Source organism: Gavia stellata, chromosome Z, assembly GCF_030936135.1.
Source record: "Gavia stellata isolate bGavSte3 chromosome Z, bGavSte3.hap2, whole genome shotgun sequence".
In the NCBI taxonomy this organism is placed as follows: domain Eukaryota; kingdom Metazoa; phylum Chordata; class Aves; order Gaviiformes; family Gaviidae; genus Gavia; species Gavia stellata.
In genome coordinates, this window is record NC_082637.1 from 965,751 (window position 1) to 1,254,108 (window position 288,358).

The 288,358-nt window shown below is 45.5% G+C and overlaps 2 protein-coding genes across 5 annotated transcripts; one reads left to right on the top strand and one right to left on the bottom strand.

The window, feature by feature from the left end:
* Positions 1-51,608: 51,608 nt before the first annotated feature.
* WDR7 (WD repeat domain 7) lies at positions 51,609-200,045 on the bottom strand. The gene is made up of 29 exons (XM_059833252.1): positions 200,027-200,045; positions 186,836-187,007; positions 185,545-185,651; positions 182,283-182,361; positions 181,573-181,747; positions 179,592-179,668; positions 176,318-176,437; positions 175,981-176,126; positions 174,813-174,915; positions 173,612-173,753; positions 172,833-173,081; positions 171,064-171,284; positions 170,141-170,336; positions 168,747-168,961; positions 162,198-162,967; positions 161,556-161,644; positions 157,727-157,816; positions 155,620-155,738; positions 153,876-153,999; positions 144,478-144,591; positions 121,732-121,953; positions 99,989-100,175; positions 89,575-89,692; positions 88,586-88,735; positions 87,830-87,912; positions 81,014-81,113; positions 54,988-55,092; positions 52,139-52,343; positions 51,609-51,963 (listed from the first exon to the last, which is right to left on the bottom strand). Exons 2-28 carry the CDS (start codon positions 186,992-186,994, stop codon positions 52,140-52,142), a joined length of 4,464 nt encoding a protein of 1,487 aa, XP_059689235.1. The 5' UTR covers positions 186,995-187,007; positions 200,027-200,045; the 3' UTR covers positions 51,609-51,963; position 52,139.
* Positions 200,046-203,087: 3,042 nt separating this feature from the next.
* TXNL1 (thioredoxin like 1) lies at positions 203,088-220,640 on the top strand. Of its 4 annotated transcripts, XM_059833355.1 has the most exons (9): positions 203,088-203,221; positions 205,458-205,554; positions 206,647-206,820; positions 210,373-210,495; positions 210,872-210,941; positions 211,572-211,744; positions 213,375-213,479; positions 218,684-218,724; positions 220,466-220,503. In XM_059833355.1, the coding sequence occupies exons 1-9, from the start codon at positions 203,124-203,126 to the stop codon at positions 220,467-220,469; spliced, it is 885 nt and encodes a 294-aa protein (XP_059689338.1). In that variant the 5' UTR covers positions 203,088-203,123; the 3' UTR covers positions 220,470-220,503. The 4 variants fall into 4 exon arrangements, with proteins under 4 accessions (XP_059689338.1, XP_059689339.1, XP_059689341.1 ...); XM_059833356.1 differs by lacking the exon at positions 218,684-218,724 and having other exon boundaries at positions 220,466-220,640; XM_059833358.1 differs by lacking the exon at positions 206,647-206,820.
* The last annotated feature ends 67,718 nt before the right edge of the window (positions 220,641-288,358 follow it).

Below are 288,358 nucleotides of genomic sequence, written 5' to 3' on the forward strand. Positions count from 1 at the left end.
ACTGTAATTTTATTTTCTAGTCCTAGCTAATGAGCTCTTTGTGTAATGAATCATAAATTACTTAGAGCAAGATCTTTCTTTTACTTAGAACGGGTGAAAAATCGGTGGTGTCTCCAGCCTGCACCCGCCGTGCCCACACAGTAGTGGATTTTTCCAGCTGAAGCTCAGATATGCGCAAGCCCTAATTTTGCAGATAAACAGCTTCTATTTCATTAAATGAGCTCTGCACAGAATGTTTGTCTTAGTTATTTCCAGAAAATTAATTCATAGGATTTAATCTGTTTAGCATCTGATTAATGGGATTTTTAATCACCCATAATAATGATAATAAAAGGCTTAAAGTAATAACTGAGGAAAAGGTGTGTATTTGTCTTTGCTATTCCCATTGTCCTGACAGTCATCAGTGCTGCACAACAATTCATGATATTTGGCATTGTTTCTTTTGGATCTATTGATCAGATGAAAAAAACAGACCTTGTTTGAATCTCATTCATTTAACCATTTTTGTAAAATTACCTATTATCAGGAGAGGTAGTTTTGAGGCAAGCATTTCAGTCTCCTTGAGTCAAGATACATGTGTACTGTTCACTCCTGTGACACAAATACCATTAAGCCCATGTCTCCAATAATTAAATGCCTGCTGCACGACACCTAAAATCATATTTGTTGTCAGCTATGGCACAAGGTACAATAGTGATATATTATAGCATAAATTTAGTGTAAGAGCAACCACGCTACAGCAAAAAGACATTTGCCTCTAGAATGTTATGCTGGTGTGTATTTGACTTCTATTTTGTTAACCCTCTAAAAAGCGTACGTCCCGCAGTATGCCAGAGCGCACGCTGCCGGCGTTATTAGAGGTCCCGCCTTGCAGGGAAACTGCACGGAGCAGCTGAAACCCAATACAACTCACCGAAGGTAGGGCTGGGGCCCGTCCTTCTCCTTTAAGGCATTTCATACATTTGCTAAATCCTTTTTGTGGTGTTGCAGAACGGCCAGCTCCAGGACGGCCATCACGGTGGCTGCCGCCGTGCCGGGAGGGGCTGGGGACAGCCCAGGGACTTGGCTCTGCCTTCCACCATCCCCTTTCCCTCCTCTCCCGTGGGATGGCTCTGCTCCCCGGCCCTGCAGCGGCAAGCCTCGCTGCTCCGCACTGGTCCCCCTCCCTCTCACCAGGCCATTCCCGTGCCGTAAGGTGGGGCTGGGATGGGATGAAGCTCTTCAAGTGCTAGGGACAGTCAGGTTTTGTCCCCTGGGGACAGACAGGAGTCACTGCTTGAGAAATGCGTTTATTTTAGAATTTTATGTATTTATTTATTTCCTTCCTTATTTTCTAAAGGAAAAGATGGTTTTCACAGGATCAATCATTTTCCTGTAGGTGCACGTAAATGTGGTGTAGGAAGTCACCGAAATGCAGACATAATGGAAAGGCGGAAAAGGGGGAGCAGCTCTGGCCATCGCCTGGGTTGCCGGCGGTGGTGGCAATCCCGCGCAGCCCCGGGGCACACGCAGCCGCAAGCTCGCAAGCTGCTGTCCCGGCTGGGACGGCGTTCACCTTCTCCAGTGGAGAAACTGCGGTTTTTTGTCTTGCAGCCTCTTGAAGCTGTGTATTTTTGGCTCTGGCAGGGTGAGCTGGAGGTCAGGGTGCGAGCACAGCCTGCTGCACTTTGCGGGGAGGAATCAATACTGCTGCCCAGCCGCACTCGCACGCTCCGAACGGGGGGCGCGTGGGGGGCGTGGGGAGGAACACGGGGAGGCAGGTGCTAAGAGTGGCGAAAGGCATCCGCTGCCTCTCACTGGGCTCCTTCCCTCTGCCGGTCTGAAATTGGAAAGAAATGGATCGATTTTTTACTCTTTTCGGGGTGAGGGGAAATTGCAGAATGAAGATGACTTGAAAGAAGGAGATGGATGGGAGTAACTGGAGCTCATCCTCCACGGGGGAGAAAAATGCAGCACAAATGATGGTGTTAGCTATCCATCCTTCAGTCAGGGGGTTTATATGGAGGTCCATCACGGAAGGATCTGAGCGCGGGATGAGTGTGGGCTCTGCTAATGCAGGTGCCTGTGCAACCTTAATAATCCATTGCCAGCAAATATTCACAAATGGTAAAAAATTTAAAATCCCCACGGGGCTGTCCAGGAAAGTGGGCTGATTCTTCCCGGTCCCCTGGCTCTCCCCTGAAGCATTGGCCCCAGTGGCCAGGCTGTCACCCCGGCAGAGGGGACAGGGCCCGGGTTTTGTGAGGACGTGTTCTGAGGGGGACAGTGCCACTGAGCAGACCGGGGGACATTGCAACCCCATGCCAAACCGCTCTCTTCCATTCAGCCCCAGGCTGGGGAGGGGAAGGAGCAGGGCCACAGAAAGCGAGGGGAGGGCACTTGCCAGCCCTGGGACGTGCCCCGCCAGCCTGATCGCATTGCCAGGAGAGGTTCCAATAAATATAACCGATCAACCACAACCATCATTTTTGCTCCCCCGGAGGCCGGCAGAGCCGGGCGAGAGATGCAGCTGCTGCACGCAGGTTTTCCCCGGGGACACGGTGGGACACCCCGCTCTGCGCAGGCCAGGCGATGCCGCAGGAACCGGGGGGTTTCCACCGGCGGGTGCAGATGTCCCCCCGATGCAGGCAGTGGGTGCAGACCGTGGGTGGCCGCCCCGGGAGGACAGCAGCCCGGCTTCAGTGCTCCCGGTAGCATGGCGGGTCCTTGCAGGCACTGCGCCCTGCGGGGGGGGCTGGGGGTCCATGTGCCAGTGGGAAGGAGGAGGCGTCCGCACCGGTCTGCAGCGAGACTTCTCCAGCCACAAACACCCATACCCGCAAGTCCTTCTCCGGCACAAGGGGCAACAGCCTGGGTGGCATCACCACGTCTCCCAGCAGGGGCTGGTTAGGAAGTCCATCGCCTTTTTGACTCTCTGGACTTAGAGCTTTTTTGAGGGGGACTGCTGGGGCCAGGGGAGCCCCCAGTGGGAGCGTGCCTCCTGGGGTGGGTGTTCCTCGGGGGATGCCAGGTCCCCACGGGTCCTGGGGCTGCCTCCCATTGCGGCTTCTGCGGCTCCTGCTGAACAGAGGGATGAGCTCTCCCTTGCAGAGCAGTTATAAATTCCCAGCTTAGCAGGTTTCAAGTTGATTGCCTTTCCTCACGGTGTCTCTCTGTAAATGAGGCTTTTCACAGATGACGGATAGAGCTGCTCCTCTGGAGCATAAATCCTCACCAGCCCAAAGTACCTCCACAACCTGTTTAACAGCCTTGCTTCCCAGCCAGCCCAGAGTTCAACTCCTCTGGATGACACAGCGCTCTGATGGCAATTCCTCATCAATTAGCCCTGTCTGCACCGCTGGGCCTCCCTGCCGCAGCCTCTGCTTCGGGAGCTGCTCTGATTTGAGCCGGGTACTAACCGCAGCTCCCAAATAAACCTCCTGCCAAGGGTTACCCATCTCTTCCTCTGGCCAGTCTGGTGCTAACCAACCTGGAGGAACGGGGTTCCCTTTGTCCCTGCAGGCTAAAATGTGGGTTTCCCTTGTCTGTCAGGTTCTCCCAAAGAGCTTCCTCCCCGTCTTGCTCTCTCCCGCCAGGCTCTCATTTATCCTTGTTGCTGACCTCTGGAGAAGATGGCACTGCGGGGCCATGTGCTCCCCGGGATGTCGGGGCCGAGCAGCTGGCCGCACGCCCTGCCACCAGCACCGTGCAACGGCCACCAAAGCCTCCCCGCTGCAATTAGTCCTGAGGGCTGTCTACCCCGATTAGCAAACTCCTGTGTGCAGCACCAAACCCCACCATCACCCCTGTTCGGTTTCTCCAGCCTCTGCCTCCACCGCACTCCCTTACCATGGGGCCACGGGGATGGGGACACCCCAGTCCCAGGTCCCTGCCCAGCCACCCTTGCAGTGGGTACCCCCACCCTCTGTGCAGACCCCGACCTTCTGGCTTTCTGTGGCATCCAGCATCCACATATTTTAAAAGGAATCCCTGTCCCTTACCGCCTTCTCTGCCCCTCTCTCCTCCCTGGCTTCTGTGGTTTTAATGCCTTCAGCAACACCCCCAGCTTCGAGGGGCTCAGCGACTGATGACCATCAGCCCCGCTCCTCCCCTTCGTAGCCTAAGCGGGACATTAAGCAGAGTATTTCTTCACATTATAATTTACTGCCATAATTTGTACAAGTTTCAACTTTCATTTATTGTTTGAATGCTTTTCCCCTGGAGGATTGCAGGGTAGTTTTAGTCTCAAGGTCCATTTTTGCAGGCTTCCGGAGAGCTTTCCGCTTTTGCCTTCATTTATTATCTTTGGTTCTTCTATTGGTGCATGCAGATTTTCCCTGGGGTTTCAAACCCAACCACTGGAGAAGAAACCTCCAGTTTAAGCACCGAGGTTGCCTTGTTCAGTGCAGGTACAGCCTGTTCCGAGTGGCCTATACGCACACGTCACCTAGAGGTGTGCACCCAGCCTTGCGTGCAGGGCACGGCAATGGGTCTGTGCTGCGAGGCGCCAACCTGGGTGCCTGCGCTGGGAGCTGCGGGTGCCCGCGGCAGGGACCACGCTTCACCCAGGCACAGGCAACGTCTCCTGCCCCGCGCCGGCGCTCCTGCGGGACCGGGCTGGAGGTGGGGGCCAGCAGCGCGCTGGCTGCTTTACCAGCCAAATTGCTGTGATTTTTTGCCTGCTCTAGAAGGCACATCAAGCCTGATAAGACCCGTGTATAAAAGCTTCATAATCGTTTTATAGCAGAAAAGCGAAGCGATTCCGCTTTGTGCAAATCAAGCCCCTTCCCTTGGCCAGGGCCGTGGAGGAGCGGAGCCGAACCCCACGAGGCGCAGGGCTGCAGGGGCTGCGGGGGGCTCTCCCCATGCACCGCTCGATACAGCGCACATTTATTCACCCAGCAGGGTGAATCTGCATGTAAAATGATGGGGCCACCCTTAAGAGTGGTGAAGAGCTGCGGGGGAGCCCTGGCAGAGCTGCAGGAGGGTCTGCGTGTGCCGTGACCCCCGGAGCATGGCTGGGCAGGGCAGGCGGCAGGAGCACAGCCGCGGCGTGGGAACGCTGCCGGTGCTGGGCACTGCGCTGGACCCGCAGCAGAGAGGATGGGCAGCGCCAGGGAAGGGCACAGTGGCCGATCCACAGGTGATGTAAATTGCTGTCGTTTACCTGAAATCAATACAGCTGTGCTGATTTACACCCAGGAGAGTGTTGCCAAATAAGCTGGATCAGAAGGCACCACATTGCATCCTGCTACCCCATAAACACAAAGCCCAGCCCCGAGCCCCTTCTCATGCCGATGCAGACCGGGTGCGATGCTACCGAGGCGTGATTTGGAGGAATCAATTTTGCCAGTGATTCAGCATACTTCTTTCTGCAGGACCGTGCCGCACGCGAAGTTTGCAAAGGAAGACAAACATTTCTGAAATCATCTCCATTTTCAAAGGCGAGCTGGTTATGAACCTGTTTGCGAGCGAGCCCGCATTCCTGCCGAGGCAGGAGACACAGCCCGCTGCTCATTACTCCGCTCCCAGATGAACAGTAAGTCTCTGGAACAGTACTTACAGCCTGTAATAATATTACTGCTCGGTCTGCTACATGGTCCCTCAGTCATTTTTTCAATTAAAAAAGGACCAATGCTCTATTAACCTTTTGCCTGCTACTCCATTCTTCATACAGCCGCTGGCCTGAGATTGCAAGCCATGTATTAAAAAAGGCATATATTACTGTAAACCATCTCCAAGTTTTCTGTCATTAGAAAGATGAAGTATCATTTTTTCATTTAAAAATACGGGACAGTTTATCAAATTCCCCACCTCTGAACTCTCAGTGAAATCTCTTTGTTACCCGTGAGGCAGAAGGTAGCCGGTGGGAAGCCTGCCTTGCCGTGCCGGGGGCTGCCCAGCCGGCCGGGGTGCCCGTGGGCTGCCGGGGCTGGGCGGGGGGGCTTGCGCTCAGGACCGGGGGCTAGCAATGCTTCTGACAGCCTTTCCCATACGGACAGATGTATTCTGCCTACAAAATCCTTCGGCAGGAAACGTCGGCCGCTCGAGTAAGTATTATAAATAAACACATCTAATTTCATCACGTTGATGTACGGATCCCAGGAAGGTTCGCAGTTAGGAAATGCTGTTCCTGGCTGTCCCACGGCAGCGGCAGCGTGCCCAGCCTGCCCCCCTGCCCCTTCCCAACAGCCCTTCCTTGCGCCTCCGTGGCTCTGTAACTTTATTTCACTTACGATTTGATGAGTGTTTTATGGGGCAGAGTTTGGCGTACAGACCTGGGGAGGGTGCTGCTGTCCCCTGGGGCTGCGGCAGTGGTGGCAGGACCCCGACGTCCCATCCCCTCCGCTGCGGGCAGGCACAGCTGAGCCCCCGCCCTCGCCGGGCCACGAAGCACACTGGTTTTAATTTTGTTTCGAGGTTGATTTGTTGCTTTTATTCCTTTTCTCAAGGCACCAGCTACCAGCTGTAACTACAGAGACCCCGTTAGACAACCGCTCGTATATAACAGTCCCAAATACAACCTCGCTGATATATCATCCCTCTGAACCAGCGCAGTGCAGCCGCAGGGCAATCATCTCCCCAGCACAGCATGCGCAGGGGAACGGCCGCCGGCCGCACCGTAAGCGACGGTTCTCATTGCACCGTGCTTGCCAGACCCCGTGAGCCGTCCCGCCAGGACGTCCCCCCCTGGGGACGATGCTGCCTGCCCCACAGCAGCCCTGCAGGGTGGCAGGAGCTTAGATCTTGCTGTCACAAAGTCCTAAAAAAAATGGAGCTAATTGCTTGGATTGATCACTAATTTTGCAGAAAACACAGAACCTGGTTGATGGTGCACAGACCACGCTGGAGTTTTTGCTTGGCAATTTCTAAGCGTCTTATACGCTTATCCTGAGGTTGTCTTTGGTTGTTTTATACTTTCCATGGCAAAACTTTGGAGACTTTTCTCTCTATTGACACAGGGAATGTGTAATGGTGTGAATTCCTGATCTGGGCTTTTTCTTTTTGCTGGCACTGTTACACCTGCATTTTCACCCTGTGTTTTAGGGCTTCTCCTTTTTGCTGACGTAAATTTGTGCTGGCCTCCTCCGTGCTGACTTGCGGAGTGAAGCCATAAACACGTTTTAAACAAAGTCCTTTGGCTGGTACGGGGCCGGCTGTACCCTTCCTCCCTCCCTTGTTTCCCAGGTAATTAAGAGGTCTGTCCTGTGCACCGACTCACAGCCGGGGCCCCTTTTTACCCCAAAGTCCAGCGTTTGAGATCAGATGTCCCCTCCTCTGTTTTATGCCACCCCCCTTCTCTCAAGGCCTCCGTCGGGGGCTCCCCCAGCTGTGGAAGCGGCCCTGGCTGAACGCTGAGCCCGCGCCGGTGATCGGCACACAACCAACGCCACAGCGGTGGGCAACGGATGCATCTTTCAGGCAGAAACATCAGGGCAAGACCCCTTTTAAATTAAACGCACCATGAGACCTTTAGTGCCAACACGTGTCAGACAAGGCCTTTGTTTATGGTCCTCCCCGAGACCCCCGAGGGCAGGGGGACATGGCCCAGAGGCACACAGGGGACGTGGCCCGGACGGCCATTAGTGGTGCTCGGGGCTGTCCGGGGACACGTGCAGGGAGGACTGTCCCAGTGCCTGCAGGGGAATGGCGCTGGACCCCGGATCTGTCCCGCCGGGACATCCCTGCCCGGGGCCAGCGCTGCCCCGTCGGCTCTGCAGCAGCGAGGGCAGTGCCCGCGTGCCCCAGGCGTGTTTCCCCTCTTGTATTTCCAGTGATGAAGTGAGGAGCCAGGGCTAGCAGAGGAAGGATGTCGTTTGTCTCACGATAATCAATGAAACCCTCATGCACTAATATGCTGCATCAAGGAAAATACACAAGCGTGGCCCTCAGTCTAGGAGTGCCCGCTGTCCCCCCCCTTCCTCCCCGGGAAGCTGGGAAAGCGGATCAGGGTCTGCCCTGGGAAAGCGAACGCCAGGTCCACGGCACCGATCCGGGCTGCAGAAGGGGATGTGGCGCGGGTCCCTCCTCCTGCTGCATCTTCCACCTCTCCTGGCACTCCTGCCGCTGCCCGTCCGGGCTGTGCGGCCCCGACAAACCCACACTGGCCCTCCTGGCCTGCGCCCCTGAGCCCAGCTCCAGGGAGGCTTGGGCACTCGTCCGGCGCTCAGAACTGGGCCGTGGGTCCTGTCTGGAGCCAGTGCCCGGTGGCTTCGGTCCTCGTTGCTCCCAGTTCTCACGTAAAACGGAAGACAAGGGTTTTATTGTAAACTGCAGGCAACCTCTCGGGCTGCTCTGGCTTTGCTGCACTGCGCCCGCCGCCCCAGAGCCCCTCGGCACGGCAGCAGCTCCCGTGGGGGTCTCTGCTTACCTCCGCATGGCCTCCCCCTGCCCGATCTGCACGGCAAATAAACCAGAAGTATTTGTACACCGATAGAGCAAGCCGATGTGCTCTGGCAGCGACCAGCTCCTTGTTACCAGAGTCTGCTCTTAAATAAGGGTGTACTAGCAAGACCTGGATGCTCCGGTTCGATTGCCAGGATCCACAAATAATGGTGTACAGTACATTGGCTGCTAGAAATTACCCGAAGCTCCGCTCTTCTGAGATCACTCTGCTGTACAGAAAAGAGACCCTGTTGCAATCAATAGACCTCCCATGGTCTCTGACTGTCCACTGGCCATTATTTTACTGGGTTTATTTTGCTTATGGTCCCAGCTGCATCAATATAAGCATTCCAACTGTTTCTGGGTTTAATTGTGGTAGCAGTGATCAGGGTGCTTTGGGGTATTTTTTTAAGCTCTAACCCTCTCCCTGGCAAGGTTACAGGTCTTTCATCTAGAGAGAAGGAGGCAGTGGAAGACAGAGAGGGAGGAAAGCACTCCCCAGGCTTTGTCCTGACTCACCGTGGTTCCTCGCTTCTGGAAGCACCAGCCTCCTCCTGCCACCGCTGCTCCACACAGCCTCTGGCTCCCATTCGCCTTGAGTGTGATTCCTCACTGCAAACAAAGAGGCTTGGAAATGAACGAGCCAAATATATTTGGAAAAGATGATGCCCATACAACATCGCTTCATAATGGTCCAGCCATTATGCGGGCAAAAACGCACATCTCCATCCCAGTGGTGGAGAGTGCAAAAGAGCAGATCATTCACCGAATAATCTCGATTTTGGGCAGTTCCTACATTTGTCTGCTTCCCAAGGATGTATGAAATGACTCAGATCAAATGAGAGTCAAACCAGTCAATCTTATGCACCATAAATTGGGAGATAACTCAATATGAATATTGCTATTGAGCATTATTATACTACAATGTCATGTTGAAGTTCATAGATTGTTCATTTATGAAAAGTCTTTGAATTTCACTCATTAATCCTACGTTGTGCCCAATAGCTTCTGCCTGTGTAGAAGGTCTGTGGGGAAGGGCATCCAGCCTGGCAGAAGACACCAAAGCTACTGCCCCCTCGGGTATTTTGTCCCCATGGCTTTAATTTGCAGCCCCCTTTCCTCGTGGAGCTGGCCTCAGGTTAAAGATGTCTTGTTATTCCACTGGTTTTTCCTGCAGAAGTTCCCATATTCTGTAATCAGGGCACCTTTCACTCTTTTCTTAACAAGCTCGACACGTCAGGCTCTTTTAGCTGGTTTCTGTGCAGTGTATTTTTGGCTCGCAAGTAATTTTTATGGCTATTTTCTGTTCCCTCCCCAACTTCTCAACATCCTTTTGGGGCGTAAGTACCACAACAGGCTATAGCACTGCAATATCCGTCTACAAGTGCCACATGCTGAGACAGGAGCAGCTCACCTCCTTCTCACCCACTGTGTTCACATTTAGCCAGGGCTTCCATTAGCCCATTTTCCCACAGCAGCTTTTTGGGTATCATGTTCCATTATTTATTTGAGGATAAACACCTAAAAGCTAGATGTTTTTCAGAGCCGTTGCTCCCCAGAGTAGTCTCCTTTGTGGTACCCTCCTATTCACACCCTTTGCACTAGACGATGTTGAAATGCATTGGGCCGAGTGACCCTGCCGTAGGAGGAGATCCATGCTTTTACACGGCTCCAGTCCTTATGCTATCTTTCTTCCTAAGCCACGGATAAAAAAATCAGAGCCCAGCCTTGTAACGGGCCCTGCCAAAACCAGCTCCAACCCCTGCCTTCAGGGATGAGTCCTTCCTAACGCCTGCTCACTGGTTTGGTTGTTTTGTAGCTCCCGTTCTCCCTTTAACAGTGCTTTTACTGATACTGCACTGGACTGATATTTTAGCCAGTGTCATATGGGACTAAATAAGACACTTTATAAAAAGTCTGGCCAGAGGGTGCTAATTAGCACTGTTGGCCTTCCAGGCTATAGGGACACGGGCACCCGCCACCCAGGGAGCGGGCGGGAACCGATGCGCTCTCGCACAGGCTGCGGGGCAGCTCTCACTAACCCCACTGCCTTCCCGTGGGTTGGGCAGGAGGGGGGACGAAGCTGCCACGCTGGCGCGGGGCTGACTGCCCGCACGGGGAGGAGCAGCGATCTGCTCCTGTGCCAGAGGGAGCCTGCCCAACAGCCTGTTGCGGCGTCATCCCTGGCTGGCAGCTGCCCGTCCTGCCCCGGCCCCGGGCTGGCCCGCGATGGGCAGGAGCGACCCGGCCCGCAGAGCCCCTGCCTGCGGCGGCGGCTGCTCGTCCCCAGGGCTGTGCCCGGCACCCCGCACGCCTGCCGGGAGCCCTCGCTGGGGCAGATCGTGAATGTTCAATGGCACGTAACGCTTATTTTCACCTTCAGGTCTTATTGGTTCCCTTCCAGCTCCCCAGCTCTCTCCCTGCTTTCCCTCTTGCTGGTCCGAGCGGGTGGGTGCTGCTGGGTGGGCAGAGCCCGCTGTCCCTGCCGAGCCCGCTGCCCCTGCCCCCATGGTCACCGTCTCACCCGCAGGCTGGTCACCTCTTTCCGTGTCTTACCTTCTCTGTAACCATCAGACGGCTTATGGTGAAGATCAATATGCCTGAAGGAAATTTTATTTACTTTTTCTCCTGCGCGGGGGGACACTGTAGCCAATATCCCTGGCAATAAATTTAATTCAGGTGCTTGCGAGGACTAACAGTGCTCCTGAGAGGAGTGGCTCACGCTGTGTGTGCTCAAAGGGCTTCTTTTAACTCTCTCCATTTGGCAGCAGCTCGCATCATGACATTGTACATCCCAGCGTGCTGGAACCCAGTGTAACATGGAGCAACACGGCCGAGGAGCATGTGGGAGCACACAAAACCCTTAATAAAAGAAAGACCAATTCCACGAGTTGGCAGCGGTTCAGCCCTCTCTGTCGCCTGCCAGTCCCCTCTGCATCCCCTCAAAGCCAGGCGCTCCCCCAGCCCCGGCAATTCCTTCTGTCCCGCACCCTGTGGTCCCGGCCTCGGGGCCGGGGTCAGCTGGGGAGTGCAGCCAGGCTGGGTGGCTGTGGTGCCCGGGGGTGCTCGGCTCTCCCCAGCCCGCAGCCCGGGCACCGCCTGGCCAGCTCGGGCTCTGTTTCCTGATTTTAGTCCTATGCCCCATCTCCCTTGTAATCTCCTCTCTCTCCGAGAGCTTACGGGGATTAGCAGGACCCTTCGTATTAGCCGTAAACCTCCTCGATCCCTGAATGACTCCTCTAATGGGATTGAACCCACCTTTTGCAGGCTGGCTGCGTACCTTTTATCTTTAAGATAGGCTGACGTACCTGCTGCCTGCGCCCGTGGGGCTGTCAGCGTGGGGACCCAGCTCGGCACGGGCTGCGGGGGCCGTGGGCTGCCCCCCGTGCTGCGGCTTGCCCTTTTCCCCAGCTGTGCCCTCCAGCCGTGCCGCGCTGTGCTGATGTCCCTCCTTTTGCCTCTTCGCCCCTAGATTTATTATTCTACAGTGATTGTGTTGAATTGCATTTGAAATCAATTAGCACAGGTACTCAAAGATGAATGTTCATGCTCTGAAAAAAGGTGATGAAAACATACCATTTAAATAGAAATCAATTTCCCTTTCATGTATTTCTTCCTAGCTGCTGCCCCGAAATTAATAGTTTTTAGATATTTGTGCGCGAAGAGGAGACTCTCCCCTCGTAAAGCACTTCCCTCTGCTCCTCCTGCCTCCTCGGGCTCGCCAGGCGCAACCCGCTGCCGCAGCCTTTTATATCGCACACAGCACATGAGGCTGTTTTGTTTGCCTGAGCAAGAACAGCTAGGTCAGGAGCGGCTGTAATTGCCTCCTCCCTCCTCATATTTTAGTGACATCATTAGCCATTTCTCCATGGGAAACTAATTCCAGCAATAATAAACACAGGAACTGCAGCAAATGAACCCCAGGCAGCTACAGCACTTGCCATTACCCGGTGGGCTTGATCTTTATCATAAACCTCGATGTACCAATTAGACTAACAATGAGCAGAGAGCCAAAAAGGAGAACAAGAGAGGGATTAAGCAGTTGTCCCTCCAGATCCCGGGGGCAGCGCCAACCTTCCCAGGCATGGCAGGCAAGAGCGGGGCTGCATTACCGAGCCCGTGGGAGCCTTCCCAGACCTCCCCCACCGTCCAGGCACCCCTGAAAGTGAGCTGCAAAGGCCTGGGGGATGGCTGCCCGCCTTGGGTCTAGCTCTGATGGCAAATGGTACCACTCCGGCCATTTCCGCGCCCAAAGCTTGTGACAAAAGCAAGGACAAAACCTAAAAACCAAACGCACCTATTTCTTTAGGGCACCTCTCTGAGTGTAAGGACTGGGGACCGCCAGTCGAGCTGACGGAGCCCTCTCCGTTCCCGGGAGGCTCACTTCGCGGGGAGCAGGGGGTCCGGGTGTGTGGCGGGGGCAGCGCCGGAGCCTGCCCGAAGCTGGGCTGAGCCTGCCCGTGGGGCTGTGCCCGCTCCAGCGTCATCGCCTGCTCCTGCCTGCGCAGCCCGGGCTCGGGGTCTCCATGCATCCTCCCCCCTTTCAATTAGTCCGGTAAGGTGCTCCCGTATCTGCCTTGCAATCATATACCTAGACTATCCCACTGAAATGACATGACTTTTACCAAAGACCAAAGCCCAAACAGTACACGAACCAGATAAAAAGAAGAAAAGAGGCATGTCGTGCTAAACTTTCCTCGAAAACTGTGGCAAAAGGATCCTTTTCCCATGCTCCAGGGTGAAGAATGAGTTTTCACTGGGCTAAAGTACCTCTCTCACATCTCTTATTTATTATTTTACTATTTGCATGAACATTCAAATAAGTTGCTAAATAAACAGCTGCAGAACCCAGCCCATGCTTCAGAGTTTTACACATTCAGCTCAAACCATTCCTGCAGTCTGACTTGCTTCAAAGCCGCGGAGGTGGCAGCGTTTAATGGTTGTTTGCCTTGCCTGACAGCAGCCCAGGGCACGAGCATCCTCCTCGTGCTGAGATGCTCCAGCTCGGGCCCAGATTTCCCAGTTTTGGATGGGAGGTGCGGTGCACGTCGTCGGGTGGATTTTGGGACCCAGGAGGAGGCAGAAGAGAGGGGCCAGGGAAGGCTGCGCCGCAGCCACAGCTCAGGGAGCTTTTCTGGCAAATGCCTGTACAAAACCCCGGGCGGGGAGGTGGCGAGCGGGCGGCTGGGTGCTGCCCACGGGCCGTTGCGGACAGGAGGGAGCGGAGCCGAGAGCGCGGGAGGCTTCTGCTGTCCCTCTGCATTTCCAGGCTGCCAGAGGCCGAGCGGCACGGAGCAGGGCATCACGGGCAGCATGAGCTGTCGCTGGCGGACAGGACTCATTCTCAGTGATGGGGTTTAGTTTTTGCCACTGCTCCCTACCAGGCGAGCCGGGACTCCGCACGAGGGCGGGCAGGGCTGGGTGGTGGGGGGGGGGGCCAGGGTGGCACCACCGTGTTGGGGACGTCGGCACTGCCACCGCATTTCGCCAGCAGTGCCCTAAAACTCAACCCTGCCTTTCCCAAGGACCTGTCCCCTCATCCCCAGCTCTTAATGACAAGGGTCTTTCTAAACTGCTTGTCCACTGGAGGACCAACATTTTAATACTGTAATAATTTCATTTATTATCTTCTTTACTCTACAAAATCTAATCCCTAAATTTAAGCAAGCATCTGTCCTCTTCATTTGCCGCAGAGGCATCGAATTATTTTTCAGCCCCTCTGTTATGCCCTGATCCCTTCGATCTAGTTTTCTATCAGTATTATTATTAATCTCCTCCAATCATTTTTCCTTACCATCTGTTTTACAGCAGGAGTCCTGTGCTTAGCCTGGTTCAGGCGAAGGTCCGTGAACCCGGGGACTCCCCGGCTCTAATCCTGACTTTGCCAACGAGGCACTCTGTGATGCTGACTGAGCTGGTCCCTTGACCTCCTTGTCACCCAGATGGAGCCAGCGGGGAAGTAGGACAGCACAAAAATTGAGGTGCCGCATTGCTGCTAATGAAGTGCGGGGAAGATTTAGGTTAATTTTCTGGGAAATGTGGGGAATTTTCATAATGGCAAGGTTGGCTAAGCACCAGTGCAGGCCTTCTGGAGAGGCTGTGGGATGCCATCGCTGGAGGTCTGGAGTCTGCCACCAGCACGGGGTCTGATCGAGAGCCCCAGCATCTGGTAACAAGTCCTGCACTGTAATTATATGGTATGTGATGACGCATCTTCTCCTGGTTTGAGCTCTCCCCCGCTGGTTTTATCTGAGGCCCCCAGTTCTTACTGTGGAAGAGATGGAAAAGAGTTGTTTGCCGCCCACGGTCTTTGGTGATGCTCAGGACCTCATGGACCTACAGGCTAATGAAGATGAACCGCATGCAAGCCAGAACCACCATCTCTAGGCACTGCTTCTTTAGCCTGAGTTATATATATCTTTCTATGAAAACGAGTATGTTGTTGTCTTTGCATCTGTCCGATGTGATTGGTTCAGCGCTGTATTTCCCGATGCGCCGCGGTGCGGTAGGCACAGTCGTGCTGTGGCTCGTGGGCAGGGTTGGGCGAACACGATGGCCACAGCTGGCTGCAGGACCCCGGACCTCGCCTGCGCTCGGGAGGGCTGTGCCGCCTTCACCACTTGCAGGGCAGCAGCAGCAGCTGCCATCAGCTGGTCACTGTTTTGGGGCAGGGGCACATTCCTGGTGTGTCAGGACCTCCAGCCAGGCTGGCAGTGTGAGAGTTCAGGAGTGCTAAATGCACTGGAGAGATGTTACAGCCGATGCCCTCATTTAAATCTGTTTCATTTTTTGACTATGCCTACACTTTTGCTAAGAGAAAACAGGTCTTCAGTTCAGGTCCCTGGTTGTATAGCTCAGGAATAAAAATTGTTCGCAGTTCTCTTTTTGTTTCTGGTCTTCACGTATTGATCATCTTCATTTTCCCCACTCTCGGCTTTATTCCTGCCACTGTGTATTTTTGGTTTATGCTTCTTGCCAGCAGCTCCTTCTGAGCTTTTCTCAGGCTCCTGATTTGCTGCCCACCATCACTGCAGCATCGAATAGCCCTTTCCAGGTCCCTTGCCGGCTCCCCGTGCAGCCCTGGCCCCGGCCACTCGGGTTTGGTCCCCAGACCATGCTGATGAGACGCTAGCGGAGTGGGTTTGGGCTGCTGGTGCCTCACATTTGTAATTAATGCAGAACACGTGTTCATATAGCCTTTCATATTTTAATCCAGCTATCTAGCTCGTCTTCTAACTAACTTCTCCATATTGCTATTACTTAGATTTGTATTCCGTTTTTATTTTTAGATACAGATATTTGCAAAAAGTATAGATTTTTACCTTGGCCTTTCCCATGGACTGGTAATCACTAGTGGGTTTAGATACGACTGAAAAACTGAGTTATTAAACCTTTCTATACCCATGGTACCATGGTAAAGGCTAATTTTGGATAAACACCTGGGTTATGTTTGGTTATAGGGGTGTAAATGGCAAACCGGTGCCCAAATCTCTGGTTGTCCTCCACCCCTTGTGCTGAAGGAGCGCTTGATGCATTTGTTTTCCTGTCACTGTAATCTCCTTTTTGTTTTCCTAATTTTTCCTTCTCTTCTCTGTGTTATTTGTTACCATCTTCAGCCAAGCACAGACTGGTAGACTCAGAAATCAATTCGGCGCTGGAGTTTCAGTCTCGGAAGAGCTATATGGGAAAGACCTGACACCTTCCCAGGATAGCCTGTGACAGAAGATAAATCATCGCAGATTTTTTGCCAACATGCCATATTTCAAACTCATAATCAGTCCACTATCACCCTTAGGTTTCCTTCAGCACTGTGCAATCTCTTTCCAACTCCATGTGATTTATGTGCCCAGGTACCGACACCAATTGTACATTTCTAATCCTCTCTTTTATAATTTCTCTTTTCTGCGTTTCCTTAATTACCCTCTTTCTGACCTTCCTTTTCCTTCCTCACCCCTCCTTCCAGCTTGCTCTTGGGCTTCCTTGCCCTCCCTTGACTCCTTCTCTTAACGCATGGTCTGAGCATGGTTTATGAATGCCCTCGAGCCCTGGAGACGCTGGGATTTTGGGGGGCGGCGCGTTCCCCAGGCTGGAGTGGAGGCAGGAGCAGCACTTTGCCGGGCTGGAGCTGGGCACGTTGCTTGACAAAGACCCGCAGCGAAGGACATGGAGAATCACTCACTCTGGGCATTTAAACCACCGCCACATCTGTTCCTTGTGTGTAAATGACTCCTGACATTGGCGTCGGGATTTGTCACCTCTGACGTCAGTAATTCCCAACAACAAAAACACGTTGGAGACATCCCGCTTGTCCGATGTGCAGAGGACCTGGACCAAAGCGACCACCCCGTCTCAGCGCTGCAGGGATGCCGCCGAGCCCGCGGCCAGGTTCTGCACATCGGCTCTGGGATCCTGGATCAAGAGGGACCTGCTTGACGCATATTAAAAAGTTTGGGCTGGTGATAACAGGGAGGGGAAACAACGTTACGGCCCTTTTCTGACCAGCTGTAATGAGTGGTTTGACAGCCTCCTGCTGTGGTGGAGATGTGCGTCCCAGGGGGAAGTGGGGATTGTTTGGGAAAGAGCAGGCAGGTTTTGAAAACCAGGAGTGCACAGCGGCCCTCAGGCTCATCCTGCTTTCTTCCTGGTGAGCTGCTTCGGCCCCGGCAGCTGCAGCGAACGTGGGGAGATCCGTGCTGGAGGCAGATGGCTTGAGTCTTGTCTCTCCCCCCGTGCCGACTGGGTTGCTTGGTTTTATCAGGATGAGTTTCTTTCCCTCTGTGTTCATCCAGTGGAAACCCTCAAAGCATGGAGGCAAAATTGGTTTTCCAAGGTTGTGGTAATTAAATCATTAAGCTAGCAGACGTGGGGCAGCAGCTTTAATCTGTAGCTCTGGCTCAGACCTCCGGTGTCACACTGGCCAAAGCATGTCATCTTTCTGTAGTCCTAATTTATCTATAAAACGGTGCCAGCCCTTCTCTCGGACGTGTCCAAGTGACTGTACTTACTCCAGGGTGAAGCTCCTCTTTTGATGCTGCCCTGACCTAGCCTAGGATTTCCAAACCAGCAAAAAACCCCAAACCCCCAGAAGAGAGAAGCAGCGGTGCGGCTGCCCAGAGGTGTGGGGTGCTGGAGGAGCCAGGACCGGGGCTGGGAGCTGGGCTGGCCCGCTCTGCCGGGGCGGCACCGGGCTGAGCTGCTTGAAACCGGAGGGGTTTGCTGGCAGGGCAGGGCAGGGCAGGGCAGCTCGCTTTGCTTCCATCATCGCAGAGATGGCCAGAGCTGCCCGAGCCAACACGCCTCTGTCCCCTCACCCCCGTGTGCCCAGCTGGTTTTGCGTATCTGAACTATTGCGGTTGGGGATTTTTTCCTGCTTTTCTCCCTCCATCACCTCCCGGCTCCGGCTGCGGACAGGCGAAGGGCGGAGGTGCCTGGGCAGCTGCAGCACGGGCTGCCCTGCACCGGCCCGGGGCACGCAGCAGCCCCGCGGGAAGGGTGCCCCGCTCAGGGCTCGCAGGTGCTGCCGCCGGCTGCTTTCGGAGAGAGGAGGAATTGGATAACTCACGCCAGGCGGAGAAAAGGACCCGAAGCCGCTGTTGCTCTTAGGAGCTGAGGTCCCACCGAGCAGGTTTGTGCGCAGGAGAGGTGTCCGTCCCCGCGGTGCTGGGGTCCGCGCAGGCAGAGCCTTCCTGCAGCTCTGCAGCCGCCCCGGCTGGGCTGAGGGGAGGGGGAAAAGCACAACAGTTAACTTTAAGAAATCACTGGAACATCTTCTTCATAATTAATAAATGAAAAATGTTACTGCAGCTAATCAATAAAGTTGTTAGAGGGAATTGATCGGAGGGGGAACTCTTTTTGTGGGTACAATTTTTCACCTATTCAGAACAAAAGGCTCCCTGGGGTGCCATCAAACAGATCAGCGCTTGGGAGCCTGACCCAAACAGCGAAAAAAATAGAAAGACAATTAATTAAAACCTGAGAGAGCGACATCCCCCGAGAGTGGCAGGAGGGGATGGACCCAGGCGTGGCGGCCGTGCACGTGCTGCTCTCGAGGGCGGCCCAGGGTACCTTTCAGGTGGTCCCAAGTCGAGACAAGGCACCTCAGTGCTGCAGCTGGGGTGAGGGGGTGCTGGACCTGGGGTGGAAGGCAAAAGTCCTCCTGGAAAGGACCGTGCACCCTTCGGTGCCATCAGCCAGCTGAGCCGTCACCGAGCACGGCAATGTCCCCAGAAGCCACACGCCGGGAATGTTTCCCAGTGGGAGTGCGCACGTTGCACGGCCTGTCTGCCCTGCTCCTGCGCAGCTGGGTCAGCTTTTCCATGACAAACCCACTGCCTGGGCAGGAAATAACCCCTCTGGCAGGGAGTTTATAGGGTGATAATGAGCTTCAAAAAAACCTTGGGATTGACACTTGACATTCAAGTATTTGCCTTGGGAGATGTAATTTAAAGAGCTAGTTAAGCTGTTGTTTTTTGGTTTTTTGTTGTTGTTGTTGTTTTTTTTTTTTTTTTTTTTTGAAGTGGTTTCATTGTTTTTCCTTTTGGAAAAATTGTGTTTGGGTCATGACAAAATGCAAATCTATTTTCAGGTCAGCATTTCAGGCCTCAGTTTTGTTCTCGCTAAAGGCAGACGCTCCTTGACTGCAGCAGGCACAAGAATAGCTCCTCTTCACATATGCGCTTTCCTCCCTCCTGCTCACCTAACACCACCGCGGGTCTTGAGCCTGTGAACATGTAAGGGTGTGCTGGGACTGCTCACACGGACAAAGCAAAGTCTGTGCAGAAACATCGGTATAAGGGCCTTTTTCATCCTTGCTAATGTATCTATTCTGTACAGTTTTAATTTTCCATTGTTTTAACACATGCAACGATGAAGGACTAGAAGAAAGGCGAAGAATTAAAATAAGCGCTCAGTTTAAGCTTTGACATGACACCCGGATTTTGCGGCGAACTGCGTAATCGAGCCGTGGGAGTCTCCTCTGGCAGCACTGTTTCGCAGGGGGGTCTCCTGCCGGCCTCCTCCCGGGCTGCGGGCTGCTCCTTGGTGTCCTCACTTGGCCCACACTCCTCTGGTTAAGGCCACCCGCCAGACCACCCCGGCAGGCAGGGCAGGCACTGCCCGCAGGGCAGGCAGGGCTGGCGTCCCTCTGCGCGGCAGGGCTGGGCACCGCGGGCCCCGGCCATCCTGCCGGCAGCGCTCACCTCGAGCCGCAGCCGCTGAGAAGCACCTCGGCAGACCTGCCGTCAACCTGGGGGGATCAATGAACAATTAATTACTGTCATCAGGCGGGACTCTGCTCGGGGAAGACAGCACACTTATATTTATCAATTACTAATTAGTAGCTCTTGTCTGGCTGGCAGTTGTCTGTCAGCCAAGAGGAGCGCAGCGGCGCGGCTCACGCGGGGTCACTTTCTTAGCGGTAATTAAGGATGGATAAACTTGTTTGGAAAAGGCTGGAAGCCTGAACTACAGCTGGGAGGTAGGAATAAAATCCGAACAATTAAGACTAGGATCTTTAAAAGAGCTTTTAGATGTCAAAGCTGCCAGCATTTCACTTGGGTTAAGTGCCTAGCTCCCACAAGATCATGAAAATCCCAGCCCCAAATTAATTTTTCAGATGTGCGTTGGCTCAGAAACAAGGCGGTTCCTTTGCTTTCGCTTTCTGCCTCCCTTTCCCGGGGAAGGAAGCCTGCCCGGGGCCTTGGCCGTGGGGGCATCCCCCTCGCTGCTGCTGGCGCGTCGTGGCACGGTGCCCCGGCAGGGCTTCCTTGCCCCCCAGGCCAGCCGGGGTCCCCAAGGGTGGAGAAAATCAAATGCACACCCATTTTTCCCAGTTATTTAATGGACTGGCAGTTCCTGCTGTAAGGGTTGTCAACCATGCTATGGGGTGAAATGCTAGAGACAGGGGTGGGTGCTTCGCTGAAGTGGTGACTTGGCTGGAAAGTTACCGTGTTGACAAGCTCGGGCGAGAGCAAGAACTAAGTTTTTTATTTGTGTTATTTTTGGAAGGAGACACAAACTGGGAAGAAACACTGGGAGAAGGATGGGTACGGGGGTGTTGCCCGTGTCCCCACAGTGCTGGGGCCGGGCGGGACTGGCCCCAGGTCTGTTGTTTGCAGTGCCGGGCTCTTCAGCCAACCGCCCCCATGCACCCTCCTGGCTGCCGCACCACGGCCCGTGACCCTGCGCTTGCCTCGGTGGGTTGGTGACGTGCCACGGCTGTGCTTGGGGGGACGGGGGACCCAGCCCCAGGACGTGTGTGCCTGGCCTCGGCGCGGGGAGGACCAAGCTCACCTAGCAATGGCCAGTTTGGAGGAGACCCAAAAAGTCCTCTGGGAAGCCTGGGTGGCCCTGAGATGGGAGAGGAGACCTAACGTTCAGGGGCAGGACCCTGCCCTTGCTGGCGATAGGTTTTGGAGGGAGATTATGGGAGATGCTAAGCTGCTTCCATCGAGGACTGGACCCAGCAGCCTGGGGATCCCTGCCAACCCCGTCTTTACCTTTTGACAACCCTCTCTGGCCATGTTCTGCGGGGTGTACAGAGCTGCTGCCTGTCTTCCAAAGGGCTGGACGTGCACGCCCGGAGCCGTGGTGTGTGGCTGTCCCCTCCCGGGCTGCCCTTCGCGCTGGCATTGCAGCCAGCCGTCCCGCAGCTGCCGCTCGGCAAGGTTTCTCAGCCAGCTTCCTATGTCGAAAACAGCAGTCAAGGGCTGCTGGGGACTAGTTTTTCTTGTAGAGTAGAATAACCTCACTGAGCTTTTTTCCCCTTTTGTGGTGTCATGAATAAGTCACCATTTAACCATCTCCTTCCATTGTTTGAAAATGAAGTCCTGACCTAGCCCGGCCCAAGGAAGTAACGCTTTAACTCTGACTTGGCTAGATCCTCCGGCTCCACATCAAGTTGATTATTGACGGTGATAACTATTTTATCTGCTGCAGGTAACTGATCCCAAACCACAGAGTGAACCAGGCACGAACCAGTATCTTATCACCTTGGTGGCGTTATCGCTCCCCGAATGGCAGCAGCAGGACCTGGCTGCCGGGCTTCCCAGGCTGCCGGGACAGTAACGTATTGTTTGTAATTAACTCGATCAAGCAAAACTCCTATAAATCAATCATGGCTTGGCTAATAAATAAATCTTTGATCAATTACTACCTGCAAAACGTGCAGACAAGGGTCAGTATCTCTGATTTACCACTTTCCTTGTGCTGAATTGTAAGATCAAAGATTAATGTCAGGAGGGACATCAGCGATCTGAATGCAATGCATTATTTAAAACTTCAGAGATAATAAAATTTTTGAGGAGACCGGCCCATTAGTTCAGCATTCGTATTGACATTTCTCCCACTATATTAGGAGTTTTGTTAATGATTTTATATTCCCCCCGACTCCCTGCTCATTTTTCTTTGTCCTTTTGTCAGTTTTAATGGGGCGGCGGGACGCATTCCCGCAGCGACACCCCAGCGTCCGGGAGCCTCCGCGGCCCCTCGGGGCAGAGTGCCCGCCACCCGCCCCGGTGTCCCCGGCTCTGCCGAACGGCACGCGGCTGCTCGCTCAGCTCCTCCGGGCCCCGTGGGAGCCATCGTGCTGCTGTGTGGCCTGGCTTCAGCATCACACACGCCTTTGCTAATTCCAGGGCCGCATTTCTTAACCGAACGACTAATTCCAGGAACCTGGCTGTGCCGTAATGGGCTGCTGCCTCCGGGGATTCACCAGTGGTGGTTTGGCTCGGTCTGGCGCTGAGAAGCAGAACAGGGGGGTCTGCCTCCAGAGGAGGGAGGATGCTGCCGGGCTTTTAGACGCGGGGGAAGCCAGCCAGAGTTGCCTCATTAGCTCATTAACTAGCTAATGGCGGGGTATTTGGTAAAGCCCAGAAAATTTCCTGGAAATGTAGGAAATGGAGGGAGCACCCCAGCTAGGAGGAGCAAGGTCCAACGTGCTCCATGGGAGGTGGCACCTGTGCTGGGAAGACCTGAAGAGGTCTTATCCCCCAAAAAAGGGAAATGCACTGTCCATAATGTACCTTGTTGGCACTGCCATGAGGAGGGATGGGTTCAGGGGGTGGTCCATCCTTTGGCCACCTAAGCATGGTGCAGAGGCCAACAGCTCACCTGGTACCCAGAAATGTGGACCTGCTCGCTGCTCCACCGTCGCTGACACGTAGAGGTATCCTGGGAGCCTCACGGGAAAGGACCTGTGCAAACACAGCATGTGTAAGAAATCAAGCGGAGGAATAAAAGAGAGTGCTTATAGCCGAGCTGTGCGCTGGAGGAACACTGGTTCGGTCAAGCCCTTTGCACTTGTGATTTTCTGCTAAACCAAGTGCAGGGGTGGCACTCCTGAAGGCCTGAGCTCGCTCCCTCTTGTTGGCTTTGCCACCCTGAAACCCAAGCCATCTGGGATTTCAGCGAGGCAACACTGCTAAAGCACCAAGCGGCTTTCAGAATGAAGACCGAGGATGCTCCTGGCCATGCAACACCCGCAGATGCAGGAGGGGCGCAGGCAGCGCTGTACGGGACTGCCTTTGGCTGCCCCGGCCATGAGGTCACCCCTGGCCAGGGCAGCCTTGGGGACACATCCTGAGCAGGGGCGACGCTCCTGTGGGGACGCGTCCCTACCCCTTGTTGGCCAGGGGATGCCATGGGAGGCTGGGTCGGGTGGCACGTGGGCATGGGGCCGTGGCGGCATCGCCGGGTGGAAGAGCAGAAGAGCCGTCAGGAGCAGTTGGCGTTGGTTATCTCCCCTTCAAACAATGCAGTCCTGGCTCATATATTTTTCATCCCAGTTGAGGGTACAGTGTCAGCCGATGACCTTTGTCACACCCCAGTGCTTTCTGGGATGTAAATTAGGGGCTTTTTCCCCCCATCTGGACAGATAAGATGGACTCTTACTTGTACGTCTTGGAAGCAGATATTTATTGTAAACCCACTGCTATTCTCAGCAGGTGGACAAAGATAATACTGTCATTATGTGCTCAGAAAATGCTTTGTAAAATTTGGTAAAGTATGCAGCGGACTCTGGAGCAGATAACATCTGCCTTAAAGGACTGTACTGCTGTAAACAGGGTTTAGAAAAATAGCACCCACTGCTTCTCCGCGGGAATATTGATTTTTGGTGTTGGAAAGGGTCAAATTCAAATTGCTGGCACAAAGAGCGGCTGCATCTCCTCAACTGTGTGTCTTTTAACAAAGAACAAAGTCATGCGACGGGAGGGAGGCAGAAAAGGGGACGGCAGCCGAGGGCGGCCGCACGCCAGCGCGCCTTTCCCACGGGAGCAGCCAGCTGCTGCCCCGCGGGGACGGTCACCCGGATGGGGATGGCGAAGGCTCCTCGGAGCAGCGCTGCCTTGGGGGGGCCCAAACCGCTCCCCCCAGTGCAGCCCCTGCCCTGCGCAGCCCTGGCCCACCGGAGCACCCTGCCGGGAACCCAGGGGCAGCCGCGGCTCCTGCAGGGCAGAGCTCGCTGCAGAGGGGCTGGCTGCGAGGCACTGGGGATTTTTCAGCCACCCTTGCCCCCAGGAAACCCGAGCCCTGCCCCGAGCCTCAGTTTCTCCAGCTGTTGAAGAGATAACTCCACAAAACACTTTGAAACCTGCTCCTGAGATGGGCCAGTGGGAGCCGTGTGTATCTGTCGCTGCATGTGAAGGAGGACGGAGATCTTCCCTGGCTGCTGCGTTGCACCGGCAGACAGCTGGTAACGATGACATTTTACTGCCTGGCTCTGAGGAGCAATGGGTTTTCATTTTCTTTGCAGGTCAAGAAGAGCTAGAAGCATCTGTGTCGCTGCTGGAGATCCTGGGCAAGCCGCTCACGCTCACGAGCTGGGAGAGGGTGAAAAACTGGAGGACACCTCAGAGCTGTGTGGCATGCCCTAGTGCCCCAGGTCCCGAGGAGCTGGACTGTGAGACGCGGGGCCATCTGCGCCACGGGGCAGGAGGCAGCTCCCTCCGCCCCGAGCCCTGGCGGGACAGGGCCAGCTTTGCTCTCCTGGAGTAAATGCATCCAGAGGCTATGCAAGCAGTGACAGAAATGACAATAAAGAAAAGATAACCTCACCTTGCCAGGAGCTAAAAGCCTTTCTGTGACCTTGGCGAGAGCTCTCAGGCTGGGGCAGCACTCCCTGGGAGCCCTGTGCTGCAGGAGGACGCTGCTGTGCGGGACACAGCAAACCAGTCTGGTGGGACCTGGAACCCCAAATCGGTTCTGCAGTGCACCGGGAGGCCCAGCCCAGTTCAATCCCTTCCCCGTCCACCCTTTGTAGGCGCAGCCCCGGACAAGCCTGGTGAAGCCCGTGGTCCTGCCCAGCTGAGAGATGCTCCCCACCCCTCCGGCACCCAGTCTGGGCAGCGGCGCGGGGCAGAACACGGGCAGCACCTTCCCACAGACACCTCTTCCCATGGGCCATACAGGCGGCTCTGCCTCGGGCACCCACCCCAGTGGGTGACGGTTACCCCAGCTGCTGCCCCTGCCAGCATTTGGGCAACCAGATACGCCTTGCCAGAGAGACTCGGGGTTCCCGTTACCCATGCTGGTGCAAATGCGTGCTTGCTGTGATGTAAACCCAAGCCCCTGCAGCGAAGCATCACCCTGCAGCACAGCCCTGGGCACAGATGCTCTTCTCTGCCTTCACGTTCGGTGCAAGACTTGCCGAGCACCCGCAGCCTGGCACCGCTGAAGTCGGCGTGGGGCCTGGGGCTCAGCATTTGCAGGCGGCCGGCTGGAGCCATCGCTGCAGCACAGCAAGCAAACGAAGATCAGGCTGCAGGTCCTGGAGCACTTATAGCATAATGTCAGTTGTGGAAATTCACCGTCCAAGTTACCGTCCCACAGGAATGCCTTGAAAATGTTTCCTAGACACAGTCTAACGGGAAGCAATATCCTCCGCAGCAGAAAATAAAATGCAGAAGTGGCACATGCAAAGGCTAATGTTTAAAGTAAAGAATTTTACCCAAAGAGCATGTGGCGGGTCCAAATCCCCTTCATCCAAACGTCATTATTTATTAATATTCACATTGTACATACTGTTGATTTGCAAGAGAGACGCAATCGATTGCTACCTCTCATAAAGCACAAAAAAAGGAAACCTGCTACGTAGGGTTAGGCTGGCAAGTGAAGGAGAAATGGCAACATCATCTTGCAAACAGGGCCTGGAAAAGAAAAGTGACATTTCGGAATATTTCTGCAAAAGAAGAAATGTGAATGACTGGCCTGTTGCAAAAATTAAAAAGAATAACTGCTGGTATTGTTGTTATAAGCCTGCAGTCAAATCTAGCCCACAGATAGTACCTTCCGTCTGACGTGCGTGTCCTCTTAGCACGGCATGGCCAGCTCCCCCGGACGTGGGGAGCGGGGCCGGACCCTGCCCGGGGCTGCGGGGGCAGCTCCTCCAAGGCAGAGCGGTGCGCCCCGCCGCGTGGGGCAGGAGGACTCGGTGCGTACCGCAGCATCGCCAGGACTCGGGTACTGCAGCGTTACAGCAGCGGTAGGTGCCACGGGAGCGGCGTGGCAGCATCCCTGCGCAGCCTCCCAGGAGCCCTCGGAGGCAGGGATGTGCCGCCGCTCTGGTCCTGCTCCGTTCAAGAGGGCAGAAGCAGCGGTGGAGAATCGCTGAGCACAAGCAAGGCGGCTGCACTAATAACGATGCAGGTCATTAGTGATTCGGGGCACTGCAACCATCCTTGCCCACCGGCTGAAAGCCCGTGCACCACACACAGAGTGGAAGGAGCACGCGCTGTACACGCAGGCAAGGACGTCGCCTCAGTTCAGTGAAGTGAAGCCCCATGGCACTCTCTCCTCCCGGGCAGACGCCCCAGCCGCGGAGGGAGGCAGGCTGGGTCCGTGGCTCAGCCAGCGCCGTGCCAGCCGGGGCGAGCGGAGGCTCCCGCCCTGCCTGGAGGACGGGGAGATGATGCTCTTTGTGGTTACGCGCAGGAGGGAGTTGGTGTCTTTTAAGGGGGAAAAAAAAAGTCTTTCCCACTCAATTAAATGTAACTTAAGGCATTGGAAAAGAAAACGGGCTTCCATTTATGGCTCCAGGATGGCAGGAGGGCAAGCATTTGATAACAAAATCGTGCCGGGAGCCCATTTGAGTGGAGAGAGAGTTGTTTGTTTAACATATCGATCGACTTTTATCGTGCAAGTAATTAACATGCATTACTCAAACTCCACATTTTTCTACAGCATACTACTTCATACGATATTTTCAAGCGACGCATGTTAGCGGCTGGCAGCGCAAGCAAAGAGCAGGAGGGGAATAGGGATGGCGAGGGAAGAGCTGCAAGGCAGGCAGGGCGGCAGCAAGGACACACGGAGGTGTGCCCCACCCTGAGCGGCTTTCTGTCCTTTAGGATACTTGCCCCTCGTAAGACACAGGTATGTGCATGCACAGGCGTGCGAGGAGTGATTTCCTTCTCCCTGGGGCCATGGGTGCACACCCAGGGAGCCCACTGGTAGCTGGCCAACAGGGATAACACCTCAACCACCACCAAAGCCAAGAGGAATCCTCCGTGGCAGAAGCTGCCCTTCACCCTGCGCGATGAGAAGGACGGCCCTGGTCACGCCGCACTCGATGTTTGACGCTCGTTCAAAGCCCAGCCTGCGCCTGCCTGCATCACCCGAGCACTGCCTGCTCCTCTGCCTGCTCCCTGCCTGCTCCCTGCCTGCTCCCTGCCTGCTCGGACGGACAGCGGGAGCGGCAAAATCCACTGCCAACCACCCAGAGAAGGGCGATCTTTCAACTTCATAAAGCAAAACCCAGGCAGGTCGCCCCAAATCCCTCACGCCGCTGCAGCAGCTCTGAAGAGTGGGTTTAAGCCGTTTAAAAATCCATCTCCTGGCTCATTATTATGCAGACCAATTTTTCATTCATCGGGAATCTACGGCAGCATTTTAATGTGAGAAGCTCCCTGCTCTGTTTCTCTTCCCCTGAAGAAAAATAGCTTAATTTCTCCAGTTTGATAGATTTTCCTGATCCTTCAAAAGGTAGAAAAAGACTCTTGAAAATCGGTCGTTGAACTATCCACAGGCATTTTATAATGGCCGTAAATAGGTCTATACTGAATAGCTCTCCAGGCATCAACTTGAATGGTGTCCTTGACACTGTTATTATTATCCCCACTGAAAAAAAAAAAGAAAAAAGAAAGTCTGGGAGCCTCTCCACACCACAGTTTGTATATCTCTGCGTCGCAAGAAGGCTGGAAGAGCTAAACTCCCCTCGCCATGTATATGCCCCCAGAGATGGGAGATCCGTGCCATTTTTCACTTCCCAGAATTGTCATAAATTTCATGGAATTTCATGCATAAAAAAATCAATGCACATGAGAAATTTTGCGAACTCCAGAGCAAATGAAGTATAAGGAGAAGTTTGGGGTAATTTATTTCCTGTTTTTTGCCCCTTTGTCCATTTTCAGTTGTCCATCTAAATCCCCAGTTAGTTTCCATTGGAGAATGTATTTTTATAACTTCTCGTGCTTTTGTGTCACATTGCTCGTTGCTGATGAACAGCTACTAAACTCCAGCTTTGGGGTGGATATTCTTCAGGGTAACCATTTTAGAGCGTTACAATACATCGCCACATTCAGCAGCTGCAAGAGGTTTTCTGTTGTAAACCCCATTTTGGCCCTCCACCACACCATCTTCAACCTTCTCCCCTAAACCCGTCCTTTTAACCTTAGAGCCCATGGGATTAAGGCTTATGTCATGAGAGACATTGTGGAAAAGCTTGAGGTTAATCAGTAAGAGCTATTTTCTCAGAATAAATAAGGTAGGTGCTTTCATGTCTTGAAAGCCACTCTGATTTTTCCAACCCACTCATAAGGCAAAAATAGCGTGCCCTAAAAATGTCACCGTGCGTGTATAGATTTCTCTCTATTGAAAACGAGCACAGCGATCAGCTACTTCCCTCCTGGAGCAGCCCTGAAGCCCTTCCCAGGCTCGTCCTCCTGAGTAAGGAGCGAGGGAGCCCAGGACCCCCCGGCCCCCGGCTGGGAACCTCCAGAGCCCTGGAGACGGACATGGACAGACACGGCGATCCCGGCCCGACCATCATGCCTCCAACAGAAGGAGAGGGTGCTCGGGTGGGATTACCTGCTGTCAGAATTTTGCAGAACATATTTATCTAGGGCAGAGAATAGATTATAAATAGAAAATACGGTGTAAGGTAAGGCTGCAGATACCTGCATAGTTTGGTGCACGGTTAAAGTGAAGTTAAAACAAGGCTAAAGTTGCAAAGACATAGCATCACCCATGGACTTTTACACACTTGTCAGACAGACAGTAGTTTCTCTAACATTGAAAGCCAGGAAATTCGGAAGTTAGCTGAAATCCTGGACTTTGCAGTACAAGCCAGCAGAAGTGAACTGGGGGTCAGGGTTGGTGGCTGCAGCTCCCACGTCCCTGCGCTGGGCTCGGCTCTGCTCAGCTCAGCTCAGCCGTGCGGCGATGCTCTGCCAGGATGTGGGCTATGCCCCCGGGCTGAAAGTCCTGATATAGTCCAATATGTCTGTTGAAAGCTGGGGGCTTGGGGGGGTGCCAGTGCCTGAGCTGTGGCTGTGTCGCTCTGCAAGGCAGGCGTGGGGAAAACCCCGCCGTGCCCCCGCGGCACAGGCGCCCCGGGCAGACTGCACCTCCTCTGAACACCAGCCACGGGCGCGTGCCCAAAGCTGCCTCCCTGCTCCCTGCAGTCAGACTGTCGCTGCGGGTTGTCCCCTCTCAGAAGCACCAAGCAAAGGTGGGAAAAGCAGACACAAAACCAGCTCAGTTTAAAATACCGCACATCCCCGGGCTCCTTCTTCACCCCGAAACCCTCCCTGCATCCTTCACCGGCCCCCTCCTCCCCACACGCCTGCCCCAGCAGCCGTCCGTCGGCTGTCACCATCTCCCGTCCTCCCGCACGCTTCCCAGTGACTGAGGAAAGGGTGGTCGCATAAACCGCAGCCGATTCACTAGGGGTGTGGTGGTGTTTGCTGCTGCGTTGAACTGCACAGCTGCTTTTGGAAAACACTTCTGGCTTTCAGACTTCTGCCTGGTATTTCCACGTGGGGACCTCAGGCTGAGGACTTCAGGGATTTATCTCAAAAACGCGGGAAACAAATGAAACATGCCAGTGAACTATCCCCAAGGCCGCTAACCCGTGATTTTACTTGCACTGGGGGTCTCCTCGGTGCTCACCGAATGCCTGCCTTCACCCGCAGCACGTCGTCTTCTCTTCCCAGACGTGACAAGCTGTGGAACAAAGCCGTGAGTTACATTTATTCATCGGAGAATGAAGAGCAGGGCAGGCTTCTGTGGCTTAATTTTGTGCACCATTTCCCCCCCCCCATGATGTTTTAGCATTGGCCAAATGCTATATTTACATGCAAGGAAGAGGCCCAACGCCTCTGCCCCAGTTTCAGCGGGAGCGATGAGCCCCGCTGCGGCTGCCGGCTGTGAAAGCCAATGCTGCTGCAGCGTGCGGGAGCTTCCGTGTCCTCGTATTTTTCCATGCAAACCATTTAGAAACAAAACAAGATAGCAAACACAAATCAATTCAATTGTCCTAGAATATGACAGCTTGACTTGCGACCTGTCTCATCTGGTACATGACAATGTTGTTTGCATCCTATTAAAGCGAATGACTTGTGCACTATTTATACAGAGCAGAGGTTCCTCTTGGTGACAGCTTTTGAATCATGGCGCTTTCTTCATCGTACAATTCACCACCAAACCCCTCCGCCAATTGACATTGTAACATGGCTGTCACCACACAGAGCAGTTTGTCCTTCAGCACCAGCAATGCCAGCGGGGTTTTTTTATACCTTCACTCTCCCCAGTCTGCAGAGCAGCATTGTACCATTTCAGGCACTTCACCGCGCTCTGGCGCAGGCTGCGTGTTGCCGGTGCCTTCTGCTAGCCATGGCCCGCTCCGGCAGGCCGCTTCGTAAAGTTTACAGGAGTGCCTCAGGAGGCGTAGTATTTAATCTAACATCCCTGTGAGTATCTAAACTGTCTTTTATAATCGCTAGGTCCGAGCAGCCTGTCTGGAGGGGGGTCTGTGCCTCCAGCCGTTCTCTCGGGGCACCGTGCATGCCTTGGGTGCCAGCCCGGCACGCAAACACCGGGGGGGAAACCGCTTCACGCACAGGGACTGCACGGCCCAGGACGCCAGCTGCGGCTGCAAGGGCATTTTGCACCTGAGAGCTCACGTTTACTCCCATGCGGCACACTAAACTCTGCTGTAGCTGCACCCTAAGCTCTGGGTGCAGGCTGCGGCTCTGCCTGCATCCACGCCGGGACTGTCCCCTTCCCCGAGGAGCAGGAGGTGCCCACCTGGAAAAACTGCAGAGCAGAGGAGCTGGCCATCCCCAGCCCTCTGCCACGGCCAAAGCAAAACTGCTGAGAGGCACAGTCTTGTTGCAAGGCTGAAATCATAGATTCATAAATAATTAAGGTTGGCAGGGATTTCTGGAGGTCTCTGGCCCAACTGCCGGCTGAAAGCGGGGCTGGCTTAGCCCTGGCAATGCCCCCGGCCACCCAGGGCTGACCCTGCTGTCCGCTGGCCAAAAGCTGACCAGACGCTCGTCCCTCTCGCCCGGGGCGATAGCGAAGGTGCCCTGGCCTCTCGGAGGTGCTCCCCGGGCAGGACCAGGACGGGGGTTTCAGCCCCCTCCTGGGAAGGGCCGAGGCTGCGGGCACACCAACTGCTCTCTCCTAACGCTCCCACGGGGCCAGGCCCCCCACGCACCGCGCACATGCATATCCCCAATTCCTGCAAAGCTTGATATTCCTCCTGCTAGGAAACGCAAAGCAAGCGATGCGCACAGTTAGCTGCCCTACATCTAACACCCTAAATATAGCTGTAGGGCAGATGCATCGAAATTCATGCATGCGCTGTTTTGCTAATTTACAATTCAAGACCTACATTTTAAAATTTGCTTGATTTTTAAATCTCAGATTGTGTTAGAAACTTCTGCATTTTCCCTGGTCAGACCAGGTCAGATCCGAAAAGGCCCCCTGACTCCTTTGCCCTTCTGGTTCTCGTCCCTGAACCTCCGCACAGAGCATCGTCCCAGGCTGCACCACCGTGGCTAGCAAAGCTGAACAAATAATTCCTAATCACTGACTATCTGGCAATTTTTGACTGCTCCTGTCTTCAGACTGCTCCTGCCCGGGATTCGGACTCCCTCTCCCACCTAAAACAGTAAGCAGGCTGTAGCACGTACTAGTTAATAGAGCTGCACCAGAAGCACAGTAATGAGGTTAAAAGTATTTCCCTTTTTTGATGCCTTCACTACGTGGTAGCCCAGCCTGAGGGATGCTCCACACCACATACCCTTCCTGCGGGGGGCAAAAATAAGTAAGTCTTGATTCTGCCTCATGGACCATTTTCTAAGGAAATAAAAGCAGCTGAGCGCGAGGGGCGGACTGCCCCTGCCGCGGGCACCGGGGAGGCCACTGAGCGAGGCAGTGAATGATGCCGTTAAAGCTGTCCTGGGTGGCAGTGGTGGCACTGGCAGTTCGTGATACGGCTCCGGAGCACCAGTGTAGACAGTATTTGACTCTGCCTGTAAGCCCTGGGGAAGGCCTCCTCCCGACACCGCTACTGCGCTCCCCTCGGACGCAGCTGAGGGAAGGGTCCGCTCTTTCTCCTGGCAGCGGCGGTGTGTGCGGACAGACCAGCACACCCCAGCACACCCCGCTGCGTTCCTTCTGACGCTCTGGGTACCAACCCTCCTGCAGCCTCTGGCTCAGGGCAGGAGTTTTCCACGGGCAGGAGCGTGGGGCCATCGGGACCTCGGCACAGCTCCCTGCCTTGCTGCGGGTTTCCCTGCTGTTCCCATGTTCCTCCATGACCATTCTCCCCTGAAGGGAGTGCTTCTGGTCGAGGTTTTGGCTTTCTTTGCAGCAGGTGCTTTTCCCTTGGTTCTCATGCTGACTTCTATTCCAAACGGGGAAGTTTCTTATTTTCCTCCTTGAATTAGTTTAAAATCTCCTTTAGCTGGACTCACCACCACGAGGTGGGAGCTCTCGCTGTCCCTCGACTACCTATGGCTTTGCCTTTCCTAGCAACGCTGCTGCTCCTACCAACACACGGGCTTGCGTGTCTGCGTCCCAGGTGAAATGAATGCACGATCCCTTCCCTTCCACAGGGACAGTCGAGTTTCTCTGCTGCTGCAGCTGTGTACTGCAGCAAACCCTCCCGGCTACTGGTGCTGTAACTGCCGTAACATCTTTTCTTCTATTGCAAGATGCTCACGGACCTTTACAAAGCACTCTCTGCATCTTTCCTCCCGTGGCACGCTCTCCTGACTCATTCTCGTTGCCGTGGTGTGTGCCCATCTCTGCGTCGTTCTTTCTCAGCTCTGATCCCAAGCCTTGTCTGTTTTCCAGCTCTGTTGGATCTTTAGCTGCTTCTTTCTCCCTGCCAGGTTTTGTTTGGTTTTAACTCCCGGTCCCACTAATCGCTGTGGACTTGGGGCTCTTTAAGCCTCTGTTACCCCCCTCCCACTCCGTCCCTCCAGTTATACTTCCAGTTGCCTTTAGCTCTGTACTTCTTTTGCCTCTCGCCCTCCGTGGGACAGCTGTGGCTCATATTCACCTCAGATATTTCCTCTCACGCTGCTCTGACGTCTCCCGGGTGGTTAATAACACACGGGGATTGTCCAGCCAGCGGTTTCCATCCTGCTGCCCTCCGACGTACCGTGGCTGTAAGCAGAGATGCTGAAGGACACCCAGTTCTCCTGGCCTCCCGTATGCAGAGCACTTATCCTCATTTAAATTAATCACAACTCAGATACGTGGCTACCCCACCATAAATTACAGGTTTTCCGTGGACAAGTTCAAACCCGTTAACTAGCAGAACCACAACAGAGCCCCAACAGCAGCACGGAGGAGGAGGGCTGGAGGCCGTGCCTCCGCCGGCCGGGGCGGCGTGCCCGGGACCACGGCACGACAGCGGACCTGGCCCCTGCCTGAGCTCCGTCGCGCTCCGCAAGCACCAGCCAGCTGGAGGGCGAGTGTGTCAAGGGCGGCGGAGCGGGTATGTATCCTCGTTTGTGCTTACCGGCGTTATTTTCCACCTCGGCCTCTTCAACCAACTTGCATATTTTAGAAGGGGCACGTTTTTGCGTGGCTGGAGTGTGTGTTTTACCGCGGGCCTGTCTCCGCTGGCATCGTTAGGGTCTTCATTCATTACGTCTGTCTCAGGCGATGAGGCATCTCCCAAGCCAACAGCACAGCTGCCTCTGGTCCCCGAGGGCGTGCGTCTGGCAAAGGTTCACTGCAGAAAAGCAGAAAGGCTGATCGATAGCCCCAAAGCTTCTTTTGCCCAAAAAGTTGGGCTTTGTTTCTCTAGAAAATGCAAATTCAGCTTTACTTTGCAGAAATACAACTAAGTTAAAACGCAACTGTAAAATGCCCAGTATCTAAAGCAGAACCTGGCCTGGAGCAAGGTGGGTGAGACCCAGTCCAGGGAGCTGGCAGCAAAGCGGGCAACCCCCAGCACTGCCTCTGCCAGCCGCCTTTTCGACCCTCTCCCCATCCTCTGGGATCCATTCAGTCCCTCTGCACCCTCTGGGATCCACTCAATCCCCTGCAGCACGTCCACCAGCAACTTATTCAGGGGATGGCTTCACACTCCCGACAAATTGAAGCTGCTTGATACCATGCCAGCTTGGCAGAGCAGACGCCCTTCCCGTCAGCGACAGCCGCTAATCACTCCCGGTTCGTTAGGGAGTGACAGCCTTATGTTGCACCCCTCTCCAGGGGCTCCAGCGCCGCCTTTCCTGGAAGTTTTTCCTCCCCTGACCCCTGCATTTTCACATCAACCCATAATTGATGCCAGGGTGCAGTTTGTTGCCTGGAGGTGCCCCGCCAGTGTGGAAATGGAGCTGGACTTCGGTGTGCACGTGTTTTGGTGAGCCCGAGCGAAGGACCGCATGCTGCCTGATCCCAGAAACCACCCACATAAACTTCCCACCGTCTTCATTTTATATAGGTGGCTAACATGTGTATGTTTGTACAGAAACCTGCCTCCAGTGGGCTCGTTGTTCACAGACTGATACAAGTGATGAGGCTCAGGGACTGGACCTGCTTCACCCCGGGACGCGCAAGTCGAGTCGCCAGCGAGGGAGCCACGGGCGCGTGGTGGTAGAGGTCAGCAGAGCCTCCGACGTGCCTGAGGGGTGCTGGCTGGCGGGTGTTCGGCCCCCGTGGTTCACGTGCTCCAGGCAGACAACCCGTGCCGAGCCCAAGCCCAACCTGGGGATGCAGAGCCGGCGCCGGGGGAAGAACGGCTTTGGCACAGAACGAGGCGTCCCAGTGCGGCACCGGGGCTGGCACAGCAGGCGCTGGGGAAGGCACAGGGCGGAGGGGATGCTGCTGCTGGCCAGAGCATCGGCAGGGAGAGCGCCAGCGGCTATTCCTTTCTCTGCGAGGGCTCGAGGAGATTAGCAGATAGCGGGCTGCGAGCAAACAAAAAAACCCATGTTTTTCACCCTGTGCCTAATGAAACCTTGGGTCTCGCTTCCAGGGGACACTGCGACAGCTTAAAACGGGCTTGAAAGGGGCTCGGACACATGGCTGGCTGGGGCCGCTCACGACGACACTGCTGTTCCGCCAGCCCTGCGCCAGGGCAGCTGCCCCTCGGTGCCACCGTTCTGCTGGGGAGCCCTGTCCCCGCAGCCCCTCCTCGCTCTGTCCTTGCCCCCTCTCAGATGCAGGTGAGGACGGGTGGCTGGCAGCACCCCCGCTGTCACCTTGGAAAGCGGCCCTGGGGACAAGTCCCCCTCCACGTCCCGCTGCCGCCACCATGCCTGCAGAAGCCCTGGGGCCCCACCGAGCAGAGCAGACGGCATTTGGTCCGGAGAGTTTAAGCCAGCCAGGATTTAGATTAACCCAGAAAGAGGAGTGGTCGAATTGAGAGCACTGAATTGGGGCATTTAGCTGCAAATTACAAACTTTGGTCTAAGAACTGTCTAACTGAGCACTTGTCCGAAAGCGAAAGCCCCCACGTTTGGCAGCCCAGCCCCTCTCCGTCGGCACCCCGTGGCAGCCTGGAGCCGGGGCCATGCATGGGGAGCTGCGGCTGCTGGGGGGTTTTGGCAGGCACGGCGCCGGTGCCAGGGCTGGGCTTCGATCGGTGCTGCCTCGGCGTGGCAGGGCGCCCAGCCAGCCCCCAGCTTGGAAACACACGTGGCCACAGCTTGGCCACCCTCGGCAGGGGACACGGGCTTCCCAGAGGCAGTGATCTGCCGCCGGGATAACAACACGCTGGGAGGACGTGCGCAGGAGCCAGGCACGGCTGATGGGAGCCACGGTCTGGCCTTTTCACAGCGATGTTCCTTCTCCCAAGCTCTCCGAGCAAAGCGCCCGCCCCCAGCCCCAGCAGTAGCCCCAGGCGGGGGCCCCGGGGTCCCCGGCACGCAGGCAGCCAGGGCAAGTCCCCAGGCACCGTCCCCAGCGTTGGCATGGAGCATCGCCCCGCTCCCTGCAGCAGCATTGCCCCTGCCTCGCGCGGCAAACACCCAACACATCTACCCCGGCACAGGCGGCAGGGCAGCTGTGTCTGAAAAAAAGCAAATACAGCTTTCTACCACCAGTTTAGTGCCAGTTGGTCTTTTTTCCCCCAGGTTTGGGCCCCGATTTTGCAGCTACCTATTTTATATATGACCAGGAACTGAATTTTCAGCTGTGTCAATCCCCTGCCTTGCTGGGAAACCTAATATCCCAAAATAAAAATCTATATTTAATACCCTAAGCGCATCCAATAGTTACATAATTCACATCTATTAGCTAAGTACAGTAATGAGTGCTCTGCATTTTTAAAACATCAGTTAATTGTCTCCCTCCTCCCTGGCAGCGCAGAAGAACAGACAGAAAAGGCACAAAATGAATCCCACAAAACCACATCTGACAGGTTTAAAAATCTATTTTCCTACAAGGAAATATGGGAAGGACGGGTGATTAATGAAAGACTATGAAGAAAAGGTTTTATCTAGCAGATTAATTTCAATGTGTGTTTAAATCCTTAGCGGAGTTGGACAAGATGCTCGGAGGCGAAGCGGTGGGGGCTCCCAGGGGCTGAACGGGCGGCCGCCCTGCCCGGCTCTGGAGGGAACCCGAAGGGGGAAGCCCATAAATGGGGTGGGGAGATAAAAACCATCTCTTGTCAAAACACTGGTGAGAGGTCTAGGAAGGAGACCCAGTAAATTCGAGCCGCTCTGCATTGTATTTACCTTTGGGTTTTTTTGTAGACACCTTTTGTTTCGCAGCACAGCTTCCCAGCAACGCGTGGCTTCCCAAACCAGACGTGCTCCATGTGCGGAGGCTCCTCTCTGTGCCCTCCCCTGGCAGCACCCCCGGCGCAGGGTCCCCGCCGTTCCCCTGGGGCACACGCCCCTCGGCGGGCAGCCCCTGCTGCCCCGGCACCCACTCCTGACAAGAGCCAAGCACGGCCCTGAGCGGGGCGAGGGTCCCTGCCCGGATCAGAGTCCACGCCGGGGGGTGACAGTGGGCACGGCCCAGCCCACGAACGGCTCTCGCATCGCCCGAGAGCTCACACCCGGCGCGCGGCCGCCGTGGCTAGTCCCCAAGGATGCCATCATCTCCGAGAGCTCAGCCCGCAGCACCGGTGCTCCCCTGGGGGGGATTTTCTGTTTTTTCCCCTGTGGGAAGAGGGGTGTTAGGTGCAAGGGTGGCGATGCTGGGGAGGGTGGAAGGTTCGGGTACTTAAGGCAGAAGGGGATTGCGGCCCCTCCTCGGCAGCGGGCTGCTGGCCTTTGTCCTTCCCAGGGCGCTGTTCTGCAGGGGCAGTTCTAAGCCGTTCGGACAGAATTTGTAGGAATCCTTAATTTTAAGCATAGTATTGATTTACCTGGAAAATCAAGTAAGCATAACTAGCAAAATTTTAACTTTTTAGAGTCACCCCTGTTCTGAATAATGCTGACCGTGTTTTATAAAAAGAGAAATATTTTTAACGTCCGCGTGCGTTTTCCCCTGCAGAGACAAATAACAAGAGCAGGAGAATGAATCTGGCATATATGGAGGGCAATCATTTAAAGCTTTCATGTTTAGGGAGCAATTAATTATCCAAACCTCCAGTTTTGGAGAAGAAGATATTTAATCTCTTTTAATCCCTTGTGACTCGGACCTCTGACCTGAAGCCATGACCTTCGGCATCCCACGCTGCCTCCCTTGGGACAGAACTGAACGGAGGACCGTTGTTTTGTAAACAATCCTTCCATAAATCCCAGGATGCGTTGCCCAGGAAAGCTTTGCTGTTGAATGCCTCACAAGATGAGCTCTTAAAAATACAACATGGAAGCAAGTGACTTGCAGCACCACGGATCCTGCCAAGTCCCGGAGACCTCCCGCCCGCTGCCCGGGCAGCCGGGATCCGCGGGGCACGCACGAGGCTGGGGGTTTGCTGTTTTGGTTATCGGTCATCCAACCCTGACCGAGCGACGGCAGGATTTGGAAGCTCATCATCTGGTGCTGCCTACACCTTGTGCGTGGCATATTATCAGTTGTATTATGGACATCAATTCTAATGACTCGTATTGTCCCTCACTGACATAATTCAAAGCTGACGTTACCTTGTGCAAAATAAAGCTGGCTACACTTGAGTGTGGGCTGCTGCGCATTTCCTAGCACAGCCCTTTCCTTGCCTTCTGCTCATTTAGCTAAAAAGCGAAGGCTGGGGCTTATTATTTGTTGTTGTGCAAAACCAGACGTTGATGAATGATTGTAAAAGCTCTGGAAACCCACCCCTCCCCAACACAAATCTGGAAAAATCACTCCAATTTTAGGCTAATCTCTTAAAATAACAAAAGATGGCACAATCTGGTTTCTCTCCCATATATTTTCCCTGCATCCTTGTGATACCAGCGCATCCATCCAAAGTCGCAGGAAAGGGGATTTCTTCCAAAGCCACTGGGAGAGCATTGCCCACGCCTGACCCACGCCCCGGGGATCACCAGGGTTGGGGTACTGCAAGAGGTGTGACAGGCAGGTACAGAGCTGGAGTGATCACTCCCTCCCAAACGGAATAATTACCAGTCATTGTGGGTGGAATAAATAAGCTGTCCCTGATAGGCGGCTCGTGGTTCCAAGTTCACGAGTCCCATTTACTCTCCTTCCAAATGCCCTATATCATTTGTAAGACAGCGGGCCATTAGGGAGTTGATATTAGCCTTACCTGCAGGCTTATACGTGAAGATGAATTGCTGTACGTAGTCAAAGTATCTCTTCTGCAGGAAAAACAGCACTGGGATACAAGTCAGGAAAATGAGAACACAGAGCGATGTTTTCATCTAATTTATCCAGGGATAGCACGATGCGCTGCCATTGACCGTGGGGTGGGATACGGCCGTTAACCATGGCGAGCGTCGTGCAGGCTTTGCTAATTAACGTTTGGCTCACGGAAGGGAAGAATCTCTCTCCTGCAGCCAGAGCACTGCAACACCTCATGAGCAGGTGGATTCGTCAGTAAACTGAAAAGTACGGAAAATTGACACTGGAAGAAGTAATCACGGTGGCGTTGGCCGAACCTCGCTCTGCTTCCCATGGTAAGCGTTCCCCCGAGAATGCGTGCGCCTGACCCTAAACTTTCCCCATTTTCCAAGCCAATGCACTTGATGGGAACTCATCTTGTGGCTCTCCCCCTGATTACATACCCCGCGGATCTCCAGGGGTGGGACCGCTGCCCATTTAGAGGTGGCTGAATCCATTTCACCTACGCAGCTTTTCAAAGACTGGGTTGGGGCTCTGGGCTTTATTTGCTTGTTTCCATTCCTTGCAGCTCAGCAGATGACCTCGCCTGTGAAATAAATGCCATTTGGTGTTACCCTCACTCTCATGGAAGACACGGATACACATACTGTGTTTTCCTTAAAACAAACCCATGCTGGGGAATGACCGCTCAGGAAACGGTGCTTTAACGCCAGCTTTTTAAGGGTGTTTGCTCCCCCTTTTCAATTTTTAGTGAGCTAGTAAAAATCAATAGGCCTGTGTTCCCATCTGCACGCCACCTGACATCCCATGAATGATCAATGGGGCTCATGGAGGGTCTCTCAGGAAAGCCGAGCGCTGCAGCGGCCACGACAGACTGAGATCCCGGTGCTTCGGCTTCCTCCTCTCCCCGGTTTGGGCTTTGCTCCCGTCGGGCCATGGTGCACCTCTGCGAGACCAGCCCCGACCGCACCAGAGAGCACAAGCAGGAGCAGCAGCTCTGCAGACACACACGGCCGTCAGCTCCGCCTGAGGCTTTTCCCAGAAGCAGCATAGTTACACCGGAGCAGCGGCACGCAGGCAAGCTGGGCCTGTGAAGGCTGGGACCGAAGCCCGGGCAGGGACGCTGCCCAGCTCCCCAGCCCACGCTCCCCGGGCTCGGCAGGGCTACGGCGTTAAGAACCCGAAAGAGCCCAGCGAGCCGCGCCGTGCACCAGCGGCCACAGAGCCTCAAGGACTACCTGGGGAAAATCGCTTTCCAAGCGGTTCCCCGGCGGTTCCTCGGGCCGGCTGGGGAGCCAGGGACGCTGCCCACGAGGAGGCAAACCGCACTGAGACCCAGCCGAAAGCCCGACCTCCATCTCAGCCTGGAGCCGAGGCTCCTGGGCCGGTGGAAACGCGGGAAGGGGCCCACGGGGGCTGGCTGGGGCAGCGGCGGGAGGTGGGAGGCATCCCTGGCCACAGCGGCAGGGATGGGGGTGGGAAGGGGGGAGCGGGGAGGCACCTCCATCTCGCCTCTCTCCCTGCCAAGACGAGTGGAGTTTTATTTCTGGAAGCAATTTAATGGTTTGCTGATAACTTTGATTGGTTTCGTGTCAGGTTAGCTTTTAATCTCTGCTCTGGTCCGCTTCATTCTTTAAAATAACTATGTGATTAAAGGATGCTGTTCCAGCGTCGCACACGCTCGCGGGCACACGTGTGAGGGTGTGCGGGCAGAGGGCTCCTGCCTGCTGCCCCTCCCTGCCCGCTGCTGGCACAGCTGTGAGTCCGGCTGTGACCGCGCCACCAGCCGCTGCTCCTGCTGAGGAGGGATGGGGAGAAGATGGCCATGGAGGAAGGAAAGCCGTTTGGATGGCAGAGGTAGCAGAGACACAGATAGCTACTGCTCTGCAACAGGCAGGGAGGTGTACCCCACCCTGGGCACTGCCTCAGCACCCTCCCACCCTGTCGACCCCGATGTTGCCCCCTCTACCCCCGTCCCCTCCACTGTGCATCTCTCGCCCGCTGCCCCCAGTCCCCGTTCCAGCGCCAGCCCAGAGGACTCTCACGTGCTCGTGCATCCTCTCCAATCGCTTGTGCATCCTCTCCAATTGCCACCGCACGTCCAGCTTTGCTTTCCATGTCCCTGAAGTTAAACAGACAGGTATTTCCACTGCACTCTGGTAAGGCAGACGATGCTGCTCCTCCAGTGATACTCCTTCAGCTCTGCTTACCATCTCCTGCCTCCTTCCAAATCCCCCCCATCCCAGGAGCAGGGTCGGGGAGATCTCCAACCCCTCCGGTCTCTTGGACTCACCCTCCTGTTCCAGCTCTCCTTTCATTCCCGCCTGACTTTCGGGTTTCTTTAGTTCTTGTATGATGCATGATGCAATACTTATTTACAACAGGATCCCACACGAGCAGAAAAGCTAAGATGACGTAGCGCATTAAAGCAAAACGGAAGAGCCAGCAGGAAACCGCTATCACACCTCATCTCTTCTTGCGGGAGATACGAAGCACACCGGATAGACAAACTCGCACCTGAAATGCAAACAAAACCTCCCTTTTTCCCCATATGATCTAGGCTTCAGAGGGGTACTTGCCGATAAAGGCGGACTCCCTGATGAAGAGGGCCCTCTTGCTGCAAACCGGCCTTCCGAAACGCGGGCTTTTCGAGGTTAGATCTTACAAATGTCTGTAAGCGGCACAACTGTTTCCACGTTCCACCGCAGTGCTGGCCTGGCCTCAGAAATATTCCAGTCCTTATGCAGCTTTCCCAGTCATTATGTGAATCTGTTTGCTTCTGAATCCCTGAAACCGAAAGGGGTGGTACAGGTAGGAGAGGTGTTTGTCCTGCTCCCTCCCACCCGGCCGGGGGCCCAGGGAGCTGCCTCCGTCCCTCCATCCCTCCGTCCCTCCGTCCCTCCGTCCCAGCCTCGCTGCGGCCTCCTTCCCGGGGAGAGGCTTCGCACAACCTCCTCGCGCTGAAATTTTTAAAGGTCAACGGGCAAAAATTGCGAGCGAGTGTAGAAAAACCTCGACACATGAAGAAGCACTGCTGGAATTTTGGAAAAGCCGCTTTTACAGAAGGATTTCAAATTACATGGGACACCAGCTTTGTGTCAAGTTCCGGCTGCTAGCTTCCCACCGAATTACGGGTACACGAGTTAGCAAGCGGGCGGCGGGGCAGACGAGTGATACGAACGGGAGAGAGCAGACCCTATCCTACACCTTAAATACAAGCCTGGATTTCTGAAAACACCTGCTGGGGCAAGCGGAGCCCCTGTGCCAACTGCGTGGAACCTGGGGCTTCTGAGGAACGTCTCCAGCAGGAAGCCAAAGTCTTCATCCAGGGCTGGTTTGCCGCGCTGCCCTCCCATCCCATCGCGGCTGGTTGGGCTTGGCCGGGTCCCGGACGGGGGTTTGACCCGGGTTTCTCGGGCCACGGGCTGCCACGAGGCCGGACGGGCAGAGCGCGCCGCTGCTCGGGGGGAGCTTCCCACATCCACCTTCGCCTGGGCAAGGCAGGGGCGGACACCTGGGCCCATCGCCCCTGGCCGTAAGCCTCACGCACAGCTCAGTATCAGCATGCGTTGGGAAGAGTCAGGAACGGTGGTTTCAGGGTGTAAGACCCCCCCACACCCCTGGGGCAGACCCTCGCTGCCACGGGGCCACTGAGCAGCCTTTGGGAGAGGGTGCTGCCAGCGGCTGTGCCTCTCCTCGGCCCTCGGAGTCACGGAGACCCCCAGCATACCGCGTCTTTCACACCCCCCAAACGGATTTTCGTCAGGTGCAGCCTCGGGGCAGAAAACAGACCCGTTCTTGACAAACGCGCCAGGAGGGGAAAGAAAACCCCAGCCTGAAGTCCCCGGGCGTGCTGGCGGTTTCCTTCACTCGGGGGCAGACGCAGATTTTAATCAATGAGATGGATGGTGAATGCTCGTGGGCTGCAGGAAGGGAGAGAAGCGGCTGCTGGAGAGTGGCCGTGAGATGGATGAGCAGCGGTGGAGGACCTGGGGGAGGTCAGAGGTGACCCTCACCTTGAGACCCAGTCCGCAGCTCCCCCCTCCGTGCCGGACACTGCCCGGGCTCGTGCAGCAGCTCCTGCCCTGGCGCTGCCTGACCGCAGGCAGCCCTCGCCTGCCCTCTCCCACAGCCCCATGCCCCGGCGCGTAACCGCCTTGCCGTTACACACACGCCTCACGTGAGCGAGGAGTTCCCTCGAGCCGCCATGCCAAGCAAGCACCAGCAGAGCAAAGCACTTCTTGAGCCAAAAGCTTTCGTCTCCTCCGCTGTTTGCCTTTACCTGGCTCCCCAGGTGCCATCAGAGACCCTTTCCCGAGGCCTGGCCACGCCAGAGCCACCCATCCTAAAACGCCAGGCTGGGGGCCGCCCGCTGTGACCCCCCACGGCAGCCGCCCTGGGCCACGGCCAGTCGGGGTTGGAGCATCTCCGGGATGGAGAGGGCACGGCCTCCCGGGGCAGCCTGCGCCGGGGCTCGAGCTCCCTCGCAGCCACCTCCTTCCCCTTCCTCCCCGTTTTTGGCTGGCACACTCTGGTCAGAGAGCTCACGTGAACGTGAAACCTGGGCTCAGAGCCCCACGGCCCCGCTCGGGGAGGGGGACAAACTGGGCTGCCCTGTATTTCCGAGCAGTGGGGATCGCAAGCGCAGGGCAAGAAGGTTTTCTTGAGAGGGTATTTCTCAGTCTCTCCTCCTGAAAACGTTCCAGCCGTACGAAACATGTGAAAACCCATTCAGCTTCTTCCCACCTTGCTGCACGGGACGCTGCAGTCCGAGTGTCCTCTCCAAATGAGGAGGAGGCTGAGGGCTCCCGTCTCCCAGCGCCTGCCCCACCCCGGAGCATCACACCCCCTCCCCAGTCCCGCACTGCCTGGTGCAGGGAACATCCCCCACCATCGCCCCTGGTTGTGTCTCGGCCTTTGGTGTCGACGGTGAGCACTCTTTGCCCGCGTCACCTTGACTCTGTGAATAACCTGGCTGCACGGAGCAGCGTTTTCCGGAAAAACAATGATTTGCTGAAATGACTTTGCCTGGCCCGAGGTTTTTGGCAGAGCTAACAGGAGGCCTAGCAGTCCGCTCTCATAAAAAAAACATTACCCAGGTTTGAAAACACGGCTCAGCGAGCACGGGGAAATGGCTCTGCACGTCTTGGCGGATCGCGCTGGGATTTGGGTTTGGCCCCGGAGCGTCTGGTGCTCGCTCCGAAGGCTCCCGCTCAGCCACGCGGGCTTTGCAGTCGTTCTCTGATCCTTTGGTTCCCTCTCTCACAGTCTTTGGCTCCCAGGGCTCATTCTGCTCCCGCCCTCCTCCTCGTGCCTGCCTTCTCCTCGAGCGGGGCAGCCCGGCAGCTGGCAGACCCACGGCTGTCTTTGTTTCTGCAAGAAATCTGGATCTGCTCTGGAATGGATTTTAATCCACTTTCTGGCTAAACTGCAAACAAGATGAAAATATGCAGCCTGTCTTAATAACTTCTCCATCCTTAAAGCAGAAATAAATATTTTTTGCTACTTTGCAGCGGTGCTGTGCATTGCTGAACAGGTTCCCTCTTGGCTCCATGCTGTTTTGCATTTCATTGCAATTCATTACCATACAAACTCCGTCTTGAAATATCATAAAATCCACCTTTGAGATCCTCCTGGAGTAACAAGATAATTAAAAATGGGTCAACATTATCCTTCAAGGCAGAAAACACCGTCTCCCACAGCTACCCACGCGGCCGGGCGGCCAGCTGACTGCAAAGCAGCCGGCGCAGCAGCAGCGACGGTCCCGTCTCCAAAGGGCACCTCCAGAGCATCCGCGCTCCTCCTCACCCCTGCCAGTCCCCAGGTGACTCAGATTCAACACGGGTACGTGCTTAGACGTATTTATGAACCGAGATTACCGTGAAGCTGGACCTAACAGCTCTCGGTTACTCTTGGTCCTTGCAGGCTGCTAGAGAAGACTATCTTTTAATGAGACCTAAATGAAAGAACTATCGTTCATACTGTAGCCTGGGCTAAATCCATAAAGGGTGTCACCCCACTCCCTTCAATGCAGGGAGATGAGGGCTGGGGTTGGACCCAGAGCCTGAAGCGGTTTTTACAATGGCACTATTTAATAAGCTGCACAATATTTCATAATATATAGTACAAAAGCAGTCAGGTGCAGAGAGAACTGCAAAAGGGTATCCTTCATACCCACTAACCATCAAACGTACCTCCACGAAGACCAACAGCGATGGTCATGGCAACCCCAACCGTGGGGAAACTTCTCTTCTGGTTTTCCCTTTGGCTCAGGCAGCTTGGTACCGGCAGTCCGAACGTCGGGGCAGCAGCTGTGCTCTTGGACAAAGCCACTGTCGTGTTTCAGACAGGGTGGGATGCTCCCTCAAATGCTCTGATCTGCTGGACTGGCCTGAGCACCCGTGGCCCCAGTGTACCCGCACACAGTCGCCGTATTTCTCACATTGCTACCAGATCTCACCTGATACACACAGGTAATGCCATATGTAACCCGGGGTGTAAGAACATGGTCTATTAGAGAGTCATATTAGAGCCAGAAATATTTGAGATATTGATGATGGAAATGCCATAATCCTGCACCGGTCCCCAAAGGGGACCTTGGGTATTCTGGCAGTCACGGCCCAAGTAGCGTACCACCCAGATAATCCATCCGCACATCGTCAGAGCTCTGTCACTGGAGTATCTTCTCATCAGCTGTATCTTTGCAGATCAGACCGGTAAGCAGCGCCAGGATGAAGTCAGCCAGACTGCCAAGACAGAAGCCGCCTGCCCGAGCCAGCTGATGGCCATGCAGAAGATGAAGAAATGGGTCTTTTAAAATAAACTTGCAACAGGTGAGATCTGAATGCGAGTACTGATAAAACGAGTAGTGCAGTCAGCTTCTCTCCCCCTTGGCTCTGGATAAACTTGTAAGAAGAAATATTCTTGCTCAAACCACTCAGGCTTGACCGCAGTATTTGCTTTGCCCACAGAGGAGGACTAATCTCAGGGGGGTACAAGTACAGCAGCTTTCCCCAGTGGCCAACCCCACCTGGGACACCGGGACCCCCCGGCTTTCCCGCGACACTGGTCACGAGAGGGTGGCACCGAGGGGTGATGCTGCCATCGCAGCAAGCGAAGACACGTGCCTGAACGGCGAGGGGCAGGAGGCACTCCCTGCTGTCAGAAAGGCGGGGTTTTTAAAAATCAAATTTAATCTTGCAAGATGTGCAGATTCCACCGCCATTTTATGAGAAAACCAGCAGTTTTCTTTTACTGTATCGTAAATTGGGAGTAGCTGTACAGGAGCAAATAAATGCCTGTTTAAAGTCAGTTACTTCAGTAAATAAATATCTACACTGCCCCCCCCCCCCCCCCCCCCATTTTAAGCTACTCCAGTCCTTTGTAAATAGGTTTCCAATTTACAAAAATCAATTAAAATCATATATTCTAAATGCAACAACAATGATCTTCCCGTAGATGTCATTCAGCCTTCATTTAAAAAACAAAATCAACATTCAAAAAGCTGTGCTGCTGCAGCAGAAAGTTTCACCTTTTAATTTTTCATACAGGATTAATTTTTAATTTTCAGACATCAGAGATAGAGGGAAGTTCCCCAGGAGCCCTCCTGTTCAAAGAGCACTCCAGGCAACTATTGCCATCAAGTGTCAATTTATCACACTGGAGGCTCTGATGCAGATTGTTACTGATACTTTTGTTCAGACAAAAGTATTATCGCTGGTAAAGTTTCGGTGTTTGTGAAAGCCGGGCACAGCCCAGACAGCTGGTTGGGAGAACCCCTCTCTTGCTTTCTCCTCAGCTCCCTGGAATCCCGTTGCGCACCGTCCCTGCCCAGCGACGGTGCCTGGGACCTCCCCAGTTCCCTTACCACACGTCCTGCCGGGAAACGCTGATGTGAAATCCCAGTGGCGTAGATGTTCTTGGACACGTACTCCTTCCACGCGTGCTCAAAGACCTTAAACACAGGAAGGACCATCTGAAAGGTTTAATTTACAAACCAAGATACTCTTGAGTTTCTTACAGAGACAACGCCCCGACAAAGGGTCCTGACAATTTTGCAAACCTTTGAACTGCGATTTGGGACTGAATACCCTCGACAGCCCATCTCGGTTTGCCATGTACCCCCCAGTGCCCACGAGCTCTCCGAAGCTCCCACGCAGCCTCCTGTGTTCCCGAGACAGCAAACCTGGCCGTCGCTCTTGCTACCTCTACCCGGGCGGGCTCGGGCAGCAAGAGGAACTCGTTCGCTGGTTGTGCTTTCCTAGCATTGGAAACAGAGGGAGAGATGCAAGGGCTGGAGCTGGCCAGGAACTCTCTTTTCTAAAGGGAAAGGTAACTCACAGGGCTTCTGGGGCTTGCGAGGTGACGTGGGAAAGCGGGGGAGCCCTCCCTCATGTTTTAAGCAGCAAATTTGAAGTGCCTGGTATAATTTTTCTAGAGGTTTTTTTCTATAAATCTCAAGTGACCTCTCGTTTCCAGTATCTTACTCCAAATAACGCTAATTAGTCGACAATCTCTATTGCATCAGTTCGAGCAGAATATTGGGTGACAGTTCAGAGACTATCGCACGTATGCAATTAGTAACACCCGAGTCCATCGCTCTGTATCTCAGTCACCTTCTCGCAGGTTGGCTCGTTTCCCTCAGCCTTAATACATGCTCTTTCAAGCCGGAGAAGGGAGCACCTTCCCACTTGATCTCATCCGTCCCTTCCTCTCCCTCTGCTCCTCTGTGCTGGGAGCTGTCTGTCAGTCCGTCCCCCGTGTGCCGCCCAGCCGCTCCCCAGCACCTTCCGAACGCTGGTACAGCCGCTCCGTCGCTAACGATGTCCCCTTCGGGCCCCGGTGCTACACCTCCTCTGAGGCGTAACGCGGCTGCTTCTGCTCCGGCCCCTCACACCCGCGCCCCTGCCCCTCCGTACCTTTGGCCGCGAGCTCCTCACTGCTGCCATAAACATCCCGGTCCGTCCTTCACGTTTCCTGCCGTGGTGCAGGTATCGCATCCCACCTCCTCCTCCCGAGGTTATGGAAGACGCTGCTTGGCTTTACGTGACGCTTCAGGGCAGTTTTGTTACTTGGATCAGTATTAAACAAATCCGGTGCAACGTCCCAATCGTTCACACTACCCTGCATCGTGTTCGTCACGTGAAATCGGCCTTGATGTGATTTTACACCTCTCGGCCAAAGGTGCGGTTTTACACCCAGTGCCGAGACGAGGATGGACGTTCCCAGCCAGCGCGGCGTTAAGCCAAGGAGGTGCCCTCCTCCCTCCACCGCGCCCCTTGCCCACACCCTGCCCAGAGTCGCAGCCGGGAAGGGGTCGGCACCACGACCGCAGCACTCGGCTGGGGACCGCCGGGCCGCCCCGCTCGCTCGCTTTGCTCCGTGCAATGCACGGAAGGTGGAGGCGCCTGCAGCGCCGTGCGCCGCAGAATCGCCGGCAGCGCGGGCACCGCCGCAGCTCCGCGGTGGCAGCACACAGCTGGGTCAGACCTAACCCAGCCGGCAGAAGGCGTAGGTGCTCGGTGCCAACGAAACCTTGGTCAAGGAGGGGAAGGGCCGTAGCGCTTTTGACCATTTCATGTAGCACCCGAGCACACAGCCAGATATTTAATTATCAAAAAATGATGCTGCATAAATGAAAAAAATATTGATCTTTTTGCATCAAAATGCAATCATGCCAAATCAAAAGCAATTAATGTCCTTGAATGCAGATATATGGCAGGAAATAGGCACATACTTTTTATAGGTAAATTGCTTAAGGTATAATCTAGGCTTTAGTATATTTTCATTTCTATTAAATGAGGAGACGGCAGTGAACACTGAGCTGACTACATTTGACCATCTCTACACAAATCAAACAGTTTATATCTTGCGAAGTAAACAGCAAAACCAGCGCATCCAATTTTTGAAATTCTTCTGGCTTTTCTTTTTGACCTTTGGTATTTGTACGTATCGATGCTCTCTCTAAACCATTGCACAAAACCACCTTGAAGTGTCAAGCTTTAAAAATGAGTCTTCTTTTCTCTTTCTCCTGTGCAGCCTGGATTATCTTGGCCTTGTCAAAATACATTCTCTAGTTAGAGGTTGGAAATATTTCCCTCCTGGCTCCCAAGTATTGATTTTTCAAGGCTCAGCTCTGCCTGTCAGCCGAGGAGGGGAGAGGTGAGAGTTCGCCCGGCGCTGCCTGGCTGTGCCTCCCGCGCCGCCGTGCCCTGCCCGCCTTGCAGCCGGCCCGGGATCGCCCACCCAGCCGCCACCAGCACGCTTTACCCCTAAGGAAACAGAGGAGCCACTGACGTTTAACGCATTCACGCACCCCGAAATTGAGCATTCACACAATTCCTTCGTGGGTTTGTCGTATTGAAGGCTGATTAGGTCATGCCTGACCCCCCCTGGCTCACCGGCCCCGCGCTGCGCCGCCTCACCCCATGCCCCTCCACAAGCCGCGCGGCACTGGGGCTTCCTCTGCAGGCAAACGCAACTGCCATTTTTAAAAAATAATGTGTATCGCAGATTCCAACCCAAACACAGCGTTACATTAAACACACTTGGCAATCCCGCACACCACCTCAGAAAAACCAAAGTGTTTAATTTATTTCAATTACTTTCTTCGGGGGAACGCAAACCAGAGGAGAAGGAAAGAGCACCCCCTGGCACCCACCGGCGTTGGTGAATTTCTGGAAGATTAATATTCCCTTGTTTGCTTGGATACATTGTTCTGGGAGTAAAGAGAACTTTATTCTCAGCATCCTCCTACCTCCATCGTTCGCAACGAAGGCTGAAGTCCCTTCACCACGCCCCCCCGCCCGCTCTGAGGGTGACCCATTCTGCTCTCATTCATGCTGATTTTCAAATGAAAAGGAGGAATTTTCTTAAATGGTGAAAAGACTTCAGATTGCTGAAAAGACTTCAGAGTACTGGCCAGTAAATCAGCAGCAACTATCAATCAGCAACTATTTACACACCATCAGGCTGAGGCCACGAAACCCAACATTCTTCAATACAATTCAGTTTTATTTCACAAGCATATTTACACCAGGAAGTTTAATACATAGAGAGGACGGGGAGTGGATTCGTCAAGAAGTTGCTGGAGAGGCAGACGCGTGAACCATTCACCACATGGTGACTTCAGTCATCACAACATTTTCATACAGGTGTCTCATCATGTTGTCTTTTGCTTGTAAACTGCCAATGAAGCCACACCGGCCTCTACATTTACAAGGACAAGCCCAAATACAGTACTAACAGATCAATAAAGCGCTAAAAGCTTACACTGGAATGACGATACACATCTCACTGCAGTGCTGAGAGCGTGAGGCTGGGCAGGAGTTCAGGACTGGGCTTAACAGAGTCACCGGAGCGGAGGGTTGGGTTTAACTAGTGCACACATACCAGTGGGGTGGGAAGGCATCTCCATCGGGGAGCACGGCGGCCCCTTGCCCAGCCCGACGGCCGGGGGGACCGGCCCCAGCCTCAGCCAGAGACATTTCGGGGGTCAGCGACTCCTCAGCAAACAAATCTCTCACTACTAACGCTTCGGCTCTTGCTACACAAACTGGTTTTCAGGACCGCGAGGATAACTACCAGCTCTCTTCTGCATTTGAGAAAATCCATTACACTTCTAGCTTAAAACAAACATTTTAATGCATATATAATTCAAGATGTTTGTTCACCATACCACAAAGGAAATCACTGCAGGGGCATCGTCCACATTCCTACTGGGGCCGCATTTTGTTTTGGAAGTAAACACATATACATACGTGACATCTACCGTAACCTAACGGATAGGATCCCGGTGGGAGAACACTTACAGGGTACCTTAGCACTCGCCTCACAAGCCTACACTGAAAATTACAGCATTTCATTCTATGGATGAGAAGTCTCTGTGAGCTCTCCTTTTTCTATTTTAATCTCCAGGGTTACATATATACCTGTATGAACACAATGTACATGCATGCTGCATTAGTTCCCTTAGAAAAGACCCTGATATTCTACTACAGAGTTCTCCACTATACACTACATTCCCGTCAGAGGAAAGATTAAACTTTACGGCAGTTTGTGTTAAACATTCCTAATGGTCTTAATTTCTTGCTTTTAAATTTTTTAAAATTATTTTTAAACAGCAAACAGATATGTAGCTTCTGGACTGTAAATCTCACTCTCATGTACAGTGTACTACACAGACCACCTAAAAATCAATGCTTTTTATATTTAGAAGCCATTTTAAGAATTCATTTATTCCTTTTTGGGGAAGGGAAGATTCTGTAAGTACCATTTTTACTTTATTATGTAAAGACAGCCTTCTCAGTTCTGTGAGCTTTTTAGACAAAAATGGCAAAGAAAAAGCTATACAAACATATACATCAATATGCTTAAATAAAATAGTATTTTATAGATTTTTTTTTTCCTTTACTGTGAGCATAAACCAGCATACTTCCACACTATTAAATATTTCACAAAATTAGATATGTGAGAAGAGGGAAACACAGTCACAGCTAATGTTACACAGGAATATTCCTACTGAAGAAAATGTTTCAATATATCCATTCAAATAACTTACCTTCTACATACTTTTCACCATTTTTCCAGCCAGAATTGCTCCCCACCGATGCCATTTGTGCCGCCTCCCTCCGGGGCCCGTGTCCTTCCCCTCTGGTCCCCGGTGAGGCCACCACGGACAAGCGCAGGGTGGCATGGCGTGGGTGCATGGCTTCGCTGCCCTGCACGTCCCGGCACAAATGGGAGCGGCTTTAGGAAGAAAAAGCTTTTTGTCTTTTTGTTTTTTTAAATAAATACCTGCATTGGTAGCAAAAAACACCTTTATATATAAATACTCCTTTTTTCAAGTTTGCTATTCCATCTTAAAGAGATTTTTTTTTAAATTTTATTTACATGTGGACTATTACTCTTTCTTCCAGACTACAGCAAACAGTGACTGGGCACAGCAGCACTTCCAATTCTCTTGAAAACTGAGACTTTGTATGAGGAAACATCCCCTTCGGATCAGAACACAGGCCATCCACCCCCCGAAACTCAATCCCTCCCCATCCCGAGGCATGAGCCCCTCAGTAAGAAACCCGAGTGCCTAGCTCTAAGGTGCATCACCCGCCATCATTCAGTGGTCACTAGGAGAAAGTACATGTAAACACGAGCCTTTTTGGTAAACACTGAGATTCTGCGAGAGTCTCCAAAGGAAAAACGTGTTTAATGAGGGCTGCTGCGTGAACTCAACATCCAGCGAGGAAGGGGCTGGGTTCAGCCCGGCTGCAAAGCCTGGTTTGATTCCTGCCGCTGCGGCTCTGGCCGAGGAGCACCATCACAGTGTTACTGATCCCCCGCTTCTGCTGCGCCACGCAAGGAGCACGTTCCCCAGCGCCGTCGCCTTCCTTCTCCCGGCTGCAAGGAAAAACCGGCCGGTGTCAGCGCAGCCGCCCCACAGAGCCGGGCAGGAGCCCACCAGTGGTCTGCAGGCACTGGCGTGGGCACCCCGCACGAGGAGCGCAGAGACAGAGAGAGGGAGAATTACGAGGAACTTTGAAACAGAAAGGGGTTTCTAGCGCGGGGGATTTACCCTAGACCATAAAGCGATGCTCCTTGCCGTCGTGAGCCATGAGAATGACGTTCCGGTTGGAGGTCCAGATGAGCCGTGCCAGCCTGAGGGCGTTGTGGGAGCCCGGCGAGGCCGGCTGGACTGGGGGCACCTGGTAGGTTTTGATGCAGCGGAGCTGGGGCGCGGAGTTCAGCATGCCGATGCTCCCCAGGAGAGAGGTGTTCATCTGCAGGGACACCCACGGGTGACCCAGCCTGCCTGCGGCTTCTGGGGAGGGTCACCACCCACAACGCGCACCTGGACCTCCTCTCAACACCCCTGCGATCCCCGGGACCAGCGGCTGTCTCAAACCAGGCTTACTTCAAATTTTGTTAGAGTTGGGTCTAGCAACGCCGTTTAATGGAAGGGGAGCTGAGCATTTAGGCAATGCGCTGGGTGGTCTGGATGGTGGTTAGTGACCACGATACACAACTGGGCACAATGGAAGACCTGATGAAGTCAGTGGGCATACCTTACTGCGCTCCCTGGGGGCAATTTATGAAGGCATGCTAAGCATAAGCATACAAAAATCAGAATTTAAGGAAAACCCATGAAATATTAATAAGATGATATTTATGCTGGAATATTATTTATCAAAATCATAAAAACACTAGAGCTGAAGATATGCAGAATAAAGAGCAGTCGTCATGATAGCTACAAACACAAAAAAACCAACAGCAAGAGCTTTTTTATTGTCTGGTAGATGAAGAGGCCGTTCAGAAGAGATCTGTTGAGTTACCCGTTGGAAAGCAGGCCAATTATTGCTGATGCATGGTGTCTAGCTCCACATTTTTAAATATGAGATTCTCTGATCTAACGCACTGAGATAACACAAAATCCTACGCTTTCCGAAATGCTGCTTTACTCTCGAAAACCTTTCCATCCGCATGCATTGCAACCCTAGGATTTCCATCAGCAGGCAGCCGGCCGGCTGCGTCCCTGAGACGTGCCCCATGAAACCTTGGCAAATCCTGGGACATTTAAGGCGTGTTATTGCTGATGCCATGTCCTGAATTCTGATCAGTACAAAGTACAAGCCATTACTTTTTCCTGGCTCTTCTCGGCAGCAGAGCGGTGTCAGAGAGTGTAAATCATGGCATCTCTAGCAGGGAGCATGCAAGCACCACTGACATTTTCACAATTTAAATCATCTTGAGTAATAACCCTTTTAAGATGACTAATGTTACTGATTTTCCTGCATTAATAATAGTGCCAAATAGAACACAGAAGGGAAAAATCACTAGTGCACGAGGTCACATTTTAAAACTAAATGTGTAGGTATATTTAACTCTTTATGTAAAAGCCACTTTAACGTGCACATTTATACACCTGGAAGAGCGTGGCAGAATACCATTTAAAACTCGTGCCTGACTTTTTTTCCCTGCCAATTCTAAAAGATCCGGCCTGATTGCTTTCCAGATTTTCCCTGAGCACTTAAATTGAATAAAAGTAACCAATGGACAAAGATTCTTGATGTTCTCATTTACTGTCTCAGAAAGCGCACAATATAGTGGTGGATAATAATTTAGTAATTTTTTATGGCACCTGTAGAACTACTGAATGACACAGAAAACTGCGGAAGTGTGTTAAAGAGCATAATTGGTACTTATGGGCATACTGAGTTCTGTTTTATAGTCTGATTACTGTAAGAGTCAATGATTTTAATAGTGCGCACTGCTTGATCAGATCAGTTGCTTCCAAATAATGTATTTTTTAAGTCTAAAGCCATTTGAAGGAAGAAAAAAGTCCTGCTTGGGGAATGTAGGCAGCAGCCTACAACTGACAAAAAATATTCCTACCGACATGAGATTACAAAGAAAGAGAATGCTCATATTTTAAAGAAAATAAACCTCTAGATACTTCACAAAATGGTAGCCAGTTTCTCAGCTTCTCCTTGTGTTTCAGACACTCTTTATACCATTTGTATCTCTGCTTTCCTGCTCTCAGTACCATTAGGGAAACAGAAGACAGCTCCACACTGCGCGGCACAGCCCAGCACAGGGTCCCTGATGCTACCACCACACACGGGCTTGGAGCAGAGCTGGGCAGGGGGGCACGGGCACCGCAGCACTGGGAACCAGCGTTTGGCCCGAGAGCTTTGCATCAAGCTTAAAAAAATAAAAAGGAGACACGTTCCGGAAGCTCCCTCTCTGTTGGAATTGATGGGGCTGCAGGAGTTAGAGGAGAAAACTCCGTAGCAGTAGGAAGGGGACAGAGCACCGGGGAGAAGCCACTGCCCTGGCCCATGCAGGACTATGTCTCCTATACAGCTCCACATTTTACCCAGGGGACATTTTAGGTATGTGAAATTGAACTATTACAACAGTATCGTACTCAAACCTTAAACATCAAATATGAAAGTTTATCATTTGAGAGTGTTCTCTGATTGCCCAGAAGTGATGTGCTGATGTGTATGCAAACAGCCCCATCCCTCTCCCAGGGACAGCCGCAAGACACGCTTAAACAGAAACAGTAATAGGAACAATCCCCCGTGTTGCAGGGACACTGCTACTCAAAGCTACACAAGGGAGAGGCGGGGACTGGGGGACCAAGCCTCAGTCCAACAGCCGACCCTGCCCGTGCCCGAAGGCAGAGGAGCACGCTCGCTTCGGGGTGAGGTGGGAGGGCAGTGCAGGACCCGCGGCGGGGCGGGCTGGTGAACGACAAAACTCTGCGCTGAGGTTTCAGCTTCTGCCCTAACTTCTGGGATTTTCCTGCGGTCAGTATTTCCTTATGTATTACACCATTACTGAATGACGTTAAAAGAAAGTCCCAAACGTGAGTTCATTAACGATGTGCATGCAGACAGACGGACGGTAACGCATCCTTACCTGCCAGAAGGAGAGGTGGCTGTCAGAATTGGAGTACGTGGCGAGGTACCTGCCATCGGGGGCAAAAGCCACTGCAGTTATCGGTCCTTTATGGCCATGGATAGTCTGGCAAGAGGGGGAGAGAACAGGAACACAGAAGATTCACTACCCATCACCACCATGATGCCGAACAGACTTTTAAGCAAACACAAACGCACGAGTACATGAACTTCTAGAAACCTTTTTTGGAAGACTGATGGACACCATTACTGTCAGTAAAATTAAATACTACGTGGCAATACCTCTTCATTTTCATCTGCATTTTCTGTTATTCTAGCACTCATTTTCTGACTGTCCTTGTGTCAATCAGCAAATACCTCTGAGGAACAAAGCAAAGCTCTTTTGCAGAGGTTGGGTCCCGTCGGTCGGGGAGGACAGGAGGGTGGCACATGCTGCTCCCGCGCACCCAAAGGAATGGCACGAAATGTAACTCCTGCTATGTCACAGGCTGGGACTCGCGCTCAGCACAGAGAATGCCCTTTCCTCAGGGCATCTAAATACCTCTCGACAACCCGAAACATGAAAGCACACCATTGAAATGTCTTATCAGGTGGGACTTAAGCATGTGCTGCTCAGTATTAAATACCACGACAATTTCTTTTAAGTGTTCTAATAGCTGCGTAGCCAATAAAACGGAATTAAATCATCATATGAACACATTTCCTGCCAACTCCAGTTTTTAAACCAAAGCCATTTGTCAGGTGTATGAACATAAACGTGTCTTTAACGGGATTTTTTAAAAAATGTAATACTTACTCTCCCCAAAGAGGTTGTAAATTGGATGTCTAGGAGCCTCCAGCCGGCTAGGCAGTGGGCAGGGAATGGCAAGAAGCACAAACCCAGCCCCCCGCCTTTACAAACACTCTTTACAGAAATGTCACCCCACCCAGAGTGCCAAACGTTTTCAGTTGGCTCCCTGGCACCGGCACAAGAGGCCGCTGAAAGGCCAGGAGCAGAGCTGGGCAGCACGCACTGCTGCACCCCCGGGTGCTCCAGCACCCACTTCCCCACCGTCGCTGCACCACGGTGGTTTGAGTTACTGCACTCACACCACTGCTCTTTCTTCAGGATAGCTGTAACGTACTCTGCACAGAAACAGTTAGAAGACCACAAACTCCATTCCAATGGCACAGGAACGTGACCGCATTTTTGGAAAACCCTCCCCAGGTGGCAGACGAGGGAGTGCAGGATTACATCTACCCACAGCCGCACTGGCTCCTCCTTCACGGCTGCACCTCTGCGTGCACAGACAACCATTTCACTGAGAGAGTCCTCTCTACTCTAACAAGAAATACTTCCATTGCAATGTAAAGGATCTAGGTATGCTTACACAGAACATATCCCAAACACGGGGAGTGGAAATGTCCTGAGAAAGCAGGTACAGCCGCCCCCTCGCAGCGCTGCGCCTGCCCGCTGAGCGAGGGCATTCTTTATGCCCAATCTCGATTCAGCTACAAGTGTGCAATTAAAATCTTTTGGACTACTGACATACTAAATGTAATTAAAAGTTCAAACCTTATATTGTAGATGAAGCGCAAGGGATTTTCTTCAGAAATAGTACAACTGGAAGGTACCTAGTATTTTCTCAGATTAGAGCTTGAACCGTTATTTTACACACATACTTCTCATGGCAGCGCGTCACAGGTGCATAGACACGCACCACACATTAGTGATGCACATCTTTTGCCACCAAAAAATTTTCCCAGGCCAAGTAACGGTCTCCTAGCTCTGGATGATCTGTGACAATATTTAATGTTACATACCCCGCTACCATCACTCCCCTCCAGCACACCCTTCTGTGCAGTGTCATGGCAGCAACGGGGTCCTTACAGGCACAGCAGGAGATGGGCACTCCACCCCAGTTGTGCCACTGGTCGCTTGTGCCAGCTCAGCAACTCGCACGTTCTTCTGCTCACGCGCCACACTTACAGCTGTGCTCTCACTCGCATTAAATACTTGGATTTTACAATACCCAACAATATAAACACGTATGTCAGAAATGCCATGAATGCCATTGCTCACTTATTCTATTTTATTTACTCATTACTTGAGGTTACTGTTTAACAACCGCATGATATGCGGATGCTTTACACAAGACTGGGACTCATTTCTGTTGTGTGCTCCAATGCTTTGGAGATTTTAAAATGGGCAAACCCAGGTAGCACACCTACACTCCCATCTTATACCCCAGCGGTACAAATCTGAGAGCCTCTCCCGTAGCTGGTACCCTGCTCCGATCAGCTCCAAGCGCTGGTTTCTCCCAGCCAGCAGAAGCAGCGCAGCTCCCCAGGGATCCAGCCCAAGGACAGGCTCCAGCGAGTGCCGGGGCTGGCATCAGAAGCGCACAAAGTATTTCTTCAAAAATACACAACAGCAGCTCTTTCTGCATTAAGAGGCTCTGTGCCAACTTTTAATTGGCAGGGCTTAACTGCGCAAAAAACCACTTTGTAATATTCACTGAATAAAATTAGGCTGCGAAAATAAAAGTAGTGCTCCTGTACCCAGCACTGGGACATTAAAAGATGAAGATCTACTCAGAATGGTACACTGCATCTAAAGTAGCCTTATATATCAAGAACCCATTAATATATTAATTTCTTGTTTATCCTGTAAAAGGTGAGTGAACTCCAACAGAAGCCCAAACCTATCTCTTTAATGTAATCACCGCAGCTTAGGCTGGAAGTTTGAAAGGGCAATTAATTAGATGATCCGATGTTTAGACCCATCAAACTCTTTAGCACTTAACAAGCAAGTAATACTTGTCAATAAAATATGTTTTGGTAATACAAAGGTAGAAAATCAATAGTACTAGCACACTTGTTGCTCTTTTTACTACTGAAAATGTGTTCCAATAAGTACAATCCGTAAGGGAATTAATCTGCTTTGTTATTTAAAGGAAGTGCTTCTCTAATTGATGCTAATCCTTTCAAGCCAAGATTTATTTTTTAGTGCACTGTCTAAATGCCCGCTTTGCAATGCTCATGTTGTGTTTCCAAGGCCAATGAGTAAGCATAACAAAACCAAATTATTGCTGCTCATTCAAAATATTCTGCTTGCAGCCGTACATTTGGTGCTTGGACTCCCCTGGCTGGCACCGTTCTGCTGCGGTGCTGAGCGCTGCATTAATGGATTACAGCACTAACGCTTCAACAGAGCATGCTCAGCAAACGCTCGTTCTTCGGGATCGCTTTCAAGCTACTATTTGCAGTTTTTCAGCTCCGAAGCAGTTACATGAGCACACAATGAAAAGTATGCAAAAATCTGTGCGATACCGGTTTGGGAATAGTCTTAATTCCGAACGGCAGAGACGGTGGGACCAAGGGCAGCTGTTTGCAGCTTCCCTCTGCCCAAGCAATTGTTTTTTAATGGGAGGATGCTCCTGGGAGACTATTTGACTTCTGCACCTGCCACCGTCGTTGTCCTGTAACACATGATATACTGAAGCTATGACAACCTAATTCTAAGTCCAATATTTGGTAAACTCTACATTGAATTGCAATATTCTGTTAAAGGTGACATAAAAAATAAACACTGTGTCACTGCAGCAATTTTATTTTCATAAATATACTGAAATGCATACTTTAAATTGATAAAGTAACTTATGGACTGCTACGGAGACATACTAATATTTTACCACCTTTATTATTAGATATTTATATCCCCAATCTCTGGGGGTACCTTAACTAAAGCGAAACAAAAAACTCACTGAGAAAGCAGCATGCCTAACGCAGCCCCAGAAGCGCTGCTCTTCTGCACCCATCACGTGAAAGACGTACAAAAGCAGAGCCTTGCCACAGCTAAGCAATACCCTTAAAATGATGCGCCTGCTTTTAGCATGGAGCAGCATGAAAGCATCAGCTCCAACTTTTGCATGGGATACGAATCACCTCTGGGCAAGGAATGGTCATTTGAAAATTAAGGAGGAGACGATTCTGTAACTCCTTCATGGATCAGTGAGGAGTCACTGGCAACGATTTCACGGGCAATTCCAGCAGCCAAGCTAGGGCGATCTGCCACAGCAACCACCCAGAAGTGTTCTCCAGACAGCAGGCATAAATGCAACTTTATACAAGGACATAAATAAATCACAAATCTAAAGCTCATTACGCTAAAGGCAAAGCTCAATAAAAGACAGTTAACAGCTGGAACGTTAAGCTGAAAATCACTGGTGTTGATGGCACTACTGAAAAAAGTAACTCCCCCTCTACTTCCCCCCCCCCACTAAATAAAAAATAATGCACTTTTACAATAGATCTTAATAAACAGAGCTAGGTCTGACAGATTAGTCATTCTTAAAAATGAGCCACAAAGAAGAACCAGGTTAGTCGTGCTTTACTGACATGCATATACCTCTCCGAGGTATCCCAGCACTGGTGTGCACTGAGTGATTCCACATCAAGCAAACAAAAGTTTTTTGTCTTTTTTTTTTTTTTTTATAAATTAAAAATCAGAAGTTGGATTTTAATGCTAATGTAGGGTGCAAAACCCTGCAGAACATATACAGAGCCCAAACTGTGCAGAGGAATAAATACTGGCCTTTGAGATAACGATAACAATAGCTTACCTAGGAAGTAAATATATAAAAATAAATACTTGCGATGACTGCTGCGAAGGTAAACCCAAGCCCCCACAGTGACTGAAGCGAGAGCAGCCCAGCAGGCACAAGGAGATTAACAGCACCTTCGCCAGGCTGCGATGTACTATGCCCAGGACCCATTTTTCTTTTTTCTTCCGAGATTGTGACTCTTATCTTTGTCCGCAGCAGCACTCCTTCCTGGGCTCCTGCACATCTGTCTTCTTTTGCTGCACGGCTCCTCACATCATACTTTCGTGGGACAAATTTACTTATTTCAGAATATATGCACTTAAGATCGGTACCTACAAAGGAGGGGGTACCTGGGATTTACAACAGATGGTAGGAAGTCACCTTTTGCCGTTACGTTCCTGGCCTCTCGTTCCCAGCAGTAGCCGCTGTGGCCGTGCCTCTAACAGTAACCCGCCGTCCACAGGTTTCGGGGATCTCCAGCCCTCGCGCTCCAGGAGACGACCAGCACGGGTGTACTACGGCGAGCACGGAAACCAGCGCGGACCCGTGTCCGCAGAGGTCATACAAAACGAGTATTTAAACACAGCAGACATAATCTACTCTCGCGCCCCCAGCGCAAGTAGGATTTATGTAACTTTTTACTCTATTTTGATTCTAGTTTTACAGAAATACAATGGATTCTGAATAATATGAAACTTAAAAGTTCTATGCTTAAAAGTCGTGAGTAACGTAAACTATACTAATCTTTGTGTTTAAAAAAAGAAGGAAACACCCTCGTTTACAGCTGTCCTCACTGGACCAACCAGCCACGCGAAGTCGTTCCCTCTAGAGGTGCACTGCCCCAGCCAAGGCCAGGAGCCCCCCGCCACCGCGCTGGCCCCGCGCGCGGCCACGGCTGGCTGTGGGGAGGGGGCAGGCAGGGCAGGGCGTCCTGAGCTGTTACTCTTTATAAGAACAAAGTTATACAAAACTAAACGGCTTTGCCTGAAAAGATATCTAAAATATGATCTCATTTTTCATACCAAAAGTAAATTCTTTCACGACAGCCCTTCAGAGGTTTTTATGAACACTTTAAAAAAATAAATCCCTACTTTCCAAGCAATTTAGTGGAAATATCTAAAATACTATTAACGTAAAACAGTTTCAGTATCTTTAATAATTTAATTTCTATGTTAGTTCCAGTAATACTAACAATTGCAGTAAAAATTTCAGGATGGCACTGAGAAAAAGAGTATATTGCATCTTTAAATTAATTTTCTTCCTGTCCTTCAAGTGGCTTCTCAATAATATCAAGATAAAGTCAAAGCGCATGTATTATGCATTTTATTAAGTTAAAAAACGTAACTTAATTTTTAACCTTACAGTAATACAATTTTGCATCAGCCATTACAATTCCTCAGTATTCAAATGTGCCGTGCATGATCTGACAGGCAGCATTCAACGGGAGCGGAAAGTGCCCTTGAACGGCCGTGTATAAAAATACATTTCTCACTGGCGTGGCAGGCCAGCTGTCAGTCAATATATGGCTCTCATTTGTTAGGGGGTTCTCCTGCTGCGAGTCCCTCATTACAATTTGCTTTTACTTCCCGAGCAAATGACAACCAGAAAATGAGGCAGCTTCTTTCTCGACTGAACTTAATCCAGAAAAAATGAGATGGCAGCTGCAGCCACCCAAGTGTTACGGGATGGTTTAAAACCATCCCCAAATTGTACGGCTCCAGCCCCAAACCGCTTCACAACGCTGCACAGAAGAGCCGAGAACTTGCCTTCTCTTCCCCGAACCCGTCACGGTAGAAGTGTGCGCCTGGATCTCCAGCGCCCAGCCCAGCCTGCCTTTCAGACACCCCCACGGCCACAACACTCGCTGCCTGCTCTCGCTTGAGGAACATACTTCTCAGTTGAAGATTTTCACGTGGACCATCGAAATCCGTATGGCAATTAATTGCCCCGAATGTATAAACCACCCACTCCAGAGTATCGGCAGTGATTTTTTCCTCTGTGAAACTAATGCCATTGCACTTTATTGAAAGGTTCGTAATACTGTAATGTAACCTCAGAATATCTGCATGAGTACGTGTTGGACAACCTGCTATTGCTATTGAAATCCATATCTCCTTGACAATTACCATTTTAAAAGAGGTTTCAACAGCTCACAGGCTAAGCTTTATGCTTTAACTTCCAGGAAAATAATTTAAAATATTAATTCTGAGTATGATTAGGATATTCTTACCAATGAAAATGGAAGAAGTGTGTGCTTAATATTTTTCCAGGTTTTTTAATAGTATTTTGCGAGATACAGAAGAATTAATTTAAATCCCTACTCGAAGGGGTATAATAGTAATTACAAGCAGTTTGTGTTAAAAGAAGAAAACCCCCAACAACTGTAGATAGGAATCTAAACAAGACATCGTATTGGACAAACACCAGGTCTCTGGATTTGCACAGGCTCGCTGCTGGGAAGCCCTGTAAAGCCTTAGATCTTGAACCACAAACCCCTCAAGGCTGACATTCAACGGTCGTGAGGAAGTTTGGGCGGATATCCCAGCACCAGAGAGCACTTTACAGGGAGAAGAGACATTGAATGCTCTCCAGAAAATCCCAACATGGACCAGATTTACTGTTTATTACACGGACTTCACCTAACGAGCTATCAAAATGCAAATCATTCCCTTTCTGGGAACAGCTGTATAAATCATTAGGAAAGCTGAGATTAAACCCCAGTAAGTGACAGCAATCCAAGCAGCGTGGTGTAAGGTGGTCAGAGGCTGCGTCGCAGCGGAGCACTGCGAGGAGGGAGGCAAGGGTAGGAGCCCGCTGTTGGATGGAGTGTGAGAAACTTTTTAAAAAATTAATCTAATGGGTCTCCAATTCTAAAGGCAACAAAGCGAGTTCATTTAGTGACTACCTGAAGGCCCAAGGGAAAAATACTTACTCTTTTTAACAGCTTTGGCAGAAGGAAGGAGGCCTGTGGAGGCTACTGGTGCCCCCACCCCGCTACAAAACATGCAGCAGCACTGTCCCTGCGCCCCCCCCAACCCCTGCCACTGCGGGGCAGCTGCTCCAAGCAGAACCCAGTCAGCTCCCTCATCCAGCCACGGGAGAACACACAACCCACGGACATGAGCTGAACAGAACGACGGATGCTGGCTACACGATTCAGGCCTGATTCGTGATTTTAAGAAGTGAGAGAAAAAATAAGTATTATTAAAACAGATTTCAGGAGCAGATAGGATAGGCGACGCTATTTTCCTAGCAAACACATAAGTTTGATACAGCTCTTATGTAGTGAAACAATCAAGTTCACAGAACAGTCTTTTTTAAAGATAAGAAACTTAGGTAAAGCACCAGACAGCGATGAGAGAGAGAGAATGCGCTCTCTTACAGAGAGTGTTTGTCAAAACCTCGTAATTTACCTCGTAATTTTCATTAAGAATCAGTCCCTACTGAAAGAAAAAGCTATTAAAAATTCTAACTAGACTAAGAATGAAATGCTGCCCTACAGTGAGTTAACAGAGACAGGAATACATGGAGCATCCCCTCTTCCTATGTAGTTCCTCACTGTTAGGGAAATACTGCTTCATAACGAGGGTTAACCCAATCAAAAATCTGCTTCTCACCTGCCTACATGTGCTGACTTCTATTTGATAGTTGATAGTCAGAGAATGTAGCGGCTGGAACACGAAGCATTTCCAACCTCTAAAGCCTCTCCGGTGACGAGCTGGATGTGGTCGCAGCAATCCCAGTTTTTCTCCTTTCCTGTTCAAGCAGCCGTCATGAGATCTGCAGCCAGGCACAACATTCCCGTAGGTTTCCCACTCTTTCAAGTCAAAGGACATTTTGCTAAGGTACCCTTTGGCTAAAATTCATTCTAAGCTGTGTCAGTATAGATGAAACCGTGAGAGCTATGGGATTTTTGGCACAGCAAGAAGCACTCATCCTCAAACAGTTCTGCTAAGATGCTGCTCTTCCCTTTCAGCTCCAGCTTTACTCATCCAAGTTTTAAAGAAAACGAGTTAGAGCAATGTCACAGTCATATTTGGAGCGCCAGAGTATTTTTAACCTTTGACTTCAGAGCCTTCAATGCACTTGCAAAACACACAAATCCATAATTCCCAAGTGACCCGAGACTTTAAAGAAAAGCGTTCTGCAACTCCAACGGAGGAGGAAAAGCTAACGAGATCAGTGCTTCCAGCCAGGACGGTGGGGTTTGGGGACTTAATTATCCTTCTGGAAGTGCCTTCTGCCCTGCGGACTCTGGGAAAGCAACTCTGCTGTCATTTTTGAAGCCAGCCTTCTGATTCTCACCGCTCCTCGCTCTAATTTTCTAATTAGTACCGGCTGTATTTCCAGATCTTTAGTCATTCCTGGGCAAACTGTCACCTGCTGCAGAACTCCCCGATGTTGCCTGTTCTTTCCACAGTTACCACTCGCGTCCTCTTCCAAGCGTCACAAGCATCAGCATAAAGATTATCAAAACAAGTGGAAACTTGGAAATTGCAGTCCTCAATTTTAAAATTTTTTGGAGAACATTTTCTTACAAGTCTAAAGCTTTCTTACAAATAGTTTGTGTACAATGGTTTACACTTAGCGATGCAATGTCACTGCATTTGAAAAACACCGCAGCTTTTTGAAATTATTATTTTAATTAATTTATGCTTCTTTCGAGACCCACCTTACCTAACTGGGAACACTGGCTAGACCCCCGTGCGCAAACACGCACATCCAGTAATCTCCACCAGGACACCGTGCCGCCCTTGGCCCCGCAAGCGGCGTGAGGTAGGAACGCCAGGACTGCAGCGCGTAATGACTAGTCCTCCTTGCCGGCACCTCCCAGTTTACCGTGAGCAAAGTCCTCCACCGAACAAGAGGTTCACTTTTCTACCATCAAGCAAGCGTATATTTTTGTATTATGTGGATCATGGACATTAGCATATTCCACAATATTTTGCAATTAAAACATCACTAAACAACGGTTGGGATGGGTGGAGAAGAAGAGGGTGAAGTGCTCTGGGCCTTGTGTTCAAAATGCATCTGGGTGTTCAGAAACCATGTGAATAATAACAGGGCCATTTATTCACACAGGTGCTCTAAATTTTAGGAAAACTCAGTCAGGATAATAGACAGTAGCAATACCTCGAGCATTATATGCAGTTGTGCAGCTATAAAATTTTAAAACAAATTTGTGACCAATAATTACTCAATAATTGACAAAGTATAAGAGATGATACGTTCACAAATTTTTCTGGTTACGAGTTATTAAATGTATCAGGGATAGAGATTTTCCTTGCTTGGTGTTAATTATTGTTTCAATTTCTTCCAAAATGTCCTTTGATATCTGGATTAAAAGCTTTAGCTTCATCGCAGATTTTCTACGTCCCCCTCTGCCTGCAGCTGAAAAGCCATTCTGCAGCCGCTGGCAGCAGCGCTGGGGCTGAATCGCAAGCAGGTGTCCTGCTGCCTCCCGGAGAAACGCAGCCCCGGCAGCAGAGTTCTCCTATGGATTCAGCAGGTCTCACCGAGTCCCTGCTCCCTCGGGATTCCAGCCCTTCCCCATGCTCGGACACCTATAGGTCCAACACCTCCGGATGCGAGAAGCCAAGCAGAAAGCAGTCGAGCACAAAGCCCGAGTTCAGGACCGTGTTCTTCCCTAACAGAGAACAAACGTCCAAAAGGAAAAAATGCATTCACAAAGGTCATGCCTAGGTTGCAGAAATAGATCAGTTAAAAAATGCGTTAGCAACACGAGTTTTAACAGTTCTGTACATCTACAGAGAGACAGAGTCACATTTAAGCATGTGCTTGTTGGCCACGGGCAACCCCAAAGGGAGAAACCCAGGTTTGGCCACCACCATTTAATGCATATTAGTGCACTATTTCTACCTCATTTTTCATTTCATTAAAAATTTCATTTTTAAAAGGTATTTGCATACACTTTTGTTTCAGCTTGTCTTTAAAGGAAGTGATAGTCTTCTAGGGAAAAGGATGACAGTTCTTACACACAGAGATGACTGACAACAACTTATCTGGCTTAACACTGCCAAATCTGCATGGGGTAATCAGGGATTCTCTCTTTAACAAAAATAGCATTTCTGAGAAATTATTTCCTATGAAAGTCATAAGAACAATGGGGGAAAAAAATCCTTATTCCCTTTCCCAGCTGGATGGTTCCCTGGACAGCTCCAGAAATCTGCTTTAGCAGCATCTGAAGAAAAAAGCTTTTTGTAGAGGGAAAAAGAAGAGTTGAGGCCACTTTTTGTGTAAGCAATAGTGTCTGAATAGGAAGTAACAGCTAAATTGGATATAATTTTAGATACATGGAAACTCCATTTTCTTTACAGACCTCAGTATAAAATCTGTATACCTACTTCTCTGTCACTGCTCCTACGGATGCTACTAACTCAGTGCTGTAATAAATCTGTAACGCAGCGGGGGGCTTGTGGCCTCCGAGGCTGGTCAGGGAGTTTAATATCTTTTTCCAGTCTATTTGACTTTTGTATACTGAATTGTGCCACTTCAAAAAGGAAAAAACCCTTACTGGAATGGATTACGCTGTCGGCTCTCCACTTTGGAAGCCAACAGCTGAGGCATAAGAGTTAAGTAGAAAGCCATAGTTGAATCAATTTTTTATTTAATTTTTACTAACTTTGATTATTCAAGAGCAGTCCTGATTTCTGCTCTTGGACTCACAGTCCTCCCTTGGCATCTATACCTGCCTTCCCACTTCCAACAAGATGTTCCTGTATCTGCAAACGCGGTATGCCTGCAAAGGCAGAACAGGCAAGCTCCTTTAAGCCGGTCTCCAAATCAACTAGAAAAAAGTACAGAAAGAGAAGAAACCTGTCTTTTAGCAAACTAGCCTTGCTGATCAGCATAACCTAAAAAGCAAGTTTAGTGATTCCCGAGGCCTCATTACTTTGCCTGCTGAAGCTGGGAAGTTGGGTGTAGTTACGATATTATGAATTTACAGCGCAGTCGCCAGGCTGTACATGAGGACTCGCAGCTTGCGTTTGTTACTTGTAACTTAATGCATATATTTATACATGCAAAGTAGATTTATCTGTGATGCACAGAGGCAGATTTGGTGCAGATCAACAATATCCAAGCGGACAGTTAATGCAGAGGAGTTAGTGTGCTGTAAATTCACACCTTGGCTAAATCCCCACCAGCCTCCCCTGTAGAAGCATATCAGCAGAGTTTACTCTCATAAAATATACTGCTAAATTACTACCAGCTAACCAACTGGGCATAATTAAACACTGCTTTTAAAAGACATTTGAGAAACTTGGAAAAAAGTGACTATTTTATTATTGCATCCCTAATGTAGCTGGGATTTGCTGTTGATAGGCTAAGACCATTTCTTGCTACAGTAAAAATGAATAAAATCCCTCAATTGTATTATTGGGCATGTTTAGAAAAATCAGCTCAGGGTAAAGCTACTACAGCCTATAGGGAAAAGGGGTCTGCAACACACAGAACAGCACGATGCCTTCCGGCTCTCTTGTACTGGAAATGTAATGCAAATAGAACTAGAGAGTGAGGCTTGCATCTCTGCCAGTGAGGACATGAAGGTGTGAGTGCCGGTGCAGCCAAAGCACGTCCCCTTAAATCCCTGCCCTGCTAGCCAGCGATGCACTTATTACCACCTTGTGTTACGTTACTATGGATTTTCCCTTATGAACTTTGCCATTGCTTCTGTGAGTCAGAGGCTAACCACAAGCCAAGCAGAAGGCACCCCCAGCCCCCGTGCACATTACTGCGGCTCTCTGTCCCACAGACGGCACCACAGGGCATTTCTGGGGCAGCACTACACCGCGCTGAACGTGCTTCCGCGTGCGCTCTGTGCCTGCAGGACAGGACGATGGCATTCGCTCTGCAGCCTGACGGCTTCCCTTCCCTTCCTGCCTCCACTGAGGAAAGGATTTTGGCCTAGGAAATTAAAAGGCTATACTCAGTAATTATCTTCCACCTGCAGTGTGAGGATGCGTGTTTCTACTAACAAGTTTTCCTGCCTCATCTGAACTTGTCAGTGTGACAGCGTCAGTAAATGCACTTACAGGTTCAGATTGGAGGATAGCTATCTTTCTTTTTCTGCCTTTAAAATACCGTATTTGAGAACAGTGTCTTTTATTCAGTAAACAAACTTAATGAAATCAAGCCATCTGCCATCAGCAACTATTCATTCCAAATACATTATGAAATAATTTTCTGCCTTATATAAGAATAAAAATTTGCAAAGGCATCTAGGTACTGAAATAAAATAATATTATGCACAATTCAATTACTGCTTCGACTGCCAAAGCTCTAACTTTAATTCTGCAGTGAGCCAAATAAAGTACCCCGGACCAAACAGTATTGATTCCAGCCAATGTTTAAAAGCATCTTTTGCTTTGAAATAAACCGACCCAACACTCAGGCTTCTCTTTTATCTGCCAGTGAAAATGACAGAGTTTTCACGTACAAAAGCTCGTATCTGCATTGTCTGCAGATTCCCGCCGGGGAGGCACTCTGAGGCTGCCGAAGCAGCGATGCTCACTGCAGCGATCCCACAAAGGGGACCGGGGGCTCCCCCGGCTACTCATCCTCCGCCAGCCGCTCTCCCCACAGACACCCGCCCGGGCAGGAGCAAGCGCCAGGGTAAGGGAGTGATTACAGAGGGAAACATCTAAAGAATGAGATACTACTCAGCTAAATGAACCATTTGTTTTCATGACAAGCCCTTTACGCATCCAGTACTAGAGGTGTGCAGCCAGTTTACACTAAGCACGGCTCACTTCAAGATCAGTTACAAGTATCTCTATGCAATGCAGTTCTAAATATTTAATGATGAAAACAAAGATTTAATCTATGAAAACAGAGTATTCTATAGCTTTCTTGACTATACTGTGTGCTCTTTGTGTGCACTTTACCAAACCATTCTCTATCCACAAGGAATGCAGACCTGACTGCGAGTCCCAGCTGGTGTCCAGACCCGGGGAACCCCTGGGTGCACGCGTAACCACATCACTAACGGCAATGGCATTAGCTTCAGCAGGTTTCTTTACAGGAGACAAAGTTTTCATAAATTACACATCAAAATATACAGCCACGTATACAACCTATATAATCTACAGCTCAATGCTGGTGAAGAGTTCCTGTTTTCAGAGAGAATTCCCTGCACTTCCAAGACTGGAGCCACCAGCCAACAGGAACACACGGAGAGGCATGCAAAATACCCGGGCTGAAGTCAACAGCCAAAAATCCCCTACAAAATGAGAACAATACTGGAGGTATGCTGATATTTTCCAATAAAATTCATGAACTTGTTCAGTTTGAGCCCTCTTGGTGGGGAGAACAGATGTGTTTTCTGAAAAAGGCTCCACCTCCTACACTGGTAAGGGGCCCAGAAGACGTAACAGCAGCAGGCAGCTTTAGTTCTCCGGCTTGAACTAAACTCTTTCAGTTAGTGACTCTGTAAGGGCCAGTCTCTCATTATATACCCAAACACTTAATTTTTCTTTTCCTCTAGAAATGTTATCAAACAGCTCATATGCATGGATTAATGGGGGGATTTTGGAGCGGACTCTGTTATCCAGCAAGAATTTACTGACGTAACTTTAAATAGAGATAATCATATCAACCCCAAGTTTCTGGGCGCCAGGTACAGTCAGCGAGCGAAAGGGATACTCGAAAGCCTCATGCCGGATCTCACGCATCCCTCTGCGGTAGATACCTTACAAAGCCAGACGAAATGCCTGCTGCTCACCCGCACAATGAGGAAAAGCCCCCTCAAAAGAATGTCGGCAAATTAATGCTTATGGATTGTCATGATTATAATTAATGAATAATGCCACTAAATCTGTTTTGGCTATAAACAGTGCTAAAGACTCTGATGAGCAAAATATTACTAAGCGACTTTCAGACATTAATATTTTCCCATCATTCCAAAGCCAGTGACAATCATGTATCCTAAAATCTAGTTACCTGAAATATCTCTCTGCAGTCTGATAACACTGATTTAGTGTTCAATTTGAAAAAAGTAGCAGAGTATCATTCTTTTTCTGTAGTAATGCACCGCTAAAGAAAGGAATTTCAATTGCATGTTGATGACAGTTTACAATCTTCCGCAAAATACTAATTATTTGTCTTTAATTTAACATGAACCTTTAGCTGCATTCAACCTGCTGAGACTGCTTCTAGCCTGGCAAAAGTGACTACGCATTTTTTTCCTCGTGTTCTTAATAAATGTATTTCTTAAAAAATAAAAAAAGAAAGAAGCATGTCTCATGGGTCATGACTTTGCACAGTATGTAAGTCACTTCAGAAAACCTCAAAACCGTCAGTTTGTAAAATCAATGGAAAAGATGACGCTTGGAACGGGAAGCGTAATTCAGCCACGCCGGCAGCGGCAGGAGCACACTGCAGCGGCATCAACGAGCTGCAATGTGGCACGTTTATCATTAGATAATCACTCCCCCAGAGGATTAGCAGCTCACAGATGAACCTTGTGCCACACAACACACTTGGGGTGTCATTAGCTCATGATAACCCCACTCCCTGCCATCGCCTATTGCTTAATTAGAGGTTACAAAGGTTGTAATAGGACTGAAAGAACTTGGGCGAACAGAACTTGCCACGAGTGATACCTTAAGCAATTCAAAACCGGGGGCTGCAACAAAGGCGTAGATGGGAGAGCACAGTCACGCCTTATGTTTTAAATCAGTGGGCTAAAACTTCAGGAGAGTGAAGAAATCTAGCCACACCCTACACCTTATTTTCCCTTGACAGATTTCAACTTTTTCAAGCAGCATTTTCCCTCATTCAAATGCCATGTATAAATACTAAAAAAAGAGAAGGATTTTAGGGTAGTAAATTAGGAAATAAATTCTCAAGTGCATCCCAAGCAGAAGAAACAAAATGTCCAGGGTGTCTCAGCAGAAGCACGCTAAGCTACGTACACGTTCGAGAAACTCTATCGTGACTGCAAAATTACAAGCCCTGCTTCTCAGTGTGTTTTATTTTTGGCTAAAAATTGCCAGCCATGCCGAAACAGTGCGTTCAGAGCGCTGCGGCTGAGAGGTTTAAGGGCATGTCTTCTGCCGAGTTTTGTAAACAAAGGCCGCATTTGCAGATGGAGCAGCCGCAGATCTGCTGCACTCAGAACTGTTTTCCAATTCACTGTGAAACATCAATTATCTTTATCAAATAACAGTATCTCATCTCAGTCCATTATCAAGATGGAGTCTTATTTTAGCTGGACTGCAGCCCTATCTGTATATCAAGGCCGGCCGCAGTGCCAGAGTGAGTGAAAGGCTGTGAAATAATCAATAATCATCATCAAATTGTGGTCGACAGGTTGTGAGGATGGAAGTTTTTGATGAAACCTCAACCTTTTTTTGTGCAGCTGATAAAGCTTAACCTTTGCAATACCTGATAACTATGACTCAGTTAAAGGCAGCTCTGCGTACACTTCAAAGCTTCGGCCGCTCAAAACCCTGCTCGGCTGAAGCGGACAGCACCTTCGCACCATCAAACACCCCTCTGGTACTGCGCGAGCCAGCGGACACAGAACCGCCACACACCTCTTCTGGGGAGCTTTATACACACCCCCGTGTCTCCAAGAAGGGAGACCCACGCTCGGTCCTAAAGCTGTGCCAGTAAAAGGCCAGCCCAAAAAGCACAACCTGTGCGTAACGACGAAGAGGAGAAAAATGGCCAGCGAGTGTTAGTCTATTTAAATGTAGGCAGCTTTCTGTTATCCAGAATAAAAGCGGGATGAGATCACACAGATAAAGAAAAGCATAAAAACATACATGCATTAGGCTAATTGCATAACAGCCTTTCTGTTAAAGTTGTTATTCAGCCCTTTTCTTATGGTAATTTCTTTTCAAAATAGAATTAAGGCACAGAACAAGGTTGTAAACATTTTGTACCGGTGTTTCATTTTTGAGCATAGCATGAGTAATTTGCAACCTGAATGTAACCTCCCTGTGAAGAGTGTAGAGGTGATTCAGCCACACATTTTCCCTTTTAGCTATCCATCAGTTTCTCTAGAAATAGAAATTTGAGGAAATTTGTCAAAAGTCACATGAACAAGCAGAATGGGAATTTCAAGGAGAAGGTACATGCCTAATTTTCTGGGCTGGAACAGCGTTTAGGTAGAGCATGGCAACAGAAAGAGCGCCAGACAAACCACATGAAAGCACAAACTCACTGCCTGAAAAAACCAACCAAAACCCAACCCAACCAACCAAACCCCACCACCCTGACCAGCTTTCTCAGCATTCAAGACAACTGTGGAAGACCACTGCTGGTCAGACAGAGCAAGCAACACAAGAACTCTGGCATTTTGATTACCCAACAATTGGTTCAGAATATATCTGCATTTCGATTCAGCGTGTTATCGTCAAACCACCAAATCTGTTGTGTCTCTCCCACACCAAATTCCTGTTACATTGTTCAGCCCTTTTCAAGATCTCAGCCACAACCTCGAAGAGGCACATGACGACACTGGAGGACTAAAATGGTGATTAAGGTCTATTTCCTGGCAAAACCAGAACTGATATGCAAGATCAAAGACTAATTTATACCCACTACCAGGTATTTTCAGACTCTGGCTTAGAACTGCTCAATTTTCTCTTCAGACAAAAGAATAAATTGCCACAGAATCATTTGCTTTTCCAAACAAAAAAAATTTCTCAAGTAAAATGTGCACTGATAATTGTAGCCAGACGTAGAAGCTTTGAGCGAAGCAGCCAAAGGGCTCACAGCTCATTAACACGGACTCCCACCAATTGTTAGAAAAATGAGGGTGTTGCAGGGGAAGGAAGAGAGCTCATGGTATTAGTTACACCAAAGTTGTACCTTAAAGAGCAAAGAGAACGACCTGAATAATTAAAAGCCCACCTGCCTGATGCAAAACCCCCCAAAGAAAGGTATGTTTCATATGAACTTGATCCTAATGAAACATTTATATAAATAGAATATAAACATTGTAAACAACGTAGTTTTATAGAAAAGAGGTTGCATTGAGCACGCTTACTGAAATGTGTGGTTTTGATGATAGAAGTCAAAACTCCCATGCGGCAAGACTTCTGAAAGGTGTTTGGTGCAGTCTTATACATTCCTGGGAGAAACTAAAATGATACATAACAAACAGGTTGGCTGTTAGATGGATTAAATATCGGTTAATTGATGTGGTTTGGAATGCAGCTGTAAACAGAAATACTGCTGAATTGGCGCATTTCTCCTGGGGTCCCAAAAGGGCCTGCCTTAACCTAGAAGCTGTGCAAAAGCTGCTGCTGATAGAGCTTGAGAACACCGAGAGGGTTTGGGGAGGAAAAACCTGAAGGGCACAAGCCTTGAGAGCATCCTGGGCTGGCTGGGCTCGCCAGCATCCCTCCAGCCCGGAGGAGCCTCATCTCTTCCGTTTATCAAGTACGATGGTGGGACTTTGGCCGTGCCTAGAGCACTCACATGCAGAAAATAAATTAACAATATCTTATAATATCTTAACAATATCTTACACAAATTAACAGTTAAATGTAACATGACCTACTGGTCTGAAGTTGAAGCTAAAGCAAAGTCATGTAGCTTTAATAATGAAAATCATTAACTACTGCTACAAATTATGACGATTCTGGCAGTTTTTCCGTTACTGGAAAATTTAAGATCAAGATGAGGTGATCTTCTGAAGATACCCATTGCACAGCGATGCTGGATTTAAGCGCCCTGCCCCATGCAGGAGGTCAGACCTGATGACAGCAGAGATCCCTTCTCACTTCTTTCCTTCCCTCTGCCCGGGAGCCGCCAGTCATCAGCTCCCTCCATTTACAATTTTGCTTTCCTGAGAGAGACATCACCTGTGATGAATACACACTGAACTGCTAAATGCTGCTCTGGAGACTGCCGATGTCACTCTGATGGATGTGGCACCAGGCACTATTAAAAAAATCCTCTTACAGGGAACTTGGGTCCTCCCTAGGCATGGAGGGGGCTCAGCGTCTCCTGGAGGGAGGGCTGCTCTGCACACCACCAGACTGGGACATCCTCCTACAGAGCCTTTACCTCCCATCGTCTGTCTCAGCGTACCGTGTTTTTGAAGGATTTAAAAATATTCTAGTCACAAACCCACTACTTCTCCAGCAAGGGAAAATGCTAAATGGATTCAGCAGCAAATATTGGACGACAACACACCAAAGCTTAGCTAGTACTTTAAATAACTCTAATTTAAACTTCAGAACAGAGTTCCTAGTGCAGTTTAATACTAGAAAATTGCTTATTGTGGAACAGTTCTATTTATGGAAAAAACAAAGAAATCCCCCATAGCAGCAGTGCATAGTAATAATCTAAAGCACAGTGTAAAATAATATTAGCATAAAAGAAAACTATTGCAAAGGAGTCCTTCCCATAATCTCCTCCAACTTACGGCTATTTAATAATAAATTATAATGTAAAGATTATAATGTAAAGGATTTCAAAAAGCTGGTAACTTATTAACTAAAACAAAGCAGCTAACCTGTTTGATATTTCTATTTGTCATAATTATTTTGGAACTTATTATCAAAACATTTAAAATTTTAAGAGTGATCTTGACATTTTATATAATTTCACTTTTCATAACAGGTTTTTTTTCCTTTCCTTAAAAATCTCAGGAATTCTTTTGATTATTCACGCATTTCAAAAGCCGTGCTGAGCGCGCCTCACATAGCCTTGCTCTGCGATTTGCAGCAACAAAGCACAGCCGAACGAGCCCCCTTTCCCGCCAGTCCTCCGCCGCCGTGCAGGACGCAGCCTGAGTGCAGGGTACGGGTCCCCCTTGAAACGGGGTTCAAATACAACCCTGAAACGGCTCCAACACCTCGCGCCCATATAATGAAATGCTCTCCAAAAAGGCGGCAGGTGCTCTACGGCTAGATGGGTTGGCTTCCAGAGCCGCGTAGCAGTAAGATAGTATGTTTTATTATGAGTGTCATGGAGACGGTGTGAAAAATCAAGAGCCATAGGCAGTAAGCGGCAATGGGTCAATACTGTTCACCGAGACGTTGTGTAGATAATCAACAACAAGGCCCTGGGTTCTCTCTGCGCTGCAAACAGCTGAAGGGCAAATCAATACCGCCATGGGAAGGACACTGCCCGGCTCCACGCCCCACAATACACCGCTGCTGCTGCGGGAAGGCACCCGAAAAACCAAATGAATTCCAACTTCGCTTGTGTCTAACACTGGGCGTCAGCAATACCAAGTAACACTTGGAAAATATTTAATAAAGAACTTCATAGCAAAGAGAAAGAGAGAGAACCTAATCTCTATATTAAATTATGGAAAAAAAATAGATAAGAGATACGTTTTTGGAATGCTCACGATCGAATACAAAGGGGCTGCAACTTTCATTCCAATTTAATGTTTAAAAATAAACTAAAATCCAAAACCCCTGAAATGAATTAGATATTTCCTTGGAAGTGAGATTAAATGTAGAACAGTTTTAAATTTTAAAATATTAATAAACTATCTTTAAAAAAAATATGAGGAAGAATTCACTTGTTAATAGGCACATCTGTACAACAGCAATAATGCAAACCAAAAGCAAAATACTGAAATGCAGACACCTTTGGCTTTGAGGCAACATTTTACTAGTAGTATTAATAATTGACACCTTGTTAAATAAGTGATACTAATATTGTAAATTTTACTGGAAAAAACCTGTAATATATAAATGTTGATTTATTGTTTGTTAAAAAAGGTGATCCTTGACATCCATCATTCTATTAATCATTAGATGTAATTTCTCAGTCAGTACGTACAACCACCTTTCTTGAAAACAAAACAAAAATCTGCTGGAAGGAGAAAAACCCACCCAGACAAAACATTTCTGTTTCCTACTATTTCAGTTAAAATGCCTCCCTTTTTTCTTCAAGCAGATCATAAAATTCCTGTCATTAGCACCCTATTTCACCTATGGTGCCAAAATAAAGTAACCACATTTAGAGCGCATATTTAGGCCAGCAGTTTGCTCTACTACTGATAATTACTACAAAATTTTCAACAAACTATGAACTGTGTTAAATCAGTGACACAATTTCAGTAACGCAATGCTGCTCAGATCTTGCCATCAACTGAACTTAAAAGGGATTTTTTTTTTTTTTTAGCATGGCTGCGTGACATGAAACCCCAACATTTGAAGCCTTATTTTCATCACCATAACTATGTTAGCATGCACAGTGCTAAGTTACTAGATTATATTTTCATGGATTATTCAATGCAAACATCACAAAATTGAAAGCAACCGCAAGTAAAGAAATATTTTTTTTTTTAATGAGGATTTCTGATATTTTCTTCAAGCATCTCCAGAGCAACATGGCTTCGGCGCATCGGGGCAGCACCCCGTCAGTGCCAGCGATGCCCTGATGCCCGCATGCTTCATCCCACCGTGCAGCATCCCCTGCAGGGCTTGGGAGCAAAGATCTCGAAGTTGAGTAACTCCTCTCACTTCTGCACTGAGCCAGCGGATGGGTCTTACAGCAACCGCTGGCTTGCCTGGGGACGAGGAGCCTGCCTGCCCTCCTGCCCGCAGCCCCGAGCAGGCCACTCGCAGGGCTGCTCCCCACCGGCCCAAACCTGGACAGAGGGATCCCCAGCAGCTCTAGCAGGCACGGCTCGAACACCCTGTTGCAAACAAGGCTCCCCCACGCTACCACAGCTCACCTGAGCTTGCTTTCTTGAACTCAGAAATGAAAAATGTTGCCCCTAAGAGCAGTTTCCACTTCAAAGCACTGGAGCCGAGATGCTGCACAGACCAGGTAGGAAGGAAAAGATGTTCAGTTCCAGGAAAAAGGAAGCAGCAAGCCTTTCTCTGTCTCCAGGAGGGATTGCCTACTTTGGCACGTGACCCAAAGGAATGGGAGCACGTCAGTATGGGCACAGGTTGCCTCCTGAACAGTCTCACGACCATCAGTCAGACGGCTGTCGGAGCATGCTCCTCCCCTGCACATCAAGCCCATAAAACTGCCCCACCCCGTTTTGGGGCAAGGTAAACTTGGGACGAGCCTGGAGAAACCCACTGTTCACTCAGCCTCTTGAGAAACACGGAGAACAACATTTTTAGTGATAACATATCTAACTCCAGTTTACACACGCATGATGCACTGAATTCATTGCTTCATAAATGCTACCAGCAGGTCCCCTGGTGCTGCTCTCCAAGGGCCTCCGTGAAGGCCAGAGGCAGCAGACCTGGACGGGCACCGGGACTGATCTAGGGGACCACGTGCTGACACGGAGCAGGCACCGCACAGCCCTCCTGCTCGGGAGACGGGTGACATCCCGGTGGTACCACCCGCCATAGCACACTGACCCCCAGCTTCAGCAGGGCCAGGACAGCACCCGCACCACACACCCTTGGCTAAGAAGGGTGCTGGCTGTCTACAACGCCTTTTGCCATAAGCCAAGGTCTGAATTTAAGCTGCAATGCTTTAATTGATGGAGAGGTTTTATTCCTGAATGCTCTTCACAGCCACTGCCCCCGATACGCCCTGGGACCACAGAAGGCGACTGTAGTTTAGACTGGTTTTGGTGTGAAAGAAAAGAAAAACTCAAAGATGTACCTCCCCACGCGAGTTCCTGAGCCGTGGGGGTTTGACGACCCAAGACCCACACCCTACGCTAAGAGATGGCCTTTGCAGTCCTTTGGTAACCACCACCAAAAAGTGCATCAGGAGCGAGTAACAAATCTGAAGGGAGAAGAAAAGTTTCTGCATCACAGGAACACACAGGGGCACAACAGGGACTGTCAAAACCGTGAACTTTGACATGCAGTTTCATCTGGCAAAATAATATCTGATAAAAAGCCTTTCAAAGTTCTGCTTTTGTGTGGTGTCATAGAAGTCAAGAAGGGAAAAAAGATTTGGGGAAGCTCAGCAGTAAGACTGGAATAAACACTGAAGTCACTCTGTGTGCAGCCCAGAACATAAATATTTTGCCTGAGGAGGATTAAGAAAAATGGAGAGTACATTACAGAGAAGGAGTTTTTAGAGCCCTCTGTTCTTTTCACCTTTCAAAACAAAGGCTGAAAGTGAGTGTTAAGGCTGCCTGTAAGTAAGGCAGAAGGGTAAAAACCAAGGAGAGGAACCGGTTATTTAAGCTAAAGGTCAGTGCTGGTACAAAGACTTAGATAGCCATAACTATATCGGGTGGTAATAAAAAAAAAGATTTCGAACTCTTGATATTTTAACCCATGAATATTCTGGAACAACCTTCCTTCGGGTGTCGAGAAACCCAAGGCTTTTTCAGCCAGCGCTTGCTCAGCTGTTACAAGAGAAGATGTCGCGCCTGCTGCAGCAGGAACAAGCCTTCACATCCCAAGGAGGTCCCACCTGCCACACCCACAGCTGCTTGTTCCCCCCTTCTGCTTATCTCCACATTAAGCTCAATTAACATATATCCTTAATGATGAGCATAAACGGGGTTGGGGGAAGCAGTTCCGCCTCTTGTTATCCAATAAGTAATTCCGATGCCCGATTAAAACCAGCTTACCTGTGAGTTGTGATGGGGCAACTAATAAAACTTTCATGTGTATTTCAAACTTTAACTTTCAAAACACTAACATATTTACTAAATGGAAAATTATGTTTGTGGCTTCAGGAACCGATTCAAAGAATCATCTTTTTTTTTAAATAGTGAATGACTGAGCAATTTTTGATAGTGCGTTTCTGGTAACATTGTTAAAGATACATTATAAACAGAAAGAAACAGAATGAGCTTAAGCCAGAGGATGGCCGGTGTTAAACAAAGGTTTTTCTTGGTAGAAACGAAGCAGCAATTAGTACGGAAAGTGAAAAGGTCCCAACAGGAGAGCAGGAGGGAGGGAGCTGGCCAAGGGCTCCCGCACACTGTCCCAGTGCTGACGACTGCTCACCCAGCGCTCGCTCCGCGTTACAGCAGGGCCCCGATCCTCACCGGTACCCCCCAGGTATGTGTCCTAATTCATGCTCGATTTAAAAATACCAAGGCAATTAAAATACTTTGATAAACATTTTGAAAGGCGCTAACTTTTTAAAAAAAGTAAACTGAAAATTTGAGCTTTTTTCCAGTTTCAAAACGTTGCCATCTACGCAATCCTGAAGTTACTTCAGGTCTTCTCAGCAGCCTGAAATCTGCAACTGTGAGAAATAACTTAAAAGATCAGATTTGGAATAAGAAGCCTGTATCCAATAGATGGCGTTGCCCCCTAATAATCATATATCTGGCACTCACCAGATTTTTCTGTCTCATGAATAATAATAAAATCTGCAAAGGACCCTGCCCTAATTATTCTGAAAGTCCCTTCAGTCATCCCCATCTACGTTTTCCATGATCTATGTGGAAGCTTATTAAGAAAGTAAGATAACAAGTGTTGTGAATATTCACCAACACACCAAATTAACTGCGCGAATCATTCAGACAAGTTACTGGTAGAAATCTGGAGGTGGTTCCAGGAGCCCAAGAGAACAGACTGCCAGCTGACACGGAGGAGAGCGCGCTTTGGAGAAAAGGCTGGCAAACGTCAGCTACGCACAATCCCCTTCAGACAGCTGCGGGGTGTCGTGCAGGATTTGTTTTAAAAGAACCCCAGCATAAAGTAAAGAAGAGAAAAAGAAGGTATTTTAGCAGGCCTGCCAAAGCAAGGGCAAATCAAGCGAGAGGGATGATTTTCATGGAAGATGTAGCCCTAGACATACATGCAGCTGTAAGCACACACTGCTGTCCTGCCTGCCAGCACCTCTGGGCTTCTGCAGAACTGCTGCGGATCACCAGGCTGCGTAAGATGTGTTACAGACCCACCTGGAACTCACACGGCAAAGCCAGACATGCCAGAATTACCCTGTATACTAACAAACTCCTCTGCTCACCTTGGAGCCAGCCCAGCAGCTGAAGTAGGAATTAGACCCAGTTAAAAGTGCAAGGGTAACAGCACGGGTTAAAAGCTGCTGCTAAACAGAAGGATGGATTTTGTCACCACTCTCCTTGTGCTCTGAAAACAGATGTAAGGAAGCGTACAGCTGTGCTCTTCACCTCTCCCTCTCCAACAGCATCAGGAATTAGCCATTAGTTTGAGACACCAAGACTTCCCAGACTTCTCTGGACTTTGCACTCTCCACTTTCAGTGGGATGATGCACACTGAAAGGACTGTGGTCAGTGTCTCCTAACGGCCAGTGGGAGATGTTGGGCTGCTTCATCACGCTGGCTGCTGAAGAGGTGAGGAAAAGTTATGCAGCACGCACAGGCTCCTCGCACAGACAATCAAGGAAACCTATTTGGGAAGAGGGAAATGCACAGCTCTGCGGCATGGTGGTCATCTTGGCTAGGACTGCAGGACAGCAAAAGATGCTCAGTGACATCGGATATATCAATATACAGCACTTCTTGCAGACCCATTTTATAGTTAAATTAATAAATCATGATCCAACTGACTTAAGCTAAAACAAGATGGAGCAATCCGTATTTCCTATTTGCCTGCATTATGTAGCTATTTATAAAATAAATCTGGCGATCTTAGCTTCCATAAGATGGCTGCTTAAACAAAAAATAGCGGAACATACAACATTGTCAGCTACTAGATTTGGAAAATAAACCCCAGAATTTCAGAACCGACAACGAACCAGCCAGGTATACCTAAGCGGTATGTGGTTCCGCCAGGAGAATACTGAGTGACACTGCAGATCTAGCACGAAGAAATCTATGCTACCTTCTCTGTAATGCACATTTTGTAAGGACTAAAGATAACAGCTTTTAGAATCAACAAAAAAAATTGTATTTACACACACACGAAAAAGGAATAAGGCAGATTCAAAATACAGATGTTTTATCCAAGCTTTACACAAAGACTACTGAATTTCAATGAGAGGTAATAGCTAATCACATAGTACAAGGAATAAAGAACATTACCAATGAACTTTTCTGAAAAGATAAGGCAAATACTTTGTCATTTAAACATTTTCAATTCCAAGCACTCATTTCAACATTACCCTTAAGTATATCCTCCTCTAGGTCACTGGTAACTGGTAAGAAAATACCTATCTTATTTAATATCAGAAAAGAGCAAATACCTCAAACATAAGCATCGTGGCACTTTGTAGAGAGAGTTTTAGGAAAAAACGCAAACTCAGTGGATTTCCTCTGTGACTTCTGTAGTAGATAAGTATACTGCTATAAACCCTAACTTTTTAAAATCAGATTTTTCATTTATTTCAGAGCAGGGGTATCCTCTAACTTCAGGCTTTCATTATTAACCCATCTGTGGCACCCATTCAGTTCCAGTGAATGAAGACAGTAGGGCTCTATATACTTTGAGTCCTTCATTAAACTATTGATCCCCTCAGCATTATCCATAATGTTCCAGCAGCTCAGCATGTCAACTGATGCAGAGCTCGCCACTCTTTCCTTTCAATAACTTCCACACTTTACGGGAAGGAAGTCACAATGATTTATTTACCTGACATTTCCCAGTCCGGATGTCGTAGAGGGCCACTGAACCATGGCGAGCTCCCACTGCTATTCTGTGACTCCGCTCGTAATAGCTGACCATGTAGAACCTGAATTGAAGATTATAACAAGTAACAGGTGAGATCTGACCTGCCTGCATGATGTTGAAATTAATTTGCAATGCCATTGGGTAATTAACATTCATGCTAGAACAGAGATTTGATTTGAAAATCCATCAGCTGCCAGTTTTCATACTTGGCATTCAGCAGACAAAGCCAACTGATGTTTGATACATTACCACAGAATCATACCAGAGTTATTAATTTTTATTACACAGTGTTGAACACTTCCGTTGAGTTTGGGAATAATCTATATGATAATCACCAGGTCCCTGAATGTCCATGTGCATATCTTGTTTACAGTGGAACACCACGATAATGCTGGATGTCAAATGGTTAAACAAGACAATCTTAACACCCTGAATGACTTGAAAGCACTTTTCCTTGAAAATCAAATGAGAAAGAATGAGAGAAAGCATAGGGAAAAATATGCCAACTTATAAATTGTTGTTTGGCATTAGGGGGGAAAAAAAAAAGGAAAACTTATCAAACACTCTAACAACATCCTTCAGGTGAAAAGGAACTGAGAAGCGTTAACATTCATGTCCTTAACATTCAGGCGTGAATTTGAATTCAAACAATTGCAAAATTCAAGGAATTTCTACACCTTGAAACACAAGAGAGTCAAAATCCTTACTTCAAATTCAAATATTTGGGAATATCATTGTGCCTTTCTTCTAAAAGGGAGAGCAGACCTGTGAAAACTGCTGACTGCATTTCCAATTAAATTTTAATTTTATGGTTAGATTTTACTATAACAACATCTGCCAGAGATTTCTAGAATCAGTCTATAGAAATATGTTGCTGACCATATTTATGGCTTCAAACAACAAATCTTAGAACAATCTATCTTCTTCTTCTTCAGGATTCCCAGAGTGCCATAGCAACTGCTCTCATACAGGTATGATACACTTGTTTCTGCAGTGCAGGATAGCAGTCAGGAAGAAAAACAGCATGAAACATGGTGTTACAGAAAAAGAAGAAAAAAAAATAAAGAAAGAAAATCACTAGTTGTTGTGCAGGAGAGAGGGCAAGACTAAGCAGCTCAGATGCAGTTTTGCATCCCTGTCCATCCACCCCCAAGGACGCCTGCCATGCCCATCATCCCTCCCCAGCTCACCACTTTCAGTTTCGCTCTTGGACTCTCAGGGTACCTCCCATGACATATTTTCACTTGCCCTTCAATGCTTTCCCTTGCCCTTCCCCATCCACAACCTCACGCGAGCCCCCCATCCCCTTCTGGGAGAAGGGGTGCCACCCCACGTGTGGGACGGGTGCACATCCTCGCAGCCAAGCGGGGCAGACACAGGGAGGCCCCTCCCGAGGCTCTGCTCCCCAGCCCCCCCTAGCACCCACACCTGGGCGCCTCGGACCAGGCTCACCCACTGCACCTGCACAGGAGAAGGTGCTGCAGCAGAGGGAGGCAGATGACTTCAAGCAAGGCGAAAGGGAAGGTGCCGACCATGAAAGACCTGACAGCTCTGCTGGTAATTCCCACTCCAGAGGGCAAGACAAAGACAAAACCTACTTAGGCTACAACAGCTATTTCCTTATCTAGCTCTTACTCCACGTGGCACAGCCAAGCAATCTCGCAGAAACCTTCCTGAAAGCCTGCAAGCCATCAGATGTGCTGTCCTGTACTGCCATGTGCCATGGCCAGCACAGAACCCTCCCTTCCCCAAAGTGTACGAGTAGGATGACAGGCAGCTTTTTAACACTCCCTTTTCTTGGGATATGGAAGTATTTCCAGGCCACATACCATCTCTGCTACTTTCTTTTGCAGCCATAATCTGCCTCAGCAATCTGCTTTTCATATTCCTTTGGTCAGTGGCGGCCACACAACTTACTTATTTAGTATTGGATAATAATAGTTTCTCATTTATTATTAAGATGACAAAAAGGAGTGCTTAGAAAAAAATAAATCAAAAGCTGTTGGTAAATAGCTAGGGAGCAGGAGAAGCAGGAGCCAGCCAGTCATGAGAAAAAAGGAAGAGAGAAGGGATGATGCTGTGGGCAAACAGGTACCCGCAGGGTCTAAAGCCCACCATATGTGGTCAATAAGGCATGTGACAGAGAGCAGTCGCATTTTCCACCATTTCATGCCAACCTGCAAACACCTGCACAATTAAAGTGGTGCCCCAGTGAACAGGGAGGGGGCTATTTTTGAGGCTATTTTATTTAACCAGCAAATTCAGGATTTATATATAAACTTATAAGAAAACCCCCACTACTTGATCATTACAAGTAAAATGGACTACAACAGAAAGTTTTTATATAAAATGTTTTGTATCCCCATTCATTCTATTACACTACTGAATGGGCACAGTCCCCTTGTCTCCTCTAATAGATTTAGACAGAGACTATCACATACTATTCTATGTAAGCAAACAGCATTTCTCTCCTTACAGCATTTAAATGCCCATTTAGACAGAGCGCTGAGTCAGTATTTTTCTTTGAAAAGAAGAATCCATCAGACTACATAACAACCGAGGGTTTGGGGGGGGAAAAAGCTTCAAGGAAACAGATGTTTTTGAGTTTAATTTTCTAAAAAAATTTTCCAAAAAAATTACTCCTTAAACTGACATTCAGTTGCCAGCTCTTTAGCCTCATTCTTTATCTTTTAGTTAGCTTAGCATTGTCACACCCACACAGAGATATAAATATTTTAATCCTTTGCACCCCTTTCTAAATCTCCATATGGTAGAGTTCAATAGAGAATGATATGCCAGCATATATTTAGACTATGCTACAAATTCATTCTTGCAAGCCTAGCTGGTGCACCCGTATCCACAGTCAGCATCTTAACGGAGACTCTGCTCGGAGCACTGTCCCGTTACTGCTCTGCAGAGAAACTTCCGTCGGCCAGCAGACCACCTCTTCCAGCTTCGGGAGGGATGCTGCTGGAACCGACGGAACTGTGCTGCTATTGCTGGTACCAGCCAATCCTCCCTGTTAAAGGAGGAGCCGTGACCCGTGCAGAGACTTCCCGCCTACCTTTTCCAAATGAAAACTGGGTACATAAGAGAAAGATGGTCCAGTCTCCCCTGCTGACCTCCTCACCCTCGGCAGCCTCTTCCATGCGTACCTTCAGGTCCTCCGCAACACAAGGCACCAGCCAGATGATGCGGGGGTAACGCGGCGAAGGCCGCAAGCTGAGCTAAAGGTGGCATCGTGCAACGGGCTGACCACCTGCATGCCACGCTGCAGGGTGGGAACTCAGCGTAAGCAAGCTGGGTTAAGGGCTGGTTAGGAAAATGATCTTTCTTCTTCCACCAAATGCTAGCAAGCACACTTGCCAGTTGGAAACGGGGCTGCTCGGGCTGGCTCGGGTTTCGGCTGATGCCGGAAAAGCCAGCAGCAGCAACACTGTGGTTCTCTGGAGGCCCAACTGTTTTAAAACCTGAATTAGTGACTGCTGAAGTCTCTAAGGGGTTACAGAATGTTAATTTTATAAAAAACAAAGATGTTTTAAGTTAAAAATGGCACAACAATGGAATGTTAAATGTTCATTAAAAACAATTTGCTGATTAACATCACAGCTTCATTAAACCTTAATTTCAAACTTCAGTATCTTGCAATTAGCCAGAGGGGTGCTGGATTATAATTTCGATACTCTTCAGTCCTATTTCACATTTCGTTCTTTTTTCTTTCCCTTCTACAGAATGAGGCTTCAGGCTCCCTTGAGCACTACCTCAACAGCCCCTCCAGCTGATGGACTCTGATTCCTCCAATTATACCCTCCAAAATCCTGGAAATAATCAAGGTATAAAATTTTGTTGGACAACCTCGCTTTGTCTAATCCTTGAAATTCTCACTCTTCCTGCAAGACTACTCTCTAGTAAAAAGCCATATGAAACACTTGTTATTTTAAATGTAATCTATCTTCCTGTGTGAGACTATACCATTACACAGACCACTTTAACTCAGCAGCCTGTACTAAATACGTGACCTGGCCAAGCAGAGTCCATCAGGGACCACTCAGCTGCAATGCAACTGCTGAATCTGGAAAATGCTCAAGTGAAACACAATTTTGAAGCCTTCAATATTATCCTTTGCAATTTTGAAGAAATTCAGAAATGTTTCTATTCATTGCGTTGTACTTCAATACTTATTTTGCTAAGAAATGGGTTTGCATAGAGCATGCCAAAAGGTAGTGTGAGCCTCTATAAAGAATAACACTTATGGGAAAAACAAATAGATATCATAATCATATTCTGTGAGATATGATATCCAAAAATATCCACTGCAATGGGTTTACCTCATCACCACCCATCAGGACTGAGTCACGCTCACAGCAATTAGCAGCACAACCGCTACGCTTGTACAACAGTAAAAAAAGCTGAAAACCCGAGAGGAATGATAATCAGGTACTTTAACCCAGCACACTGCTGCTCCCAGCCTGGGCTTAATGTTCTGCTGAAACAGGAACGTCGCTTCCCAGAGACCGCAGAGGCACCAACAACCGTTTGCCATTATAGCCACGGGTAAGGTACTTCCATAATGTCCTCTGAGGAAGAAGAGCTTGCGCACCAAGCACTGAGACACCTGAATGATTTTGCCCCAACAGGGGTGCGCCTAACGCAGTGCAGCAGAGAGCGCACTGGGATATTAAAAGAATTAACAGCAGGATTATGTCAAAGTGCTTCCACTTGGAATCTCTCCAGAGATTCAACCATTTGCTAAAATCTGATGAAAATTTCCATTGGACTGAATGATCACATCAGTGGGGTGCTGTATCATTTTTACAATGGCTATAACTATGTAGAATAGGAAATATTACTAGTAATTTAACAAATTTTTAAGATAACGTACCACTATAAAAATACAACAGGAATAGGGAGATTTTTGCATTAATTCCCACTTACCCTTGCATTTATATTTTAAGGCAAGCCTTTTAAAGTATCAGGAAGGAAGATTACTTCTATCAGTATCCTACCTGTCAACAGGAGAATTGTTCTTTTCTTGAAACTATTCAATATTTTAATAGCTTATTAAAATTTAATGGTTGACAGATGATTATTATAATTTATTGGTTGTACCAGTTTAATAGTATAACTGGGATATTTATCATAGGCTAAAGGTACTGTAAATGTTCTCATTTTATAAATCACATTTTACTATTTGAAAGTACCGTTTTAAGAGTGAAGCAGAACTAGCCTGAGACAAAGACGACTGATGATGCTGAACTCCCAACGAAGGGCAGTGGGAGCCGGAGGCTGAACTGCCGCTCGTGCCTTTCAGCGCACTCCGAACTGCCAAGGCACTGACAACGTGAGCGCAAGACAGCCACCGTGCTTCTCTTTCCCTTTGATCTTGTGCAAATTCATACTTGTTTTTTTTACCGATCTGCCTGCCGCCACAGATGGAGAGCTTTAAACGCTGCTGAAGCCGTTCGCACACACTGCGGAGTGTGAGGCAGCTCTAAGCGACCAACAGCATGCTCTACACTTTGTGAGGTTTAATTTCAACTGGATCTCCTATGTCCAGTGCGAGCATCCCAAAAACGTTTCTAAAACCAGGGGAGAGGGCAGCCTTCTACCGTGAGGGCGAGGGTGCTACTTGCTGCCTGCAACAACAATTTTGGAGCACAACCTGCTCGCTTGGCGGGCGCCTGGGAGACAGTCACAGGGCAGTGAAAGCAAGGCTCTATTCCAGGAAGGCATTTGGTACTTTCTATTTCTTATCTCTATTTCACTGAACTTTGCTATGGGATGGCACTGCTATGCAGCTATGTGAACAGCTCAGAAGGACTTGGAAGCGACCGGTCAGGAGATGATCTCCTCTAATAACTATGCCCTACTGCCAGCTACTAGGCGGATTACAGCAGTTAGATATTGCCATAAAGGAAATAACATTTATTCTCAAAATTGTCCATTAGAGGATGTTTCTGAGAACAAAACGGAGTCAAGCTTCCTATGAATGAAAAGTTTATTTGCTATTTGGCTAAACTGCCGGTATGAGAGCATGCTTTGCTGAAGAACTGTACTGCTAATAGATCTTGAAACGCAAGTAAAGAGCTCCTGCTTTGACAAGCCCTGGGTCCTCAGCACATGGGGAAATCTCACTCTGACACACACCTTATGCCCCGGCTGCTCATGGCTTGGTCTGAATGTACCAATGGACAGCAGTCGGCTGCAACGGCTTTATGCAAGCCACCACGATGCAAGCCCCCCACACGGGGTGTCTAGGAACACCACCACGCCCCCCAAACCACATCCTTATTTTCTGTTGTTACCATTTTCATTTTTCCCCAGTCGCTTTGATGGTAGCAACGTATTCACTCAGGCAGGTTGTGCATATTGGAATCTAACTTGATACTCAAGTACATTATTCTCATTTTTGTAACAACAAAGATATTGATAAATCCTTTGGAGGAAGCTGCTGAGCTTGTGTGGCTGTTCCAATGGAGTAGCTAGGATATATGGAGGGATAGCAGGACAGAGTTCTTCATGAGACTACACAATATTTTCCTCTTTTTGGACTTCTAAAATATCCAAACTTCAAGGAGCTGTTAATGCTTTTCTTTCCCGAGCCACATCTCTGCCAGATGTGGCAGAGAACTAAAAGCCTACAAAGGCTTATGGGTGAGCTAAAAACACTATTCACATTTGCTGTTTTAAGGGTAAAAGATTGTTTCACTCTTAAGAAATATATTCTGCTGGTGACCCTACGATTTACTTCACAGTATTCTTGAAGGAAGGGCTCACCTGCAGATAGCTGGAAAGCACTCCTGAAGACCCTTTTTCTTAACTAAAGATCCTTCAAGGCAATACATGATGATGTCCATAACCTTGGAAACAAAAGTTAAAATCATTTGACATAATGTATTTTATGTTTCATAATAAAAGTTCTAACAGGCAAAAATAGAGAATTTCTGTGCCTGACTGCATCTTTGATATTTAACTTTAAAATACAATTGGGATAAACCAAACAAGAACTGTCTTCCATATGATAGAGTTTACAACAGCAATGGTACTGGCGACTGGAACCATTCACAGTACCTGTAAACAGCTGTAAAACAACAAACTACCGGTAAAGATAAGCTATTGGAGCTCTACAAGTAGCTCTGGTGTGAAAAAGGCCTCTGGGCATCAGTATCAAAGTGACAAATCTGTTACATGTCTGTACTATTCTTCAACGATATTCATCAGCACCAACAAATGCAACAGAAAAACATCCACGTGATCCCCCTGTGTGCTCAAGCACCCGTGGGATGAGCACACCGTACCTCCAGCAAATTCTCGTGCTTGGGATTTTTCTCCAACAATGCAATTTAATGCAATTTAAATGCAATTTCAGCTTTCAAAGTTCAAACAATGAGCTGGGTGGTATAAAACAAATCCTTTTCACACACAAAAAGGTTTATGGTCCACGCAGAAAGAAATTCTACGATTCGACTCCAGGCCAACAGGTTATTCACTGTTGCACCAAACCCACAAGCAGATATGGCAGAACAGCCTTACCTCCACAAGAAGGTCCACAACATCGGTAGGCATCTTCTCAATTAGTATCTCAATGACTCTCAGGATCTCTCCTTTGGCCCGAGCAAGAGTGGTGGTGTGAATATTCTGCTGAGACTGCGTGTTCGCTGCGAGGGCAGTGTGTCTGTGCACCTACCAAAGAGCAGGGTTACATGTGGAGACTTGGACTTTCTAGATGTTCTCTATCTGAGCTTACCGTTATACACATGTGTTACATTAAGAAAATCTACACTGTGCAGAATGCTTTGCTTTACTTTACTTTGAGACCTATGGATTATTTCTCCCTCCCCCGTTACTCATCATCAGGAGAGCCACTAATGGTTGTCTTTGATGTAGTTTTTAAACAAGGGTTTACCTGCTGTAAGTAATTCTTAATCTCATAAAACTAAAGGTCAAGATAAAGAAATGCCTGGGTCTTGATTACATAATTCCCACACACTTGCATGTCTTTCTTTAGGTATCAGACAGTTGCTTTATGAACAGGCTTTTTTTGGCTGGCCACTGATCATCACCCATGCTATTGCTTTCGCTCATCCAAAGCTCCAGGCTGGATCTGGGTTCACTCAGACGACTCTCAGACAGACCATGCCCAGCCTACACTAACCTCACAGCAGGGTCCCTTCCTCCTCACCCTTCAAAGCCCATGGTTAAGTCTCCACTCCATTTTAATTCATATTTAATGGGGTCAGGTGCGCATTGCATAAAGCAAGCAGGATTTTACACATTGCTATTGGAAGTTTATATTTCCAGGATACAACAAATTAAACCAGACACAACTCATCAGATCACTCCTGTCACAAATTATGGGTGATGTGGAAAGACCAATGTGCAGGCATACAAATATTACACTTGCTGTTTCCCTTTTTGGGGAGGAAGGGAGAGACATGTGATTCTCTATCTCCGTTCATAAGTCTGGAGCGTGAAATCTCGGAGGAAAAGCTGGTGCAGCCGAGCTGACCGGCCCCGCTCACCTCCTTGGCGATGGTGGTGATGAAGGCGGGTGGTCTGGCGGTGGCGATGAGGGAGAGAGCATGCCGTGCTGAGCGGGCAGAGTCAGCGGCTGGGCTCAGGGGCAGCCCCATTGTGATGCTAAACGGGCACCAGACAAAGAGGGGAGAAAGAAAAGGAGCATTAGAAATATAGAGTGAAAAGATTAGAAACAGCTTATAATGTCAGTTCAAGGTCAACGGGAGCACTCAAACAGTTAGAATATAATGGACTTCCAACAATGAGCAGTGATTAGGAGTCAGGGTGTTCTATCATCAAATACAAAATCGAATAATTAACCATGAAGATTGAAAACAGTATGTGCATCTGTCCAAAGTGTTAAAAAGGCCTTGTTAACAAATTATCTGTATGTGCTGAATACATATCACCCAACTGAGGACAAGGCAAACACAGAATGTCTTCCCAAGAATTTATGGTTTATTCTTTTACATTTTAAATCCAGACTGAAAAATACCCTGTTCATAGTAATTCTCCTTAATTCAGCTAAGCGCTGGATATAGCAAAGAAAAGCATGAAGCTTCTTGAAGAACTAAACCCACTGAATCTATACAGTTTGATTTTCTTTACTGCAGGAATCAGTTGCTGCAGCATGATGAGATGACAGCCCCACGGCATATGCTTTCTCATTACTGAAATTATTCAAATGCTCTTTAGAATTTCTAACACTGCAATTCTTTGAATAACAGTAAGGGATTAACTGGCATCTAAATTTTCCATACACAATGCTTTTATTTGCTATAACAAGATAAATGCAAGAAACAATAAGTTAATAAGTACCCAATAACTACATTAAGTAAAAATAAAATCTAGTATTTAGTAATTGAGAGAATATGTACCTGACAAAGACGATACACAGGCTAATTTTTGTCTGAAAGCTTCCTTTCTTAAAATTGTACTATTTTAACTATCACTGTCGCATGTGTCACAGCAGAGCCCAGTTTTGTTAGGTTAGTTGTACATTATCCAGCAATTCTACAAATCCCTCCTGCGCTCCCACCCATGGGCCACCCAAAGTGTTCCCAGCCCATGGGCCCGGAGCATAGGTACCTCTCCAGGCTAACAACTTTGTGCCTTTACTAAATCCACCTAATACATGAAGATATATCTGATCCGTGTCTAAATAGAAGTGTACAGAATCCAGCAGCACTGAAAGGCACTCGGGCAACGAGGGTTACAGATCAGGGAAGAGCAGCGTTGGGGCAAGGCAGTATTTAAGCGCTGGCTTGGCTGCACTGCAGGCACGCAGGTCTCCCTGGGAGAGGACACTTCACCACGGGAAAACTGCAGCAGTGCAGGGGGAAGAAATGGTGGGGAAAGAGCTATGGGGAAAAGAGGGATGAACATGCTCCGATACAGAATTGGGCTTTTACAGAAGGGGAGGGGACACCTGGGAACCAGTGTGTGCTGGCATTAACCTGAAACGTTCAGCCTCCCCCCCAAAGGAAGCTTTCTCCAACATGACTATTGCAGCACAGAAAGACAGACCACAAACCAGTTTTCCAGCTCTAAAACATTTCAAAATTTTCCTGTAACACAGTCTGATCAATCCTGCTGCTATGACCGCACTTCCACCAAGCAGCAACCAGTAGTCCTCGAAGTCTTTTTAAATAAAAAAACCCAACCCCAAAACAAAAGAAAGATAGTTTCTTTTTGTCATTCCCGCTATCAGTCCACCATTTGAATATGCTGCAATTCCTCGTGGATTTTGCTAAGTCATGAAAAATTATGTTTGAGAACACACTGAAAGCCCTCCTCAGCTATCCTTTCTCTGCTATTGTACTTAGAGATTAAGTAACAAAAAAGGTAAACAACATCTATAGGTTTACTCTTTTTCTGTGGAAACAGAGTACTTCTCTGCAGAAATTAAGTACTTTTCTGCATACAACCCTGCGCAGCAATCGCTGTTTCCGAGGTTCAGAGAGGGAGCGGACCCTCCCACGCCGCGCAGGAAGGTTGCTGCTCCCGAACACGCGTAGGTGAACGGTACTAACTGGCCAACACAGAGGCATCAGGTTTTAAAGCAGTTCCTACAGCGTAGTGGTTATACTACAGGTATACGTGAATGCTAAGCGTTAATAAAAGTGAAGCTTTTCGTTAAAGCAACTATATAATTCAAGTGCACGTTAACAATACAAGATAGTTTTATTACATGAAAAAAGATAAAATCTGTAGCTTTCTCTACTATCGATGTGATTTCAGATGGTTTAATACTTTGACAGATGTACACGAGATAAAAATACATTCAATAAAATGAGTACTAGTCCAGTGAAATAATGTTATCTAGAATCTGCAATTTCAGAAGACCACCACGCGTTTCTAGGTGCCGAGGACGGCCCGGCTGGGTACGCTGTGGCTCATTACGATGCACTGTACAGTGACCATGGCGCACCAGAAAGCTGTTAGCAGCGCTGTACCACCAGCAACCACAACCAGACATCTCTCACGCTGCAGCCTTTACGCATCCGTGCAGTCCCGCCGCTGCCAGACGGATTACTCTTAAGTCAGGGCCGCTGCTGCCAGCCCTATCACTGCATTCGTTTTACACATTCGATGCTATTAGAATGGCTGAATGGAACACGCTGCTCCAAATCCCCAGCCTGCCCGCACTAGTTCAGAGGCTGCTGGCCAGAGGTTCAGCTGTGGCCACTTCGCTCAGCATACCTGGGAGGCGAAGGGCCAACAGATCTCTTTTTACTCCTCCGGACCCACTGGGCTGGTTGGCTTAGCCCTTACTTACACCTTAGAGGATCCTCAAGGCTTCTTTAAACCAGAAAGCTGCAAGCAACCTCTACGGCAGGCAAGTAACAGAAAATAAAAGCACGGTCATGGGGGAGAGTACAAGCCTTCCACACTTACATCCCTTTAGCACCTCTGTGTGCTTCCAAATTTGTAAAAACTGGTTTATCAGGGTCAACAAAGTTCATTCCGCTCTGAAAACAAAGAGTCAGACTCAACCTGCTCTGAAAACAAATGAAGGAACAGAGAAACTGAAAACCCAAAAGATGTGAAGATCACAATGCACATTTCTTGTATTCCAGGCACGCCAAACCCCCCCAAACAACACGACATCAGCGTTTCCATCACATCATGGCACAAAGCCCACGTGAAGTCCAAACACACAGGACTCGAAGTGGCAAGAAAAAGCATCAATTCATTTGTTCAAACTCCAAAAATATGTGGGTTAATCTGTCTATTTACCTTGGGACAATAACGTTTGAGAGCTTCTCTTCTTTTGGGCTGAAACAGAAAAATTATTTTTCTTCAGTAGAAGTTATTCTGATGTTTCCTATCCCAGACTTCACATTGACATTGTTTGGAAGTGAGACGGGAGGAAATCCACATTTTCAGAGCCAGGATGGAGAGCACAAAAGGGTTTTTTTTTTCCCCAACACTTCAACAAGAGACCACATGTTAAAACGTGAGTAAGAAAATAAGTGTGACATGGCAGTTCCTCAGATGCATTGAAAATCTCCTCTTGGGCAGTATTTGAAGGGGTTACTCTTCCCCAGTGCTCTTTGACTGGAATTTTTTTGTAAAGAGTAATAGAAGTTTACAAACCCAACTGTCTTACTGTAAAGCCTGTTTATGCTCTTGTAGAGGATTTAGGTAGCATGTGGTAACTGAACAGTTACTTATTTCTTTAATTTAGCGAGAGAGGTGTCTATAGAGGATGACACATTCTCTCCCTTTTTTTTTTTTTTAAAGTGTCCTTAAATATAATTCTCTATGCAATATCTGATTTTATGTTGTGGAAGCTTACAAATTTAATACTTTGCAACAAAGAACTTCAGGGTGGTTAAAGCATTCGCTGCCAAATGAGCCGTTTTTCCAGAGCCACAAGATGAGGTATGGATCGATCACCATTTTACAGACCTGAATTCACATAAATACAACCTAAAGTTTATAATTTTCTTTCCCACTCCTCACTATCATTGTATGCATTGAAATGGCTGAATTTGAAAACCAATAAAGATGTCCCCATTGGCCTTTTACTTATAAAAGCGTATTTGAATATAACTTAAAAAAAATCCTGTACGGATGGTGTGGACAACGCGAGGAAGCAGGCAGGAGGAGGTATCGGTCAGGCTTTCAGAAGGGCTCATTACCTCCCGAAAGCAATCAAACCCCCAGTGCCTCAGTGCTTCTTTCTCTAAAAAGGCTTCGTCTTTCTGCCAGCAGTACTTCTCCTTACAGGGTGCTTGGTAAAGCCTGCGTTTTCCTGAAAAGCAACAGGCTTTTTGTCAATTCATTAGCATGGCTCAGCAGCGGTAGTATGTGGGCAGAGATTAACCCCCTCCTGGGGCTGGGCCAGCTGCTCCGCACCTCCTCTTTCAGAGGAAAGCCCTGCGAGAAGGGACGGGCACGCTGCACCAAAACCCAGAACAAAACCAAAGCAGATGCAAAACTAACAGAGAGAAGTGCTGCCTTTCACACCCCGACTTCTGTTCTTGTACTGATGAGTTTTAGGACTTCTGTATGTCCAGCAAGAGTCGGCAGCACGTGTTGTCCCTCTTGCTCTCATCCTGCCCTCTGACTTCCCGCTGCACTGTAAGCGGACATTTGAGGAATCATTTCTCTACACATAACACAGACAAAATGGATGCAGCTTGCCCTGTAACACATGCCTTTAACACCAGAGACAATTCTGCAAATGACAGTAAAAAAACTTGGATTTATTACTGTATTTGTTTGTGCTTTTGATTTGTGCCTTTTAGCTCATTTCTAGAAGGCTGATCCAGGGGCCAGTACCCCGCATCATCAGGGAATGATGCTCTGTCCCTTCCCAAATCCATCACCAACTTGCCCCATGCCACTAATGTGAACATCTTGAGTTTTTCGGGAACCAATATACTATTTGAATAATTTTTCCAATGAAATATAGATTATTTCAATAGATAACTTGTTTATATGTTTAGCACAAGTTATCACAATTTCAGAGTAATGTTTATGTACTTCCCTATCTACAAAAAATAAGGAAGATGCATTTAAAAAGCTGATTCTTAAAACAAGTGGAAAAGAACAAGCTACCTGGGCAGAGCTGTAGGTCATACCTAGGAAAAAGGTAGATGGAAAAGGTTTTGGTGGTGATGAACAGAAAATGTAGCAATGAGATCTCTACATTTCTTAACTTCCATAAACCAATGCCAGACGAAAACTTCGTGAAATTTAGCATAAAAAGATAAAGATCTTGGATTAATCTCTCTTTACTAACTGGACTCGAAGAAGGAAGCTGAGCACTGACCCAGCTGGTGCACAGAGATCCGAGAGAGACCTCACAGGGTTCTGTTGAAGGGTGCAGAGAGGGGGCCATCTCGCCTGTCAGGGAAAGCCACTATTCTGCAAAATGAACATTCAGCCCCTTTTCTCTCCTCTGGTCGGAGGCTTCACTTTGACGCTCTGAGGTCAGAGGGAGGGGAAAAAAGGGAAGATGGGTACATCCCACCTTATCTAACAGAAATCACTACAACAATACACCTCAAAAACACTCTTGTTGATACAGGCAGCCTTGAAGTGATGGCTGAACGAACGGGAGGAATCAAACTCTCTCGGTGGCATAAAGCCAGCAAGTGTGGTACTCCTCTTCCTCCTCCTCTTCCTTGGCCTCTACGAGAGGCTGGGGGTGCCGCCGGACCACTGCCCTTATCGTGATAGACCTGCAGCTCATCTAGGCTGAGCTTCAGCCTCCTGCAATCCAAGGTCTAAACCAGAACTGACAGGCACACAAATCCCTGCGGTTTCCAGGTTTAAATCATTTCTGTAGTGGCAGCGTGGGGCAGCTTGCCACATCACCTTTAGAACCAAGTACCCAGCTCATGTTTTTCCTTTAAAACCCTCAATTTCAGCAGTTGCTTAGGCTATGTTCTAAAAATGTTCCACCGTACTTGAAAACAAGGAATGTCCCTACTGTATATTGTACGGCTCCACAGATAGAATCCATAAGAATATAAAAGCATAGCAAAGTTTTCCACTAAACATCATCAAAACTAAAGAGATTTAGCCTAATTATTTTAGTACACACACATATATATAAAAATATATGGATCAAACAGAATGCAATTTGCTAATTTTGGTGTATTATATCATAATCTATATCAAACTGTACCTTGTAATTCAAAGAGCAAAAATAACGGACAGCAGTAATCCCTATCGTCATCCATGCCAAGAAATCAAAGCCTAATAAATGCTAGAAAAATACTCTTAATCCTCACAACTGAGCAGTTTCATTAGGCATGGCAGGCTAGCACAGTATAATCTTTGGGGACTAGGATGGACTGGGAGAGCGGAGGAGTTATAAATACCAGAGTTTTGGATAACAGCACAGGTATTTATTTAATTCAGAAGGGAAAAAAGAAAAACACTGCTATTTCTTTTGGTCAATAAATGTGAAGTGATTTTTTTTTTTTTTTAAAGCAGAAGCTCGACATAAAAGCTCTTTCATAAAACGTTCTTAACATCAGGGAGAGAAGCCAGGCAGCTGTGTGCTGTTATTGTGTACACGGTAAATCAGGCACAAAAAGGGGCAGCTCAGCAGGGCACCGGGAGGGTAAGATGCACACTTAACCCCCTGCACACATTGTTGCTCTATCTCTTTCCATCTTCGTCTGTCTGCAGTCGGTACTGTATCTGTCATGAATGTAACAGGCCATTTTCAATCTAAATCTTGTTATGGATTAATAAGCAAACACTTTCTCGCTTATTATGCAATTTATCATGATGAAAATTGCACTGGGCTCCTCAAGGCTACATGCTGATACATTCATTTATTCAGTGCTCTGTGGATAGAGAGCCATACTAATCTTTATGACAGCTAAGGATGTAATCGCAAGATGAAAATGACTTTCTGAAGAACTGCGTTCGCTTGGCTTCTCTAAGTCTACATTTACATACAACAGGGCTTAGGAGATTCTCCAGGAAGGCAAAACATTTTGGCTTCTTCTGTCACACTACAAGAAATAACTGAAGTTCAGACAAATAACAACATCAATCCAGTTTGTACATATTTCTCCAGAAACAGTCCCCCCAACACATGGCCATCAGTCATTCTTCACATCTTGAGGAAATGAAAACTGCTATACAAAATTGGTCATATCTGCCTTAGTACAATAAAAAAGAACGTCAGAAACCTTAACACCTCCAAAGGTGGATGATAAAATGCATACATGGTATTAAGACAACCCCGGTCAGTTCCTTACTGCATCTAGCATTTAAAACGTGTGTTTATAAACAAACATTTGTAGAGCAAAATTCATTCCAAATAGAGCAGTTTTCAGAACTGTAAGATTTGAAACTGAGCTCCAAGGTTAAATGCTATGGGCGTGTAAAAGTGCTCACGGCATTAAATGTTATGGCTACAAGCAAAAGAAATTCTTGACTAAAATAGAAGAGTAACTAAAAATAGAAATACATAAACACCTGACTAATTTCTAATTAGAAAGATATTCTACAGTTTCATATAGTGAGACATAAAAGAACAGTGTTTAGTGTGATTTAGCAAACACTAGCCTTAGACTAAAACAGAAAACTGCTAATTGTTAAAGGAATTTTTTTTTAATATTTAGTATTATTACAGCAATGCTGTAAACAAGAACATCTGTAAGCTAAGCAAACCCCCTCCTTCTGCTCGGCACGCTCATCGCATGTGGATGGATATTCACCCGACCACTGCAGGCCTACTGTGATTTTAAAATAGTTTTAAAGTACTGCAGACATTTCCTTCCCCTTTAAGGTAAAACTCTCCTCTCCCACACGCATCAGGATATACCCCGAAAGCTTGACAGACGTTAGCAATGCCATCAAGCAAAGTATTACCTGCTGCAAAATGAACTTCTGCATTTTACGAAAAGAAATACAGTAAAATTAATACCTAAATAATCAGTTATGGTGACCTCGGCAATTTCAGAGCCTAGCACTTTTTTTTGTTTTCCAAGCAAAAACCTTGCAAAGAAAATGCCACAGACCAGTCAGCCGTCTTCCTTTAGGAGTGAAATTGTTTCCCCATTAATGAACTGTTGATCAATTACTGAGTGGTTTACAGATCAACTCTTAAGGAACACCACTAATTAAAATATTAGGTAGAAAGCACTACCTAAATCAAAAATTCAGCATGAAATGTATTAAAAAAACCTAGGGAATATTCACACAGGGCTTGGGATGCCAGACTTAGAAAGCACTAGAACTGCAACGGGTGCAGACTGGGAAAGCTCTACTGACACAAACGGCACCATCACGATTCACGCCGGCCCAAGGTTTTGTTCCTACTCTGCGTGGAAACCCTGCCCGTCAGCACAGATTCCAACCCCAGGACTGCGAATGTGCTAACAGCCTGTGCATTTAAGAACATAAACTTGCTTAACAACAAAAACATGCTGAGGTTTATTAGAAAACACATCCATGATTTCTATCTTTTACGTAATGAAAATGATTTATATATTTTTAGTAACAGTAATTTTCCAAGTGGATGTCTGCAGAACTGTAATACTACAGTATTAATTCAACCAAATAAATAATGAAATTTGTATTTGCTCAAGGCAATCCTCTACCTAGAGCAGGAGCTACATGCTTTTTATGTCCCAACTGAGGACTAATTTGTTTCTATGCAAGAGCCATGTACCTATGCATGAAAATTTTGTCACAGCAGCACTAATGTATATCCACTTATATATTTTTCAAGGTTTTCCACTGAAAGCAGGAACCTTGAAATAGCTTTGAAAGCCAATTACATAACGCACAGTATCATTGTTTTATTTCATATAAACAGCCTACTCTGGTTGCTTCTTATAGTGACTTTTTATTTTTTCTTTATTTATACATAGAAATCAGAGCTTCTGCTTTTGCACGTTTATGTGGGTTGCCTTTTTTTAAATAAAAACTAAATACAGAAAAAATTGTTCAGATAGAAATTTAGAATAAATTTCAGACAAGATGATCAATTTTACAACAAACAATAATAAAAATAAGGACTATATTGCAAAACCCTTTCCTGTGCAAATAGTCCTGTTGTCATTAATCAGACTAATGGTGTGAGTAAAGACTGTTCATGGGAGAATCGGGGCCCCAGTTGAGATTTATTATGTTTAGGCCTCAGATCATAATATCCATGGATATTTAACAAAAATGCTACTCATGTCCTGCAAAGTTGCACACATTAAATAAATCCCATGTGCTAATATTGAAGAATCCCATTATCTTAACACAAAACGCATTAAAAAAAAGACACTGCCTTTATTACACAAGTCATCTTGTGTACAAGTCATCAACGACTTCACTTACGCATTTAGCTGTAATATCTGACGGCGTGATTGGCAGTACATGGCACTATCAGGTGTAACAACTTGTGTCCACACCTGTGTACACAAAACTAGAAGTTGCACAATTATAGTAATATTTAAGAAATTGAACAAATAGGCACTAGAGTTCCATACACCAAGAAAATATTTATATAAACAGTATTGCAATTTTTGCTGTGCATTTCATGTCGAAGTATCAGGCTTCCTCACGAAATTTGCCCCCGGCCCCCCCCCCCCCAATTACAAATACCTAACTGAAAGAAGATTTTATTTCAAGAAGGTTAGAGCAGAGGTACAGGACAGCACACCATATAAATCTTGATTTAGGACACTTTAATAAGTTGTTCTCTGACCCTAGAGACAGGCTGTGGTCTACTGAGTATTTGATTTCTTAGCAATCCTTAAACCTGCAAGTTACCTTGATGCTATTAATAGTGATGCTGCTGATAAAATAACCACCTTTTCCAAAATATACTTTCCAAAACAATTCACAACCTGACAGGATGGCTTGTAAAACCGTGGGGAAAAAATCCACAAATTCAGACATACCCGTGGAAAACACCTTCTGAAAATACCATTTTTACAGTTAAAAAAGGGTAAAAAATATCATGTTAAAGCAGACAGACATATTTTGGATATAAAAAAATGTTTAACTTTCTTCTTTTCTCAAAGTCACCAGCAATATGACCAGAAGATTAATGCTGCATAGGCCCAGGCAATGCCTAGCAAGTGTTTGGTGTCTCCCAGTTTTAGATGGGGTGACCCCGCCGTGCCAAGAGAAGCCAACACCACAGTGCCGCTGTGCACAAGTGACCGGATCTCTCCTGCAGCGGTTAAACCCTCTCCTTTCCAAGACTGCCCACCGGAGCCACCCGAGACCGCAAACCGAGCCAGACTAAAGCAGACTTGAAATCATAATTTAGACAGCACTGGTTCAAATGCGAAACTTGAAACGAGGACTTATTCCTTGTCCCACCTTCTTGCCAAGTACCACAGCCGTCAGGATTTGAACCAACTGCTGCAAAACCTAGATCCACAGGTCGGAAATGATGCAAGTAAGCATTTGGAAGTGAATAAATGAGATACCTACTTAGCAAGCTGTTTCTCCGCGTCAGCACAGAGCTCCAGCAGGCCCATCAGCACGGCGGAGACGTCCATGTAGGGCTCCCAGACGGTAAAGCCGCGGCCGATGAGGTCGATGGCGGTTCTGCGGATGGTGCTGTGCGCGGGCAGCTTGGGGCTGGGCGGCTGCAGCAGCAGAAACGTCAGCGCCTTGCCTGCCGTGCAGAGCGGGAGAGAACGGGACAGCGTAAAGGGAGCTGCAGAATGGATTTTGCCTTGTTTCTAAATCCATGCTGTTGAGAAACACGTAGTACGGAAGCCTGCGCATAAGTCACCATATTAAGGCTTTATCTCACCAAGAAAGCGCAGAAGCTTACAACTGCAGGGTCTTCCCAAAGCTGGCGAAAAAGAGAAAGAGATGGTTCTGTGGGTATCAGTTATATTAATTAACTGCAAGTTACGCGATGCCCAGGGACTCCCTGTGCCATGGATCTCAGACAGAATCCAGGATGGCAACCCACAGCGGTCCTCAAATGTGGACACAGACGACACTCCGAAAGGCAGGGGCCGCTAGTATAGACTGCCTCAGACAAACCCTATCCACGCTCCCCGTCATTGCTCTTAGCTCAACGAACAGCAGAAGGCAGGGAGACTGGTCTGGTATGCACAAGCATAGGATGGATTGGCAGCGTGCACCCCGTCAGCAATGCTGCAACCCCACCAGTCGCTGCCTACGAGAATTTTAAAGCATTCTCAATGGCAATGACGGCAGCTTAATACTAGAACGCATCAGACTACACGGCACAGTGATCTGAATCAAATAGGCCCATGCCTGAAAATTGTCCAAAGAAGTCAGAACGAATCAAGATGGAAAGAATGATTAAAAAAATTCCCCCTTCAATCGGCACTTGCTAAGAAAACGCTGAAAATCTGTAATAATATTAACATAGGCAATAAAAAGTTTTCAGAAAAGAAGGTACATCATTTTGAAAGGCTAAGAAAAAGAAGCTTATGAGGTTAAACTTAGGAAAATATCAGTTCAAATAAACCATGTTGAGATTCCACACTTCCTCGCCCGTATCTTGGCTACAGCTAGAAGCAGTTCATGCTAGATGTGCTTAACTGAGTGAGAAACAGCAAAAGTAAGTCACTGAAGTCACCAAAGCTCTCCACCAAAACAACTGCTCTTGCACCCAAACATGCCATGCGCCTGCCGGAGCTCAGCTAAGGTGGCACAATCAGCCAGGATTAATTAAAATCCTGTGCTGCACCATGATGACATCACCTCAGCAATCGGCAGAGATGACATTTAATTTAAGTGACCTGAAGTATCTGGGGTCACAGCGGCAGTGACTAACTCTGCCGTCTCAGGGCGATGTTGTATTCCCCCTTTCCCCCGAGCCCACGGCGAGCGCGGCTCCCCGGCAGTGGGGCCAGTCACCGGAGGGAGAGCTGCCGCCTCGGTGTTGCCGGCAGTGCCGGGGAGCCGCCCCTGCTGTTCTCTCCCAGCAAACCTTCGGCAAGGCAGCTCCCTCTCACAAAGCGGAAAATGAAACGCACAAACAAAACGTGTACCGACAACCTGACACACCAGGAACAAGGAGCTGAGGGGATTTGCCTACTCGTCCTGTTCTTGCCCCAGTACGAGTTTAGAAGGGGAAACTGCAGAGAAAGCCTCAGTGACAATCCAACAAAGCTCTGTAGCCTGTCACTGAGATGCTTGGCAGCATCGGCTCCCAGACATGGGTGATTTGGGAACCAGATACCCAATTTTACAGCAAGGATTTTTCTTCCTTGCAAAACATACTTCCTACTGATACCTCCTCAACATCAGATGCGTAGGGATTAGTAATGCTTTATGTGGGAAAGGGAATGAAATTATTTGTAAAACCTCCATATCGCTCTGTCTCAGGATGCACAACGGGATGTTGTTTGTGACCACTTCTGCTCCCAGGTCTCAGCACCTCTAGAACCATGCCTGGGTCTTCTGCTAAGGAAACACTCGACAGCACATGAGCATTTAAATAACAATCCCACCCTATGCACCTGAGCTGAAATCTCCCTGATGTGGGGCCCACAAATAAGCAGTATGTTGAGAAGGTTGCCTGAAAGTTCACAGGGAGATGTATAATTTTCACCATTCCAGCATCGCACCTCAGTAAATGAGCATCAGACATATATAAAAAAGCAATTAAAACTGAGAATTGGCTCCCCAATAGGAAATGTACTTAGTCCATTTTAGTCCATTTGTCATAGACGTGCTACCCGCCTTGTCTCATGCATGTCTTACACACGAAGATCTTTTTTTAATAATTATCATTATTGATGCAGTGCTCTCAGGTTTTGGAGCAGGGCTGTCGCAGCACTGTGGTTTGTTTTGAGCTCTGCCACTTCCCTGATGCTGAGCACCAGTGGATAAACCAGGCAGCTCTCAGGAAGGGGCAGAAAGCGCCCAGTACCAGGGGAGGCTCCGGACCCCCAGACTGAATGGCTGCGCTCGCTTTTTGACCTGTAACTGTGCGTTTAAAGAATAACCACGGCACAGTTTCAGCAGGAACTGCTGGATATGTCTCCACCTTTGGTGGTTAAGGTCAGTTAGAGATGTAAGCTCAAACATTTACCTCTGGGAGGTGAAGGAACTGAATTTTGGGTCATTTCTGTTACGTTTGAGTGTCCTGGCCATTCAGAAATTCACGTTAAAGAGAGGCTCTGTCATCAGCACTGCCCCTCAGGTCACCTCTTGACAACAAAAGCCGGCAATGATCCCCCTCCTTATCGAAAGCAGCAGCAGAATCTAGAATTACAAGTCAAATGAATTTCCCAAATCAGAGAGCAGGATATTCAAATTGCTCTTACGATGGCTGCAGCAAAGGAAGCTGGCTGGGGCTGGGGGCTCTGTCCTGAAGGTACCCGCGCGCCGGTAACCCACCCGCAGCATCGCCTCCCTTCCCGAGGGCTGCACGCCTAACTCACGCATTTTACTACGATTACCTCACAGCACTGGTGTCCATCCTCATTAACTCACCCTCCCTCCTCCCCACAGAGCCTTTTTTTTTCTTTTAGAGAGAAATATAGCTTAAGAGGGTGGGGGAAGAGAGAGAAATGATGTCCCAAACAACTTCAACATATCCTGAATTCTGAGCCAGGCTCTGCATACTAAGGAAACATGATGCATAATTTCATTTAACAGACTATTTTTTTTTAAATAAAAATAATTACATATATATAAAAATGTGTAGGAGGGCTAAAGCAAGCAATGCTTCCAGATAAAGATAATTTATCATTATCTTTACATAATTATTTGTTACCTCTTAGTAATGCTCATTTAGCTTGCTATTGTGATAAAGATAACCTGTTGATTTTAACAGGTTTCTCTTTAGTTTTCAGAACCGTCCTCTATGAGTTGCTTGTTTTATTTATCAAGTAAAGCGCCCGTCATTTTAAACATTCAGAAAAGCCAACAACAGACACGCTTTTCTAGTCCATTCACACTAATCCCTTGCACGTGTGTAACAAAAGAATTGAAAGTTTCTTCTTGAAGTGCATAGCAGGCCACGAAGCTCCAGTTTGTGTGAATTTTATGTGTCAAATATAAGAACCTTATTAAAAAGCGTGACTACTCAAACATTACTCCAATGAAATATGCCTACCTTTTTCAAAAGAATCCTCCTAGCATTGCTCCTGCTGACACCTACCTCATGTAAATTGAGCTAAGGAAAAAGATGAACTAAACAAAAGTCATTCTGCTGCCCGTTTCTCAGCCTGGACATCTTTGTTTAAGCTTTGACTTGGCTTAAATGAACGAATTAATATTGACAAAAACATCAACTAAGCTAATGAGTTGTTAGTTAAGGCAATAAACATGTCACATTAGAGTCAGCGCAGTAAAGAGGTAATTAGCCCTGGAAAAGCTCTGCTGATTGGGGCTGCGGAGATCCTTTGCTCTTAACCTTTGAGACCATTATGCGGAGCAGGACCGGGAGCAGCCGCACTAATGCGCATCCCTGGACCCGCAGCCTCGCCCGCGCAGCCCAGGGCAGGTCCCTGCTCATGCCTGGCGCTGATTCGGCATCTTTTAGTGAACCTACACACTCGCGCTACCACCAACCGGGCAAGAGAATACCTACTCAAAGGCATTTTAGTAGCCGTTTGGGTCAACATGGCAACATGACAGAAAAGATCCTGCCAAACCAGAATGCAGCTTGTGAGCGCACTTCAGCGCGCTCCTCCTGCTTTGGGAAGGGCTCGTCCGTTCAGCGCACACCGAAACTACTGTACGCGGGGTGGGGGTGTCCTTCCTGCTGGAAATCTAGATAACATCCTACTCCTTAGACAAAAAATAAAATCATCTGCCCTAGTAAAAACTAAGTTTTGATGATGTACACGTAGTTTCTGTTAGAAAAAGTCATTAAGAAACAAACTGACAAAAGCTCCTTTCATTAGAAATGAGGGTGCAACTCACTGGACAGAATTACTTCAAGCAGTAACTTAGCAGAAATGTAGCTCAGGAAGTGACATTCCTATATAAATTTGTATTAAAATATAATTTTGTTCCAGACGTTTTATTCTGCATTGGTACACGTATGCCACAAGCAGATGGAAATGAAAAAAGCTGCGCAGGAGGCAATCCAGAGAGCAAAAGGCAACGACTGTGCCCCTGGCCAGAACTGACCACCTCCTCAGCACAGAGGAGGTATCAGGGTACCAAAAGCAGACTGGATTTTTCTCAGCCAGAAGAGAAGGATAAAATTTTGGACCCAAGTGCTGAAGTGCTTTCAACACTTCAGATCGAGCTAGCAAATCTGCCACTTCTCTGAAACTATTTCTGTATATCCTCACAGGAAACTCCCCAGGAGACAGCACACAGATACTCCCCCCAAAAGCTATATCCAGCGAACAGGGCAGCGTCGTTAAGAGTCTGCCTACTTTTCTGTGTGTTTACTTGAGCACCAAAATAAAGGTTTGAGTCTTTGATCCTTATGTCATTTTTATTAATGAAAATGTGACATGAATATGAAAGCTTTTCAGTTATTTTCAATGCGTGCAGCCCCTCGGATTTCTAAAATGTCTTGCCTTGCTGACTCTCCAGAGCTTTAACCATATTACATCAGTCAGCACTGTTATCCCCATTTTGCCGATAGATTTAAAAAAATTAAATAATTTGCTCAGGAAAATCAATAGCACAGGCATGAACGAGACACTGATAACTCTGATTCCCATTCTCGTAATTTGACACAAGATCAAGTTCCAGCTAAATAAAAATGATGGACTCCAAGAATATGATTTAACTTGCTTTGCATATTTTTCTGATTTTATGTAAAAAAAAAAGTGAAGAATCATAGCTCTAATTTTTTTCAGTCTGCCCTCTCTCCCTGTGTCCCTGGGCACAGTGTTTTTCTACAAGAAATTAAACCAACTTGTGACCCTTTCTGGATGATTTGGCTTATGCTTGTGTGAAATCTCCACAGAAAGACAGAAACATAAATTTGGATAGCTGGGTTAAAAATCCGTATGCCTTAATCCCTTCCAACTTCTAGTGCAGTGAATTTTTATCACATATCTTCTCTCATCTTTCAGTCAGGTATAAAACCAGAGGATATTTTAAGGCCTAAATTAAAAATTAACTAGTCATATTACTTGAAGGATTTTTTCTAAAGATGTAATGATGAAAAGATTTTTTTTTTAATCATATTCAATGTCAAATTTCCTAATTTTTACAGAATTCTTTTTCAGCAATTTTTTTGGCCTTTAATATAATTCTGACACATTTTTTCAACTGAACTGATGCTAGAAGAGACTTCCTTTTTGCTGATGACCTCTTCAAGTCCTTTAAGTACCACTCCTGCAACAGGTGCAATGCCTGCAACATCTAAGTTCAGAATTGACATAAGTAGCTTTTAATTTCTTTTCAAAACTATGGTTTTAGAGTATATTAAGAAGCTAAGTAGTTATTGTGCATGATAGTAACGAGACTGCATTTTATCCAAAGTAAAAAGCAATTTAGAATTAAATTTGAGTTGCTCCTGCATAAAAGGGGAAAAGCAAAGAGGCTGAAAAGAAATAATCCCCAATTCCTACACGTCAGAGCAAGTGACACCACTGAAATCCTGCGGATCCCCCCGGCCAGTGAGCCGCAGTGTTGGGGCAGCGTCACCGCACACCGCGCTACCAGCCGGGGGGATGCCGGGGTGGGACAGGCAGGGACACCCCTTAAGGAAGCCTGGACTGCTGCGCAGCCATTTTGTTCCGCAGATCAGACGAGATCGCTATCTGCGGCTCGCGCTCAGGCGAGGACGGTTGGATTGCGTTGTCGCGTGGTCCCTCTGCGCCCTCTCATTTGCTGTGCAGCAATTCAAAATTAACGCTGAAGGCTCCCGTTGCGGCAAGGTTTTGCGGGCGGGCTGCCCCTACCTGCCGGCGGCCGAGAACAATAGGGCCTTCGCTCTGCGGGCGGTGGCGAGCCCCGCTGCTCCTCCCCGCCACTGCAACGGGGGGAAACCATTCCCACGCCCCGGCTCGCCGCTCCGCACGCAGCCACTGTGCCTGTGGCTTTGCTCTTCTGAGGGCTGAGGGACAGCCCCTTCTACCACAAATACTCGAGAAGTAATACAGTTTTGAAAAATACCTGGAGAAAGGTAGTCCCTGCTTATTTTGTCAGTACATTTAAATTGTTACTTGAGGCTCCCATTAGCTGAAAAAAGAGCAAAAGTTGGGATTAGCAAAAACGTACGCTTAAAACCACATTTCTGACTTGCTGTAGAAGTCCCTTTCCTCATTTATATTGAAAAGGTGAACATTTGCAAATGGACACAGGCTGGAAGACGGGTAACTGGAGCGCAGCAGCGGCGGCCATGCCGCGCGCCCCAGCAGGCCCGCTCCCCCGCCCCGCCAGGGAGCCGAGCTCGTCCTGCCGTTTGTAACAACCTCTCAGGGTTTTGAAAATTAAACACTTCCTAATCAAACGTGTTTCTGCAGCACATCCATAACTCCGTGCTTTATTGGACAGTTGTCATTTTTTAACACCACCAGAAAAAAACAGGGGTTTTGCCTCCTATCTGATCAGAAAGGAAGTCTTCTAATTCACTTTGAAGACTTAAAAACATCAGAAATGTTATTTACTCTTAAGGGGAACCTGTCCTCCGTGTTAATTATCCATGTAGATTCTGGAACTTTAACAGAGGTTTACCAGGTGAGAACAACCAAGCCGAGACGCAGTGAAGTCCCAGCATTTCTACTGAACAGCTTACTATATATTGCTTTTTACATGAAGTGAACAGACAGCAAAGAATATTCCTAGGTGGGGCCAGACGAACGCTGCCCCTAAGTTCTTTTAAAACTCTGTAAGATTTTGCATAATTCATTAGAAAGGGAGACAGAGGAAAAAAGAGCATGTTTAGAATAGCTGGTTTCCCAGTCTTTTCAGTCTAACTCTGGCCTACTTAAACCGACCTAACAACGCCATTTTTCTTCCTCTCAAAACCTGCAGTGGGGGAATCAAATGTGAAAGCAAGATCAATTCTGTTCCAAGACAGTAAATGAGTTTTAGATCAGACTTGTTTCAATTTATGGAAAGAACCCAACTATGCTGGCTTAAATGCATTCTTCCTCTAACTATGAAATTGTATTACAGTGCTATAGAAAGAGTAAACTATCATTATTTTAATCCAAAATTTGTTTATAATCTAGCAGGAAGGAGAAAGCCAATATGACTCGGGTCATAACTGTGCATTAAACTTTGTATTTTCATTCCTGTTAACTGCATAATTCCATTAAACCACACTATTTATTTTAATCTAAATTATATAATGTTTTCTAAATAAAGCTGTTTCCATAAAAATAACCATCATTTCATAGGAAGTAGCTGGTTTTTCCATCACAGCACTGACCAAACTATATGTTAATCTTAGAAGTTTTCTCCTGTTACACATAATTGTAACAAATTTTCTTAAGTAGTTTGGACAACCCGTGACCTACGTAACAGTGGAAGATGCACAACAGCAACGAAATAAGTCAACACAACAACTTGTAGGAGTCGGGGATCACAACTTAACCTTCTCCATAGCACCAGTGTCTGATACATAAACATACACGTCATTGTTGGTATGGGATTTTATTCTCAACTACCGCAAAGCCACGTGAGCAATACGTGGCAGTCCAGCTATTTTAAGCTGCTCCTTTCTCCCCAGGCTCTGTCACCCCAAAGGTGCCTATCCCCTCAATTTCAGTAGCACACCTATAGCTGGGGCTACGTTGCAGCTGATGTCATTGTCATTAGGCTCTTTACAGGGCAACCCGGTAATTGATTCAACCAGATTTATCTTTGGAGAAAGTAAAACCTGAGTGTCCAAGGTATTACCGGAGCAAGGGGTTACTGTTTGCGTGTATTTGAGTAGTTCTGAAGATGAAATCAAAGCTCTCCAAAGGCCAGGACGCAGGGTAAAAACGGCTCTTTTTTTTGTCTATTGCTACTCATTTTGAATTACAACCTGTTCAAGACATAGCTTGAAACAAAGGCACTGGCAATAACATCTCTTATGCTAAACTGCTAACTACAGCAACAGAAAGATAACCACACAAGCAGCAATTAGTTTTTCGACACGTAGATCTCCGAACCAGCTTGCTATGGTGTCAGCCCGGTGCTGGTGCTGATGGATTGCTTCCCTGGCAGCAGCTAGCTGTGTTAGACAGTTCGAAATCGTACTCCTAGACAAAGTGCCATTGTCTTTAAGCTGTGGGGGACACAAGGACTAGCTGAAGGACTGACTAAAGGAGTTGGGTCTCTTCTCCCTGGAGAAGAGAAGACTGAGGTGGACCTCCTCACAGTATTCCAGTACTTAAAGGGGAGCTACAAAGAGGATGGAGGCTCTCTCTTCACAAGGAGCCACACGGAGAGGACAAGGGGCGACAGGTTGCACCATGAGATGTTTCATATCGACATAAGAAAAAGTTTGGGGTTTTTTTGCAATGAGAACAATCATTCATTGGAACAACCTCCCCAGGGACATGGTGGAGTCCCCATCGCTGGAAGTTTTCAAGATGCGATTCGACGGGGTGCTACGGAGTCTCATCTCAGCTCCTTTTCCCCACAAAAGGATGGACCAGATGATCTTTCAAGGTCCCTTCCAACCTGGGCTGTCCTGTGATTCTATGATTTTTACAGCAATTTAGTCCAATCAGCTGTGGATTGTCATCTTAGAGACAAGCCCCAACATGATACTCAAGTCATAGACATTTGAGTTGAGTATGTGCTCCTATGCTATGACATTTCAAAGATGACTGCAAATGCTTATAAAACAAAATTAAAGAAATTCAAAGTTAACACGGGATTTATATGTTTAAACAAGTTTGGAGGGTTTTTTTAACTGTAAGTGCTAAGTACAGCCAGTTGCACAGTGATGCAGCTCTGTTGCCTATATGGAAAGAGCACATTCATGACAAAAAGTTGGAAAAATAACACTGATCCAGTGTATGTAAAATAAAACACTTCAAAATTTATGGTCACACATATGCACTCACATACATGTGAAGATAGGATGTGCCGTTTTGGATTAGTTGAAAGACTGCTCATCCAATCTTACCACCCCAAGCCACTGGTATAGTTAGCTATTAAAAAAGTTCCTGCTGCAGACAAGTAGATAGGGGAACTGCCCCAAACCCCCCAGGCTCCCACTCCCTGTCAGCAGGCTGGACTGCATTAAGGGTTATACCCAATATTTACTGCAGGTTTCACTACTCCTTGTTATTCCATAAATGCTTAACCCTGCTTACACCTCCAAGCAATGAGTTTCCCAGGCCAGTCCCATCTGCTTGGTGCTGGAGTAGCACAGTGAGCCTGGGGGAAGAGACAGAGAAGGAAGGGGGGAGCCCCGCAGCACCCCAAAGTGACTGTGTTCCTAGTGCTTGCGTGGCTCCAGCAGCAGGAGTGTAGCTTGAGATCAGAGCCCTCCTGCTTGACTGCCGTTCTGACACACAGCTGGTACTTCTCTGAAGAAGGGCAAAGACAGCTACAATCTTCACACGTTTCTTACTCAGCAAATCCCACCTTCTTCCCAATGAATGCAAGAGCTCCCAGCAAAAACTATTAAAGAAAAGGTCAAGAGAAACTCCAAAACAGTTAAAAGAAACAATTTCCAATAATTATAATACTAAGCATTAATCAACCCATCCATTGTAAAGCCAAATCCTTGCTAGTTGCCTCAAAAGCAATATTATGCCGATTATTTTTTTGTATATTCTCTCCCATGTTTCTCCTGCCTAAAATGAGTAAGTCTAATGCCTCACAAGTGTTCTCCTGGGTTTGTGATTATTCTTATCACACATGTCTGTAAGACTGTAAAACTTGGATTCCTCTCCTACTCTTTAAGGTAAGGATGCTTGGCATCTGCAACCCTAACGAAGGAATAATGTTAATTTGTATGATGAATTGAATTAGTTTCTGAGTTTCTCTTCATCTCACTCATTACAAAGGCAAGCACAGGCTGATTTATTGACTTGTCACAGCTTAGGAAGCAACAGTTCATATAAAAATTATTCTGAAGTGTTCTTTTTAAACATGCAAACTATTGATTAACAATGTTTGGGCACTATTTTCTTAGATACAGACACTGAACAGCAAAAAGCATATGTAGCTTTGGTTTTCCCATTTGACATATGAAGAATACATATTTTAAGTCGGTAATTGCATGTAGGTAATGTAATTAAATCCTCAAACACACTATTGTTTGCTGGTTATTTAGGCCCTCTGTCACATTTAAATACAACTTACCTGCTCTGTCAAACACCATCTTTAAATGTAACATTAATTCTAAGAGCAGGTATCAGCCACACAAAGCATAGCAAAATAAAACTACAATTTTCTGAGAATTTTTTCTGGGAAAGAATTCCTCTTTTCCCTTTAGCAAAGCTATCCCAGCTAGAACACAGGCGTGACCAATATGGAACGACAATCTAGACTTTGTGCATGATCTGTCTTACTAAAGACTGTTATTGCTTGTTGTGCCATCAATGGCACTGAGCGCATTTCATCAGCCTCCCAACCGGCTAGCTATCTGTGCAAAATGGAAATTGTAATCAGATTCCAATAGAGAGGACCTTTCACCACCCACATCAGGAAGGAAAGAATGAATCTTGGATAATACGCCCGATCACAACGCTCTGTGGCCAGAAAACATCTATTGCAATTATGAACCACGGCTGCAAAATATAAAAATTATTTAGCACAGCAAACAGGTAAGCATCCCTGCTTTCAGTTCTCCTTGTTACCTGTCTCTGGAGCTGAAGCTATACCTTCCTTCAGATGTGCATAGTACTGGCAGCATCCGTTCTGCTTCTCTGACAATAAACTTCTTAATAAAAACCAAGCAAAATAGCTGTATAAGTAAAAAAATGAATATATATTTTTCTGAATTTCCCACCTAAATGCAAACATTGCTATTACAGAAACTGCTTTTAATATTCAGATACTCATAGGCAAGGACTGTTGATACAGACAATCCCTTCGGGAGAAGAGGAGGAGAGGCGAGCCCAGCTGATGGAGTGGGTACCATCTGCTCCTGCCTTGGGGTGGCACACTGAGCAATCCCAGCAGATCTGCTCAGCACTGAGAAACACTTGCCACTAGACTCTGATCTTTACATAAATGCTGTTTCCAAGGAGTGGAAATGCATATACACTCGCAAACACGTGGAAAGAAAAACATTCCAATTAATCGGGTATGTCCCACTAGCCTGATATTACATTTACTCGGGCAGGTATTCTCCTCTTGAACTACAGCCGCTTCCTGTACGTACATTTCCCCCAGGACATTAAAACACAGGGCCGTAAGCCTGAAGTCATAAGAGCTTAAATCAGGAATTACACACCTCACAAACGCTGTGAGGTTTTCAGCAATGTTACATATCTCACCCCGGCTCAAGGAGGGGCCATGAAAAGCAATGGGAATGGCACTGTCACAGGGCTGGACCTAACCCCAAAGGGCTGATCCCTCAGGTCCCCCGTGCAACACGAGGCACTTGGTTGTGCAAGGCACATTTTGGGAAATTAGGGGTTGAAGTGAGATGTGACTGGAGCAGGGAAGGGGTTCTGGGACGTCAGAAGGGAGCTCTCGTGTCTGGACAAAACGAGAGAATCCCATTTCAAGTGCCTCTCACCACAAAACCCCACAAATCCAGATCGCCAAACGCCACCGGGGCTGTGCTCTCTGTACCTTCCCATCAGACATCAACACAATCCCCACAGCTGTCCAACCACCCATTTTCACAAGAATTGCAGAAAACTAAAATCCCCAACTTTGCTGGCATCAGCAGTGTTCTCAAAGGGTACTAGGGGATGGCATGCTCAGACCAGCAGTAAAATCATACGCATTTTGTTTTCTTAGGAAATGACTAATGTGTGTATCTCCTGTGATACTCTTCATTATATCAAATTTTGAGTTATCCACACATACAAGAAAAACTTCTGTTCCTTATCTGTAAAATGGGAATAATATTGTCCCTTTAAGTTTTAAAAAACCTGCTCATATCTGCCACATTTGTAGAGCAGGTTTTTCAGGATATTTGGAACTACACCTGTCGTGGTTTAAGCCCAGCCGGACTAACCACCACACAGCTGCTCACTCACTCCCCCCAGGTGGGGTGGGGGAGAGAACCAGAAGAGTAAAAGTGAGAAAACTCGTGGGCTGAGATAAAAACAGTTTAATAAGTAGAGCAAGAAACACCGCGCGGAGAAGCAAAGCAAAAGGAGGAATTCATTCACCACTTCCCGTCGGCAGGCAGGTGTTCAGCTATCTGCAGGGAAGCAGGGCTCTATCACGCGTAGCGGTTGCTCGGGAAGACAAACGCCATTACTCCGAATGTCCCCCCCTTCCTTCTTCCTCCCCCGGCTTTATATACTGAGCATGATGTCATATGGTATGGAATATCCCTTTGGTCAGTTGGGGTCAGCTGTCCCGGCTGTGTCCCCTCCCAACTTCCCGTGCACCCCCAGCCCACTCGCTGGTGGGGTGGGGTGAGGAGCAGAAAAGGCCTTGGTGCTGTGTGAGCCCTGCTCAGCAGTAACTAAAACATTCCTGCTTTATCAACAGTGTTTCCAGCCCAAATCCAAAACACAGCCCCATACTAGCTGCTATGAAGAAAGTTAACCCCATCCCAGCCAAAACCAGCACAACACCGAACCTTTTACCTTAAACCAGCTTTCCGCCAGACCAGCTGCTCCTGCAAACGCTCAGCTGCTGGCAAAGTGGACCCAAGTCCTGCTGAAGGAAGAGGGCGGGAGACAAGGATCAACCCGTGGAGCTCGGTATGGGGCCCGTGGGGTAGCCAGGGCCTCGGCAGCGAGCGCTTCATGCTCCAGGTATCGCGGGACACGCAAGTGTCTCCCCTCCCAGCACGCTCTCCTGTGCGCAAAGCCTGCTTTGCTGCACGGCGCCAGCTTGCCCCAGGGACGGGGCCCCTCCGCACGCGTAATGGGGTGAGCTTGGGGATTACCACGAAACTGCAGCCTGCGACAGGGTGCGACGCATGGTGCTGAAGGCTGAGCTTTAACTGCTTGAATTTACAACCTCTGTGTCCAAACAACAAGCCTGTGCCTCCTCTCCGCTGCCGACCATTGCCCGCATGGGCAGAGCAGCTCCCACCGCCCCGTGCAGGCTCAGCTCTCCCTCAGGCACCTTCCCAGGCCTCCTTCGTCGCGTTTAGCCTCTCCCTGCCCCGGCTAATGAAGCTTTGCTCTGTCTGCTCGCACGCAGCGGCACGCTGGATCCTGCGGTGCTGCCATCCCACAAGCAGCCTGGAAAAAACTGGCTGTTTTGGCTACTTTCGCGTGAGAAAAATGTGTTCTCCGGTGGAAGCATCTGCATTTTGTCCAGTATTTCGTATGAGAGCCTGTGCTCAAACATTTGGAAACAGAAAGCAGCTAAAAATCCATGGACACAAACATGGTTATAGCTGGCCATCACCAAGACCCTTCTTGGCAGTTCTGACACCCTCCTGGGGAATGACCCAGGGCTCCTCCGAGCAGCCTGCAGGACTCTGGAAAGCTGAAGGTGGAGGAAGAAAATAAGGTATCTTGAATTTGTATTACCCCCAAATGGGGTATCAGTCACAAAGCTGAGCCTTCCCTTATGGGGGTGTACGGACGAGGGGAAAACATAGCTGACGGGGACTTGTTTGGTGCTGAGCCTTCCTCATAGTCCAAACAAAAAAGAGATTTTAGTTTGCTGAGATACAACCCATTACAATAGCCAGGATGTTAAATATGCAAAAAGGAAATCTCTGATTAAAAATATGTAATTCAAATCACTCATCTATAGGATTTGGGGAAAAAGGTGAATTTAATTTTTAAGATTTGGTTTTGTTGCTAAAGCCAAAAACCAGATTTAAATTAGCGCATAATGTCTGCCACAAAGATTGACCGTTTTCTGCCATACAGATTGACTATTTTTTCTAAATATTATCTCTAAGGCTAAGATATAGATTTTCATAAACCACCGTTTTTCCATTATTCCCCCCCACCCCCTTCAGGGACAAAATCCTGCTTGAGACACTGATCTAATCACACCAACTCAGGAAAAAAGCACACTTTAGACTTATTAGTACACTGAATTTCACAGCACGCTGACTGAAACGTACAGATGCAAATAAGGAGAATAAAGTCACGAACCACAGGATCCATGCAAATCTGAGTAGATTTCTGCATAACTGATATAAAAATACAGCCACCAAAATGGCACGCACTGCTAGCAGCTCACCGTGAACAGTAACATCAGTTATTTGCTTTAATCACACTGTTGTGTTTTTGGTTTTGTTTAAATTAAGTTACTGAGCCAGTTTGCCTAATTTGCTCTGAAAGGCTGCTGTTCAGGTGCTCAGCTGATTTATTGCTTCTGTAAGCGATGATCCCGAGCGCTCGCTCGTCTGTATTAATTGCTGCTGCTAGCTCAGCCTATCAGCTCTGCAGTAGGCGCATACAATTAGCAGGGAGCGCCCTCCTCCTTGCCCGGAGTAGCGATTTAAATATTTTCACAATACAGAACGAATGGATCGAAAGACATTAGAAAAGGTTACAAGGTAGTTGATGGAGTAAAAAAAATAAATCCTGTGTTCACCAAGAGTCTCAAGTTTACCCCATGTTAAATTCTGTTTTCAGATTAACTGCATTTGGGATACTATACAAGAATCTGTAATGCTGAAACCCCCAATTTAACGAAACATGTGATATACCTGACTTCACACCCCAACTAATTTTGTGCTTGCTTACATTTTGTGTGCCTACATAGGTGTAAAAATGGATTGCAAAGCCACAGTGCGCCTTGAAAGGCAGACCTCTAACACACAAACATAACTCCAGTAGCAATAGAAATATTGTGAAAATATATTGATTAGAAAAGGCATTCATAAGGCTGCAGTGACGAGACCTTTAGAAGATACTACTGAGTGGTGAAACCTGAATATCAGGCAGTAAATAGCACAAAAAAGCAAAAATCTAAAATTGAGGAAAATAACAAGATGTGCAATATCTCATCCACTTCACATGGCAACAGTCCCATACTAGAACTAGAGACCTGACCTATGATCCTGATCGCACGCTGCTCGTCCTCTCCCACCCTCCTCCGCTTCCAGCCCCGCTCACCCCCGCCGGGTTTGCCAGCACTGCCCTTACCCTCGGGTTTGACAGATTTCCCTGGGAGCGGACAGAAAGGGACAAGGTGGACACGCACTTAATGCAAAAGCTACTTCCTTAACGGCAAATCCCTGCTTCAGCCATGGGCGTGCTAAATTTCCAATGTTACTGAAATTGTATTTCCTTTGAAAAAGAAATATTTTCTTCATCCTAACCTAATGACTTCATTGTTTTGGCTGAGGGTGTCCAGAGGCATGGCTGAACACTCTAAAGGTAACTGCTCAGAGATGTAACATTTTACAAACATGGCTCTAATGGAAAAAGTGGCTTAACACCAGGCAGTACAACCCCACACAATTATGCAGACACATGTATTTCTAGTTCTGTCCAGAAATTTCACTTGCTTCCCCTCCTGCCAACAGGCAAGAAGGTCAGCTCCTATGAATTTGGGACATCATAGTCAAAAAGTGAAAAACAGCATCATGAGTCTGCATTAGGAACCTAACCGCTGCCTAGCTTATTAATCCAGAACCCAGCAGAACTGCAGTGACTGCCATGGTTTATGTAACGTGGAAACCCTAAAACTGGCCGTGGAAGGAGGTACATACATGTAGCCTGCAAAACCAACATAAATAACTCAATGCCGTGAACATGCTGTCGCATATGACACTGACTGAGTTAAAGGGCAAAACACTTACCATTAATAACTGCATTGACGGCAGATGCTTTGAAAAATATACTGCATTAACAACAGAATCAAGTATTTTCATATTCAGGACAGAACAGTCATTCAGATTTATCAGCCCATTAACTTTATAAACACAGCATTAGCTGCAGTTTAAGTGTGATGTGGTGCATCTGTAATGAGAAATTCTTTGGGTGGCATTTTATAATTAAATATCTCATGAACTATTTGTAAGGTCAACAGAGATTAATGCAGGATGTCAGGCAAGGTCACTGTGAGGATTTCTAGAGAATTCCACCCTCTCAAAAAGGGTCACAATTATTATTATTTTCTGAAATACAGTACATCACAACACGCACAATTTATATAGCAAAAACTCTGCATGCATTAACAGCGTAAATGAAGAAGTAATTCATTTTGATAACTTATTTTGAAATAGAAAATATTGTGGCTTTAGGCTACGTGCAATTTCTCTCATTACTTTGGGTAACTCACAGCACACAGTTTCAGTATACAATAACAAAATATGATGATTAAAAAGGTATCACACCTTAAACGGAAGGGGAGGAGAGGCATCATCAGAAACAGTTTCTGGAAACACTGTCACACAGGTGGCCAGCAGAAAGCTGCAGCAGGCCCTAGCTCTCCCCCACCCCAGCATCCCCCAGTAGCGAGTGGGGGGAAGGAAGCTGTGCTCCTTCCGGGAGCAGTTACAGGGCAGCCGCCCAGCACCAGGCTCCCGTCGGCAGGTACCGCATGCTGCAGCGCCAGCAAGTCAAATACGCAACTTGAAATGGAGGAAACCCAGTAACTGCTTCATCTAAGCGTTGCTGCTTCACACTGTCACTTACATCCTTCAGCCAGCTTTCACAAGACCAGACTACACCTTACCAACTCTTCAGCTGTTCTGAAGGGCCAAAAATATTTTCTCTGTCACTGGAAGTCATCGAAATAACTGTATGCATTTTACTATGGTGTCTGAAAGTTATAATAGGACACATATCAAAGAGAAAAAATATAAGTCTGAGCGTGTACTAGGAATTTTGCTTTTTCTCATTCAAAGAACTGAATTTCTGAACAACTGTTCAGTTTTCAAAGTACTTACTTCTCCAGTATTACGTATGTGGAGCAAAGATGAGAATGGCCTTTCAAGAAGTACCAAGTTTCCTTACCAAGTCAGGAAAAAAACAACCTGAGAACGGCATTTCCTGGCAAGTGATGTCTCCATTTTCAGTGAGTCTTTGCCTATCATGTCCCCCTTTGGGGGCACCTTGCTGTGGTACGAGCCCTGCACAGCTGTGCTGGGGACCACGCTCACATGAGACCAGCGCAGACCTCCAACAGCAAATGTCAGCCTGGGGCATCACACTGATGCCCTTCTACTTCACAGCTATCCAGAAAACCCGCTCTAGGTGAGATGTGGCACAGATGGGCACGGTAGAAATGCCTCAAAACAAAGCTGTTCCCAATACCATACCTGCTGTCGGAGGTACTGGTATGTCAGGACTTGGACATGGCCAAGGTTGTGAGCTAATTAACCTGAGAGGAAGAAGAGTTCATCTTGCAGAAATTTCCAAAGACTTCCCCAATTTTCCCTACCTCAAAGAGTATAGCTTAAGAATGCTTCAGGCCTACCAAACAGAAATCTAAAAGACATGTAATGCTTCTAAAACACTTGAGCAAATCATTATCCCCAATGCTCATTAGTGTTCTCTGCTGCCTCACCCCCCTCCCTCAGGTAGTTACTCCTGCCACCGAGGAAAGCCTGAACTTCCCCCCTCTCAGGACTCCCAAGCTCCTCCACACATACAAACATGCCCAGATCTGAAGAAGTGAACACTGTTGTTATGACCAAATTTTCCAATTCAACTTCCTCTATTTGAGCAAAATATCTGAGAAAATAGTAACCTCTCACCTCTGCGGAAATACGACATCGTACCGTGGATTCAGGGCAAGTCACTCCAGCAAGGCAACAATACTGCCTTTCAGCAAACTCTTGTATTAAGGGCTGTATGTAAAATGCGATGAAGATGATCAAGTTTACTGCTAATGCCATCATCAACCAAAAGTATAACCCAGTATCTCCTGTATTTTTTTCCCCTCCAACTAGTCTTTATTTCTGATCTTCCTCCGGCTCTTGATCCATTTCAGATATTACTTTATGGCCTTGATCTAAATTTTCATCATTTAACATGTCAAGCTTCATCTACATTAAAGACTGAATTTCAAGCTATCAGTCAGCCAGAGAGTTGTGCGGTGTTTCTGAGATTATGATTAATAGGTGTTCAAAGCTGGAGTTTATAACTGGCTCTGCTAAGCCTAATGTAACAAAAATGCAAACAGATAAACAAAAACACTGGAGGAAAGAACTTGTGAGGATAAAAGATGGGTCCAAGTGTCTCAGCCATGCTTCTGACAAAGTGACACCACCAACTACTGGCTCACATCAGACCTGTACAAACTGTGAGAATGGCAGAGACAAGGCACTCTTGATTGAAATGATCTGTCTTTTTTTCCATGGAAGATTAGGCAACATTAGGCTCAATAGCCTTTTGGAAGTGAAGCATAAATGAAGCTGACTTCACTTGGGGAGCGTGCCACTGGAAGACTGGAGAAGACAAAGCTGATTTCTGCTTCACCACAGCTTCCAAACATTGTAGAGAGCACGCTGCACTGCTTAGAGTCTAGTAACGATGTCAGCACCCTCTTACTTTAGGAAACTCTAAAAGACAAACAAAGTTTGTTTTGACCCTGTTCCCAAATATGAGTCTGGAAAGATAAGAAGTCTGACTCAGCCTTGCACTGTAACAGAAAAGTGAGGAAGAACCTGTTCTGTCCACCTGAAGACAGACAATCCCTTGTGCTGGCTGATCCAGAGACACCAGAAAGTCTTCTCCATCCTTTCATTTCCTGACACTGTTCGAAGAGACAAATAGCTTTGAAACTGAAACTGGGCAATAATGCAGAACACACGAGAAAACAAATAAAGACACAAAATACCCCCCAATAACCCCAGTTTAAAAAAAACCACAAGTATTTAAAAGCAGAGTTCCGTATATGTGCAAGAAGCTATAAAAGAAGAGGAAGAAGAGAACTGCTAGACTCTTTATTTCAGTTTGCAAAGGACTGACAGAATAGCCCCTTGCAAATCGAAAGGGTTTACTAAAGCAGTGGATCTACAAATCAGTTGTATGAAGATGGCAGTTGAAAAAAATGACAGACCTTTCCCTAGGTTGCTCAGAACTACAGCTTGGTTTGTGAAGTGCTGCACAGCCAGCCCTACATTTCCACACTGTCACAACCAGGACTGCACATTTCTCAGATGCGAGCACTATGGTGCGCTTGTGCTCTCTCAACCAGCCTTTCCTTTGCCTTTCAAAAATCAGTGGAAGCAGCGCCATGCTTCATGGAAGATGAATTTCAACCATCTACTGCATGGAAGATGGAGGTTGTGCCTACACTGCTGACTTAAGCAGTGCTTCACGTGTTCTTGAGCTTCTGAACACGATCTACAACTTAGCTGAAACGGCTGCTAGCTCGGGGCTGTTGCATGCCAGCTAACACCCTCCCGCACAACTCCTGGGCACAGCTCAGGGCTGTGTGGGCAATGGACCATTCCCGGTGGGCAGGCTGCACACCACCACCTTTTCTGGAGGCTAAGGGAATTTATCAGCAGGGGTGCAAACCAACCCATGCCAACAGGCCTCAACAGAAGGGAATGGTCTACAGTATGTTTAATCTGTTAGTACAGCAATAAAGCTATGTTTACCTGTTATTGTTCTGGTATTACATTACCATGTAACTAAAAAGGCAGCACTTTCCCTGCACTTCATTAAAACAAAAATATAAAATCTATCATCATTATGAAACTCATGATCTGCATACTTTTTATAGAAAAATGAGTTGGAGCAAAAAATGACTAGGAAAAAAAAAAGAGCGAGTTTTGCACCTTTTCTGACCAGAAGTCTTCGCAGCCTGATACAGACGCTGGGAGCGAGACTACTCTCCAGTACACGCAAGCAGAAACATCAGAAATGAAACCAATACAGAGCAGGTCCTCAATCATGCTGTGGCAGACAAGGCCTTCAAGACTTCTTGCGCTAATGGACAGAATACTGCTTTGTGAGAGGATCAGCGCTCCTCCAAATCATTTTCGGGTTTGATGCACTGAACAGTGCACTATGGAAGGAAGCATGTACAGCTCGTGGAACCAGGGCTCCAGACGGAACAACAGTCCCCCTCTTTTATCATTACTACCAGTCCTCCCCCCGTAATAGCTTTGAGCTGAGACAATATGCTGGTTTTCAATTGTTTGGGTTTTTTCACTCTTCCTTCAAAGGCATTTGGGCATCAGGTGAAGACTGAACTAGTGCAGGAGGAGAAATCCACTGCTGAGGAATTATTTTATAGCTAACCAGATAGTGGATGTTTTTTCAGGCAATACTGGCAATGAGTCTGTAGCGCTTCAGAGAGATCTTACAGAGATGACAAAGGGGACTTTTGCCAGACTCCACATAAAACGAACAAATGCCAGCATGCTCAGGAACCTGGCCAAAATAATTGTATGAACAAAGGGCGCTGTAGTTGCATTTGCTTCTATTAGATTTTGCAATATTAACATTGAGTAGTCGATGTATAGATGTGTCACCACCTTAGATAAGATCACATTTACTGTCCATGCTACAGATAACTACATCAACACTGCAGTACCAATTTTGACATAGGACCAGGATGTAACCCTTTACATAGCACACCTTGAATTCCACCATTTTCTATTAAATGCATGTCTTTGATTTTTACATCAGACATCTTGCATGCTTCCCCGTGCCCTCATTTCTCCTCATCACCAAATATGTTTTTCTATAGTCTAATGATGCACATCCCAAAATGTACGTGTGTGAAGTAAGCAACCTTGCCACTGCTCAGTTAGAGGGGAAATGACTCCACCAAGAACAAGACCTACCCAGTGCTGAAAATGAGGATTTGTCAATGGAAGAGGCAGGGGAGCACTGACGGTCTCCTCCCTCTCTCTCTACTAGCCTGAGGAATGTTTTCAGGATAAAAAAAAAGAACGAATTACATAAATGCAGACGCAAATGCTTGCATTTAAGACTAACCGGAGGACAATAAAAGATGTCAGAATTTCAGCCGCAGTGCTGGCCGATGCCAGAAAGCACCGCACTGGTTTTCCCCCATGGTCAGTGCCTCCTTCCCTCCCAGCAGCACCACTGCAAAGCCCACACAGGTCACCAGCTCCACTGCTCCAATCCGCTCGCTCTATCAGCCGACCTCTTGGCAACCTTTTATTGTTGCTTATTGTACGTTCAAAATTTCTCATCTTTATCTTTTCCAGTAAAAGGATATTTTAAATGAACTGGTTTGTACTGAAATGTAAATAACACCCCTTCCTGCCCACCCCCCTGCCCCAAACACCAGAGCAAGGGAAAAGAGTATCCTGGGTTACTCACAGGTATGCCTTGCCAAGGAATAATTTGATCCACCACTAGTCAAACCAAATCCCTCAGGAATTTGACTGGAACTACGTGGTCGAGTGAGAAGTTTTGGAGGTTCGATTTCAGCTCCAAATTCTGCCCCGATCACTCCCAGCAGGACGATGGCCGTGGCTTGCTTCCGTCTCTCTTCATAAGATGTAGATATCTTTTTCATTTGTGGGAGACCAGACAGACAACCTAAAATGAAAAGTAAAAAATTATGAGAAAAATCAAAAGCAGGGATTGTTCTTTAATATTCCAGACAACATCGTGTTTCCCAGAGAAAATAAGAGGTTTTCGTTTAACTCAAATCGCGTCTTCAGGACTGTTACTGCCCTTACCAGGATTTTTGGCTGCTGGAGATGATTCCATTTTACTTCTCAAAACCTGCAGCGCATGATAGAAGTCTAAATACCACCTATTGCAATAGCTATCTTCAACGACACCCACCCTTCAAAAACTGTCAAGATCCCACAGAAAAAAAAAAAGAGCCATCAGAAAACTATCTAATCTCATAATTTTATTTGTTCAGTTGATAAAAGATCTGGGGAATTCTGTGTTTGTTTGCTTTTTGCGAAAGGTGATTTTTGGTTTACTTCTTGGTAATTTTAAAGTTGCGTAACAAGTTGTGATTTTTATTTATTTTTTTCCTAAAGATGATGGATTTTTAGGAGAACTTATTTGTATAATATAAAAGCATCTTTTTGCTTTAGGATCCATCATCACATTCAGATTCTTACTAAATTTTAGCTAACAGTATATGCCATTAAACCAAACTAGTATTTTTGTACACTAAATGTTACATATATTATTTTAACAAACATTCTTAAAAACAGTGAAAAAACCTCACTGTATTATGAATTTTAAATAAAACTGAAATTTACATCATTAGTCTAATGTAGCCCAGGGATGTTTAATTTCACTAAGCAGATGAAGGTTTGTTGTTTTGTTTTTTTTTGGAATAAAGAAACAAAATCTTAGAACAAATTGACTGGAATGAAAATACCATATTCGTTTACTCTGACAAGTACAGTTCACTTTTACCTATAATACTAATTCAGAACATACTAGGAAATGCCCCACCATATATTCTACAAAAATAATGAAGACTTAATCCTTCTTACAGCACGCTGCTGTTAAACCTTTGCCGAGAAGTCGGAAGGCACCACCTGGCACTGAATGAGACTTATCGGGCTTGCGGATTAATGAAGGGTGAATTAGCGAGTCGCACTGTACATCTCTCTCTGCTAATGACATTCACATGGCTCGATAGGAAACAAAATGTTACCTACCAGAAAGCTAACCAAATTTTAGAACCTGTGTTAGAAGACCGTCCTTGTCCAGGCAACCACGCTGTGGCTGTGACAGCGATGTGCCAGCCAAAAGGGCAAGAAAAACAATGGAAAGCTTAACAATGGTAGGGAAGGAAAAAAAAAAGAAAGAAAAAAATCAATAGCAACTGCCTTCAGAGGAAGAAGGATGAAAATGGGCTGTAACAGACAAAGCAAAAAAATGTAACAGTTTTAATTGTTTAGCAATTGCTTATCCCACTCCCGCCATCTGCAGACACCAGTTTCTCATTAACGTTTGCATACGGTCCCCCTGCACGCTGCACCTTACTGCAGCCTCTCTCCCCAGCACCTGGGGAGCGCAAGAGCCGCATGCGGGTGCACGGCAGCACCTCCACGGCCGTGCACACCATGCCCCAGCACACCCCGTTTCCTGGGGGTGTCCCCCGCCGAAGGGCATCGCTGCGAATGACTGATGGCGGCTCCCTCCCTGCTCCCTGCGGCCGCCTCTAGCCCAGGTGCTCAGACAGAGCCCGGTGTGACATCTCAGATCAAGATGAATTGGCACAAACTCCTGATCCAAGATTGTTTTATACCATTTAATTTAGTTTCTTCCCCTGCTTGGATGAGCACAGCTCTGGTTATGGATTTCTATTCTAATGCGCTGCAGCAGGCTCGGGGAGCAGGCAGCGGAGCAGATGCTGGAGCAGGGGACCGCGGGATGCTGATCAATAGGCGAGGCGCTGACCCCGGCCGCGCCGCCCGCGCCGGCCACGGCTCCCAGGCGAGGAAGAAAGGAAGAGCGAACACATGTGCTGCTTCCAGTAGGAAATTAAACCGCGGGGCACTCGGTGCTGCGCCCTCCCCCCGCCCGCCATTCATTTGATTACAGCAATATGAAGTTAACCCTTCATTAGATCCCGAAGGACGGATTTCAGAGCATCCTTCAAATTATAGGCCTGCTTCAACAGTACTTTCGCATTTCAACTTTAAACAGCAAATACCAAACTAGCGGGCATCCGCAAGCTCCGTCTCAACCAACGCCTCCGCCGTCCCAGGGGCAGAGAGGAGCGCTGTCGCTGCCCAGCACGCGACGACACGTTTCATCTGCAATTAATACAGGATCCAGCAGGAAAACTCCCGGGCCTGCAGCGGCACGGGGCTGTGCGCTCGGCGCAGACTTGCGGCTCAGCTAATTCCTATCGCTGACCCCGCGACTCCAGCACCCAGATGTTGAGGAAATAACTCTTTGTTAACCAAACAATAAATTCCAACCAGAACAGGTTGGGAAATATTCTTAGAGTGTTTCACTGGCAATCTGGCATATGATAGCCTTTACCCTGCTCACTGCTGCAGCAGAGGATTTTCTACCTCAAAAAAAACAAACCCAAGAAACGAAAAAAAAAAACTAAACAAAAAACCACCACCAAACCAAAAAACCCCAAACCCAACAAAATCCCCACCTCCCACCAGCAACATCCCTCCCCAAAACCTCCAGATGAGAGGGGCAAAAATCCTGAAATATTTTTGCCTTTACTTTTTTTTTTTTAATTACTAGTGGAAACACACAATTAATTGTAATGATTTCCTACAAATAAACTGACAGCCATTTGGGAGATTTTAAAATGAAATAATGTCTATAAAAGTAGTCCTTTCTACAGTTTCATTTGTCTCATGAAAATTTGGTATTTTCTCACAGCGACGTGCCTCCGTTTAATCATGCTAAAGGGTGACACAGAGATCCATTTTCTTGACAGGACGGTTGATCACCCTATCACAGTAAGAAAATTAATAACCTCAAATAGCTCTATGTGGAAAACAGAAGCTACACTGGTGAAAGGACAGAAACGTTCTACATTTTAGTTGTAGAAATAACACACTTCCAGATCCACTCACCAACAGAGAAACCCATCGCATCTGTGCATTTACCCAGCTGGGTTTTCTTTAGACAAAATGACCATATGAAATATTTCAAAATATCTCAGCTTTTGAGAGTTAAACATCCACAACCGCTTAGTGGAGACAGCTTTACAGATAGCACGAAGCGTATTTATGAAGTGTTTAAAATATAGGTAAAATATTTCAGAAGTTCAAATTGTTTAAAAGGCTGTGAGTTATTGATTACTTCATTTAAAAAGCAGTCAGAGAGTGCAGCCATGAGGTCAGGATAAATTTAACAGTTTGAAGCACTTTACTAAATAACTCTAAAGATCATGTTAATTGGCTTTGCACAGTTCCTGGCTAAAATTAATTTTATCCTAGCTTACAATAAAAGGATTAAAAGACAAATTAAGTTCTCCAGGTTTAACTGGAATAGGAATCAATGGATTTGAATTAAGGCTGAAGGCGGTTTTATGAGAGATGGACTGCTACCAGGTACTTTATATCTGCTATTAGGCACATACTGCTGGTACTCTCATACTGTATTAGGTATTAAAGCCTCACAGAAGTAGGTGCCAGACCCATTTATTACTATCAAACATACTGTCTGAATCTGTGGGGCTGCTGCGGTGGTCTGAGCACAGAAGAGTGGCCTCCAGCAGCCCCAGTCAGCCAAAACCGTGCCCAGCCCTGCTCCAAAGGGCTACCATAACCGAGAGCCACCCAGCCCCAGCGTGGTGAACGACAGCCCAACACAATTAACGTCCAGTTGTAATTTTTGGGTTGTAATTATGTCCAATAATTTAAATGTAAAGATAATCACTGAGATCTAGTCACAACATTTAATGTGCATAATATTCTTTAAAGTGAAAAAACCTAGGAAAGATGTTGCAGCAGCCCCGTTTCCATACGCTCCAACAGCCGAGAGAGAATCCTCATCTGAGCTCAAATACAGCACAGATGCACAGTGCCAGGTACGCCACAGCGAGAGTCTGTGGGCTTTCAGTGCGGTAAGCCCGTTAAAATATATAGTATTTTGAAAATACAGAATATATTTGAAATGAATAAAATAATTTGCTGAAGACAACAAATATACTTTGTATCAAATTTGGTAGAAAACTCAGACCTTGCATCCCAATCTGGTATTTTAAGGATACAAAGAAAACCGACAGCCAAAGCCCTCTGGATTTTTGCCACAGCATGTATTTCCCAGCACTGAATGCACCATCAGGATTACCTATCTAGAGATGAAAGCTTGCAAACTGAACTTCATGAAAAGCATCGACACTTTTCCCTCCTGCCTGCCAGGTCTCTCTGAATTTCTTTGGTCAAATTTTGTGTTTATTTATGAAGGGGAGAGATTTGTAACTGGGTGGGTTGGGACAAGGATTTCTATTCACCCTGCCTTTTCCTCTCTCTCTAAGACCTGAAAGAAATGTACGGTTAGTTAAATTCAGAAAATCCTCGCAGTCCTTCCATCAGATGCCAGGGAGAAGCAAACACACACCAAAATGTGGTAGAGACAGAACTTACTGGCAACAACCACTGAAACGGTTCACATTCGCAACTGTAACCGTTCCTCTGTACTAGATGGGATATCACAAAACAACGCACAAGAGCTACGGGGGGGAAATACAATTTTGCTTACATTCATCTTGGCTGTCAATAGTTTAAAATACTTCATGTCAACTGTACTATTTTCTTACAGCAAATAAATTTACATAATGCTCTGCTTGTGACTAGAGAGGAATAGCAAAAACCTTTAAGAAAACTGTACACTATACGTGCCTGTGAGAGATACTTATCCTTACCTTTAATTGTTCAAGATTTTTAAACAAGTCAAAGCCATGCTATGGGCTTGCCTACATTTCTAGTTTTTAAGATTACATACAGAAGAATAATTACAGTAATTTCAGCACCTTCTGAAAGCTTACAAAGCCAGAGAGTTCACAATAAATCAGAACTGAGAAACATTATAAAGAAAGCAATAACAGAAGGCAACCACGAGGAAAGTGTGGAAAGACAGGGAACAATCTATTTTATCTAACCTTACAAAAACCGCGGTTACTCGTTACTAACCGCACGTTATTAAAAGTATTTTGATTGCTTGTAAGTGCAACCATTCCTATATACACAGCTCCCTCCACTGGCACAGCAGAGAAGGGGCCTCCGTGAGCCCAGCCCGGAGAACAGCGAGGGATGCTCTGGGTCAGGACGAGCAGCAGCCCCTGCGCGATGTGGAACGGGGGGTCTGGCCCACCTCACCGGATCCAGCTCCTTACAGCTTACCCTCAATACACCACTAAAAAAATATTAGGTGACTCCATACAGTCTCTTCTCATCTCAACAGTCTGGCTTATTTTGGAACAATCACCTTGTTTCTTAAGAAAAAGCAGCAGCAGCAACAAAAACCAAACCAAAGAACCACCACACCTGAAAACCCCCAAAAAAGACAGCATGGATTTTGGATGAGGGTCTTTTGCATACAAGTGATCTTTGCTAAATACACTTCTGGTAATTCAAGTTACATTTTCTTAAACATTATTTGTTCCTACTATCAGAGTGTAGATCCAATACACATGAGAAAATCTGGTCCAATACAAGGGAAAATAAATCCGCGTCTAAGGCTACCTTTGCTTTGATTCTCTCCCGCTGTGCCTCTACTCGGGAGCTGAAGTTCCTGCCTGGAAGTGCCAACGCCAATGGGAAGTTCGGGAACTTCTCCTCGGGGAGCCCTGCCAGCCCATCTCCAGGACAGTGAATTCTCACAATGTATTTCCCTTATTTCCTCAGTCACTAGATGCACTCAGAATGCTTGTACTAAAGCTAGTGCTAAATACCACGGAAAGACCTCTTCCCATAAAGTAATTTATAAAGAAAAATTGTGAAAGGACATACACCCAGGTGAAGTACATCACCATGTGTTGCCAAGTGCATGCCAAAGCTAAAGCTTCCTTCGTCACGATTTGACTTACGCACCCATTCCCCTACCACCTACAAGAAAAAGGCAAATATATAAAGCTTTTTCTTTGGAGCAACTTATTTCTATTTCCAGCCTTCTGTTCATTGATAGTGAAAAAATATCTGCAAATATGGAAAATTCACACATTCCTCAAGTTGTGACACTTACCTCCTATAAATCAGAGGAAGTCCACTGTCTTCAATATATTTATGAGATTTACATGAGTGCAGACAAAAGCACATGTATTTTGTGAAAGTGATTTTTTTTTCCCCCTCCCACATTAAAAAAAATATCTCCCAACTTGACTGCCACCATGACAGTCAATATATGTCAGTTGAGTACAACACAGAAATCTGGCAATACAGTGGTTAAAGAGACTATCTGTGATTGCAACTCTGAAACCTCATATTTATCTTCTGTGGTTATTAAGCATTTTTTACCATTTTCATTTTTGCTGTTTCCATAGTACTTCACATTGGGCTGTTCCAGGAAGCACATGTGGGAGGGAGAATCAAACACAGATTTCAAACAGTAAGACATAACACATTTTGTAATCAATCTTTTTACTATTGCTATAACTGAGACGAGAACTATAAAAGATTAAAAACAAACTACACTGCAGCATTATCCATGTAGAGTTGAAATGCATGCTGTTTGGATAAAATTTACTCAAGGAAAAAAGTACAGGTGTTTTAGTGTCATAACAACTACTATTTTTTTTTAAATCTCTTGCTATGTTCTATGAAGATATCTGCTAAAAAACTATTAGAACACGGAAGGGAGCCACATAAGAAAAACCCAATACATTTCATGAAAGTTTCCTGCACATTTCTTATTATTCTCACTAATAAGGTACACACGTTTTAAAAAGAGGTCTGTATGTGTTTAGATAGTGAAAGAAGACATGATAACACCACTTGAAAATAAATTTAGGTAAGGATGAGCAAAAGAACGGCTCTGGAATAAAAACAAAAGCTGTTTTTTGGGGGCTTTGTTCTGTTTTGTTTTTCCTCCCCCAAAGGCCTCCTCCCTATTGGCATGCTGAGCTGATTTATTTGATAATGCCTGGCTTGCTATTTTCTCTTCGTGTCTGCAGCAAAGTATTTGCAATGATGGAGCTCTGTTACTACTGTAAAAACCGGAAATGTTTAAACCTTATTTTTCTAATATTTCATAGGACATCTTACAACAGCCAAGTTTAATAACTAAGTATCAGTAAGTCACACAGCTTTGTATTGTTACAGGCAGGACATTTTCTGGTTTGCTTTTTGACAATATATTCCCCGTGTGATGCCAGTAATATGGTTTCATGCAGGTAGCCAGCTGCAGCAACTTCAAGAGAGAGAATTATAAAACCTCTCACAGTGAATAATAGTATTTATTAGGTAAGTACAGAATATTATTTTTAGAAAAGGCTGTTGCAGCCACCAAAAGATTTACAAAAATTGGGAAAAACTTCATCTTCGTTAAATCTTTCATTTAAGACCCTATCTCAGATCAAAGGGTCTGACCCCACCAACGACCTCAGGTCAGACACCCGGGGAGGTCAGGGCCCACGTGTAAATCGCCATAGCTTATCCACATGGTGCACTACGAAACACGCGCTACTGAAAAAAGGCAATGTATTTGTTAATTAAAAGTGGTAGTTTTCAGGATAATGAACCCCGTCAGGAATCTGTTAGCCTCCAATCAAAGCACTACATAGTAGCTACCGGCAGCCTTAAGGGTTAAGACACTGATTTTCTTCTGCATAGGTGGTGCTATTTTAAGCCAATAGTGTGTTTAAATCCACACCAATGAAATCAATACAGCACTGCTCTACTCAAGGTGAGACCAAATAAACCTGTCGGAAGCTCTGAGAAATAGGCTTTGCAGTACACACCGAGTGCTAAGTGCCTTTCAGTCCAGAGATCCGTCATCAAATAATCATTAGCCATCATTCATTCTTCCTAAAAAGCCTGAACTTGTTCGGTATCCACTAGGCATTAGTACAGCCCCCCCGTGCTCATTAGCGCTTCGGGAGGGTCACGCCGCTCTTAAACGTGCTACCTTGGTCCAGCACACCTGGAACCAACCGCTCCACTGCAAACACAGTGCCCACACCGCCAAGCCTATCTCATGCACCAAGCATGCCCTAAAAATTTTGCAGCTGAGCGTTTAAGTTACTTGACCTTATCTTCCAATAAGCTGAAAAACAGGCGTGTAGCACGGCTCCACTCGTGCTTCCCTATGCACTTCGGATCTACCAAAACCCCTCTGTACCTTGGGCAAAGCCAAATAGCACTGCCGAAATCCCAGGCTGCATCACGCATTCAGATTAAAGCTAGGGATAGATCACACGTATTACTTACTTTCATATAATTATAGATTCTTATCTGGCCTCACCGCAACTTTTTTTGCAGTAGGAAATACTGACTTGAGTACCAATTATTACTTTACAACGAGGCTACATGAAACTAGCAGCAAACTGGTTTCATCTATGTAACTGCAAATACTGAGGTTGCTGTTGTCAGTCACGGTCTGTCAGTAACGCGCTAATACAAACCCAAGGGACTTTTAATAGTTACTGAATACCTGAAGCAAGGAAAGCAATAATAAATTTCATTTTTGGAATATACAGGCAAAGAGGTTAACCTGTTTTCTCTTAGCAATAAACACTCCTTTTTTCACCAATGCTTTGTGAACTCCGTGCTGAAAACATCTGTTCGCTTTCAAAAAGCGAGCGAACAAATTAGCTCTTCTCTTCACTATGCAGGTGTTTTCACCAACAAGCTCAACTAAGCAACTGTCATCTTCAACTAATTTAATTCTGTTGTAAGCCGTATAGCCCAAAGTATTTAATAACTTGAGAATTAATTTTACCACAGTGACATTTGATTGTTTCATACCACATCCGAAAACCACAGCCGTCAGTTATGTAAGTATTAATTGTCCCCTAACCTTGCTGTTTCAATTTTTAGATGCAGTTTTGTACTGTAATTTCCAGAAACCTGTATTTCTCCTTCATTACTGTCTACATAAATGAGTCGTAACTAAAAGCATTTTAAATGCTCACCATACCTTTCCAAAATTTTGATTATAATTGCTTTAATGCCACTTCTCATAAGGGAAGTTTTGATGCATTAACTCCGTGCTTTAAAAACAGCAAGTCACACTGAATAAAACGTGCCCAGTATTTCCCCATCTGAACAGCAGAGAATCCATTTTGTCTTTGACTATTTCCCTGCTCTCAGCCCTGTGAGGAAGCAGCATCCTCACCCATTTTGTGTTCCCAGAGCTGCAGCGCAGTGAAATATTCTGTCATAAAAGGAACGGCACAGCAGAAGAGAAAATTCCAGTAAACTGTAGCAGATTAGAATAGTGCCTGCAAAAAGTACTTACTCTACATAGAAAAGCACATTTTCTACATCATCCCAGCAGCCTTACGAAAATTACAGTGGTGTCTGTCGTACAGCTTTCTAAATCTATGACAACTCTGAGCATTTAAATAACTACCATTAAATTATACACAATTTGTAATTCCATTACAGAAACCAAGTATTACAGAACAGTGAAAGACCACATTATTAACATTTGTATTAGAAGTAACTAATTCGCACATAACTAAAGCCAGATAACTGTAAACAGAAGATATATCTTTTTCAACAGCATTTAATAAGCAGTTAACAAGAGACAAGTAAAGAAATTTATTGTTGAGTTTCAGATCTCTCTAGACATAGGCAAGACTTCAATAAAACCAGCACAGGTCTGGACTTCACATTTCTGAAGTATGATTATTATTTTCTTGAAAGGAACGTTAAGAGTAAAACTATTTTACTTTATAGTCATTTTGAAACCAAATGGCAACTTTTCTGATGCTTTATGAAAAGCTCTTGTTCCTACTGGAAATCAATAGGAAGGCAGAAGAAATCAGATAGCTATGATTTGCCAAGAAATCAATAAGAAAGAGCAATACCAGAACCCACGTTCTTTAACTTTACATATTAAAGTTCGACTTGCATGTGAACAGAACTTCAAGAAATTTACAGGAGAAAACACATGAGGTGCCATCACATTTTTCTGACTTATCATATCATGCTTGACAATCTAAGGTATTTTGCTTTTAAGACCCTTCTGATTTAGACAGATTAAAATACATTCCCACTGCTTAAAGACATTATTTAATTTGAAACGATTTAATACATCCTTAAGAACATGCTGTAACACAAAAAATCACCACCAAATATTTTTTTGCGGGCACCTCCTACGATGCTTCACATCAGCCATCGCTGGGAGGGGCGGGGGGAACCTACCGCTGCAACAGAACCAAACCTGCACCTAGGGAACTGCGGCGGAAGAACAACACGTAGCCTTGGGCAGCACCCCACAACAAACCAAGTTTTCTATATAGAAATATTCAGGGGAAAAGGAAAGCTTTACACAGCATAACAAAGGGGATTTAGACTGAGGTGAGGGTTACAGTTCATCAGGAATTTTCCCCCCCAACTTAACCCACAAAGAAACGCATCGGGAGGTACTTTCAGCACTGTTCCAGAGCCTTCCCATACAGATTCTGAACCCCGGGTATGTCCTGTTACAACAGTATGGGTACACAAACACATTTCAGATCTCCCCCTCCACCTACGGATGGAAAGGAATTCCACTGATACCATGAAACACATTTTAATATTTATTTGTTGCTTGTTTAGCAATATAGAGTCTTTAGACTAATATTCTTTAATGGCCACACAAATTTTATTCGAAGTATGGTAGACTTGACCTTTCATCGGTGGGACCGTTTTAATCCAATAGTGAACCCAACAAGACGCAATTCTCATTTTCTGATTCACTATCACCTAATACAGATCGGAACTGCACAAACAAGCATCTCCGAGAGGCAGGTGCAGGTTTGCGCAGGAGCAAGAGGCAACAGCAAGGAGGGAGGAAGCCCCAGGGCAGTGCCAGAACCGCGCTGGCCCTGCAGAAGCCGAACGCCCTCCACCATGGCCGGGGAGCCCCCGTGCAAGGGAGCCCCAGGGCCGAGCCGGTGCGATGCATGACCCTGGGCAGCAGCTCCCACCCCGCAACAGGGCAACGTCGCAGGCTGGCACAGGCAGGGAGGGACCTGGCGCTGCCTTTCAGCACGTGCAACTTATACAGGGCTTTGTCGAGGGCTCCAGCGCTGAATACAGAACACACTCTATTTGGCTTTCAGTCAATTAAGCTTTAAGCTGTCAGCAAACAAGACTTTTAAGTTAATTTTGAATCACCACAAATCAAGTTGAAGGTTGTGAAAGGGCACGCTCACATGCCGGCATGAAAAAAGGCACTTTAATTGCCTCTGAATAGCTATTATATGCTGCGATTGGCCTATTGAATCTTAGATGATCTATTTATTTATCAAAGTGCAAAGACTGGTAAAAGAATGAAATGTATGAACTTTAATCATCTTCTCTCTCGCATAAGTAGGTCAAATTAAAGTTTTTGCATATAAAATGTACTATTGAAATGATCATCTTTTAACACAGTTCAATATGTTTGCATTATATTTTATTCTTTAATAGTTACAGCTGTCCAATCTACAGCTGAAATGTGAAAACAAGTAATTTCCAATACAATAAGGTATTGGGTTTTTTGTTGGTTTTTTTTCGTTTTGTTTTGTTTTTTAAACTTCCATCAGGTTTTTCATATACTATGTAGATAACTGATGGTTTGAACCTGCTAGCTTGAAAACCTGACTGTCCAGAAGAAGGTACAGAAAAATGCTATAAAATGCTGTAAAACCAGCTGCTGTTAAAACGTATTACAAAAAACTGCTATGAATTTCATACCAGACCTCTGCCTTCATGAAAAATACTTTTGTTTAGAATAAAATGACATCAGACAGCACCAACAGGAATGGGTCTTCAGAACTTAAAAGTTGTTTGCATCAATCTACCTAGAAAAACCACAACACAAACTAAGGAAATACCATTTTTAAAAGTGTCTCAATAGAACTAATTAATTTTAAGAATAACATCCTCTAACTTTGCTGTGACTAATCCTATGCTTAAAATACACAGTTAACCATGGAAAGCTGGTTTCTTAAGACAATGTGGCTAACTACAAGAAGATGCTTTCAAATGCGACTAGTCCAACCAGCTGCAATTCTTCACTCGCTAAATGATGCAAGATTTTGACTAGGTATTCTCCCTCCTTTCAAATCCCACTAGTGGAGCAAGACAGCCTGGGGGAATTCACATCACATGCTTTAGGTACCTGAAGGACAACTCTGGACCCTGATTTCCTTGAGTTACGGGAAGGAGATAGGGAGGGAAACTCAGAACACCAAAGTCAGGAGCCTAAAGGTGCAGACTGGTACCCACTGTTTATTCTTCTAAATGTCAGCCTGGTACCTTGTACAGCTTTTGTTTTTCTTTGTTCCTGTCACCCTGAGGAAAGATTCACAATCCAAAGTTTTGAAAAAAAGCTCCCTTATCCATTTAACACTGACCTCAGTCAAAACCCTCCATGTTTTATGTTTTTCCTATCATTAGGTCCTGCAAAACTTGCATGAAGAAGCATGGTTTGCATATAAAAACTGAAGAATTATTCATAGCTAAAAAACACCTTCAAAAAAGTTATTGAGAAGTAGTGAAAAAGATCTGTCAATGATGGAAAAAAGCAACCAAAACTAAGTGTGTGAAAAGTTTACTCTTCCAGCACTGGAAGAGACCACATGTGAGGAAATGATGTGGTTATGACTACATCTCTCATTTCATGTCTGCATTTAACCAAGCTGTGGCATATCATGAGGAAAGCCCAGCTGGAGCCGAGGAGAAAGAGGCCACTGCTACAGCGACTGCTCAGGCTCTGTGGGGCTGGAGAAGGGGAGAGGAGAGGCTGGCCACAGGCTGCGGTGCAGAGAGCAGAGGAAGAAAACCCCAGAAGAATCCTACAAGCATTCTGCCAGTCTCACACTGTTATGACTACCTCCTGCCTGCGTTAAGCAGCGCAGCTCATTCCACGGCATGAAAAGAGATGGGCCAGGAGGATTTTCTGGAGAGCGAAGCAGAGGTTCCACAGAGCACTTTGATTCATGCAAGAAAGATGGATGTTTAGGGCAGACGAGATGCAACAGCTACTCACTGCGTCCAGGTGACCACACAAGACTTTCCTTGGGCAGGAAGGTGAAGGATGGGGTTTTTTTATGGTGAATATTTATGATCTCATCCTGGCATACTACACAGACTGGTACAGACCACAGTCCTGCTATGGCAAACCACTACCCGGTCAACAATTTCTGCTCAACAGGTTATTGTGCTACTGGGTGCCCGGAGCAAGTTCTGGGATTTCAACACAGAGAAATATTTTCTTCTTTTTTATGTCCAACATAGACTAACTTAGTGCTGAGACAACACCTGATAGTTTTTGAGAAGCAAAATAGGTCAGAGGAGTTGATAAGGCATTAAAGTCACAAGAGCAGTACACAGAGCAAATGTATTTTAAACCGATAAAGTGGGGACCTCTGAAAAAGATTGCCCCAAGAAATGTAGTCTACATATTGTCACGGTTACAGAAAGTGTTTGGATGACACATGAAAGGCTTATGTACCCAGGGGCGAGGAGACCACTGGATCTGTGCAGACCTTATCTCTTACTTCACGAATCAAAGCAGACCCTAAGGCATGAGCAGTTTAACTCTGAGTTAAGAGATGTTCTGTACCCACACAGGTAAACTCTGGCCACGTTTGGTTCTTTTAATAAGCTATATGTAATTATAAATGAAACTGTAGCTTGACATTTTAAACCTTATTAAATATCTATGTCATTTTTCACCAGTGAGACCAAAAATGTAAACTAAAAAAGCGCAGAGGTTTCAGGTCTTTGCTTTACATCACTACTTCATTGCCTTAGGAATTAGTATAACCTCAGGGCAATAGCATTTAGATATCTAAGTAATAAACACAACAATAATGGTTATTACTGCTGTTGATGCAGTAAATTCATATTCTGCAACGAACTTACTGGATTACAGAGAGAAAACAGCTCACTTGTTGCATAAAATAGACAGTAATAGTGACAGCGATCTCAAACTACAGATGTCCAGTAAACTTAAGCAAGAAAACCTTCCCAAATTTCAGAAGCTGCTTCCAAGACTAAAGGAAATCTTAAAGAAGTTGTATGTTTTATTTAACAACATATTGGTCATCGAGTAAATGATTCATGTAGTACCAACCAGCACAAGCTTCTGGAAAGCAATCTCCACGTGGAAATTGCTAGACTCCAGTAGTTCTTACGGTGACATTTGTAAGAACAGTCTTCCACATGGAAATGGTTAACTCGCGCAAGTAAATACTGCTAAAAGCCATGGATACTACGCGTATTAACAGCAGAACAGCTTCTTGAAGTGTTTTGTCCATGATTAAAGCTAACATCCCAAGACACTTATGCCTTGCCGGCATTGTTATATTTAGCACGTGCAGTCAGGCTTAAACTTACTGAGACAGATTAAGGGAAATAAGAGAGATGTTTGCAACTGTTTGTCACCACACACCTTTCTGAAATGCCGGATGTTAGAAGGAGCTGTACCGATGCTGTCATACGTCCCAAGCCCAGCACGGGAGTGGCGTTACCTGCATTAGCTGTCTTACCAAAGGCCTCAGAGCTGCTGCACTCCTGGCTAGGGCTGCGGCACACCCACATTGCAAGGGACTTGCCTGCCCGCTGCCTCCTCAGGGTACCACGCGAGGAGTAAAACTACTCTGTTGAACACTAAAACGCAAAAACTTGCTGTGCCCTCTGAAGGAATTTAAATGTAAGACAAATACGAGAATATAGACTTCTTTCTTCTTTAGGCAGAACAACTGCTATAAAGAAGTTGGCTAAGTACTGTACCAAAGCTGGTGGCCTTGCCATGTCCCAAACACATCGTGCAGCAACAACAGAAAACAGAAACTGTTTATACACTCGTGTGCCTCAACCATCAAAGAAAAAAAGTTATACAGAGATTTACGCATATTCCTGCCACACACTTGAACATCATTACACTATTATTAGAACTAAAAAAAGAAAATACAGAAAGTATAAGACTTATGAAGCTTTTGGTTGCAATGCTAGACAAAAATGAAACATAACAGAATAAAAAGAAAAGAAGAAATGAAGACTCAAGAACACTAGAAAAACCGCATTTTAATACATTGCTTTTATAACCTCTGCGTCTTCAAAACTCCACTTCTACACCTGAAGAAATTATTCTAAATAATTTTCTTTTGACTGTAATGATCTTTCGAAAGTCTTCGAGTTAGGGAAAACATCACGCTGAAGCATTTCTGCCTAATGTCACTGAGGGAAGATGAGCAGCCAGAAGAATACAATTCAGGTATAAATGTTTTTCTAAGACAAAGAGAACTAACTTTTCCCAAGTTAATATGATTTTTCAGAGTAACTGCAGCACAAAGGAAGACTGCACAGCATTGGAAGAAGACATCTGCCACCAAAACAACAAAAGACTTCAGACAAGAGTCCCAGATCGATTTGCACAAAGTACTGACGTATAATGCACACAATGATGTCGACTTCCCACTTTCACACACAAAATAAGATGGGGTAAGGACTGATACTGCTCAGATACACTGTGGAAAGCTTAGTGTTAAGCTGTATACCATAAGTACAGATATGAGAAAGTATCCAAAACTAAATGAAAAAAGATACCTTTTCAAAAAGCAAGCATTTGTAGATGAATGCATGTTAAAGACTGCTTCTCATGCTACAGCAGAGAGAGCAATACTCAACACAGTCTTTCTTCAAACCACACTGTCTCCAAGTGTAGCTTTCATGCAGTATACTGATTTCATTGAAATATGTGATAGATGAGGTAAATATTTTGAAAATTTGAACAGTTACTTGCTCCTGTGATGTAAGTTGCAGCCTCTAAATTAGTATATCACAGTGTAAATAAATAGGTACAGAGAGAACACTAAACTTAATTAACACACTGAAACATCCACCCTCTAGACACAGTAGCTCTGCCAAGTCTTTACCCTCAGTGGATTCACTGCCCTCGTGGGAGGTAGGAAGAGGCTGCCAGCGAGCAGCTCCAATTGTTAGTCCTCAGCTGCCCAAAACCTGCCGCACACGGGTAACTGACCCAAAGTTCCGCACGGCCTTTCCGAAGCAGCTCCCCGAGAGAACGCCTTCCAGCTGCAGACAAGCAGCTGCTGAACACCGTGAAGGTGGCACACGTGTCCAGGTGTCCAAGTTTTTCTGTTTTCAGCTCCGGAGCACACAAGGTTCCCACAGAGGATAAAGATATTTAACGATTCAAGTTAGAGCTTAAAACCTATGCATGTTGCCTTTTGTTAAGTAAGCAATTTTGAAAATTTTATTCAAGTTTGCTAGCTTTTTCAGCCAAGGCACTTTGAATTTATTATTACATTTTAAAATATACGGTCATTTTAGAACCAATATAAATGTTGTAACTAAACACAAGCTGGCAGCCAGGTTTGCAGCCGGCTCTGGGGCAGCCCTTGCCCGGCTCCTCCTGCAGCTGCCAGGCCTGGCTGAGGACGAACCCTGCCGCCGGCTGCCGCAGCGCTCGGCATGGCCCACAGCTCGCAGCTCTGCGACTGCTCCACTCCATTAATTAGAAACCACCCCACCAGTCCCCAAACAAACCAGTTTTCTTGAATTAGTACCGCCTTAACGGATACACATAGCACTCCCCCAATGCTGACAGATGCCATTCAGACAGATGTCAAGCCCATAACCCCCGCACAGATCTCTTAATGGCATTCACTGGGCGACATCTGCTTGACTGGCAGATGCCCATATCTTTTCAAATACATGCAGCTTTGTTGAAAAATCCCATGTTTTTACATGAATTATGCTTCCTTTTAAAAAGAAAAAGGAACAGAATTTTACCCATAATTTCATGCTTCCTTGTAGACAGCTAATTACAAATTGTAGGAATGAAGATTCTCAATTAACTTGGTATACAATTATCTATTAGACACCTTACTCAAGGTGCTTCAGAATTCTGTTAGTACACATGAAAATGCCATTAAAAATTAACTTTTACATGTTAAATAACCTGTGTCTGTGAATTCACATTCAATTTTTAATTATAACAGAAAAGACCAACTGACAGAGATGAGTCAGTGTGTATTTTCTCTATTTTCATAATTAGCATCTGAAAGGGATGAAGTTTGCTTTAGATGATAAAACGTCACTTTTCTGGCGTTTTACACAATAGTCAGTCCATGATATGGTAGATGGTCTTCCAATGAGTGATTAAATACAAATTAAAAGCTTCTTTGATCTCTCTGTGGTGGGCTTTGGAGATACAAAAATGTATGTGACAGGGTTTGTGGAAGGTGCTCAGGTTCAGGCTAACCTACTTAAAAGAAACCCAGCAGGAACTCTGTCCAGAGAATGACTCTTTTGGCACCCTCATTGTGCTGAACAGTGGGTCACTGGCTTGTTCGCTGGGGATGGCAGATGGTTTCATTTGTTGTGTACCTCCACTCCACCCCAAATTTCCAGTGGAAGTCTGGCTGGTAATGGGAGGGACGCAATGGGCAACGGCACCTGTCGCTCCCGCTTCAAAGAAGTCCAGCTCCAGCAGCAAGAAAGAGAATGAAGAGAAACCACTAAAGTAGTCCAGAAGCTCAATATATCATTAAAAATTTAACAAAAGAAAAAAGCATAGTATATGACTTAACAGATGAATGTCCACAGCTTTCAGTTTGCAGTTTGTCAAAATATTTTCTTCTGTTACAGTGTAAGCCTTTGAGTAAAAAATTGTAATAACACACAGAGAAAAATAATACAATCACCTCGAAACTTATTTAAAATTGCTTCAAATAGTTAGATGGTACCAAAATCAGAAAGTCTAGACAGCGAGGATAAAAGAAGCGCTCAAAATACGAGCAAATGCTGGTAGTTAAAGGTGTCTGCAAATGCATTCCATGTACTGCTGCACTTCAACAGCAGTGATGGTGCGGTAAGGTACAAGACGAATCACAAGAAACACAATCCCTGCCCTTACACTGTTGAATCTTTAACACAAATACTATCACTGATTAAAGAGCTACTTTTAAGTTTAGATTATGGGTTAATCTAGCAATATTTCTTGCTTCTGACTTTGCCAGTTGTAGGATAGTTATTGCTTAAAAAATACTATGCATCATGCACAAAAGTAGATTTGTGAATATTGACAGAAGAGATTTAAAAGATAAATGTTCATCAACTTGAAAGCTTAATCATTAGCATTCCTAGATTTTATTCTCCATATAAACCTGCGTATGTGCACTACTATAACTGCTGGAACTCATATAAGAAAAAACAGTGTCTGTAAAATGCACAAGTCTGATGCAAGAGTCTGCTTGACCGAGACTCCTTTTGGTTACACAGCTAAACAAAGAGTATTTTTAAAGCATCTCTTTACTGCCTCAACCTGCCACAAGTCATTTTCAAACAGATCTTTCTCTCTCTGTGCAAGGGATCACCAAGGGACAAGGAGAAGGCTGACCCTTATTTCTTCCCATTCTGTGCACTAACGTGTCACGGCAGCATGCAGGAGAGAACGGACTGGACCAAATAGCATGCCTTATCTCTGTAGCTAAAGCAGTCCACGTCCCCTATCTCCTAGCTTTTTGGAATGACAGATCCTTGGGAATAAATCCTGTTTCAATTAAATTCCCCACTATTCTGATGCAGCAATTGACTATGCTATATCACAGTGTTTACTAAAACAACAGATGTTTATGGTGGCTCAAGTACAATTTTCACGCAATGCTGTGTTACTGTTTTTATTTATGGAAATACCAAACCAGAATAATTGGTCCAGTAATAGTGTATTTAACTTTGTTACCTGTCAGGCCACCTGTTGGAGTGTTGCTATTTTACAAGCAAGACAGCTTAAGCAAGCTGCCAGTGCTGTTTCTGTTCCTCAGGGCCCTGTTACCTCCCAGGAGCAGGCACAAGAGCAGTCACTGCAGTCTGTGCCTTGGAGTTTCCCACCCAGTGACATTTTATTTTCATATAGCTATTAAAAACAAAGCATAGAAAAAACCATAAACTGTTTAGTGTTTAATAGCAGACAACAGATTTTGTAATCAAACCAATTAGGGGGCATGAAATCTGTTTGTTAAGGTTGGAACGACATTCCAAGGACATCTAACCCTCTCTCCGAGCGCCGTGCATCTTAGATAAAACTCCTCCAAATCTCCCAGAACTGGACCAAACCCTACAGCAGAACTTGGGCTTGTGTCCGCTTCCACCTCACACAGACGTATGTGGCACCACTGCTTCAAATAATGGCAAAAGAAAAGGTCCAAATGAGTTCCAGCACGTACCTTCTTTTCCAAAGCACTGCAGCAGCAGTGTGGCTGAGCTCGCTGCTGGGTGAAGCACAGGCCAATGGAGTGGCCCAGGTGCAGATTTAACAAACACAGAGGTCTATTTTTGAAACCTTGTAGCTACAAAACCAAGGCAGTCTATACTTCCGTAGTCTTTGCAGCCGAGGTGGCTGCATATGCCATTCAGAGTTCATGGAAGGGGGAAAAAATGTTTAAAAAATTAGTGTTTAATTAGAACCTCACAATCGCTTGCAAAGCACAATACTAATGTGAATAAGGTCATCGTTACAAAGTGCTATTGCCGTGGAAAAAATCCACATTATGCAATGCTGAAGAGGTTGGTGGTATTACCTAAGTTAGCGGAACAGAGATTAGAATAAGCTCTTCATGGCAAGAGTCACCTTTCACTGTATGTGGCACCACCAGCGGCAAGGTCTTAACGGAAACCTGGCATTCCTATTACACAAGCAATACCGAATGTCACTGATAGGACATGCGCCTAAGTCTGGAAATGTCTAAGTTACCCTGGGAATTCATTAGGACTGAAATAATTCTAAACTTGCTAGAAGCTTCTGTTGATTAGGTATAAGAGCAATCCATACAATATTCAGAATATCATATTGTGCCCCAATGTTATTTATTTCCATTACTAAGGTAATGTAGCACAGCTCAGAGGCAAACACTTCTGCAACCTAAAAGTTACTTCCTTGAAGTTTTTAATTTCCAAGACCGCTCCACACAGTAAACTCGGTGGATTTTTAAAGACAGACTATTTATGCTGTTCTATCATTTTCTTTGTAAGTAAATAAATCTGTCAACAGAGGTAGTGATGCACTACCATGCTGCCTTTTTCACAGCCTCGGTGACATTTGGCTATTTAGCCCCGTTATGTGCTCAGCCATGTCCTTGTTTCACTACCCCGTAGATGTTTTAACACAAGCACAGCAGCAAAGACAAATATTTGTATTTCCAAATATGTAGCAGTATTATGTTGATGGTGTTTTGGGTTTTTTTCTTAAATATCTTGCTCGCTCTTTATTTAGTGGAAAAACACATTTGGATTTCTAAAATAAAACTTCGATGCTATCTTGGATCCTAAAATTACATTGAAAATATGAATAGATTACAAATTAAAAAAAAAATTTGAAAAAGCCGATTTACCATCATGATGAATTGCGAAATGAAGCCAGTAGACTTTATGCCCAACTAGGAAAAAATGCTGTTGTCCACATGTGAATTATTTAAGCAAAACATTTGCCCTGCTTTTTGTTATCCAGAAAAACCTTTCAGGCATTAAAGACAGCAACAAATACTACTGCTACATGGGAAGAGTGTTCTTACATGTATTTTCAGTGCATTTGAAGATAGACCCAATTTTCTAAATAACTCCTCTGTGTGTGTTTTTAAATGCTTAAGAGGCACTGTAGCATACTGAAGTATTTTCCAGAAACAGGCTTCAGTGCTTTTAGCCAGCTACACTAACATGCTTTAATCTCTAAAAGGACTGATGTGAAAGTGATCCTTTTAAAAAATTATTTGGATAAATGAAAGCGTTTGATAAACCTCAATTTGAACTGAAAAAAATCCTGTTGACCGCTGCACACCAGCATTACTTTGTGCAATCAATAAATATCAGCCTTAGTAGGACCACTATAGAAAGAAGCTGCACCATTTTTTTAAGCTAAGGTTAACTCTAAATTGTCTCAAAACTTTTTTTTATTCTACCAACACAAAACTAATTGTATTCAATTGTAGACCGAAATGTCATCTTTACTCAGGATACTTTTTTAAAGCTCATTTGCTTTTAATAACAGAAACAATTTCTCTGCAAATAAAATTGTTACTACCATCAGACTCTAGCAACATAGCTGATGGCTTTCTGAAAACTTCAAAACTCAGTCTAGCACATAGCAAAAAATCCACACAAAATTTGGAACTTACTCCATTAAAGCATCCCAGCTTCAGTCTCTTTCCCATGAAAAGAACATACGACCTCGAAGGAGCAGAAAGCTGTCCCAGCTATAACACACATTCATTTATAATACTGCTATTGCTAAAGACTCCAGAAAAAGAACCAGGTAGTCTCTGACAGATGTGGAGGCAAGGAGATGGTATATGTTCCCGAAGGAAACACTGATCTGACACATATGCTGGGGAAATCTGTGTTTCAGGGTATGTCGAGCCCATTCATTAATTTTTATTTTTTCCGAGGGTCCATCCTCTATTCATTGTTGTTTCTTGAGAAGTCCTGTGTCCTCCCCTAGCTGCTAAAGGCATTCCCAGCATCCTCCCTCCCTCTTGGCTATTTCCAGTTAGCCTTTTACCCCCGACCTGCGTTAGTGCTCCCTACTCCAGACAGGCTGTTCTTCCACCAGCAGTAATCCTGTCTCAGGCACCTTCAACCGGAGACTTGACCCAAAACTAAATTTGTCATACTAACTGTCTTCAGGTCAATAGAAATAACTAGTTTTCTTTTAGACTTTCACAAAAATCTATACAAAGCTCAGTCAAAAAAGGGATCACTTTCACGCTCTATAATCCGCAGTATGCTATGCTAAAATACGTAGTCATTCAAATTCCAAGGATACTGATATTGAGCATATAAATATTTTCCTTATGATACTGCATAAATAAGCATAAAAAAGAACAATCAGAAGATAACTGCTTATAATTAAATGCATATTTTGGTATGGTCTGTCATTTCAGAATATGCCTTGATGGACCAGAACCCTTGACTTCACCTGCCAGTCTAAAATAAACTAGAGCAACAGTAAAAAGCTATGTGAGTACCGTAGAAACAAAATACACTTGAATTCTACATGCGACAAACTAGAGGTGCTTACTTGTTGAAAAAAACCTCAATTTTAATCAAGCAGACTGATGGTAGCACCCTTATACCAGATCTTTCGCCCAGGTGAATAATTTAAGGGATAACTATAAAGGATCATATAAAGCCTTTATTCTTCAAGAACTACAAGCTAAACAAGTTGGTTGCAGGTAGACTTGAAGCTCAAAACACATATATTAAAATATAGATAATGATTCAGAAGTAACACAATATTATAGTAGGTACAGTTAAGCAGGTATTTAGTTTTTGTCTACAGCTCTTTTCTACTTTTGAATAACTTCATTTCTAATAGCACACACTTCATAAGCAGCCTCAGTATTTCATTTTCTTATGAAGAATATGCTATTTGGCAGAAAGTGTTCTCTCCCCTCTGCACAGTACCTAGTTTGTCAAAAAATAACATATTCATTATATTAATGCTCACCTGCCGCAATGTCATCATCAACCAGATCATGCTCTTCTTCCTGAACTTTTGCTTCTGTTCCCAATGAATCTGGGCTTGCACTGCCAGTTTGAATGGCTTCCGTGGTTACTCCAGCTGAAAGAAACAACAGAACACCCACAAAAGTCAGTGATTTTGCTAGATAACATCCTTAGATCAGGGGGGAAAAAAAAAGTAATTATCTTCTGATATTCTGAACCATGCAATGTAACTCTATGAAACAGAGAAAGCAAAAAGCAACTATTTTCTGGTTTCCCTTCATACTGTATGCAGACGTTTCACAAGCCTATCCTTCAAAAAAAAAAAATCTTTTCCACACTGTAAATATCTCTTGTATTTTCTTATTTTTCTGCCGTCTTCCAGTATCATTAAAAATATTAAATACATATACTACACACTAACAACTTATTTAGTGACAAAATACGGTTCCAGCAGAATTTCTGTTATATCCCCTCTCAATACTTCATCTTTCTCACCACAAAACGTGCAGTTTTTGCAGGCTGCCTTCAGAGTATATTAACTCAGCTGACTTATTCCATGTCATTTGGGTTGGGATGCATCTGTTGGTTGCTATTAGAAATTACATAACGAACACCAAATCATGCCATATTACACCACGTGATTAAAGTTTAATTCACCAGTTTATACTCTGCCCAGTTATAATCTTGAATTATTCCCTATATGAGCCTTACCACAATTCAATCAAGGCATTATCAAAAGAAGTGTTTTGCTAAGCCTCACAAATAGTCTTCCCAAAGAGCTTTAGGAAGGCTAAAAAGCAGACTGAAGGGATGCCCTGATAAGATTTCTTTCCTCCCAATACATCCTCTATGTCAGCTTATACTATCAAAAATCTTATTATATGAAGAGATTGCTGCTTTACTGATTGTGACATTGGGTTTGCAATCCACAGGGGCATTAAGTCCCCATTAAAAAAAGGACCACAGCCTTTTGTCAGCACCAAACAAATTTCAGCAAGAAATTAAGTCTCTAAATGACCCTACCTTGCGGAAGGCAGGCAGCTCTCGCTGACCAACACAAGCACCAGCAATGGCTTGGCACTGGGCAGCAGAGACCTGCCCACTGTACCTGCTACTGCTCCTCTTCTGCTTTTAGATCGTCTTTATGAAATCATTAACATGCATTACTTCAATTCTCACTAGTTTTCACATAATAACCTGCTAAGCCATCTCCAAACATATGAATGGGATTGATAAGTGCAAAGATGACAGTACCATAATAAATCACAAGGGGGGAACTTCTATCAGCTGTGTACAACAAGGTTTGTGAATCCACGCCTGAAAGCCATTTAACTCTGGGTGTTGGTCTCTTCTCCCAAGCGAGAAGTGATAGGACGAGAGGAAATGGCCTCAGGTTGTGCCAGGGGAGGTTTAGGCTGGATATTAGGAAAAATTTCTCTACTGAGAGAGTGGTGAAGCATTGGAACAGGCTGCCCAGGGAGGTGGTGGAGTCACCCTCACTGGAGGTGTTCAAGGAACGTGTGGACGTGGCACTGCGGGACATGGTTTAGTGGGTGTGGTGGTGTTGGGTTGGTGGTTGGACTTGATGATCTTGCAGGTCTTTTCCAAACTTAATGATTCTGTGATCTTTAAACCAGTTCAGAAACATTGACGTTCTCATGAGTATTCCAGATTTTAGTATTTAAAATCAGGACTAAAAAAAGTGAGTATTCATTGCAAAGTAATTACTTATACCTTGCGATAACAGAGCGACTATCTGACAGCAATTTCTAACCTTATTCTGACATAGCCTCTTTACAAAGAAACTAGTACCTTTTAACAACTTTCTGAATGTCCTTCTTGTTGTGTCAGCACATATGAAAAACAGTGACAACAAATATACAACCAGACTGGAACACACTGCCGAATCAATAGCGTATCACTTCATTAAGCATGCTGGCATGGCTGCACAGAGATCACATGCAATTACAAAATGCACATGAACCTTATTCAGGACACTTAAAAAATAAGGAGTTCACTGTTAGGGTGCAGCTGTTGCAGCCGTGGGCATCACTCCGCAGAGTCTTCACCAGCTTCCACACAGACACCAGGATTCCAGCACCACTTCACCAAAAGACTTTTTGGTCTTCACCTTCAAGCACCAATTATTTTCTAACACTACCATTTATTTGTGTATACCCACTGGAGTTGGCCAGTGTGCTGAGGGGAAGAGAGGAGGCTGTTTTTTAAGCACTGTTTTACATCTTGCATTGCAGTTAGTCCAAGAAGCCGCTAATCTCTGCAGGCATAGCAAGCACCTAGCTGTTCCCTAAATATGACTTCCATAGACTATAAAATTATTTGATTTCTTTCCACACCCAGAGAAGGATGAATAGTTTGCATGCCTTTTGAAAACCGCAATATGAAGGTTCTGACCAATGAGCTTTCATCTCAGAAAGGAGTATTTTCTGTGGTTGAACACCCAAGTCAGCAGAAGCCAAAGGTCTAGCAGTCTCTAAACAGTAGGTTTAGGCTGGGCCAAAATTTAAAGCCTTTGATTTATCTAGTTATTACCTCACCTCTTTCCCTGCTTTCTAGCCCTAAGTTGCTGAAAAAAGGCTGATTTTCCATGTTAGATGTGCTACACAGAATCACAGAATTGTTAAGTTTGGGAAAGACCTGCAAGATCATCAAGTCCAGCCATCAGCCCAACCCCACCATGCCCACTAAACCATGTCCTCCAGTGCCACGTCCACACGTTCCTTGAACGCCTCCAACGATGGTGACTCCACCACCTCCCTGGGCAGCTTATTCCAGTGTGTCACCACTCTCTCAGTAGAGAAATTTTTCCTAATATCCAGCCTGAACCTCCCCTGGCACAACTTGAGGCCATTTCCTCTTGTCCTATCACTTGTCACTTGGGAGGAGAGACCAACACCCACGTCTCTACAACCCCCTTTCAGGTAGTTGTAGAGAGCGATGAGGTCCCCCCTCAGCCTCCTCTTCTCCAGACTGAACAACCCCAGTTCCCTCAGCCGCTCCTCATCAGACTTGTGCTCCAGACCCCTCACCAGCTCCGTCGCCCTTCTCTGGACACGCTCCAGCACCTCAATGTCCTTCTTGGAGTGAGGGGCCCAAAACTGAACACAGCATTCGAGGTGCGGCCTCACCAGCACCGAGTACAGGGGCAGGATCCCCTCCCTACTCCTGCTGCCACACTGTTTCTGATACAGGCCAGGATACTGTTGGCTGCCTTGGCCACCTGGGCACACTGCTGGCTCATCTTCAACCTTTCTAGAGAGCTTAGTGAGACTAGCTATAATGCAAAGGAAGGAATTAAGTGCCATTGCATGAGTCGATTCTAAGTACAGTGTATTAAAAAAAAATCAGAAAAGTTTATTACAATTTTATACAATTAAAATAAAAATATAAAAAAAAAATCTGCTTAATCAGAATGATTAAGCATTCCCCCCAAACCACTGAACGGATAAAGCCAAAAGGAGAAAAATAGCCATCATGCAAATATTTCAGGCAATAAATTATTATTTCCCCTCAATGAAGACCCAGTAAGAAGGAACATGTATTCCTGGACACAAGCGTTTTCTACATAAGTCACAAAAGATGCCTCAGAAACCATTTTAGACATGACAAGATCATAAAACCCTGGATGTTATTAGAAATAAGCCAGTCGACATATTAGAAAATACTGGAAAATGAAGATATATTTGTATTAGAAACGTAGGCTATTATTACAATTCACTATTTACTGCAGCATCCTAAACTCATTATTCATTTAATACATTAAAATGTTGCAGCACAAAATTATTTGCCTTGCTTCTTTGTGCTCTTTTAAGTCAAACCTTGCATAAGTAAGATGATCAACCACATATACAAATAGCAAAGTCTTCGGGGTCCAATCAAAGTATCCTTCCTCAATGAAAACTCCCATTTAAATCGATGAAAGTTTAATTAAGTTTTACTCAATTAATCTGGCTTTAAATAAAACTTGCTAACAGAAACACAAGCCTACCAGAAACACATTCTTGAGAACTCACAACGACATATTCGTTATTATAGACTTTTCATATTTATTTTGCTTTCCAGTGGCAATGTGGATTATTATTTGAAGCAGTTTAAAGAGAGAGACAATTTAAGGATATCTATTTAAATACTTGAATTTTGTGCTGCCACATGTAAGATTTTCACTTAAAAAGAAAGAGTAATTTGATACAAACATTTCCCTGATTGAACAGGGTTTTAGCAATACGGCAAGCAAGAGAAGCGTCTATACTTAATTTCTGGGCAGAACGTATTGAAAACAGATTTCTGCAGAGACTGACCAGCACTGCCCGTGCCCCGGCAGCCCGTGACAGGCAGCCTGCCTGCCTCGCATTAATTCACTCCACACCGCTCCGATCGATCCCGGGTAGCTCCCAGCCGCACCGCGCACGCTGCCTGTCTGCCAGCTCCATCCGCATCCCACACGCACACAAAGGCTGGGGCAAGATAACCTTTTGCTTTCTGTTAAAGCCATAGTAGCCATTTTTCCACCTGCAGTAACATCACATATTTAAAAACATCTGTCCCTCCAGGGCTTGGCAGACAGACCCACCACCAAGAACTTGCACAGAGACCCCAGACAATGTCTTCAGCATTTTAAGAAAACGTTTACACTGACCAAGGTAAAATAACTAAATAACTAAAATAGAAACAAAATACTCAAAGAAATCCCTTTAAAAAGAGAACTTAATTTGCAGAATCCGTTTTACACTGAAGATAGTCCTTGCTCTTAAAAACAAGCAGGTAGAAAAAGGCATTAGCATTTTTCCCTTTTTAAACTACACCTGAAAACATGTCCTTGTGGCAAATGCCCCACAGAGTATGTAGCATTTCAGAAACAATCGTATGCTGTGCAAATGAGGAGCAGAGGCGGCCATGGCAAATATTTACAGTGGCATGACATAATCTTAGTAGATAGAAGATGAAGCTTTGAAAGCTTAACTGCTTTCCTCCCTGTGGGAGCCTGAAAAATACCAACACCTGCAACATCTCTCATAGGTTTAATGCATAGCATCACTTATACATCCATTCCCATTTGATGTGGGGTCAACAAGCCGACATGCCAATTTTGGATTTGAAGGCCCAAATAAAACAAAGATTTATTGTTCCCCCTACAAGGCGTCGTGAAACGAAGCCTAATGTCTCCGAACACCTGAACTGCAAATCCTGTGATGTAGAAGCCATGCAGGCAGCTGTAAGCCAGCTGCTGGGAGCAGCGACAGCGTAACGGGGCCCATTTGAGGCGGTCCCCGCAGTGCAAGCTGGTGGTGTGCAGGCAGACCCGCGAAAGAGAAAATAAGATCTGCTCAGCTTTCTCCCTGCTCCTCCACCCCACCATCTACAGGGGGACAATAATCTCTCTTGCATCAGTTAAAAGATTATTAAAAGATAACCCTGTGCAAGTTTGCCTGTCTTTCAGGTCCCCTGAACACATTTTATCAAAATGCTGGGAGACATGCCAGTCGCTTGATCTGTACGGAGTAAGGTCATGTCCCAAAATGGCTATTGGATCTGACCACTGAATACACAAACAGAAAAAGATTTCATCTCGGTTTGCTAGTATCGCACACTTGATTTATTCAAGAGCCAATTAAATGCATATGACAAAGTATCTTGTATCAGCAGCAAGCTTTTATTAGTGGTCAATTAAAACAAACCTGTTAATGTGTAAGAGGAGCACTGTTTCTACATCATGCATATAAGAACTATTGCAGAGTAATAAGGTGTGCTGGACACAAAAACATGCTGATAATAATTTATGCCCCTGTATCAAGAGGCAAAATTGGGAGAAATGGAGGATGAAGGAATCAAAGCAATATTTCTTTACCTTTCATATTTCTTCTTCTTACCCTTTAGCATAAAACTATACTTTTCAGAAGTCCATTGCATCCTTTTTGGCCATCCTAAATAATTCTTACCTCCTTCAATTCCTCCCCAGACCTTTAAAAAACATGTCATTCTTTAATCGTGTCTTACAATGTAACTAATATACACACTTTATTCTTTACCCACAACAGCAACCTTTGTAGCTCCTTATTTCGTTTCTCCTTTCTGATACTGTAATTATTCTTCTCCTTCAGAGTGTCAGCATCTTTGTGTACATTCATACAGACAATAACAGTATTAAATGCCTTCTCAGCCCTGTCATTCAGGAGAACCACAAACTCTGTAACCTTAATTCACATAGTTTTCAACACTGTTAATATAAGAAAAATGAATTCCAATTTGCTAGTCATGACCTGTCTGAATGGTTTTCAATATCACAGCTTTCACAACATTGAACATTTGCATTCAAGTCATTCATTCAGCCATGCTCAGCTGATTTCTCTATTTTATATTTTCTTCCTATGTTTTAAAACTTTCTTGTTCTGATAGGTAAGCACATCCTAATTTAGCGTTCAAACAAATGCTATGCTTTGATTTGCTGATGACTAACAGGCCAAAATACTGCTGTAGGCATACTCGAATGCATACAAAATACTGCTGTTTTTTCCTAAACCTGACTGTTGCTATGAAAACGCATGCCATGCTTCTAACCTGAGCAAAAAACATAAGCACGAGAGGCGGAACAAAGTATTACACTTCCAACTGATGCATACGTAGAACAGAACTGCATACTCTTTTCTAAAATGTTCAAATGTAATTGTTTAAGTAATGAGGAGTACCAGAAATAGCAAGTTATTGGAATTAATATGAATTACTGGTTGTTTTCAAGCACATTAAAAAGAAGCTCCTTTTCTAGAAACAGTCAACTGGCTAAAGCAGGCACTACAATGGTTTATATACACTTCCTCAACACGATTATGTCCATAACCTTGTACCCAACAAGGCCATTCAGTATCGCTCCAGAGAAAAGAAATTAGTAATCATCAACAGTTGCCACAGCAGCTACTCCTGAGAGTAAAGGGCAACTATAGCTGTAGTCTACAAACTGAGTATAAGAGACCTCAGAAGAAGATCAGTTAAAAAATACATCCTAATATACAAAATGGCACAAACATCTACCAGTATGAATCAAGGCTCTTTCACATGTATATACAACATACTTTCCCTTATCATTCACTGCTTGGCTGCACATCTAACTGTGCAACAACATTCCTGTAATAAGGCAAATGCTACATGGCTGAAGGCTGTAATTAACAGCAGCTTAGTCTTACCAATAAATTCTCAACGTCTTTAAAGTACTGTGTTCCATGTAATTTATGCATTCAATTTAGATTTAATAAGATTATTACACATCTCTCAAAAATCAATTGGTATTTAATAGAGATCTTTCTCTGAACAGAAACGTCATTCTTCAGTGGAAGAAGAATCTCGTTTTAAGAAAGATGAACAGCTATAACTTAAAAGCAAACAAACATTCTCATTCATGAAAATACAAATTTTTACTGGTTTGTTATACACGGCAGATGCGTTTGGACATTATTCTATAAAGGCAAGTTTCTAGATGGATAATGAAATGGAGCATCTTACAATGCTGACAGATCTTCCAAGAATATATTCTTAGAGTCTGTACAACCTCTGCTTTAATAAGTATGAATAAAATAAAAACAGCTATTTTGGAGAAAAATACAACAGATTAAATAGTGGTCAGTAGCTATTTAATTTATTTGGAGAAACAATATTATATTGTGTATCACTGACTATTACTGTAAGATACGTGCACATGATTACAGCCAGAAGCCTAATATTTTGGTAAACGTGTTTGTGTGCAGTAGTTCCAATTACACAAAAGACCATGTGCTCTGGGTAAATTCTGTTAAGATCTTTCTCTGCCCATAAGCCAACAGTTCCAAACAAGGATCAGAATGTAAATCATTCAGAAATGTAAGTGATTCTCACAGGTTGCAGGAAAAGTATGTAAAAGAAATTCCCTGTATCATTCTTCCTGCAAGCAGAATGTTTTAATGAACAGCACTTTATCAAAAGGGACTAGCTTACATTTAAGACCACTCCAGTTAGACCCATAATCAAACAAAACTACGATTTGTTTCACCTTAAGAAAATAAATCCTAAAACCCTAATTTGTACTAATTTAATGCATTTGTGTTCTTCAGTTAACACCCCTCCCATAATAAAAAAGAAACGGGGACAGGAAGATGTTAGAGAACAACTGTTACGAAAAACAATACTTTCTCTTATAAGCCCATTAAATAAGTGAAATATTGTTACAGAAGTGTATCTGTAGCAATATTTTAAGTTACCTTCTACCAAAGAAAGGAGACCTGCTGAATAAGGTGACTGTGCTAACACAAATAACATCAGGAAAAGGATAGGAATTGGACAGAGAAATCCCGAAAGAGGAGGAGTAAATGATTCAGAGGAGTTGGTAATGGCATATATAGTCTCACATTTTAAAAGGCAAAGCTAAATTAAGTCAGGAGGTAAGTGTGAACAGCCAGTAACCAAAAAAAGACTACGCAGAGGCCTGTACGAAATGACTTACGGTTACACGCATTTGAAAAATTACAAGAGATCTCAAAAGGGAACAGCTGTCATTCCTGGATGGACTTCCGGCATAGTTATGCTGCAGTACATCTGGGCATAACATTGCAAGAGACCTTTCCTCTGTTGCCCCCGCATTCTTCTTGCTCTTTGTAAAACCAGATTAAGCTTCTAATGCCCTAAAGCCCATTAACCTTTAATTTTAGACTTTTATGAATTTGATGAGAGAGAAGGAGAAGAGGAAATGTTTACCTTTCAGTATCAAGGGAAGTACTGTAATCTCATGCTCATCTGATTAACTATCACCATAAATTACTTCTCAACAAATCCTCGCTGAACTATGCTACCATCTCTATCCGATATCTCCTTGCAGCACTTGGTTTCCAATGGTTTTGAACACCTGACTGGGCAGGTGTAGCACCAAATGTTTAACAGACACTGATGGACATATACTGCATGATCCTGCGTTAGCTCCTTTCAGAATCCTTTTTACTCTTGGGATGCCAAAGGATCCCTTTGTAACAATTTCTATAATCTAATTAAACATTCTGTGAAAAAGAAACATCAGTGTTTTACCACCAGTACCTTGTAATTTTATCAGCCCTTTTCATAGCAGGTTTAGAGGTTTCAGGGAAGAAACTACAGCTTAGCCCCTCAACAGCAGGGTCAGGCTTTGCAAAAGACACTCCAATCCCAGTGAGATATACTGAAGTGTTCGATTTACCTAATCAACATTAGTGACCTTATGTGATTTCACAATTGTGAAATCACTTCGAAAATGTCAAGAAACTTTTCTACATAACCCTAGAATTTTCCCCTAGATTGGTAGTACTGTTCATAATTTTCTGTACAAAATGCCTTTTTTGTTTTTTCTAGCAACCAAGGTATTTTCAGGTTTAACACAGCATTACTTACGTGATATAACGCTGTCCATGTACTGTGGTAAATAAGGAGCCCACGCATCAATGGTTTCTTTCCGACCTGCCTGCTCAATTCTTCTCAGTTCTGCTAGCAATAAGGCCTGGGCAGCTTCTCTTACCTGTAAAGCCAACAGGAACGTCACACAAACTCAAATATCAAATGTTTATCAGTATGCTTCCAGTGCAATTTAGCGAAAACAAAAAGTACCACTTAAAGAAAAAACATCTACAGAAAACTCAACTAAGGTTTTAGAAAACCCACATTTCTTCCCCATCCCTCTCCACCTTAAACACAGAAGCAAAATAACCATGAGCAGGACATGCCCCAACTATGAGGGCTCTTAACACAACACAGCAAAGATGTGCAGCCCCATGGAAAAAATTGGGTATCAACGTCACATCTCAGTCCCCAGCACGAGTGCAGTGCATAAACCAAACAGCTGTCCCTCCTCCTCCCGGCCTCCACCGACGTGCCTTTCTCAGCACAGACAGCAAGACTGACCGCGGCAGTCTCCCATCCCGTAAAGTGAACGGCAATACCAGTTTCTCACTCAAGGAAATAAGGCTGAACCTTATGTTTGTGCTGATGCATTGAAAGGCCATCAAAATTCTAGTTTTCTAGAAGCAATTTGTGATCACACTTCTCTACAACGTTTCCGAAGTTGGGTCCAAAATTCCAAATGTTCAATGAATAAAGTTTTCTAAATGTCACAAATGTTGCAATATAAAAGCAAAACAAACAAAAATTACTTAAAAATATTTTTTCACATGGGGTTTACTCATTTACTAGATATTATGGAAGACTGAACAATGAAAGCAGAAGAAAACATATAAAAAAAGTTTACCCAAAGTTTAAAAAAAAAACCCCTGCGTTTCTACACCAACAAATACAAAATACTATCTTGTACTATTTGTCCCCATTAATATCACTTTTTCCATCTGAAGAATTCATAAGTACACATTCATAAATACACACATGATTTTTGGTCTCAAAAATTTAATGCACAAGGAAGTTGAGTTGATCAAGGTGAAATAAAAAATGGTGGACAAATGGAATATAAATATGCTACCCTAACACCTAAGGCTATCCAGTCTTCTGGTGCTTACAAATTTTAATGAGTTTCAAAGTAATTACCCTCTCAGTAAGCCATCTCACAGTATATCCTACCTAGCAAAAGAACAGGCAATCAGGTAGTAAAAAACATATTCCCAATTAAGTTAGAGGACTGCTGAGGACCTACAGTCTGCAGCCCAGCTCTGTTACTCCTTTCCCACTTGGAAAGCTGCATGGTCAACAAATATTTTGCCACAACAGCGCAGGTGTAGTGTTAAGGCCCACTAGTCATTTATCAAACAGTTGGGTGACAAACCATTTACTGGCTACTGTATACACACTCCAAAAAAACAAAGCGACTCAGCAGTCTCTTGAAAAAATAGAGTAGGTTTTTCTTATTCCTAGTAAGATTCTTAATAGAATCATGAACGTTTTTAATCCAATATTAAAAAAACGTATAGGATCCAGAAGGTTAAATAAATAAATAAGTGTATAGACATGATCACTTTTTCAACATTTTGACAGGCTAACTAGAAAATTAACTTACCAAATCTGAAATAAATAACTGCAGGAACTTGTGTCAGAAAAGAATTATATTTTTTTTTATATTAAGGGAAAACGTGATCAGTAAAAGACAACATAAAACCCCAAAAACCTAGCACTACAAAATTACTACTGAAATCACCTCCAAGCATCGATCCTGCCACCTGCGAGCCAGCATCTCCAGAAGAGGAGGTCTGAATTTATCCAGTCCCAACAGGTCGGGGAGCATTACACAGTGCATAGCAGCGAGCTGGCTCCACCCTGTTAAAACACATCACACCAGGAAGATAAAATTTCTGCAGTGTTTATTATGTTTAAGTTCAAAACACCATCAAGAAATTTACACTGGCCAGGTACACAGTAGGTCTTCAGGAGAGGGTGGGAGAAAGAGGGAGAGAAAAAAAATAGAACCAATTTTGCAGCAGAACAGAATTGTTTCTTCTGCCGTGGGAACCTGGGGCTCACCCCCTCTCTGCTGATGCCAGCTGACCTCAGAGCAGGCTGTACAGTGCATGTGCTTCCTGTATCGGACAGGAATGAGCTCTTGCAGGCAAAATTCATGCCTCATGAACTAGCTGGTCAGATCTCTTAAACACATGCAAGGGTCAAATGAGACATCAGCAGAAGACTGCCTCAAATCAGTCCAGATTAAACACCAACATCCTTCTTCCTCCCCATGCCCTCTCAAAAAGGCTTCAGTATCTAGTCACGTGCTTGGATTTTAAACTTGCAGCCTTAAGAATATACATAATAATATACATACTAAATACAAAAAAAGTCCTTGAAAGTATTACAGTCAATTTTTTTCAGAAGCATAAGCCATGGTTTGAGTGTAAGATTTAAATGCCCTGTTCAAACCGTGATTAGCATTATTTATCATGATATTTAGTGTCCTACATGCAAGTGGAATATAATTCAATTACGGAAAACTTAGCATATGAATTACCACTAAAAAGATGACATAGAATTTTCTGTCCTGTTTTAAAAGGTATGCAAATATGTACAAGGGCATGTTTGTCTGCTTTCCTTATCTTTCCATCTAAATCTTACTTTCAATAACATGCTTACTTCAGGTGCATTCATACTACAAGCCTGCAATATTGTGTAGTTAAAACCAGTAAAGATAAGCATATCAAGCTCAAACAACACAGCTTGTAAAAATGCTTGTAAAGTACTCTTGGCAGAAGAATTTTGTATTTTGCTCTACATAGACTTGAGAAAGTGGAGAAATACTTCAGGTGAGCATATAGATCTATATTTTTAGATTGTCAGCAATACTGAGCATAAAAATCTAAATATTTTAACTAATAAAGCTCTTCATGGTGCTATGAGAAAAGAAATAATTATGTCAATTTTCCATAAAGAAAAATGGATTAAAAAGAGGAATTCCCAAATTCAGAGAGCACTGTTTCTACTACTTGAGATGCATGAAAGCAGGAATTTATAGCTTGGTAATAAAGGCATAAAAATTCTGATTTAAAGCAACTTGCCTACAGGGATACAAGGGGTTTTTGTTTGTTGGTTTGGTTTTTGTGCCAATCTTTTTGGCAGAAAGACATTCTTCATAATGTGGATGAATATTTATTAGAAAAAAATCATCCCCAACACAAAACCCAAGTGGCTTACATAAACAGTAAGTTTTCATAAGCACCAAAATTAACATTTAAATGACATGAAACTGATTTTGTTTGTTTCATTTTAAAAGCAGCATTAAATTTTTAGTCTTTTCATTTGTAACGTGGACTAGAGAGCGTTGGTGCTCATTCACCACAGGAGTGAAAGACTTATCCCATGCCCATCCCAGAGGGTCCTCCCAGGGCTCGAGAGGGGGCTGACCCTTCGGACCGAGAAGCAGCTCTCACACCTGCAGCCCCAAGACGGGACAGGGCACCTGCGTGGAACACACCACACGTGCTGCAGCTTCTCTCATGCATATGCACAGGTATTTTCCCTGCTTAACAAGGGCTGAGATTTTTGGTCAAAAATCATCAGCAAACCCAAACAAGACCTGAAATATCATCTTTGATACACTAGTTGAAACCTGAATTTACAGACAGTCCAAGACACAAACTGGATCTGCTCCCCCTCTACCAGCATTAATGGCAAAGCATACAAAAATTAACTCCTTGCCTCCCTTTTTTGCAAAGAAAAATTCCTACATAGATCAAATTAAAGTCGTGTCATAACAATGATAAGGGACATCAGTTGAAAGTAAAAGACAAATAGATAGAAAAGTGAGGAAAGAATACCTTCATTGACTAAGAAACAGGTATGTAAAGTAGGAGCAGTGTCAGAGCCAGAGTGACCAGCTTCAGTGCTAGAAGAAACAGCAGGAGCAACTTGCAGAGGTGAGAAGAAATAAAGAGAAAAAAATAGGAAAGTGAGGATAGCAGCTTCTGAAAAACAGATTAGTATCACTGAAGAATGAAAAACAAAACTGGAGGGACTGTGATAATATTAAACTTAAAAAAAATTCCAAGTTTTACAAGAAGTGCAATGCCAGTAAGAGGAAGAGATGCAACTGCAGAGAAACACAGATACACTAACAGAAGCTTGCATCTTTTGAAAAGACAAAGTACCCACAAATAAAGCAATTACAAATGTGGCTTCAGATAGCTAGATTTGGTTTGACAGCACGATTGACTACGAATTTGAAAAACAGGAGTTTCGCAGCTTCTTCTTGTGGTTTCCCCATATTTAGATGAATTTGGAATTTGCACTACTCATTAGAAAGCCCAGAAATAACCCCTTTTAAACCTGGGCTGCCCCATCTGTCACTAAAATGTCACCGAATGTATTACTGATGACTAGTTTTAATATAGGTTTATTTTAAATGTGTCCCCATTCAAATAATTTTAAACCTTTACCAAAGAAAGGACTAAGAATCTACAGCAGCAGCATACAAAGCATAGTGTAAGACTACAGGCAAGCAAATATAGAAGAGTACAGTTCAAGCATGTTACTCAAAAACAGCACCGTGACATTTGTTTCATAGACTGCATCATTTCTTGGTGCAAATGTAATTTAAAAGCAGTTCTAAACATTATACTTCCACTAATGCTTCATGACTTAATATTATCACATGAAAAGATGCGCAGACCTTATGGCATACACATGCTACAACCCGAGGTCAAGGTGGAGATTTAGAGGTCACTATCTGACACTTCCTTCCTATAGAGAAATTACCATATGTCATGCACAAGCATCTTCAAATTAATCCCCCTCTCTTATTCCGTTGCAGAACAACAATGGGTTCAAGCTCCTGAACCGATTAAGCATTGTCTTCTGAATGGTCTGTTTGCTTTTCATGCAGTGAACTTCTTTTGTCACTGTGGGACATCTGCATCAAAACTGCTTTTTCCATACTTTCCACACAAATGCATCACGATGGCACGTGTACAGTGACAGGATGACTAGCGTAAATCACTTAATGACAGCAAAACCTAGTTTCAGTAGATGTATTGAAAAAGCTATTTCTTTTATGAAAAGGATTGTTTGTAAAAACACAAACCCACCCCATACTAAAACTAAAGTCTTACTCTGAAGTTTTTTTGCCTCATTTTGTTGTAGTTGTTTGCTCTCTTCCAGCATCAGTAATTACAACAATCACTGTAATGGAAGCAGCTGGCCCACAGTAGCTGAGTAGCACAGAGCTGTGCTCATCTCAGGACAAAGACAGGTCAAGTTGATGGAGATCAAGCATGTCATAAAATGCATTAATTGTATCTCTAATTGATTTTTAAGAATAATAGCACTAGAAATTTATGAGTCGCAAGAAACTCCTAAGTGCACAAAAAAGGTAAGACACTGAGGAAACTTAGGAGCTAAGAGTACCACTTAGAAACAAACCCATCTTCCCCCCCCAGAGTGTGCAAGACATGCCGCCAAACACCGAACAAGATGACAATTTAGGAACAGGAGTATTTTTCTATGTTTTTGACAGCACAAAGAATTCCATTTTTATCAATTGTTTCTCATGAAGTTATAAGTATTTCCACTGGGTAACTAAAGTTTGTCTATCCCCAAAATTAGAAAAGCTATTTCAAAGAAAAATTACATAGTTGTCATTCAGGAAAGAAAAACCATAATGGAACTTTATCTTTAGAAACAAAACACAGACACAGACCTTCTCTGCAACAAATATTTTTTTTTTTGCATTGAATTTGCCATATAGACTCCATCTCTGAGAAATCCTGACCTTTCATATAATTATCTTTCAAGGATGAAAAGTAAATAGCTGTAAAAAAACCAAAACAAAACACCAAAACAATCCCACATGTTGAGACAAGAGCCCTGATTTTTTTTTTTTTATTTCTGCTTTTTGTCACTGACCACTACTTCTGTATTTATGTAGCAACCTTGATCATAAAAAAGCTTGACACATACCACTCCTGAAACTGATTTTCCTTTTACAACCAAATATCACAGTAAATAAATATATATATTTAGGAAAAGAATAAATACACACAAACATTGCTGATGGGCAAGTTTCCTTCTCAGATATAAACATCCCCCTTTTCTGCATGTGTGTGAAGAAAATCACGCAGTTGATGTATAAGTTACCTGTTGTGCTTACTAGCTCTCTAATATAAGAGCAGTTCCACAGTTTACAGATATATTTAAAGATGTACATATATCTTTAATGTACTTCTTTAAAGACTGTACGTTGTGGTAAATACCACAATGACAAAGTATTTGTATTCTGCAAAATGCAATCATTTTACAAATTGCAAGTTTCTCCATGTTCACATAACTATGAAAACTTTGTCTTTTCAAGCTAATAGGTAGAAGTTAAAAATAAAAGATAATTGCAATTTTCAAAGGAAATTCTAAGTAAGTCCTGAAGGATATCTGCTTTATGGATTCGTTAAAAGAAATAAATAACCGAACACATTATGGAAAAAAGAAAACCCTTTCCCCTTCTGCCCTACAGTATATGCACGCAGCTGGGCTCACATCCACAAAATCCCAGAGAACTGTAAGAAGAGCAATGATGTGTATACCTTTCCGCTTTGTTTTATCATACAGCAAAACAAGTATTACAAAGGTTCCACATATACATTCTCCTCAAGCCACAAACGACCTTCAGCTGGTCCCATGAAGATTTTATTCCCTGTTATCCCTAGCAGGTGAGTACTGCCCCTCCTCTTTCGGGCACTGCAGGCGTACTGTACTGTGCTGCCTTCGCTCCCCATGAGCCTCCCCAAGAGCCGCCCCACACTCTTCCCAACAGTTCACTCACTCCTTAGTTTTGAGCTGAAGTCAGAATTGGCCACATCCTGGTGGTTTACATTTACTTTATTTTTGACATTGAGAGGAATAGCTCATTTGCCCCATCAAACAGCAGCTCTGATTTAGAGAGGGAGCAGGAAGGCGCCTTCTCCTCCTCCTCCTCCATCTCTCCAGTCCCAGCAAGACTGTTTCCGTGTGCTCCTGCTGCCCGAAGGAAGCTCTAGTCCCCACTCAACTCTACTGTAGAAAAATCATGTCTAAGCCTGTGTACATCCTTCTTTTACATTACATGTTCTACATCTTGTACTTAACCTTTATACTTATGAAAGGAAAGATACAATGCAGACTATTAAAGGATCCTTCGGTGTCATTCACCACCATCTTTCATAACTGCAAGTGATAAAAATAGCAGCAGCAGTAGAAGTAGTGTGAAAATAAATTAATTTCTTCCTCCTTCATAAAAAGGAGAGGAAATGCATACATACTACTTAGATGTGTTTACCTTTATGCTTCAGCTTGTAACGTACATAAACATTTTTGTATTAGTCTGTATAGCCTTAGTCACAGTCTTTAAACCTCTTACTATCACCTCAACACCAGAACGTTTGGGAGCACTAAAAATATGCAAAAATTCATTGTCAGGGAATGACTTCATGACAGCATCAGCATCTTATATTGATTCTTAAAAAGGTCTTAGTCATTAAAATGTTTTATCTAGAGTATTACACTACTTTCCCCCCACATAGAAGCTAGCAATATTTTTATCACTTGATAGTAAGGTGGTAACTTCAGTGTCAAGAGCTGAAATGGCATATCAAATTGTTCTAAAGCAAGTGATTTTTTTACCTTGCTTAATTTGTCCTTGGGCTGCGTGACTTGAAATTGAAGGGGGTGCCTTCGCTTTTGACATCTCAGGAGTGCCTGGCCTAGGTGGCCTAAACACAAAGTGTACATGAATGGGGAGAAGAAGGATAGGGAAAAGCAAAAAAAGAAAAAAGAAAAGAGATCATTTGCTAAAGATACTGTGACTAAACAAACTTTGAAAAGCAACCCTATAAAAAGACAGTCAGTTTGACAGAAAAAGAGTCGCATTTACAATTCCTAAGTAAGCTTATTTTTTAGTGATAAAAAGTTCATCAGTACATTTTAATTAATTTAGAATTTGAGCTACTCTTTAAAAACAAAAAGCACTAAAAAGGAGGACAAAAATGGCCTCTCAGACTTACCAGCACATATGTTCATACAACTCCACGTTCTATGAACATTTTAAGTTACGTAACTCTATTCAAAGCAATATAGTTATCGTGGCATAAAAGCATACTACATTCAAAAGAGAAGAAATATACCCAGTTCCATCTAGGTACCAAAGGTTTTCATAGCCATTAAATACATCAAACCCCACAGTAAAATTAAACAAAATAAAATGCTGTATTAAAATAGAGACTCTGAAAGAAAGTTATCACAAGTTCAAGTGAATATTTGCTGTACCTGGTTGGGCCTTTCTTCATGTGGTCGCCGATAAAAGTTGCATTGGTCATACTCATCAGTGTGTTGGCCAGGGAGATAACAGACAGGAGATGCTGAGTGGTGACAGCACGCGATACACCGTACGTCCCCTTTCCCAGTCCTTCTGTAATGGACATTTTCCTTCCTAACTCCACGCTATCATACGATGGTTTGCCTACAGGCTGATTATAGCCAGGAAGCATCAGAGACATATGGCCTCCTCTAGACAGGAGGCCAAAGGACACTGAACAGTGTGGCTTAAGCATTCCAAGACGATCGAGGCAAAGCTCATCTAGAACAGAATTCAGGCCCCAGGCATGAAGACAGGACATAAAAAGCTTTGCTGTGTCCATGGTTAGATTATATTCTAATAAAGTTAACGGTTTAGATTTGCTAGAGCGATATTCTGGGTCACCGTCTTCTCTTCTCTGTCTTATCAATTCTTCATCCTCGTCTTCATCATCAAGAAGATGCTCTTTTATATTCTCTTTGATTGTTTCCTTGACCTGCTGGAAGAGGACGGCTGCTCGTTTACCAGTCAAGAAGGAACCTCCTTTGTCAGACCCACCAGAGGCTTTCTGTAGATTCTCCGGAGAAATGAGTGCAGTGTTGGGTCTGGAAGCCTCCTCAGTCAGCAGCTGAATAATCAGGGCTTCTACGTCAAAGAAGAGCACATGTATATCTGGATCTGTTAAGTTAGTCTTTATAGCTTGAACCATCAGGGAGTTATGTGAATATTTAGGTAAATTCCCCTGAAAAACGAAAAAAAGAAAAAAATTTAAATTCTAATTGGATTACTTTAACGCTTTTCAAAAAGTTAATTCACAAATTAAGGAAGCTGTGGATGATCAAAGTTTGAAAACTCCCATGGGTATAAAACATGTTATGACAAACGTTACAAAGTCAAGAACTTCACAACACTTTTCACAATATCAGGAATTTCAGACTTGGGAACAAGTGTTACATCCCTAAAATACAGAAATTTCACTTACAGAAGTTTGAGATAAATAGAGTTCTCTAGATAAGACAGAAGTTCACATTACTTTCTCATCAATTCTAAAAGATAATAGTTATACTCCAAGGAACAATAAAATTTCAACTTTTTTTTATTAAACTTAAAACACATTAAATATTTCATTTTGGATACTGAAGTATAGCACCAATTTATGCCATTGGAAAATAAGCTACTGATAAATTCATCCAGATATGCAATTAGTGTGTCACTTGTTCACTCTACTACTTAAGTCCATCTTCTTCCTCCTTCCCTTTCTCCCAAAGAGAGAAAAAAAAAGAAAAAAGGAAAAACAAAAATTAAAATGCTATGGGATAAAAGCTGAAAAAAGTTAGAAAGGACATTGGACAAAAAAACATTTATATAACTTTAAGTATTGTGAGAACTTTATTCTGCCCATAACCAACAGAAAATTATGCTCAAGTACTTCGTTTCCTCAAACAAGTGAAAAAGAGAATCTTTTAGCAGAAATAAACCCTGTTCAAATGTAAGTGAAATACTATTTCTCCTCTTTCACAATTTAATTAACAGCCTGAAAGACATAAGGTTGATGACTCGTGTTTGATGCACAGAATTACAAAGTCAGAGCAAGAAAAACCTCCAGGAGGAGCAGTTAGTAGGCTCAGTGATGAAGCACCATTCCTTATGTGTGTATTAGTCACTGCAGAAGTTAAATCCCGTCTCCGCTGACAGCTGAGTCTAAGGGAGCACATAAAAACCATTACCCTACACAAGCCTAAGAAAGGCTGCAGGGGAAATGGTATTTTTTCCACAACTGATATAGGCTGAATGGTTTGTTCAGAAACCATCAACCTTTACTGAAGGCAGAATTAACCCAAAAGTTCTCAATACATCACCAATAAAAGCAATACAGGCAAGGCTCTTATGTCTTTTCTCATCTATAACTCAACAGCCTTACCATTAACATAAACTCTTTCAGCTTGGTAGTCTCTATAATTTCTGTTCTCTGTTGTCTTTTTTAAACCACAAAAGCATATTTTACAGCAGGATAGTTATTTAGAAATTAACAAGGCTTGCAGTTTTTACGTACACATTGTATATATATTTACAAATAAGTATGCATATACACACACACACTCTATAACAATATACAGACTATACAAGTAACTAACATGAAGCCGTAAGTACCCCTGGCCATAGGAGTGGTCACCACTGAAAATCTGCTGAGCTGTAAAACTACGTTATTTCTACCAACACCCATTATCTTGCATTTTTCAACCCTTTTCATTCTACTTCTGAACAGTAACAAATGTATTTATCACTATGAATCACAGAAACAAATGTATACTCTAATTAACATCTTATAATTGGAAAATTAGCCATGCATAGGTACCGTTTATTTTCTCTTGAGAACTTTTTTCAAGACAGTAAGCATTTCTAGTCCTACTACTTGGCTGCTTTAAGTTTTGTACAAATTTCATAGCATGTGTTTAAAAGCTGAAGTAATTTTTATATATTCCTTTTCCATTATGGCTGTTAAGACCCCCAAAATGCTGTTGGCGTGAAAGAATATAAACATCCACCACATGTTCAATTACTGTACCAGTGTATGAACCTGGCTTTGAAATAAGCATACTATTTTAATTCTCAAGGTTCTCATTCACACAGATTTGTGTCTCGAAAAGCACTCTGCTTTTTCTGTGGCTATTAGTTACTATATATCCCAAAGAGTGCAGGATTGCTTTTTACAGGAAAAATCTTCAGAGGAAAAACTGGCCTCCCCAAAGTTTTACAGCAGCTTTACATTTGGAAACCTATCTGTCCAAGAGAGGCTCTGGAACCCTGACCTGCCATCGAGAGCAGGTGATGATCCAGCCACAGCTTCTTTGCAATTCTTTTCTAGTGCTACTTTGGAGCACCTCAAGAACAACCTCTCCCCTTGACTGTTTCACAGCAAGAGGCCCAGAGGGAAAAAAATAGAGTAGGAAACTGCTCCTTTAATCCTGTCTAAACATAATACGCAGAGAGAGTATTTATCTAAAGCAATCCACTATGTTAGTCATATTTGATATTGTAATCTTCATTTTTCTGCCACGCTAATACTTTATTTCATTTGCAGACTCTTAATTTAAGGCTGCTAATATCTCGCTTACCCAGAATGAATACACACGTGTATTTTACTGTATGGTGTTGAAGTGGAGAAGAGCAAGTGCAATTACTGGTTTGCTTGCTGCACTCACTAGTTCTTGCTCACTTTCAGAGGATGATTCTCAGCAAATACACATAAATATTTAACATTATTCCAATACACTCATTTTGTACCAAACAAACCAACCAACAGATACCAAAAGCACACACACAGAGCAATATTCAAAACATATCAAAAGACTCTCCAACAATGAAATGCAGACCTGCCAAATCTTCAATACCATCTACTATTCCACTAGAATCAAGTAATTTGTAATTTCTGTCTTTCCTCAAATTAAAATTCATTTCACTTATGTAACGAAGTTAAGGCACTACCAGAAGGAAAAGTCACTTTTGGTCACAGGGATTATGTCAATAAATAATAGCTGCAAGTTATGTTCTACAATGCACCGATTTATTAACATATTCCTTATTTATTAAAAAAATCTAGTTATTTTCTCAGAATGTAATGTAGGTAACTTTTTATGAAATGGTCTCTGGTAATGGTCACAATGGTAAAATTAAAAGCGACAATATAACCAAAATATTTTAGCTATCGATCATCATCTGGTATAGAACATGTTTTGCTGTGCTATGTATCATGCCTTTGTAGGTAACAATACCTTCATTAGATATGAGGAACCTGTGCATAAAACACATACATTTGCACAGCACGTACAAACACAACATTCATACTTACGTAGGCAGACAGTCATACTGGACACAGCAGGAATAGCGGGACACAAGTCTGAGCACACGTGTATTTGTAGAAAGGTGATGATGGTGTTCTAAAGGCATGCTTTCTGTAAGTGACATTTCTTCTCCAAACAGGATATAACAGAAGGCGGCAAAATAAATAACTAAGTGACAAAAGCCAAGCCAGCGGGCCCTGGGAGCAGAGCTCTGCTGCTCTCTGCTGGTCCCAGCCCAGACTACCTTCGCAGTCTGCACTAACGAAAAGGAAAACAAAAGCGAAAATACAAGCTCTTTTTGTTTGGACTCGGGCAACAGCTTTGAATGGCATCGATAAGCTTAAATTTAATACCTGTCTACTCTGTCAGGTCTTTATTAGGAAAAAAGTTATGATGAATGGTAGCATATTGGAATCACCAAGGCTGGCGAGCCTCTAATCCAACCCCCTGCTCAAAGCAGGATCCACTACAGCAAGTTGCTCAGGGCAAGGAAAGCCTTCCACATACTTCTCCAATATGTGACTCTAAGTTTTCCCAGTTCCCTTCAAGATAATTTTGCACTTCCTTCTATTAATCTTTAACAGAAAGATAAAAATTCGAAAGTCAGGGGTCATATTCTTTCTGTGACAAAGTTCATAAAACCCTCACACGGGCAGGACTTACCTTTTCTCTCTATTTGGCCAAAACAGAAATGCATGATGCAATGCCCAAGAGAAAGCTCTTCCCTCAAGCTCTCCTCTGACAATCTGCACTAACATGCTATTGAGCCCACCAGCTGAACTATCATCGATAGTTAAGACTACTTCTAAAATTTACTGTTTGCTTTTTTGGTCCATCTCTACCATCTCTGCAATGTGATGCTCTTAGCCGCCTGTTAGTTTTCAAAATGGTCAGTCCAATTCCATCAGACTGAATAATGATTGGGCACATTAATAGGATATTCAGAACTAACTCTTGCACCGTTCTATCCTTCGTACTGAAGTTCCTTACAATTTTTACACTCTACTAGCTTTTTGTGGGATACATGCCATATTGTACTCTATTTGCTCTTCAGAATAATAAAAATAATGCTAAAATGTAAAAGTTACTCTTTATATGATTTGAAATCCAAGTGAGTTCTTATTGCGAGATATCAATTCGGAAAAAGAGCTCATTACTAGTTGTTAAAAAAGGAACTTCCCCGAGCTCATTACTAGTTGTTAAAAAAGGAACTTCCCCGCATCTCAAAATATTTAAGGTGCTTCCAGCTTGTGCAATAATAACCAGGATGGAGAAAAATCATCCTCTGACTCCAGAGACTAATGTGCAGGCTCACTGTCCAGCTATTGCTCTAACACCTGAACAACTCTTTCATTATGACATTATCAGCAAGGTCTGCTTAGCAGCGTTCTTAATACAAGCACTTACTGATTGCTCAGGTTGGCAACTAGCCTGTTGTTGTACTCAGTAACAGCCATATAAAGTTCTGTGTCTTAATGAACACACATAAACCTGCCGTGGCTCACGCGCTCTCTCTATTCATAGACATGTAGCACTCAGGAACAGTTAATGAATGCTTTTAACAAGTTACTACAGACAGTTCCATTTAAATTCATCACTTAAAACATAATTTTAGAAGTCCTTAAACATTAAGCATTGAAATATTCAGGAATCAACTAAGCCCATTAATATCTTCTAGCATTAAACACTTAAAATCTTTCCTCAAATCGTAATTAATTTTCAGCATTTATGTTACTTTGGCTCCATTTATTTCTATTTGTACATATATTTCAGTAATACTTTTTCTGAACTGTCACACAGCAACAATTACCAAAATAAAATAAAATCAAGCTCTAGCTCCACCTTTAGCAAGATCCACAGGAACGTATAAAGCATGTCCAATATGGGGGGGAAGATCAAAACCAGATCAATGTTGATGCCATTCCTCAAAGTTAGCACGAAACAAAAAGGGTGAGACTTGCTTCTGAATGATATGAATCACAGGCTGGTTCCTTGTCCACCCACCAATACTACAAATTAACAGAACATACACAATTGAGCAAATATTCCAGATTCTATGAAATGATGCTAAATCCAGATTTTAAATAAACTCAACCTAAAAAAACCCAAACAGAATGCACACTGAAGTGGGAGGTAACATCATGAACAGTACATAAATTAGGGAACAATGTCTAGAGAGATATGGAAGGGATTGTGTTTGTTGATATTAAAAATTTATTATTACCTATCTAGAAAGAGAGCATTTATTTGGTGCATAACCTCTGTTCTTACTGAACCTAGAGAAAGAGACAGTGAAAGCAGTACAGAGTTACATACAGTGAAGAGAAAGTTTAAAAGCGTTAGACTCCGGCAAGGAAAACCACTACCACTAAGAGCACAAAACAAAAAATGGAAGTGAAACGTGTTTTAAAAACATAACTCTAGATAACACCACCTGCATTGGAAACTGCCTAATGACACTGAAGAAGGGTAATACTTTTTGTTCAAGGAAAGTGAACTCTTAGGACTGACCCAAGGCCAGGTAAAGCTAGTTGAGGTCTTTCTTTTAAAATTTCAGAGAGCTTTGGATAAGAACCTTTCAGTTACAACGATGAAGACTTCCCATATTTATTCAACTATTTATGGAAATAAGTGTTTCAGTTACTGCATTAAAAACAGACAAACTGAAACACAATTTACCTTATCAGATGCTTCGGAAGCAAGCAGGTTAGTGGCAAGAGTCTGTAGTTTCTGATGTGCCACGTTTTTCAGAGCAGCCAGGCTACGCCTAGTCATGGCCTGCTTCAGGTTGACAGCGGGATGGCTCAGGGAGTCCACAGCTGCTGGGACTGCCTCATCACAGGCATTCAGGATTTCCACTGCTGTTATTCCCATCACACACCTGTCCAGCGCACCTGCAAGTATTTTGAAAAGCATGTATTTAAGAAGAAACAATTCAGAATGTCCAAAGTATCACAAGTACAATAATGGGTGAAAATAATTTACACCACAGGATGCAATGCTAAAACTTTCCATTGTGTTAACAGCTATTTTTAGAACTAGTATTTCTAAAGGGATGGAATTTTCCGAACTTTCCATGAAGCTGAAGTGTGTTAGGAAAAAATACATTAACAAAAATCAAGACAAGTTTGAAAAACACACAATGTGGTTCTGTACTAACCAGAGAGTAATGACTGCAGTTGCTCAATATTTTTTAATGGAAGGCTGCTTTCAACCATTTTGAATTCCCTCTCCCACCCAACTACCTGTGGGGATTAAATTTTCCACAATGGATTTCAGGTTCCTCTTTGCTTCTTAGAGCTTCAATAAAAAAAAATTCTCATCTAGTTTTGACAATAAGCTGAAAATAATATTCAGACATTATTGCAGGTTTGTGGGTTTTTTCTTAAGTGAGTTAAGGTGTTAAAAGGTAATTACATACTGCATATATTTTGATGCATTTTTTCCTTAATTTCTCCCTTTCAGATATCACACAATTTTCTACAACAAAGCTGATTTTATTTTATGCCTTGTTGCCCATTCTGTTAAGGCTCATTTTTAGTTTCTTCTAAATTAAGCATTAGTCCCTTTTTAAAAAAAAAAAACAAAACCAAACACAAAATAAGAAAACCCCACCAAACAACCAACCCAACACTTTCTTCACTCTGCAGATGAGGAAACTATTGTCGATTCAAGGCACTACACTTCTACACCAAGCTCTCAAGAAAATTGCTGAGGAAGCACTGACACTAATAAACTGAGAGGACACTACAAGCGCAACCAAAATTTTGACTGGTCTCTCTAAAGATAACTAGGAAAACACGTAGGGGGGAGACAGCCACAGCAAGCTATACTTCTCCAAAACGAAAGGAGTTATTCCAAATACTAAAATATGTATTTAATAAAAGCTTACATAATCTAAAAATTTTGTGAATATGTGGAGTGATAATTTTTCAGATATAAATGTGCAAAAAAAATTTTAACTCTTCTCTCAGATGCAACTTATATATATATACACACACACACACAGAGAACTATAACCGAATATATATATTTAAAAATTGTTTTATCAACATTTTTGATCTTAACCTTACCAGTATCCATTTGCCAGACGTACACAGACCCATCTGAACATCCTACCACCAGATAGTCATCGGAAGGCCTCCATTTTATTACTTGAATAGGGAAAAGGTGACGGGATGCCAGCATGATGCATTTTTTCTCCCGCAGACTCAGAAGCCCTACTGAGTGATCACTGGCAACTGAGCAAATACAGTGCTGGACTCTTGCCTAATAAAAAGAAAAAAAAAGAAATGAAATCTTAACCATAATGCAGTCAGTTTGCATTTAATAATTCTTCACTGGAGCAAGCATGGTGATCAACAACCTATTTTATAAACAAAAACCAGGCACATAAGTCTATAGCTAAACTCACTGAGGTCACTAGAAACAGAATTGCACTTGCAGAAATTCTCTTGAATCCAACCTTTTGCACATCATAAAGAGCAAACAGGTATTAGAACCTGTCTTGTTGAGCAAAAAAGAGAAACCACGGTTTTCAAGTAAGTCAATGTCATTTTGCTCATTAAATTCTACTTACTCATACAAGTTACGAGAGACAAAACGGCCTTTAAATCCTATGGGCTAACTGGTGGAGAATGCTTGCCTATAACATTCACAAACACCTTCAGGGGAAAGACTGCTTCCATGTTGTGGAAATCCTTTCCCACTGTTAGTGCTGTGTATCATAAAATGCCAAGCACTTCCCTAGCTAGCTAGGTTATAATACCCAGTCTTTCCACTATCTTTAACCCCTTATGTAGCTAAAACATGTGAACAAAACTAAGATTAACAGAACAATTAAACTCTTTTTAAGTGTCTGCAAGAGTTATACATTGGGCCAGTGCTAACTCTTCGGTATTTCATATTACATTCACATTCTCAAGAAGGATTTGAGGAGCTGTACCATTTATGGCAAGTGTGAGACAGGTTATCAGACATATTATGTAAAACTTACACTACAGTTTTCTGGTGGAACTAGAAGCTGTGTAATTTCTCCACCATGTACACAGAAGATATGTTTCATCTCTCCAGAAAATATATCCCATATGATGACTGAGAAATCCACACCACCTGAGATCAAATACCTTTGATCGTAACGAGAAGAAACCTGATGAGGATACAGTAAACATGTGATTTTGTTTCGATGGCCTCGGAGAGTCCGGTGAGGTGGCCAACCTAAGAAATTGGGTAAGGGGTAAAAGGGTGAAAAAGAAAAGAAAAGGAAAAAAAAATACATAATTCAACAGAACAGTTAACAATCCAAAACACTGTTCTTGATTAAAAAAAAAACTACAGACATACCACAGTTTTTGACAGAAGTCCTTATAGAATTAGCCCTGTCTTTTCTTTAAGTGTTCATAATTTTTTTTTACTGGACATGGACTGAATAATTCCTTTTGTCTCACTTTAAAGTAATTCAGCTGTCTTAAAACAGCCTCCTCACACCCAAAACAATCCCAGCAAAAAAAATTTGAAAAGGCCACAAAGATGTGAAAAAATAAATTCCCTTCCCTATCAAACACAAATTTATCCAAGGTTGTAACCAAAAGAACCAGTACCAGGAAAATTGTATAATTTTACTCTGTATTGGCCACAACAGTGGCATGCGAGTCTGCAGTGTTATGCATCTGGCGCTTGTGCAGAATAGGTTAGTGACATCAAATTTAAATTTTAAAAGAAAAATAATTTTTGTGAACACAGAGCAAGAATGGTGCGTTTCCTGTTTGCTGAAATCAAATATATTACTTAAAAGGTTAGAATGAGAATAATTTAACTATTGCAAAAGATGCTTAGAAAAACAGTCTTTTTAAATGGCAAATTTGACAAAACGGGCCCAGTAAATTAAATACCAGAATCAAGTATTCTATGCAATACCTGTATGATATAGTAGGACTTTTTTCCTCTACATGATTATGCTTTCTAGCAAACACAGCAAACTTTACGTAGAATACACAGGCACGTCTGTATTTTTATGAGGGTATGAATCACCAACGCTTATTTGCGGAATAATGTATCAACTTTGAGGCAATCCAACCTCACATTAAGAGAAAAGTCATTTTTGTATGAAGTTGTATAAAGTAAATCAGTTACATAAAAGAAATAGTACAACCAACAGCCTTGTAAATAACTGACAAGCTCATACGTATATTTACAGAAAAAATATTTACATGTCTTTTTCATTTATCAACATTTGTAAAAATCAAACTCCAAATATTTGTTCTGCAACTATGACCACAAAAGTATTAAAGTAACATTATCTGGAACCAAAATATACAACAGCAGGCCAAGGTATAACACTCAACTAACTACACAATACACAAAGAGGCATTCTCTGTTAGATGCGTTATTTTCCCAAGGAGATCTTCACGGGCACACCGATACCACAGCTGAATGCAGTGCCCAGAACAATTCTGGAAGAGAGACAAGAGATGTCCCCTGCCGTATCATTGCTACTGCATCTCAAAAACCCAGGAGAAATCCCCAAGGCTTTCCAGTGAAGGGACCTCCCCCAAAACTGATGCAAGCTGGCCACAGTTAATTTATTACTTAGGTTTCTCATTACCTAATAGAACATAAAAATTGTTAAGAAAATAGTTATATGATTTCTACCTGTAAAATGACTTAATGCTCACTTTGTGAAACTGTTTCTTACTTCAGTATATCTCATAAGCAACAGGCGCACACTGTGATCCAACCGTGCTTTTCAAAAGCTTATTTGCATACCTCTCCTAAGCATATGCTCTCCTTGCAGCAGCTGAACTATAGCAGTTTGCGTTGCTGGCACAATAACAATGCTTCCATCTTCACGACCACAAACCAAACGCCCATGTGCTGGGATATACACACTGGCTGTAACTTTTAGTGGTTCATTGATGTTTGGTATTAAGCTTAGTTGGTCTATAATCCCAGCAGGGCGAGGAGTAAGTTTATCAAAAGCTTCCTGGAGGGATATTGAAGTTGTTGTTTGCAGTCCTGTTTAAAAAGAGAGAAGGAAAAAAAAAAAAAAGGGGGTGAGGTGGAAGAAGGATTAAAAAAAATTAAAAAATATAAAGAACAGAAATTAGGAATGCTTTTCTGGAAAGATCTTGAAGTTTAAATACACTGTGTTACAACACTTTGTTCAAAGTAAAGGTACATACTGGAGATTAATTTACTGACTACCTGAGCAAAGCTATAGCAACACCTGGAAACAACATATATGAGAACTGGAAAAGTGTATGATTTAAGCTACAAGTTACACAGGCAGACAGCAATGACCATAGCTAGTATTTGGAATAAAGCAGTTAAAACTTAGTATCTGAAAAATATTCAGAGTAAATTTAAGATTTTGATCATCTGAGAAAAAATTAAGTTACTATAACTCTTATAAGAAACTAACAATTAAAAACAACTTCATGGATCTGTAGGAAAAGCAGTGGTGCTTTATCCAGCAACAAAACGCACAACAAAAAATAGAGATGCCCATTAAAAGACTTGGCAACAAGACTGTGAATTAGGTATACCTTTTGCACTATCTTGTTGTTCAAGAGTATCAGGCACACTCCAAATACACAGTCTCCCTGAAGAGTCTCCTTGGATTAACAGTTTATAAGAAAACTCCCTATGTCCATAGAAGAATCGGGTAACTGGAGGACATATTAGTAGCTGTTAAAAAAAAAACCAAAAAACAACTTCAGAACATATGCAAACCATGCACTAACCTCAAAATTTACTTTCCCCACATAATCCACTGTACCTTTTAAAAGCAGGAAAAAACTGGCTACTTTACACTTTATCTTTCTTACAGGAGAAAGAATAAATACAGAAATAAATAAATAAATACAAATCAAAAGAAACTGTGGTTAGTTACAAAACAATTCACAGGTTTAGGGAACAGGAAAAAAGATTTTTACATATATTTGGTTTTGTTCTAAATATATTCATATTCAGAATATTTTAGAATACACACACACATATATAAGATTGTTAACATTCTAACTGCAATGGTGAGCTAAACATACACTGCTCAGTAAGGAATGTGGTCCACAACAGAAGCAAGAAAGTTTTAATGTTGATTGACAACATAAGAAAAAAAATGAAATATATAAATGTTTCAATGTCCAAACTTTGCAAAAGATTAAATGGTTAAGACAAAAAAAAGATTCCTACAATAGTCCTGTAATAACAGCATTTGTAAACCTGACAGTTACTCGTACCTAGTAGTATAGGCATAAGTACTAGGCATAACATACAACAGCTTTAGATGTATTAATTTATAGCAGAGAGTTCACAGTACAACGTAAAAATGAAGTATAGCTCAAACAGGACTTTGGCCTACAAAATTGGATATTCTTTATTTTGCAAGGATTTAAGCTTTCAAATTCAAAGTTGTGATTCTAAAAGCTCTTGTTCAGTGATGGCCTAATCATCATGCACATCACAACTTGACTTCTAATTCTCCAGGCGTTGGTGAATGATAAACTGTTAGTATATAGGAACTGAAGATTCACTTGACCAGAGACTAACCTCTGTGTTTATTTGAAAACCAACAAGAACCAAACCAAACAAAACAGCAGGGAAATTGCATCTGTCTACTTTCTCTAGGAAAATAAGAAATCCTAAAGGTCGTCTTTGAAAGAGAAGAACTGGTCATGATGTATGCATGTTTCAACTCTAAAAGAGAAATGCAGTCTATTAAAGAAACTCCAAAGAAATATATTTTACCTGTTTATCTGCTCTGTCCAACACACTGTACAATAAAGGCGGAATTAAATTTTCTACTGCTTTCCCCACATCTCTGCGAAATGAATCGCTAGCTGGTAGACAGCTGGGTTTAAGAACAAAGAGAAAGGAACAAAATTCCTTATATTACTAGAGAGTAATTACTACATCACCGTCTAACTAAATAATATTAAGCAAAAACAGCCCCCAAGCCCTTAAACATTACATTTTTTCAATTGTTAATACAGTGTATAGCAGATCATTACTCTAATTTTAATTGACAAAGCACACCCTGTGCATTAATAGCTGCTCCAAATGTCTCCAGCTCAGTTCCCACACACATTCAGAACTGAAAGAAAGAAGAATGAAGGAAGCCTGGCTTTAGGTCTGCTTTGGACTTCCACACACCTGGCCTCAGACTCAGGACCCAAAACACACCAAATCCAAGGATTCCTCCAACAGATCACCAGACAGATCTGCTGGCATCCTTATGCTCGAATGACGTGAGAGTGTGAGAAAGGAGTTCTTGCATGATTTATGTGAAAATATTCAAGGATCTCCAAGATAAAAACCATCTCTCTACCCAGAACAGAGAGGTGTTTGCATGTCATGAAGATGTCAGAAGAAAAGTTTTTTATTTTACTTTTGTCATTCTACATTTAACCTCTTCGATACCCAATTTTAAATTGATTTTATATTTTCACATATACATGCACAAACTCCACTGTTCATGCCTTCCCTTAATAGACTGAAAGAGTACTCTCTTACAATACAATCATCATTTACATTCTACTCCATATAGCAAAATCTTTTTCTTCTTTATTTGGACCTAGTTAAGGAAATACTTAAATAATATTTTATTTTATGACCCTTGTTCAACAGCAACATGCACTTCTTCCCATCACACAGCTCCACTGGGAAGTGAAAAACAGTTTGTGTAATTTCAGAAAATAGTGAAGCAATCTTGGTTGAGGCAATCTCATTTACTGAGCATTGCTTCAACATGATACATTTAGGGGACACACACTTCAAAATACGCTCACAGAATACTGCTTTCTGCAACATTCATATTAGTTTGTAACAAAATAGAAGCCAAAGATACTCAGTATTTCTTCAAACGTACTCATGTTTTTACCTCAAAAAAAAAATGGAGTATTTAATTGTTGACTACCTGGCTGGTAATTTATATATGAAACTTTGTCCATCTTCCGTCCATACAATCACTTTATCAGCTGACACAAAGTCGCCACCCGTCCAGGTCTGATCATTTTCACTAGGGACTGAACATAAGAGGGAATAGTCTCCAGCATCAAAAACCTGAAGAGAAACAGAGAAGTCTGTCATTAACCAATTACAGATTAAAATGCCCAGACAGCAGCTAATTTCAGTTTCAATATACACATTAAAAGGACTTAGGGCATCTTGATCTAAACGTCTTACTGGCAATTTAATTAAATCAGCTTCTACAGTGAAAAGCAGCCAGGTGTTCTTCAGCTAGCTTGCCTTACCCTCCAGTATTTGGAACACACTACCAACAACGACCGCTGGGTAAACGCACAGAAAGAAATGCTTTGACAGTTTTGACAATAAATAGGTTTGGACTCCTCTTCAAATACTGGTGTTGTATCCTAAAACCAAACAAAACCAACATTAAGTTAACTGCATTTTATTTACAATTATAAAGCACAAATTAAACAGAGGCATGCTACCTTCTGTAGCAAAATGTTCAAAGAAAGGCATTTCTTGATGATTTTAAATTTGCTCGCGTCATGAGCTTGTAATGTTTCTGTAAATTTTAACTGAAATGAACACTTATGTTTTATTTTGATACTCCTTTGGGTGTATCATATCTTGAATACCAACTTTCTTGTGCTACAGAGTCAAGTCTGCAGACTCAGTCACAAGTACAAGCGTAGCAAATGCGCAGAAAAGCAGAACTAAAGAAGTGATAAGTAAGAAGTTGACTCGTAGAGACACACAAAAATGGCACCAACAGGAGGTTAGCACTTTTATTTAAGGAGCATAATGTGTATAGCCCTAATCAAATGCAAGTACTGACCAGCACACCAGCAGAGCCGGGGAGCTGAACTGCTGAATACACAAGCCCGATCCCTTCCTCATGTCCACTAGCATGACCACGTCTCAAAGTTTTCAGTCGCAGACTGACCCTTGGCCAGAGGTTAAGATTCAGTCACTGCTGACCACGATCTTCTGAGAGTCAATCTAGCACTAGCAAATATTCATTTGGCCGAACACCCTCTACTGAGTCTGAGTATCAGAGTGGCCTATTGCATCCGTGCTGTACCTTGATTAACGTGGGACTGCCTCAAAGCAAAACTTTCTCTTCAGGTTGTATTGACGGTGGTCACTGCTAACCTGTCCAGATCTGGAACACACCCCAACTAGCTCCCAAGCTAATCCACACTTGTGAACTATACATCTGACCAATTGTCCATCCTCACTCTGACTTGGGATACTTTGAAGGAAGGAAGGACAGTGATGCCATTCGTCATTTGAAAATTTTGGCTTACAGTTATAAAAACCCAGCTGAAACAACCTGAAGGCTGCAGATACCCTGCTGTGGGTATAAACAGGAGACTTACAGAAAGACCTGCCTGCAGTTCCACTCACTTCAACCAATTTCATGGGGCTCCTCACTTCTATAAAGAACAACCTTATCAAGACAGGACAGAGAAACTCAGGATAGCCAGGCAACTAAGGCAGAAGTGGGGACTCAGATGCGCTAGATCACAACTCCTTACTCTGTTACAGATATCTGTGGCAAGATAGTATTTTCCTGAAATACTATTTCCTCATCTTCAAAACGGGGAATAAGCATTCTGTCCTACACAGAAACCATTTAAGTGCTCAGACAGTGAGATAGCAACCAGCATCTGAAACTTAAGAGTCTCTACACAGAACAACATACAGATGGAAATCAGAAAACAAGAAAATACCCAGCTGATTTTCTCTCTTGCTCAAATTGAACTTAGGCACATGACAGAGACCATGTGATGGAAAAGGGACTATGTCGTTTCATAAGATGCCAGATGGACAACTTCTAAGGAAAAACCAAACACTTGTAGCTGTTCTTATTCTATTATTCCTCATAAGAAGATCTGCAAGAGCATGTGGTGTCTTCTTTCGTCACTTAAGTCTAACAAATTCCCCAGCTACACAGATTAGTGGTGCCTATTTAGTATCACCACTGTCAATGACTTACCTTGCAACCAAATAGTCAGCTGAAAGTAAGCAGATTCAGCTCACATTTCATTCTTTCAAGGTTCCCCATATCCCAAATAACCTAGACTGTGATAAGCTCTGTTTAGTTATGTCTTTGTGTTTCTTACTTTTCTAACAGCCAATACTCTTCACTGCTCACAGCTGCCTTTTTTTTTTTAAAGTGTAACTGTTAAATGTGATATTAGCTAAAACATTACTAGCTGTATGACAAGGGTTTCCAGAAAATGCTTTCAGAGCAAACGTAATTTCATCAAGTTTGCAACTATGAAACAAAAAGCCATGAATACTACCTCTGTCCCCTGATGGGGTCAGAAGCAAGGAATTCCATTATATTGGTCTTCCAAGCTAATGCAAACTGTGTTGCTTTTGCATTACAAACATTATGGGAATACAAATGTTCATCAAAAAATTGTTCATTTATATATCATAAGGTTATTTTTCCATGGTTGCTAAACATCTGTAATAAGGTATCTCTTTTACAAGAGGTTTCTGTGAATAGCTAATTTGCCAGATGTCTATGAGCTGTGTAGCAAACGTCCTTTAAGGACTTTTATTCATTAGTACACAGGAAGGCAGGAACTGCCAAATAACAAAGAGAGCTGTAGATAATGCCTAACAATGAAAATTCCTGAAAATTCCTGAAACCCTTCAGGCATCTCCACATCTCACTTCTTACATTTCTCAAAATAAATACCACATTTAATAAAAAAATTTAATACTAAATAAGAGTTAATATTAAATTTAATAATAACAGTAACATAGTGTGATATAACAAAACTATAATGAAAAATGTTGAAAATTTAAGTACAGATGTTTTATGAGCATAAGAAATGCAGCTGGAGAACTTAATCTTAAAACCTGAAGTATTGTGATAAAGTCACTTCTATAATGCCACAAACACTCCCTATGCAGTACAGGGCAAGCTTTAATTCTGTGACTTATTTCTTCTATCTGTACTATACAGAGTAAATGCATATTTATTAGCATCATCTCTTTCAACTAATGAGTACTGATACCGCAAGCTCTTGCATATAAAAGTTTTCCCTGTACTGAATAAACTTATGCATGCAGTACAGCACCTGTATCAGCTTGGAAAGTTAAACAATACTGTAACAATCTTTGTTACTAAATTCCCTTTGGAACTCAAAACTCCTGTGGAGTGTAGTACAAGATGACTTAACAAAAGAATAGGACTTAAGAGGGGAAAATTAAAAGAATACTTGTATATTAACAAGAATAATTGTATATTAACACAAATCATTACATGGTACAAATAAATAAAATAGATTTGTAGAAATTGGAGACTATCCTAGTCTTAATTTTGAAATACATTCTCCAAGTCAAACATGATAGAGATTAGGAATGCTGCTGGTAACTTGAAGAATCAATAAAGCAAAATTAAGGAAGCTGATTTTCAAACAGCAAAGAGAAAAAAACCCATAATATCATTAGGTAGTTGGAAGAACAGGAAACGGCATTAATAGAAGTTCTCCCTTCATCACAACAGGAAATATCGTTAATTCAGAAGCCTTTGTTTACCTGCATCCGACTAACTTCAGAGGTTATTATCCATACTTTCAGGATGCCAGTCACCGAAACCGCTACAACAGTATCCTCTGGGGAAAAACAAACATTAGGCTGATAAGTACAAGGACATCTTCATTTTGTTGCACACTTGTGCATATCCGAGTACAAAAATAAACTGAGAGTACCTCAACACTAAACGTTTATCAAAACATTCCTGAAGTGTTTGCTTCAAAATCAAATGTTTATTTGCAAAGTGGTATTCCAGAAGCACATATGCACACGCACACACACGGATTCCATGGTTTTGTGTTTACATTTCTCAATTAATACTCAGGGCTCAAATTAAATGGGGGGAAGGGAAGTCACAGTTTTATCTAGTATTACTAACAGACACTGTGGCTCGTCCCATTGCTCTCCCCAAAGGCAAGGGGCTACTCTCCCGAAAAGAGATTTCTTGCTTATGCCTAGCTCTCTCTGCCCACAGCAGCCTGCGAGGACACTGAAGTTCACTGGGAAGCATATGCTGGCTGTACAGCTGCCCAAGCACCTCTTGGCCACCAGTTCCCAAAGGGCATCTCTGCAAAATTACTCCATTAGAGTCATTACCTTCGCAAAAAACAGAGCGTATCAAGTGCTAGTCAAACTTTCTAGACATTCCTGTTTCTGCCAGACAAGTCTGGTGTAGGACCAAAATCCAAGGGGTAACTTCTTGATTACAATATAAAAGTGATTACAACACAAGAAATAAAATTAAAGGCAGTATCAGGAAACCCTTTATACCAGAGTTCACTTCCAGTTGTTCCAGCAACTTAGATGTTGTGGGGATAGCAATTGAGCTTTCCCACTCCAGGGCTTTGGGAACACTCAATTTACACCTGCTGTGAGCCTTAACTCAGGATAAAAATCTCTCCTTTTGTCAGGATCTTCCTTAGTGTTCCCCAAACCTCTTGGAAATTACAGTCTCCACAACAGGAAAACCTGAATGAGACACCTCTCTGCCTCAACTGCCAGAATTTAAAGCCTAGCAAATTAACACGAACTAGCAAAGCAAAAGAGACGTGTGGACAGGTATCACTTCAAACCATGTCAACTAATCCACCACCGAACATGAGCCTACTCACACACCTTGCCACTAAACTGACTGTCATCACTTTTAGAAGTTCCTCCCTCTACAGTCTTCAGGTTTTTTAATCCTATTGTGTACTCTAATCAGCTCATTCCTTAGACACATTTCCTACAATAATAGCTTTGAAAAATGTTATGACAGCGCTTTTTATAAAACTCCTAATCACAAGAAATACTCATAGTACTTATATATCTTGTCAAAAATTGCAATGTATAGCTTGCCAAATGATCTCTATGTATATTACACATCACGTTAGCAATGCAGATACAGCCTTAGCATTTAAGAGTGCTTGCACCCCCTCCTTCAGTCTTGTGCCAGTTTCCAGGCTCTTGCTGTCAGAGTGCTCTCCAGAACACTCTCTCTCAATTCTCAAAGAGAAAAAAAGTTATCACCCTAGTGGAATACACTTTTATTCAAAATAAAAAAAAATAAATATCACTCTTCCTGTAGGAAGGTTCCTTGTCCTTCAGGTTCCAGCAAATGCACACACTGAAGATAACAGAACTGAATCTATTTACCAGGTGAGCTTGGATCCTGCGAAGCGCATGCACACTTAGTGATTTGGCTAGATTTTAGGTTCTGTTAATGAGAAAGCAGCTGCATTTTAGCCAGAGCCAAAACTCCCATTTGATGGAACAGAGACAATACTGCATAGATATTAAACGAGCCTCTTTTTAAGGGACTAGAAACAACTACGTATACTTTGCTTTTTGGGAAGATTAGTGCTTGCTGGGTGTTGCCCTAGATCACAAGTAGTTAACATCCTAGTTCCTCCCCAGGTTCTTGAAGAAGTTGAAAAAAGTGTTTCTTCTACAGGGAAGCAAAGCCATAAAAAAAGCCATTAAAAAAAGCAACAAAAATAATTACCTTGTGTTCTATTGGATCGAATGATAGTCATAGAGCTGATCCAGTCAGGTGATATCTTTGACAATAAAGAATAAAGAACTTCAAGGCTGGTAGCATCCACAACAAGAATTTCTGGATAGTGTCCATGGCATAATAGTCTCCCTTCACGCTGAGTCCCAACTGTAAACTGATAGAACTAAATGGATATTAACAAAATACAGAAGTTACACTCCATGTGACGACTTCATTTTTAATCAAAACCATAATTTCATAAATATATTCAAATGCCTATATGTTTAAAAGTTACTACTCTGCACTGATGAGGGGAGCTTTTTGCAGAGGCCCCCTTTTTCCTGTTATCTTCCCAAGGCTGTACACCCAGCTCCTGGAGCTGACAGAAGCCTGCCTCAGTCTTCCCTGCTAAGATCATCCTCACACTCCCACCTCCCCTAGCAGTACTTCTCCAAAAATTTTCTCCTTTTCCTCCCTTCTTTCCAGCCTCTCTCATTAATTATGATACATTTTTTTAAACGTTGAAGCACAGCACATATTTCCAGCTCTAGGGCATTTGATGATACAGCATAAACTATTTATGAGATAGTGACATTATATGCATATTTCAGTATTAAGCTTAAAAAGAAACAGAACAGCCGTGCTTTGATAACTGATCTATAGTTATCAATGCATTGCAATATAGAATAGGACCTCTGTAACATACACAAAGTACTAACCTGTATGCCAGTATGTGCACAGGCTAGTTTAGTAAACTCTATGCACCTCCCATCATTCACATCCCACAGACACATCTCCCTAAAATATAAGAGGCAGATTAAAGCGACATGGAAAATATTTCAATCTTCTAAGAGTTTAAAAATCATCTACATTGGGAGAAACTTAACCATTTGAACCATTTGTTAGTGACTACACAAACTATATTTAGATAAAGGAAACGCAAAATCAACTTGAATTTCCAGTCCTTCCACCTGAATCTACACAATCTCTTCTCCTCTACAAAGATAAGGGGAAACAAGTGAAATGCCAAGGTTCACCATAAACAATCAATATTAAGTAAATACAAGTACATAACCAAGAATTTCTCACTTCTCTCACAAATGTTTCAAGTCATTATATACTTCTACTGCATCCCCTAAGTGGCCCAAAGAATAGCTTGCCTTCTCCACATTTGTGAGGAAGAAAACAGCATTACAGAGAACGGAACTGTGTCAGATGGCAGTGAACACAGGGTTTTTCTGAGGGCCCAGGCTGTTAAGAGGTGGAAGCATCCCCTGGTACTCTTCAGCACTTCTAAGACCCAACTGAAAGCACTGAACAACAAATTATAAGTAGTACGAGTAGCTACTTTTCCAACTTGCCTTATGAACAAAGATTACAGTTACCTGTATTAATTCATTCCAATTAGCAGCCATTCCCCTTATTTACAGTATTTTTTTAAAAAAACTTTTTAAATTTTGTGTTAAAATTTAATTGGAATAGTTGCTGTCTCACCTTTTTCCCTTAACATCAGCTATATAGTTTCACAATGAAAACATATTTTTGTTCTAAATCCAAAGGAAAAAGATTACTTAGTACCACAATCACTACAAGGTGGAAATTTTAAGTTTTGACACATTCTACTCTCAACTTCCAGGTTAAAAGGTTAGTCATTTGTATTGTTGCCCACCTTTTCCAGATAAAAAACTTCTTTATTTTATTTGGATACATAACAAATCTATACCTGGCCAGCTACATTTATATAGGCAGAGGTTAAGAAATTCCTTCCTCAACCAGAGTTGATCAAATCGGCCTCAGCCTGGAGGTCCACATTTTGGTAAACATCCTTTTAAAAACAAAGCAAATAAACAAACAAAAAAACCCAGACTCACACAACTTTTTCCTTTTATAAGCTTGTTTTGCATACCACAAAAGTCTGTCATTCAAACAGTAAGTTCTGTACATAAATGAGAAAGCCCTCAAGAACAGACTGATGCCCTTGGAAGGAATACCTTTGCAAATACTTTCCGGTCAAATATTTTGCCTAGTGAAAGACAACTGAGTTGGAAGTGTTAACTTCCCAAAGCAAACTTTGAAAAGGTAAAGCGGAAAGGCATACTTGAAAAACAAATTACACATGCATACCACATTAAATCTAAGAGTGTTCAAAGTCTCCGCTAGTTTAAGAAGGAATATGATGATGTGTAATTACAACTTCTTTCCAAAATACAGTTACTTTTATTCCAGAATAATAGTCTCTGCAGAGAGAGCTAATCCATTTTAAACCTATACCACACCTCAATACGTAGCGTTCCCTGTGCTGTTAAGACTCAAGAAAGAGATGCTAAAAGTCAGCAGTACTATGAGACAGCCTGCCATCAAACAAAAGTGAAGGGCAACCATCTGGTTCAATGCAAGTCTATGGAGGAAGACAATTCATTTATAACTGAAATGCTTGTACCTCTACTTAGAAACTCAGAAGCTATTCTAGACTCTTGGTAACAACAGTAGTTACTCCAACTCCCTGAACCAAAAGTTGGCTCATATTTTGGGGAAAAAAAGCTCCTGCCTTCCAGAATGACTCTATCAGAAGAACAAGACCCTGATCTGTCTCCTAGAAACTGCTTGCTGGTAACGAGGACTCACTTTCATGTAGCCAGGCAGAGTACGAGCATAGATACAAGGATACGGGGAATGCATCCTCCCAATCACAGGGGCTGGCCTGGGCTCGCCGCCAACTTTGGTTAAGTTGCTGTCCGGCCTTGAAGAGCTCTTGAGAAAGCGCTGGCAGCTGTTGTGGCAGGAGCTCCCTGTCTCTGCAAGGCTTATTAAGCTGGGTCCTCTTCCCCGTCCTGCCCGAGCTGTGCTGCCAGTCTGCCTGCACTGATGTGGACCACAGCTCCTGAGGGCTGTGAACTCCCAGGGGCATGGGGGAAAGCTCTCCATAGCAGGAGGGGAACTGAATTCAAGATGGCAAAAGCTACAGCATGGAACCACAGCCGAACAAGTTATTTAGCCAGCTGAAAGTGCTCTCCTAGTAGAGGATAGTCAGTTACTAAAGATCCTGTACTCAGCCTGAGGCAGAGGATGGGAAGCAGAAGAGGTGGGGGAGAAATAACGTGCAAGTTATGGATGACAAAACTAGTTGGCCCCAAAGCTTTGACCTGTAATTTATCAGATTGTATGACTTTTCAATAAATTAGCCCAAAATCTGGGCTAAAATGTGAATGTACAGTATATTTTATTAAAAAGTTACAGAGTATGACTTTTTTCTCCTTTAAATTACCTGACTGCAATCCCCAATAGTGTCGGCTGCATGAGAAACCCTTTCCCCTCCCAAACAGTTACACTGATTAGTAAATAAAACCTCTCAAAAAATAAAATGTATTTACTGATGTATTTTTGTTAAGGATAAAAATCAAACACGGCAACAGAAATATAGATAAATTGTGTGACAGGTTTCCAAGTTTTAAAATATGTATTTGGAATCATTTCTTGCAAACAAGCTACACTACAACTCAAGCTTGCTTCCACTCAAGAAACAGATCTTGGATGAGCAGAGAAAAAGGAGCAAAATATGGATCTACTGTCAACTGAACTGACAAACTCACAGAAGCAAAAAGATGACAGCACAGAAGTGCCTTGACTGAAGGAAACGACGTCACGCATCTCATTGCCCATCCAAACGTAAGTCGCATCCAGTGCTCCACATATTACTTTACATGCACATGTGTGGTGTCCTGCCACCGACTCCCACGGTACAACCAATAACAGAGGAAACGCCCCAGGATCTCAGGCACTTCCCTACGCTCCTTTCAGGCCATGAATCCAAAATTCACACCACACTCAGTATCTATGGTAGAGAAGTCCCATCATCTGGAATATCTATAGACATTAGATTAAGTAAAAAATACTGCGTATGTAAACAACCTGGTCTATCCCCTACCCTCAATTTCCATGATTTAACAGATCTGCATATTAATAAATCCTCAGGAAACTCACCCGCTTTCTGATGCACTCACTATATACTGCTTTTCACTGGAAGCAGAAGCCTTTGATAAACAAGTAACTGAGGCTGTATGACCAAACAACAGAGCTCTGGGATTAATCTGGAATCAGGGAAATAAAACGTGAAGTAAAAATAACATAAGCACTATTACTTAACCAGAATATACATATTCCAGATTTCCATTTTACATATGATAAAAAAATATGTTAATATATACATACATTTAATTAGCATAGCAGCTGATATATAATCTTGAAAGAGTTTGCACAGAATGCTGCTATAGTATGTGAAAAAAGTTTCCACCTAATACTGTAATGCAAATTTATGAAAAAAGGCATTTTGCAAACTCATGCTATTAATATTTTTAAATCATAAACTGAATTTGGCCCATTTTGAATGAAAGGATTGTGTTGTATTGCAACAATAGTCTCCCCCCAATCAAGTATAGTTCACAACCCTATATATTCATAAATAAGTTTATATAAAGCCCATGCATAGATTAAAGATAAAAAACGAATACTGCCCTTTATTTGTCCTTTCTAGAAAGAATTAGTAGCTTTCTTCCGTTCTTTCTTTTCAAATATACCAGACAAACATAATTTATGGGGGTAACTCTCAGACATTGAGATTCTTAGGTATTCAGTACAAACTCTTCCTGAAGCATGAGGCTTTTTTTTTTTTTTTTTTTTTTTTTTTTTTTACAAGAAAGGATTGTTTTGCTATTCCATTCCAAGAGTTTAAAACTCTTTATACCAAGCAAACTACGAGATCATAGTCAAAATAGACACTTGCAATTTCAACTCCAAGGCAGCCACTGGCATAAAACAATTAATCATCAACCTTTATCTCTGCTACAAGCCTTTTTTGTCTTTCAGTTTTCATGAAAAAAATGGTTGAATAAAATAATAACCTTAAAAAGTTCTCTAAGTACAGTCCTCTCATCACGGGAATCTGTTTTCACAAAACAATATTAAGCAGTTAAACTTGAAAATAACAACTAGTTTAGCGCAGCTCCAGAAAACAGGAAGTAATTACTTTAAAAAAAAGTACTGCAGGAGCAGCAAAGTTCAAGAGCAAAAACATCTCTTTCTAATCTGAAATGTTCACCATGGGAAGTGTGTAGGGCCTCATGAGAGGGAGGAAGAAAGGACAAGTGAACAGGGCATAGAAAGAACTGAAGACCAGAAAGGGTACTATAATATCGAAGAATAAAAATCACACTGGCGACAACAATACACGCTTTAAACACAAAGAAAATAAAGATTATACAGACTTTAGTCTTACCTCTAAATCCAAAGAAAGGTCCCAGAGACATATCTGTCCATCATGGCATCCCGTGACGATCATCGACGCATCCTCCATGAGCAGCAGGGTGGATATGCAGTGCGTGGGGGCTTTACGGCCCCACAGGACGATGGGCAGAACAAGGCTGTTTCCTGCCATTTTGCTTTCACGCCTGTCAAATTAATCAAGATAATAAATATTACGTCTCAGCAAGCATGCTATTCCTACACTTAGCACGTTCTTATCCTCACAAAAACTTAAAAAAATAGTCTGAAATGACTTCATAAACATTTTATACAAAAGAAACATAGTCACTATATATGCCATTCTTCAAATAAAATACAGTGTACGATCACATCTTCTCTCATCATGGAATGCATTAATCTTCATATCTGGATTAAATAACATTCTTTAAACAGTCACGTGAAAAATACAGGGAACTGTGGTAGTATTATAACTTCACAATTTTGATTTCTTACACATTTTGCAAAAGATACTTCTCAAAGTGGCATTTCCCTACGTGTATAGCTACCAAATAGCATTCCCCTACGTACAGTGCTACTTTTGCAAAAACCACTCTTAGAATAATTTTGAAGTAACAAATGCTTGAAGTCCCAGGGCTGCAGCAGCTATTATATGCCCGATATTAGAGTTCATCCCCATTTGCAAATGCAACAACCTGTAGTCAAAAACAGGCTCTGCAGCTTTCTACAGATGACTACACACTTTTCAAAAATACCGTTCTGTTAGAACAGTGTTACATTGACATAGCTTTTTCAGATGGGTATTTATGTTGGAATATGTAGTATCCTACATTAGGTGAAATTAGAGGTAGAAAACATTTTCAAGGTTAATGCCATTCCTTAATTCATACTCTTACTCTCATAGTTCATCCTGTCTCACACACACAGCTAAAGAGGCTAACTAAACAAACAAAAGCTAATTAGAAATAGCCTAATTAAAAATATATGTTCGTTTTGAACCTTTCAGTTTCTGGTTTCTAAGCCTGGGTGGTGGCAAATGTTTCCGAAGTGTCACCTCTCTAATATCGATGGCTCAAGAGCAGAGCCACATGCAAGCAAAAGCTGCTTCGACGGAGTGGTAAGGGAAAAGGAATTAGAACATGCAACATTAAAAGATGTGGTTTGAGGGGGGGAAAAAAAAAATCCTTACTAGCATTATCAACACTATTTAGAACTAACGAAAGCTAGGAAAGGAATAAATACAGCAAGTGCAGCCCACTTATCCTCCCTCATTTCTCCACTGCTGCCAACCGCCAGCAGCTGGATCCCAAACCAGAACTGAAAGGATTTAGAGAGTGAGACTTGATGAGCAGGCACTAACCTATTCCTGTGACCCCCTCCACTATGGCACTTCAGGATCCATGGTGTCACCTTTTATTCAATAAAGGCGGCGTTTTTATTTATTCTGCATAAATGCTGACGGTCTCCTGTAATCAAGTCATTTTGATGCTGATGATTTTGTGACAAGTGACCCCCCCCTTCTCCCCTCCCCAGTTTCCACAAGCCCCTGTGCCCCAGCCCCGCCGACCCCAGCCAGCTTTAAGCTGCAGAGTGGACTTTTCTCCCACAGACCGTCTTCAGCTCCCACCAAGGGGGAAGCATGGCACAGCGCAATGATGGGCAGCGAGCGTGCTGTTGTGTGAGTTTTGCTATGATGCTGAAAGTCAAGACAAGAAAAAAAAGCCCTGCAAGAAAAACTCAGTGGCACTACAGTATGACTTCAGGCAAACTTCCTGAGTCAGCATATTTTACAAGTTTTGCAAAGTTCATCTGTGGCCCTAAAATACCTTTTTTTTTTTTAAGAATCAATTTGTATTGAAATGGAGAGCAACAATTGACCAGCCAGCTACTCAAACAGAAGTCTGTTGAGGAATTACAATAGCACTAGATGTTCTTACTTAATATCTGAAGGTAGTTTTGACCACCACGATTTGCCACATGGACTAGGTTCTGGGCCCTATCCAATAAGAAATAGATGCAACACTATCTTCATGCCAACATTTAGTATCTTACAAATACATTGACACAAATAGCGTGGATAAATTTTTATCTGTCAAGAAACCAAAATTTTCTTGGTGACTGGGAAATAGAGAAGAGCAAATGTGTTTGAATCGTAACTTCAGACAGAAAGAAAACATCATAGAAACTGAAGTTATAGAAATAAAAAACACTTAGGAGGATTAGCACAAGATTTAAACATCAAAACAAACCCCTGTTTTTGTTAGCAACATTCGAGCTTGCCAACCTCTTAAATGTTTTTACAATGTAGGATCCTTGAATCTGAGTTTGCTTATACTGAGCTTGTCAATGTGTTGTCAGTTCTCCGGCTGGGCAGGGGCCGATGCAAGCAGCAGCTCGGGGGACTGCCCGCCGGCACCCCCACGAGAAAGTCCAGTGCAGGGAAAGGAAACTGTAAATACAAGACTTGCTTTTGCTTTCCAGGTAACCGACTGAGCTTGTGATTGTTTTGGGTATACTTTTGGGGTATATTCTGCATTTAATAAACAAAAATGCTGGAATTTAAGTTATATTTTGATTGTACCAGCAGTGAGTTTATACAAGACATAGGTAAGATCCATTCCAGTTACTATTACTCTCTCAGAAACAACTGAAAAATGGTATGTGTAACCATCAAGCAGAGAAAATATGTCAAGAATGACTGACATTTTCTCATCGGTCTCTTATTCTGGATTCAAGCAGAGTTGTAGTAGTTACTTTACTTCGCCATGGTAAAAGTTTGAGTTATGGAAAGTTATTGCTTAGAGCATTTTGTGATAAAAAAGTGGGCAAAATGGTTGTGCTAAATGAATAAAAAAGCTCCTCATGTACTATCCTCTAGAGGTTTATGTTCTGAACTTACCACAGCTCAAACCAGAGCAGAATTTCTGATTTAGAGGAGTATACACGCACCAAATGCGGGCAGAGTTCACTCAAAAATACTCTTTTTAAATGCATATTTTCCTGCCTTTCTATAGATAAAGATATTCTTCTAGCTTGAGCGATCCAGCAATATTTGCATTTTTTCCACAGATATGTAAACCTGTTTTACAGCACTTCAGAATTTTTGCCCTCTTCTGAATTACAATAGAAGAAAAATAAAGGTCGTCCTGAATCTAAGTAAGGTTTGCTACAGCTCCACTTCCCCACTGCGATAACTACAGTTCCTCTTTGTGTCCCCGTGATACTCCCATCAGACAACAGCCATGGTTATAAGGAACTAACTAGCCAACTAGTAGAGTCATGCTGACCCACTGCCCACCTATTGCCAAACGCCACGCCACAAAACAATCCCGCCTGCCCTTTGTACAAAGGAAGCACAAGCACGAGCTCCAGATTGCTATGGAAGCTGTGGGAATTTAATTCAATAACCTTCAGTTCCACTGAAAGCTATCACGCAAGGCTTAGCATCTCCCCTTTGAGACAAACTCAGATTTGATATAAAGAGAGGCAACTACAGAGATCTTGCTTGCACCAACCACGAACTTGACTTCTTGGTCTTATGTTACCCTGGCCATCCCCAGTGGTGACTCCCATACTTAAACAAGTGCTTTCTGCATCAAAAATACCTTCTATTTCAAAGCATTGCTTTTTACTATACTACATGGAGTTCAACATAAATTAATGTCATCTCTCATCTATATAAAAATTACAGTGTAATTTCTCCAAGAAAGTAGTTTTTTTATTAATTTTGACAAATGCTGCCTATACTCCTAGTGCAAACAACCTCTGCAGCCAGAGAAATCGAACATGATCATGTACACGGAAAAAATGGGGGCAGGGAAGACAGCAAGAGCAGAATAATGAATAGCTAAGTATTACAAGCTGTAAAACAGCTTACAGGGCCAGCTGGATGCACCAAGCCTCAAACTTCTGAAAAGTGAAAGATGCATTATGGTTTTCCACAAAATCCATAGCAAGTGATATTGCTGGTTTTATGATATGAAGTGCCCTTTTATGAAGTGCCCTTTTATGTCAACTCCTTTCTTGCATCCCATTGGACTGTCTTAATAAAAGAAATAGTTCTTAGTAAAGAGCTATATTTATACTTGTTCATCAAATAAAAAACCAACAATCAAGCATTTACTCTATGCAACATACTACAAGCTACACTGAAACTAGTAGTTGTAAAACATGCCTGTAAATGTAGTGTTAATTGTTATGCAATGCTGGATCAATTGTTCTGTCTGGATGATCACAATACAGAACCATAAAATAATTAAAAAAATTAAAGAATACGGTGACCGTACTAAAAAGCTACTATTCTAAAAATACCTGATTTACAGTGAAATAACAGAAATAAAGTGTGCAGACACGATACAAAAAAATGCAATCATAAACAACAACAAAAAAAATCACTGAAACCAACCAACCAAAAATACCCATTTAACTCTTTTACGAAAGGACACACTGAGAAAGGTGGAGAGAGATGGAAATTTCTTTGCTTAGTATATATTAAAGCACTTGAATACCAACCAAGGTACAACATCCTTTACCAAGTGTCCTTCCCTCGTTACCTACCAAAAGCTCCCTTCAGCAGCTCCACTACTGCAGACTAGAAATGCAAAACTGCACCCAAATTGATCCTTAAAGACGCACGACTGCCGCCCCTGCAGGTAACACACACAGAGCATTCCTCTCACCCCCCGGACTAGAAAGCACACTGGTTTAGCAGCAATCTCAAAAGGACTTGTTTGACCATGCTTCCTCCAAGGTTTTTTTTCATGACAGTATATGATATTTGATCAGTGTAATCTATGAACTAAATTTTAATGATTAATAAAGCAATCCTTCAATAATTTCAGTTCTGAAAAGTCTAGGAGTAAAAATGCTGATAAGTAACATAAAAATCTCTTCTCATTCCCTTTATTTCCTATTGCTCACAGTTCAGGGACCAAGTCACAGTATTTACATGCCACTTGATTGTTTCAGTGATGCAAATGGCTGCACTTTTGAATAAATATAGAAGCTCCCCTACCAGGACACAAAATTGTTCCTTGAAATTCTGCAGTCAGTTTAATGCTCTTCCAAACTACTTACAAAAACTTTAAAATCAACAACACTATAAATACATACTTAAACTGAATTTTCAAAAGGAATGTGTAGGATATTACAACATACAAAAGTATTAACACATATAAGTAACCTAATGTATTTTATATTTTCCATGCAGAAAAATGTGAGAGAAAGCACTGAAAACGTTAACAGCAAAATACTTTCTAAAGGCATACAGATATTCACATTTCAACACTTTTATCTAAGAGAAACAGATTACCTAGAATATTTAACATCAAACCTTGGGAGAGAGAGCAAAAAGAAAAACTACCTCTTTCCTTCTAGTTTTTTATTATGGTACCGCAATGCCTTCATTAAAAACTTCATTTTCAGAAAATACCACAAGCTCATTTTAACAGCTGAAGAATTCAGTCTACAAAGAACAACCCTTCTCTATCATAGGCGAACACCGAATACATCCCCTGCAAAAACCAAAACTCACTTATTGTCTGTAAACAATCAATAATTTTTTTTACATTAATGATGACAAACTACAGTAGCAAATAAGCACTGTACCATTGACAAATGGTCAAAAAGCATGCAGTGAATCACTACAAATGAATTCCACCTTCTAGTTATTTAGACCTCTCTAGAATAAACTATTTTTGCAGAAAAGGGAACTGGAACTTTGAAGTGGAAAATGGAGACGTCAAACTGACTAGAGTTCTTCCTGCTTAATACCCCTCTATCTCCATTGGGATTGTTAAGTTTTTCTCTATCACTTCCACAAGTGCCAGAATCCCAGTTTCCTTCCCCCAAACATGCAATAAAAGAATGAATTTGTGTTATTGCATGTATGTGTGGGGGGTGTATATACATATGTATGTATAAAAACATACTTGTATTTATTTTGCCTCACTTTCAAATTACGTCTCTGAAGGAGACAATAGATACACAGGGATGGGGGAAAGACCTTCCTGAAAAGACCTGACAAAAGCAGAGGCTCTCTTTTTCATTCTCTGCCCCACAACAAAGGATCTTTTCTCTCCCCCTATTTGCTTTTTCATAAGGTGAGAGTTGCAATGTAAACCACAGCGTCACTATCATTTGCAGTGCCTGAGGAAGTTCTTTCCACTTGTCTTTGGAGTCACAAAGCCCCTCTTCTTCAGTCCCTTTCCACAACCCTGATAGGTGCCACTTAGTATCCCAAACCCATACAGCCTCTCATATTCCCTCTAAATAACGCTGGCTCTTCCACTCATCGCCTACAGCAGATAACCGCTACCTACACAAGTAAGTTGCCATCTCTTTGGGGATGTACAAGAATAGTCCAGATAGCAAGGCATGTGTCGCCAGACACAATGACTAGAAACATAAAATAAAGATGTGTTTATTTTTTTCCATTCAAACTAAAGTATCTTAGATCTCAATTTTTCTGCTGCTGTATCTTTACCTAACTGCAGACAGGAACGCTGAACGACCCCAACAGCTCCACTGGATCACTGCAACACGTCAACGCCTTCCCCATACCGGGAAGCCCCAGACCACACACAGGGCTGCAGTGCAGCCTCAGAATCCTTCCTTTCTATTTGGCGCTTCCTTTTCTTGACCTGCTGGCTACCGTCTTGCTAATACGGTCCAGCACGCAACTCTTGGGCACACGGAGACACAACTTCTTACCTAGCAGGGTGCCCAGCTCCTCTTCTGCAAAGCTGCCGTCCAGCCCGTCGTCCCCCAGCCTGTGTGCCATTTCAGATGCAGGACTTCCCACGGTCATCAGGAACTTCCCCCATCACCACAAACTTCCAATGACAAAGAGCAGTCTCCCAACCACATTAGCCACTGTCTGGTCCTATGGATTTTTATTTTCCCCATAAAAAACAAGGCAAAAATGGCACTGAGTACCTCAGCCTTCTTCATGCTTTTGTTACTAGGTCCACTATATTGACAAAATATAATCCAGTTAGAGTTATATACACATACATCTCAGTTATGTTCTTTGTATTTAAAGAGAGAGTGATTCTTTAGATTAGCAGATGATCCAAAAAAATTTAAAAATAATATGCTAATCTGGTAAAATAGTCAAGTGACTTTCAACGGCACTGCTTGGAGGCTGGTATTCAGACAAATTTCATCATCTGGCATAAATTCCTATTTGAGTAAAGCTATTAAACTGATGTCTGAAGTACAACGTATTAAATACTGAATCAAAGATTCACATAAGCACCTTTATCAAGCCATAGTCCTCTAAACACTAACTAGCACTTTCAGGACTAGTAAGCTACAGCAAACTATTCACAGCTACCTTATCGAACCAAATTACAATTGGAAAACATAATAGTAATTTCAAATCAGAAGTCCAATGATGAAGGCACAAGGCAGATACATAGAAAATTTTAAAGTTAACAGTAGCTTATTGTTCAGTATAATCAGGGGAATGACCAGGTAGGATAGCCACAGGTATAAAGACAAAGGTCAGATGCACGGTCAGAGAGCTTTTAACAACTGTTTCTATAACAGATTAAAGGTAGACTCATAATTTTTCTAGTCCTCTGCCTCATCTGTCCTATAAAATAAACCTAATATGCAGCAAATCAGAATACCTAAACAAAAACATTCTGCCTACAAACCACAGCAGGACTCAAAACCTTTATCATATGGGTTACTACCTTCTGCCACAACTCATGCTTGGAAACCAATTCCTGTATTTTAAAAAATCATTAGCATTCTTGTCTGTCCGGTTTTTGCATATACTTTTATCTTTCCAAGTGACAGCAACAGACAGGCAAAAAAAAATCCACAAGCCTTCCTCCACCTGTATACAAACTGTTCCTGAAACAGGAACATTTTATTTGCGGTTTCCTCAAGTTTTCCCACAACTTTCACTCATGATGGGAAACCTCAAGACCTCATTAAACATTGTTTACCCTGAAACAGCCTCCATGATAAGGATTTTTACAGACAGAAAAAGCACCCAAACAAAATTAATTTATGGTAAGAAACACAGCAGCTAGTAAGAGTGACTCTTCCCTTCTGCATTGCCTTGGGACAATAAAAGCAGTTTCCTTTCATGCCTGTCACTAGCAAGTGGATATAATTCTCTAGCTGGTAGTATTTCCATGCCCTGTGTGCAGAGGAAGAGAAACAGTTGTGGCCAGTACAGCATCTGATGCGTATGCAGATTTCCTTGCCCTCACATATTCCAGCGGGTAGATAGATGAGGAAAGGTTTAAGAGGAAGCAGGGATAATGATGTTGCAGACTCCATAAGCAGAAAACAAAGCTAAAGGAGAGGAAGGAAGAGCAGAACACAGAATCAGAGACTTCTCCATGCGAGATAACCAGAAGGTACGATTAACATCGTCCTTCAGTACAACTAAACAACTGCCCAACTCATTCGATCTGCTGATGACTTACAAAGCACAGACGAGGCAGACAAAAGCACAGAAATTCTTCACCCTCCTACAGCCCTAACAGTTTGCACACATAACTTTAAAACATCGGTAATATTGGTAGAACTACAAAACCAGGAGAGTAACTTAAGTTCTGTCACCATCACCAAAAAGAAACCCAGTTTAGGTTTAGTCTACGTGCACAAACACTAGGCAATCATCGCATTGCTGAGCTGTCAGGTGTGAGTGACCCCACTGGAATTCACAGTTACCTGGGCGTTTTCAGAAGCACTGCACGCCTAAGTGCTATGGATTGCTCTGGTCTGGAGCAGATTACAGTGGTGTCTCCCAAACAGAGACAGAGTATCAGCTGTACCTAAATCCAGTCAGATTCGCGGAATACTTCAGTACTCTCGTGTCCCATTACGGCACTGTGGCATGACACTGCTCAGAGTGAGCTCAACGAGCCCTGTGCTGCACTTGAGCCCGTCTCCTCGGGTAGATGGATCCAGGTACATCAGGCGCATAGGAAGGATACAAAGCAGGCCAGGAGAAAGGAACGTTTCTTTGGGGAAAGAAGTAAAAAGATAAATAAATCTACCTTTGTCTTAACACAGCACAGCAAAAGCCAAGAAGAGCTCTTTCCAAACACATTTATTTCAATTAAAGCACATGTATATAAAGAATCAGTCTTCGGATATGTGTGGACACTGAAAGAATCTACCAAAAAAAAAAAAATCTATGAATTGACTGTTTCTTTACCATATACGCTCTCAATACGTAACAGCTCCAAAACGAACCATTAAAGGCTGCCAAATGAACATCTGCTTTTAAATAAACGTAACTGTGCTTATGTTCAAACAAAGCAACTCAGAAAGGTTAAGAATAAATCATTCCTTTCCCTATCAATGTTTACCACATGTTAATACCATTTTTCTGTACTTTCAGCAGAATTTAAATTACGTTATTATTCAGATTTGCCACCAATAAGTAGAGAGATGGCTGCCATCCATGACATCAGGACAAACCTTCTAAGTGGATTGCATATTTTCAAATGAACAGCAATTTTTATGCCTAATATTTTCCACGCATACAGAATCTCTCATTCAAAAAGACATTAGTTAAGCATTGTAACACCCCTCCTAAAACCATTTGCATAAAGACAATCATACATTTATGGTAAAGGCTCATTTCTGTTACATCATGGCTTCCATTTGAATAATCCAATGCATTTTATAAAAATCTGATGATTTTAAATTTAACCACAAAATGACCTTTTCCATTTAATACTTGGGGATGGAGAAAAAAGGATTAATGAGGTAGGGAGAAGAAAATTAAGTACTTTACCCAGAGTTGCAGAAATCTTTCACTATCAGAACCCACATACTTAGACAATTACACCCTTATTTAAATAGATGGTGAATAAATAAACAATTCTGTTACTAAATACAAATGGTCAGTAAAGTTTGCTATGTCAGTAAATTCCATTTGCTTCTGAAGATCTGTCAGTAATTTTCAGAATCTTCTGGAATTAGTTTTGACTCGCTACAAAGGGATCAAATGCGAAATATTTTTGCTTTCTTAAACTATCATTAATCTAATGAAATGAGTTTGAATCACAGAACAGCTGAGGTTGGCAGGCACATCAGGAGACCATACCCTCCAGCCCCCTGCAAAAGCCGGGTCAGCTACAGCATGTTGCCTCAGACCATGTCCAGTCAAGTTCCGGGTACCTCCAAGGATGGAGACCCCACAACCTCACCCTGTGCGACCTGTTCCAGTGCTCAACTACCCTCCAGCTGGGCTTCATGCTGCCAACGGCGGCCCTTTGAGCCCAACCACTCCATGGGTTTTCAATCCACTTCACTGTCCACTTATCCAGACCCATGTCATCAGCTTGTCTGTAAGGATCTCATAGGAAATGGTGTCGAAGCCTTACAATAGTCAGGATAAACAACACTCGCTGCTCTCCCTCATCCACCAAGCCAGTCATCTCATTGTGGGAGGCTACCAGGTTGGTTACGCACAACTTGCCCTTTGTAAATCCATGCCAATCCAGAAGTCTGAGGAAGCTTTTAAAAAGGTAGTATTTCTTCAGCAAACAGATCCCTGATTTTCTTATTTTTTCTTTTTTTTTTTTTTTAGCTAAAAGAAATTTTGGACCATATCTGCAGGACACAGAATGCTATAAAACACCCTATCAGATCAGGTCTTACACCTTGACACATGTAGCAAATCATTATTGTTTCAGCTTGCATCTGATAAGCACTGAATACAAAACTTAGAGAACGACAACTATACCTTTATGCAACAGCACACCTTTTTGATTTGCAACTACAAAAAAAGATTATTGCAACACTGTGCTGAAAACTACTTATAAAAAGAAGTATTTAAAACATGTAATTTTTCACTAAGACAGTATTATGAGTAAACAAGTGAAGAATGCAATCCATTTAGTTAGCTGTACAATCAAGAAACAATCATGATGACAGTAAAGTCAGGAAACTGGCTTAGCAAAAAGATAGGCAAACCAGGAGTTTTAATGTCACACACCCCCTCCAGACATGCATGCACATACAGATATACACACACAAAACGGGATAACAGCCAGGGAGTTAAACTGGCAGCTACATTCATTCCGATACTCAAGTTTACCTGTTTCAACATACACACAAAAGCCCCCAACAGCTATCAAGGAGAACTGATGTATCCCTACATGACCAAGGGGCGCAAGGACTTTTCAAAGGCCCCAATTTTGTAAACACAGCACACTTAATTTTACTCCTATGAATATTCACACTGACCTCACTAACCCCACCCATTAAAGCAGAACTAAGCATTTCTACAGGATTGAACTAACCTACTATTTTGAACTTGGTCAAAACAGTTAGGCTAAATTGACATTCATGTGAAGTGACAAGGTGATTTCAATCCAGGTAATAATGACTAACAAACCAGACTGTCATTCTCATTATGCTGATCAAGGATTAAAAAATTAATGGCACCTGGCCTTCTTTTAATCCCCATGTACTTTGTTGATTCAAAATTCACCACCTCAAGCCTTCTTTGTTTTTTCCCTAAATCAGGAGCTTCTCCATAATATTGTGCAGCCAGTACCACTACATCCCCCTAAGTCAATTTGTCTTTAATATCTCCAAACTGCAATGCTACATCATATAACACATCTGCAGTTCAAGCACCGCGAGACAATACTTGTCACAGGGCTCTATGTCTCAAATTGGCCATTACATATTACAGTAATCTAAATAAAAAGATCATGTTACTGTCAAACCTTCCCAATACATTCAAGATGAAAAATAAATTCAACAAATACAAACTTGTGTTTCGAAACAGAAATTGAAAAGTAACTGGTTAAGACACAAGCTCTTCCTTAATCTTTAGGTGGCAATAACAACAGCGACAATCCAATGAAAGATTATTGCTTGCCCCTTGCCCCAGCTGAGTGAATGACTACAAAAGTCTGATTTAAAAGGATTTAACAATATGAAGGTAAGATTGGTTATCCCCCCCAAACCAACACCACTCCATGTATATGTAGAAGGTTATAAAACAAGAAAAAAGAGGAAATAATGATTTGGGATTCTAAATCCTTCATTATAGTTAATAGATATCTTTAAAAGCTGTTTGCAGGTTTTTCTGGCACTTAATTTGATGACACATTAAATCCGCATGTATTTTTCCTGTCTAAAACTATCATGATCCCATGAAGGACAGTTATCCAAAGCAGCTGCAAAGTAAACTCTAAATCATATCCCCAGTTGCCAATAATATCGCGGCTGTCACGGAAAAAGGAAATAGATTAGAGAGGCCGCGATGTAACAAAAATTTGGCATTAGAAGAAATTCAAGTTCGTACAAAGGTTATTCCCCAGATATTTCTGTGCGAAGAGTCACTCCTTAGATAGCTTCCCGTTAACGGAGAACGAGCTCTCCGTCCCGTTAATAATGGGTCGCTTATCACTGACTCCCGTGACGCATGTACGGCGCTACCGAGCAGCGCAAGCCCACGGTGTGCACAGCCGGGTGCTGCATTCCGGGCTGAAACTTGTTGGAAGAACAAGCCCGAGACCCGCACGCGTGACGGCGGGGAGCCGGTACCGGGCACCGCCCGCGCAGGTGAAGCCACCCGAGCCCACTGCCGCTGGGTGCCGGCGGCTCCGCTGCGGACGCGGCGGGCAGGGCCGGGGCTGCGGAGGGCCAGCCGGCGGGGAACCGCGCTGCGCTGCTCCTGCCGCCCGGCTGCGCGGAGCCAAGCGCGGGTGCGCACCGCCGCTCCCCGCGGAGCAGGGGCGCCCTACCGCCACCGCCCCTTCCCGGGGCGTAACTGACCCCCTGCTCCCAGCGCACGACACCCGCTTTTATCCGCGCCCCCCGGGAGGGCGCGCCAGGCCGAGCCCTGCGGCGAGGCCCACCTCCGCCCCGCTCACCCCGCGCCGCCGCCTCAGCGGGCGGGGGCGGGAGCCGACAGGCCGCCGCGGGGCCGCCACCTGCTGCCGTTCCCCGGGTCCCCCCCCGCCGGGGACGGGGACCGCCATCGCCCCCAGGCAGGTGCCTCCGCCGCCGCCGCCACCCCCTCCCACACAACATGGCGGCCCGCGCCGCCGCCCCGCCGCACGGGGGGGCCCGAGGGCCGCCGCCAGCCCGCGGGGGGCCGGGGCAGCGCGGAGGCCGGCAGCGAGCCCTGCTTGGGCACCGCCACCGCCCGCCCGACGGCGGGGGAGGGTGCCCTCTGCCCGAAGGCTGCCGGCAGCCGGTGGGTCCTCACCTGTCCCCGCCGGGGCGGTGGGGAGGGTCTCCAGGCGCTGCGCCGCGCCCCCGCCGCGCTCCCTCGCCCGCGCCCGGCGCGGCGACCAGCTGACACCGCCGGCTGCCGTGACTCCTACCACCACTGTCGCAAAGCCCCCGGCCGTCGTGACTGACGGCAGGCAGAGGCAGCCGACGTCGCCATGGAAACCGGGCGGCGGAGCGGCCCCGTTTTGCTGCGGCGGCGGCGGCGTGAGGGGGGCGCGGCGGCGGCGGGAGGGGGAGCACCTGGGGGCGGGTCCCCGGGAGGGACGCGGCCGGTGCCGGGCCCTGCGGCGGGGCCGGGGCCGGGGCCGGGGCCAGGCGAGGGGCGCAAGGACGCGTGCCCGGGCACGGCTAGCACGGCCGGGTCGCGGTGCCGCGGTGAGGGCGGGCCGGGTGCCGGCGGCCGGAGCGGGCAGCGGGCCGGCCCCTGCCCCAGGCCGCGGCGGTTTGGGCCCACCTCACGCCCAGCTGCGGGGAAGGCCGGCCCCGCGGCTGTGGGGAGAGCGGCCGCGTCCTCAGCCCCTCGGGGGCCGCTTAGGCGGGAAGTGCGAAGAGTGACTTACATCAGCGGTTACGGACGGGCTTCATCAATGGCAGAAGCAGTATCGCGGAAATACCTCGGGTTTTGGGCCTGAAAAGTGCTGTTCTCTGACGGCTGCTCGAGGTGAAATTTATGCAAAAGCACGTATAAAGCGTGTTGATAAGTTGTCAGTAATGACATTGTAAAACGGGGTAGAGAAAGTTCTGGGTTTAATTTCTATTTTTACTTAGTTTATCCTGGAACGTGTTTAATACAAACATTTCACTCATCTCTATTTTTTCCCCCGTTACTGCTTCTGAGCGTTCATGCCTCCTCATTTTTTCAGTTGTTACCACACTCACTTTGCTTTATAAAAAACATAGGAAACTGGAAAAAAAAGTAATTTGTCTGCAAAAGAGACGTGTCATCCCCTTAATGCCACAAAAACTAGTCAGTAACAAAACTAGGACAATTTTTAAGTTAGCACATTTTGAGGGAATTCCTACCCTGCACATTTTCCAACTTTTAGGCGAAATAGGTCTTGCAGATAGCAGCCTCCATAAGCTGGATTTGTTCTCTGGGCCTTGTCAATGGACCGTGCTAAGAAGGTGTGGTAGGTTATTGACCTTATTTCTTTATTTTCTTTGCAACTAAACCAACATTTTTACTGTTGGCTTTTTGTATCCGTGAATAATTGGTTTAAGTAACATACAAGTCATCAAATATGCTGATGCTAACAGCAGTTCAGTGGTGGTTTTCTTTTTCTATCAGCCATTTAACAGTGTACATCGATACATCACAGCTGTTTAGGACAGAAAGGGAAAATTATTTCTGCAGTCAAAACTAGAGAGAACATTTTCTCTTGGCCAGAAGTAACTCAAATAGTGAAATTAGTTCACAACTTGCTTTACTCTATGTTGGCACATAACATGTTACCTATATGGGGACATACCACCAGTTCCCTAAAGACAAAGCAACTCCAAATTTTTATTGCTGTTGAATTCGTAAGCAATTTCAGTTCAACTGTGGAACATGGAAGTATGAATAAACATTGTTACTATGTCGGTATATTTTTGATGACCAAAGTAATACTGAGATACATCAGTAGATCTGCATAGAGATATGCAAACTACATACAGCCACGTGACTCCTGGCGAGTGAGTATGGGTACCCTGTCATCCAAGAAGAACAGATGCCTGTCTGTAACAGCAGCCTATTTAGCATGTGAATTACTTTCAGCTGGGAGAATGGAGATTCTCCAGTTGTCCTATAATAATAAATTCCTGAAGCCAGTGTTAGTCAAAATCATGTGGCGTTATATCACAATAGCAGTAGGTATTTTTTCTTGCTCTCATGTTTAGAGAGATTGTTTTAACCTAGCTGCTATAAAAGGCTCAAGGATGTTTTTTGAGTTAAGGAAAGCATTAAGTTTTCTTAAAATAAGGTGCTAATAAAAATGTTAAGCATTTTCGTTACTCTAAACATTAATTATACTGTTTTATCTGTGTCACCAACGTACACGTTAATGAGAAGGCTCAGGAAGACCTTCTTTCCTGAAAGGGAACTTCTTTACCTGGAGGGTGGTCAAGGACTGGGACAGGTTTCCCAGAGAGGTCTCCATCCCTGGGATGCTCGGAACTGCCTGGGCTGCCAGGGCCCGAGCAGCCTCCCAGGGCGCCTTCCAGCTGCAGCAGTTCCTCGGGTCTATGTTGTTATAGTACGCAACGCACATTAGCGAGCTTCAGACGCAGCAGACAACGCCTGCCAGGGAGGTGGGATGGGGTATTTTGACAACCAAGCAAGCTTCTTTGCTGATTTTGTACATCTGGTACTAGTAGTCTCAGAAGCAGCTTCAGCAGCTTGCGTTGGTCAGAGTGCTGCTCCGCTCAGCCTCAAAAACCACAGCAGAGCAGTAAGACCTACTTTCCTCTGTTTCAACTCTTGTTAACAGAAGACTTGCAGGTTAAAACACGGCTTATTTTTAATTCCACGTTTCTAGAACCAGTCCTGGCCAGAACACTGGTGTGGGCCGTGGAACACGAAGGCTGTGCGCAGGCTCTCCTCCCCGTTCCCGAGAAGGGGACGGCGTCTAGCTCCTTGCCAGCCCGCCCAGGCTCCATCGCCGCTCCCAGGCTTCTCCCACCGGCAGGAGCGCGGCTGGGCTACAGCCGCCTTCCTCTCCCTCCTCCTCCTCAGCCGCCTCCCGCCCTGTCTGCCCCAGACCAAGATGGCGCACCTCCCCTCCCGCAATTCACCGCGCCTGCCCCTAACTAAAATGGCCGACGGCCTGGCGGCGGCTTCACCCCCGCGCTTTCTGCCCTTTCCCAGAATGGCGGCGGCCGGGCGCGGTGCTCGCGAGAGGCAGCGCCCCCAGCCCCGCCCTCAAGATGTCCGCCCGGAGGGCCGTGGCTGGGAGCGGCGTGGCGGGCGCGCCTGCGCCCTGCGCCGAGCGGTGCATGCCGGGCGCCCCCTTCCCGCCGTGACGCTGCAGATAGCAGGCCGGCACCGCTGCCGTCGCCCCCCTCAGCGCGGGCCCCTCCGCCGCCCGGCGAGGATGGTGGGCGTGAAGGTGATCGCGAACGACACCGAGTTCCAGCCCGAGCTCAGCGCTGCCGGTTCCCGCCTGGCCGTGGTGAAGTTCACCATGCGGGGGTGAGTGCGGGGGGGATACGGGCTCCCGGTTCCGTTCGCGGTGGTCAGGGGCGGTGCGGGGAGCGCTCCGGGACAGCGGCCGCCGCCCCGGGGCGCTCCCCGCGTCGCCCTTGCCCGCAGGCCCCCCGCCCCCGGCCTCGTTCCCGCTGAGGCGGCGGAGAGCGGGAGCTGGGCCTGACCCACCGGGAAGCGTCTCCTCGCCGCCTTGCCCGTCAGCCGGCCTTGCCCCTCCCGCCCGGCCTGGGGCTGAGGAGGCTCCCCGGGACCGAGAGAACTGCTGGGGGCCTTGAGGGGCTTTGGGTGCTCTTATTTATTTTTGAACTCGAGAAGTGCAGTTAGCTGGCAAAACGCTGTATCATTTTGGTCACTAGCCAGCTGCTGCGGGTAAGAGCTGCGAGCTAATTGTTTCTTTAGCGATATAGCTGTCTGTAGGATGTAAGTATAGCCATAGAATCAGAATGGTATTTCCTGTTTCTGGTGGTACACTCACCCTTTTCCAGCTGAGCTAACTTCCCCTGCCCTCTGAACCTGTCATTCTTCAGGTGCTCTGAGGAGATCAGATGCTACGCTGGCTTAAAATCCGGTTGCAGGTCAGGAAGCCACTGTTAATGGAGGGCACGGACAACTACATCTTCCTTGATTTCTGTCAAAACCATCTTTAGCCTTAATAAAACTTAGCTGGATCCTCATCCTTTTTGCCGAGGGCAAGCAGATGTCCTTTTTCCCCTAGTCAACAAGGATCTGAAGTGCAGCTGTGGTGTAATCTGGATGAATTGGTGACCAAAGGAAATCTTGACAATTCAGTTATTTGCAGTAACCTGTGGAATTAGGGTAGCGATAGTGTTGGGGGTCTTGGGCTTCAAAGTGCACCTCACTATTGTCGAAGTCCTAGCTTTTAGTGTCTATGCTCTTTTTCTTCATCTTTCCACCCCTTATTTAAATGTAGAATTGAACCATTCCGCTTCCAATGGCTGTTTGGAGCTCAAAAGAATTCAGGTCTGATGTTGTGAAAGCTGTTATACTCAGGTAGAAGAGGCCCTAAGCACCACCGAAGTACTGAATGGGTACTGAAAAAAGCATTAATATACACGCATCTGATGTCTGATTGCTGCTTCTTAGTTATGGGGTTGAGTTTATTTTTTTAGGTAAGTCAACTTCACCCATAACTGTAGAGGTGTTGGTGAGCTCAGTAATACCGTGTACACATGTGTGCAGGAAAACGTTTTGGTTACCCAATATGTTGGGTTCCAGGTAGATTAATTGCTTGATGTCTTAGCCTATAAATATCTGTGAATTTGCCTCGCTATGCTGCTATGGTTCCACACCCTCTCTGTCAAGAGAGAACAGGAAAGGTGAAGTGCATCTCATCTGTGCTGTTTTACAGCTATACATGTTTGCAGATTCACATTGACTGAGCTCTCTGGTTTGGATACGGCCTATGTTGACATGCTGTTGGAGGGAGTTTCCACGGGGCTTTTTTTGCTGTTTTGCTTTTTAATTGCTTCTCTCACAGCAAGCTGAGTTGTGAGAATATTCCTTTGCAGGAATGGGTGTGTCTGTACACTTCATATATGGCAGCACAGGTGTAATAATTAACAAATACATATTTTCAGCCAAGGTGACACAGTTAAGTCAGTAGAAGTCAGGTCTGTTCTACCACGGTCAGGTAAGTGTGGTAGTAACTGGTTACAGTTGTAGTAAGTGAGACTTCTTATAGTAAAAAAGTTATGATTCCTGCTAAAGGTTTGATACATTCTTACTGTTAAATATTTCAAGTCATAGAGATTTTACTGTAAATACTATTTTTTCACAGGAGGTAACATGGAGTGCTAGTACTAGTTTTCTGTTGAGTATTTTTTTGCAGTTTCAGGAAAAGCAGGTAACTTTTTGCCCTCACTTATGTCACTGTAGTTAGCAGGACTTTGGCTTGCGGTAAAAGGTGCTGGAGCTAAACACATTAGATGGAAAATATGAAGTTAGTATTAACTAATAAGTGAAGCTAAGCATGTGACATTGAAACTGTCTGAGGAAGAGGGAATTAACACTTGGTGATGTGTTTCTGAATGTCATTCTTAATTGTATCACCAGGATTGCTCACCATCTGTCAGCCAGGTAGGAAGGTTATTTTTACATGTACTAAGGATATCAGTAAGAACATGAATGTGCTAATTCTATTTGGGGCAGACATTTTTCAAAAAAAGATTGAGTTAACTTAAACTGTATTTTGTTTTCCCAGATGTGGCCCTTGTTTAAGGATAGCCCCAGCTTTCAATGCTCTGAGTAACAAATATCCCCAAGCAACTTTTTTGGAAGTAGATGTACATCAATGCCAGGTTGGTATTTAAAAACATATTTTCAGTTGTAAGAGAAAGAGCAGATAATGTAGTGAATGGGAAATGTGAAGAAAAGCTGTTCAGACAGTATACTAAGAGTAGTATCCTGTGGCTGTTGACATGTTTGGTGAATCACAAATAGCCATATTGTGAAGTTCTCCAAAATTAAGATATGTGCAAAGATGTGAACAAACCACACTTTTATTTAGAAAGGTATTCTTATGGTTACCACTGTGATGTCCTTCGTTAAGCAGTGTACAGACCGTTTAACAGTTTCTGCTGCTTGTACTATTTAGATAATACCGTTAAATGTAGAAGATAGCACCAGTATGAATTAAAAAGAGTCTTTCCAAAGAAATATTGGCGTAATTATTGAGCAAAATGAAAAATGCAATAAACTGATATGATTAGTGGGACTAGATTCCTCTCAAGTACTACTCAACTGTTTTTAACAGACAACAGTGTTGCAGATGAGCTATTGATTGACTTAAGGGTTGTTAACAAAAATTAACAATGGTCTGTTGAAAGGAAGCGTCTTGAATTACTACAAATTATAATAGAGAGAGATGAATGTCAAAGTGGCAACAATGTTTGCAAATGACGCTAAATTATGGAAAGTTTTGGAAAAGCTACTATGGGTGCATAACAGGTATGAACAGAGGTAGAAATCAAATGGAGTTCACCTTCTACAGCAGCAGGCTGCAGTTCCTGGGTGTGCATGAATGTGGCTTGGGAGAGGAAGGAATGCAGGTGTAAAGAAAGCTTGTAAAATAAGTGTTAAGTTAATTAATTTAATTAATGAGTAATAAGATTTTTATGGTGTATCAACAAATCTACTGACAATGTGAAGTCCACTCAAAGAATGCCCAAATGTGTAAAGGATTAGGAGGATCTGAAGAATTTAAATTAACTTAAAATTGTTGTATGAGTTAAACCTCTTTATAAAAAAATATTGCTTGTGGTGTTTGAGGTGATGTAGCTTGATTAGTATCTAGTGTGTGCATTCTTAACTAGGTGAAGCAAGCTAGTGTTTCTGTCTAATATTGGTAATACTCTGTTAGGTAACACTTGTAACTAATTTATGCATTCTAGGGAACAGCTGCTACCAATAATATATCAGCAACACCGACATTTCTGTTTTTCCGAAACAAAGTGCGAATCGACCAATACCAAGGAGCAGATGCTGTAGGTTTAGAAGAAAAAATTAAACAGCACTTGGAGAATGATCCTGGAAACAGTGAAGATACAGATATCCCAAAAGGATATGTATGCATCTCTTATCTTAAGACTTTTTTTTTTAACGTTTGCATAACTTGCATGTTTAAAAAAAAGTCTGTTGCTTTCTAAATATACTCTAAGTCAAATGATACTGCTTTAGGCAAAAACTGCAAGTTCCCCATGGCTTTGAGAAGATCACTTGTCTGGGTTTCCTTTCTCAGACAAAATTAAAAAAATAACATGTACATATTTAGTAAGTATGGTTATAGAATTGTAAAATGTTTTAAGAAAAATCTCCATGCATAGTCCTTAGTCATTAAAATAATGAATTTCATGTTTTATGAACTTCTTGCTGCAGCTGCTTATTCTGCTTCTTTCTTCTTCAGACATACCAATCTGTCTTCCCAAAATGTTTTTTAAAAGTGTAAAAACGTCCATGGGAAAAGACATTGCTAGACATGGCTGTCAAAAACATTGAAAAGTTGCTCTGGTTGTTACTTTAAGAAATCCTTCCTGTTATTTATGTGGTGGTAGGTTCATTTGGCGTTTTCCTTTTTTCTTCTTGCTCCCTACCCTTTCTGTAATCCCCTTTATTTCGTCTCTTTTAAAAAGAAAAAAAAAAGAGAGGAAGAGATTCTGTTGCCAGAGGAATTAACCTGCGTAGCAGTTCAGCTCCATCTTCCTCTATAGCAGCTTGCCCTGAAAATAGGATGCCTTTGGGAGGGTGTTGTTAGATATACGATACCTCATGATATGTTTACTTTTGCCTAATTGCTAATGTTTGCAAAAGTGGATGGTACTACAAAGTTTAGCTTTCTTCTTGCCTGTAAAAGACTACCAAGGATATAAAAATATATAAAGTAAAAAATGTCACAGAAATACTTGGAAAAGATTATGTGCCTGGTCTGAGCAGCATACAAGAGTTACTTCTTGCTGAATTTGCTTTCAGTTTAATGTGTATCATTTCGCTTCTGTAGGGGTATGGCATATCACTCCAGTAATTGCTGATGAGGCTTTCACAGATAATGTAAACTAAGTAAATAACTTGTAACTTTTTAGTAATTTGTAAAAAAGAAAAGTGAACATTTCTAAATATATGTTCTCAGACTGAATCGTTTTTAAACCTTGCATTGAAATCTCTCATAACTAAAACTTGATTTTCACATTTTTTCAAAGAATTTAAAAATTGGTATTCATGAACAAATTTTTTTATCAGTGCATGATTTGCCCATGTCTTCTAGATAAATGAAAACTTTCTAGGGATACTTGAATTTTTGGCCAAGATTCCAATAAGGGAGCAATCCGCTTAGAAATATTGGTGCTTTCAGGAAATTATTTTCACCATGTTCTGCATGTTTTCATGTTACCTCAAGGCAATTGTGCGTTGCAGATCATAAGCCTGTCTGACAGCTGTACTAACAAACACATGTAAATGAGAACTCTAATGTGACAAAACACTTTCCTAGAGCTGTCGTCTTAGGTGGTATTCTCCGAGTGATCCTTGGTGTAATATTACTCCTTAAATGAAATTGTCTATTGTTCTACCAAAAGTATAAACACAGTTAGTTATGTGGTGTATTACATGCCTAAATCACGTGTTGCAGTTCAGTGCTTAGCTAGTTGCTGTAGTGTGCGCATTACTTTGCATTAGGAAATCTAATACATTAAACTTTGCTGTGGTGGGTATCTACAGAACCCAGAATCGTGTTGTTAAACGCAAACCCAGTTTTTTTGGAGGTTAAGTATATTAAATTCATAGCTAGCCGTATCCTATCAGGCAAATGTAAGCAGGATGCAGATCCAGCTGAATATTTCTCATTTAAATAAACTGCAAGGGCACAGATCACTTGAATTTCTAGCAGTTCAGCTACTTGCTAACTGTTCTACGGTGTGCATTGTGCTTCACTTTATGTGTGACCACTTAACATTTATAATTACTGTGATATCCTCTGTGGAACTATGGGAATGTCAAAAGACAGAGGTTCAGCTTGTTAGTTTTGGAGCCCAAAACACACTGAAAACCATTTAAGTAGCAAGTTCAGGTCTGCTTAGTTAGACTGGCTTTGAGATGAATGCACCATCTTTTATTGAAAGTTAGTCTTGTAGGGGGTGGTGTCTTGACCCCTACGAATCAAGTCCTGAGTATGTTCAGGGCTGTACGAGCCAAGCAGGAATTCCATTTGACTTGTAAGTGGTAGACTGAAATGCAACTTTAGGATATGCTTGATCCAAACTGGATTGCCATCAGCTTCAGGAAAGCATCCTCATCCTTTTGCACAGCTGGGCATTCCTTCTCTTTTCTTACCTTGTATCCACTGAGCATGGGAGTTGCAAGCTAAGCCTTCATTTGGGTGTTGGGAGGGGGGGAAAAGTAGTTTTTGCTCAGAATAACATAGTTGCAAGAGCAGAGGGACATGGGGTACAGGAAATCAGTTGTATTCTCTCAGCAGTCTGTTTTCAGATTCTGTTTGTACCATGAAGCTACAGCCTGAGTTGTAGTATGCAGTAATTTTCAAGCTAGTGTGTGCTTTTTTTCAAGGGTGTTATATTATTCTTTGGGACCCAATATATGCCTTTAAGAAGGGTATTTTGGGTTGTCACCCTAAAAGTTCCTTTAGCTTTTTCTGTCTGGACTGTTCTATGACTGTACACTGTTCTTGAATTTGTACTGTTATGGTGTGAGATGTTGATACTGTGTCTTCAGGCCTTAAGATAGGAAATTCTTGATTTTTTTTTTTTTTTTTTTTTGCCTGCCTTATTGTGTTTCAGTTAGACTTGGTTTAGTTTAGTTGCAGGCAAAAAATTCTGATTACCTGGAAATTGATACAGATTATTCTGCCTCTGCAATAATACCACCTTTTAAGTGGTTGAGGGTTGGAGCACGGATAGCGGTCTGCTTTAATCTGAGAATGCACATATGTTAAAGCTTTTAGTTGGACCCCTTAAAAAGAGCTGAGCAATAAAACAAACTGGTTCATGGGGAATAGTGTCGCTTCTGTTTTCTGTTCTCTGTTTTTACCAAAGTATCTGGAGAAAGGAGTAGGAAAAAGTTTCAAGTTAATTTGTATACAGTGCTGAAAAAGGAGTAAAAATAAGACTGGCTTTGCATGTAAAGCCTGGTAAGAACTGTAGTGGTGGTCTTTTAATTTATTCTGCAATATATATAGTATATTTTTGGGGAGGCCCACTTCTGGTTGTTTTTTTCTATTAAGTTGATCAGAGCTCCAGTCTAATGTCAGTTTGTCTATGTTGTGGTGTGACTGACGATGCTGTAGTCTTGTCTATCAAAAGTGTATCTGAAAATTCTCCCTGTGCCCAATTTTTTTACTCTCAGAATGGCAAGCATGTATTCCAGGGTTGTGGGATTTTGAATGGAGGGGAAAAATGTCATTCAGTTATGAACAGGATACATCCGAGTACTATAGTATTCGTAGTTTTTGTTCGCAGTATCTTTTGATATAAACCCCTGAGGTTTTTTGTGTGTCTTGTTATTTTAATCTGTTGAATGAAGAATTTAATTCATTCCGATGCTTACTAATCCCAGATGAATTCATGGCGCACTTATCACGCACTCAGCAATGCTCTTGCTTTTGCTTTCAGATGGATTTAATGCCATTTATCAATAAAGCTGGCTGTGAATGTCTTAATGAGAGTGATGAGCACGGATTTGATAATTGTTTACGTAAAGACTCTACCTACTTGGAATCAGACTGTGATGAGCAGGTACAGTAGGTATTTTTAAGTGAGATATTTTCAATGATGGTCTGGTCTGCAAGCATTTTTAAGAACTTGTCTGCTTTATATTGTTATGGTAATGTAAGTAAGAGTGGGAGATGGTAGTAGGATGTAAGTAAAATTAGTACATGAAAGTTGTTGTAGCATTTCCAGTTTCATGTCCCTTTATGTATGGAAAAAATTCCAAGCGGAGTAGCATTTGCTGATATTTTAAATTGACAGACTAGTGCATTTGTAGAATATAGTAAAGGTAAGTACTTAATTTTATTTCAAAGCTCAGACTTACTTCTAGTTAATTATTGTGCTATGTTTGTTTTTAAGAGTGAAGAAAACAGTATTTAACAGTAACTTTTTTTTTCCTCAGCTGCTTATTACTGTAGCTTTTAGTCAGCCTGTCAAGCTTTATTCTATGAAACTTCAGGGGCCAGATAATGGTGAGTGAAGTGTCTGTTGAATCATGTCTTTGAAACCAAATCTTTGCTTGTGTTTAGATGACTTTTCTAGAAATGACACTGTTGTCCCTGGAACCTTTTTTACGTCCTGAAAATCCCACAGTAGCTTCAGTAAATTTGTTGTAAATAAATTGCATAACAAATTATCCGATTTATTTTTCACTGACCTCGTGCATGGGTATTTGGTATGATGCAAATACAAATACTTAATATAGTTTGATATGCTGCAAAGAGAAACTTACATTTAATTCAAGAACTAATGTTAGAGATACTGAAAGGCATATAGCTTAGTTTTTATGGTAACTCAGTTTACATTATAAAATTACATAATGTGTTCAGGTGTTATGTGACACGGCAGAACTATTATTTTTAGACTTTTTATTGTTTTTTTCCCATGGAATTCTGTCTCTGACACATAGGCAAGTAGTGCAACTTTGGATATTGTTCTATATGCAGGGTGATGATGTCGGATCGGCAGATAAGATACTAGAACTATAGAAGCTCATGCTTTCCATGAGTGGTGTCTAGAGACTGTGATAAGTGAGGGCTTCTCAAGCAGCATTTTGAAAATATATTTAAACAACGGAATACCACTCCTATATTTTAACACAGGGCAAGGTCCAAAGTACATAAAAATCTTTATCAACCTTCCTCGATCTATGGATTTTGAGGAAGCAGAGAGAAGTGAACCAACTCAAGCCCTGGAGCTGACAGCAGATGATATTAAAGAAGATGGTATTGTCCAGCTTCGTTATGTAAAATTTCAGAATGTTAACAGTGTAACTGTAAGTAAAGTTTCTGTTCTGCGGTCTGTGCAGGCTGAAAACTTTGTAGGCTTTTAAAGCTGTGCATGTTTGTTGATTTCATTGTGAATGTTCTTAGTTTCTCTCTGCCAATTGCATACTGTATGTTTATGCTGGAAGTATTTCAGGAATTGAAGGTGAGACAAGGCCATGTGCATGGAATGTCTCTTTTGACGTAGTATGAGACATGAGGTTGGCTTTCACCTTTCCATGAGCTAGCGTGCTGTTTAACACAACTTGCGTTTTTACTAACATACCTTCTTGAAAGGCACCTTGTCTTCATTTGAAGAGTTGAAGAGACAAGGAATCCAGCTTCTCAGTTAACCTGGCTGCAGAAATGACAGATTTCTCTGAGTATCAAGTGAAGTATTTGCAATGTCTTTAAACTCAGTACCTGCTGTCTGTGAGGGTTCCTAAATGCTGTAATCAAAGCAACTTTGTCTTTTAATGAGCTCTCTAATTCTCTTGCTGTAAGAGACCTTCCACAGATTTCACATAGGGTTTTTGACTCTTAAATGCGGGTGCGGTTTCTCCTCTTCCATTTTAAAAATACAGGTTCTAGTCCAATATGTGCGATGACTAAATTGATGCTGGAATTGCCTTATGCTTGGCATCATTCTGGTACTGCACTAGCCTTGTTTCCTGCAGTATTGCGTTGAACTGTTTTTCCGATATGACCCCTGAATTCTTTTCTATGGAAAAGCTTTTCATGGCCTGAATTATGTATTTGCAAGTGTATGGACTTATAGTTGATTGGATTAAACTATATTTTAGTGGGCTGGCCACAGAAATCACCAGCTTATTATGAGTTACTCCAAAACATTGATCCACCCTCAATCTTTTCATCACGCTTTTTCTTCTGTAAAAAGGTTTCTGGTAAATTTCTAAATTACTGTTGTTGGACTGCATTTTAGATCAGTTGGCTACTTTCAAGTTTAGTGATTTTTTTTACTTTTTATTTTTAAATTTTTATTTACTAGCAATTATTTTAAACGTAATGGGAGGTGAACCTAAATAACTCCTCTTCATGTCTGTACTTTTCAGGTACTTCATGCAAAAAATGTTCTTTCATTTGTCCACTTTAAAAAGTGTACTGGTTCCAGCAATAATTCATTAGCTCATATTTCAAAAGAAGCTTAATATTTGTTTGAAACCCTGAAACAACTTCATAGATCTAGTATCCGTGCTGTAAAACACATAATTATGCAAGCTGTAGTAGTAAACTACACATGAAGATGTCTTAGGGGCTTCAGCAAGCATAGTTAAATTGATATTTAACTTCATTTCAAGTCAGATTCCAGTGAATAGTGAATTGTGACTTCTTAGATCCTGTTTTTGCTTGCTGAATGTGGTCTCAGGTCGGAAGTGGAAGCTGGGAAAATTCAAGCTGTGTGGGCTTTTTTTAACAAACTACCAGGAAAACCCTAGCATTCTATATAACCATTATTTAAAATGAGCACAGTAGCTTCTCTAAAGGTTACAGAGGCCTTTATAATTGGAAGAAGTGTTGATTTGGTTTGTTCAAAAATCGTGGGCACCTAACATTTTTATGTATTAATTCAGAGACGGACAGTTTACCTTAACTCTTGTGTTTGGGCTTTTTTTTCTGTAGTTGTTTGTCCAATCCAATCATGGTGATGAAGAGACAACAAGAATTACATACTTCACATTTATTGGAACTCCAGTCCAAGCAACAAATATGAATGACTTCAAGCGAGTGAGTCCTCTTTCTTAAAAGCACTTTGGAATGTTTTAAACCTACTCAGAAATGGGTTGACAGAAAGAATACACTTGGTTGTTACTACAATTCCGCAGCTGAAGGTAGTTTTGGCATCCAAAAGAAAATGTGTAGCTTTATCTTACAGATGTTTGGTCTGGCTTACAAGTTTTTGTTCATCAACTTTGTATAAAAATAACCAGCAAGAATGTATATATGAACTTGAGGGACTGTAAAGTTATATACACTTTAGACAATGTTTTTTAACAGCTGTGAGATTTATGTCTTGATTTTGAAACTTGCTTTCTGATGGTGTTCAGGAAGTAGAGAAGCAATTGCATGTACAAATTAGACACTCCTTGTTGACTGACTTCTGCTTTGAAGGATTTTATTCACTGGGCAACAGTAAGTAAGCTTGAGATCTGAAAAATATTTGGTCACAAGGTGTCTGTCTTATTAAACGTATCTGCTTTTTAAAGGGGAAATAAGGCAAACAACTTGTTACAGTATGACATTAGACACACTAGTGCTGAACAGTAAGGTACTCTCTGCTTGATTTTCTTGAGAATGTGAAATGGTTTTGAAAGGATTGAAATTCTAAAGCTACTTACAACTTTTCCAAAAGGTAATAAGTCGTCTTAAAATAAACTACTTTAAAACTTAGTAGGCCTTGTAAAAGGGCAAATACTGCTGTAACACCTGCCTCCAAACTACTGTGTAAGTGACTAATAACATTGAAAGCACCACAGAATTTATTATACAAATAACCTATAGCTTCAGAAGATTAAAAACACTAACTCACCAATGTGTCGCGTACTCGGAATTTTTAATGTCAAAACTTTGATCTTAACTTCTACATGTAAAACTTAGTATCTTTGCAGGTAATAATTAATAAATAGAAGTTTGCAGGTTTTTCTGCCTTTCAGTGAAACTTGAAGTCATTGAAAAAGTTGTTCTAATATACTAAAAGTAACTGGTTATCAATTTTAGTCCTTCCTAATATAGCACTTCCAGTTCTCCCCAAGCTAGAAATATGTTAATTGATTTACAGTCTGCTTACATTTTTTTTATATGGCTTTTTTGTCAGTACTTATGGTATTAGGGCATCCCCTGCAATGAGTTGTGCAATTACTATTTTAACATCGTTAATCTGCACTACTTTCCGCTATTGTGAGGGGGGTGGGACTCTGACTCACTATTTGATCTCTGTCTTACTTTCAGTTCTCTGCAAAGTCTGTAAATCAGTTTTGCTTTCAAAAGTACTGAAAGCTTATTTTAAACAAGTGCACTCTTTAAACCTGACCTTCTGATTGTTAAAGTAGTGATTTATTTTTTTATTTGATAATCCTGATTTTAGGTTGGACTTGATGATCTTACAGGTCTTTTCCAACCTTAGTGATTCTGTGATTCTGTGATTGGAGTGCACTTGGTAAAGCAATTCAGGGGTTTTTTTGTAGAATGTGGTGTGGGTTTGAGGCTAGTGTTGAGCCTGCACAGCGTGTGTTTCCTACAGTATTTTAAGGTGCATGGACAAAATGTTAGTTTGGTGCATACAGTCCTGAAGTACTGCCTTAGCCTGAAACTGACCACTGTAACAATTTGAGCTCTAGTCAGCATTCGGGTGGGGAGTGGGTTTTTGAATGCACACATGCCCTCACACAACCCTATAAAGGCATTAAAAATAGCACGGGTCTCCAGGCATCTCAGCCCTCTACTGTAGCTGGAGGGGATTTACAGATCTCGCTCAGGTCTAGATGCAGCGTGGATGCTTGGAAGCTGCTATATGGGCTGGTAAATACTATGTCAGTTAACAAATTTAGTTTCCTTAAAGTTTGCAGGTGAATATCTTGGCTCGATCAAGGCATGTGCCTTTGTCTTGTGATATCCATTTAAATGGAAGGGGAGGGGGCACAAACCTACAAGACTATGTGTACACCAAACAGTCCTACCCTGTTAGTGTTGTGCTGGTAACGTCAGGATGTTAAGGAACTTGTCAGAACGGCCTTAAACAGAGGAGCAGGCATTACTGGGTTATGAGGTGGTTAATCCTGTCTCAATTCAGATACTTCTTGACAGTATATGCAATATTCCTATTTTGCTTCCTGAACATGTAGTTTTAGTATTAGGCTGTTAAAATATTTCATCATAACAAATGGGATATGTAGTCTGGCAGAGTTGCAGTGCTCTTAGGAATTTTAACTTTTGTTTCCTCTCTTCCAGTGATCCTGTCAGTTATGAAACCTTAATATAGCATTTGGCATTAATTATATTTAGGTTTCTAGATTAACTGGGAAACCTTATTTTTCTTTTCATCTCCTTGACTAGTTACCTATGCTACTCCTCACTGCTTTCATCTGTTTTACTCCCTCATCTCAGTCTGTCTCTACTGTTCATATTTCTTTTCTAATTATGATAGAAATAGTGTTGCAATATAATTAAAAAGATGGGGGAGCGCTTTTTTCCCCAAGTTTGAGAAGTGTTTGTAAGAATCTGTTAAGTACCTTATTTGAAGGGCTTGAATTAAGAAGTGGACATGAATGTGATTCCAGTCATGTTTTTATGATTGATCGCATCGCTGCTCAGTTGATTGTATGCATGTTCAGTTTCAAAGTAAAAAATGAAAACAACACATTGGTTTGAATGACTTCTGCTAAGGATCAGGCTAATGTATTTTGCTTCCCAGTTGGGGTGGGGTCTGAACGCACGCTTTTAGTTACAGCAGCTTACCGCTCAGCAGTTGATTATTCAGGTGCATAACTGCAGCTCCCATGTCCTTCAGACAGTTGAGGAAAACTCACGTTTGCTCATGTGGTGCTCTGCAAACACCAACAGGGCTGTAAGAGGAATCACCTCTTCTTGATCGGGGAGTCAGTTCATATGTTTAATATAAATGAGGCACTGTTTCCTGTACCTACACCATCAAATAGAAAGCTGAAACTTACCTGTGCTGAAAAATAACAGAAGTACTAAGCAGGTGTAGTTAAGTCAGCCCTTCATTAGTGATCTTGGCTTCAAGTTAGTTTGGACGTACGTAGAATCACAGAACAGCCCAGGCTGGAAGGGACCTCAAAAGATCACCTGATCCAACCTTGCCCGGGAAAGGCAGCCTAGATGAGATTATCTAGCCCCCTGTGCAATTGCATCTTGAAAACCTCCAGCAAGGGGGAGTCTGCCACATCCCTGTGGAGGTTGTTCAGTGATTGATTGGTCTCACTGTAAAAAAATTTCTTTCATTTTCTTGCATGTAGTTGGTATTGCTGGAGTGAGTGAGTAAAGTTATAAAAGCTGCTTTCAAAGTTGTTTTAATATGTTGTGTGTATCCTGCTCCTTGCACAACTTGATTTTTTTATCCTCTGGGGAGCAGGGAAGTCTTCAGAGTGATTGAAAAGGGGGACACCAAGGAAAAAATTTATGCTTAGAACTGAGTGCAGTGTAGTCAGTTTAGCACAGAGGGTAGTGGGGAGAGACCTATTCTTTGCCCTGTTTAAATGAAGAGGCTGTCAACAGCAGAGGACTAGGATGAGTATTCCCTTCCTATAAGTATTTAATATATTCTGAAATGCTTTTGGAAAAGCTTGATTTAAAGGCATGTTTGTGTTAAATATCCTTAACACTAGAAGTGTTCATGCTGCTGTTTATTGGCCACACAGGGTCCGACTTAAGGCATAACTGATCATGCGAACTACCATAGTAGACTGCATTTGGGTTGTAGTAGATTTCATTTGAAATTAGCTTCTGATGCTCAAAGATGCTCAGTTGGACTGCTTTGTTGGGCAGAGAGCTGAAAGCGTAGAGTAAAGGTGCAAGTTCTGTGGGTTTTTACTATTGATTGATAGCTTAGTATTAGGTAGGTTTCTGTGAATCTCATGGTGAACTTGTAATTGTGCTTTTGTTTTTGGAAGACCATGCAACCATGGATGTCCAATATAGTTCTTGCTTATTTTTGGTATTAATGAATAAAACATACTGCTGCTCAGTTTTGAGGTTGGGGCATAGATGAGTATCAACAGGTTGTAGGATATTTTTTTGTCCCCTCTTGAATGAAGGCTTTCTTTCTACTCAGAACTACTTATTTGCACTATGTGCTGCTGCTTTTTTTCTAGTAACATTTTGTTTGTTTGTTTTTCAGCTTAACTTCCCATTTCTAAAGAACTAAAAAGGCAGAAGAAATTAAAAAGTAATAATAAGATTGAAGTGGTCTTGCACTACTCCCTTCCTTGCTCCCTCTGCTCATCTAGCATCTCTTTCACCCTTTTCACAATCTCAGCACTGATGCAAGAGCCGCCTTCTCTGCACCTTCTACCATCAGGAAAAGCCTTCTCTACCTTCTGACTCATCAACTCATCTTTCCCCTCCGCTCCCTGCTCCAGTCTTACTTTAAACGCTTCTCTTTACCTTTTGGTCTTAACCAAATTTCTGTCCCACTGGTACCCTGAACTTGACATTTTAAAGGCTTAACATACAGTACTTTTACAAATTATTTTCTGTAACTAATTTTTCAGCCTGTATTGAATTTTGGAAAGCTGTTTGAGATGCAGCTTGTGAAATGCTCTACCAAGAGTGACTTTTTAAAATTTCTTAGGGGAGCTTAGTGTTCTTCTTTGTTGTGACCCTTCAGTAAGTAGTAGGCAAGCCAGAATGGGCTGCCAAGTACTGCTCTTTATTGCCCCTCTAGTGGCACTGGGCACCTGCTCAGGGAAGACACAGTGAGGAGTTGGTGAGTGTTTGTACCTATGTGGCCTGATAAGGGTTCTCCAACAGCATCCTACTAATTTTACTTGCTTGATCTCTTTACGTATATTTAAAACAAACAAAACCAACTCTGCTCCAGAAGGTTGAGTAATAAAGTGTTTCCAGTCCTACTCTTGGTAATGAACCGTAGAATTGGTTGTGTTTTTGTCACTGTCAGGCTCTGGACTGATGCTTGGGAAAAAGCCAAACGGTTGAAGAAAAGCCTCGAAAGCTGTTATCTTTTGTGTGGGAATTACAGGCTGTAACCACTACCTTAGAATGCACTAGATGGCAGTTGTTTCTGTAAAAGGAAGGAAAATGGATCTACTTCTGAGAAAAGAATAATGACAATTGTTTGGTTTAAGTTTAAATAGCCCGTTTCCTTTTGGGAAGGTGGAGTGGGATGGTCAGAAAATGGGTTTCTTTGACCTGTGATGACAAAATAGCCATATTGGTGTGATTGATTTTCACAGATAATACACATGGGCGAGTTGTCAATTTCTGCCTCAGACTGGTATAGCAATATTTTTCGTTGGTGTTCAACACTTGCTAACATCTAATCTTTAATCTTTTAACTGTTTTTTTTTCTTTTTTGTTTTTTTTTGCTTAATCTGTGTGTGATCACAGCTTGGTGCATTGGAAACACACAAAGAATAAATATTGCTTCTTGACAAGTTTAACTGTATTTTTTTACCTTGATTAATTGGATCTTAATGCAAGTGATTGGGGTTTTGATTTTTTTTTTTTTAGCTTCTTTCCTCATATTGTCAGATTGGAATTTTCCTGACCTTAAGCATTAGGCTGAATTTACAGCTTGGTGAAATGCTCCTGGTCAAGGGTTACTTGGAAGTGAAAATGGTCTTTAAAAGTACTTTTCATCAGTAGATCTCAATTATTTTGACAGTGATAACTCAGCTGACCAAAAGCAGCTGGATAGTGAAAAAATTCTCCCTCTTGAAGTTTGACAAGAAATGAAAAAAGGGGAAGGATCAGGATGAATACTTCCAGTGCGTCCATGAGACTTCCCTAGTTCAGGGCTGTGGGTGTTTTGGGTTTTGTTTTCTTTTATTTGTTTTGGTTTTCCCCTTAGTTCTGTATTTCACTACTGACTGTATGAGTCTTGTGCGGTATATTGTCACTTGGCTGCAGAGGTAATTAATACTTCACACATTTGCTATAGCAGTCAATTGGTTACAGTACAGGAAAGGTTTTACTCCTTCGTTTTCAGCATTATTATGAGTAGTAATGTGAAATTCTGTGCTCCATTAGTGTAATCTTCAAATCTCTGTTCATGTGAATTCTGACTACACCTTGTCAGAGCCAGAAGCGCTGCTCTCTAGTTAGATGGAATTAATTGGGAACCAGTGCCTTGCCCAAGGTCCCTCCTGCAGTTTGAAGTCTTAAACTTTAAGACTTATTTTGGCTTATAAATGGATATTTTTTCAAGGGTCTGCAAGAGCACTGGAACTACATCTGAACCTTTTCAGAAAAGTGACTAAAATGGCATCGTTTTCCGCTCTCAGGATTTTGTGTTACCTTAACAAAGGGGACTGGATACCCTTCTGCAGTGAACTACGCTAACTTTAAACCTGCATAGCAGTACATAGAGTGCTGGAGTTGCACTTGCTGTTGGCTGGCAAATCAACTCACCAAGGTCTGGTGGCAGTGGTCATCCTTTTCAGAAAAGGGAAGCACTAAGTTGACTCTGATTCCAGGTGGAGTTTGCAGAATTGGGGATTGGAAGGAGACTTGGTAAGGAATAATGTTTTGACAAGGAGTAACTGAAAATCAGGTGACTTCCAGATTTCTTTATAGGTTTGAGCTGCATTATAAAGTAAATGTTCTCAATGAGGTACATGGCAAGGATGCCAAGGGAAATGAACCAACTTTATATTTGAGCACCCAGTGGTTCTTCTCCCACTATAATATTTTTATACAGTGTATTAAGGTTAAATGCTTGGTATATAACACATATTTTTAAGTGTGGTCTGTTCTGTTGCAGTTACTGTCTTCTAAATCTTCTGAAAATGAGACTGATGCTTTGCTGTCTGTATGAGTACTAAAGACAAGGTTTCTTGTGTGTCTTAACCCTTTAGAGGGATTCACAGCTTCTGCAAGTGCTACAATAATGCATGCTTAAATGCATTAACTTACTTGAAAATTCAGTTGCACTTCTTTATTTTGAGACTTACTTTAAAAAATACTTGGCAAGACTTTTTTGATTAAACGTTACTCCTGTTTTTTTCTCTTATCAGGTAGTTGGCAAAAAAGGAGAGAGCCACTAGGATGCGAAAGACACTGGAAGGCCTTATCGCAATCAAAGAGATCTTCACTTTTATCTACAACTCCTGGATAATTGCTTGACCATAACCAGAGACTGTCAATCTGTTTCATTTAATGCCATTACCAATAAATCATTGCTTTTGTTGAGATGGAGTTTCCCTAGTGTGTTTCTGTTGTAATCCTCATACATGTGTTTGTAAATAAAATTCATTACTTTTGCCAAGTTTAATTTTGTTATTGTAGTAACTGTGGCTCTTCCTTTGTTCCATTTAAACTTCAAAACTCAACTGGCTTATCTTTAGAAACAGAAGACATAATGTAGCTTGCATTTGTTCAGAGAGTTTGAAATGGCAAGTATAAGTAAAACATAGATGGCCTTCAGAGGCCATCTAAAAATAAAATCCGAGCTACTTTGTTATAAGACTAAGTGAAGTTAGGATCATTGTTCCTGCAAAATACAGATACTTCTCAGATAGGAATAACTTCACCTGTTCTGGAAATGTCCATTTCCCTCCCCACCTCAAAAAGCATAGGAGGATGAAGAAGCATATTTTAAGCTACCGTTCCATTAACTTGCGGATTTGTCACAAACGGCAAGCTGTTCGTCACTGAGAATTCTTGCGTCTTTTTGAAAGTGTTTGGTTTTCTTAATATTGTTAGAAAATACTGACATCATTTCTCGAGCAGACTCTAGCAAGCTGTGCAGTTACAGGGATTTCAATGGCTGTGTGCCCCACCTGAACATAAATGCCTTATTTCTCTTGCTGTTTGTTTTTCCTCTCTCTGGATCTTGATAAGGAAATGTTTATTGCAAATATTAATTGTACATCTTAATTGGAATTCCTATACTACTTTGGTAAATTTTCTTGGAAGTGTGCCCTAAGTAATTTTAAGAAATCTGGCATTGATCAGTACCATATCCATATAATACTGTATAAATTCCCAGTAAAACTTGCTAAGTGTTTCAATTGGCATAATTAATTTCTTTGTAAAGTTAAATTTGTTACATTTCTAATTACCATAAATCCTGCTAAGGCTTAAATCCTGTCCTAATTGGCATTCCTTCCTTGAACACAGTAGGGTGGTTCTCTTCTGGCTTGGCAGATTTGTATGTTAATAGCAAGTCAACTTTATGTTAGGGTAGATGTTTTCTCCAAACAGAAAACTGGGGATTCTCTAGAAAAACATTCTTTCTGAGAGGCACTGTGTTTTTTTCCCACTGTATCACTGCATATTCCAGGATACTCGTCTACCTGTGTTATAGTCAATGGTATGTGATGATGACTTCGGTTCTTTCATACTTCCTTCACGTTTTGCTTTGGTGGGGGGTGTAAGGCATGTAACACACTGTATATAGAATACAAATAATTTTTAAATAGAACGGAGGGCAATATGAATAACTGTTCCTGTTTATAATTTTGTACACTAATTACCTTTTGGGTTATTGTTTAAGTGCCTCATCTTAAGTATTGCTTACCTCATAATATTTATACCTGAGAGATTTGATAACCTAGTGATTCTCATCTTTGTAAAAGATTAGTCAGATTTATATTGTTTATGAGACTCTTCTGTGATTTCCTTGGTTGCATGATGCATACCTTCCATAATGATACTATGTACATAGATCTAAATAAATGTTTAGAGGTAACTGTCACATGTTTCACTTAATGGAAAATGGGGTAGAATTATGCACAAGGAGCTAAAACCCACAAAACTGAAGTTGTGATGCAGTATTTTCTTTTCAGTGGCATTACCCTTACATGATGTGCCTGGGTACCCGTGGCTCTTGCAGGATGAGCGCTCGCAATGCGACTGCTTGGACTGGGGTTTTGAGTTTTGGTCTTAATTGGAAAAGTCACGCTGCCAAGTTGATCCGTTCCGTAACTTAATGGGAGTCCTAAAAGGGGACCGCAATGCTGCTTGTGTTCAAATAATGCAGAGGCTGTGATAATTGATGCTTGTTGCTAGTCCAAGCTGCAGATGACTGACATTGACTGTCGTTAGGTTAAATCAGTTCTCTGCTCAGTTCCCTGCTTTTTATATATCCTCAGGCTGCTGTTCGTTTGGGATAGCCTGGTGAAATAAGCCGTTGTAGTGCGCAGAAGTCTTGCTGAGGTAAGTGGTGTGTGTGTGCAGTAATTATTTATGTGCTTTGATGCACAAGCGAGGCCTGGCACAGCTTTGACAGCAGTCCTTTCCCCTTGTCTCCCTTCAGCTGGCCGGCCCCTTGCTGCTTTGTTTTCTAGCAAGGGTTGAACTTCCAGTGAAATACTGGAAGATTGCTGGAAATCCGTGGGTGCATGTGTATTTTACAGCAAATATCCTAGTTTGACTGGTAGCTTAAAGAATAGTTTTAGCCAGAACCTTCTCTTGCTTCCTTGGGGGTCGGCAAGCTGTTTGGTAGGTTTGCTTAGTGCCGAAAGGCTCTTTCCTCCTGGGGTTCCCCAGGACTGAGCACGTAGGCCAGGATGTCAGGTTGGGGACCGCGGAACAGAATTAATCTGCAGTGCAATACCTTAATTAGAGTATCATTGTGTAAAACATTCCTGCGTGGATGCACTGAAAAGGCTGAGAAGGGGGACTTGAATTGCTGGCAGATACCGTACGCTTGGAGCCTTTGATGCAGGCTTGTCTCGTCTTCATCCTTCATGTTACTTGTGTATTGAGATTAATAAGCATATATTACCAGAGAGCTGCTGGACTTGATCTGGACTGCTAGAGAGAGCGCATGCAGCACTGGGGAAGTTGGTTGTTTTCATGTTTATGGTCCTCCATGTTTTTATTTCTGATAAGAGTTTGAGGTATTGGAAGACTAACCTTTAAATATCATTTGGCTTCTAAATTATTGGAGAAAGTAGAAGAAGTAATAATGGTTAGAAGCTAAAGCCTGAAAAAGGGCTTGCGGTCAATGAGGTACATCTTTAATCTGCCCGATTCCTTCAAAATCCCGTATTTCCTACTTCTGTTATCTTCTTGGTTAACTGAAGATGCTTGTAAGGTTTTGTAGGCAATAGGAGACCTGACATGATGCATCCTCTTAAAATGTGGTGAGGGGGAAATCAAGAGTATGGTCAGAGGTGATGAAGAAGTAGAAATGCGAAGGCTCCTCTCCTCCTCTTCCTTTGGTCGGTGATACAGGGTGGGGAGCAATGAAATGGCTCCGCAGTGGAATTGGTAGGTGAGGAACCCGCGGCTGCTTTCCCGTAACGCTTCGGTGGGAATGTCTTATACAGGCTTGGCTTGGGGGCAAACGTCCTGGGCTGGTTAAATCTGTGTAGGGGGAAGCACCCTGATGGAGCTTGCACAGCTGCTTTTGTGGTCGTGGTGCTTTTTTTAGGTATCGTATTCAAAATAGTTCGTATGTACAAGGAATGTCGGAAGTAATAAAATGAGAGACGACTTCCACTGTCCAAAGGGTTAACAACTTAACCTGCCGCAAACTCCACTTTTTCAAAAGTTACAGGTTTGTTTTCAACAGCCAGTTTGTAACTGGATTTGAGATATGCCAACAAAATACCTAGGTACTGACTCAAGTATCAGCACTTTGCATAGAATAAAATTCACTTCTGTTAGGGAACATGAGTGTTTATCACTGAATTTAATTCCTTGTCAAGTGCATTCTGTGCATCTTAACTTCTAGGTTTCTTAAAGCTTTGGCTCTACGATAGCAAATATTTTTTTACCTACGGCTGAAACTTTGAAGGGTCTTTTCTACTTGGGTATTTCTTAACAATGTGTCTTCCTTCATACCATGCATTGTTGCATGCAATGAAAATAAAGTGACTTGTTCTATGCGTAATTCTCAAAACAAGTATTTCTCTTAAAGTTCAGGAGAGCATTCCCCTGCTTGATGCCAGCACGTTGCGAAGGTGGTTTAGAACATACAAGTATGTGTAATTATTTTTTTTTTCCTGTAGCCTTTAATGACAGAATGGTTGTCTTGGTATTGAATCTCCAATAAAGTTCCCATGGAGAATTGCACAACATGAAAATGTTGAATGATGGAATAAGGTTTCTTCTTCAGTGGTGAATGGGAGAAGAGGTTTGTGTTGTGTAAACAATACTGGGGATGCGCTGTTGCTCCCCTGCTCTTCCTCACTGCCACCTTCAAGGCTCAGCATGCTTTGTACCTGAAATAAAACAAAGTATGCGAGGTTTTCATTAAAAAAAACACCCCAAAATGCATGTACAGAACCACGCCTGGAGAAAGTTGGCTCAAAGTTGGCTGTATGAAGAAGCATTTTGCTGCAACGGTCTGGTACCAGGCAGCCCAGATTAGTTGGTGCTTTGCCCTTAGGTACTTCCCTTGTGCCGCTTGCCGTTACCTGGCTGTGCTATCAGGGGGAGCTCTGAACTGCCCGCTGGAGCACAGTGCCAATTTTACCACCCTCTTTCTGGGGAGCTTCTCGGTGAACACGCGCAGGAGGCCGTGAGTCTATTCCAGCGACTTCTGGGGCTAATTTTTTGAAGTGCTTAACGTGTTTTACTGATGTCAGAATGCCAGTTTTTATGAGAAAGCTGAGCAGGATGTTAGAACTAAATAGCTACATTACCTTTCTGAGTATGGAATCTTGCTAAAAATGTGTATATAAATTAGATTGCATGATAAGGTCTTATTTTTTATAAAGCTGTGTTGACTGGCATTAACTGTATTCTGCCCCTTGATTATCTCTTGATAATCTTCAGACTTCTGTTAGTTTTGGGTTTTTTTGCATCGGGACTGATGTCAAAGCAGCTCCTGCTTAATTGGCTTTGAATATTGGCAAAATTTGCAAGTTTTTCTTCATTGAAATGCAGGGTATTCCTGAAACAAACCGAGCGAGGGTGTGCAGATAATGCACCACAGCACTGTTTAATCTATGTGTTGGTGGAATGTTGCTTGAACGCAGCTACCTAAGGTCTGTGGCTGGCTTCATTGAGATCTTATTTGTTCATGCATAGTTCTGGGTGGATCCTGTTTTTCGAAGTTCGAGGGGCTACAGCTTTCTCATAATGGCTGACCTTACTTGAGCACGCAAGGACAATTTTTTCTTCTCGGAAACCTGTTTGAAGACACAGACTGTTCCCCACGAAGGAGCAAGCAGCACGTTTGCTGCTTTGCTGCAGTTGAGGACAACTTTGCTGGTAGCCGCGTGCGTGCCTGCCCTCGGTGTCCTTCTCGGCTGCCCGGCCCCGCGACGCCTTACCCGGGCTTCACCCAGCGCCACCGGCCCTCCTGCCCGGCCCTGCTCCAGCCGCCAGCTCTGCTCAGGCAAAACGCCTTGTTTGGGGACAAACTTTGCAGTAGGGCCTGTTGCGGCAGGACAAGGGGAAACGGTTTTAAACCCCGAGAGGGGAGATTGGGACTAGCTGGAAGAAGACGTGTTTTGCGCTGAGGGTGGCGAGGCGCTGGCGCAGGCTGCCCGGAGAGGCGGTGGGTGCCCCATCCCGGGAAGCGTTCAAGGCCAGGCTGGACGGGGCTCCCGGTCGCGTGGACGATGCCCGTGCCCAGGGCAGGGGGTTGCACTGGGTGACCCTGGCAGGTCCCTTCCCGCCCCCACCCTTCCGTGATTCTCCCACAGCAGCAGGCCGCGCGGCAGCCTAAGCACGGCGCCCGTTTTGACTGCAGCAGAGGGTTTGTTCCGCTTGCCCGGGGCCTGCGGCCCTGAGGGGCTGTTGGGGCCCCGGCCCCGGCTCCCCGCTCTCCCCACGTCGCGACGCTGAGGGCGGCCGGGGGCGGTCCCAGCAGGGCCCGGGGCGCTGCCGCCCGCCTCCAGCAGGTGGCGCTGCCGGCCCGGCGGAGCCCGCCCGGCGGGGGCGTCCTGGCGGCCGGGGCCTGGCTGGCCTGAGGGCGGGCCTGGGGCCTCCGCGGCGGTGGGAGCCGGGCAGGGCCTTCGGAGAACGCGGAGGCGAGCGAGGCGGGGGGCAGGACTCCCCGGCTGTTGTCGTCCCGCAGGGACAGAGCATCGGCCGAGCGAGGGGAGGGCGTGTGCGTGGCTTGGGCGGCGGTCGCGGCGAAGCGTGGGGGCCGCGGGCCCCGCCCGGGCTGCTGGGCCGGGGGAGCGCTGCGGGGCTCTCGCAGCCCGGTGCTGCTCGGTACCTGATGCACTGGGAAAGAACGGAAGAAAAGGGAAAACCAAATCTGCGTCCAGTGAAAGTTAAGCTAGGGTGAAAGCCGGGAGAACCCGTCTGCGGTCAGACGAGTGGCTTGAAGGGAAATCTTGCCTAGCAACCCCCCAGCCTTGGCCGGGGGAGTGGGGAGAGCCCAGAGCTGTTACCTCTTCCTTTCCAGGCACCCCTGCTTTTGGATTTGAGGCTGAGAACGTTCCCGCTGGAGAGGGACAATTACAGAAGCCGTGAGATGGGTGGTACCAGAGGACAACGTGGGACTTGTCTGGCTCCACATGAAGACTCTGTTTGCATATATAACTTAATTCACACGAAGGCTTTTTTTTTTATGGTAAACAGTAATGCGTAGTTTATGCAAGCTGCTTAAATAAATAAGTTCAAAATACTCAGAATTAGCCCTCCGTTCTCAGATTGAAAAACACCCGTACTGTGCAGTGCTTGCGTGTCGAGCAGGGGATGGGGCAGGCCAGGGGGTCGCTCAGCATCCTGCTGGGCTTGTGCCTAAATCGTGCTCCTCTTGCACTCGTGTGGAACAGCGGAGTGTTGCAAAGGTTTAGGTGATTAATGTAAGTTCAATTAATTATGCCACCTTAAAATACATAATCTGAAGCTTCTATGTTCTGAAACTTTGCAAGGGTGACATTTGCTGTACAATTTGTCTCCTGCGTTGAGTTTTGCACTAGTTTGTTTTCTTTCCCCACCACTTCCAGTGGCTGGATGTGAACACTTAGGAAAAAAAAAAGCCCCAAACCCATCCCATAAAGTGACTGCATGTGGGCGATGCTGCTGGAGCTCTTAAGAGCTGATCAGAAACAAACCTCTGAAACAAGTGCGATGCTTCGCTTCTTTCACTGTGCTGCTGACTGAAGCCCGGTGCCGAGAATTGGTGTGCCAGCATTTACAGAGAGATTTTTCTTGCTGATCGCCTTACTGGAAATATTAATCTTGTATTCTTACGCCAGAATCTGAAATTGGTGGCCTGCCAGATATTTGCCAAAATGATTTTTCCCTGATAAAATGTGTCCTATGTTTTGTCATTCGTTTTCAGAGTGCTGCAGAATGTAGAGGGCCAGAGAAAAATAACCTGAATTCAGCAGCAGAGGGTTATGGCCATATTTAATTTAGTAAAAACCTGAGTTTTAATCCAACAGAAGCTATCACAATTAATCCTTCCCATGGTGGCCACTTGTACAGCTTAAGAAACTTGCCCTGAAGTTCAGCACGTGCCTCCTGCCGCGTGTTGGCAGCCCTCTGCTTGAATGGAAATGCAGATGGAAGTCGGGAGCCATCGCTGCTGTTGCCCATCAGGTACTCCTCTTCTCAGTGACAATGGGGTTATTTAATAAGACTTGGTCATTGTTTAATTAGGACGTGATTAACTTAAGGTTATTACTCGCAGTGGATATCAGCACCGTGGGTGTGTGTGTGCATATATCTATGCAAAGGCGAGCACGTACGCAACTAACGCCACAAAAATTCCCTCAATCAAGAAATTATGCTATTTAAGATTAAATTTGTAAAACTCAGTCTAGACAATACACAATTATAGAGGATGCACATTACAGGAGTTTTAAAATGTTGACTGTAGTCCTACACTGGATACTAATGGTGCAGAGGAATCTGCAGCTGTCTGTATTGGATGCGAGTAGAACCAGTCCTTGGAGAGTGGGAAATGGCAAGAACTGCCTCTAACTATTGCAATCGACAAGATTATCCCATTAATCATGTTTGTCTCCGGGAGTACCTTAGTTCTAACTCTAAGTGCTGTTTTTCCCTTGGTGTGTCACATGCAAAAAAGCCTCTAATTGAAAACAACACAGAGACAAAATCAAACTGCTCGTAAATGTGTGCTGAGTTCTAGCTGCTAGTGGGAGCGGAACGGATGGCGCACACAGACACCGAGCCGATGGCATCGCCAACGTCCTTCCACACCTGTAAAATGTTATTTTTCGTTTTGAATGTTGCTGGTATTCTCAGTGTACAGAAGGGGCTGACGCTGCTGTTCTGACAGAAAAAGGACCCAGTTTAGGAGGGGGAGATGGCAGAGATGCTTTCTTCAGGGCCTGTGTTCTGCGCCGGGGTGAAAACAGTGGGAGGCGCAGGTAAATCTATGGAAGACTTCAAAACTACAGCACCATGAGAGCCAGAATTGCTATCAGTGAGTGAATGGTGAACGGCCCTGGCTCTATTACCGTAGTATTATCTCCTTTCAGCCGTGCTGTAGCAGCTACATTCTATCCTGGAAATTTCCTCTCCATTCGGAGACGTGGAAAGGAGAGGAAATGATATGTATCTGGTTAAAAGGTTAACTTGTATGATTGTGCCTGTCTGTGTTGTTTTAAATTAATTCACCTAAATTTCAGAGGTATCTGAACTATGTGTCTCTATTAGGCACTCTGACAGATCGTCTAATTGTTTTTTCTAATTCAGATCTGTAATTGCCAGAGTGAATCCATATTTAGATGGATTATCCAAAACCTGCCTGCTGCTGCAGAACCTCTGGTGAGAGGTGTGAGGGGGAAATAACTTTCTTTTTGTGCCCGTATCTGCACATGTAGCCATGAAGAGCAGCTCTCTCTGCTGATCCCCTCCAGCCTGCCTGTCCTCTTTTGTTTCGCAGGCTGCGTCTCTGGTTTGAACAGAGCCCTGCAAGACTGACAGCTTAATCCTGGCGTGCTTCTCCAAAGGGCGACTGCCTGCACAGCCGGCTTCTCCTGCTCACCACCTCCGTGCTCCGTGGCAGCAGGAGCACTCTGACGGTAGGAACATAACTTGCCCTGTGCCTTGGTACCGATGACGGGGTGGGGAAGGTCTTCCCAGGTTCCCAGCACCGCCTGCTCGGCTCCAGCACTCACTGCTGGAGTGTCCGAAGCTGCTGGAGGGATGCTGCTGGGGTGGGTGTTGTAATTGCATCAGAGAAGGTAAAGTTGTTCCTTGCCTTGGCCAAGCAGGAAAACTCTCTGTTGCAGTATTGCTGCTCCCAGCATTCAAAAATAGTTAGAGGTACTCCCTGGAAAGCAATAGGTTGATAAATAATAGGTAACAGTTAAAAACCACATGTTCTGTTGTATTTGGCCCTGTCTCTTAAGGTAGTACAAGCTCCTATTTCTAAATGTTTTCTCTTTGGGCTACGAGCAGATGTTAAAGGTGACTTGATGTGGGGAGTTGGGGCTGTAAAGGGCCACCAAATACTAGACTCACTGCGAGTAGCTAACACTGCACTCGTGTGCCTCCTGCAGCATAGCTCGTGGCCTCTGCTGCTGCCACCTGCGAAGGTAAGGTTAAAAAACCAGACAGACAGAGGCTGTTTCGATGCTCTTGGGCTGCGGCTCCTGCAAAACCTTCATCCTTCTGTCTCTGGCCAGGGTGCTCTGAATTCAGTCTCTGCAGCTCCTCTCCTAATCCACTTTTAACCACAGTCATAGATGCTTCACTTCATTAGAAAACTCACAAGCGTCCCAAAAGCTGAAGATTAATTCCATAGGCTGCAGCTTCCCTTCCTCCCTGCTCCCCACGAGCTGTCTGCATCCTCCACCTATCCCCCCGGTTAGTGTGTGCTGCCCCTGCAGTTTTGTTATAGGGTTTCTCTCCCCTGCAGCTCCTCTCATGCCCAAGCTAGCAGAAGAAAAAGCAAACTTGCCTTCCCGTCAGTCCCAGCGCTGCCTGCCGTGGAGCAAACAGGGGTTGGCAGATACCGTGTTGGTGCTTTATGCTGCACACCAGCCTCCTCTCTTGTGAAACAATCTGCCTGTTTGGACATCTGGCCCTCGCTGGATCCCGTCCCAGTGGCTCGCTGCGGCATGCTTTTACTGCTAACAGTGAATTGTTCATCCAGCTCATCCCAGCGACCTGTCAGGCCATCTCTGAGCGGGATTCCAAACAAAACGTGTTCAGTGGGGCTGGGCAGGTACCTGTGTCATTGTGTAAAGTCATCAGTGTGTTCTTAGCTAAATCCAGCCAAAAAAACCCCAAACTCCACAAATCCTTATCTCTACTGTCACTTTCCATTCCCAAGCCCAAGTTCATCTAACATAAGTCAGCTTTTCTTTCCTCAAAATTAGCGAAATGAAAATCAATTTGGTATATATGCGTGAGTTTGCGAAGAGCAGAGTATTTGTGTAGTGCTGATACAACAGACAAAACCACAACACTTATTGACAAGTGCTTCTGTATGCAGAGAGTTCTGCTGAAATAATGTCCCTGCAGCTGTTGGGGACCATACAGGAACATTTATGGGTGAGGTCAGGATTTCAGATGACAACCAGGAACTGAAGCAAGGGCTGACAGCAGTTGTGGTGCAACCTTGATAATGTGCTCACATACGTGTGAAAGTTGTGTGTGTACATATATATACACGCACATCCGTATAAATGTTTGTGTGTGTGTAACATATATACAAAATAAAAATTCCTACGGCCAAATTACAGAAATATTTAAAAATTATAAATAAACCCTAATGCATTCAATATGCAACATGAGTTGATAATTGTTATCAGACACTGATAATTGCAGTTAAGCATTATTTTTTGAACCCTGTGGCTCAGTTCTGAGTTCTGTCTGAGCAAGGAGTCTGCTTCATCTTGAGACTCCTGATGAAATACACAGAATGGTCAGGAAAAAACAGGTGTTTTGAAACTGAGGCATGTCTCGTTGGGTCTGCCTTAGAGGTGCGAATTTGCGTGCAGATGAAGTGATCCTGGTACCTTGTGTCTTTTCTTCCTCAGAACAACGTGTCCATCTGGAAAGGCTTCAGTGATTCAGGAGGGAGCCTTGGCCATAACACCTTCAACACCAAACGGACCCATTTCCAGGTGTAGGTACATCTGCAGTATGCAGTTGAGGCCATTGTATGTCTTTTATCTCGGTGTGTGAATGTGTCTTTTCTTATTTTTCACTCTTTCCCTTTCCTCTGAGTTTTCTATGTCCTTGGTTCTAGAAGCGTTACGTGAAAACGGTGGTAAAGCAGCTTGCTGTAGGGCATAACGTAATAATCACCTACCTGCAGAGCCAGCAGCAGTTCGGACCGTGCAGGTGAGCTCCTGGTAACTCTGGTTTTAACCTGAGTGCTGATATACACAGATAGAGGGGCATTTCAAAGAATAACGGGGTCAATTTTGCATTCTTCATAGAAACCCCTTTTTCATCTCTTGCTCAAGGCTGCCCATTTCCCCATGGGCCTAACGGGAAGCCCTGACGGTGGCTGCTCTGCAGCCTCTCCTTGTCTGAGTCCTGGGGTCTCGCTGCATTGAAATGCTTCCTTACTTGGAGGGATCTGAAAGGATCTGGTGGGGTCCAGAAGCAGGACAACAAAAGAGGCCTTGGTCACCTCTGTGATGCAGTTACAAACCTGCTCTTCTTCCCTTGTGCTTGCTGTTCAGCAGGGGTCTGGTAGATTTGATCAGGTAGAAGGACTGGCTGGAGTTCATCCTGTAGATGTTGCATGAGCTGCTGGGGTTGGTAGGGATGGGGCCAACACACGGATCATCTCTTTGTTTCTTGACAGTCCAGCCCAACCAGCAGAATAGGCTGCCTGCAGTAACCAGGTTTTGGCAGTGGGAGCATGGATTCCCTCAGCAGAGGAGAGAGTCATGGTCTTGGCTTGCTCTGCTAAGTGTTACCATATTTCTTCTAACTTCCATTTCCTCTGGGCTGAGTTTCAGCTCAGCCTTTTCCTCCAGATGCTCATATCTCACAGACATCTCATTCCTTGTGATGAAGCTCATTGAACCAGATGAGAAGATGGTGTGTATTCAAACACCCATGTCAACTTGGTGGCACCGGAGATTTAGTCCCAGATCTTGAGAAGGAGGAGGAGCAGGGGATCGCAGCGCTTCACACGTCTCTGGACAGTAAAAATCACCTTCTGTTCCCTGCAGTCTGTCAAAAGGAAAGTGAACCAATAGTGTACCATCCCCTTCAGCTGTGTCTTATGTGGGAGTAAGTAATATGCACGGTGCTGAAAAGCCCAGGTCAAGTCCTGTTCAGCTCTGGGCACTGCCTGTCCTCAGCTGTGAATCGCTCATAGGATTCAGCAAATGTGATTAAAGGATCCTTCATCCTTTGGCATGAGCAGCATGGCATGCACCCTGGAGTATGCTAATACATAGGAATAATACTCTAAAATATTAGTGCCAAGCCCTGAACTTTGAGTGTCCTGGTGAGATGCTCAGTTCAGCTCCAATAGACACTGAAGTGCCCAAGTTACTGGTTTACCCATGTAATGTGAATTTCCCAAGTACCTGGTCAGAAGGCCAGCTTTGGGCTCCCTCCATGTGTTCCCCCCTAAATCTGAGCTGTTCCCTGGATTCATAGAATGATACAATGGTTGGGGTTGGAAGGAATCTTAAAGATCATCTAGTTCCAACCCCCCTGCCATGGGCAGGGACACCTTCCACTAGACCAGGTTGCTCAAAGCCCTGTCCACCCTGGCCATTCAAAATGCTTGAAAGCACATGTAAAACTGCGAGAGCTCAAACGGATTCAAAGCATTGGTCACACAAATGGCTAACGTTTGCTATTCTGGACGTTAATTTCATAAAATTAATCTAACACATCTTGAGGGAAATTAGTGCATGCAGATGCTATCATTTATCACAATTATTTTAAAAGCCCTAATCTAGCACTTCATCGAATTCTTCACATCCACTTGCATGTCAAGCACTGCAGGAGGGTGTCTTTGCCCATGGAAATGTTGCATCCTTTCGCCTGACCAGCTCTGAGGAGGGGGTGGTCAGGCAAAGAGCGGCTGGCGGGGCGCGGGGGCCGCAGGGCTCAGCACCCCTCTCGCCCCCAGGAGAGGCGGTGGCAGTGTGGGGTGTTACAGCAGCCCCAGGGAGGGGTAATATCACTCAGCCCACATTAACTATAGAAACCTTGATTGCTGTGTATGTGCAGTCCCTTTTCAGTACGATGTCGGAGGTACCAGTCTTGTCATTGCTCTTCATGCTATAGTGACCACCTTCGGTGCAGTTCTGTTCTGCAGGTATGAGCCGTGAATGGCTCTAAAACCTGGGCAGGGAGCATGGTCCTGGTCCCACCACAGTTTTCCAGGTTCCAACAATGCTGTTAGCCCGAATCAGGGCAAAAACTGCCCAAATTTCCTATGACTCAACAAACTGAAGGAAAAAAAGTTTAAAGCTATCAAAATGTTCCTTTATTAACCCTGTAGCACTTAATTTGAATTTTGACTTTTTCTTTTAGGGGGAAAAAAATGTTTATAACTAAAAATGTCTTAAAAAGCTGTTGGCTTGAAAAAGGTTATCCCTGAAAGAAATAAAAAAAAAAAATACAGACAGGAAACAACTTCTGTTTTGTGAATCTTTCATTTAAATGAATAAGCTTTTTACAGTGATTTTCATTTTTTTGGCAAGAATCTCCTGCTTATGTCCACTGTTTATGGCTTTTGATGCAGTGGAGAAATGCTCCTCTGCAGCAAGCTAAATAATTATGTCAGCTGCAGACAGGAGGTGTACGCTGAGCAGAGCGGGTTGTTTCTGGGAGGCTCGAGCAAGCAGCCGCTCTTTTCCCAGGTGCTTGTGGAGAGATGGAAGGTAGAGGCTGAGTGCAGCGAGGGCTGATGCCGGAGCAGCTGCGGGGCTCCGTGGACTGGGTTTTGCGGTGGTTTGCTGATTGTGAGATACAGTGGCACAGTCGCACTTTTGTGTTAAGCCGTACAGCTTGCTGCTGTCTTAGAAGTCTCAGGGCCTGTGAACTGAGCCAATAGACAATTACCTGGCACATAACCGACTCCTCTGTTCAAGGCTATAAATATGTCAGGGTACAATAGTCCTTTATTACTGTGGAATGAAATAAAGACGTAATTTCAAATGTCTTACTTCGGGTGTTCGATCAGCACTTCCAATACCATGCATAAACAATAAATTATCATATGATGTAATTTCATCTAATTCTGCTTCCAGTACAGGAGGCAGTGGGGAAAAAAAACTGTATTCGGAAATTCAATCAAACAGCTTGATTTTTCATAGGCACAAAGCACCTGAGAGTTCCCCATGCCTCCTCATGTGAGCAGATTTTCCTCTAGAGAAAGAACTTATGATAGTGAGCTGTGAGGCTGAATGGTTAAAACAATTATCCCCAAGAAATTCCCAGAGCTTTTTTCAACAAGTCAGAGCAGTTACAGCTGGCAGAAAAGAAATCACTTGAACAATTTTTCATTAGAAAATATACTTTTGATGAAATTGAAATGGTTTATGGGAACATGGCACTTTTTATACATTTTCAGTGAAAGAATTTTGAAATGATTCACAAACAAAATGGAAATTTACCTTTCCAATTGATTTTAGGATAGCATTTTGTACTATCTAAAATAATGCATATTGGTCAAAATGCTTCATTTCCATAAGGTCATGTTGGTATTTTCAAACTGAAATATTTGGGAGTTTCCATGACACAAATATTTTTAGTATTTGGGTTTTCCTGATTCAATACAAAGCCAAATTTTGTCATGGAGGAATTCCTCTAGAGGCAAAGCTGTCACTTTTCTGGATGCACTTAATTATTATGGTGTTGTGTTGCCTGCCCTTTGTCCACGTGTTGTGGGAGTCTTGCCTTGATGCTTTGAAGGCAGGCACAATGTGGACTACTGTTCCATGATTACTGAACCCCACTCTGCAAGCACGCTTGGGAAACGGAAAAACATCTGCCTTGCTAGTATGTTTTTTAATAAAAAAAAAAATAGTCAGGAAAGACTTTAAAAACAACTGATGTTGCTGCTTTAGGTTTCTGTCCAAGGGATTGCGTAAGCATGGATGTAACGCCAAGCTGGTCAGTAGTCCCCTTCCCCTTGGCAGGGCTCCGTGCCTGGGTAAGTGCTGTCCCATCCTGGGGAGCTAGCAGATCTATTCAGTTGCGCTGCTGGCTCCCTGGATCACTTCTCAGTGCTCGTACTGGATTTCCAGTTTTCAGTCCCTCTTGGTCTGGCTTGTGCCAACATGTTATTTGCATTACTGACATGTTACGTGTGGAAATGAATGGTTTCTTCTGAAATCGGTGCACACATATAGAGTCTAGAAGCAATAGTACAAAAATGAAACCAAACTGTATGCTTCCAAGCTGTGTAATTGCAGAACAAGATGCTAATGTTCCTTAAAAACGCAGGCTTTTGCCTAAATGACATGCTTTGTGGGAGTAATTAATTTGTATTTAATTATTATCTAACTTGTGAAGAAATGTTCTGAAGAAGTCGTATCTTCAGCACAAGTCTTTCAACTTTTTTCTTTAAGATAAATTTCTTATTTAGACTCGCAGCATTTTATATTTTGTACGATAACACCAACAGGAGACTCCTTAGCAAAAGTCACTGCTTACAATTTCTGCCTTTAAGGCTATCTCATAATTATGTATTTAACTAATCAACACTCCAGAACTTCCAGATGCAACAGATACAGGGTTTGTGAATGATTTCCCTATATACATCTTAATTTTCTAGCAGCAGCTGTAATTTGTGGGATTCCACACGGATTAGCAGGGCTAATGATGAGCAAATGTGTTTTTAAAGTTGTACCGGATGCAAACTCTGGTATATGGTGAAAGGGATGAAAACATATGACTTCTGAGTGTCAAAGCTCCTGCCTTTTGTCCGTAAATGTTCCCAAATCCCAGGTCAGCAAAGCGGAGCTCTGTTGTTCTGAGTAAAACTCCTGAGTGTGTTTCAATGTAGGTGAGGTGGGGCTTATCTGTGTTGAACTGGCACAGGGCTGCCTGTCCATACCGTGGCGGGACGATCCACGTGCGATTGAGACCATATTCCTTGGAAGAGCAGTTGGTTTTGGTAATGATGTCCCTGAAAGAGCAGACCCTGTTTATCACTTTTGTCCGCTGTTGTACTGGGTTTGGCTGGGATAGTTAGTTTTCTTCATAGTAGCTGGTATGGTGCTGTGTTTTGGATTTGTGACCGGAGCGGTGTTGGTAACACAGGGACATTTTAGCTGTTGCTGAGCAGGGCTTGCCCAGCGTCAAGGTCTTCTCTGCTCCCCACCCTGCCCCGCCAGCGAGCAGGCTGGGGGGCACAAGGGGCTGGGACAGCTGACCCCACTGCCCAAGGGATATCCCAGCCCATACGGCATTGCGCTCAGCAATAAAAGCTGGGGGAGAAGGAGAAGGGGGACGTTCGGAGCAATGGCGTTTGTCTTCCCCAGTCAGCGTTAGGCGTGACGGAGCCCTGCTGTCCTGGGGGGGGCTGAACGCCCGCCTGCGGAGGGAAGGAGAGAAGGAATTCCTCCTTTTGCTTTGCTTATGCGCAGCTCGTGCTTTACCTGTTAAACTGCCTTTATCTCAACGCACCGGTTTTCTCCCTTTTACCCGTCCGATTCTCCCCCATCCTGCTGGGGGGGAGTGAGCGAGCGGCTGGGGGGGCTGCGCTGCCCACTGGGGTTAACCCGCAACAGCTCTCCTAGGTGAGACCTGGGACATAGCACAGGGACAGAGAAAGAAAGGAGAGAAAAGATCTCCATGGCACGTTTGCAGCTGGTGTAAAGCCAGAGGAGATGCCCGGCTCCGCGCTGGGCTGCACCCTTTGCACGGCGGGGTGCTCAGCCCAGGAACCTCTCCCCCAGCCATGCTCACCGTACGAACGCTGGTTTTACAACATGGAAGGCTGGAGAAGATGCCTTTCCAGAATCTTTTCTGTCATCAGTGAATATTAGCCACAGAGTTTGTTGGTGCTCATAAAAATAACATTGTTATGTCTACTAAAGAGCATGTAAATGCTTAAGTTAAAACTAATTTCTGCTAGAAATGTTTCTAATTTTGTTGTTAAATCTACTGGGCCTAAGTTTCTATTCAAATACACTAGTGTGAAACCAACATAGCCAAATGCAGAAGATGGAAAATATTTAGCATCTAGTGCAGAGGGAAATTGAGTTTCTTCAGTTCCCATCATGACGATGATAGTATGTGATGTGAACTTTCCTGACAGCCGTGGAGTTACAGAGAGGCAGGTATCATCCCGGAGGAGCTGCCAAGGAAACCTACTTGCCTGATCCTGCAAAGTGAGGAAATCCTCTGCTGGGAGCGTGCCGAGGGCCGCCAGCTCTGCCGACCTTGCCTCGGGAAATCCCCTGTCTTGCTAGAGTCTGTTTTTCTTGGAAAGTCTCAGCGGTAGATTTTCACTCGTGAACCCCCAAATCATCAAAACAAATGATCTGGACCCATCTGAGCTGTGTTGGTTTATAGATGAGCATCTGTGCATCAGTCTACCACTCGGATGCGGCTTGTTTTCAAGCAGGAAATCTTTAGGAGTTTTATCTTTGAAATACCCAGTCCACGGTTTCCCAAATGTTCCCCTCAGAGCGGATATTCCTGTGGCATGTTTTGCTAATGCTCAGAGTTCAAAATAGGACTTGGTCTGTGTTGAGGCTCCTGTCATGCTAAGCACTGACCAATACTGCAAATTATGAAGGCTTTTGTTTTCTTAAATAGCTGGCCACTGGAGAAATGCAGGTCTGAGTGAGCAGGAGTCATGTTGGTTTAACTCCAGTAAAGCAGTCATGTGTAACTAATACTGTGTTATTAACACTGGGGGAAATTTTCAACTTTCAGCATCTTGACAAAAAAACAGACAATAAAAATTGCTCGGTGACTTTTTCTAACCTTTGCAACATGTATTTTACTCACCAAGACCACTACCTCTCCATGCTGCAGTCTCAGGCAGTGAAACAGAGAGATTATAAGTACGCCATTCACTGGGAAAATGCCTTTTTTTTTTTCCTGAAGTGAAATTTCAGGAAATATTAATTTATTTCTTCTCACATTTTTCATCTTTTGCTCTTTTGTTTTTCATGGTTTATATCTTCGTAACTCCGAAGTCCTACGCGGTGATGTAGGTATCAAGGTAAGCGCAGGCATGGGATGATCATCTGATCATCGATCAGATCACCAAAACACAGACGTGCCTTGTATCCTGCAAAAAGTGCAGTTTACATAGCCAAACGCATGCAGAATCAACCCAGCTGTGTGACTGGTTGTCCAACCCACCTTTCCCCCCTGGCCCACCTTGCACGCCTGGCTCTTATTTCTTAAGGGCAGCTCGCACTTAGGTGCCAAATTGATGATTATGAAAGTCTAATGTCTTGGGGCTGCTTCTTGAGCCAGAAAAGGTCAATATGCAGAAGTGACACAGTCCCACTGATGGACAAAGAGTCTCTGTCCTAGGGCTGGGATGGGGTGTATGGATTTAACGATAAGGAAACCTGGAGACTGAAAAGTTGTTTGTGAGAGAGAAAAAAAAAAAAAAGTCGTTTTGGAAAAGGTTGGTTTACAACTGAAAAATGAAAGTTTTAATGGGAAGTTCTTATCCTGCTCTATTCAGAACAGCAATGCTGTTCTGTGAAGGATATTACAATTATGACTGTTATTGTACTGCTTCACTTATGAGTCATGTGGAAATAATTCTTGGTTATATTCAGTCTTTACACCATCAAGAAATGATAAGGGTTGTGTTCTCTCCTCGCAAAATTGTGAATAGTGGCAACTAGAGAAGGAACAAGAAGCAGCTTCCTACAACTGGCAGATAGCAACAGGAGGAGATGGTGTAGCAGGAGAAGAACAATTTAGGATTTTTAATTGAGTAGCTAACTTTTAATGTGAAAGCAGCACGTAACTGTTTTTAAAACTAATGGCTGTGAATTGTATTAATATTCTCAATAGAAAACTAATGTGTTTGCTCTGTTTGCCCTTCCTCAACCATCTGTCCTAGTTGCCGAGTACCCCCTGGTTACACTGCAGCCTGCCAAGACATGTTGATGGGACGGGTCCCGAAGGGGTTGAGTAGACCGTGGCTACCGATGTCCCAGTATGGGACTCCAAACCCCCTCTCCTGTGCCTGCTGGCAGCGGGGTTTGCTCTGCACAGCTACGAGGTCTCTCTGCAGACCTTCGTTGACTTGGGTGGAGGACTGTGTGCCTGCTGTTCCCATGGCCAGGGCCACCACGGCATCTCACCTGCCGTGCCTTGCCCAGGGTCGCTGCACCGCTGCTCCCCCTCCAATCCTTCCCTTATTGGTTTAAAGCTGTTGGTGTTTCAGATGAAATGGGTTTCAAATGAATATTTGACAGAGAAAAGGACTTAACCTGGAGAGGTGAGGAGAACTGCGTGGGTAAAGGAGGGACTGGAGAGAGGAAAAAATAATTACGTGTGAGCACATATGTGGAATATTTTCCAAAGTGCTTTAACCTGGGGAAATTTTTTCCTGAAGGGGATGGTGCTAAATCAAAGAAGAGGGGGGATTCATAATTGTGGGATTAATTTGCGGACTATTTTGAGATCTGGCAAGATCTATCTGGAGACCTAAAGTATGTATTTTATCAGTCCATTTTTCTGAAGAGCTAGACCTTGCTTGCAACGGTAAGTAACCTGTATTAGCAATCCCAGTGAAACGCGTTTCATACACCATTTTAGTTCACTGTGTGACTTCAGCCAGTGCCTTGTGCTAAACTACGTTCTTCACAATCAGGTGATATGTTATTTATAGTCTAAAATAACGAGCGATAGCCTGGGAAAACACATTCTCCGAAAGCTCCCAGGACAGGTTCGGCACATACTTCTGCAGTGAGTTGTACCTTACATCACCCCAGTTCTTTCCCCATTTCTTGCCAGACGGCGTTGAGGAGCTATTGACCCCTCTGATGCTGTTTCTGAAGGGCTTGAAAACGTGAATGCGGCGATGCCTGTGTCCTCCCAACCCTACCTCGGGGAAGCCACTACCACATGTCTCCAGCAACAGCCCAGGGGACGGAGAGGAGAAAATGCGCGTCAGGATTGCATTGAGAGGGATCCCCCGTGCCAGGGCCGAGGAGAGGTGGGAAGGGATGGAGGATGTGGGTGGACGTGGCATGGGACAGCGTTTAGCTACAACCCCAGCAGGAGGATGGCTTCACCGAGCAGCTCAAGCTGTGGCGCACGGGAGTTTGATCCGGTGGCTGGGAAGCCGTCGCAGCCTGGGCACGAGGAGCCAGCCGTGGCATGAGAAAAGGTAAACGGCACACAGTTCCCTCCGCAAACGGGGGTACCGGCTGGTTAATGCAGAACAGCCGTTGTGCTCCTCCCCACAGCGCCTGCGCTGCAGCGGGCTGGGACCTTGGTCATGGCACCTCTGAACTCGGCGCTGTTTCAGCGTCTAACACTTCATCTGTGTTAATACTTTTTTTAATACGGAACTAGTCTTTTTCAAGTTCATCTTTCTTATGTGCGTTACGTGCACGTGTTTTGGATCAGCTATATGCACTGTGCACAGATATGCAGGTTGCTTAAAAATTTATTTGATCTAAGAATTTTTTTTTTTCCCCCCTCTGACAAGTCCTCCTGGCTCTCGTTTTCAGTGGTGGAAAAAGCCAGCTGTAGCCCTGGAGAGCTGGAAGAGCGAGACATCTCCGGTGTACTCCAGAATGGGAAGAAATCGAGATGTCATTTTGGGGCCATGCATCATTCCTGGAAATTAAGCTTGCATATTTTACATAAGAATTGCATAATTACTTCCTACCTCTGCACAAGGCTAGTTCTTTTGCATCTCATAATACCAGGAGTTTTTAATAGACATCTTAAAGACTCCGTTATCTTTGGCAGCATCCTGGCAGCTTGGCACACAGTGCAAGCTGTAACAATGACACCAGCTCCCTTCTTTCCCCCTTAAACACCGTGTTACTGAGAATACATGAAAATCTGGCAGAAGTCAGCGGTTTTCTCCCGGGTGTGCCTCTCGCACCCGCTGCCCTGTGTGCGGGAGGCTGCCGGCCGGCTGGGGCGAGCTGTCGCGCCCCGGGGAGAGGAATGCCATTGTCCCGGGTGCCCGGGGACCCTGGGGTGCCTCTGTCCCCCGTTATGAACAAACAGAGGTGCATTTACCTCTGAGACCTGAGAAATGTGCATTGGCCAGAGACAAACGAAAGGCTGCGTGTCGGGGGGGGGGGTGACCAACAAGCCCAATCGCTGGGTTTCATTAGGATTTTGTGTGTGTTATTTTGGCCTGCAGTTTGCTTTAGCACTCTCTTTCTAGTATTTTTTACACCATGCAACACTGGAAGCCGCTCCTTGTCTCAGATACATCCACGTAGCTCATTTCTAAAATGCTTGCAATATTCCTTTAAGGCAGCAGGGGAAAAGGTGGGATCTCAAAATGGAGTTTATTGGGAAAATCCTTCTCTTGGCCATTTATTTCACTGGCTTTGTCCCCCCCCCGATCTGCAGCGGTGGAGGCTCTGGCTGGACCTTGGCAGTTTTTTCGTGAGCCGTTGAATTTCCATAGCTGGTGCTGCTCACAGGAGCGGCTTTTGCTTTGTCCCTTTGCAGGGGCCAGTTTTGGTTATCAAGGTTCTGGTGATGTCCTGGGAACTGCTGACGTTCATGCAAGCCATCTGTGACCGCAGAGCGAACACCTAGGTGATCTGAATATTCCATTAAATAGTATTATTCTAAACGTTGGGTCCTGCAGGCCCTGGGAAGTGTGGGGGCTGCCCACACGGGCTGTTCTGCGGGGTTTGTGCGGGCATGGGCAAACCCCACGTTTCTGCGGAGCCGTGAGTGGTTGGGTTAGAAGTGCTCATGCCATCCGTGGCGTCGGTTACAGCCCCAGCGGCAGCTCGCCTTGCCCCCGAATCCCCCGGACGGCTCGGTACCGCCGTGTCCCCAGCACAGGGTTCTCCATAGCCCACGGGCAGCCCCAGCGTGACGGGGCGAGCGCTGTCTGCCCAAGCACGGACGGGCGTGCGAAGCTCGGGCAGCTCAGGCGGTTGCAGTTACTTTCCGTTCAACTGCAAGCGGACCAGAAGCCAGCAATATCGCCATCGTTTCCCCATCAAGTTTTAAGAATCCTGGACTCATCTCCTGAGATTTTCCAGAGCTCTGCGGGCTCTTTCCGATCTCTGGTGGTACCTCTGCAACACGAGGCAGCGAGTGGTGACCAGCAGCTCCTTGCTCATTCGTACAGCCTGGGAGGTCGCTGTCCTCAGAAGCATCTGACGAGGCTTGCGAGGGGCGCGGTGTGCGCCGCAGGGACTGCACAGCAACAGTCATCTCACGCAGTGAAGTACTGGAATGACACGATGCACGTGTAAAGGACAGAAGGATGCATTTGCTTAAATTTATCCAGCTAAGAACCCCGAGAACTAACTGCGTGATCTGGTTAAGAAAGGTGCTGGTCCTTGTTGGAACCTCCTTCCCGAGCTGCTGGTCGCCTGACCCTGTTGCAGCAGGCTGTGTGCCAGCCGGAGGCAAACCTGTGGTGAGGAGCCGGAGGTCACCGGGCCGTGGGTGCGCCCAGCGCGTCCCGGGGCTCCGCTCCGGCCGATGCGGATCTGCCAGCACGGCGTTGGATGCAACATGCTCTTGACCTCTTCATGGCTAAACACGTGCCAAAGCACAGCCCACGCGTAACCTCGGTTCAAAACCTCGGGTGCGGCAGCAGAGCGGGCAAAATCTGCTGGTTTGTTTTTTTTTTTCCCCAAGAGTGATTCTTAGAAATCTTCAGTAGTTTTGAATGATTATTTTTTATTAACAGGCAAGACTAGCTCTCTGAATAACTTAAGACAAAAGAAACAAAGTTTGAGGTGGTATGCATTTCTGAATATCTGTTTATCATATTTTGATGGGAAAAGGGAGAAAAATGTTGATGGTATTTTTGTGAAATTCCACCCCTTTATGACCGTATGAAATTGAAGCTTTTATACACTTATAAAGAAGCTCCAAAGGGAACAAATATGTTTTTCCTACTGAAGTCTGCTTAAAGCATATAACAAATACGATTGCACAACTCAATATTTCATATAAAACAATATGCTCTACCATTTTAATTTTCCTGTACAAAATTGTTTTTCATATGAATTCATGTTGCATTATTTTCCGATTCCAACTAAATTAGAACTATATAGATATAAATGACATACATTACGTTTATTATACATAATCTAGGTAAATGTGAAGTAATTCATCAACCATACCTCAGCTTTCACATAAACTATCTTTGTGGCATTTTTGCTTTTATAAAAAGTCTTACAGTTGAAGGATTATTTGACTATATGTGTAACTATTGAGGCATTAATTTAATTGCATTTCTACGTAAGAATTTGCCAAGTGCTTGATGGAGCCGGAGAAGCAGGAGCCATCCGGCGTGACCTCCCCGTTCCAAAGGGGAGCGGTGACGGGGCGCAGCCGGGGTGCGGGGGCTCTCGGGTGCTGAGCCCTGCTCCCCTGCTCCGCCGCGGCGCGAGGGCAGCGGGCTGTGACAGCATCTCGTGGGCGAGCTGCCCAAACCGGCCGGGGGGCCGGGCACCGGGCTGTCATCTCCATCACCGGGAAATTGGTCTTTTGGTGTAATTTTCCTCCAGTAATTAGTCTCTCTGTGATTTTTTAGACTTTGTGTCATGTTGTGAATGCAACATGTTCGACAGCATACCTGCCGGGGAAAATATCTTCTGTGATGGGTAAGGAAATACCATTTTTCATGAAAGACATCAGAAAAACTGAATGTGAAACTTCTGAACAGTTGGGGGCACGATGACTTTCAGTGACAGGGAGGACTCTATCTGAGCCAGTCGGCAAGCGTCACACTGCGCTATCCTGCCTTTTCCTCGGCCATTTGGGCTTTAACGCCCGGTCCTGGGGGCAAACGGGATAGCCAGAGGCAGGAGACGTTTCACTGCGTAAACCACCTGTAGCTGTACCCGGCACAGGGAAAAAAGGGGCAGCTGAAAACCGGAGACAGCAGAAACGTGCTGCACAAATGAAGGCCTCGCTTCTTCAAAGGATTTTATCACGTGTTTAGGGATGGGAATAGATGAGTTGACTTCTGTGCAAATAGTTGCAGTTAATTAAATTTAAGTGCGAGTATTGCATTGGGTCTTAATATTGTAACTAAGGTAAGTATGTACAGGGTTTTTTAATACTGAGCCAACCTTATTGGAAAATGGTCATTTCCGACGGGCAGTGGAGCTGGAAGGGGACAGGGCAGACCCAGCCGGAGCCGCTGCTGGACAGGCTCAGCGGCGGGGGACGGCTGGAAGCACACTGCGCTCTTTGCACCGAGGAGCAGCCGCAGGCTCCGGAGCTGCCCCCGGGGCCAGGCGGGGACTGCTGAAGGGTCCACTGGGTCCGCTCCGGAGCGGTGTCCAGAGAACTTTGGCTGGAAGAGCTGCACGGGGGAGCTGGTGGTGGCCGGGCGGGTACGGAGCCCCTTCCCGGGGCTGCCTGCGGTGCAGCTGGAAATCGGCTCAGAGCGCCGCATCCATCATGCCCAAATTGTTCAGCAACCACCAGGACAGCGTGAGCAGCAAGTAGCATCTGTTCCTCCCTGCCAGAGCCGCGATGATGGACTGCCAAGGACAGAGCTCCCTCCTCACTTCTGGCTGTCTGGAAGCCAAGGTGAGGTTGAGTCGGTGTAAGGAACGGCCGCGCTGGCAGGGCTGCCCGCCTGGGGAAGGGAGCGGGGCGGTGGGTGCCTTCGCCCCAAAGAGAGCTGCCGTGAGCCCTGGCTGAGCACAACGCCCGCCAAAACTCACAAGGTCTCTCCCAGCGGGTTTGGTAGGGACTGGGTAAAGAGCAGGGTTTTGTCAGGTGCAGTTCCAGATTTAAGTGGGAAAAACACGTTTTCCCAGCCGAAGCTGCACCGGACAGGACACATCCTCGCCCTCGGCAGCCCTGCCTATGGAGACGGAGGACAAAGGCCCTTGCTCCCCGTGCTGGAGAGGGCTGAGCAGAGGAGCGGGAGGCAGCACGCTCCCCTTGCCAGCTGCCCCGCGGAGGGGCCGTACCAGAGCAGGGCTTTGCCTGTGTGCCCGGCTGCTCCAGGTCCCTGCACCAGCTCCCCGCGCGCGGAGGAGGAGTGTTCCGGCCTCACACCCAAGCTGCCGGTCTCGTGGAAGGCAGATGTCCTCTGCTTGCCAGTGACAGGGCTCTGGAGGGGTTAAAAATGGAGGGGAAAATATGTGAGGTGCTTTATGCCTCTGCAGTGCTATGCAGGCCGTGCAAAATTCAATAGAGCAGTAAGAAACTATTAATTCCCCTGCACAGGGGCGCGAGGCAGGCGAGGAGGGTGCTACAGAGCTCGGGGTGCAGGGACCTGTGCTGCCGCGACCACCGGCCCCGGGCTCTGTGGCTGAGCCGCGGCCTCGCGCTCCTCACCCGGGGCTGACGCGTCCTGAAATACGGTGCAATACTGCTTTTATAAAGGGATGCGGAATGAGATAATCTACGATACTCTTACTTGATTTAGTGGAAGTTAGGATACCGTATGTGTTAGGGCTTGTGGGACAGTATGTTATTTTTAACATCCACACATTTGTAGGAATTGTAACTAAATATGTTTTCCAACAGGAATAAAAGTACAGGCTTAGGTATTTTATGAATGGCAGCTGTGTTAAGGGTGATTCAATAAAAATATGTGCACAGTGCTATTAATCCAGGCAGGAATTTTGCTGGCGCTGTGCAGGGTGTCTGGAGTGGAGTTAAACTCCTCGGTGTTCACGCTGCCTGAGCCTGCGTCTCACCGGCCTTCCGAGCGAGCCGGAGCTCGGCCAGGCTTTCCCAACAGCACATGTCGGCGGTATTTAGGGGGATGTTTTCACAGTGCATTAGCTGGACGGTATCCTGGCAGGAACCTGTGGGATCATCTGGCCACTCACTGCTGAAGGGAGGTTTGTGAAAGCGTTTTGACTCCTCCTGGCTGAAAGTATGGGGAGACGCTGGTCTCTGCCAGCAAGGCAGAAAAAAGATGCTCACCCATTTCTACCTTTAAATTGCACCTTTTTTAGCAATAATTGGAAGAACTGGTTTTTACAGTTAGTTTATCTTGGAAGTGACTTATGCCTACACCATGTGAAAGGGCTGATAACACAAACGGCAATAACTAACTCACGCGGGGCAAGTAGCGGGTAGTGATATTAAGGCTAATAGCAGTGTGGCTGTTGCACCTGCATGCACCACACTCGTTAGTCTAGTTAGGTCCAAGCATAAAAGAAAGTATTATTGCTATTGTTGTTGCTGTTGTTATTGTAATTATTGCTCCCACTCCCCGCTGGGGAGCAGAGGTGCGAAGCCCCGGTGGCAGCTTCACAGTGCGGTTGGAAACCCGCGGGGGGTGAGTTTCTGTGCCCCGGTGTGGTGGGTGGAGGGCGGCCCCCTGCTCTGCAGACCCTGTCCTGCCCGACACCCCCAGCCTGGCTGCTGGCACAGCCGGGGGACGGGGCAGGATCCCTGCGAAGTGCCCCAAAAGCTGCAGGAGGGGATGGGGAGAGGGTCTGCAGGTGCCCCTGCCATGCCCCTTGCCGTACGTGGCCATGCTGCCCCGTCCCCCAGCACCACAGCCGTGCCAGCAGCCTTTCCCCCACCGGGCTGGCCGTGCCGGGGTAAGTGCCCGCAACACGAGCATGGCCGCGCTTCCCATCCGGCGGGGCGATGCTGGCTGTGGGCGAGGTGCTGCCTTGGCAATGCCGCTCGGCTGCGCCTGCTCCCAGGAGCGCTGGCAGCGATGCCCCACTGCAGCGAGGCCGGCGAGCCCGCGTCCCCCTTGGCACGGGGCTGCCTCCCTGCACGCCCCCAGCCCCGCAACAGGAGAGGGTCTCTGTCTGCTCGTTGCAGGCTCGCCTCCTGGCCAGAGGTATGCTCTGCGGGCTCTGTGCCGGGGCACGGCGCAGCCCAGGGCGGGTGGCACAGGTGGCTGGGCAGGCTGTGAAGGCTCTGGTGTCATACCTGCAAGAGGATCGGATAAAACGCTGTGGGGTGGGCGCTGTGGGTGAGACCCCATCAGCTGGGAGGTTTCCTCGAGGTGTGCAGGGAGGTGGTGGCGGTGGCAGTGGTGGCGGTGGTGATGGTGGCTCTCCTGAGCACGGCTGGGTGCACGCTGGCGGAGCTGCGCTCGTGTCTCTTCCCACATTGGATGCAACTCAACTGTCCCAGCCCTTCAAACCTGCCCCACAGCTCCTTGAAGCCCTGAGGGCACCAGGCACCCGTGAGGAGCAGTGGGACCCGTGTGCTGCCCTTGTGCAGGGTGGCAGATGCTGGCAGCACTTCCACCTGCGTACGAGCAGGATTGTCCCCAGCACAGGCAGTGCCTTGGTTTACTGTGGAGGGCTGTGCAGCCCCACCACAAGCCCTTCCCATGGGCGCTTGCCGGGGCCCAGGGCCCCCCACACCTGCCCTCTCCCCTCTGGCCACCCTTTCCCCCGCGCCTGGGGCTGGCCCACCCCGGGTGGGAGTCGAGGTCTGGGGCCCCGCTGCGGGAAATGCCAGCCTGCCCGCGCTTCCCATCACTAAGCAACGGCGGGTGAATATATCCCGATTTCTGCTGCTCCCATTTGGCACCTCCCACCATGTTCTTTCATGTGCAGTTGCACAGCGTAGCGGATAAAAAGCCCGTTTGCTATCTTTGGGTGCCAGTGCACATTGTAGCCATCGTCGGGAGGACAGGCAAATCAATTGGCAAAGAGTAAATGACTGACATTAGGACCCCGAGTGACTGCCCGTACCGAGGCGCTGCTTCTCATCCCGGGGCCGGGTGCTGCCAAGCAAAGTCCAAAAAGTTATTTTTTTTCACATCAGAACTTCAAGCTGATCAAAGAAACAAACACTTTTAATGAAACATATGCAAGATACTTAGAAGGAGAAGATTCACAATGCATCTGCTGTGGGACCAGAAGGCTTATCAAAAGTGTGAAGTAGGAGGAGAAAAATTACCAGTGTATGATGCCAGAGAAGATTACAGAAATATTAAGCAGAAGGAATGTAAACACGTATAGCTGGTGATAGCTGGCGTGTGGCTCGCCGTGCACAAAGAGCTGCCATGCAGCGTTGCTCTGAGGATGATCTTGCTGTTGCGTGTGAGGGCTGGCACGCAGGGGGTGGGTGCAGGCTCTGGGTGGCCCCCACCGCAGCCCAGCCAGGCACCCCTGCAGAAACCCATGCACCCGACCCTCCCCTCCCACCCCTCGCGCTGGGCAGGCGGCCGAGCCCCAGGGATCAGGCAGGGCCAGCCACGGCCACGTCTTGGAGGACAGTCCCCCTCCCAGGAGCCCCTCTCTCCTGCCGTCGGGCTCCAGCTCGATGCCGGAACAGCAGCAGAGAGCTCACCACACCGCCTAGTTCAACTCTCCTTCGAGCCAAGGAACGTTGCAATGGCAATTTATTTGCATTTTCCTTATGAAACAAAACCATCAAGGTAATATCAATTTTCTTGCAACCTGTTCTATTGAAAACATAATTATTGTGTAAAACTGTAATTTCTGGTGATAATACAGTACGTTTATTATCAGCAGGAATATCACGTAATTATTTCTGTTCCACATTCAGGAGTGTGCAGACATATGGCTTATCTGTTTCAGCCACTGGCCAAATTCTGCTCTCCCTTAACCCTTGCAACCTTGGTGAATTCAGTGAGGCTGCACAATTATAGCTGGCAGCAGGATCTGGAGCTCTTATTTCTTGTTAAATTAATATTTTTCATTTCAAAGCTGCCTTCCTGTCCCCCCACATGCAGACTACTATCCCTGCTGTGTATTATGATTTTGCTTCTCCCTTCACAGTGCTGGCAGTTGTGTGCAATGGGGTTTCTCTGCCAGTAAGTGCCACCACCAGCTCTGCCGCGAGGCAGAATTGGGGTGTCCCAGGAGGGGTGTCTCTGCCCCCTCCTCAGGCTGCTGGTGCTTTTTGGGGGGAGGCCGGCGTGCACAGGGGCAGGGCATGGAGCACTCCCGAGCGCAGCGGCCACCGGGCGCAGGAGGACGTGTGCTCGGGGCTCCATAGGCAGCATCGTATCTGGGTACTATCAAATAATCAACCATCACCGTCAGTCAGGACCAACTGTCCTCTCTCTGTTGCTGTTCTTTCCCATCTCTTTTCCTAACACCCACTCAGGAAAATGCCTGTTCTTCCCTCTGCCTGGGAAAGCTGACACTCCAGTTTCCCTCTCGCCATCGCTCTGCAGGCAGGTGGGGGACGAGTCGAGGGGACGCGGCAGGTCCCCCCTGCCAGGTCAGCTTTGCCCGAGGTACCAGCCACAGAAGACGCACCAGCATATGCCGAGGCGGCCAGCAGGCAGGTTTAATGTATGCTCCTGACCTTTCCGATCGCTCTTCAAAGCTCTACATCTGCAAGACTGCCTGGTCACCCAAGAGGGATGGGCGTCCTCGCTTTGCCCTGTTCGGGAGATGAAGCCCCTGCTGCTGCTGCCTCCCCCATCTCCCCGACTGGAGAAGGAAAGGAAGAAGCAGCAGCCTCTGAAATGAGTGGCCATGTGGGCATCATGGCCACTGTCACCTCCTTCTGAAACTTTGGGCCGATGCTCCCTTGCCTTTTGTGGACACGGCCACCAACAGGAATAGGATAGAATAGGATGGGATAGAATAGAATTCAGCTGGAAGGGACCTACAACAATCATCTAGTCCAACTGCCTGACCACTTCAGGGCTGACCAAAAGTTAAAACATATTAAGGGCATTGCCTCCTAGACACTGACAGGCACGGGGCATCGACCACCTCTGCAGGAAGCCTGTTCCAAGGTTTGACCACCCTCTCGGTAAAGAAATGCTTCCTCATGTCCAGTCTGGAAGGTTCAAGTCTTCAAGGAAGGTTGCCACGCTGCTGTCTGTGGACCACCAGTGGTCCAAGGAGCAGAAACTGGGGACCCACTGGGAGCAGGCGGGCTGGTGCCCCTCGGCTCCCAACTCCAGGCTACCTTCCAGCAGGGCTTGGCTAGTGAAGACCCTGCTCCCATTGCCATGGTGGAGGGCTGCAGGGGTGACAAGACCGCGCTTTCCCACGCCTGTGAGGGTGGGGTGACTGGTAAGGCAGCCGGGCATCACCCCCCCCTCGACCACAAGTATTTCACAGGGGCGTTTTTCCTCTTATTTCCAGGCAGTTATTCTGGGTTTGCAACACGGTTATGAAGCAGCACTTCCAAACTCCACATTCAGGAGAAGAGCAGTGTCTGCTTTGGAAAAGCTCGAGCATTTTTATAAAAGCACTGTTTATTGTGGTTTATAAATAGCTCTCATGGTGACATGTAAAGCCTGAAGTATTACGTACTGCTCAGCACAGTGTTGCTTGTTGGAGAAGGAGCCCTAGCAAAGTCAGATTTCTCTGTGGTTTTCAACATTTGTAAAAGCAAGCTGGAAATGAAAATAAATAAAGGCATGCAAATAAAATTATTTCCAAAACACCCATGCTCAAGTGGGGTTTTTTCTACCACTGTTTTTAAAAAAGCATCTGGCAAGCCTTTCTTCAAATTTATTTTAGCTAAATGCAAACAAACAACAACTTTAATAAGCATAGTAGCATATTCATTAACAGTTCTGGCTACAGCTTTTGAAGATAAGGTGAGGAAAAAGTTCTTTAATTTTACTTGTGGAAATGTATACAATCACCATGAAAGGGAATTTAGTCTTGAATAACAAGGAGTATGAATGTATATAAAGCCCTGCTAGCACAGACATCACCTCTTCTGCTTCTCCTCGTGAAGGCTGAGCTGCAGGAAGAGCGGGAGCCCTGCAGCACGGGCGCTGCATTTGCACATCTCTTCTGGTCTGCTCAGATATTGGGATGGACACCAGGGTTCATCCTCGTATAAAGCCAATTAATAAAATACCCCCACCCCACTAGAAACGACCAACCTATTCCAGGCTCATACACTCTGCTGCCAGCAAAATGCCCGTGGCTTTTGCTTCTTGATGGCTCTATGATCTATGTGAAGTAGATCATAATGTTTAACTGCTCCAAACCGTTCCCTTTGCTTCGCTTTCTGAAAGGAAAGCCGCGGTGGGAAGGGCTGGGCTCGGTCCCTGCGGTGCAGCACTGCACCGGCCCCCGGGCAGGCGGCGCTGGGGGGAGCGAGGGTCGGGCAGGGGTTTCCCAGGGTTTGCCAAGGGCAGGGCCGCCGCGCGCACATGACACCGAGCTGAGGCTTTCCTCATTCCAGACCGTTTGGGTCTATGGATTCAGAAGAGCAGGAGCTTGTGTTGTTTCAATATTTGTCAATAACTTCCCACTTCGGTGGCCAGCAGAAATAGCCAAGGTTCCTTTTTTACAGTGTTTTCTGTATGCACCGAATGTCTCAATTACAGCAGGACTCTTTGTGCTCATATCCTCAGTCTTAAACTGTTTCATTTGCATGCACTGGGCGACTGTATTTTGTTGTTGAAAAGTTAGCCTTCAGAAACGAAATTCAAAAATTCATCAACTTGAAAAGAGCTGTTGGGCATAGAAATCATTTGATCATTTCTCAGCAGGGCCTTTCAACTCTCAACTACTCAAATGGCCCGGCAGCCCCCCGAAAAACCACTCAGACAGGGAACCCCTTCTCCAGGATCACCCCAAGTCGGCAGCAGGTGAAGGAGATGCCAGCACACGGCGAAGCACGGGCACATGAACCCCATGGAGGGAGATGCCGCAAGTTTTGGTAAAGCCATGGATCCCATCGCCTTTGAAGGAAAGGTGGCCGGCAACAATAGGATACAGCTGTAAAGATACAATTTATTGAACGTTACAGTTATGCTTTTTGAAGTTCAGCATTGCACTGTCTAAACCGGCTTCACGGAGTTTTGTACAAGGAAAGATAAGAGCAAATAACCTGTTGGCACGATCCCTAATGAAATCTATTCTCACATGTAAGTTGATGTTTCATCCTGCCTCTTGCATACGCCAGCACGGCTGCCCTTTAGCATGCAGCTGAAGCTCCCATCTCCCTTCCCGGCTGCAGCCGAACGATCAGCCCATCGGCACGCCAGGCTGCTCCCACCGGCGCCGCACCCAGGGTGTCCAGCCCGCGGCACGAGCCCGGCCGGTGGGCGGCACAACCGCACCTCGCCTGTGTGTGGGAGTTTCTCAGCCCCGCTGAAGCTGGTGCACGTACTCCAGAATGACAGAGAAATAATGAGAAAAATATGTTTGCAACAGTATAAATGAGACTCATTAGAAAGCAAGTGGAAAGATGGGGCTGATCTGAGACATCAGGACTAAGAGTTTCCCAGATTCGTTTAATATTCATCGTGCGTCGTTTCTAAGAAGTCATTGCATCTTTGCAAAAATTTCACCGTGCACCTGCATATCACGATGGTTGATTCAGGCCTCGATCACACGATGCCTTCCCCAAGCCATTGATAATCACGTCAGGTTGCTCAGGAGAAGACAGTATTTTTGTGCAAAGCTCAGATAGTAGCAGGTAATGAGTATTCCCATCTCAGCAGATTTCTAATGCAAACTCATACAGAGAAATATTACACATTAGCCTCCTTTAGAGGAAGCTCATTAAAATAGGAGTGTTTGCACTCCCACTGCTGTATGAAGATGTTGCGTTTTTCAAATTTGATTCCTAAACCAATTAGTTTTCCATACTATAAATGCCTTCCTTTATACACTACGCGTTATAAGGCAGGGTTGTCATTTCTTTAATGGGAATCATTATTTGAGCTGAAATGTTTGGTCTGGTGAGTCAAGTTGGTTTCCATTGTGTAAAATAAAAATGTTGCTGTCATTTGCCTGCTGCTTCTTGCTGCCGTGGTTTCTGGATGCCTCAGATGCCTCAGCACCCAGAGGGTGCCCAGCCCCAGATCCACTGGGATCCCCTCCGGGCAGCGGCATGCCTGGGCAGGCGACAGGCGCAGATGCACCCGTCGCCCGCCCAGGCGTGCCGCTGCCCGGAGGGGATCCTGCCTACACGCTTTCACTTTGTCTGAGATGAACCAAAGTTTAATGCTGCTGAAAAATGTCCTCGGCTGCGAGACGCGTGCCACGGGGCACTGCCTGCACCGTCTGAATGAGAGCGCGGTTTCTTTTCTTCCTCAGCAACTATCATCCGATGCTAAAAGCTGATGGAAGCTGGTACCCGTGCTGCCTTTTCTCACTGCCCCAAATGTCTGTCCTTTGTTGGGGGCCCTGTGTGGGCCCCTGCCACCGCTCCCGTCCCCAGAGCTGCAGTGCTTTCCCCGGGCAGGGATGCCCATTCAGCAGGGGTGCAAGGATGCCCATTCAGAGGCTGCAAGGATCCAACTGCTACTAACATCGGATCCATGAGAAGTATGTGTGTGTGTATGGGTAAATAATACATTTTTACTGTGCATTTCAATCCTGTCTTTAAAGTATTGAGCTAGCATAACACCCTGTTCCTTTTTAGATGGATGCATTGCAAGAAGCTGGAGACATTTTGAAGATATACACAAGGAATCTGTTAAATTACATTTGCATTAAATTAACTTGGGTGGTCCATGCATTATCGAACATCTAAAGGACTGGAGAAAACGTATAGTTTAAGAAATGTATTATCACGTCTGCTATAGCAGTGACCTGTTTAGTGGATGTCAATATGTTTTCTTTTAGGCAGACTCATTCATTTTTGCTCATAGTGAAACTATCCAGCCTCCCCAAAACATCTCGATGGGTGGTTCTGGGTGTTTTGCAACATGTGTGGGGTGACGGCTGCTCTCTGCGGTGGTTACCGGAGGTTGTGACTAAGAGCCATCAGACACGGATAACACCAGCGCTGTCTTTGGGAAAGAACAATGGAAAATTCTCTTCATTTCTGCAGCAAAACAGAGCTATTGCCACATGATTGCTCGTTAGCAGCAAACAATAATTCTCTTTATATTTGTCCACGTTTAGTGCAGCTTTATAAAAAGTCAGTGCCTGATAGACTAGATCATTGAAATGAAGACAGTGAGCCAAATTTAGCTTTCATTTACTGCCCTCAGGAGAGATGACCAGAATGTCATTAATAAAGTAAACAGCAGTAGGTGGCTTACGAGTAAAAGACATTAATTCCTGAAAGCAGGACACACATGGCAACATGTACATTGGCCAATAGTTTAAAAATAATTACGTCTGAGTTGTTTATACAAATGTGGCTAGATTTTGGTTTTATCTGAACTGATCAGATCTGTCTTGAAAACCAATCTCAATTCTGATTTCTATCCGGTCTAATGGTTCCCTGACCTATATCTACTGCTTACAGTGTGCACGGACAATAGGTAGAAAAAATCCTATTGCCCGTCTGCACATGCTTAGGGCAGAATACAGCTTAGACATCAATGCGCTTTTGTTAGCAGTGATGAAATACGGTGTCAGGTGGAGGTGACAGTGATGGAGGTGCCATACACTCACCGGAGAGGTGGCAGGGGTGCCCGTACCTGCCCTGGGCATGCCCCTGCTTCGGGGCTCAATCGCTTCACGAGGCTTCAGCACGTGGCAGGGCTGGGTCACAGCCACTTTGCTGCAGTGGAGGAATACGTTCCTATCCTAAGAACACAAAATGGTTATAATATACACACTTTTTTTCAAGCTGGTGATCAAGTCCTGCATTTTCAACAAGTCCAGGCATTGAAGAACCCCTACAGAAAATCCTCCTGGCCACAGGGACGTGTTTGCTGTGGCAAGTATATCCTGCATGAGTATGTGCCCAATACATCCATATGTCAAAGAGCCACTAACTTCATTTCTGTGGTTCATATGCTCCAAACCTGTTTTAATAATGCTAGAAATGATCGAATGGCTATGCCCTCACCAAGTGAGGACTTCAGCCCAGCAGCAAGACTTCCATTTTGCCAACTGTGGACACCAAGCCAGTCCAACGCACGCATCCAGAAGCATCAGAAAGCTATACCCGGGTGCCAGAGCACAGCCTCACATCGCATTGCTCACTGTGCAGGAGAGAAACCGCTGTGCATCTCCTGGGCCCCTCCTGCGCTTTGCTGCGTGTTCAGAAATGGTCTCTTGGGAGGTGTTTTATACATAGTCATGAAATAACCTCCCAGTACCTTTGGTAGAACTGTATGTGATGTCTGACCACAGTGCCGCTGGACTCAGTCCTCAGGGGCCCTGATATCTTTGTTGGTAGATGCGTACAAATATTTTGCTCTTCTTCCATTCCCCTCATGGGAAGCGACAGCAGACACCCCGAGGGTCAAGTCCTGGGAGACGGGACGGTATCTCGACCCATGCGTTCAGTGTGCACTGGTATGCTGTTTGCACAAACCCCCGCATTGGTTGCCAGCCCTTAATGACAGAGAGGTTTCCCTCGGTGCTCTGAGAAGCCACTGCAGGAGCGTTTCCAGCAGTCCCGTCAATCCTTCCTGCAGCACTCAGCAGGCGCAGGAAACGGCTGCTCCTCATCCAGTTAGCTTTCTGCAAGCCCCAAAAATTCACAAAAGTCATTCTAATTATTCACTGAAGTGAATGCTTGATAATAAGTGCAATAAACTTGGAAACTAGGTGTAAATAAAATATAGGTTATTAAGTACTGTAATGTGATGGTAAAGAGCTTATAGGTTCTCGTAATTAAATGGGCTACACGTAAACAACGGTGCTGGCAGCTTAACTGTCCTCAGCAGCCACCAAGTAGGAGATTTCTTGAGTAAGCCAAGAGGAGAGATACTGTTTGCATTATTATCTCTCTTATTTATTAACTCCCAAATACACAACAAACTCACACAACACATTAGTTTGCAATCAATAGCACTCCCTGGGCATAAGGCTTTATGTCTTCTTCCGTGCCATCTGAAATAGGAAGCCAAACCGAGTATGACGGCAAGCTCCACGCGCTGAGTTAGGGAAGTCATTTTTCATTTCAGGAGAAGTCCTCTCCAATAATGGAAATGCTGAAGGTTATTACAATAATAAATGAGCTGGCAGTGCGATTTATATAAGGAACTAATGTACTTTCTTATGGAGCACTGTCTAATTCCTTGTAAATCTTGCACTTACCGGACAAGCTCTGACTCCCGAGCATCTCTGCCGAAAGCCGGCAGAACCGGGAGTTCGTGTGGTTCATTTCTTGTTGTCCAAACAGCTGTTCGTGATCGGCCTCCCTGCAGGTATCTGTTTGGGGATTAGTAATGCTTCGCATGCTCGTACATCACAAGAAGTGGATGTGTAATTACATTAAACATGCTTCATCTCCTTGGACTCACTTATCCTGAATCGCTGATATTGGCTCAACTCAATGAATTTTCTCCATAGACTCTTTTATTTTTTAGCATAATGTACTAGTTGCAGTTAGGAAGCCCCACACCAGATAGTCCCTTTCAGCTTTCTCACTGGGTGCCCCAGTTTTCAGCCCAACGGTTCCTCTTACATGGGCAAAACCGCCTGGTTTTTCCGTGTCTGTTTTCTGGCATGGCTGGCTCAGCCTGGCCAACGTTGTCCTGGGTGCAGACGCTGGCCGCTTCCCACCGGGGCCGCTCCGACTGTCACTGGGGAGGCTGCAGGAATGGCAGACCGGGGCTGGTACTGGGAGGCGCCGGCCAGCTGAGATAATCGCTGCTGCTGCATAACCCTGCCGGCACGGTCCCCCACCGTGGTGCCGGCGGGCAGCCGTGGAGCAGCCGTGTCCAAACGGGAAGGTCTTGGCAATGCGGCGCAGGGATGCATCAGCAAATCTCGAAGCATCTCGTCGCAAGAATGTCGCATGTGTTAAGTCGTTGGACAAATGAAAGGGGATAAAACCTCTTAAGAAGGTGAGCTTACCCCATCCTGCCTTGATGCTTCCCCACTCTCTCCGTGGTTCGAGGGATGTCAGTGGGACCGCAGCGATGCGGGGGGCTTTCTTCCTCCAGCAGGCTTTAAACCACACGTCACGAACTGGCCAGGCCAGAAAGGCTCCGCTGGGTTTGCTGTAGTCCAGCCCAGGCTCTGAGTATATCCAGGAAGAGGGTACAACACACATTATTTACCTGGTGGAGCACTGTGCCTCCTGTCCCTTCATCCGAATGGCACATAAAATGCCTTGAAACCCAAGGAAGAGGAATGCACTGTCCTGCACGATGCAGGAAGGAACCAAATCTTACAGATTCTCCCCTCCCCCACCAGCCTACGTGCAACTGTACTGCTTCTCTGCTTAACAGCATCTCCATTTTTAGTTCAAAGGTCTGACTGCTGGGGACAAGACATCAGAAACCAGTAAACCTTTGCAAAATGGGAGAGTTAATACCTCTTGCTGCTCGACTCAGGGGGGTCTATGCCACCTATACTGCATTACAGCCCATCTGTGACCACTTCCAGGAGACGCTCCTCCACTATCATTAAAGGCATAGGTTTTTTTTTTAGATAATATTCTATATTATTCTATATTCAATATTCTACTGTCATATTGGGTCCAAACCTGGACTTGTTTCCTGCAGGACAGTGCCATGAACAGTCCCTCTGACTTTTGAGGTGCTGCCCTGTGTCAGCAATGACTGTGCTGGCACCACATGCTTGAAGGTAAAGGCTTCTGAAGTGACTGGCTTTGTCCTGGATGAGAAACAGACACCTCCCTGATAACTACAAATATGAAATATATAAAGAAAATTATAGAGAAATCAGTACTAAATGTTAAAAAAGAGCTTAAAAGCTCATGTAGGAGATATCGCCCCAACTCTATCCCCTGCAGCTGGTCACTGAAATAGGGAGGTTTCTTTGAGTGATGCTCACTGTGTCTCAGGAGTTTCTGGTGGATGGGAAGCCGACGATGGAAGAAAACGAGCCCTGGCTACACCTCGGTGCTCGGGACCGGCTGGTGTGGCCCCTCGTGCCTGCTGGCCCTGCTGAGGCTCCTCGGCCAGCCCATGGAGGCCCAGGCTTGGTCCCAAACCGCTTACTTCCTAAACATAGTGTCTGCAGCAGCTACTGCATGGCTCATCAAATGCACTTTCCTGCTCAAACTTACCAGGAATGGCAGGTTAAAAAGAAACTAGGTTCTGAACCTTGAAACTTCTCAGGAAAGTCCTGTAAAGGATGGGCACCCTGCTAGCCAGATGGCAGAAGCATTTTTCCAGCCTACCCTGGTTTCTTACAGAGTATCTGCTGAACACACACATCTGCAGCACTCTGGTTAAGGAAACACGAGTCACACTTAGATGCCCAATGCATTTTTCATTTTCCTTGGGGGTCTAATCAGAAAAATCTATGATTGAAATAGATGAAGACAGTCACTCCAGTCTTTATTGCAGAAAAAAAATAAATAAAATAAAATATTAAAAGGGAAAGACAACAGGCATGAAAACTTTAAATGAGAACCTCATGCCTCTGGAGTGATTCACATCTCTGCGTGTTTTGGTCCCCCCGTAGCTGCACAGCAAAATCCATAAAGATTTAGTGTACTCCGAAACACGACCCCCCTTCGCACTCATCTTTCCTGACTGAGTCTCCTTGATTAAACCGTGTTTATTTCAGTTTATCTCAGTCCTAGGAAACCACAGATTTGCCTACATCAGAGTCCTAACAAAATAAAAAAAAAGAAGTCCCAGACCTGGGAAGTTACCCCAAGACTATATTAATTTTTTCCCAGGGAAGATGCTGGATCCCAAGCACAGAAATGGTTCGCTCGGCTGGGACAGAGGGGGCCTGCGGGCATGCACAGAGAGCATCATGCTCTGCCCCAGGTCTGCCCCGGGTCTGTTCAGTTCTGGTCTGGGGAGCCCCGGGGGCAATACCTAGCGAGTCCTTTAACCAAAGCGAGTGCATTGGCTTCTTCTGTGCCATACAGCTCCCCACTACCCTTGCACTGACTTTCACCTAACTGAAATCAGGGGAAAAAAAGGACTTTCTTTTTTGCAGCAGCACCCTTCCCGTGACGTGCCTGTTTGTCACATTCCTGACCCCCGCCCCTCGCAAAGCCCCAAGCAATGTCCGCCCGGGAAAATTAGCACCTTTCTTATGGAGCACAAGAATTAAAAACATCCCGCAGCCCCAGCTTCCGATGGCTGCGTTTCAGTTATTGCTAAATCATCCCTCTGACTCCAGCGCAGCGTTTCCTCACTTTTCCCCTGAAAGCACTTGCTTCATTTCTCTCACATGTTTCCCCGGCATCGTGGGGCTGCGCCTGCCGCCAGCCAGGGAATCGGCTTCCTGCGGGCTCCCCTGCATCCTGACCCGCCGCACGGCCCCTTCCACCCGCCCGGGGGTATGCCCCGGGGATACGGCAGGATTTCAGGAAAACTGTTTTTCTCATGCCGGGGGATGAATTCCTATCGCATGTGCTGTAGCCAGGAGCGAGGAGCTCTCGGTGTGATTTCCTCCGGAGGGCCAGCACGAGAGCAGCGCGACAGATTCCTCGTGGCTCGTGCCCCGAGGGCGTCCACAGCCACCGGCAGCTCCCCTGCTCTTCCCAAAGCAAACCCTGGTAGACATTGCACACTTTTTCACCGAGCCTTTCTGATTCCCGTACAGTTTTTCTCAAAAAAACCCAAAACCTGCGAGTTTGTGATCCACTTGGATTCCGCTTTAATTTCCACAATGCTTAGATCCACCCGTTGACATTTGGATTTTTTCTACTCAGCTCTACGCTGCAAAAATGATAATTAACAAAAAATAGTCCTTCAACCTGGATATAACTACACTGAAAATTCAAAATGCACATTCTTAGTCTCTCGTCAGTTGTGTTTAGCTGTAAGGTTAGTTATCTTTCTTTTTCCCATAAAAAGAGAAGCTTTTGCAGCTAACCATGTTGGACCACTCAGTTCCTCAGGGACGGGACTGTCGTTCAATACATTCTTCCTTACCTTTTCTTACCGCCCCTTGTTTAGGTTGCAGTTTCCTGGACACCGCATGCGATTGCTGCGGCTTCAAGGCAGGAAAGGTCCAAAGCGCCCTGGCCCTGGCAGTGGTCTCCTGGCACGGAGCCTCCACTGTCCCCCCGGTTTGAAGCGCTCCTCCTGTGCCCCCTCCACGGGAAGGAGCTGCAGAGCTGGAGGGAAGTTCGTGGCTGAGCCCTAACTAACGTGGCTTAAGAGACTTAAAGGCCTTGAATCTTCCCTTCGGTGGAAGATTAGAGCGCATTTCTCCTCCAAATTCGCACCAGAAGAAGGGAACTTCTTTAATCTCGTTCGGGGCCTTGTTATCCTCTTTTCCGAGACTCATCCCATTGAACGTGAAGCCTCTCCAGACGTTGCCCAGAGATCCTCACCGCGGAGGTTAAACACCCAGGAGAACCGGGGTGGCCGCTGCCTGTGCAGGCAGCTCCCGTCGGAGGGATCTGTCTTCTGAGCACGAGGGCCCGCTGCTGACACCATGTCCGAACTCACCCGCTGGGCAGCACCCGCGGTGTGTGGGCTCCGCCATGGGGACAGGGGCCACCATCTGCGGGCAGAAAATCCCCAGCAGCTGGGACCTCGTCTGGAATTTTGGTGCTATTGTTTACATCGAGGCTGAATCTGAATTTAGGAAAAAGTGCCTCCTATTGCTGTGTGCTATTTATTAATGAATATGTTATTGTGAACATTACTTGTACTCTGAGTCCAAAAGTTGTAATAGGTAAGTTGACCCTTGCCTGTGGCTGGGTTATGTCAGTAGACTGGAAGACCCCTTCATGACTCAAGACCTGCTTTGATGGAAACTATTTGAGGCTGTACTCCAATTCACTCTTCACGATCCAAATTCCTTGTGCAGGCTGGAATATTTTGGAGCAGTTTTCAAACATCGGGACATTTTAGCAATTAGTCCTGAGTTTCAGAATACGCTGAAAGTCAGTGTTGGGCAAGCACAGCATATAGAAACTCGCCTCATTTCTTTTTACCTTAGACCTTAAAAACTAGCAAGCATTCCCTGTAAAATTCTCACTCTTCTTAAGAAGCATCCTCCGAACACAAAAAACGCTTATTGCACTGATCTCCAACCATTGATCATCTGGAGTGGCAGTTGCCAGCAGCTCTGGTGAATTCAATGCGAATTCACATTCAACCGAGGAAGTATCGGGGTGGTAAGGCGGCAGCGCCAGCGTGGCTCTGGCTCCAAGAGGAGCCCGTGAAGAAAAGGGCTGGGAATTTTGAAACTGAAAATTAACACACTCAAGCTAGAAAGAAATTGTGAACTGTTAACTGCGATCTGTCCTTAACATTTAGGTAATGAAGTGGCAGTTTTTCTTCTCTAGCCTTTAAATGAAGATCACATCTTAGAGCTCAAAGAGAAGTTATATTGCATTGCTGGGCAGCTGCCTGCAGCCTGTGATATAAGGGTACTTTCTCACCCTCAGGTACGTGATCTTATTAATTTTTCCAGTGATCTGGCACTTCCTATGGATAACGGACAAGGTAGACAGCTAATTCCCTTTTTTTTTTTTCTTTTTTTTTTTTGTGGAGGAAGAACAGAAGAACAGAGGGAAGTGGGGAAGAAAGGCAAGATGTAATAAGACATACTTTCATGTAGTTGTATTTAAAGAATCACAGAATACGTTTCTTCCATCTTCTGCAAAGCCGCGGAGCATTTCAAAAGCACCCGCACATTCAAACGGACGGGAATATTGTGGTTCGTACCTCTCTTCCATTGATCTCTAATTCTACCATTATCCAATGAAAAATACCAATAGCAATAAAACAGAGAACTAGATGTGCCACAGACAATCTTCAAACGGATGGCTTGGCGAGTGAGAGGAGGAAATGAAGCACTTAAATCTCTCATCAGATGTTCTGAAAATTATTTCAGCTGCTAAAAATGCTAAACAAATTTTTATTTCAAAGGATATGTTCCAAAATCTTCCCCTTTGATAATTGCTTTTTTTTTAAACCATCTGTCATATATTTCATTCCAGTCTCGGAAGGCCAACGCTCCCCTCCCCGGAGCGCCCGGGCGGGTGAGCGGCAGCCCCCCCAGGTAAGAACTGGGGACCCAGCCCTCGCCCCGGCCTCCCGCTGCCGGGCCTCGGCATATCCCCGGTGCCCGGAGGCCGGGACACGGGCTCGGCCTCGGGCGGGCGCAGTCCGGCTGCCGAGGGTGTCTTGCTCTGCGTTCCTGCAATTGTAAACTTTTTTTTTTAACGATTTTTATTATTTATCGTGAATGATGGAGGTTTAAACCCTGCCTCCCAACCTTTCGAAACCCTCTGAGGCTACGCCCTCGGCCCTTGGAGTATTTTCACTTGCTGGCAACCTCAGCCAGAACGTTGGGCTTTTTTTCTTCTTCTTCCGTTTCTTGGAAGTTCCTTCAGTCACAAAACAGCTAAAAAAAGAACGGGTCTGCCTGGCTGGTTTGGCAAGGCGGAACTCGCCGCTTGCCGCCTTCCTCCCTGCTTCTCCTTCCCTTTGTCTGGGGGAGGACAGCCTCCCGCAGCGCCCACGCCCGGGCCGGGCCCCCCCGGCTGCCTTCGCCCCCAGCGAAGAGCGGAGAGGCGCAGGCTCGCCCCGGCAGACTGCCGCGCACCCGCCGCCCGGGCCCCGCGGCCAGCGCTGCCCCGCCGCCGGCTGCGGCAGCGCGGCCCTGCCCCGGAGGGCGCCGCGGGGCACGGCCGAGGCGGGCGCTGCCCCCCGCGCTGCGGCACCGCACGGTCGCGGCAGGACGGGGCCTGCGACCCGGCTGTGTCTCCAGCCCGCGTCCTGCCGCGGCTCGCTCCGGTTCCCACGTCCGCGCTGGGCGGTGGCAGAGAGCAACGCACCTGCGCCGCGGCAAACCGCGGGGGCGGACCGCGGCCGCAGCGCCGGGGCTCTGCTGCTGCCGGCCGGGCGCGGAGGGAGGCGCCGGGCCGGGGGCCCACGGCGCCCCGGGCAGCCCCGCCGCGGGCCGGGCCGGCGGAGGGGCGCACCTCCTGGGGCAGGCGTTCTTCGCCGTTTCGCCCCGAAAGGCCGGGCCGGGGGCCGGGGGCCGGGGCCCGGGGGCCGCGGGGGCGGCAGCGCAGCAGCGAGCGCCCGGCTCTGCCCGGCCTCGGCCGCGGCCTCCCCCGCCGGCTCCCCGCGGCCCCTCTGCAGCCGGCCCGGGGCGTCCGGATGCGGCCTCTCCCGGGATGGGGCCGGGGCCGGGGCCGGGGCCGGGGCCGGGGCCGGGGCAGGTCTCGCCCAGCCCGGTCCAGCGGCCGGGGCGGGGCTCGGCGCCCGCCGGCAGCCTGCCGGGGGGTGCGGGGTGGCGGGGCTGTTTGACACGGTGGGGTAGCGCTTTCCAGCGAAATTGTCAGCGATGGCTTCTGTCACTGACAGATCGACGCTCGCTCAGTCAGGTTTTTTCCAAAACAATATTGTGAGAAGGTTTCAGATTTGCAAAATGCTTTCAATTTGGTGATGTTGTTGGAAAAATATTTGCTTCCAAATCAGTGTGCAGTGTAAAACAGAAGGGCTTAATGCTCGGTGCTTTGCATTACATGCTTTGCTAAGGAATGAGGAGTGCAGCTACGGCAGCCTTTTCCCACTGCTGGGGAAGCTGAACGCTCTCTGCGGAAAACAGGATGTTATTGCCTGACTTAATTTTCTTATGGGGTTAGGATTTCAAATATCACTCGAAAATACCAAAGCTTCTGCTATTCATTGACAGATTGATAGCCCACACTGTGATTCGTAATACTTTGGTGAACATCTTGAAATACTTATGTCATGACTGAGGTAAGGTTTGAAAAAAACCATTTGCTTATTTTGTTACACTTTTTTAAATGTTATGATTTATACTAATATTATCGTATTGCTAACCCAAACAGTGCTGCACTCGGCTGTGCTTTTCCCCTTGCCGCTCCGTCAACCAGCACCTCTCCTTTCCGCGGGAGACCCTGGGCTGTGCGGCTCCCACACCCCGCACTGGGCAGCGGGATGCGACCCTGGGCAGGCTCAAAGCCCCATCGCACAGCGACACCCGCCATCCATGGGCTCGTGCTTCATGGGCCTTCCTCCTTCTCTCGTCTTTCCAAAAAAATAAGTGCAATATCAACCCAAAGGACGCACAGATGAGGCGCGAAGGAGTGGAAACGCCGTGGCAGGGCTCGGCAGGCGATGGGGTCAGAGATTTTTTGCAGGACACCGGTCCATGACTGCTGTTCCCGCACAGCGCGGCTGGTTCTTGCCCTGGGGATGCTCCCTTGGGGTGGCCGTGGTGGTGCTCGGCCCTGCCGTCCGCCCCAGCCTGGCAGAGGGCACCGGGGTGCTCCTCACTGGGTGCTCACACCCCGAAGCAGCTGGCAGAAATGGTGGCGGTGCCGTGCTAGAGAGCTGATTTATCATTATTCTGGCCTCTATCACATTTTGCTGAGGTCCTTGGGCTTTTTTTTCTAAAAGTTAGACCTCTGAAATCTGATGATCCTAAGGGTCTCTTTTGACATTATAGCAACATTTTAAATGAATTTGTAGGGGAATACACAAGAGAGATAAAAAGTCAGGTTACCGTAGCATGTGCTGAAGCCATCTGACTGCATGTAGCGAGGCTTTTGTGGTGGCAGGTGCCAGAGGACGCCCAGACTGAGCCAGTTGTGAGCTGTGGGCTGTTACCTGTTATTAACTCACCCCAAGTGCCAGGGGAGCACACCCTGCACCCCTCCAGCGAGAAAGTGCTCAGTGGCAAGGCTGGATGTGGCCATCCTGCCAGGAGAAAGCTGCCACGTTACGAATTTCTTCCCCAAACTGACATGAGGTGCACAGCGTGTGTGATACACGCACGAAAGAGAACACTTTTGGGGTGTCCCCGTGCCTCCCCCTCCATCACTAGCGCAGAGGCTCTCCAGAGCTGCCCCGGCACCCCAAAGGCCCTCACTCATGGACTGTAGGCTCAGCCTGGTCCTCAGCAGAGACGTTTGTCACTTCACGGTGGTTCTCTGAGGCCCACGAGGGCTCTGCTGGAGGTCCTGAGGGTCCTTGGTGCCCTCCACCCAGAGGGCTTCTGTGCATCTTCCTGCACATGTCTCACAGCAAAGCAACTGCCAGCATTCGTTTCCCACCCTGTGCTACTCATGGTTGGAATAATGGGCAGTTTTTATCCCTTGGGAGCGCACGCCTTGGCGAGGTCACCTTGCAAAGTAATGCTCCCTGGCATGGGCATGAGGGGGGTGTGTGCTGTCCCGGGCCATGCTGGACTGAGCCGGGCAGCGGGTGCGGAGCCGCCTCTGCTTCTGCAAAGCTCCAGGCACGGGCACGAGCCACTGCAGGTAACTTTCACACTCCCCGGCACAGGTTGAGCTCTGGGGCGGGAATCCATTGCTGCTGGGAGTTTCCGAAGGAAAAGAGTTCCTTACTTACTACAAAAGGCTAATGATGAAAGTCTTGGAAATATTTCTGTTTGTGTAAGAAATTCAGTAATGACAATTTCAGATCTAAAGCAGCCTGGGGCTGCAGACCCAGTTCAGCAGTGGCGGGGGCCGTTCCTGGTCCCTGCCCATCGGCAGCAGCGGCAGCAGCCAGCCCCACTCCCGTCCCAGGCTCAGCCGGGTGCGGGGCTGCTGCCTTGGGCACTGAGCTCAGCCGTAGAGACTCGCTGCTGCTTCTCCCCCAAAACAAACGCCCAAACCCTGCGCCATTCTCAAAATAGAACAAACCCCCTTCCCTTCAGCTGGGGCTAAATCTCATGTTTAAAGTGGAAACAAATGTGCCCTGCGCAAGAGGGTATGTTTAATTTGGGTGTGCGGCGATGCAGGGCCAGGACCGGCAAAGCCCGGCGCGGCCCCACAGCAGCACCCCCGAGTGCCGGCGCGGGAGGGGGGCTGCCTGCGGAGACGCCGAGCATGTTAATGTCTCGCTGGCTCCCTGGTGCCAGCAGTTGCAGCTCATCTGTTGGCAGTCGGCAATGTGCTGAGAAAATGTATCTATTGGATTAAAAAAAAGGCTATAGGGTGACCAGATGTTCTGGGCACCAAACCAAAACACTTTGAGGGAGGGGGAGTAAGATGTCTCTTCTAAAATCGCATTAAGTTCTGGGGTTGTCTTTTCTCTGTGCAAAGAGCTCAGTCCTTCAGGGTACGCTGAGTAGCCTGGAGGCTGCAGAAGGCATCTTTCTCAAAGATGGGATGTTTATGCATCTCTCTTTCCATCTGACCCATGGCAATAAGCTGTTCCTACATTAAGCCTGCTTTTGCGCTGGGCATCGACCTCTCCTTAAGGGACAGGGACTCTCATGACAGCCCTAAAAGCCTTGAGAGCCATGCATGGCAGGACAACAGCAATGCTAGCTGATGTTTTTGTGGATACGCTAAGAGTTTTAAAAGGGTGCTTGATACTGGCGGAGTGCACTGAACTCACTGTTTTGGCATCCGATGTGATCGTATGCAGAGCTGTTTTGCCCAGTTTCCCTCCTGTCCTGGTTGAAGATGCCCTTGGGGGGCAGGAACATCTCCTCTCAGTCACCAATTCCTCTCGCTCCTCCAGTTCCTGGGCATTTTGCTGTATGTGACAAGAGCCAGGGCTAAGCTGGGCTTTATCCTCATACGGAGCTTAACCTCAGCTGATTGCTCAGATTAAACCTCAATATGTTCTGTGGCTTTTGAGGAGTGCAGCCCGGTGCCTCCTGGAGACTGAAACCAGAAGGAGAGCAACTGTCCTGGTTTCCCCTGGAAACATTGCTGGAGATAAAGGGGGGAAAAAAGAAGTTTTCTTACACCTTTTTCTTACACCTTCCTGCACAAAGGGCAGGATGAGCATCAGCGAGACAAATCCTCGCCAGTTTCCCCAAGTCATTCCCAGCCCAGCTCTTATGCTTTGCAACTCTCTCCTTCCTCCTCTCCCCTTCCCAAATCATCTGGAGTTTTGCTGCTTGGCCCCTCCTGTTCACATTTCCACCCATTCTTCTCAAACCATATGTATGGATTGGTTTGCAAGAACGGAGCCTTGCGTGACTCCTGGAATAGCAGCATCCCAATAGCAGAAGAAAATTCAGCTTGAAAATGAATAGTTCCCCCTTAAGATGAACGCAGATCAGGGAGCCTGAAGAATAGTGGGAAATCAAGTAAAGTTAAGTCCTGGAAACTATTACCTCCTGCTGGTAGTTTAGGACTGTACAAGAGCCAAGTCCACAGACATCAAAGTATTTACAAATTAAAATAAAGTCAGCTCTCATGGTGCTGTAGGAAATGGGATGGGCTGATGGAGACCCAATGTGGGTTTCTTCATAAAAGGGGAAAATTAATATGGGAAGGAATTTTATCATATGAAATTGCTGTATGCAGCTGACACTAAATTTCAACAGTGGTTATAAAAATGACCTTTTAAACCAATATCAGCATTAGAGTATCTTCACTGTGCTTTCTTTCATACGCCTGTGAGCAGCTGAAGAGCCACTGCAGCAACGTCAGCCCTGCGGGGCAGTTCGAGCCTCCGCACGGCAGCCAGCGTGCGGCCGACAGAGCATTGCCATGTCTCCACCACGGCCGGAGGCACTGCCGGTGCACACAGCCGGGATCCGTGTCCAGGGCAGGTGGGACGAAATACCCTGGGGAGGAGCCCAGGTCTTTCTGGTGACTGCAAAAGCAGCTCGAGTGACCAGGCTAAACCAGAGACCAGCTTTTGGATGACTAAAATTAGGTCAGATGATATCCTCCTTTGTTCTGTTCTTTATTGGTATCAAACAAGCAACTTAAAAGTGAAAAGCTTTTAGACTATAAATAACTCAGCTGTTCAACTAGCAATTTTTTCCTGTGAAAACAAAATCTATTTCTATCATCTTCTCTTTTTAACAGCCTTTTGAAATTACATTTTTTAAAATAAACTTTTTTTGGGGGGAAAACATATTCTTAAAACATTACCCCCTTCCCTGCTTTTGGTTACCTTCAGCCCGAGCAAAGTAGTGACTCAAGAGGACGATGGGACAGTGGAAAACAAGTCCGGATAGGCTGGACATAGTTATATGAAAGCGGTGATCAGGAAGTAGGATTAAGTCCTTCAGCCACTAATTCACACATTGGAACGGAGCTTTTCCGAGCAACTCACAACATGCACCTCCTCCTTGCTGGCAAGCTACTGCAAGCTGGGGCAGGAGGATATGCCTGTATTTCTCATTTCTGGACATCGTGGTTTGAAAGGCCAAAGGGAAGTTCATGCTTTTTTCAAAAGCCAGTTTGCCAACATCTTGAAATAGTGATACCCAAAATTCCTGAATCCTGCACTGCACAAAGGCATACATGGTAGGAATAACAGAGAGAGAACCCTTGGTTACCTAAATGGATGACACTGACTAGAAATGAGCAATTGTTTTCTAAAACTTAGACGCATGAGAGATGTGCCCCCTACCACATAAAGAAATGTGTATGTATACACAAAGATATCTATGCAAATGTTAAGATACCCACCAGTTGTTCCAGCCCAAGTCCAAGGTAAAATCCCCATCCCTGTCCCTTACACCGAACCGAAAGGGAAAATCTGCTCGCACCGATGAGCATCCCCATCAGCTCTACAGAAAGACCACAGAAAAGATTACAAACCTCGACAGTGCTAGTTACAGGGACATTATCCATAAAGCATGTAATCCTATCCAAACCTTCCGACAACAGTTTCACAGTACGCCAGAATTTTTTTAGGATGTTTTCTATTTTCATCCCGTGATCCCATGTAATACATAGTCTTGGCATTTCTTATCACTTCCAGCCATGCATTTCTCAATTTTTTTTATGTTTGTTCCAAATTTCAGTGCTGTGCATCCTTTTTGCCTTAGACCAAAAGCATATCACACATTCTCATCATTTTAATTAAACTAGGGCCAATCCAGGGCAAATGTTTGATTTTGACTCAAAAGGTGCATGCAAATCACAAATTCCATTTGATTCAAAATGGAAAAGGCTCCCTGCTACATCCTTACTGTATTCGGAATTAAGCAGCCTGCCAAATTCATGGCTGCACATCACTTTAAAAAGTGTCTGTGTTTTTGAAATTAAAAAATGAATTCATACATTAAATGTAAGTTGTGCATGCATTGTTTTTAAGATCCACAGCGAATACTACAGCATGAAACTCAGATCTTTTCACTTGAGGCAAGCGCCATTTAAATTTATCAACTCTCAACAAGCAAAGACTTCAGTGTGGATACCGACCGAAATTTGCATTAAATGTGTACTGAAACAAAATTTCCTAGCATGTGAATGATCTCAGAATGACTTCCTCTTGTAATGGCTTTCCATTAAAAGCACTTCCAGCGCAGCTGCGGAAATGGCACCCGTGGAAGGTATGAACGTGCACCTTGAGCTGCAGAAGCACGGTCCTGCGGCAGGTGAAACGGCTTCTGTCCCATTAAAATTTGCTATTTATATCTGGACAAAGCAGGAACCGTTGACAACGTACTTGCAGAATACCAAAGCTGTCTCTCAGAAGCAGTCTGGCGGAGGAGGCACAGAGTTTGCAGTCCTGACTTCTTCCTTCTCTGCCTGATTTGCTCACAGCGAACGCTGCAGACCAAGGGTCAAGGACCAGTGCTGAACCAGGCCAAGTGCAGCCTTGAACTCTGGATGACACTGTCTCTGGTGAGGATCCTCATTCCAAGGTTAGTCTTGGATGCCATCTTCATTGTAAAACCCGCCTTAGAGCTGCAAAATACTTCAGCTCAGTGTTTTTCCAATACGTTATGCACAGAGAAACTTCTCATCAGCTGTTGCCTGATGCTCAGTTCTTCCACCATCCGGTATCACTGGTTGGGCTGCAGCCTCTGCCAGGTCTCTGACCATGCGATAAGACTCATACTCTCTCTTTTCCTTTCTTCTGGAAGCTCCAGAGCTGTGCTGGTGGCTGCCCACTTCTGCTGTCCTTCCCACAGTGCGTGTGTCAGTTAGCAGAGGGGTGGCTGGGTTATCCCCTCCAGTGCAGCTGCCTGAATGGGTGAAGGACTCGCGAGCTTTGCTGGAGAGGTGGAGGTGGGTACAGAGAAAGAGCGTTCACCTCAAAGCTGGAAGTCATCCATCCCCATGTGGACATCCTCCCACAGTGATCGTTACCTGTTCAGATGTGAGATGCCCCAGAGGGAGGAGATGCTCTTTGGCATGAGGGAAAATTTCCTAACACCCCCCTGAGGCAACACAGAGGAATGGCACAGGCTTGCAGGGACAGCACGGTGCAGTGTTAGATTGGCTGTGTAGTGGTATCTGGAAACACCCAGAAGGCACTGGCTTTGCCGTCTTCTGGAATATCCCCTCCACCCTGGGAATGCAGATCTTCTTGCTCTGAGAGAGGTCATCTTTATCATGAAGTTCTTCCTTCTTCCTGTTTCCCATTACTGGCAGGACGTCAGTTTTGAACCACTTTTTTTTTTTTTCATAGAAAGTTCCTCGATGTGACTTTTTTCTTCATGCTTGCCGGTTCATCCAGGCAATCGCCTCATCGTGGGAGCAGTCTGTGTCCTCTCCCAGCTTGGAGCTTGTCCAGAAGACAAGAGCACATTGGCTGAGTTGGCGTGAGATTTCCACGGCTGCATCACGTCGCCATGCGATTTCTCATGCTCGCAAAGCAGCCTGTTGACTTATGAATTTGAAAAGTAGCTGCTGAGCTGCAGAGCCCGTAATGGTGTGAGCACTGCTTACGCTTAGGACTTCATGCTCCCTGAGCTCGCATTTGAACTGCGCAGGTGATTGTATTTTTATTGTATTGGCTGAGTGGGTGTCTCCGTTCATGTTCTGCAAAGCCGTAAAGCTTGCTCGTGTACCTGTTTCTCAGCTCTGATCATCCTTGCTTTCCTAATTATTTCCCTGTCTCACCTCCTTTCCTCAGAGCCCCTCAGTAATTTTTTCAACTTTGTACTTTCAAATACTTTTGGGCGAGTCTCGGTTACACCTTTCTGAAGGAAGGGGCAATTCTTGAAGCTGCTGCTCTTACGACGAGTGTGGCAATCATCCCTGTTTCATGACGGTAATCCGCTTGGATGCCCAATCTCTCATCCAGGCAGAACACCTCCTGACAGTTAACTAAGAGCACAGCCTTTCTCATGTCGATCCTGGTGGCTTATGTGGCTCTCAAAAGCAGCCTGAGCTCTTGTAGGCACCGCTTATGTGAGCAAATACACTGCTGCTCACCACTTACCATCTCCCACTATGAAAGCGCGAATGGAAGCAGTCTGGGTTCTGGTGCATTACCTTGCCAGTCCTGACATCTGGATAAAAGCAGCAGTACCTACCTTCAGTCTTTCTGGGCCATGCCTCCTGTTGCTGCCGTCTGGGAAGCTGCCGTGGAAGGTGAGCCAAGGTCCATGTTCCAGTCCAGGACCTCTACGCTATTCAGCCCTGGGTCCTGGGATACCGTCTTATGTTCCCTGGCATTGAGCCTCCTGATGAAAAACCATTTTTTTATTGCTTCCCCCATTGGAAGGCAAAACCTTACTGCTCTGACAGTGAGGTATCCAATTTCCAGGCAGTTCAATTTTAAAGGCTAACTGAAACCCATTTGTCTTTGTATGAAGCATTATCTTTTTGGTTAGGGTGTTCTTCTTCCTCCCTAGTACTCATCTCTCATACATTGCTAGGGACAAGTCACATCCTTCTCTCTTAGTTTCGCTGGAATCAGTGAGCCAAGCCCTGGCAGTCTCCACGCATGGAAGACCTCCCAGCAACTTGCTCATCCTCATGGCCGCTCTCCACCTGTCCCATCTGTGTTCCTCCCAGTTGATCAGAGTCCCTCCAGATGTAGGTGCATCCTTTACATCCTGAAGAGGAATTTTTGATGGCCTCTCTCATACTCCAAGGGGGACTTTTTCCCATAAATTGCCACACCATAGGTTGTCCCTCCTAAGCTGCGGTAGGAGAGAGGGAAGCACGCAGCACGCAGGTGTTAACACATCGTTCTGCAGGATGCTGTCAGCACCCCGGGGATTTCTCTGTGGCGAAAAGCAAAGAACAAACATTTGGCATTTTTAGCAGTACTCATTTCATTTCCTCCCTTGCTGGCTGCTGTATTATGTGACATCTTATCACTAGATGCTGAGGAGCCTCACTTCCCCATGCAGGCAGCACTGCTGCTGTCACATTTATTGACTTGTGAAGCATCTTAGCGTGTAGGTCAGGCAGCTTCATTCCAAAAGACTCTGCACGAGCTGCCTGGAGTGTGCTTCGTGTCTGGTTGTCACATAAGGCTGCACGGTACAACCGAAGGGATGTTCCTCTTCCCCCGGTCACAGAAGCCATGGAAAGCCTAGGGGTGGCACCACTCCCCACGGATCAGGGTCGTGGTCACACTTGTGAAGGACACAGATAGCATGTACAGCATAAGGCCTGGGCTCAAACGTTCAAGAGAACCATTGATGGACACAGTATTTTCTTGTTTCTTCACCGGGAAACCCACGGGGTTGAGCACTGCATCTCTTGCGCGTAGTCAGGTCCTTCGGAGTGTTGTGGCACCGACCTGAATCTGACTGGAACAAAGCTGCACATCTAATTTCTTCAGTCTGAATGAGTCTTTTTGGACGAGGGGTTCATCAGGGTGGAGACATTTTAGTGTGTTTATAAGCATCCAGCCCAACCCCGCTGGGACAGGAGGAGGAGAAGGTTCAGCAGACAAACCCGGGCCGGCAAAAGGGGCTGGGTACGGGTCCCACTGCAGAGCGCACCTCCGTGTGGGTCTGCTGAGCGCTGGTGCTTCAGCCTTCATGGGTAAACTCCCAGGAAGCAAAGAAGTCCCCTGGAAAAGTGTTTGGGAAGGCACTCGTGGTGGTACCTACCGCTGGCGCAGTCCTCTCTCCAGTGGGTTTTCAGGTCCCCAGCACTGTCATTTTCCTTCCCTGCATGTTTTCCTCAGGACCTAAATGTTTTTTCAGAGAAACTGTATTTGAGTTATTTATTGATAGTGTATTTTCACATGAAAAAATCTACAGGGTTGTAATTTGGAAGTAATGTTCCCCAAAAGCCATTCAGGCAAAATTTCTTTTTAACTGTGGCTAATTACATATACTTGGTTGCTCAATACCAAAAATAAGAGCATCCAATGTAGTGTTTATTATTTCTCTCACAAAGGGGAAAAATCATAAATTCTTTCTAATGGGATCTTTAATAATAAAAAAGAACATAATCATTACTATCAAAAGATGTATGGCTTCCATGGGGTTTACTTACCAGCATTTTGCCTGATTACATCTCTGTTACACTCACAGCATTAATTATTGGAGACTAATTAGGCAAAATTGCAACGTAAACCCTAATGAAAACTGGTCTCACAAAACCCTGACTCTCCTTGCTGTATCCTTTCATCTAGGTAAACTTTTTGCTTGCAGCAAACAGCAGATCTTGCTTGTTCGTTCATTCGTCACTCCCAGTCTTCTCCAAGTGCCTGGGAGTTCAACACTTCTCACCGACGAGCGGTTTTACGGCACCAGTCGTGCAGTTGGCTTTGTTGGAATGAAGCAGGGCTATTGACGGCGCAAGTTATTTTCCAGCTTTGCGAGTAGCTGCGCACGGCTCTCCCCTCTCTTTTGTGAATTCTCCTAAGTGCTTGGGTTCCCTTTGCCTCGTCCTGGCCTCCTCTGCTCTTCCAGGAGGCTGCGCGGCGTCCACGGTGAGCCCCCCGCGTGGCAGGTAGCCCGCCTGCAACGTGACCTCCTTTCCAGCTGGGCTGGAAATGCTTACAGCATCTTTACTCCAGCAGCTGATGTGCTTGCTCAGCTAAACAAGGTCACAAATTTCTTCCTCCCCGAGGGGCAACTGTCCTGGGATACAACCTTTCACAGGATATCTGAAATACAGTGAATTTCTGCTCACTTGCACAGTTTTTTAGAAGTGCAGAAGCATGAAGGAGAGATTAGCCACCTCCATGCTGAACTTCAGCTCAATATGCTCTGCTAACTCCCTTGATCTGTGCTGGGGATACAAAAAAGGGAAAGAAAATAGGTAACTGCATCGATTCTTCTTTGGATAGTAGGTCCATTCCAATTAATTTTCAGTATCTCTAAATTTCGCTTGGTAGTGATACGAACCAACATCTCAAAGGATCTCAAGGCGTCTCTCAAACAGCGTGCAGAGATCACTGCAGACAAGACAAGAGCACAGACAATCACTGAACAGAAAAGTTCTTTTGTCTGCACCAGTTTCTCTTCTTCACTTGAGATAAATGAAGGGGACAATGTCCACCTGAACACCACCTTTTCCTATCACAGTGCTGTGCCGGCTCTTGCCGCGACGAATCCCTAAGAAAACGCCATGGTGAGAGGCGCCAAGGCTGCAGCTTTCCGGGGGAGCTGCTTTGCATGGGTGTTTCTCCCAGCAGCACGACGAGTTGGAGGAGGGAGCAGAGACGGGCGGTGTGATCGGTGGAGCATCGCAGGGCGTGGGGGCTGCGCAGGAAAGCTCTTCACGCTGCGAGGCAGAGAATCGAAGGTGTTCCCTGGTGATGGTAGCTTGGCCAGTACGGACGTGACCTTGCCCTGTATTTGGTGGGCATTGAGAGGAGCCCATCACCTTCCTTTCTGAAGCAGCTGTGATCATATTTGAGGAGTTTTTGCACGTCTTCCTTCACCCATCTCTTCCCTAGACTAAACAAGCCCAACTCTTTCAATCTTTCCCCTTAGGTAATTTTTCCTCGGCCTCTGGTCGTTCTTGCTGCTCTCCCTGGACTGCCTCCAGTTGGTCCCCAGCTTCTTCCAAACGCTGTGCCCAGACCAGAGACAGTTCTCCAGCTGAGACCTTCCCACCGCTGCCTGGAGCCGAGGATTACTTCATGTGTCTTACACATGACACTCCTGTTTATACATCCTGGTATGATGTTTGCTTTTTTTGCAACAGGATGACATTGTGTACTCAGCCCAGACACAACCCAGATTGCTTTCCTTGGAAAGAGTCCCTTGTATAATGTTTTCCTAAATAAAAATAATCATTACTTGAAGCTGTGTCCTTTCTAGTTTCCCAGTGAGGCACATCTGAAGTTTTCTTTTTCTCTTTTTTTTCAGTGCTTAACATTTTTCCCCATCATCCATAATCATTAATATTGCACAGGGACGATCTTCAGCACAGCACAGTTTGGATTCCTCACCATCAGAGCGATGGCTTCTTTTTCATATTTATTTCACTGGGCTTTTCGTATCAATTCAATGTCATCTGGCTAAAAATAAATGTGGAAACTGGGATTTCTGTGCCTATCTCAGGCTGACACAGCTGCCAAGCAGATGTAGCTGCTTTTCAGTTTTCCTGTTTGTAAAATGGGTGCAGCTAAATCTGTCTGTAGCATAATTATTAGCATAAATGCCGGCCTATGCCATAAAGGATGCGGCACCTACGGCTCCTTAGGCATTTTCACACACTGTTCCTTGATGCACAGGCTCATATTTTTGCAGGTTGAAGGCCAAAAACATTGAAGTTACTTTTTACAGGAAATAAGTTACAGGAGCATAAAGAACAACCCCTTTTTACATTTGCTAGAGATCCAGCCTTGTACGTTGCTTATTTTTTCCCATTTTTCCAGGAAGTAACATCCATTAGCATCTCAATTTACTTATTATTTGGATAACGCTAGTGCATTTTGAAAGGTTTTCTAAATTTCCAGGTTTTAGACAGAAAGAAATTATTCTGTATCAAAAGAAGCAAGAATGTGATTTCAGTGCTAATAAATCTTTCCAATACTGTTTTTTAAGTTCAGTTCCACTTTAATCAGTATAATAGTGGCTGGTTGAAAATGCAGCAGCGGCAGGTAATGCCAAGGGCTCGCTGGCTGCAGTTGCGTTGAACTCTGCAAATTGAGATCCTCAGCTCCTATCTCCCCCGTGTGCAGTCTGCAGTATTTCATACAGCAGAGGAGAGCGGTGGTGTTTTCTTTACTCGCACGATAAAAAAATACTCAATGGAAATACTGGGGTTTGTGCCCAAACGCATGAGAAGGCTGTACCTGGCCTACCTTTGGTCAGAGACTGTGTTGAAGCACATTAGAGCACAGTCACCAAGGTACCTGCTTAATCCCTTAGGCAACCGGGACAGGAAGCATTTCACCTAGTTTTTGATATCTACAAATGTGGTAGGCATCTAAGCTTGATTTCTAATCAGCAGAGAAATAAGTACTTCTGAAGCACATTTTATCTGCCGTGGTTTGATGTCTGCTTTAGGATGAGATGAGCTGGGGTGCTGCTAAATTCCATCCCTGAAGTCTGCTGGCAGCTCAGGTTTTAGCAGAAAAGTTGTCAAAGTTCATAAAAGTGTTTTTTTCTGTGCATGTGCAAAGACATAACGCCTTTTTGCGTTTTGCTATGTTTTTGCCATACAGGTACTGAGGAAAGCTGTAACATTGCCAACTCAGTAAAGCCTTGGTTTGCATGAGATCCCAACTAGTGATTTCCTTGAAATCCTCGGCAGAAGATGGAATAAGGACGGCACCAACAGTAATAATAGCAACAGCTATACATCATGGATGGTAGAGACTGAGGGCAACCAATAATTACTGCACGGCTTTATTGGTAGTTAATTAAAAATAGATCCAAAGATGTCATGTAACCATTACTTTTGTTTGTAAGTACAATTTAACTCTATTGGACTCTCTGTACCTCTGGTCACACAGCCCAACAATTTATTCTTCCATAGTTCCTACTAGTCCCTGTAGGCCAATTAGGCAGAGATACCACCTTGTGAAAGAAACACACGATGAAGCCACATGTCTTTGCTGCAATCAAGGCGAGTCATCACTTCTGCTGTTTATTTCCGATCTTCCCCATGGATTTCCTGGGAGGGTTTTGCCCTGTGAATGGTATTTTGAACCTTTTAATTTATGCAGAGAAGATGACTCTGTGAAAGATAATATTGTGCAATTATCCGCAGTTATTACTATAATAGTGAAATGGTGATCTTAATAATTACACTACTAAAGCCAGCATTTCATTAGAGGAGGGCAGCTCTGGCTCTAACGACGCACTTTGATACACTGTTTCTGTGATTTGTTAATTGCAGTCTCAGAATCAAGTACTGATTCAGTGACCATAAACTCTGCTTCCTATAGCATCATTAGATCATAAACTCCCTAATAGCAGAAAGTTTTAATTATGGAGCACATTCTCTTTACAGTAAATATTTCTCAGTGTGACTTGCAGTGTGCAAGCACCAGGAGCGCGAGGGAATTGCAAGTGGGGGCTTGCAGGGGCTGGCAAGGGCGAGCTTGTGCGTTCGGAGAGGAGCTGCCCCATCTCCCCATCAGGTGTAGCAGTGTTCATGCATCAAAGCCTCCAGCCTCGGCCGCTGCCTCCGGGCTCTGTTACAACCTGAGCATGAAATTGCCCTGTAATGCAGCCAGGCTCTACTACAGCAAATAAATAAAATAGTCATAGAGAGACTTGGAGGTGATGGTACCGGCAGCCTCTGTAAAAATACCAGTTCTGCATGCTTATTCTTAAATTGTTCTGCTTAGGAAGTGGGGAGGAGGCTGCAATTGGTGACGAAGATTTTGGGTGTCTGTGAAACGACGGTCATTCTCATGAGGAGTGCTGTGCGCTCCTCCTCTCGGTGGGTGGGAAAAGGGGTCCCTGCCTGGCGTGCGGCGGGCTCTGCTCCCCTCCGCCTCCCAAGGAACTGGGCAGAGCACCCAAGTCCTCCTCCAGCCACGTCCTCAGGTTTCCCTCCGGCAGAAACGGAGTTGTTCCAGGGATGAGCTCCTCCCCTGCCTGAGTCCAGTCCCGCAGGGAGGTGGGATGTGGAGGGGCACAGCTGAAGCCCCCAGCCCCGCCGTGCCAGGCTGCAAGCCACGTGCGCCTGGGGGCTTTGCCAGGGGCGTTTTAGTATAGCGTGCATATAGAGCAGTATGGAAAGCGAGCTGTCTGGAGGATCTCTCACCCCCTTTCTATGTGTGGGAATTAGCAAAAAAAAAAAAAATTTAAACAAATTTGAAAACTGTGCTTTTGTCCTCAGGGAACCTGAGGTTTCTCGGGAGGCTCTGCGGGCAAACTGACGGGAACGAACATTAACACCACCGACATGACGGTCCCGGCGAGGGCTGGCAAAGGGGCGGGGGCAGGCTGGTGCCGCGTGCCCACCGGGTGCCCACCCGTGCCGCTCGGCTCTGCACCGCTGCTGCCGCGTGCCCGCCGGGTGCTGGTCTGCGCTGGAGACCTGCCGGGCCGCGCGGGAAACACCGGTCACTCCTTAACCCGGAGCAACGCTGGGCTCTCCTAATAGCCCCCCTGCAGCCGGTGTTACTTTACACAATCCACCTGCTGCCCTGCATCAATAGTCCCAAGGCTTCCTTCTCTTCCCCTCTCCTTGTGGAATTAATTAAATCAAAAAAAGGAAAGGAAAAGGCATTCTCTGCTGGCTGGTGTATGTTGCTTTTCTCTTTTCAGCACTGAAAAGGCTGTTTACCGGGGTGTGTTTTAAAAAATATTTGTGAACGGTCATTAAGTGGAGAATGGGATAAACAGAAGAGCAGAAGTTTTTACTCAAGCCATCCATTCACTAGAGCTCCTTGTCCCTCTTGGTGAGTTACATCATCATCTCCACTGTATTTTTCATCATTACCTAAGAAGATTAACGGATTTTGGATGCCAGCATGATTTTAAAAGTCCGGTCTCTCCTTAGTGTGTATTCATATTGTGTAATTCCCTATTAAGTTTCACTCCAGCTTCCAGGGGAGAAGAGATCTCTTATAGGAGCGCAAGCATGAGTGAGATTTACTGCCAGATAGCCTTGTCAGATGTGTGGCAGAACTCCTGTTGAACCTAATGGGATTTGCATACCAGCAATTGCTGAAATAATCTGGCCCCCAAAGCTGGCAAGATCATACATATTAAGCGTACATAAAATAATAAGGAATAAAGACAAATTACTGGGGGAATGGGATAAAATCGTTGCCGTTGGAGGAGTGACCCTGCCTGGCCGCAGCTGGGGATGTGCTCCAGCCCGCGTCCTGCCGTGCTCGGTGCCGGGGATCTGCCAGACCTTCCCGGCCCGGCGCGGCCGCGGGGAGGACGGGGCTGCAGCTGGGATGGCACCCACCGGAGCAGGCGCTGCTCCGGCTCATCTCCGGCAAGCGCCGGGAAGGTTATCAGCAGCAGGCAACTTTGTGGATGTTTTAACAAATTAATGTGGAAGTATTGGTCCAAAAGATACTTCAAGCGTGAACAAGTCTTAGTTTTTCCTATGTAGGAGGAGAGAATCGTGGTGGTCCTTGACGGTTTGTGCAACAGCTCTGCATTCGTTCCAGGGCAGCTCCCGTCACTGCATCGCTGTCTGGGATCGCTGGTGCCCAGGAGACCTTCCAGCGTGCTTCCTGGAACACACCCTGATATTACTAAAAACCCCCTTTTGTTCTGAGAATTTTTATATTACCATGGCACAGAACTTCTGTAAATCCATATGAGATTCAAATCTAATTGTTCTTAATAGCCACGTGCTGCCTCCGGCCGGAGAACAGGGGAGCTGTCTGTGACTGCAGCAGCCCTTCGAGATCCCCACCAGCAATGACACTTTGCAGGTTTGGAGATGCAAATGGTGATCTACCGAAGGCAGCGGTTTGTTGTCTGGGGAGGTGTCCCAGCAGCAGGGCTGTTCTTCATTTCCGACATTTATCTGACCGCCGGCTGGGCTCTAGGAAGACCTGAAGACCACCGGGGCTGGTGCCCCGAGCAGGCTGCGCATCACCACCTGCGGCACCCCTGGGCCGCTGGCCTGACCTGCGCACGAGTCCTCCTCCCCAGGGGAGCCAAGGAGGGGCAAGCCCCTGCAGCCGTCGAACAATTAATATCCTGAGAAGTAGCATTTGTGCCCGCGAGTTTTAGAGCTGAGTTCTCTACTGCTGAGGAGGAAAGCCCCTCTGCAAGTCTCTTCCCGTATTCCTTAAACTCTGGCTAGCAAAGGTTGTCCCAGTATTGCATATTCCCAAGACAAAAAATTGCACATAACATGGTTTTGAAAACTCCCAGAGCACGCAAGAGAAATAAATGGACCCACAGAATGTTTTTACAGAGTCATCACGTATTTTCAACTCATACCCAGGCAATAAAACATAAACTAAACCTATTGCATTTGACTTGATGCATTTGAGTCTCTCGGAGATAAAGAACAAATTCTGGGGTGTGAAAGGGGAGAGAGCCTTCAGAGGACAGGGCTGTTTAAAAGCGACTCAGCAGAGGGACTAAGTCTTAACCTGCGAGATTTGTTATTCCTCGGTTGTTTCTAACTAAGCGGTATGTGTGTGATATGGATATTACACTGTGTTATATACAGATATGTGTATTGTGTAGTTGTGTGTGTGTACACAGAGGGAGAGGATCTGCTATGGTGATTATTTTAGGTGATTATTAAGGTGATTATTTTAGCATTGTCATCCTGCACGCCTCGCTGATATGTATATTTTGAGATGAATGTTGATATTATTGGTTTCCTCTTACGACCTTTGAGCCTTTTCCTTTTGATACCAAAATATAGACCAATCCACAAGGAATTATTTGAGTGATTTTCCTAAGACCATCCTGCTCTTTCCGTGGTAAGATACAAATGAGGATTTATACATACCGTCAGCAATGTATAATCCGCCTTCTCTAACCTGTCTGGCAACTCCTGTCAGAGCGTGCTGTGAAAAGGGAGAAGTGTGTGGAGTCAGCAGCAACTGTGAATGTGCAATATGTAAAAATAAATCAATAAAAAGGAAAGGAAAGAGGTTTAAAACTTGATGATGTGGCTCCAGGAGAATAGCCCTCAGCTAGGGGACCCCCCCGTCTGCCATGCACGCTGAGGGTGGAGGAAATCGCTCTGCAATCTGAAGGCCGCAGCAGCCCCGTGCCCAGGACGGTTTGCTGGTGGGGAGGCCAGTTGCTGCGGAAGGACTCGCTGTCCTGCAGATGAACTCCCTTAGCCCCCAAAGCAGGCTGCAGCCTGCCCGTCGGCAGCGGTCTCCGGCCAGAGCCGAGCCCCGTGCTCGCGCGGGGGCTGCTGGGGGGAGCGCTCGGAGCCCTGAGCCAGACCTGCTCCGGGGGGACCAGAGCACAGCCCGGCTCTGCTGGGGTCTGCGCAGGACCGTCCCTCGCCCCGGCACAGAGCCCGGCGGGCAGCAGCCCCCCGGCACCGACCCTCTGCACCGATGCAGCCGTCTCCCCTCGCCCAGCCGCGGGAGCAGCCCTGGGTGCTGCGGGGCCACCGCCTGCCCGCACGGCTGCTGATGGGTGCTGTGGGCCCGTCGGCGCTGCGCTAGGTATATTGCTGTTGCACACACAGGCAGATTGTCCACCAGATGGTACAGCCTACTCTTTGAGAAATATTTGAAAGGGCAACAAAATACAGCAGAAGCCATTTGACAGTCCACATGGTTAGTGCGAGATTAGCCAAAATGACTCCACTGGAAGCACAGCCAGTGCTGAGCAAAGCTGGAGATGCCGCTGAGTGAAGGCACCCGAACCTTCAGAGATTCAGTACAAGCGTTGTGCTCCTCTCTCATCCCTGGTCCCCTTTCCTACCTGGCGTTGCTCTTCTGCAGCGCCTTGGGCGTTTGGGATGCCTTTAACTCAAAGCACTGGTGAGACTCACTCCCGAGTTGCACTGGTCACATCTGGACCACGCGAACCTACTGGGTACCAAAAAACCCCCGGACTTTTGCTTCAGTCTCTACCGAGGTCGGTGGAGCTGGAAGAGGGAAAGGAAACTGCAGCCGCAAAGGGATTCCTCCCCCGGGCTCTGCTCCCTCCCATCCTCCAAGAGCAACTTACTCATCACGCGATTTATGTAAGAGGAGCCCTTTCATTTCTCAACCCGCCTGCGTTTCTTCACCCTCCCTGGCCCCCCATGCTGAGTCTGGAGCTCTCTAACCCAGTGCTCGGCATATGGCACAACCCTGGGAAATTTGTTGGGGTGGGAGACTGGGATTTCTGTGAGCGGAAAGCTGGCAGTCCTTGCTGGGACCTGAATAGCTGATGCTTTCAAATACCGCCTGTTCCCACGTTTGCCTGCCGAGCTGCGGCAAAAGGGGGTGCCCGGGGCTGAGCAGGGGTGGTTGCGGGGGGCCGTGGCGTCAAGCCCCACAGCCACCCCGATATGGTGAGGAAGGAGGAAGCCAGGGCAGGGCAGGAGCAGGCAGAGACCCGAGCGAAGGGCTGAGCCCGGCACAAGGCATGCGGGGAGCAGGGGGATGCTGGGAACCAGTGGGAAACACGGGGGTACCGGCAATCCCAAGCTCTGCTAACGTATTCCCCGCTCACTGGAAGAGGTATTATTATGGACAGTATATGACAGTGAAAAAATACTAAATTTTTCAGCTTCACCTGAAACTCTTCCATTTTTAGTTCCCAGTAGGATTTTGTTCTGGGGTGGGGAGAGGTGGGGAAAGAGCGGAGGGTTGGAATTACACATCTCACCCCAGAGAAACATGTCGAAAACCAGCACGATGGTTTTCACCAAGGAAACCAGGGGTGTAACACAAAGCATCCCAAGCGGCTTCCCTTCCTCCTTTACAAGCATGGGCAATGGAAAAGGAGAGAAAAACCCGCTCCGTGGCGGGCAAAGAGGAGCTCGCCGCTCGGGCAAAGGCTCCCCCAGCCTCCCGCAGCTCCTCCGGACCAAGGAGGAGCAAACAGGGCTGTGACCCATCCCGGCAGTGGCACCGCTGTCCCTCCTCGCTGCCAGCGCCTCGGTGGCAGTGGGGCCGGTGGCGGGTCCCGTGCCTGTAGGACCGAGGAGGTGTCGGGGGGGACACGTGCCCACCTCCCCGGCGTGGGCACAGCGATGCAGCCCAGTGTTGGTACAGAGATGTCCTCATACAAAATAAAGACCCAAGAGAGGTGCTACCGAGTGTCCGAATCGGATCCCGGCCGGCGTTACTGCCTTGCCACTGACTTAGGCAATTAAAGGCACAGTCTCTGCTGCTCAAAAGCTGACATCTTCAGGTGGCTCATAGCAAAAATTAATACCGCTGCTAACTGTGCCACCTAGTCATGCTGTAAAGTAAATTAATTACTGCAACAGAACTAATAATAACAGTTCGGGCAGAATAGGAGCAATATTACGGTTTACCGTCAGAGACTGTGCTGAGACTTTTGCCTCTCTGCTGCCCATGAGTGCAACCTGGCAATTGCTGACTGTAACATTTCTATTGTATAGTTTATGCTAAATATGCATATCTTAATTGCATTAGTCAAAATAATTAGCTAATATATTTTTGCATAATGACGAGGTAAGCAAATATCACCATAGCTCAGTGCTTCTTGCATGAGTAAATTTGGAAAATTAATAGACTCCCAATTTCCTAATTATCTGTCTTTTATTCCAAACTCAAACAATGAAATGCTATTGCACACTCCTGGGCATCTTGTAATTTAGTTTGCACCTTGAAAATTTTAAAGCACCTGTTTCTCTTTTTCTTTTTTTCCCCCCTTCGGAAAGGAAATGTGAACGATCCTTCCTCCCCTTCGCTGTCTGAGGGAGTGAGGCTGCTGCACTCAACGTGGAGGATCACAAAGTTCGTGAGCTTCCTCATTTCCAGACAGAGCTGGGGGGAGGAATTAGAGTAAAAGCATCTTAGACCTAACAATATATATTGAATTGGAAAAGTATTAAAAGTTAATTCTTTAGATGGGGAAAATGGGCAGTAATATCTAGTAGGCATTTAATACTTCTGGGGGTGGGTCGTTTCCATGCGTGTGTTTTCAGAAGTGCTAGTCTGGAGTGTTCCTAAATCCTAACAAAAGCCACCAAACCCTGAGATTGTGCTAAAAAAGGGCATTTTGTAAATAGGTATTTTTGTGGAGCTCTAATTTGCCAATTTTCATTTGTCTTCTGACGATGCGGGATTTAGCTGTTCTTCTCCCTTTCCCAGGTAAAAAGGCAGCGGCCGAGATGATGTCTGCCCAGCCGCAGCACCCCGGGAGCGGTCACCGGGCTGCGGGACGTGGCCACCCTGGGTACAGCACCCACCGCCCGCCCGCAGCCGATTTCAAGACCCCATTGCTGCCAGCGGCAGCCGAAACGAGCCGGCAGCCCTGACCGCTGGTGTGTCGGCGAGTGCTCCCAGCTCCCAGCCCGAGCTTCAGCGCTTGGGCGACAGACCTGGGCTCGCTCCCATCCTGCGGGAAGGTGCCTGGGCACCGCGGCTGGCAAAGGCGGATGGAAGGTCCTATCCCGGCACTGACAGGCGTTTGCACAAAAGCAGTTAGCACGTAGCAGTAACCAGCTGGGTTTCCGAGGGGTAGTCAGGCTTGCTGGGGCTTACGGGAAAGCAATTCGAAATGTGATGAAGAGAGCTCTCTGCTGATGACACTTGTCTTCACCAGAGCCTCCCCAGCCGGTCCCTGTGCCGATGTAACCGTGCTGTGCTTTCCGTCGCCGACAAAAGCCGGAGCTGCTCTTTCATAGACCCTGCAGAGCTGCAAAGTGCCATTTCGGTACTCAGACCCACTGCTCCAGCTGCAGCGGCTCACGAACTATACCGACTTCTATATTAACATGCAAATTGCAGCATTATGGAACGGGTCTGTACGTAAAGCTTGTAAATTAATAAACACGGATCATTAAAAGAAAAAGCCTGCTGGAACGGCTAAGCATTCTCTCTCTTTAACCTGTAGACGGCATGTAAGTGGAGAACTGGGAGCATCTCCGAGTACGAATGAAGAGCACACATCTGCAAACCTGATTTTCCTGGAACTTTTTCATCGCTTGGTCTGGAAGCTGCGGCTGCAGACACAAAGAAGACATGCTCTACTCTCAGCAGGGACTCCTCCGCAGCCACAAGAGCTGCAGAGAGTCAAAAGGCACGTTATTCCTTCCCTCCCCAGAAAGAAAGAGAATTTTTTTTTCCGCATTTTTTTAGCAACAGAATTTTTTTCCACTAAACCATTCAATCTTTGCCCAGGTCCCTTGCGTGGTTTGTGCACCTTGCCACCCTGCAGCACGCTGTGCCTGGTGTTTGTTTAGTTATGAAATACCAGATTGCATTTTCATTCAACTGCCCTTCTTTGTGGTCATCTACGGGTTCTCTTTGCCCGGATGTTAGAGGTTGGAAATCCCGGTGGGAATGGAAATGGCAAAGGAAGGGCAGAGGGGCGGAGAGCCCCGTCGTGCTGTCAAGGTGCCACCCACCACGTTGCTCACAGGTGGCTGCAGGTCCCGGCCAGACTCATGAGATGGCAAAGACATCCACAGACGTTATTGCTGCCAAAATGCCTGTAGCTGTCCCAGAATCGGGCACATCTGGCTCAACCTGGTACAACGGGCATCCAGTTAAGGCTTTGAGGGGCAGAACAGCCCTTTTTGGGGTCCCGCGGCTGCCACGGTCAGTGCTGGGCACACTGGGTGCCAGAATTGCCTCCCGCGCACCACGGTTGGCTTCTGGTGTCTGTTACCATCGCTGTTTGTCCTGCTAGTCTGTGAGCGCTTCTTTCCATTTATAGGCACCGGCACTTGCCATCCTCCTTCTTTGTCACTGGAGAAAGGTTTTATTATAAAATATCAGATCTGGGAAGTTTGAAAGGAGTCACGGCCACCCGTTCAGCAGGGTGATACTTGTATGCTGTTGCTAGTGCATGCTATGTTATTATGGATTGCTTTAACCAAATCATTACAGGCCTTGTTGCCCACCTCTTCGTACATCAGAGTATTTAGAATATTCTGAGAAGAATAGTAATATTGTGAAACATCCTTTAAAAATTAAAAAATGTTCATCTAAAGGGAAGGAGACTGTTGAGCCATTGTTGTTTGACTTCACATTCAAAAGAACCCATGGCCTTTTCCAAAAAACCTGAATCATGACTTTGAGAGGGAGAACAGTAACTCTGGCAGGTCAACCTCCTCCCCAACGTGTCCTTTCGTGCAGCGCTCTGCCATGGCGTGGTTGGGAACGTAAAGTCCGGGGAAACTCTGCGGGCACCATAACTTGTGCAGAGAGAAAAGACATTCCCATATTTAAAATCCCCACGGCTGAAGGAGATGCGGCCGAGTCGGTAGGCACCGGCACTGCGAGGGGATGCTCGCAGGATGGGTCCCATCGGGTGAGCCGGCACCCAGGGGTCCGGGTTGTCACACACAGAGCCCGGGAGCTGCCCCTGCGTTTTCAGAAGCGCGGTCGCATCCAGGCAATTTGAGCAAAATTGCCGGAAAGGTGCAGCTCGGCCCCGGAGCAGGAATCGGTTACACTTCTGCAGGGGGGCTGGCGGCCCCTGGCCGGGGCACCCCGCGAATGTGTTTTCCACGGGCGCTTTAGGAAGCTGGTGCCATTCTTATTGTTTTATGCAAATGCTATGATTCCCTCGCTGCACACACAGAAGCAGCTATCATGGTGGGTTTAACCTGTGTTTAGTATATCACTGTCAGTAACTGTCTCGTGAAACTTCTGCAGTATAAGTGAACCAGCTGGTATTAGAAAAAGTGTGAAGATCTTTTTTTCTCCTTTGGGTGGGGGAAGGGAAGGGGAGTGGGTGTGTTGCAAGGTTTGTCACATAAAGCTGAGAGATTTGGTGGTTGTGAATACGGTTTTAGTAGAGTTCGGGCTATTATTATTATTTTTTTTACTCCACCATGTTTCGTGAAATCTGCTGATCTTGTCTCACCTATTTGGTCAGCAGCTGTTCTTAAGCCTTGTGGCACATTTGCATTTCGTAAACCCTCGCTGCTGGGAATCCCGGCGGGGAGCGGGAGCCACCCCACCGAGCCTGGCCCCTTCTACCCCTGCCCGAGCGCCAGAGCCCCTCCGTGTGCTCAGGGCGCGCAGCTGGGGAGCAGCGGCTCGGCAGACGCTGGGGAAAGCGGTGAGGGCTTTTGGGGCAGCACAGACCCAGGTGGGAGAGCCTCCACCTCCCCCTTTCCATCACACAGGTCCAGCGTGAAAGACGCCCCTCCGCCGCGGCTGCCGTTGCCAGCGGAGCGGCTGACCAGAAGCGCCCCAGAGCCAGCTCTGCGCCTGGGCCCCGGGGCTCCCAACGCGTCCTCGCGAGGAGACGCGGGGCGGAGGAAACGCCTTAAGAGACCCTCAGCACCAGCGTGTCCGCGCATCTTTGTAATGTCCCTTTTGGTTCATTTCCTCGTCTGGGAAAATGCTGAATATCCACATGGCTCTGCTTATGGGGTCAAAACAATTTGAGCAGAGTTTTTGTAACGTTCGTGTGGCTCTCGCCTCCCGTGGTGGATGTGACCCCCGCGCTGCTCTGGCTGCCTCGTCCGAAGCAGCTGGGAAGATGCAGAGCAGTGGAGAGAGCCGGGGCCGCGGGAGCCCACGGGCACGTGGAGCCAGCCCCGCAGGGACCTGCAGATCGCCAGTCCTGTTCGCTGCCCCTGCACCCCCGCCTCCGACATTCACCCCCAGGTTGTGTTTGCAGCTAAACCAAGGGGTGCCTCTGGCTTTGAAACTGCTGATTAAAAAAGGAATGTGGCCTCGCCACGGTTGAGGTTTACTCTTCCTTCTCAGTAAGATGGAGGTGTACTGAATCCCCTAAAACCATCAGTCATTCACTTCTTTTTCAGTTGACATGATCAGCAGAAAAATTACAAGCTTGAGGAGTAGCTCTGCAACTGCAATGGTGCATTTACGTGAGGATGGACTACGGCAGGTCATTGTCTCCCCTTGATGTTAGGTGGCTCCTTTGGGATACGCCTGCCATCTTCTCCTTCCCTCCCTTGGACTTCTTGGAAGTTCTTCCAGGGGGAGCGCCCATTGGGGGAGATTGGATGTGACATTTGCAGCCTTTTGTTTGCAATCTCAGCCAGATTGGAAGCAATCAGAAGTCATTTCCATCTGACGCTCGTCCTCCAGCCTGCTGGGAGCAAGCCGGGCGTCGCGCAGGAGCTCCTGCTTGCAAATGGGTCGAGCAGCACGCTCTGCCCGCCGGCCCAGGAGGGCAGAGGATAAGAAGCAAATGCCATCTCACATCTCGAGGTGGCCCTTCGGAGGGCAGGGGTGACTTAGGGCATCTGCTGGCATTGGGGATGGAGGGGTTAGAGCCAGCCCGGCTTTGTCCTGGAAGCAGTGGTGTAACCTAGGTTCCAAGGGACAGGCGGAGGTCCCCTGGCCCAGCTCCTGCTCCAACATCGGCACCATAGCAGGTCACTCAGGTTGGACAGGGTGGCTGTGCCAGGGGCTTGGTGGGACACTGCCATGCAGAGCTCCCGGTGTCCCACCGCCCCTCGGCACAAGGTTGTGGCAGCCCGGGGTGCTGAGCGTCGTCTCCAGGCTCTGCCCGCAAGCTGCAGGGCCTGATGGGTTTGGGTGCAACCGCGTTTGCCAGGATGGTGCCTGGAAAAGCGTCTCGCATCGTGGCCCCCCAGCACCCAGCCGCCCCTCGGCTCTGCCA

Excerpts from the sequence above, each read along its gene's own strand:
- WDR7 (XM_059833252.1), bottom strand. The coding sequence starts at position 186,994 with ATGGCAGGAAACAGCCTTGTTCTGCCCATCGTCCTGTGGGGCCGTAAA. Across the intron at positions 144,592-153,875 it reads CATGGACAGCGTTATATCAC|CTGGAGTAACCACGGAAGCC; the intron begins GTAAGTAATGCT and ends TGTTTCTTTCAG. Across the intron at positions 89,693-99,988 it reads GCGGAGAAACAGCTTGCTAA|CATCACAATGGGGCTGCCCC; the intron begins GTAGGTATCTCA and ends GTGCCCGTTTAG.
- TXNL1 (XM_059833355.1), top strand. The coding sequence starts at position 203,124 with ATGGTGGGCGTGAAGGTGATCGCGAACGACACCGAGTTCCAGCCCGAG. Across the intron at positions 205,555-206,646 it reads TAGATGTACATCAATGCCAG|GGAACAGCTGCTACCAATAA; the intron begins GTTGGTATTTAA and ends TATGCATTCTAG. Across the intron at positions 211,745-213,374 it reads AGAATGTTAACAGTGTAACT|TTGTTTGTCCAATCCAATCA; the intron begins GTAAGTAAAGTT and ends TTTTTTCTGTAG.